At 38.9% G+C, this 288358-nt stretch overlaps 1 protein-coding gene and 1 long non-coding RNA gene across 10 annotated transcripts; one reads left to right on the top strand and one right to left on the bottom strand.

The window, feature by feature from the left end:
• Positions 1-51441: 51441 nt before the first annotated feature.
• On the bottom strand, positions 51442-218080 carry LOC138739142 (protocadherin-17-like). Of its 9 annotated transcripts, XR_011342037.1 has the most exons (6): positions 214624-218079; positions 184350-184408; positions 184059-184231; positions 79499-79628; positions 69248-69366; positions 68662-69012 (listed from the first exon to the last, which is right to left on the bottom strand). XR_011342037.1 is itself a non-coding variant. In XM_069890648.1 (4 exons), exons 1-4 carry the CDS (start codon positions 217201-217203, stop codon positions 53542-53544), a joined length of 3504 nt encoding a protein of 1167 aa, XP_069746749.1. In that variant the 5' UTR covers positions 217204-218080; the 3' UTR covers positions 51442-53541. The 9 variants fall into 9 exon arrangements, 6 of the variants coding, with proteins under 6 accessions (XP_069746749.1, XP_069746750.1, XP_069746751.1 ...); XR_011342038.1 differs by lacking the exons at positions 68662-69012; positions 69248-69366 and adding an exon at positions 87050-87120 and having other exon boundaries at positions 79546-79628; XR_011342039.1 differs by lacking the exons at positions 68662-69012; positions 69248-69366 and adding an exon at positions 87050-87120 and having other exon boundaries at positions 79562-79645.
• On the top strand, positions 215466-233487 carry LOC138739143 (uncharacterized). Its single transcript, XR_011342040.1, has 2 exons — positions 215466-215703; positions 233378-233487. It is a non-coding gene; the product is annotated as an uncharacterized lncRNA (long non-coding RNA).
• The last annotated feature ends 54871 nt before the right edge of the window (positions 233488-288358 follow it).

Raw genomic sequence — 288358 nt, 5'->3', positions numbered from 1 at the left:
GATGCGCCTGAAAGCTGCCTGCACCTCGAGTGGGAGGGGAAAAGTTGTAGTCTGGCCCAGTGGGCGGACCTTGTCTGAGAAGCGGGAAACCCACTGCGCATAGTAGGAGTGCCTTTAGTGAGGGAGGAGGGTTAGCTCCATTAATGGACGCATCCACTCTGGATCTGGGCCAATGACCCCATGAGCCACGATGTACCCCAGGATGATGAGGCGGGTGGTGCTGAACACGCAGTTCTCCTTGTTGTAAGTGAGGTTCAACTCCTCGGCCATCTGGAGGAATTTATCCAGGTTGGCATCGTGGTCCTGCTGGTTGTGGCCACAGATGGTGGCATTATCCAGGTACGGGAAAGTCGCCTTCAGCTTGCGCCGGTCTACCATACGGTTCATCTCCCATTGGAAGACGGAGACCCCGTTTGTGACCTCAAAGAGAACTCAGCGGAACTGGTACAGGCGCCCGCCCATCTCGAAGGCAGTGTAGAGCATATCACGTGGATGGATGGGGATTTGGTGATAGGCCGACTTCAGGTCACTCATGGAGAAAACTCAGTAGTGGGCTATCTCATTGACCATGTCAGCTATCCTCAGCAAGGGTAGGCATCTAGTTGATTGTACCGGTTTATGGTCTGGCTGCTATCCACGACCATCCTCGGTTTACTTCCCTCTTTGACCAGCAGGACTTGGGTATCCAAGGCTGTGCTGGGCTCTATGACACCTTCTGCCAGAAGCCACCACACCTTCGCCTTGATAAAATCTCTGTCTGTGGTGTAATAGCGCCTATTTCTGGTGATGATTGACTTGCAGTCTGGTGTGAGGTGTGAGAAGAGTGTAGGAGGGGTGATGCGCAGTGTGGAGAGGCCATAGGTTGGCCGGGGCTGGTAGGTCAGTGCACTGTGTAGCGTGAGTGGAGGTTGGAGCCCCCCCCCCCTCCGAAGGCAAGGGTGATGCTCTGCAGCTGGCACTGGAAATCTAGGCCCAGGAGGACTGGGGCGCAGAGTTTGGGTATGACCAGGAGCCTGAAACCCGTGTATGTCCACCCCCCCCCCCACCCACAGTTATATCAGCTGAGCAGCGCCAGAGGGTACCAACAGTCCAGTTCTTGGTGGCGAGAGCAATAGAGAAGGTGATGGGGTGGACTTTCAGCTTAAGGGAGTGGGCCACGCTTGGGTGAATGAAACTCTCAGAGCTGCCATTTTCGAACAGGCACTTTGTTACCTGCTCATTGATTTGCACGTCCATAATGGAGCACCTGAGGTCATGGGGAATGTTCCTGGTCAGGACCATCTCGGGGTCTGAGTCATCATTCTCCGGCTGTGGAGGGGAGTCATGGTCGTGGGTGTCCTCCGCAGGAAGCGTGTGAGGTGAGAATCGACCAGTGGTGCCCTCTGAGGTTGTGGGATGTGGTGGGCGGCAATTAATGGCATCCGGAGTCATGGGGAGCATTGTTAGGGTGGCCTGGTCATCACCCATGTTGACCACATTGTCATTGGAGGCCCCGGTGTCAGCCTCTGCCCGGCCCAAGATGGTGGCACCACATGGGAGGCTGAGGCATGGCTGGCCTCCTTCCCTGGCTGTGTTCGTTGCGATGGGGATGTGACATCATTCCATAGGCCGGAAGTGACGTCATGCCGTAAGCCAGAAGTGATGAGACTGTAGTCTTCAGCGGGTGGTGAAGACGGGGGCTGGTCTGGGTGTATGGGGCACACGCGGCTATCGTTACCAGCGGGGCCAGAAGTTGTGCCATTGGGGTCAGGGATGCCGGAAGTGGTAGCAGGGGTAATGGCATCACATGGCACACGCACATGGTGGGATCTGTGGGGGAGGAGGGGATGTCGTAAAGGGCTGCTGAGCTGCCAGCTGGCTTTGAGAGACACACTTAAGCACAGTTGCCTTTCTTGCTGCATTGGGAGCAGTATTGGTTCCTAGCTGGGCAATTTTGTTGCGATCTGACCCACACCAGGACCCATAGTACTTACAGGGGTGCCGGGGGCCCGCTGCAGCAATGTTTCCTTCCTCAGTTTGGTCTAGGATCACAGCAGCAGTGTGAGACGACAACGAGGAGGCCTGGGGGAGTCTGGAGTTGAAGACTTCTGTGCGCACGGCTGCAGCTTCTAGGGTTTGGACAACTTTCACTGTCTTGGACAGGGGGTCGATATTTTCTTCCAACAGCTTCTGCCGGATGACCCTCAAGCGTAGCCCTAGGATGAAGGTGTCCTGGATCAGTCTCTTGATCTACTCTTCATTTACCCCTGGTTCAACCAGACACGGTTGGGCAAACTCAAGCAGGTGTCCCAGCTAAGACTCAGCCATCTCCCTGGGTTGCTGGGTTTGGGTATTCAGGAGGTACCTTGCGAAGACTTCATTCGTGGGGGGTTTGTACAAGGTCTTGAGAGTGTCCATGGCCTCTTTGTACTTGGAGCAACCTTTGGTTGCCTGGAAGGCATGAGGACCCAGCTTGGATCAGAGTAAGATGAGCTTCTTTCGATCAAAGTCCTGAATGTCGTCTGCATGCAGCTTGATGATTGCTTCAACCATGTGTCTCCAGATCTCGAAGTGTGTTTGGGCTTCTGAGTGGTGTGAGTCGATTTTGAGGCTCCCGGCACTCAGGAGTTTTTCCATAGCAGCCTTTGAAAAATGTATTTGTCGATTAAATTGTGGTGCTCTGCTAGACAGAAGCAGACACACAAAACCAAAGAGACTGTACAACAGGCTTTAATCGGTAAAAACATCCAGAGAGCAGGGCTGGCTGCGTTGCTGTAAACTCTGAGTGAGTCTTTGGAGGGCCGGCTCAGACTTGTATCCTGGAGGGTGATTGACACTCGACTGGGTGGGGCCTTATCCATTCAGGTTGGCTGATTGACAGCTGGCCAGGTGTTATCCTGTCTCCCATACTCTCCTGCAGGTACAGAGGTTGCCCCCTTCACTAGGCCAGTGGTGTACCACCACGACAGCTTATATATGTAAAAAAATGAAGAACTCTAAACAGATAATGAATGTAAACAAACTGACTTCAATGCAGAGAGAATTTTAAAAGTCAATAAAGTGCACAAGTAAATGTCCTTAAATGAGTCTCTGATTGAGTTTTTTGCTGAGGAGTCTGATGGTGGAGAGATAGCAGATGTTCCTGAACCTGGTGATGGGAGTCTTATGGCACCTGTAGCTCTTTTCTGATGGCAACAGTGAGAATAGAGTGTGTGCTGGGTGGTGTGGATCATTGATGATTACTGCTGATCTCTGACAGCAGCGTTCCTTGTAGATATTCTGGGTAGTGGGGAGTAATTTGCCTGTGATGTCCTTTGGCAGACTTTACGCTCAGGGGTATTGGTGTCCTCATACCAGACCATGATACAGCTGGTCTGCATACTTTCCACCACATATCTGTAAAAATTTGCCAGTGTTTCTAGTGTCATACCAAATCTTTGCAAACTCCTGAGAAAATAGAGTCGCTGACATACTTTCTTCAAGATGCTATTAGTGTGTTGGGTGCAGGAAAGATCATCTGAAATAGTGACTCCCAAGAACTTTTGACCCATACACTTGGGTTTCCTTACTTGCATTAACCAAGTTAACCACCATTTTTTTTTCTCTTAATCTGATCATTTGAATTTTACAATTGCTCCTTGGCCTTTACTCAACATTTCCCTGTTCTTTTCTCCAGCCCTACTACAGCATTCCCAAATTTAATTTCCTTACCAGTGGCAGTCATCCCTCCAGGTGTTGATGTCCTAGTCCTAGACATCTGCTAATCTGTGCTGCCTATCTTGCTGTTTTGTTATTGAGGGTATTTCTTTAAAATTGTTTGATTAGACTCTGGGCTATCTAGTCTAATATCTCCTTTGTGTCTTGTTATTTATTTGGACTCCAGGGATACATTGAAATGTTCTGTTATTGTGGCTGTTGCATGCTGATTAAATATTAATATTAACAAGAAACCATTGGTTGTTGCCTGAAATTCTGAAACTGCTGCGTAACTTCGACAAGTTGATTTCATGCTGAATTTTTTGGCCAGTTCTTAAAATGTGTTTCTGATGCCAATAGTTGCCTATGGGCAAAATCCAATTGGATTTTATCCCTGAGGTTTGAGATCATTTGTTCAATTGTGATGTAGCTTTGGCTCCAGATTTTTGTTTTGTGCCAAAGATGGTTTGCAGAAAATTGTGACAACGTACAACTTTTAGATTGTGGCCTTGGTGGGAACAGGATGAGCCAGGAAAGGCTGTTAGTGATGTCACTTGGCCACACAGTATCTATTTCCAGACTCTGCGACATAGATAATAAGCACAGAGTTGGTTCTGAGATACAGAAAAGAGACCATTATGTTTTTCAATTTCAAACAAATTCCGGTGGTGGGAGTGGTGGATTAACTTTTATAGCTCCCAAATGATGAGTAACCTTAATTGATATGTCACAAGCTCTACTGAAGCTGCATCATATTGGAGTTGGTGTTGGACAATTATCTGGACAGAACTGTTATAAAGGAAGCCTCAGAGACAGGGAACATATTTTGTTCACTTTCAATGTTAGCCAACGTAGAATGTCTGTAGATTCAGCACTAGTACCCTTTCTATTCCCATTAATTTCCTTCCACAGCTGCCTCCATCCTTTTCTGCCCTCCCCTAAATAGCTCCATCTGTCTTTTTGTTAAATCTTTTCTTTGCTTCCACCAATCACTCACCTGCCTCTGTCTCCCTACTCCACCCCTTCTCCTCCTCCACCTGGCTCTATCTGTCTGTCATCCTTCACCCCTTTTCCTCACCTCTTTTTTTCTGGCTATCATCCCTCTCCAAATGCAGTGCTGCTGTGCTAATAAAGGGTTTCAACTCAAAATGCCTACATTTCCTTTTACCCCACCAATGCCAGTTAACCCAAGGAGTTCCTCCGACAATTTCATTTTCACTCCTGATTCCAACATTTGCGATCTTTTGTGTGTTCAGTTATTCTGCAGACGTTCAGGTTTGGTAATTCTCAACAGGTATATTACCACTCAGGCTGCTGGGCACAAGGCTGTGCCCTCAAATTCCAGAAGATTAATTTCCAATACAAGAGAGGTCTACTTCAGCAACAGGAAGCAGAGAAGCTGATGAATCAATTACTGATCACTCCAGCATTTACTTAACTCATTTCACATACAACTTCCTGAATAGCTCTACAGTTTAAATGTTAGTACACTTCTCCATAATTAGTGAGAGTTGAACTAAATTCCTCTTAAAATATACAGGGAGGATTGAGGTGTGTGGTGCACCCATATGGATTTTTTTTAGTTCTTCCATGTTTTCGGTTAGCATAGCATATTACAGAGCCAGTGATCAGGACCAGGGTTCAAATCCCATGCTGTCTGTAAGGAGTGTGTACTTTCTCCCTGTGTCTGAGTAGGTTTCTTCTGGGGGCTTTGATTTCTTCCCACCGTTTGAAATGTACCAGAAGTTGTAGGTTAATTGGGTGGCACAGGCTCGTGGCTGAAATGGCCTGTTACTGTGATGTACTTCTAAATTAAATTTAAATCTTTCCTTCATTCCTCCACATGAATGTTGGGCTTGAAGTCCATCACAAATGGGCTTTCCTATAATGCCCAAACCCAAAAGAATTAATTAAAAAAATTTAAGAAGCTTGCATTAACTTGAACTGGATTAAATTACTTAAAGTCAGCCTGCTGTTCATAAAAAGGAAGCTGCATTGACATTACAACAGGCAACAGAATAATTACAAAAGCTCTTGAAACTTGACAATGTGCAACAGGGATGCAACTTTCTTCATGGTTATTGAATGTTCCATTGAAATCATTGGGAAGGAGATGGAGAGAAGGTGTAATGTTCTGTCACTGTAGAGTTCTAAGAATATTTCTGAATGTTCACTCAATTGCAGGAAACAGTTGATGATGTCAATGGATGGAGTCCCTGGAGACTAGAAAATAGGATGCAATAGGGTTAGGGCAGTGGTTCTTAACATTTGTCTTTCCACTCACATACCACTTTAAGTAATCCCCTATGTCATAAGTGCTCTGTGATTGGTAAAGGATTGCTTAAGGTGGTATGTAAATGGGAAAGGAAGGTTGTGAATCACTGCTCTTAGACCCAATTGTTACTGAAATAATTTGCTTGAGAAAAATTGTCATTTGTCCATTTCCTTTGGAGTTATGAAATCATAAACATAACGAGTCAATGAGGTATGATTAAAACAGCAGTTTTCAAACTTTTTATTTCCACCCACATACCACCTTATCTTCTTCTTCTTCTTCTTCTGGCTTGGCTTCGCGGACGAAGATTTATGGAGGGGGTAAAAGTCCATGTCAGCTGCAGGCTCGATTGTGGCTGACAAGTCCGATGCGGGACAGGCAGACACGGTTGCAGTGGTTGCAGGGGAAAATTGGTTGGTTGGGGTTGGGTGTTGGGTTTTTCCTCCTTTGTCTTTTGTCAGTGAGGTGGGCTCTGCGGTCTTCTTCAAAGGAGGTTGCTGCCCGCTGAACTGTGAGGCGCCAAGATGCACGGTTTGAGGCGATATCAGCCCACTGGCGGTGGTCAATGTGGCAGGCACCAAGAGATTTCTTTAGGCAGTCCTTGTACCTCTTCTTTGGTGCACCTCTGTCACGGTGGCCAGTGGAGAGCTCGCCATATAACACGATCTTGGGAAGGCGATGGTCCTCCATTCTGGAGACGTGACCCACCCAGCGCAGCTGGATCTTCAGCAGCGTGGACTCGATGCTGTCGGCCTCTGCCATCTCGAGTACTTCGATGTTAGGGATGAAGTCGCTCCAATGAATGTTGAGGATGGAGCGGAGACAATGCTGGTGGAAGCGTTCTAGGAGCCGTAGGTGATGCCAGTAGAGGACCCATGATTCGGAGCCGAACAGGAGTGTGGGTATGACAACGGCTCTGTATATGCTTATCTTTATGAGGTTTTTCAGTTGGTTGTTTTTCCAGACTCTTTTGTGTAGTCTTCCAAAGGCGCTATTTGCCTTGGCGAGTCTGTTGTCTATCTCATTGTCGATCCTTGCATCTGATGAAATGGTGCAGCCGAGATAGGTAAACTGGTTGACCGTTTTGAGTTTTGTGTGCCCGATGGAGATGTGGAGGGGCTGATGGAGGACCTCCGTTTTCTTCAGGCTGACTTCCAGGCCAAACATTTTGGCAATTTCCGCAAAACAGGACGTCAAGCGCTGAAGAGCTGGCTCTGAATGGGCAACTAAAGCGGCATTGTCTGCAAAGAGTAGTTCACGGACAAGTTTCTCTTGTGTCTTGGTGTGAGCTTGCAGGCGCCTCAGATTGAAGGGACTGCCATCCGTGCAGTACCGGATGTAAACAGCGTCTTCATTGTTGAGGTCTTTCATGGCTTGTTTCAGCATCATGCTGAAGAAGATTGAAAAGAGGGATGGTGCGAGAACACAGCCTTGCTTCACGCCATTGTTAATGGAGAAGGGTTCAGAGAGCTCATTGCTGTATCTGACCCGACCTTGTTGGTTTTCGTGCAGTTGGATAACCATGTTGAGGAACTTTGGTGGGCATCCGATGTGCTCTAGTATTTGCCAAAGCCCTTTCCTGCTCATGGTGTCGAAGGCTTTGGTGAGGTTAACAAAGGTGATGTAGAGTCCTTTGTTTTGTTCTCTGCACTTTTCTTGGAGCTGTCTGAGGGCAAAGACCATGTCAGTAGTTCCTCTGTTTGCGCGAAAGCCGCACTGTGATTCTGGGAGAATATTCTCGGCGACACTAGGTATTATTCTATTTAGGAGAATCCTAGCGAAGATTTTGCCTGCAATGGAGAGCAGCGTGATTCCCCTGTAGTTTGAGCAGTCTGATTCCTCGCCTTTGTTTTTGTTAATCACAGAGCACCTATGACATAGGGAATACTTAAAGCAGTATGTGAATGGAAAGCAAAAGGTTGAGAACCACTGGGTTACGGTGCAATGAACTCCATGATCTCCATATGAGTTAATGCATCTTCTACTGCTGCAATCGTACATATTCTCTTACAATTCCCTTGCTACTCTGAGAAGACTGCTTGATATTTTATACCCAACCTTCAAGTGATCTTAGTGTATCCAATTGTCAAAGTTATGTGACAGATTCAGAATTTGAAGCTTGATGATCTTTCAACTAATTCAGCCTTGTGCTCTCTGGCTACTCCTATCCGCCTCTTCAATCCTCTGCAATGCCTGATTATTTGGATATGTGTGGCACATGTTCAAGTTTATGATCAATGCCCTGTTCTCCGACTCAGCAATGCAGGGCACAATTCACTGTGGCAGAATTGGCTTATTAAGAAATACAGCCTTTATATTAAATTGATGATGCTTAAGAGCAAGGTGAAGAGGAAGCAATTAGAGGAGAATGCCAAGATTTGAAGGTCATTCTTTAATTTTGATTTAGAATTTCAGATCTTGGTGTTGTGACAGATTATGTTGTGTTTGTATTGTTTATAGATATGTTTTTGGGAGATAAATTGGGGAAGGTTTTTTAGTTAGGTCACAAACAAACATTTCAAAATGGATCTCATTTAAAATACTGGAGCTCTACTCAAGCTAGACAGGCTGGCTCCGAATACCTTTGCAAAAACTTTGGGGAGTGCCCAAAGGACTTCACTAATGGATTGTTGTTTTGAAAAGCAACAGATGAAAGAGATCGAAGGAGTAGTTCGGAGCCACAGGCTTTCTGGGAGTGCAGCTTGCTGTTACAAGATAGTCATGTGGTTTTTGCAAGCAGAGGGAGTGAACAAGCTTTTTCTCTCTCTCTCTATGTGTGTGTATGTGTGAGGAAGAGAGACAGATCAGTTTTGCAGTGCTACAGTCAACAGCAGCAGCTGGGACTGCAACAGGACAAACTGGCAAGCTTGTGGAAACCCCATTTGGAAGACAGGTTGTGAGTGCTTAGTTCAGCCTGGTCAAAGCCCTTGTGGTTCATGCAAGAGGAGAGGACTGGCTGCCTAATGTTTCACTTGAAATAAATGAAACAAAAAGGAACTCTGTGGTGACTTGAAAGAAAGAGGTTATCATCTGGAAAACCCAGATGGGGTAAGTTTCTTCAGCAAGACACTGACTTGGCAGATTAAATGGATCAATTTGTGTCCAGGAACAACAAATTTCTCTCTGAAAACCAACAAAAACCTTCCTGAGCAGTAACCAAGAACTTTTCAAGCATCAAAGCCTAGTGAACTTCATAAATGTTAAATTTTGTGCACATTATAAGAATTGCCTGCAACCAGAAAACTTGGAGGAATAAGAAGTGAGATTGGACTGTGAATCAAAGAAATTTTCTAAACTTACACATACACTTTGAATTAGAAGGGGGTTAAATTAGGTTAATTGTTAATAGTGATAAGATAAAGTTTGATCCTGTTTTCATGATTAAAGATGATTAAAAGCAACTTTTGTTTAAGTAACTATTTGTCTTGGTGAATATCTATTGCTGCTAGGTTTTGGGGTCCTCTGGGCTCATAACAGTATCTTTGGCTTGGCTTCGCGGGCGAAGATTTATGGAGGGGGTAAAAAGTCCACGTCAGCTGCAGGCTCGTTTGTGGCTGACCAGTCCGATGCGGGACAGGCAGACACGATTGCAGCGGTTGCAAGGGAAAATTGGTTGGTTGGGGTTGGGTGTTGGGTTTTTCCTCCTTTGCCTTTTGTCAGTGAGGTGGGCTCTGCGGTCTTCTTCAAAGGAGGCTGCTGCCCGCCAAACTGTGAGGCGCCAAGATGCACGGTTTGAGGCGTTATCAGCCCACTGGCGGTGGTCAATGTGGCAGGCACCAAGAGATTTCTTTAGGCAGTCCTTGTACCTTTTCTTTGGTGCACCTCTGTCACGGTGGCCAGTGGAGAGCTCGCCATATAATACGATCTTGGGAAGGCGATGGTCCTCCATTCTGGAGACGTGACCCATCCAGCGCAGCTGGATCTTCAGCAGCGTGGACTCGATGCTGTCGACCTCTGCCATCTCGAGTACCTCGACGTTAGGGGTGTGAGCGCTCCAATGGATGTTGAGGATGGAGCGGAGACAACGCTGGTGGAAGCGTTCTAGGAGCCGTAGGTGGTGCCGGTAGAGGACCCATGATTCGGAGCCGAACAGGAGTGTGGGTATGACAACGGCTCTGTATACGCTTATCTTTGTGAGGTTTTTCAGTTGGTTGTTTTTCCAGACTCTTTTGTGTAGTCTTCCAAAGGCGCTATTTGCCTTGGCGAGTCTGTTGTCTATCTCATTGTCGATCCTTGCATCTGATGAAATGGTGCAGCCGAGATAGGTAAACTGGTTGACCGTTTTGAGTTTTGTGTGCCCGATGGAGATGTGGGGGTGCTGGTAGTCATGGTGGGGAGCTGGCTGATGGAGGACCTCAGTTTTCTTCAGGCTGACTTCCAGGCCAAACATTTTGGCAGTTTCCGCAAAGCAGGACGTCAAGCGCTGAAGAGCTGGCTCTGAATGGGCAACTAAAGCGGCATCATCTGCAAAGAGTAGTTCACGGACAAGTTTCTCTTGTGTCTTGGTGTGAGCTTGCAGGCGCCTCAGATTGAAGAGACTGCCATCCGTGCGGTACCGGATGTAAACAGCGTCTTCATTGTTGGGGTCTTTCATGGCTTGGTTCAGCATCATGCTGAAGAAGATTGAAAAGAGGGTTGGTGCGAGAACACAGCCTTGCTTCACGCCATTGTTAATGGAGAAGGGTTCAGAGAGCTCATTGCTGTATCTGACCCGACCTTGTTGGTTTTCGTGCAGTTGGATAATCATGTTGAGGAACTTTGGGGGACATCCGATGCGCTCTAGTATTTGCCAAAGCCCTTTCCTGCTCACGGTGTCGAAGGCTTTGGTGAGTAACAGTATATTCATTGCAAATAATCATTTTTGCATTAAGCATGTAATTTCTTCATGAATTGTGTCATGAGATTAACTACACTGCGGATTCAATAAACTTTGTATACAGGTACACTGCTTCCTGCTAACCTGCAGGCCAGTGTTTTGTAATACCATTCTTAGCTCAGGGAAATAAAAATAGTTCAGCTGCTTGCTGAATGCATCCTTCTTGTTCATGTTTGCTTGGTAAATGAGAATGCAAAATTAAATCAGAATCCAGTAGTGTGGATGGAAGACATAACAAAGATTGTGGAGACAATGGATTTATTTTCTGTGAATGACTGATTGGGAGTGCAACTTGTCAGTGAAGAGAATAGTTTCTCCTGCTAGAGAGGAATGCTTTGTGAGATGACAGGACAGATGTCAGATAACCCTGGATTTTCTCTTTAAAAAGAGTGTTACCATTTGGCCGATTTCCTCAGTAAGATGAGGCAGACCCTGGGTTATGTACCCTTCTGCAGCCTTTTTCATCTCATTATCTGTCTGACACATACTGTTGTTCTGCTATGTTTGTGAGTTTGTTTTGTCATTTATATTGTATTTTAATTTAAATCTCATTCGGCTTGAGGAAAACTAACACCATACTTAACACATCACCCTGAATGTGATGGTATCCAGAGCCATTCTGTGCATATTCTGCTGACACTCCTGTGCCCATTATTGCATCCTGAGTGCTGGATAAAGAGCTCCAGAGAGGGTTCTTTGAAGAGCCCCTTATTATTCTACATACACTCTGCTTGACCTCTTTGCGAATGTGTTTAAATCTTCTGCGAAGGATTTTATTAAAGTTGAAGAGCTGTAGTTGAAGATTACATGTGCAACTATTTTTGTGCTGGTTTTGCTATTTTTAGGGAAAATTTAAATGTTTCTCCCTCCTCAGAAGAAATAAAAGCCCAGTAAGACTTGGAGGAACAATGAAGGGAAATGAAAAGGAGGATGATCACAGAGCTCCAATGAGATTGAAATACCATAGCTCTGCTTTAGTGTCCAAGGCAACTTGAAAGGAATGACATGTGACAGAGGTTAGGGGGTTCAATACCCCATAAGTAGTAGGATGCAATCTGGAACAAAACATAGGGCATCTAGTGGTCAAGGAGTGGGAACACATTTGCACTGACTCAGCGACACAGCAGAAGACCATGACTGGGATGGGTTGAATTCATGACCACCCTGTCGCAGGTGAGAACAAGACAGTTCATGAACCACCCACTGAATGCAAGAGCAAGTGGCCATTCTTCTACATGCACTTTTACTGTTGGGAATTGGTGTTGATGTGTCACCTATGCCCAGATGTTCAGGTCACAATTGCTGTGCAAGCAGAAAATAGAAGCCACACAACCTTGTTACTTCTGTCTTGATTCAACTCTTCAGGTCTGCTCCTTGCCACATGGGAGAAGCTTGAAGCTTTGAAGGAGTAGAAACAAGTCAACAGAGAGAAAGTTGATATTTTTGTTGAACAGAAGGATGGCAGTCATGAGCAGATTGCTGTTCTCAGAGGAAATCTGATGCTACCCATGAGCAGATTACACAGTATTAGTGCCAACGGATGAGGAATACATGAATCCAACAGTACCCTTCATGCAAATCAAAGTTCAACAGTCAAAGTCAGAGTACATAGATGACATCACATATAACCCAGAGATTCTTTTCCTGTGGGTGCAGCAGAATTGCCACTTATTAAAAGTTCAAAAAACTGTACTCCAGAAGATATGCACACATGTAAACAAATAAAGAAATGCAAACAAACTGACTCCAATACAGATAGAAAAATAACGTGCAAATGTAAGAGTCCTTGAATGAGTCTCTGATTAAGTTTATTATTGAGGAATCTGATGGTGAAGGGGTAGCAGCTGTTTCTGATCCTGACAGTGTGGGTCTTGTGGCACCTAAACCTCTTTCCTGATGATAGCAGTGAGAATAGAGCATACGCTCATCAATATAAATTACAGTTATTGGAGGGGCAGTACAGTTAGCGTACAGTTAGCACAATGCTAATTTTAGCACCAGAGACTCGGGGTTCGAATCTGGCACTGTCTGTAAGGAGTTTGTATATTCTCCTTTTGTCTCTATGGATTTTCCCTAGTTTCTCCTGTTTCCTCTCATCCTTCAAAATGTAAGGGGTTGTAAATTGAGAGAAATTGTCAATCAACATTAAATGTCGATGGCCTTGTGTACTGCTAGACAGATACCATCTCATCTTCTGTTTAGGCACCTTCGAACTGGACGGCATTAACATTGACTTCTTCCATTTCCATTGACCACCTCCCCCCGACCTCCTCCATCTTCCCCCGGCCTCCTCCATCTTCCCCCTGTCATCTTTCCCCTAATTCACTCTCTCTCTCTTTCTTCCCTTTCCCTCTGTTTCCTTTCACAGAGCCAAAATCAATTCTCACCTTTCCTCTTATCATATCCAATGAACATGTTGGTCTGGACTCCATCCCCAGCCATTCTTCATTTTTTATTCAGATGCCTTCCACTTTTTTGCTTATACCTCGAAGAAGGGATCAGATCCGAAATGTCGGTAATATATCTTTACCTCCTATGGACGTTGCGAGACTGGTTGAGTTCCTCCAGCTTTTCTGTGTGTTTTTAACCCAAGATATTTATGGTTCATGGATACTGCCTGACCTGTTGAATCTCTCCAGCTTTTAAAAATAATTTGCAAATAGTATCAGTTTGAATCATGGTGGCACTAAACTAGTTAATAATTGCAAATCTGAAAAAAAAATCCCCTTCATCTGGATGGAATATTTTCTGTTAGTCAGCTAATCTTCAACCCATCTCAACCATGTACATTCCTATCTCGTCTGTCACCTTTTGTGTGATACTTGATCAAATTCCTTCTGGAAAACCAAATATTCTTTATTTACCCCCTTATTACATCCTCAAAGCACTGAAGCAAGCTCATTAAATTGGATTCCCCTTTCAAAAACCCACGTTGACTTAGCTTGATTGCCTAACGATTTTCTGAATGTCATTGCTTTTTTTTTTAATTTTAATGATACAGCATGATAGAAGGCCTTTCTGGTCCATGAAACTTGTGCCGCCCAATTACACTCAATTAACCTTCCAACCTTGTACATTTTTTAGAGTGGGAGAAAGCTTGAGCACTCAGAGAAAACCCACACTGGTCACAGGGAGAATGTAAAAACTCCTTGCAGATAATGCTGGATCCAAACCATGGTCGCTAGCTGTCAACTAGCATTGTTCTAATGACTACACTAACCACACCACCCTCAATGTCCTTGATGATGGATTCTGGGATTGTCCCAATGATGTAACTTGGATAAGTGAGATTATAATTTCCCGCATTCTGTTTCCCTCTTTTATTTAGTATTAGTGCTATACTTGTGGTTTTCCAATCCTCTCGGACCTCTCCAGAATCAAGAAATTTTGTTTGGTTACAATTTGATACATTTACTTTAGACATATACGATAACAGGCCATTTCAGCCCACGAGTTCGTACCACCCATTTTACACCCAATTAACCTATGCCCCCGGTATGTTGTTGAACAGTGGGAGGAAACCTACGGCCCTGGGAAAAACCCACACAGATACAGGGAGAACGTACAAACACCTTACAGACAGTGCAGGATTTGAACCCTGATTCAGTTCCAATCACTGATGCCGTAAAGGCCAACCATACCACCCTAAAGACCTTGGTTGTATTATCATGCCCAGGGGATGCCAAATTTTAGCATCTTCAGTTTGTATAGCAAATTGTCTAATGATTAGGAACTGGGTCAAGTTTCCCTCTCCTTTTGACACATTGATGATTCATCATTATTGAGATGGTTTTCTCTTACTGTGACGCTACATAAACTGTAAGCTGGTATCCTTAGCCACAGACATCACATAAGAACAGGAATAGACAAATAGAATGGGGGATTCACCTTCCTTCTGCAGTTGTAGCTACTGCAGATCTCTACAACCTCCCCACCCAGCAAACCTTGACTGCAGATAACTGACTCTGTTAGAACATTCTTTATACAGTTCCCTGAGAGGCTGTTTATCTGCAGGGTTGGACCATTGATGTTCCTTCTCATAAGGAGACAAATGTACTGCCCCTACAGCTTCTCATGCTTAACCCACAGACAGACATCTCGCAGGCTCACAGGGACATTTTGTACTGTTGCCCAAAGACATCTTGCACTGTTCCCCACAGACAGACAGCTTAAAATGTTGCCTGCAGACAGATAGCTTGCACTGCTGCCTTGGGACAGACAGCTTGCAATGCTGCTTGCAGACTTGTATCTTGCACCACAGAGAGCTTGCAATGTTGCCTGTAGACAGACAGCTTGCAATGTTGCCCACAGACAGATATGTTGCACTATTCCTTCAAATGAAGGGGCAACAGTCTAAAGCTGGCCCAACTCAGGCAAAATTACTCAGATGTTATGAAGAGTGAAAATACTGAGGGAAGAGGAGCAAAGGAATCCAGCAGTCAGGAATTAGGTATGAGGGAGACACAGTGGTATTAAAACCTATATACATCCTCAACATCCATTGGAGCGCTCACACCCCTAACGTCGAGGTACTCGAGATGGCAGAGGTCGACAGCATCGAGTCCACGCTGCTGAAGATCCAGCTGCGCTGGATGGGTCACGTCTCCAGAATGGAGGACCATCGCCTTCCCAAGATCGTATTATATGGCGAGCTCTCCACTGGCCACCGTGACAGAGGTGCACCAAAGAAAAGGTACAAGGACTGCCTAAAGAAATCTCTTGGTGCCTGCCACATTGACCACCGCCAGTGGGCTGATAACGCCTCAAACCGTGCATCTTGGCGCCTCACAGTTTGGCGGGCAGCAGCCTCCTTTGAAGAAGACCGCAGAGCCCACCTCACTGACAAAAGGCAAAGGAGGAAAAACCCAACACCCAACCCCAACCAACCAATTTTCCCTTGCAACCGCTGCAATCGTGTCTGCCTGTCCCGCATCGGACTGGTCAGCCACAAACGAGCCTGCAGCTGACGTGGACTTTTTTACCCCCTCCATAAATCTTCGTCCGCGAAGCCAAGCCAAAGAAAGAAGTTGTTAATGAGACAGGATGGACAGGGGATGATGGTAATAAATAATAGAGTTGACCATAAAGTTAGGGTCAAACAGAGGGGAAGATGTGGAAAATCTTTGAAATGCAGTTAATTTAATGCTATGAGTATTGTAAGGAAAGTGGACGAGCTGAAGGTGTAGATAGACACTTGGCAGTATGACATGGTGGCGATTAATGAGACATGGTTACAGGAAGGATGTGACTGGCAGGTAAATATTTTGGGATTTCATTGCTTTGGTTGTGATAGAATTGGAGGGGAAAGAGGGGGTGCTGTGGCATTGTTTGTCAGGGAAAATATCACAGCGGTGCTGATGCGAGATAGATTGGAGAGCTGGTCAAGGCAGGTGGTATGGGTGGAATTTAAAAAATGGAAAAGGAGAAGTTACAATTATAGGGGTGTATTATAGACCACCTAGTGGGTAGTGAGAAATAGAGGAGCAAGTGTGTAAGGAAATAGCAGAGATTTGTAATAAGCACAGGGTTGTTTTAGTAGGGGATTTTACTTTTCCTAATATAGATTGGGAAACACATTCCGTAAAAGGGCTGGATGGATTAGAATTTGTAAAATGTGTGCAGGATAGAATTTTGCAGCAATACGTTGAGGTACCCAATCGAGAAAGGGCAGTGTCGGATCTACTTTTGGGGAATGAGATGGGGCAGGTGACTGAGGTGTGCGTTGGGGAGCACTTTGGATACAATGATTATTGTACCATTAGTTTCAATATAATTATGGAAAGGGATAGGTATGGTCAGAAGATTAAGGTTTTTGTGTGGGGGTAAGCCAGATTTGATGAAATATGAAGGGATTTGCAAGGAGTGGTTTGAGGATGCAGTATTTTTATATTCCTGTTAAGATAAAAGGCAGACTCAAAAGTTCAAGTTTTCAAGGGAGATTAGAAAGTTGGTTCAAATTAAAAGGGAGGCCTACATTAAATATAAGAAATAAGATATAAACGAGATGCTGGGAAAATACATGGATTCTAAAAAGAAGCTTAATAAAGAAATTAGGAAAGCAAAAAGAAGGTACGAGGTGGCTATAGCAAACAGGGTGAAAGAAAATCTGAAGGGCTTTTACAAATATGTAAATAGCAAAAAGAGAGTGAAGGATAAAATTGGTCCCTTAGAGAATCACAGCAGAGAAATGTATGCGGAGCCGACTGAGATGGCGGAGATATTGAACAAGTTCTTCTCTTTGGTGTTCACGAAAGAAAAAGATATGGAACCATGTAGGATTAGAGAGCAAAAAGCGTGATTATGGAAAATGTAGGTATTAGGAAAGAGGGGGTGTTGGAACTTTTGAGGCATATAAAGGTGGATCAGTCTCTGGGTCCCAATGGAATTTTCCCCAGGACCTTGAGGGAAGTCAGGTAGAAAATAGCAGAGGCTCTGACAGTGATTTTCAACAGTCACTGAAGAGGGGCATGATGCTGCTGGATTGGCGTGTTGCATATGTGGTTCCTCTGTTTAAAAAGGGCTCCAGGTGTAGGCCCAGCAATTATACGACATTGGCGGTTGGTAAACGAATGGAAAGTATTCTTAGAAATAATATGTATAAGTATCAAGAGAGGCAGGGACTGATCAGAGACACCCATCATGGGTTTGTGCAGGGAAAATCATGTTTGACCAAACTAGTTGAATTTTTTGAGGAGGTTACTAGAATTGTTGATGAGGGTAGAGCAATAGACGTAGTTTATATAGATTTCAGTAAGGCCTTTGATAAGGTTCCACATGGAAAATTGGTAAGGAAGGTTCAGATGTTAGTTATTAATGTTGAGATGGTCAGATGGGTTCAACAGTGGCTAGAAGGTAGATGCCATAGAGTCATGATGGATAATTGTCTGTCAGGATGGAAGCCGGTGTGCCTCAGCTATCAGTGTTGGGTCGCTTGTTGTTTGTCATTTACATTAATGATTTGGATGATGGAGTGGTAAATTGGGTTAGTAAATATGTGGACGATACAAAAATAAGGGGAGTTGTGGATAGTGAAGATGGTTTTCCGAGACTGAAGAAGGATTTGGACTGCTTAGAAGAGTGGGCTGAAAGATGGCAGATGGAGTTTAATACCGATAAGTGTGAAATATTTCATTTTGGGAAGAATAATCAAAACAGGACTTATGCGGTGAAGGGGAGGGGATTGAGGAATGCAGAGGAACACAGAGATCTTTGAATAATGGTTAATTGTTCTTTGAAAGTGAAATCTCATGTGGATAGAGTAGTAAAGAAGGGTTTCGGTATACTGGCCTTTATAAATCGAAGTAGAGAATATAGGAGTTGGGAAGTGATGTTGAGACTATTCAAGGCATCGATGAGCCAAAATTGGAATACTGTGTGCAGTTCTGGTCCCCAAATTTTAGGAAGGATAATATGGTAGAGAGGGTGCAGAGAAGGTTTATTGAAATGTTGCCTGGATAGCAATATATAGAATACAAAGAAAGATTTATTAGACAGGGTCTTTATTCATTGGTGTATAGAAGGTTGAGGGGGGATTTGATAGAGGTATATAAAATTATGAAGGGGATTGATAGAGTAGATGTGAATAGGTTCTTCCTTTTGTGCGTAGGTGAGGTTGGTACGAGGGGTCATGAGTTAAGGGTTAGGAGGCAAAAATTTAGAATATCATGAGAGGGGGCTTCTTCACTCAGAGAGCGGTGGCTGGGTGGAATGACCTTCTGGAAGAGGTGGTTGCAGCAAGGCCAATTTTGTTATTTAAGAAAAAGTTGGATCGGTGCATGGATGTGAGGGGATTGGAGGGTTATGGGCAGGGTGCAGGCAAGTGGGACTAGAGGAGATCACTTAAATCAGTACGGACTAGAGGGGCCGAGATGGTCTGTTTCCGAACTGTAATTGTCACGTGGTTATAAAGGCAAAGGGTGTGTAATTTCTGGAAAAAAATGTTATGATTTTTGAAATCTTTTTATTTTTCAGTTACTTTGAACAAAGTAACACTTTAAATGTTTCTCAATTTATGGCAAATAACATGCTCCAAAGTGCAGAGAGAAATGCATTGGGTTGACAGCTGGTGTCATCATGATTAGACTCTGCTGTGTCTCCCCTGGAAAGGTTGCTGTTGGATTGTTGCCAATGGTATCACTAATCAAACACTCCTTTTTAGTTGTCACCAAATGAATGCTAAATACAAATCTGCTGTTAGTTTCATCACTGAACTTTGGAAGGTGTTTGAACAGCTTGAAATCAGTTCTGAAGCAGCCTTCTCAGAGTGTTCTTGTAAATTGGATGCACACAAAACAAATGTTTAGGGATAAAGTAGAATTGTGTACTACAACAGGTTTGTGAAAGAGGTCAGGAGCCTTGAACATGACAATGCATGGCATAAATTAAGGGGTATGTAGTTTGTCGGCTATTTGTGAAAGCCTCAGTTATTGTCCATTAGTAATGAAAGGTCTAATCTGTAACAAAGGACTTTATAAGGTACTAAATTAATGCCAGGTGCATTAAAGTGGAAGGTATCATTAAGTAAAGTCTCTTCAGTAATTTGAATCATGCATCTTTAAACTATTTAAGAAGCCTCCTAAGGAACACCGAGACGTAACAAATGCCATTCTAACTGAACCATTTGAACATATCTTCCTTGGGAAAGCTTAATGCACTGTAGTTCAACTTGAATAGTCAACTAATGTTTACTACCAAAAATTATGTTATCTAAATATTAGGAAGAACAAAGCACAAATTTAGTGTTAACAAGTAATGATATTGAATTCATTGTTATACAATGTACAACTTGCTGCAGTTGAACAGATACATTGTGGAAAGAAAAGTAGTGGGGACAATGATGTCTGAGCAGTTTCTGATCAGTGTTACAATTCAAGAGTCTGAAAGCTGTGTAAAGAGGCTTTTCTTGATCTGATAAATGTGATTTTTTTTTCAGGCTTATGTACCTTCTGAGCCTGGGTAGCAGCCAAAAAAGGTAGTTACCAGGGTTTTGGGTCCTCTATGATTTTTGGGTGCCTTCTTGAGGTAGTACATCACATAGATGAATTCAATGGAGAAGAGGCCAGAGTCTATGACAGTTCTGGCTATTATTGTTACCTTCTGAAGCAGGCTCTGCTCCTGGCCTGTGCTGACCATTCTTCCCTTCTCCCCAGCCTTTTAATCCAGGCCCCTGTCTGCTTTTTACTCATACCTTGAAGAAGACCTCAGGCCAGAAATGTTGGTTTATATCTTTACTTGCAATGGACACTGTTAGGCCTGCTGAATTCAGTGTTTTTAGTTCAAATCCCAAACCAGATTGTGATTCAACCCATATCAGTAGGTGTACACGTGGTGTATGTGATCTAACACAGAGTGGAGAGATAAGATGGCATCTGCCATTTACCTGTTTTCACGAGAGGCTCCATAACCAACTTTGTTTGCAAGTATAAAAAGAGCTAAAACTGATAAAAAAATTTGCTTAAGGGCTTTCATGATATCACAATATATCATTTATTCAGCATTTCTTTGACCTTCCATTTTTTGTTCCATATATCAGGTCATGTGTTGGACAGTAAACTGATAGTCTAGTTCTGGGGTCTCCAAAATGGTCGATACCAACCCCTGGGTGTTGATAAATGCCAGGGGGTCAAAATGGGGTTGATAAATGCCGGGCGGGTGGATGGGGGTGGCAATCAATTGAACTTTTGGGGTTGAAACTGGACATTCATATAAGAAATAAAAGTACATAAAATACAACTTGCTGATACACATTTCTGATTTATATATAATTAGTTTTTATTGTCTATTCATTTTATGTTCTGTTTACTGAAACATAATGAAAATAATATAGCTATAATAATGTATTATTAATTGGAATCACAAGACAATGGATTGTTGTAATACATTTTTCCACATGAATGAATTGGATTTTCTTTAGTCATATGTTCTATTTAAAAAAAAAACTCAATAAATGTATTAACTGTTTTATTTGTCATTAGCATTATAGTCTTGTAACATTGTAAAACATTTAGCTTAGCCTTAGCTTTATTTTCACCTGTATATAATGAAAATCTGGGTTGTGGCAATGCTAGGCTGAGTATCCTGGCTGTGTCATTTCCTGTCCAATGGCACCAACTAGTCCAGAGACTGCCAGTGCCTACTCAACACCTAAAGCTATTTGAGTGGTGACAGTGATCTGTGCATTTACTGTGTATAGTTACAGTTTCCATCTCTGATGTATATAGAAGGCACGGTTTGGTATGCAGTTTCCCTCAGTAATGCCATATAGAAACTGCACATCTACTTAATTATTATAATGATTTATTTACATGCCTGGGTCTTGATGAGGGGTTAATGATTCCATGAGGGGGTTGATAGTCTAAAAGGTTTGGGGGCCCCGAGCCTCGTTGTATCTATTCTTGAAACATATCAAACCTTCAGCATAATATTTTTCTTCGGTTTCTTGTACAAGTTGTTTTCATGCTGATTGTCTAAATTTAAAAAAAAATTAAGAAAATTTAATAAAATATTTTTATTTCAGTGATAGTCCCTATCCCTCCTATCTGTAATTTCAAATAGTAACTCACTCCAAAGGAATTTACTGGTGTTGACACTGGTACATTTGTTATGAAGCAGATAGATGACCATCGCTACTGAGAGTTATGAGAGAAGGCACAGTAAGCAAAATGTTGACACAATACTTATTTCATGATATTTTTAGCAGTCAATATGCAGCTTGCCATGATTAAGTGTTTAAGATTGTTCAAAGTGACTGAGGTTCACTTTGGCATTATAATAGAAGCTTACGCATTTCTGTATTTCTATCAAAGAATACCAATTTAATGAAGCAGTGTTGTGATATAGAGGTAGTTTTCAAGATTTCTTATTCACTGCATGCTGCAAAAATCACTGAGGTTGATCAGAAAAATGAAAAATCTACCTTCCAGTACCTGTCCAATTCATATTGCTTGGTGGTTATTATATTAGTGCAAGAATAAGTTGAAGATTTACAATCCATCTTCCACTGTGTAGACCATGCAGTTAATCTATTAATAGTTTTACATTTCCAGCCTGCCTCATAACTTTATCTCATTGTCAAATATCGACATGCGGCTTCCTTTCTCATCACTGTGGTGAATAATTGGAAACAAAACACAAATACTTGTGGGTCATCACTTGGTGTGATCCTCTCAATATCTCTTCTCTCAAAGTACTGGCATTTAGCTAATACTTTTCGAGCACTAAAAAGCTCTGAAGTTCCAAGACGTCTGAACTGAATGACTTGTTCAAATATTTTCTGCAAATCTTTTACACAGCTGCTGAGAAGCAGAAAATTTGCACAAATCTTTTGCTCTGCCAGCTAGCAGTGTAAAAATGTTGTGACAATTTATTTGCTAAATTCTATCCTGTAATTTTTCCTTCAAGACCCCTACACATTTTTACAGTGCGGCTGCAGTCTAAATTAACTGTAGCCACTCCATAAGAAACTAGGCTAATGAATATGATATCCATCCATGTTCACCTTTGTAATGGAAGATTTAAATCGTGTTTTTTTACTTTTGCAGCCTTTGTTTCTGGAAGGCTAAGAACCTGCTTGTTTTTTTAGAATCAGCAGACACAAGCTAAATTCCACCGAGGGGCCAGAGATGCTGTTATCTGAAGAAAGGACATCTGTGTACCAAGAACATTTAATCTTCCTGCTTGTTTTGGTCACAGACTGTCAGAGGCCTAGCCTTGATGCAAAATAAACCATTGTATTCAAAGTGATAAGCTGAAAATTATGTTATTCGATAGAAGCCTAGCATGCTAGCTTGCTTGCTTATCTTTCTTGCTGTGCTGGGAATAGGTGCTTGGGTAAGCAGTTTTTGGGTAATATAAGCCATGGTCCTGCTGCTGAAGTTTGAGACTCTCTGAGAGGTGGCAACATCTCTCAACAAGAAGAAGAACTTCTAGAGTCCAGCCAACGTCCCGGTCGGGGGAGGTGGAGAAGCTGCTACCGGCGCCCTGACAACCTACTACAAGTGTGCAGTCATTGCCTCGCTTCAGCAGTTGGGACCAGTCCAGGCGTTGATAAGTATAGTTGGGAAGGGCTTGCATATTGTAGTTTGAAATCAGCTTTTGAATTTATAATAAACATTTGTATAAACTGAACTGCTCTCGGTGTGTGTGTGTGTCTATTTTCTTTCGGTAGCTCAAACACTGTGACCAATCTAAAACGAACAAAATGAGAGGTATAAGTTTACCCAAGACAACCCTCTGACAAATTGCACAACACAGGAAGGCAGTGTAAAATTGCTTCCTGTGTAAACAACCACTCTGGAGATAAGTATGTAAATTTTTAATGGAATTTTTCCTTTATTTCTGTGTAAAAATCATGTGACCCTGTTCCTCTGCACTAAATGTTCATTCTGGTTCCCTTGGCATGATCAATGCACACTCTTCCCTGACAAATGAACATAGTCATGCTCTTCAGTCACTCTTACATTTCACACTGGTAATTTTTTAGCAATGGCCCTTGGCGTAATTAGTCTTTAAAACCTTGGTTTTTCTCTCTCTTCCCTAGCAGAGTAACCTATGCTGCTTTCATCTCCAAGATCAAGAGATGCTTAGAATTTTAAAGGTATGGAAATCATCTTTCTTATTTCCTTTCAGCTTCCTAATTTTTTGCTGCGATCACCTAAATGTCGTTAATTCCTTAAAGGCTGAGAATTCATTTTCACTCCATTGTAGCTGCATGATCTAGTAAAGATATCTATTTTTATTTGAGATTTTTAGTATGTGGCAATTTTAGTTTGTAGTAATTGAAACTGACAATTGAGAGAATTAATAATGCTAAAACAAAGTTTAGGGAAAATATCTCTGGAGGCCATTGACTGCAAAAAAAAATATTGTCAGTGGTAAAGGTAAAGTAGTGCTGCAACCCCATGATTTACTACGATAGCAAAGGAATAAGATCACAATTCAATAAAAATGGAGTGAATTTGGAATGCCAGCACCAAATTTATTTTATGGAATGAAGTAGTTTTGCAGTATAAATGGGATACAAGACTCTAAACATCCACCCTTGCCTGGAATGTCAAAAGTGAAATAGCAGACCATTGTTCATTCCAAATTGCAGCATTTTTTATTTGGGTTGAAGAAAAATATTGCCGCTCTTATACAAAAGAAATATAAATAGTTCTCATTTTGTATTATGCATGGCATGTTGATGGAAGCTGGCTTGCCACATTGTCTCTGAAATCTGCTATACTTGCTGCAGATGGGGACCAGAAATGACTTGAATCCTTAATTATGGTTCTCAGCAATATTTCTGTTGTGCCATTTAAATGCTTGGCTATATCTAGGTAAAGTGTTATACTGGAGGCAATCAACACTAGATCTATCCTAATTTAGTTTAATGCACTTTCATTCATCACTTGGTAGTTTCCTATCATTGAATGTTTTTAGTAGGTGATGTTTGTCTTAACCCTTACACTGCTGGTAAGGGTTCATTTATATGAAGTACAATAACATTAGAAACACAGTTTTAAACATAGTTTAAAAACCCTTGAAATATGAGAAATTCATGACTTCATTGGAATTCACTCCAAAGGAATTTACTTGTGTTGACACTGGTACATTTGTTATGAAGCAGATAGATGACCATCGCTACTGAGAGTTATGAGAGAAGGCACAGTAAGCAAAATGATGGCACAATACTTATTTCATGATATTTTTAGCAGTCAATATGCAGCTTGCCATGATTAAGTGCTTAAGATTGTTCAATCTAGTGTATGAGGTGGATTCTTGACTGAGTTCACTTTGGCATTATAATAGAAGCTCACACGTTTCCGTGTTTCTATCAAAGAATACCAATTTAATGAAGCAGTGTTGTGATATAGAGGTAGTTTTCAAGATTTCTTATTCACTGCATGCTGCAAAATCACTGAGGTTGATCAGAAAAATGAAAAATCAGTGGAAGGAGACAAATATCCTGGGAGATGTCACTGGCTAAAGGAATAAGCTTCCTTTTACAAAACAGAAATTTAGCCAAAGGAAGGATTTCTTTTTTGTTTTAACAAAATCTTTTTCCACAGATCCCATCTGCCTTGCTAAGTGTTTCCAGCATTTTTTGCTTTAATTTCAGCTTTCCATCTTTTTTCATTTTTTTTTGCTATTCAATTGATTTTTCACCTTTATGTTTTTTGTAATTCATTCCCATGATATAGGTGTCACAAAGCAAGGCTAATATTTATTGCCCCTTTCTAGTTACCCTGGAGACGGTGGTGAGAGGGCACCTTCTTAAATTGCTGCAATCTGTGTGGTGAAGATGATTCAGTAAAGCTTTATAGTGGGCATTCCAGGATTTTGATGTGCTGTAGTCATATATCTTCATGTCAGAGCAGTGAATGTTATGAAGGGGAATTTTGGATGCACCTACTACCCTTTTGGCCTTAACTTTTTAAGTGATGAAAGCTGTGAGTTTAAGAAGCGCAGTGTTGTACAAGGTGGTAGCCAAATGTTAGCAGGACTAAATTTTAAACCGGTAACATGTTGCTAATCATTTTGTAAAAACAAGTATCTTTACTTACTCCATCTTTAAGTTCAGATGTATTCTACACAACAAAGCAGTTGTGATTAATGTTGCTCAATCATGTGTGAACTAATCAAAATATCATGTATTAAAAACATAATTAAACTCTCCTAATCTGGCATCAATGGGACTTTGATAGTGGAGTGTCATATTTTTGGGACTATTAGTTGTTACTCCTTTCAGGTCAATACATTTTTAATTCACTATTTTCAGATGCTGTACAGTCATATAATAAATTTTCTGGTGTGCTTTTAGGAATAGCAGGAAACAGGAAATTGATGACATGATTGCACAGATGCTGTACCTTAAAATTAAATATCCCTGAAATATTCTTTCAAGTTCACAGATTTAAAATATGATTTTATAGTGCAGCATGTAACACATACTCCAGCTTTATCTTGTCTGACATAATGCATCTTGTACTTTTGTAGATTAATGAAGCCTTGTATGATTGCTGGTGATGCAGTTTAATAAATTAAATCCTTCAACTCTGAGGTGAAGGTTATGGAAAATGTTAGAGGGTTATATTGTGAGGCTTGTGACTTAAATGAAAAGCGAGGAGATGTGTGGCTTGCAAAGTCCATCATTTTCACTCCAGTTCCTCTGTTTGGTTAACACATTAATGCTCGGATGAGCATGACAAACATGTTGCTCCCTGCAAGCAGTGTTTATATTTTGAAACTGCGCTTTGCGAAATTGTAGCTTAGTACTTTTGAAGTCCAACAGAATGCTCAAGCTATGATGCATTTGATGTTGTGATGAAGGCCACATTTCTAGGTGGCTGAGGGTTGCCAAAAATGAAGCAAGAATCCAAGGGTTACAATAAACTTCAACTTTTGATTGGCCAATGAACTACAATATTCACCACAAGGTACAGAATTACATCTGCAGTGAATATAAGAAAAATGGTGGTGAATATTTTAAAATATTTCAATAGGATTAAGCTTCCTTCATTCAATTTAAGGTAGGTTTATTGAGGCAGAACATAAAGGCTCCTGTTGAGAAGCATTTAAATTAAATGAGAATCCAAGAAAGAAATGAATGCAAAAGCCACTTTAAAGAGTGCTTGAAAGATGTGAAAACTCAAAGCAGGGGAACAGAAAGAGAGAGAGAAAAAAAATGATAATAAATTGAACAAAGTTTAATTGAAAATGAAAAGATCAGGACCAAGAAGAAGGTTTTCGAATTAGTTGCACCTACAACCACTGAAGAGAGGATTTTTATATTTTAATGATCCATTGTCATACCCAGAGAAGGAGGAGGGAGAAAGCAATAAGACGAAGGAATTTTCAAATGGTGAAATGAAAATTGGAAGCGACAGCATCCATAGTTAGGATAGTGTAGAAGACATGTGACACGTTGACTTCCTAGGTCAGAGCTTAGTGTGTAAAGATTTGGACATTATGTTTTAACTTTATGAAATACTGGTCAGACTGTTCTTGGAGTTTTATGTGCAGTTCTGGCCACCATAATCTTGGAAAAATATGGTTGCTCTAGAGAAAGGGCAGAAGAGAGATTGACCATGATGTTGCCTGGATTGGAGGATGAGTTGTAGGGAGAAATTGGATATGTCGGGGTTATATTCTCTGCAGTGAATGAAGTTGTTGGATCACCAAATTACAGTGTAAAATATTTATGAGAGCCAATGATAAGGGTAGATGTTCAGAATGATTTTCTTCCCATTGTGGGGCACAACCCATCAAAATACCAATGCATCTTCCCTATCTCTCCACCAACCTTTCCCCAAAACTTTCTACCAACAACTAGCTTTCTACCAATGATACTGCAACCCCTTTACCTAACAGTCATGCTGATATTTTACCAACCAGTCACTCATTTCCTCAACTTGAATTGCCCTGACCTTTTTTTAATCCAGCAATCTTTGTACTATTATGCACATTTGCCCTAAATCAGACTTCCTAACTCTTCTACCAAGAGATGCCCCATATGCTTGACCAATCTTCTGCTTGATGATCCTACCAACCAGTTGTTGTAACCCATACAAAAACCATTCCTCCCAACTCATCTACAAATCTCCATAGTGTTCACCTATCAATCCCACTCACTTTCAACCAAGGACCTCAGCCCCTCCACAAACCTTCTATCAAACACCTTAATCAACCAATCATCCAAGACCGTATGACAAGGGAGCAGAAATGGGCTATTCAGCTCATTGAACCTGCCCCACCATTTAATCATGAGCTGATTCATTTTCATATTCAGCCCACTGCCCGGCCTTCTCCCCATAACCTTTGATGCCCTCGCTATTCAAGAACCTATCAATATCTGCCATAAATACACCCAAAGATCTGGACTCCATAACCGCCTGTGGCAATAAATTCCACAGATTTAACACCCTTTGGCAGAAGAAATTCCTACGCATCTCTGTTCTAAGCAGATGCCCTTCAATCCTGAACTTGTGCCCTCTTGTCCTCGACTCTACCACCATGGGAAACAACCTTTCGATATTTACTCTTTCTTTACCTTTCAATGATCGTTTCAATGAGATCTCCCTCATTCTCCTAAATTTCTTTTCTCTTTTTAATATATTTTTATTTAGTTTAACATAATAAGCATATATAATAAATGATGATTACATAATGAATCAATTTATACAAGCAAATACATACCAAAGGGAGAGGAAAAAAAGTGAGTAATAAAATATGCATATCTATATTAACTTAATAACTCCATCTAGTAGTAAACATAATGAATGCAACCATGTCAGACCCATTATTAGACTGTTATATTAAAATAATAAGGGTAAAAAAAGAAAAAAAAACCTAAAGGACTAAATCTAAACCAATCTAATCCCTTCCCACTAATCAAGGTTACTTTTTTTTTGAAAGAAAAGAAATCAATAATGATGTGGAATCACTGGTGACCCCCAGAGAACAGACAAAGAAATACTTAATTAACTCTTCCAAATACTTATTAACTCTTCCAATTATTAAAAAAATTCTAAGTATGGGCCTCATAACTTCATAAATTGAAACTTTCTATCTTTAAAATTATATCTGATTTTCTCTAAACTTAAATAGGATATTACATCATATAACTACTGCATATGAGTAGGGGATGCATCTCCTTTTCATTTCAATAAAATAGCTTTTACAACATTGAAAGTCAGACAAGCTAAGATTTTTTTCTTGCAATGCCGATAGAGGTTCATTGGAGCCCTGAGGAAAAAAAAAACAGAGCCTTTAATGGACAGGGTTGCAAGTTAATCTTAAAAATTGTTGATAAAGTTTGAAAAATATCTTTCCAGAGTATCTCTAAATTTGGGTATTCTGAGAACGTATGAACCAGAGAGGCTTCAAAAATTTTCCATTTCTTGCAAAAAGGATTAAGGTCTGCATAAAAACAGGATAATTTAAGTTTAGACATACGAGTTCTGTGCATCACCTTAAAAAGTGTAATAAACAATGTCTTGCACAAAATGAATCATCAATCAATCTGAGAGTAGATTACCAATCCTCATCTGTAAAAGTTAAATTCAAATCTCTTTCCCAATCTCTTTAGATCCCAGTATTGGGTCTGAATTTAAGTCCAGTAAATTATTATAAATACAAGCTATTAATCTACCATGAAAATAAAATTGTATGTTAAAAAGCAAATCAAGAATCTTACTATTAGAAAGTTGTCACTTCCAAAATTTAGTTTATATTATTGGGCAATTAATATACATAATATACTTTTGCTATTATATTTGAATAAGTCAATGAATTGCCCTTCCTGGCTATAAATGGAATTACAATTTACTAAGAAAACCTCTATGTTGGCAATTTTAGGATCCCTCTTACCATTTCCCTTTTCCAATTTAACAAATAATCTGTTGATGAAATATAAGTTGAGAAGTTGGATTCAATTCAGTAAATTCTTTGGAATTAAAGGTTTTTCATTGGCTAGACCAATTATAGATAACCATCTATTCAACCGTCTTTGTTAAGTGCAGTTTTCAAGGAATGGCATAGAATAGGTATTCCAAGTTTCAATCTTTATTCAAAATAATTTTGCTTCCTTCATAAATTAAACAGCCAAATTTAATCTTTCCAATAGGCATTTCTTTAAATTTTAACAAATTGTTCAGTCCAAGATTTCAGATTTTCCACGCATTCTCCTAAATTTCAATAAGTACAAACCAAGAGCTATCAAAGCTCCTCGTATGATCACCCTTTAATTCCCAGAATCATCTTTGTGAGCCTCCTCTGAAGTCTCTCCAAGGTCACTGCATCCTTTCTCAAATTGGGAGCCCAAAACTGCTCACAATGCTCCATGAGGTCTCACCAGTACCTTATAAAGCCTCAACATCACATCCCTGCTCTTATATTCCATTCCTCTTGAAATGAATGCCAGCGTTACATTTGCCTTCTTCACCGTCAACTCAACTTAAAAATTTACCTTCAGAATATCTTGCATGAGGACTTCCTGGCCCATTTACATCTGGGTATTGTCAGTTTTCTCTCTATTTGAAAAATAGTCTGCTTGTTTATTTTCTCTGACCAAAGTGCAAGACCGTACACTTTCTGACATTGTAGTTCATTTGCCACTTCTCTGTCCATTCTCTTAATCTGTCTCAATCCTTCTGCAGCCTCTTTGTTTCCTCAACACTATCTGCTCATCCACCTTCCTTTGTATCATCTGTATTTTGGCTGCCTGTTGTCATTTAGATAATAATGAATTTACTCTTAATGGTATGTTCAGCACTTTGGATCAATGTGGTATGTAAATAAATTACTACCACTACTATTATTAATTTCATAATCTAAATCATTAATTATACAACATAACAGAAGTGGTCCCAATACTGACCCCTGTGAAACACTACTAGCGACTGGCATCCAAACAGAATAGAATCCCTGTATTCTGACTCTCTGCTTCCTGCCATGTAGCCAATGCTCAATGTTTCATGTTATACTATGTGCTCTTGTTAAGTAGCCTCATGTGCGGCACCTTTTCAAAGGCCTTCTGAAAATCCAAATACATAACATCCACTGCATCCCCTTTATTTAGCCTGATTGTCACTTTCTTCAAAGAATTTATATAGGATTGTCAAGCAAGATTTTTCCTTAAAGAAGCCATACTGGCTTTGGCCTAACTTGTCATGTGCTACCAAGTAGCTTGTCTTTGACAATTAACTCTAACATCTTCCCAGCCTCTGACGCCAGGCTAACTAGTCTATAAATTTCCTTTCTGCTGCCTCCCTCCCTTCTTGAATAGGAAGGTAACATTTGTGATTTTTCCAGTCCTCTGGGACCATAACAGAATTTATTAATTCCTGAAAGATCATTACCAATGCCTCTCTAACCTCTACCACTACTTTCAGAACCCAAGAGTGCCATCCATCTAGAACAGGAGACTTATCCACCCTTGGACCATTCAGCTTACTGAGCATCTTCGACATCTGGCACACTGCTGATGTCTTCCATAGTGGAGAATGATGCAAAATACTCAGTTAGTTCCTCTGCCATTTCTTTGACTCCTGTCATTATTTCTCCAGTGTCATTTTCTGATGGTCCTGTATCTACTCTCACCCCTCTTTTACTTGTTATATACTTGAAGTAGCTTTTAGTATCCTCTTTGATATTATTTGCTATCCTACATTCATGCATCATCTTTTCCCTCCTTATGAGTTTTTTAGTTGCCTTCTGCAAGATTTTAAAAACTTCCCAATCCTCCAAGCTCCCACTATTTTTTTCTTTCTTATATGCCTTCTCTTTTGCTTTGACATTGCCTTTGACTTTGCTTGTCAGTTACAGTTGGGACATTTTTCCATTGGAATATTTTCTCTTTTTTTGGTATGTATTTATCCTGCACTTTCCTCATTTATCTCAGAAATTCCATTCATTGGTGCTCTGCTATGTTCCCAAATAGTGCTCCTTCCAATCTACTTTACTCTCATGCCACTATAATTCCCATTACTCCACTGAAAAATGAACATATCTGACTTTAGCTTCCCCATGTTAAATAGAACCATACAGCCCAGAAAGAGGCTTCTTTGGCCCTTCCAGTCTGTGTTGCACCATTTTTCTGTCTAATACCACTGACCTGCACTCAGTCCATATCTCTCTCCTTACCTCTCCTATCCATGTACCTGTCCAAATTCTTCTTAAATGTTAAAATCGAGCCTGCATTCACCACTTCAGCTGGCAGCTCATTGCACACTTCCACCAATCTCTGTGTGAAGAAGTTTCCCCTTATATTTCCCCTAAACTTTTTCCTTTTTAATCTTAACCTATATCTTCTGATTTGTATCTCACCTCCCCTCAGTGGAAAACGCCTACCTACATTTACTCTGTCTATTCCCCTCATAATTTTAAATACCTCTATCAAATCTCCATAATTCTTCAATGCTGCAGGGAATAAGGTCCTAACCTGTTTAAGCTTTCCCATTAACTCAGTTGCTGAAGTCTGGGCAACATCCTAGTACAGGGTTTCCCAAATTGAGTTTCGTGGAAAGACGTAGAGGTTCTGCAGAAGAAATGACAGCGAGAAATAACAATCTACCTATTTCTCTTTAAATCACTTATTATCTCTGTCTTTAATTCAATTTGTTTCTGGGACAGCATCAAACAGTGCACTCCACCCTAAGAAAACAAAATGACATCAGCAGAGCAGACATCAGGCTTGCACATCACATTCAACCAATGGGAATCTGATTTCTTTTGGTGCGATGTTGGCCATATTTGAAAGATATTCCACTTGTGCAATGTTAAAACCATGGATCGTTGAAATAAAAAAAGAAAATAGGAGGTAGGTTAATTCATGTGAAGAAAGTACTGAGATGCCACTGTTTTTTTTTTCAAGAAGGTTTTTCAATTACACCTATATCCCAAAAAATCAAGTGTCATAAAGAAACGAAGGTATGACGAAAATTATTTGTCATTCGGATTCACCTCAGCCAGAAATAAAGAGGCACCAGATGCACAAACATTAAGAAGATCTATGAGGACAAGAAGCAATTTCATTCATCCCATAAAAGTAAATTAGAGGCTACAAATTATTTCAATGCAGAGAATGGGGAATTTATTCACTTTCTTAACTATGATTGTGTAATAATACCAGGTCTTTTAAACTGTAATTGACGATTGGGGTTCTGCAATTTCCAAGTGCTCTGCAAAAGTATTCCACGAGCTTCTCCATTTTCTTTGGATCTTTACTCACTGTTTTCTTGTCTTTTGCTGTCTTCCATCCTCTACCAGGCATGCCAAGCACAATACAGGTAGGTTCCAGGGGCTTTTAATAAACTTCAATAAAAAAAAAAGATTTGGGCTTTAACTTAATTCTTTAAGTTTCTTTCGGGTGCCCACTTCCTTCCCTCATATCATTATGCTCCTTCCCCCCGCCCCCCATAAAAAAAAAGAATGTAGTTAATACACAAGTGCTGGAGAAACTCATCAGATCCAGCAGTGCCAATAGGAGGCAAGGATATATAACCAACGTTTTGAGCCTGAGCCCTTTGTCAATGTATGAGCAAAACTCAGGCAAAGGTTTGGGAAGCCCTGTCCTAGTAAATCTTCTCTGCACTTTTTCAATCATACTGATATAATTCCCATAGTTAGATGACCAAAACTACGCACAATACTCCAAATTTGGCCTCACCAATATATTCTACATTTTTACCATAACATCCCAACTCCTATTACTCAGTACTTTGATTTATGAAGGCTAATATGCCAAAAGCTCTCTGAACAAGCCTATCCACCTATGATGCCACTTTCATGTATTTGTATTCCCAGATCCCCCATGTTGTACCATACCCCATCAGTGCCCTACCTGTATGTCCTTTCTTGGTTTGTCCTTCCAAGATGCAACATCACACACTTGTCTGCATTACATTTCATCTGCCATTTTTTAGCCCATTTTCCCAGTTGGTTCAGATCCTTCTGCAAACTTTGAAAACATTTTTGCTGTCCACAGCACTTCCAATCTCAGTGTCCTCTGCAAACTTGCTGATCCATTTTACCACATTATCATCCAGATCATTGATTGAGATGACAAACAGTACTAATTCCTGAGACACACCACTAATCACAAAACTCCAGTCTGAGAAGCCATCATCCACCTGCACTCTCTGACTTCTCTTGTCCAGCCAATGTCAAATCCATTTCACTACCTCACCATGAATACTGCACATCTGAACCTTCCTGACTCACCTCCCCTGTGGGACCTTTTCAAATGTCTTACTAAAGTCCACGTAGACAACATCCACAGTCTTTCCTTCATCAACTTTCCTGGTAGCCTCCTTCAAATACTCTATCAGATTGGTTAAACACGATCTACTAGGCATGAAGGCGTGTTGATTATCCATAATCAGTCCCTGGCTACATCCAAATACTTGTACATCCCATCTCTTAGAACATTTTACCATAATTTAGCTACTATTGATATCAGGCTCACCACGTCAAATCTCAAATTGAACACAATCATATTGTGATCTCAGCCTCCTAATGGTTCCTTTAATCTAAGATCTCTTATCACCTCTGGTATATTACTAATCACCCAATCCAGTACATCGATCCCCTCATGAATTCATCAACAAGCTGCTCTGACCATTAATAAAGAATATTTTGACTATCTGCCACAAATGAAAAAACTCCAAAATCACTCTTGATTCAAAATAGAATAATTCCTTTAGCTATGGACAATTTAATTATGCATGCCTGGTCTTGCAAAGGGATCAGATTTGTAGAAGATTGCTATGTACAAGGACAATTAATGTCATTCGAACAGTTTAAAAAAAAAATACAATATCCATAATAATACAATCTTCTGCTACTTTCAAGTAAGAGCTTGTTTTTTTTCAGAGATGTATTAGGACTGACCATTATTTTATCAGAGTGCAGTGAAATGGAGATTCTAATTTGAAAGGGGTTCACAAATAAATTTACATCAGTAATGTATTTTCTACTTCAGTTGAGCACTCCCAAGTGGGAATTATATAAATCAAAACAAAAGTTGGAATCAGACTTGAATATTCGTATAAATGATAAGAACTGGTCTGATATATGTCATGACTGGATGACTAATACAATTAATGTAAAATACATACTGGTTCAATATAATTTTTTTGCATCAGCAATATCTTACCCTGCAAAAACTGCATAAATTAAATTCTAATATATCTGATATATGTTTTAGATGCAGGGAAGAAACAGTTAACTTTTTACATTCTACCTGGTCATGCTCTAACCTGAAACCTTTTTGGGAGAATTTAAGAATTTTATTAAACCAGATCATTGGGAAGTAATATTATGGATATAAGTCCTAAAATGAGGCTGTCCAGTACCAATTAGAATTTCTTAAGATTGCATTAGCAGTGGCCAGGTAATGTAATGTGGTTTCCTGGAAGTCTGATTCCCTTCTGGATATAGCCTGTTGGAATACTGAAATGCAAAGTTATGTTCCCCTGGAGAAAATTACTTACAACTTATGGAAAAAAATACAACATGTTTTTGCAGGGATGGCAGCCATATTTACAAATACAGAGTTGAATACAATACATTAGATAATAACACTTAAAAAAATCCTTTTTTTTCTCTCATATTTGTGATTTAGGTTAAAAAAAATCTGGATATTCTGAACTGGAATCTGGATCACAACAATTCCTTTCTCTTTCTTTCTTCCTCTGTTCCTTCTTTTAATCATTCTATTTATTTATTTCTTTTTCTGTTCTTGTCTTTTCCTTCTTTCTTTTTGAGGGGTTTTTGTTTGGGGGAGGAGGGACGGGTTTTTTCTTGGAAATTTTAACAACTTATATTGGTGAGTTCCTTTCATTTATGTATATATTTGTGAAAGATAATTATCAATACTTGTTTGATCATAAAATTAAAATAAAATATTTAAAAGAAAAACAAACTGCTCTAAATATCCATCTCATAGGCTTTCTACAAATTCTACAAAAGCGTCTTTTTAGCCTTGCAGTTTCTTAGCTCAACCACAATTGATTCAATATTTTTTGATCCTATTTCACCTTTTTTTAATGATTTAATACTACTGTATTTCTTACCAATAGATCCACCCTCTCTGCTTACTTTCCTATCCTTTGATACAAGGATATCCTTAGACATGAAATTCATAATGATATCCATCCTTTAGCCATGACTCATTGATGACCACAACATCATATCTGCCAATCTGTAGCTCGACTACAAGCTCATCAACAATTAATTTTGTGAGTATTTAAATATAAAACCTTTAGCTGTTTGTTACATTTGACTCTGGGCCCCTGTTGCATTGACATGCACCCCTGATGCTCCAATTTTGCTGTAACTATTTGTGTGCCAACCGCCCCTTCCTCTACTTCTTCACCTTGGTTCCCACCAACCCCCACCCCAAACTCCTTTAACAAACTTTCCTGCCAGGATATTGGTTCCCCTCAAGTTCAGGTGTAACCTGACCCCCTTGTGCAGATCACCACTTCCCTAGAAACCATTCCAATTATAGTAGAACGTGAAACCCTGCCCCCTGTACTATTCTTTCAGCCACTCATTTATCTGCAATATCTGCACTGTTCTAACCTTCTCTAGCTCATGGCACCAGGGTTAAACCAAAGATTACCCTCCTGGATGTCCTGCTCCTCAGCCTCTTTATAAACGTACTTTGCAAGACCTCAACCACATTTCTGCTGATCTCATTAGTAACAATAGGTTTACTCTAAATATTTCAATGAATGCAGGCCTCAAATAATTTTCCTTCTTCAGCTTTAATAATATTAGAACAGTGGTTTTCAAACATTTTCTTCCCGCTCACATACCACTTTAAGTAATCTCTATGATATAGGTGCTCTGTGTTTAGTAAGCAATTAAGTAAACTGGTATGTGAGTGGAAAGAAAAAGTTGAAAACCACTGTTTCAATCATACCTAATTGACTCGTTATGTGCACAGTTTCATAACTCCAAAGGAAATGGGCCAATGACAATTTTTCTCAAGCAAAATATTTTTAGTAACAATTGGGTCTAGAGCAGTGATTCTCAACCTTCCCTTCCCACTTGCATAACACCTTAAGCAATCCCTTACGAATCACAGAGCACCAGTGGTATTAGGGATTACTTAAAGTGGTGTGTGAGTGGAAAGAAAAAGTTTGAAAACTAATCTATTAGAAGGATTTCTGGAAACCCTGAGAAGCAAGGAGTGTGGTAGAGGTAAATGCAATTCTAACACTTTTGAAGAAGTCGACTAAAATCCAGCATCACTCACAGGAACAATTCATTGATGGCCTTTGATGTAATAAATTGTCCCAACTTGGCCCATGCCTTTTCCATTGCTTACCCATAACAAACCATTTGATACAATCATATAATCTACCTTACCTATTTTAATGGCCTTTCCTGAATTCTTATTTTTCTCTTTCTGTTATTGATATCTTTCACCCAAAAGAGGAATCTCCCAACTCGACCTCTCTGACACCTAATCAATGCTCTTCCCCATGTCTCAGTTCTTGGGGTCACATTGATATCCATTCTCCTATCTACACACAAATTTAAGTGCATAGAGACAGAGACTGAGATGAAGACATGCATTTCTATGCTTAGAAGCTGTGATAGCTGGTTAAAGCAATGGCCTTGTGAACGAGAGGTTGCGAGTTTGTTCCTCGCTGGGGCCTCATTTCTCTGAGGGACGCTGGACAAAGTGGCAACTCTCGGTCTTCCTTATGGTAGACAAAGTTAAAGAATTTCATGTATGTTACATTCTAAATGTAGGATCATGTGACAATAATAGAATCTTTACCTTTTGTTCCCCGCTGCAGCTAAAGGCCACAAACCATCCCTTCTGACAATTTCTCAATTTGGTGACTGGCACACAAAGTGTTAAACTGAGAAGGAACTGATGAATTTTTTTTTTCCTTTTTACAAAACCAGCCTCCACGTTCCCAACCTCCTATTTATGCAGGGGCCAGTGAGAGTGAACTAACATGTCCTTAACAGTTTGGATTAAACCCTTGCTTTTTTTTTCTCCAGACCTTATATAAAATGTATTTTTATGCAATTGTACTGAACTGCTAAAACCATTTGTTTTGTATAGAATAAAATGGTGGTGGTCAACCTTGTTTGAGTGGTTAAATTCTCTCCTTTATCTCTGAAGAATGAGACTCAAATCCCGATTTGTATATTTGAGCACATAGTTGAGGGTACGACTTTGGAGAGCTTCTATTCTGTAAGAGTGCCATTGATCAAATGGGATATTAAAGCAATGTTCAGTCTGACCTTTCATATCAAAATAATAGTTTCCATAACACTATTTGAAGGTGCAGGAAAATTCTCCAGTCAAGAGAAATCCATGCTGAAGTGAATGTGTTTATGTAGTGATTGTTATAATAAATGGAGATGCAAAAGAAAGATGTTCAATCATGATTATTATAGGAGTAAGTGTTGCTTGCTTTTTATAAGATTTATAGTATTTTCTCTGTCTGGAGTTGTAGAGTTGCATGATTCACTGATGTGAGTTGAATCTCACCAATTCTGCCTTCTGTATCATTCAGTCATGTAATCATGGTCTTATCTAGAGTGAACCCACACAAAGCAGCAGGACCAGATAACATACCTATTTGGGTGCTGAAGGACTGAACAGACCATCTGAATGAGATCTTAATAGACATCTTCAATATCTCATTTCAACAGTCCATTGTTCCTGCAGGATTCAATGCAGTCACCAAGAGAGTAACGATAGCTGGATTAAATTACTTCCGTCCAGTGGCACTGACCTCCATGACTATGAAGTGCTTTGAGCGACTGGTAATGGAGTGCATCAAAATGCACCTAGTAGTAACAATGGATTAATTACAGTTTGTCTAGTAGCCAAGCCAATCCATGAATGATGCAATAGCCCTGACCTTGCACTCCATCCTGACCCACCTAGAGAATGATGCCTCATACGCCAGGCTGCTGCTCGGCTTTCAACACAATCATTCCTCAGAGGCAGGTGGATAAATCGTCTTAGTTGGGACTCCGTATCCCTTTGAAGAACTGGATGCTGGAGTTTTTGAATGTAAAACTCAGGGTTAGCAGCAAAACCTCAAGCCCCATCACACTGAGAACTGGTGCACCTCAGAACAGTGTGCTCAGCCCTCTTCTGTTAACGCTACTAACTCATAACTGTACTAACAGGTTCAGGTCCAACAGGATCATCAAATTCATGGATGACACAACAGTAGTTGGACTCATTGGCAACAATGACAAGTTCCTTAAAGAGAAAAGGTTGAAAGACTTGTATAGGCAACAACTTGAGTTTCAATGTGGACAAGACAAAGGAAATGATTGTGGACTTCAGGAGGATGAGGATCCACTCCCTACTACATATCAATGACTCCACTGTGAAGAGATTGGGGAGGACAAAGTTCCTTGGCATCCACTTAAAGAACCCTCACCACCACAGCATTAGTCAGGAAGACACAGCAGCACCTACATTTACTAAGGATGTTGAGGAAGGCAAGGCTACCAACCACCATCCTAACAACATTCTACAGGAGCAAATAGAGAGAGTCCTGGTTGGGTGCATCAGTGTGTGGTATGGTAGCTGCAAAGCATCAGATTGGAGGTCAATATGGAGGGCGATTAAAACTGCTAAGATGATCACTGGGGTCTCCCTTCCCTCTATTGACAATATCCACAGGAAACAGTGATTAAAGAGGGCTCAGAGTATCATCAAGTGTCCTCACCATTCAGCATACAGTATCTTTGAGACACTATCTTTAAAGATGAGGTAGAAGAGCATAAAAACCAGGACTTCTAAGCTGGTAAACAGCTTCTTCTCGCAGTCGGTGAGACTGTTGAACATTCCTAGAAACCCATAATTATTTTTACGTACGTATATTTCATTTGCGTGCAGGAGATGTAGGGTCTGAAGATGCACTGTTTCATTGTGTTCTATATGTAGAATCAGATGAAAGTGAATTTGAGCATCACGTTCGCATAATGAGTGTAAAGTATGACACTATATGTATGGATTTTTAGGTCTACTCATGCGGAATAACAATTATACTTAATATACCTAAAGAGCAAAAGAAACAGGTTGTATGGCTATTTGTACATCATGAGTGCTGATTTGAAAGTTGCAAGTTATTTATTTCACATTGTCTTCTACGAACTATGTGTGACAGCAACTTCACTGTCATTGAATAGACAGGTTCTTAGGAAGGAATGAAGTCAAATATGGGTGTTTTGCTCCATGCCACCCATCAGAAAAAGTGGTCCCAACTGAAATGGGTGACAGGAAGTGAAATTGGGACAAATTGCCAGAACAGTCCACATATGATCTGCTCTGAGACAGAGGTGTGGACATGTCACAGTGCAGCTAGGTTTGGCGAAGCCAGAACTCAGCACCACCATTCCAGGCAAAGGAAAAACGGGAACAGAGTTGGTTACCATTGTTACGAAGGATGTGAGCCACAGATGGAAACTGATTACTAACATGCATAGTTGATTGTACAGGGCCAGTTTGATTTGTGGTTTGCCAGAATGAAAGTCCCATGGATAGGGGAGGTTTAGAGCAGAGGTTTTCAAACTGCTCCTTTAAATTCATTTTCCACCCTAAGGAATCCCTATGCCATAAGTCCTCTGTGATTAGTAAGGGATTATTTAAGGTGGTATGTGAGTGGGGAAAAAAAAGTTTGAAAACCACTGTTTTAATCAAACCTTATTGACTCGTATGTGCATGGTTTCACAACTCCAAAGGAAATGGGCTAATGACAATTTTTCTCAAGGAAAATATTTCAGTAACAATTGGGTCTAGAGCAGTGGTTCTCAACCTTCCCTTCCCACTCACATACCACCTTAAGCAATCCCTTGCTAATCAGAGAACACTTATGGCATAAGAATTGCTTAAGGTGGAATGTGAGTTTAGGGGTTTGAAACCACTGGTTTAGAGGGAGAAACAGACAAATGGGACAGATAGGCAACTTGGTCAGCATTGATGCATTGGGCTGAAGACATATTTTGGTGCTGTAGAGCTCTATGACTGTATAATTAAATTTCATCAGGACTGCATAGTTATTGTATGTGCAGTCAAATGAACTTGATGACAATGTTCTGGGGCCAGAAGTTTCCACACCTGCTACTGATGTAGGACACACCACAAAAAAGGAGTTATTGCCTACAGTGTGTGGTGCATTGTTCACAAACCTCCAGACAGACCAAATTTAGAAGTGTAAATCATATTTATGTACCATCTTAACTTTTAGTACATTTTGCATATGTTTTCAACTTCATTTAGGTGGAAATGATTATGGTAAACCTTGTGGGGGGAGGTTTCTTTAAAGCAATGGTGTGATACTATTATCAACTCCCTCTTGTGGGTAGTTACTGAAACAAAACAAAAATCAAACTGCTGGGTGATCTCATTGGGCCAGGCAGCGTCATCCACAGATGGTACCTGACCTTCTGAGTTCCTTCAGCAGTGGCTTGTACTGCAGGTTACAACATCTGTCTCTTCTGTCTCTGAGAAACAGAACAAAATAACTACACACAGATGGAAGCATGGTGGTATAAATGCTAAACTGTGAAAGTTATTTCTACTCAGAGAAGATATTTCCTCTTGTGGATGAATCTAAAAATAAGGAACATAAAACTCTAAGAAAATCACCAATAAATTCAAGAAGAATTTAGGGGATGCACATTTATCCAGAGTGGTGACGTGATAGAGTTTTTAAAGGATAGTTGAGGCAAAAAATATAGATGAGCTTACATAGAAGCTGGAAGATGAAGAGAGTTTATAATGAGATGGTGGGAGAAGTTGCTTGCGGAGTATATACAACAGCAAAGACCAGTAGATTAGAATGGTGAAAATGGTGTGATGAAAACTCCATGAATTTATTGCACTTGTGTCCTCTTCTGGTTCACAGCAGTCAGCATTCCACATGTGATAGGAACTGCACAATGCTCATCACTGTTATTGAAAACATTCCAACTTCTCTGCAAACAAGAACAGCAGGCATAGTGATCAGTGTAAAAAGTATAACATTTCCTTGCTTAATATGTGTGATAGTACAGATTCTATCACTAATGTGTATATTTACAGATTGTAGTGTAGGATGACTGTGATTGGCTGAGAGCGCAGCCACACCTACTGGCAGGTCTTAAAGGGTTGCTCCTAGCCAGACCTGGTCATTCTGGACTGGTCGACCTACATGTGATTTGCTCCAGTCTTCTAGTTAATAAAAGCCTTGATTTGGATCAACAATTCTTTGGTTCTTTCGATGTGCTATACAGTATGTTAACAAGTAAAAGCAGTAATTAGAGAGGTAGAGATATTTGTGACAATTTGGCCACAGGATCACTCAGCACAGTTCACCTGGGATTTTTTTTGCAGTTATGTGACATTAATTTTTTTTCAACACTATCATATCTTGAAAAACGACATTCATTTTTATTAGAGAACTATTACCGTATAACAGCATGCAAAACTAAATGATATAAAACATAAGTCAGCAGGAATGTGCTGAGAAAATGGTTAAACTCGAAGCTACTCATCGCCATTCTTGAGATTCCTATGTGTGATTTTTAACAGATAAAGTGACAGGGCTTATAAACCCTTTGTTCTTCATGACTATTTGGGTTCACTATTGTCATTGAGATCCCAATTTTATCCTAAGGTCATAAGCAATGTCATGGTAGACCAACAAAAGCTGGCTGGAACACTCCTCAGAATATTTGAAAACCATTATATTTGCTCAATGCATTGTGCAAACTCTTCTAAAGAAGTTTCCATATCATTCTGTCAGCTGCTCTCAGCTTTTCTGGGAGTGCAGTCAAAACTTACTTGATGATTCAGACTCCATGGCAGCAGAACTGATGGATTTTGGTTTGCAGTCCTCAGGCCTCCAGGCTGATTAGGATTGTACCATTTATGGTCTACCAGTCCTGCAAGTGAATTCCATGCGATTACATGAATTCAAATATTTCACCCTGTTTGACATGGTCAGCAGCCTCCAGATATGCACATCATAAACAGGGAAGGTCAAATGTCTGGAAACTGTTTCTGATGCATTGCATATTAATTGAATCTAGCAAACAGGATTTAGATTAAAAAAAAACTTCCTGTGTAGTACCTCTACTTATGAAGCTGCTGTTTTATAATTTTTTTTAATGGTTTTCTCCTTTCACCTTAAAATAATTGTGTATGTAAATGCCAACGTTTTCCTTAAATATTATACCAATTTTTAAAGTTGGCCTGAGAGAAAGAGTTTCATTCTTTCTTTCCTTTGTTTCACAAGATGACACTGGGACTCTTTGCCAGTCTTTGAATGGCATGCAGAATAAAACTTTCCCCAATATCTCTGTACACATGACAATAGTTTAAAAAAAAACTAATAAATCTAAATCTAATGAGGAAATATTTTGTGAGAGCAAATAAATGACAAAAAAAATCATGCTTTGAAATGTCGTGAGAAACAGGAAAGCTTAGAAATCTTAATCCAAATTGCAACTATGGTTACTTCCACCTGCTCTCCCTCCCCAAACTGTTTGCAATAATGCTGAGTATTCTGTTGGTTGAACTGATGCCAAATAAACCCCGTGTTGCTTCAACACTTCATTTTAATGGAGAGGACTGTTTGCAAGAGTGAGAGGTAAATTACAGTAATTTATCCTTTTAATAAATTGAGTTAACATAAAGCTCACAATGTTTTTGATATAAGATTTTCTTTTATCTTTTCTTTAGTTATATCTTTACAATTTAATCTCATGTTTTTGTGTTTAATAGTGTTTCAATGTTTGTAAAATGTCAGAAAATCAAACGGATTCATGTAACAATTCATATTGTTATAACAATATAACAATTACAGTACGGAAACAGGCCATCTCGGCCCCACTAGTCTGTACCGATTTAAGTGATCTCCTCTAGTCCCACTTACCTGCACTCTGCCCATAACTCTCCAGTCCCCTCACTTCCAAGCACCTATCCAACTTTTTTTTAAAGGACAAAATTGACCTTGCCACAACCACCTCTTCCGGTAGGTCATTCCACTCAGATATGACTCTCTCAGTGAAGAAGCTCCCTCTCATGTTACTTCTAAACATTTCCCCCCTAACCCTTAACTCATGACCCCTCATTACAATCTCGCCTACCATCAAGAGGAAGAGTCTATTCACATCTACTCTGTTTATCCCCCTCTTAATTTTATATACCTCTATAAAATCCCCCCTTCAACCTTCTACACTCCAATGAATAAAGACCTAGTCTAATCAATCTTTCTTTGTATTCTATATTTTGCAATCCAGGCAACATTTTAGTAAATCTTCTCTGCCCCCTATCTACATTATTGGTATCCTTCCTATAATTTGGGGACCAGAATTGCACAGAGTATTCCAAATTTGGCCTCACCAATGCTTTGAATAGTCTCAACATCACTTTCCAACTTCTATGTTTTCTACTTCGATTTATAAAGGCCAAAATACCAAAACCATTCTTTACCACTCAATCCATATGAGATTCCACTTTCAAAGAACAATGAACCATTATTCCAAGATCTCTCTGTTCCTCTGCATTCCTCAATGCTCTCCTCTTCACTGCATATGTTCTGTTTTGATTATTCTTCACAAAATGAAGTACTTCACACTTATCGGTATTAAACTCCATCTGCCATCTTTCAGCCCACTCTTCTAAGCAGTCAAAATCCTTCTTCAGTCTGAAAACTATCTTCACTATACACAACTCCCCTATTTTTGCATTATCTGCATATTTACTATCCCAATTTGCCACCCCATCATCCAAATCATTAATGCAGATGACAAGCAAGGGAACCAATACTGATCCTTGAGGCACACTGGCTTCCATCCTGACAGACAGTTATCTACCATGACTCTCTGGCATCTACCTTCTAGCCAATTTTGAACTCATCTGACCACCTCAACATTAATACCTAGTGCCTGAACCTTCCTTACCAACCATCCATGTGGAGACATATCGAAGGCCTTACTGAAATCCATATAGACTACATCTACTACTCTACCCTCATCAACCTTCTTAAACACCTCCTCAAAAAATTCAACTAGATTTGTCAAACATAACTTTCCCTGCACATTTGGTGCACCAGCTAATATTTTCTTCAATCAATATATTCATGTTTCACGATGAAGGCATCACTGGCAAGACCAGCATTTATTGCCTATCTCTGATTGGCCTTGAGAAGTTGGTGGTGAATTAATTTCTTGAACCCCATGCCTTCCATCTGGTGAAGCTACTCCCACACTGTTGTTGGGGAGAAGTGAGAAGATTTAGGGAGTGCAATGAAGGTCTTTGTATTTCCAGATTCAAATAGTGTGACTTGAGGAGTGGGAAATAGGGACGAATTTTCTGCATCCACTATCTTTGTCTTTCTTGATATAGTGGTTGTGAATTTGGGAAGTGCTGTCAGGGTAACCAAAACAAATAACTCTGGTGTTTTTTGAAGATGCTTCTGATTGCAGCCACAGTAGAGGGAATTTTTGGGGAATGGATAGGGTGTCAATCAAACAAGCTGATTTGTCTTGAAAGATGGTGAGCTTTTTGACTTTTGTGAGAGCTGCATTAATCCAAGCAGTTGGAGAGTCTTAATATTGTATAACATGCACTGAAGATTGTGGCAATGTCAGGAAGTGAGTCCCTTGCTTCAAATACTAGCCTCAGATCTAGTCCTGTCACAGTATTTATGAGGCTGGTCTCATTAAATTTCAGGTTGATGGTGACCACCAAGGATGTTGATGATGGGGAAATCAGTGAAAGTAATGTCATTGAATATCAAGGATGAGCAGCTGGACTCCTTGTTGGGCAAGGTAATTAATTACCTGTCATTTTTGTAGCATGAATTTTATTTGTCACTTATCAGCTTGTTCTTGATTGTTGTCTAGGAAATTTTGCATTCAGAAATGTATTGCATCATTTGCTGAAGAGTTGTAAATGGAATTGAACATTGCTCAACCTTCAGTGAACTTTTGACCATTGATAAAGTAATTCACAATAGTTGCACTTGGGATGTTGCCCTGAATAACACCAGCAATTAAATCTTAGATGACTGAATTCCAACAATAATAATTACCTTTGTTTAAAGTTTGATTCCAACATTGGCAATTTTCCCTAATGCCTCTGAGATTCCTTAGAGTAACATTTAGTCAAATAATCTCAGAATGACAAGTGCATTTACACTCACCTGACTGGAATTCAGATCTTTGATCTATGTCTGGAACTGTTTGTTCTTAGTGAAACCTAAACTGGACAACAGTAAGCAGGTCATTGGAGGGAAAATGTTTGATCGTATTGTAAACATTACCTTTCATAATGATGCTCTTTGTGAACAGATGAAACTTGGGCAATTTTCCACATTGCAGGTGGATGGCAGTCCACTGGAATAGGTTGGCTAGAAGTTAGTTCTAGTACATGCAGAATTTGATTGCTCCCACAACTTTTGCATCCAATGTTCTCAGCTGTTTCTCAGTGTCACAGGAATGAATGAGGACTGGGTTTTTGATGACAGAAGGAATACTGAATGCTGTTTTGAATGTTTCAGCCTTGTCTTCAATGCTCACATGAATGGCCTTGCCACTTTGAGGATGGGATGTTTTGCAATCACCTACTGTTAGCTGTTGAATTGTTCACCACCATTTATAATTAGATGGCAACTTTGCAGATCTTTGACCTGATCCAGTTGTGGGATTGCAAGCTCTGTTTATTGCACCTTTTTCTTTCCACTCACATACCACCTTAAGTATTCCCTATGCCATTGGTGCTCTATGATTAGTAAGGAATTACCACACTTAAGGTGGAATGTGAGTGGGTTGAGAATCACTGCTCTAGATGTAATTTTTACTGAAATATTTTGCTTGAGACAAATTGTCATTGGCCCATTTCCTTTGGAGTTGTGAAACTGTGCACATAACAATTCAATTAGGTACAATTAAAACAGTAGTTTTCAAACTTTTTTCTTTCCTCCCACATATCATCAACTGGTTTATTGCATTGTATTTGGTCTTCATTTTTATTTTGAAGCCTATGGGTACTTATTTTGCACAAATTGGCTTCTGTGTCTCCTACATGTCTACCCCCCTCAGTGTACAATATTGGCTATAAAACACTCAATGTCTTTCCTCTTTAAGATTTGATGCAGATATTATGTGAAATTACACAAATCATGGTGAAAACATAGATTTGCACATTCTCAGTATTTCCTGGGCTTCCAAGTGCTTGTACAGTTAAGTGAGGAGACAGGTTTGTTTATTCATTGCTGAATTCATAATAATTAGATGTCTGTGCTGCAGAGAATCTGGGAGAGGCAATTACTCCTTGTTAAGCTGCCTCCTGGTTTGTCTTTACCACCGGTACCTGCTGTGCTCTGTAATACTCCAGGATTTATCATGTAAAGGAAACTTTCTCCTACTCACTAGGCAATTAATTGCTCAGCCTTTGTGATTTTTACAGTCATTTTTGAAGGATTTTCAATCTTATGGCTTGAGGTGGGGATTGAGGCAGGTTGAGTGGGGGAGTAATAGTGGATGGACACCTGAAGCAAAGGTCATGATCTGAGAGAATGATGGCTGATGCATTGGGTGCAGGAAAAAAAATTAGCGTGAGCTCATAAGGGGTGAAAAAATAGAGAATTGAATTCTTGAAAATTCCTTGAAATATTGGTTGAAGGACAACAATTAGGAATGGCTGTCCATGGAGAGCTTTTCCATACTTGATCATTGAGAACTTCATGTATCTAAGCTCTGAGACAAAGGCTCCTGAAGTTGACTTCTATAAATGTAGCACAGTAAAAACCCCTGTTATCCAGAATTCAGGTAAAAGGAAAATTGAGGAAAATAAATAAATAAAAACAAATTAAAATAAATACAATTTTAAATAAAAGTATAAGATTGCAGAAGTTGATGTTCTCTGAAGTAGCACATAAACCTTTGTTGAAAATGGAAGCAAATATTCGGGCAGCAGAATGCCTTCCTCATGCTTTGCTCAGAGCAGCTGTTTGAATAAAGTTATGTTATAAAATGGTGTGACCCAGGGTGAAGAGCTGATTGATGCCACTCATTGTTGGAGTTACTCTCTTAAAGGTCTCCTTATCCCTGCTTAGTAAGAGTCTTTATCTTTATTAGTATATTATTAATTATGTTTCTAAGGCTTTATCTGTAAACTTGCAGTGTTGTGGTTAATTATCTATAATTTCATTGATTGACTTTTGGTGATTTTATGGAGGGGAAAGATCTTGCAGATGCAGCAATGTTTAAATGTTTTGAAAGAATGTAACTGAAAATCAAGTAAAATGCTTTGAAGTCTCTATATTCATGCAAGTAAAGTTTGTTCAGTGTAAGTCTAGTATTTTGAACTTTTAAACGGTTTATTCTTAATGCAGGTGTATCAGTTAGGCATTGTAAGAGTGAGTCGCAAGCAACCAGAAAACTCATTTATCTGGCATCTACCAGTCCCCCATTAGTGCCAAATACCAGGGATTTTACTGTATTAAGAAAACAAACCCCATCACCTTGCTTATAAGAACTTTGAAGAAAGCTTCTGAGGAGTAGAACCTTGCTGTGACTTCCCAGAAGATTCTTCAAAACCATGAAAGCTAATTGCAAGGAAATGTAGTTCATATCAAGAGATGTTTTCTTGTTTTGAATGGCTTCTGGTTGATCTGCAGGGGAAGGGGAAGCAGAGGTTATGATTTGTTTACGAATTCCAAATACCTGGAATTTGAATGATCTCACCAAAGACATTTGGTGGCTCCCCAAAATTAGGAAGTGATCAAAATACTATAGAAGATTAATACAATCTTCTGTAGGAACTCAAAGAGTCAGTGAACAGCAGTGGGAGAAAATTAATGGTGGACATTTTGAGCAAAAACTCTTTATCAAGACTCGTTACTTGACCTGCTGATTTCTTCCAGTGGGTTGCATTTAGCTTCCGATTTTTGCTGAATAGTAGAATTTTAATGCAGGGATTTTTGGGTCCGATAAGAATCAGGGATTTGTTGTTTGCAAATTTGATGAGAAATTTATAACATTGTTTCATCTTTGCAATTACTTTACTATACCAACTAACCAGTTCGATTTTCTCATGCATTCTATTTGGAGGTATTAGGGACTTTCATGATATCACCAATAAATTAAATTTAATAAAAAATAAATTTAGACATGCAGCTTGGCAACAGGCTATTTTAGCCCATGAGTCCGTGCCACCCAATTTACCTACATCCCAAGTATGTTTTGAATGGTGGGAGGAAACCAGAGCCATTAGAGAAAACCAACGCAGACATGGGGAGAACATAGAAACTCATTTCAGACAGTGCGGGATTTGAACCCCGGTCCTGATATCTGGTACGGTAAAGGCACTATCCTAACCATTATGCCAACAATGCCACCCAAATTATGGGCATCCTGCATTTCCATTTGTTCTGTTTACTTTATACTTTTCTAATTTAGAGTTTGTGAAAGAGAATAACAAAAGGCATGGTTCATCATTCTCCAAGGTTTGGGGACTTATCATGCTATAAGGGGACTGAATCTGAAGTTCCATCTTTTTTCTGTGGAATCAAATGATGCAGGTTTCCATGATACATAACCTGACACTGTCTGTAAGCAGCTCTCCCCATGACCTGAAAAGAGGCATTAGTGTGTCTTCATGGTTGTCTTGAACAAGAAATAACGTGTGGTTCTTCAATTATGCACAATGTTATACCATGTGTACATGGAAGCAAGGGATGAAATTCTTTGACACTTTATCAACATTTCAGCTTTCTCACCTTGTAGTTTATATGCATTGAATCTCTAGCTGGTTATTAGGACTTGACCTTTCTTTCTTTCATTGCATTCCAACACCAGGCTTTTTGGCTTTATATATATCCTCCTGTTCAAACCAGGGAATTCATATTTGTGAACCATCAGCCTTCTTCCATGAACACTTGACTATTCCTCCCATTGATTTGGACAAGTCACTTGACTATGTATCTGTTCCTTAATAAGGAAATTATCACTCTTCCTGCAAGATTCTATTGTGACTGAATATTTTGATACAAGGTCACAAGTTTTGATATCCACTTTATCCAGTTGGTGGCTATTATTTTGATCCCAAAGGTTGGGCACTCTAGTGTATATTTACACCACAATACTCTGAGGATATGTAATCTTTCTGTGAGGGAATGGACCTCTCATTACCTCCAGAGGTTCTTGACCAAGTCGTACTGGGATATCGAAAACATCATGTACACAATATTTTTTAGTTTCTTTCAGCATTCTGAAGGTACATACCTCTCAGAAACTCAAGGAGACATATTTAAATATGTATTTATAATTGCTGGAGGATAATTTTTAAGTCACATCTTAAAGGTTTAATGATTATCCTAGGCTGAACAGAGGCAAGTAGTTACTGCTTAGTTATCAATTTCAGGTAGTATCACCATTCACTGGAGATGGTATGCATTTAAATTCATGATGTACCTCATCATGTTGCTGCTACTCCACATTTTGTTTGGAATGAGCACTTCATAGCTAAAAACCACAAGGAAGGAGGTTTCAAATTTTAAAGCTGGTTTATTGATGGAACTGCCACTTTGAGAATTTTAATGTATTAATAAAACAGGGTCCCTTACCATAGTTTAACAAAGTAGTGGAATTGTGTTTCTTTTGGTGTTGGATGCCAGGAAATAGTTTAAATGGACTGGATTCTAAGTCCTGGCTCTTGCCAAATAACGTCTTAAGAAGTCTGCGTGAAACTCAACTCGGCCAAACAGAAATGCTGATTATTGCTTTTTTTGGGGAGATTCACGTGTAGTATCCAGCTGGTTATGAATGGCTTGATATGGGAACATATTCTTACTATCATTTGGAAACTTCTGATCGATATAGCAATTTGGAGTAAATACTGTGATTCATTATTTAATCTGATTTCAGTCATAATGACTCTTCAATCTCCTGTTTCAAAACTGATACTATGTTTGTGCTTTGGTTTTTGTACCTATGAAAAAATTGATGTATATTGTAGATTGGTTATCATGTTAGTTTTTCCCTAGATACTGCTGGATAGGAAAATGAATGACTCCTTGGCTTAATTGTGCAATTTTTCTAATTTTCCTTTGCACTAAACCTTTGATTCAGTTTAATTTATATACACTTCAAAATTTAATTACACTTAGATTACAGAAATATTTCTTTGGCCCTATTTTGTGATTTGCTGGAAAATTGACCACTCAAAACATGTAGGAAGTAATCATCTCTGGAAGTGCTTAATTTGATTTCTTGACTTTTCTTGGGCCATCCCGATTTACTGTGAAATAGATCTTCCTTTTTTCTGTTTTGTAGTATGCTATCAGATGGTTTTGTACATCCAACCTTCATGTAAGCTTTAGCAGCTAAACGTGTTTGAGAATGTGTGCACTTCCCAAAAGTAGCTTGACTTTCAGAATGACACCTTCATGAATAGCTTCTGGCTGTTGGGCCCTTTTAGGTAAAGTTAATTGGTATGGAACTCACAGTTGGTACCATTTAAGCTTAGAATAAGGGCAGTCAAAGATTCTGGACACCTGAATTAGTTAAACGATTGTTAGAGTGTCCGGCAGCTTTTTTAAATTATATTTTTGAGACTATTGATTTTTATTTCAAAGGAGGGGAGAGGAGAGCTTGACCACCATCATTCCAGTCATTGATGTCCAGTTAACATGCCATTACCGAATGCAAATTTTTGAACTAATATTCTGTAACGTAATCAAATGCATGATTGATCTTAAAAAGTTCTTGCTTTTTTGTGAGATGTGGGTTTATTCACTGATTTAGATCATACACAGGACTTTAAGATAACATCTAATTATTAGCAATATACAAAATTTGCTCTGCAAGTGTAGAATTTAATTTTTTTGGAACACATATTTTAAGCTTTTTGCTTTATCAATTACAAGGTCACTATTTTAATATTTAATCAAGCTGCCAGGTTTCTTCAGCTGAGACATTTAGAGTAAGAATAAATATTTCTGATCTGCTAAACAAGGGCTGCAATTTATTGGTAACCAGATAGCTGTTTTTGACCATAATAATAACTTGCAATACTCATTGGAGCCATTCATCTGTAATTACAAAGAGGTGTCCTGTGGTACAGACAGCTCACCGTACTTTGGTGGCTTTAATGAATGCAAAAGCTGTTAGCATTGATGTTAGTAATTGGTTTAATTCTTTGTCCTTGTTTTCCAGATAGATCACATTAAAACACAGCCATTTAACAATAGTAGTTGAGTTATTCCACACAACATATGCTTTTCTCACCAGTTGCCCAGTGTAGCTCAGAGCCCTATGGAATGACAGGGACTGATAAATACAGAGCATCAGCCCAATGTTGGGGGGGGGGGGGGGGGGGGGTTGTGGGTGTGGGAACTGGGGGAACTCAAGACCTCAATCAGGCTTCATTCAGTTACATTTCAAGTCAACAAACCTTGATAGCAAAAATCCTTCTCAACTACTTTGATTAATGTTGTTTAATGCCAAAACAATGTAATTAGGCAGTAATGAGTGGGTGTATGTAATGTTGGCTATCAGGGCTAGCTGTTGACCTTGGTGACTGCTACTCAAATTAAAAAAAAATACCAACAACTTGAAAGTATGTTTTAATGAGACTGTGAAAGTCTCTCATTGCTGCGTAGCTTTTTAAAAAAAAAATTTGTTATTTATAATGTTGAGGTTTTGTTTTATTAAGCTGATAAAGATTTAATGGAAAGCTCTTCAGAGAAAATGGACAGTGAAATAAGCAGCACTGACTAAATTGTGTCATTAATGAGCTTTTAATTCCAGTTGCTTTCCTTAATCTTCACTTCTTAGGTGAGTGTTATTAGCAGGGTTATTTTTCATTTTAGCTATCAAGTTGAGTTAACCTGATATGGTTCAATCTTTAAAAAAAACCGCAGCGCACACCAAAAAGCTCAACTATGGAGAAACATTTCAAAATATGGAGACAATTTCAAAATAATACTAACAAGTACACATTTCTAATTTAGTCACCATAATTTGAATGGTTGATATCCTTAGAGGGTTACTTCGATGCATACATTACTGACTTGTTAAACAGAATCTGCTTGTGTACACTGCTTCCCACATTCCAAAGGGAAAAAGGGGAAAATAGTGAAATTAAACTCATAGAGTTCAACAGCTACTAAGGCAACATTTGCCAAATACAGTATAAGCCCAAATATTTTGCAACACAACTATATATTAATTTAATAAAATACACAATATAGCTCTTAGTACAATTAACAAATTTGGCTCATATGCACTGATATTGCAATAAATCAATTAAAAAGCTAGATTTGATGTAAACACTCCATGATTTTTACATTTGCACATTTATATTTTGATTTGCTAGTACTTCATAGGTATTCCCTTTAATGAGTCATTTTAGTGTCCTCTTTGAATGTAACATAAATATCTACAAACATGGAATAGTGTTCCTTCTTATACAACATATTTTATCATCTGATAATCATATGGTGACAACATTATGATAGCTAAAATGCAGAGGAGGAATTCAAACAACTGGACACTAAAATGTCACTCTTTGGTAGTACGGCTGAGAGAATACCTTTTAGTACTTGTTTTGTATTAGATTTGAGAATGTGGGGTAAACCTTCTCCCTCTGCAGGACCCATTTTATAGAAATATTTAAAAGTGGGTTTGTACAAATGGATTAGATATGCATTGTTGCATAATGATCCAATATGATATGCCAAATGAGGTGACAATCAATGACGCACTGCAGTTAAATCTAGTTCATAAGGACACCTACATCAGGCAACTATAACTGTACACGCTGAATTAGACTCAATGTTTTCTGCAAAGCTGATACCTGCTTCTTATCAATGCTGCCCTTCATTGTTTTCTGTTAAATGATTATTTTTCTTTATGTAGAACTGTACTGACTGATTAACAGCAGCTCCATTTTTCACTTTATTGTACAGGGCACATTTTGAGATTGTCAAAATTCAATTTAGTGAATGAAACACATAACTAGCCTGGTGAAAATACATATAGTTTGTTTCCTAAGAGACACAAAAAGAACAATGATAGGTGCGCAAGGGGCACTTTGAATTCTAGTTCACAGAATCAACCAGCATTGCCTTTCTTTGTGTTCTGCCACAGTTACATCTTTATTTGAAAAACAATGCTGCCTTAAAACTTGTGAGTATTGGTCCTTTATAGGAAAGGAATTCAACTGTCACTAAGTACTCCAAATTCACTTTCTCACAGTTGAAGGGTCACTTCCTCGGCAATCTTGTAAAAGCTTGTCAATTTCTCGAACTACTTGCTCAGCATCCACTCCGTCCCGTCCTTGGTCCCGTGTTGAGGGTTCATACTGATCCAAGACAGTATCCACCTCATTGAATTCCCGGCCAACTCTGGAATGCACATCTACAAAGACTGTAGCCACTGCTTCAGGTGTCATAAAATGACTGTCACGCCGTTTCTCAGATGAGGGGTAGTGGTTATCAGATGTTAAGTATTGGCCACCTGACTCTGCTGACATGTCGGTCAGTTTTGGCTTCACCTCAAATCCAGCCAAGGATTGTTTACTTGATCTGTTACTGCCTGCAACTGAAGTCTTGTCTGGACTGCTTGCAGCTGATGAGACCTCTTGCAAGAGAGGACTAAGAGCACGCTTAGCTTTTAAATAAGGTTTTACATTTGCAACAAGTATGGTGTGCTCTCGCTTGTCTTTTCCAAAAGTACAGAAAGTTTTTTTCCCAGAGGGAATTGTATTTTCTTGAGACTCAGATTCAACTGCGGCTTCGACTGCTGGTACAAAAAGGTTCCGACGATAATCTGAACATTCAGCTTGGTTTGGAACAGGAAATTGAGGCATCCAACATTTATCTGAATGACCCAAGATACGACATTCATCTGTACAGTTGACACAGTCCTCCTTTTCTGTTTAAAAAAAACAATAAAACCTATTACATCATAGAGAACACGTTACTTTAGCTTGCAGAAAACTCACTCATTAACAGTCAAAGCCTATAATTAAAGTTTATTAGCTATTCTGGTAAAGGAAAAAAATCAGGAGCATGGAAGATAACAAAGTTCCTTTCCAAGCAGTCAGATAGCAAAGGCTGTTATAATTCAGTTGTAAAGGAGAATAAATTATAAGGGGTAAATGTTTTGTTCATAAATACCTCTTACTCAATATTTATTTTGGCTAAGTTCAATTTAAATTTCAAAATAAACATGTCTCCTATAATGATTTAAAATAATTCCCAAAATGTGTGAATTTACAAGAAAGTAACTTACAAATTAACATTTATTTGTGGTACTTTATCTATTTTGCGTTAAAAATCAGAGACTACATTTTCAACTTATTGGAAATTTTTAAAAAATTGCTTGTAAATTTGTTCTGTAAAATAGATCCTTCCTCATCTTTAAGTTGTATAGTTTGATAACTGTTAAATAATTATAAAAGCTATTTTTTCTGATGTGATCATGATTTTTAAACTACGTAATAAGTGGATGCAATGACCAGTTCTAAGAAATATTTCACAAGTGTACTTTTGGGAGTCAAATACACGCCTATTTCTTTACATTGTCCAGTATATTTGTTAACATTGAATCTTGATATCATTCTTTGTAACAGTCATGTTAGAGAGAATCAACTTGCATTATTGGGATTTTTCATGAGATCAGGATTTTCCAAGGGGTTTTATAGCCAGTTAGTTTATAACCAATTGTCCTATAACATAAGAGATGCAGCAACTAATCTGTACACAATAGGGTCCTGGAAAGACAAATGAGATAAATGACCAGGATGTAGCAGCTGTGTAGCGGGCCAAGCGGGTGCTCAGCACGGTAATGCGAACCACCACTGACAGTGCAGTGCACGGACTTACCTAAGGGCTGGCATGCTAGTGGTATTGAGTGCCGAGGGACGGCACGGTTGATCAGCTGGGTCCCCTGCTGAAAGGCACGGGACGTTAACATGTCTCAATTTAAACCTGCTGGTCCTGTGGACCAGTAGCTGTCCCTTATCAAGGTCCCACCTTGTCCCGTGGAGCCCAGGACAGGCAGGGAATAAAAGTCACTTGTAAAGCTTCAATAAACCAGTCTTTGGTTGACTAGCCTAGTGTGTGATTACTTTTTTCTCAGTAGCTCTACCGTAGTAGCTGCTACAATTGGTGACCCCGACTGCACGATTCAACTGAAATTTGAATCTCCAGTCAAAATGGACTCAGCTACAGCAGCAGCTTCTGCCACAGCAGCAGTTAATGCAGTGGGACTTCACTTGCCTCCTTTCTGGACCCATCAACCTTGGGTTTGGGTTCTTCAGGATGAAACCCAGTTTTGGCTATGTTGTGTAACAGAGGAGGACACAAAATCCTGGCATGTCGTGGGTGCCTTAGATGCTGCCACTGCAGCTCAGGTAAGCAAATTCATTGCCAATTCCCCCAGCAGAGAACCAGTACACCAGGTTCTGCCAGTTTCTCCTGGATACACTGGAGTTGACGAGACATGAACGTGGCATGAGACTTTTGAATATGGAAGGTCTGGGTGATAGGAATCCATCGGATCTAATGAATGAAATACTGGCATTGGCGGATGGTCATTCTCATTCCCTGTTTTTTGAAACCATATTCCTATCGAAGCTGTAGCCCATTGCTAACATGGATTTCAGCCATCCTCATGACATAGCGCGAGAGGCTGACCGGCTCTATCGTACTCCAACCCAGGAATCTACTCAAATATACCTCCCACACCCTACGAGCTCAAATATACCTCCCACATCCTACGAGCCTCCTGTCTCTGCAGTACAGTCAAAAAAGGAGGAACTCATTGATGTAAGTCCAGAATGGTGTTTTTATCATCGCTGTTGGGGAAAAAATGCCCATAAATGTGTCCAACCATGCGCCTATCACAAGAAAAAGGTGGGAAATGCCAAGATCCAGTTGCCAGTAGTGGCCTCGGCAGCTGGTGCAAACATAGGCCTTTTATTTCTTCAAGACGTCAAAGGTAAACACAAATTTCTTGTGAATACTGGTGGTGAGGTCAGTTTACTCCCACCAACCTATTTTGAAAGGACACATAAGCAGCAACACCTGGCCCTTCAAGTGGCAAATGGAACTACCATTCCCAGCTTTGGAACGTGACGAATTACCATTGGTGTAGGAGGAACCACATTCCATTGGAATTGCATCTTGGCTTCTGTCGCTCAGCCCATACTGGGTGCCAACTTTCTCCAGTCCCATGACTTGTTAGCGGATGTGAAATGGAGGAAATTGGTTCATGCCACCACCTTTCAAACATACCCATTGGCATGAGGCAAAGGGAAAGTTTCCCAACTCAGAGTGCATATGTTGGACAAGAATACCTATACTGTCCTTCTCAATGAGTTTCCTCACATTCTCACTCCCAATTTCAATGTCTCCAAAACAGCCCATGGTATGACTCATTAATAGACACTTCAGGACCACCAATTCACGCCAAGGCTCGTCGTCTTCCCCTGATAAACTGGTACAAACAAAAGCAGAATTTATGGCAATGGAGGAATTTCGTATCATTCAATGCTCCAACAGTCCTTGGGGATCACCATTACACATGGTACCCAAGAAAACAGGTCGATGTAGACCCTGCGGTGATTACTGTAGGCTTAATGACGTCACTACACCCGACAGGTACCCAATTCCTCATATACAAGATTTCACCGCCCATCTACGTCATTGCCGCATATTCTCCAAGGTTAATCTGGTAAAGGGATATCATCAGATACCAATTCATGAGGACGACATTCCCAAAATGGCAATTATTACCCCGTTCAGACTTTTTGAATTTCTTAGAATGCCATTTGGGTTAAAGAACGCTGCGCAAACCTTCCAGCGGCTTATGGATGCTCTAGGCAGGGATTTGGACTTTGCAATCATTTACTTGGCCGACATCCTTGTAGCAAGTCAAAATGAGCAAGATCACTGCCTGCATTCGTGCCACCTTTTCCAACAGCTCCTAGATTTTGGTCTAACAATCAACCCCAACAATGTCAATTTGGAAAATCAACCATGGAGTTCTTAGGGCACAAAATCACAGCAAACGGCATATTCCCATTATCAAACAAGGTAGATGCCATCCGTACCTTTTCCAAACCTACCACTGTCAAAGGTCAACAGAAATTTTTGGGAATGATAAACTTTTATCACAGGTTTATTGCTGGAGCTGCTGACATCCTGCAACCACTGTTTAACATCATCTCCACCAAACACAAGAACATTACCTGGACTTCAGAGGCAGAGGTCGCGTTTATGTCCACCAAAGAAGCATTGGCCAAGGCAGCAATGCTTGCACATCCCAACCCTGAAGCTACTTTGATGCTTAGCACCGATGCTTCAGGTAGAGCTGTGGGTGCAGTTCTTGAACAGTGCATCACTGGCCATTATCAACCCTTTGCCTTCTTCAGTCGCCATTTAAGACTAGCAGAAGTAAAATATAGCACCTTTGATTGGGAACTGTTGGCATTGTATCTAGCCAGACGGCACTTTTGTTATATTTTGGAAGGTTGTCATTTCACTGTATTTACAGACCATAAACCACTCATTTTTGCCTTTAGCAAAATGACAGATCCATGGTTGGCAAGACAGCAACGCCATTTGTCCTACATTTCAGAATTCACTATGGACATATGCCACATTTCAGGAAAAGTCAATCTAGTCGCGGATATGCTGTCGAGACCAAGTGTGTACCATAATCGAGGTGGAATCAACATTGTTGAACTGGCTGCGGCGCAGGCCACGGATCCTGATATACAGGCATATGGTACAGCCATTACTGGACTGGACATTCAGCAGGTGGCACTGCAGCACGGTGGACCAGAACTCCTTTGTGACATATTATTAGGCTATCCTAGTCCATTGGTCCCATTGTCATGGAGGCAATGTCTTTTTGACGACATTCACAGTTTGTCACATCCATCCATCAAGACATCAGTCAAGATCATGTCAAATAAGAACATATGGTATGAACCAAAGAAAGACATCGCTCAATGGGCATGAACGTGCATCTCCTGCCAGTTTGCAAAGATTCAGTGCCACACCAAGGCACCCCTTCAGCCTTTCCCGACAGTACGCAGGAGGTTCGAGCACGTGCACATGGACCTGGTTGGACAATTACCAGTGTCACAGGGCATGAAGTATATTCTAACAGTGGTAGACCACTTCTTGTGCTGGTGAGAGGCCATCCCATTACCAGCCAGTGATATTGAAACATGTGCTAGAGCATTCATCCTGAATTGGATCACTAGATTCGGTGTGCCTACACACATAACTTCGGACCACGGGCCATAGTTCACTTCGGCATTATGGTTTACCTTTGCACGTTTTTGAGGTACACAACTATCCAACAGCATGGCATACTATCCACAGTCCAATGGCTTGGTGGAGCGTTTCCACTGACAGTTTAAATCTGCGCTTAAGGCCCGACTCACCGGCTCCAACTGGGTTGATGAGCTACCATGGGTTCTGCTGAGGGTATGCCCGGCTTCAAAAGAAGACTTGTCTGCATCATCTGCAGAGTTGGTGTATGGTGCGGCCCTTACAGTTCTGGGAGATGTTCATTTCGCAGCCAACTCTGACCTGGATGTCCTTCAACAACTCTGCAGTGATATTGCTAACAGCAAGCCAACTTCTACCAAATGGCATGGCAACCCAAAACAACAAATGCCCCTATCCCTCCTGAATGGTGACTTCATATTTGTTCATAGACGGGTCCCAGGGGCACCGTTACAAAAACCATACGGAGGACCATTCCGCATCATTAAGAGAGACTGAGTCGTTATACCTTGGACATTGGGGGACATTCACAACTATTCAGGCGAGACAGACTTAAGCCTGCCCATACGGACCCTACTGCACCCATTCAGTGCCCTCAGCCCAGATGACGTGGCATCCACCTAAGATGTGAGTGTCTGGCGTTTTAATTTACGGTGATGATTTGCGGGGGGGTGGGGTAATGTAGTGGCTGTGAAGCAGGCTGAGCAGGTGCTCAGCGCAGTAATGCAAACCGCCACTGTCAGTGCAGTGGCTGGCATGCTAGCCATACTGAGTGCCAAGGAACGGAACGTTGATCAACTAGGTCACCTGCTGAAAGGCATGGGACATTAACAAGTCTCAATTTAAACCGGGACCAGCAGCTGTCCCTTATCAAGGTCCCACCTTGTCCCGTGGAGCCCAGGACAGGCAGGGAATAAAAGCCGCTTGTAGAGCTTCAATAAACCAGTCTTTGGTTGACTAGCCTAGTGTGTGATTGCTTTTTTCTCAGTAGCTCTACTGTAGTAGCTGCTACAAGACAATCTTTAATGCAAATAAATTTGGTGTGTTAGACCCAAGTTGTTACAGTGCAAACACCACTTGAATCTCCTAAATTTATGGCAAAAAGTCTTTGTGTTTATTCAACTTTTGTTGGGAGCTACTTGCTGAATTCATTGATGTTGCTTCATTGCTGCTATGACTTATTAAATGAGTAGCCATTAAAAAAAAAACTCATCTCTATAAAGGCCACAAATTTTGCAGAAAAGCCTGAGAGTCAATAAGGAGGAAGTTCTCCTGTGCCTTTGGGAAGTCATTGCACAACTCGCTGGTTCAAATAACTTTCATAATGTGAATGGCACAAAACCACAATGAGATGCAGATTGATCAAGTAGCTCCTGATAGTGCATAGACTACATAGACTTTAGTAAAGCCTTTGACAAGATCTTGTATGAGAAGATTCAGATGTTTGACATCTAGGACAAGTAGGTAAATAGGATTAGACATTAGCTTTGTGGGAGAAGCCCAGAGTGGTAGTAGAGGACTGCTTCTCTGACTGGAGGCTTGAGGCTAATTGTTGTCTGTCATCTATAATTAATGATCTGGATCATAATGTGGCAAGTTGGATCAGTAAATTTGCAGATGACATTAAAATGGGGGATGCAGTGGCCAGTGAGGAATCCTCTCAAAGCATGCAGTGGCATCAGGATCAGCTATAGAATGTCAGTTGGAATTTAATGCAGACAAGTTTGAGGGGTTGCACTTTGGGAGAACAAACCAGGGAAGACTTGCACGATAAATGGGAGGAGACTGAGGAGTATGGCAGAATGGAGGAATCTGAGAGAACAGATACATCATTCTTCAAAGATCACAGAAAAATCAAATTGTAAAGCAATCTTCTGGCATGTTGGCCTCATAAAATCACAACTTCTATACTCAGTATTTTAAATTATGTTGAAATTATACAAGACATTAGTAAGCCATATTTTAAGAATTGTGTACAATTTTGGTCACATAGCTGCAGGGAAGATATAAATAAGATTGAAATAGTGCAGAGAAATTCTAGGAGGATATTGCCAAGACTTGAAGAGTGAAGAGGTAAGTCATAGGGAAAGGTTGGGACTTTATTCCCTGGAGCATCAGGAAATGAGGGGAGATTTGACAGAGGTTTACAAAATCGATGTGTATAGAGAGGGTTAATGCAAATAGGCTTTACCCAGTGAAGTTGGGTGAGACAAAAGGTGATTCCCTCAGAGAGGGTGTGATCATAGAAGGTAGCTCCACAATTCAATGCTGACGAGGAAATTCAGGTTGTCATTTGGTATTTGTAAGGCATTGATGGAGACAATGTAGATCCTTTAATTATTATCTAATTTTCAAACCCTACACATTCTGTTGGGTCACAGTCTAACGCTCCAATTTCTGATCTCAGTGTAGAAAATGAGAACTGGTTGACTTGGAGCATCATTTAGCAGACCACTCATGCAGGGTAAATATCAGTTTACCAAGCTGGACTGCCTGAACAAATTTCCTGATGAGTATAATTGCATCTGGAAGGGATTCCAAGTGCGTTCTATCCCAGATGAAATTGACTTTACATGTAATTTGCACATAAGAAAGCTTATATAAATAAGCTCAATTTTTAGGCCTTGTATCCATTGGGAAATGGTTTTTCTATGATACTGTTTTAAGCATGACAGGATTTCTAGTTTTATCATTATTGCCTAGTGTTTACTTTGCTTTTCCTGCCAGGCTATGAAGTGAATAGGATATATCTACACTCTAAGAATACTGAGAACTATAGGGAAAAGCTGCAGTCTGCTGACATTGCCCAAACACACACACATTGTTGCAAAGTAAAATCTGCCAAATAGGCCACAATCAAACAAGTCCACCGAGAGATAAAGATGCAATTGCTCGAACCAAAAACTACGAAAATTAGACTCCATAGCACCTACTAAGTTAAGGCCAGATGATTTACCAAATATGTAATTGATAATAATAGATATTTATTTCTCACTTTTAATATGGTTACACATCAAAAAATGTGTTACAGAGAGTAAAATCAGGTCAGATAGCCATAGGAAAAGAGTTTTAAGAGCAACTTAAAGGAGGAAACAATGCAATCTCTTGTTCTGGAGTTAAATTGTTCTTGTTTCTTTGAATGCGAGAGAACTTGATATATTTTTAACTGACATTTCAGTTTAGTGCTCGGGAGTTCTGCACTTTTGGAGCTGCTTTCTTTCTATTAGTTTCACATTAGTATGTTTTTACATTAGAATATCAAAGCATCAATGGCAGCAGTGCTTGGACTTGTGGCTCTGGGGCAGGATGCCGTCTGTTCTGATAACCACAGATTTGTTTGCAAGCTGCAGTTAGCTTGTGAAGCAGTCATACTAACTAGAGACAAGTACAAGTAAAAACTTGCTAGTGGTTTATTCTAGGCATTGCGACACACATTTGGAAATATTTAGAAATTACAATGTTGTGTTCAGTCATTTGTAACTAAATGCCAGCAGGTGAAAATTGGAAAAAAGGGATAAGAAATGATATTTTCACCTAAGCACTAATAATTCTGATAGAAATTATGGCAGTGTGCACCAAATTAAGCTTGTTGGCCCTTTTGTTAGGATGACAGAATTTGTGTTCTGATATAAGTCTTCAGTAGGGGTTCACTTAACCTCCCCTTTAATAACAGAGGGAAATAACTTTGGAAACTAACAAGCATTATTTGGTCAAGCTTGATTTTTTTTTTAACTGATGCTTACCTCCTCATCTTAGTCAAATGTTCCCTCACTCATGGTTTAAGAACAAATCCTCTTTAATGACTATGCAGCTGCACCATCCAAAGAAAGAAAGTTGCTGGCCAAGGAGCAAAGACAGAAGCTGCCACTCTAGTTGCCATCAACTGCATCTCAAATTCAGCTCCTAATCATTCACACCAAGGAACAAGTCATGATTTATATAACCTAGCCACTAACTCTTATTAAATTCTACATTTAAATTCGACCATAATACTTGATGCTATCCTTGGTTACCTTTTAAAATATTTGTGTTCTCTCTCCTTTTCCTTGCAAATGAGATAACCACCAAAACGGATTATTTAGACCAGTGAAGTAACACAAGCTCTGGGGAAGCAGTATTACTGAGAACAAAAAGCATTACCGGTAGTTAATTTTCACCAAAGGCACTGAAGTATTGGTGCTTCAGAGATGAACTTGTTAGGTGTACTACATGCTATAAAGAATGAAGCAGGATAATAAATCTCTCGAAACTGGTCAGAAATGACAAGGCAGTAATTCAATGAAGCACTTTGCATAATGTCATAAACTGCAAGGGCAATTTAAGGAGAACCCCAATGGATTACTGCCACATATACATCAGAGGACTGAATGTATAGCCTGGATTTTCCTGTGCATGTTGAACGGTGTTGGTCATTTACAAATGGTGCCTGGAAACCTCACTAAAAGCAATAGAGGCGGTCCAACAGAGATGACGGTATAAAAAGTCACGGACATTTAGCTGAAGGTAATAGACACCTGTGTCATTAATACTGTCAATATTTCCCCAGAAGGATGCTAGAAGTTGGTATGTACCCACCACAGAAAAAGATTAATGGTTATTTAAAAACTGTTTTAATCTTGTGTCACTATGACTTCTTTATTGATAAGAAAAATCAAAAATTCTAGGCATTTTTTTTCCTTTTCTCGATATGTGAAATTTTAAAATTACAAAGCACTAGAGGTCATTTGTTCCATTGTGACTGTGCCAACTCTTTGAAAGAGTTAACTAATGATTTCTATGCTGCCACAGTATTCCTTGATCTGTTAATAACATCAAGCATAATTATGGAAATGGGTTTAATGAATCAAGGTTGATTCCTTTGCAACTGTATTTAGTCTCACTGTGACCTGCTAATTTTTTCATGATTTTTATCAGGATTTTTATTTCACTCTGTCTCTCTGAATTCAGAAAACCTTAAAGCAAAAAGGATCTCTGAAATGATGCTGGTCTCCTTTAATGCCGCATACTGACTGAAATCTAATGTCCAACTCATCGGAATAATTCCATCTCCAAAACTACTGGTATGTAGGAGATCAAATAGTTTGATTTGATGTATGTCTTATGAATTAACATATTACATCCATTGGTGCTGCAAGCTGTTTCAAGTGTATAGTAATCTTATGGGGAATTGATGGGAATATGAGAATAAAATAAAATTTTCTTGAGTAAAGAATACAGATAGTCCCCGACTTATGATTTTTAGAAGTTACCATGCCTCGAATTTGTACTGCACTTCAAATTTTGGCTAGGCTATGATGTTCAGTGATTCCTGACAATGTTGCATCGGTCACAATACCAATCCTGCTGCCCCACTCTCTCCCCACAGCCCCATGTCAGTCTTCACACTGATTTCACTACCCTGCTCTCTCCCCATAGTCCCAAGTCAGTCCCCACACTGATCCCACTGCCCTTTTCCGACTAACGTTTTTTTCATCTTAGGATGGGAGTGCTGGAACGCAACCCCTTCGTAAATTGAGGACGTAATGGGCTTCACAATCCAAGAAGCAGCTCAAGGATAAAACATTGCAGCTTCTTAGTATTGGATTAATGTAATAGACCTAAATTTTCATTATAACCACAATTCAAATAATTTCATTTTACCATTCTCATCTTTGACACTGATTTCCATCATATTTCTTGAAAACTTGTAACAATTATCTGGAAGAAGTTCTGAGAAAATTCCCAGCCTGTCTCGCTTCTTTTGATCTTTTGTTCTAACCATGACAAAAGGTTTATTTACTGTTTTCAGTGGCCACCGATGCATCAGGGTTATGCCAAATAAAGTACAAACATTCAATTCTTCAAGCCTACTCCTTCATTCAACAGAATTATGGATGGTTATCTATCTCTATACCAGATTCTCTTTCCTCGTGACACCTGATGATATTTGTGTCCAGATATAGCACAATTTTCTTTGTAAAAATATTTAGCTACTTGGCTCTAAATGTCTCTGCAGTCATGAATTCCACCACTTCATTATTCTGAGTGAAGAACTTTCTCCTCTCAGTTATGAATTGTTTGCCCTGTAACCTGACACAACCCAGCCAGGGCAATTATCCTCCCTGTACCAGTGTGAATAGCCTTGTTAGAATTTTGTAAATTTGAATTAGATGACTTTTTTTAAGCAACCTGGTGATCTTCAAGGCATTTACAGGATTGAATATTCCCTGTAGTAAACACCTTCTTTCTCTGCTGCAGGAAGCATTCCTGCATACATCTCTTGAGACTTGAAGCAGATAACATCTTTATGAATTAATATTTGTCAAATTTAAATGAGAAAATAAGATTTGCTGAAGAATTGTTTTACAACCATAATTTTCATCCATACAATATATTTAATACAATAAAACAATTCTGTCTCTCTTCACAGGTATATTATTAAATGCCACTATAGAATGTATTTGGGCAGGTGACTCAAAGCTTTTGACCAAGTGGTTTGTTTCAAAGTCTATCTTTAAAAAAAAATTAAAAAGTCTATCTTAAAAGATGAAAGAGGAGTGAAGAAGTTTCGAGATACCAGAGCATAGAGCCTTGTCAAACACATAGTCTAGGGCAACCAGCAGCCATAATTAGAGGATCAAAGCTATCTCAGACAATTATTAAAGGGGATGAGAGAATGTATTCTGCATCTTGTACGTGATAATATCAAGATATTCAGTGGACAATGACTGATTCATTGGATTAAATGCAATGTCAGTAAATCTGAAACTACAGCTATCAGCCCCACAAATCCATCTTTCATGTGACAATAACTAAAAACTTTAAGCCATTAATGGTCTTTGAAGCTACTATCACTAGATTTACAATGGGGAAATTAAAGATTATCAGCACCGATGAATTTTGCGTTATGCTTAATGTGAGAAATAAATTATTGTCTCCAAATCGATAATCAATTCTGAGATAGCTCGTCAAAATTCAAAAACTATGCTTAGAAAATGTAGAACAAGAAAGGTAAAAGTAGTATTTTAGAGAAAGAGGACAGAGTAATAATGTTCAGAATACTGCAGGTGGCTTCAGTACAACCATCCACCATTTTGTATCAGGAATATTATTTGGATTGAAATAATTTATGCAATTTTGCAATGTTTAGCAAAATTTAAAGGGCAGCCTCAAGATTTTCCTTGAGATAGTAACTGTCTAGGTCTTTGGTGTGTTAGGTCTGCTTTGTTCATGAATGAGTGAGACAAACACCAGACTGAGTCGAAATCAGGGTTCTTTGTTCTTTATTACCGGATTGTAACACTTGCAACTAACAATGTTAGTTGGAGAATGCATTCTGCCGTTATCAGCAAAATGGTGATTTTTATACCCTTGGATACGTGCTTAGAACATCATCATATCATTACTTGTCCAATGACTAAAACTGTTGCTATCCTTTCCCTGCTAGCTTCCTGCCTCTCAATCCATCAATGTCTCTCTTATCTTGTAAGTACAAGGATGCATTCACATCTTGTTACAGCCCTGCACAGGGTAACTCCTTACACATTCCCATCTCATGATGTTTTACCTTACAGGTGTCACAATTTTGAATTAATTTCTTGAAGTGATGACTGATGCAGTGAAATTTAAAAGAATCTTGGGTACTTCAATAGAAAAACAATTAAAATGTCACAGGCCAGTGAAGAAAATAATTAAAAATGTGAGTGGAATGCTGTAGATGTAAAAAGAGACAGCACTTTATTGTAGTGTTCCACATATAGGACACTCAAATGGAAGTCTACAACTCTGGTAACACCCAGTTGGTGGACAGTGAGCAGTTGTGACCATCACAATTTAGGGAAGTGAAGGCTTTGTAACTCAAAGAGTATTATGCCAGGTGTTCAAATATTAAATTACAAAATGAGAAAACTTGAAAAATTCTGTGAAATTTTGAAGTGCCTGGATCTGAACTTTTAAGGAATGCATTTTAAAAGTGATATACAGAAACATAGGAATTGTTCAGGAATCTTGGAACAGAACACATGATCTAAATGGCTATTCATTCCTAATTATATTGTTCTTTAACATGGGCAATGCTGAAACAAAGGCTTAATGGAATACAGGTATCCCCTGTTACCTGAAACCTTTCTATGCAACCTTTCCTATGAAACCTTTCGTAAGCCGAAATTGCATAAAGAAGCAATTACCAATAATTTATATGGAAACAATTTTTGAATGGTTCCCATACCCAAAAAATAGCCCACCAAATCATACCCAATAACACCCTTGAGAGCTCTCTCAGGCTTTTCTGATACCATAGGACACATCTTGCTAATGGATGCACAAAATAAATAGAGATAAAGCACAAAAACTCACAGACACAGTTCAAATCTATGGTGGCTTGATGCTGAGTGTAGTTCCCGGGGAAGGAAACAAACTATTTTCACCTTTTTTTTTGTAAAAGTCAAAATCCTCTTCCGATTTCTTTGGTTAGTGAAAACAGGTACTAATGCAGGTATTTCGTAAAAGTGGAGTGGCGTAAAGTGAACTTTCAAAAAGTGGGGAATACCTGTACTATCCCAAAGAAAGATTTGTAGTTATGCCCATAAATCACATACTAGAACATGGAGAAAATACTGCAAAGGTGTTGATTTTCAGCCAACACCAGTTATAGGTGATTCACTATAATAGATAATTACATCTTGCCAAGGTGCAAAATACACTTTGAACAGCTACTGTTGCCCAAAACAGCTGAAAATAATGGCTCTGTAATTGAAAATAATCATGATGGAAATGCTGCAATGAAGCAGTTTCCCAATATAAAGGTAGAATGTTTAAATAGTGGGATTATTTGACTCTTACTAAATAATGAAATGGAAGTATTTGTACTGAGTGAATCATTAAATTCCATTGAGCAAGAATTGCAGATTTCAGAAGGAATTACATCAGAAAGGTAACACTTGGCAGTTTGTGGGTCCAAGTTGAGACCCTATCTGCTTTCTTAAAAAAAAAGTAAATTAGTACAAAATTCCTTGGGGACTCACAAAACCATCTCGTAAGTCAGAAAGGTGCAACAGCGCCTACACTTCCTAAGAAGGACAAGGCTACTAGCCACCATCCTATAGGTGCATGAGAGAGTGTTCTGGCTAGCTGTGTAGGAGCTGTCAAATTGCAGCACTTGGGTAGCCCTCCTGGGACCCGGGTGCAATTACTGGGTTGTGGATGTGGAATGCACCTTTCAAATGGCAGCCAGATCTACCTGATAAATCACCAACCCGGTGATTTAAGGGGGATCCTGCCCCTGCAATGACGCATCATGCAGCCAGTTCCCTTTCTGTTTTAAAGTTCTCCTAAACACCCCCAGTCCCAGCTGTTAGTCACCCGCAAACATGGGGGTGGGGGGTAGGGGTGTGGTGGCTGCTGCGATGTATCGGTCCAGTTCAGGGTGACGGCTCAATGAGGGAGTGTGGGAAAAATGGACATCTTCTTTCCCTATAATTACCCAGCGGCATGGGTAAGGAAGATGGCCATTGTTCCTGTACTCCAGCAATGAGCCATCACCGTGAATCAGAGCAGCAGCAAATTGCGCCTACCCACCACCTCCCTCCCCCCTCCACCGGTTCTTTGTAGCCAGGTGTTTCCCTGTGACACATGCTCGCAAGTACTGACATCACCAGGGTAACTTAGTTGGCTATTTCCCCTTTCAATTCGCCAATTGCCTGGTTAACCCCATTTTACATGGCAATTTGAAAGGACCTACAGCGTGGTATGGTAGCTGCACAGCATTCGATTGGAAGGTGATTAAAATTGCTGAGAAGATCACTGGGGTCTCCCTTCCCTCTATCGATAATATCTACAGGGAGTGGGGCTTAAAGAGGGCTCAGAGAATCATTGAGGGTCCTTACCATCCAGCCCACAATATCTTTGAGACTCTAGCTTCAAGGAAGAGGAACAGGAGAAAAAAACCCAGAACTGCCAGGTTAGGAAACAGCTTCTTCCTGCAGGCAATGAAACTGTTAAACAATCTGAGAAATCAGTAAATTATATAAATTATTTTTATAAATATTTATTTTGGATAACTATGTATATATGTAGTTTGTGTATAGATGCACAATATGGTCCAGAGATGCATTGTTTCATCAGGTTAAATATGTATAATCAAATAACTGTAAACTTGAACTTATGGTACTATTTTAGAGTCTGACAGGTCTCAAAATATGCATGCACCAGATACCAAAATAATGTTTTCTGAAATAAAACCACTTAATATACGCACAAACAAATCATGTCAAAAGCTTCCACCATTTCCCTGTTTAGCCAGCCATTCACTAAAATGGTTTTCACACATTAGATTTGAAATGACCTCTTTTCCAGCACATGCCACGTACATCCTCTGGATAAAATGAAACAGCTTGATATTGTCTCTGTCAAACAGTACTCCAAGAACCCTACAAAAGTCATTAAAAAAAAAGTTATTGAAAGAATTAAAATTAAAGCGATAAATGTGCTGACAAATTAATCACAGATATTTTAATTTTTCTAATTTGTTGTATACCAACAGATTACTTTTTTGTATTGGTAAATGTTTATTGATCTTTGCTCCTACATATTTAAGATTTTTTGGGGTCGGGAGATGGATTACAAACAACTCTAATCTTTTCTGAATTTCTTGCTCTTTCTAACCTTCCATTGGCCATTTACTTTTTGTCAATCATCTGCTTGATTTTGGTATCATCTTGATTTTAGGCAGAATGGAAAGGAACCTCAGGGTGCAAAATCATTCAAACTGAAGATGTTGAAAGCTGAAATGAAAATAGAAAATGTGAGAAACACAAATCAATTTTAGCATTTAAGAGGAATTTGGGCAGGTACATGAATGAGAGAGGTATGGAGGGCTATGGACTGAGTGCAGGTTAGTGGGACTAGGCAAAAAAATGATTTGGCACAGACTAGAAGGGCTGGAGGCCTATTTCTGTGCTGTGATGTTCGATGGTTCTATCAGCCACTAGCAAAGTGTCTGAAATTATAAGTGGCAATCCTCTTTCTCTTTCTCTTTCAAACCTGCTGAACGTTTCTAGCATTTTCTGTTTTATTAATTTAAGTATGGGCAATTTGCACCAACTCGATGCTCATTTATTCCTTGCTCAGCCATATGTTCCCATTTGTTTGAGAAAAGATTTCAGATGGCACCAATGATCTAATTTGTTGAAACCAAATCCCTTTATATTTGGATTATAAACTGAGTACCTGCATATTTTTTTTCCTCAATATTTCTAGATTGTCAATTCAAGATATTTTTAGTGAAATGAAGAGATTGAAAAGTGGACACTGTTAATGCTCTCAACCCTTCCACAAATTGTAATGGATGTTCTGCAATTAACCAGTTTCTTACTGTTCTCATTAATATCTTGTTGGCTGTTGATTTTCTGTAAATAACCTTTTGACCTTATCCTGTCAGGATTTTTAGATCAGTTACATTTTTCTCAGACTTCATAAGAAACTGTCAGACCTTTACCATTTTCTCTTTGTCACATGGAAAACACTAACCTGGAAGTATTGAATGTTTGATCGTTATGGACTGTACTTGCTGGCTCCTGCAATCTGAACATTTGAAATTTTAGGAGATTTTTATTTATTAATTTTTCAGGACTTTGTATGTCTTTGGGAAAGCCACTATTTACTTCCTTAATTGACTTTGAGAAAGAGGTACTGAGTTGCTTCTTGCAGTTCAGTTGCTGACTGTTTCCCCACTTTTACTGTTCGACAGGAATTCTAGATTTTCATACAGCAAAATGTTATGCAACTTGTAGGGGAAAATGGAGCTTTTTTTTCCAGGAATCTAGGATCCATTTTTTTTTGGTGGTTGAGGTAATGTGGGTTTTGGAGGTACTGTTGGAGTATGGAGCTGTGTTAACTATAGGTAAGTCACTTTCCACAGGATACCCTTACCTCTGACCTGCTTCAGTAGCCATAGTAGTTATATTGCTGATATACTCAAGTTTCAGTTTGATGGTCCTCAAGATATCGCTGATAGGAGAGTCATCAATGGAAAGGCCATAAAATGTTTATCAAGGTAGTTAGGCATTCATGTAACTTATTACTGATCAGGCTTTGCCTGAATGTTGTTTAGGTCTTTCCAGCAGTCGAGCATGGGTTACTTCATTTGTGGAGAAGTTGCAAAGGAAATTAAATATTGTGCAATTATCAGTAAAAATCCTCACGTCTGATCTTATGATGAAAGAAAGCTCATTGATGAAGATGGTTAAGCATTTGTTTTTAACATGAAAAAATTCCTGTAGTGTGCCCTGGAAAAAGAATAGTTCATCTTCATTAACCACAACCATTTTCTTTTTTTTTGAGGCAGGACTCCAAAGATGAGAATGATGTCCAATTGACACCTTATTTATAGAAACATAGAAAATAGGTCTAGGAGTAGGCCATTTGGCCCTTCAAGCCTACACTGCCATTCATTTTGATCATGGCTGATCATCCACTCAGTACCCTGTTCCAGCTCTCTCTCCATACCCCCTGATCTCCCTAGTCACAAGTACTAAATCTAACTCTCTCTTAAATATAGCTATGGAACTGGCCTCAATCACTTCCTGTGGCAGAGAATTCCATAAATTCACCACCCTCTGAATGAAAAAATTCTTCCTCATCTCAGTCCTAAAGGATTTCCCTTTTATCCTTAAACTGTGACCCCTGGTTCTAGACTTGCCCAACTTTGGGAACAATCTTCCTGCATCTAGCCTGTCAAATCCCTTAAGAATTTTGAATGTTTCTGTTAAATCTCCTCTTAATCATCTAAACTCCAGTGAGTACAAGCCCAGTCATTCTAGCCTTTCTTTATATGCAAGTCCCGCCATCCCTGGTATCAATCTGGTAAACCTTTTCTGCACTCTCTCCATGGCAATGATGTCCTTCCTCAGATAAGGAGACCAAAACTGAACACAATACTCCAGGTGAGGTCTCACCAAGGCCCTATACAACTGCAATACCTCTCTGCTCATGAACTCGAATCCTCTTGATATGAACACCAACATACCATTCGCCTTTTTACTGCTTGCTCACCCAACCTGTCCAAGTCACCCTGCACACTCTTAACAGCCTCTACACAGCTTACAATCCCACCCAACTTTGTGTCATCTGCAAACTTTGAAATGCTGTTTTCTATGTCCTCATCTAAATCATTAATATATATCATAAATAACTGGGGTCCCAGCACTGAGCCTTGTGGTATCCCACTAGTAACTGTCTGCCATTCTGAAAAGTACCCGTTTATTCCTACTCTTTGCTTCCTATCTGTCAACCAATTCTCTATCCACCTTAATACTATATCCCCTATACTGTGTGCCTTAAGTTTGTATAGTAATCTCCTGTGTGGGTTTCTTATAAAAAGCCTTCTGAAAATCTAGGTTAACCACATCTACTGGTGCTCCCCTATCCACTCTACTAGTTACATCTTCAAAAAATTCAATAAGATTAGTCAGACACGATTTTCCCTTCATAAAACCACACTGGCTCTGAGCAATGAATTCACCACTTTCCAGATGTGCCGCAATCACATCTTTAATAACTGACTCTATCATTTTCCCCACTACCGATGTCAAGCTAACTGGTCTATAATTACCTGATTTCTCTTTACCCCCCCTTTTTAAAAAGTGGAGTTACATTCCCTCCAGTCCTCAGGAACTACTTCGGAATCTAGAGTTATGAAAAAATTATCAACAATGCATCCACTATTTCATGGGCTACTTCTTTTAGCACTTTGGGATATAGACCATCTGGCCCTGGGGACTTCTTTGCTTTTAATCCCTTCAATTTATCCAACACAACCTCATAACTTACAGTTATTTTCCCCAGTCCTTCTGTCACATTAGCCCCATGGTCCCCTATTATTTCCTGAAGATTATTCATATTTTCCCGAGTGAAGACCGAACTAAAGTAGTTATTTAATTGGTCTGCCATGTCCTTGTTCCCCATGACCAATTCACCTGTTTCTGACTGCAAGGAACCCACATTTGTCTTTACTAGTCTCTTTCTCTTTACATATCTATAAAAACTTTTGCAGTCATTTTTTATGTTCCCTACCAACTTTCTCTCATAATCTCTTTTGCTTTCCTGATTAATCCTTTTGTCTTCCTCTGTAGAACTCTGAATTTCTCCCAATCCTCTGGTATTCTGTCTTTCCTGGCTAGTCTATACGCTTCCTCTTTACACTTGATACTCTCTCTGATTTTCCTTGTTATCCAAGGATGTACTACCCTCCTTGAGTTATTCTTTTTCCAAACCGGGATGAACAAACGCTGTATTTCATCCAGGTGATTCTTAAATGCTTGCCATTACCTTTATACAGTTAATGCTTTAAGAAACATTTGCCAATCTAACTTAATCAATTTGCGTCTCATACCCTCAAAGTCACCCTTCTTTAAGTTCAGAACCTGAGTTACAGAATTAACCCTGTCACTTTCCATCCTAATGTAAAATTCCACCATATTGTGGTCACTCTTACCCAAAGGGCTTCGCACAACAAGATTGTTAACTAACCCTTCCTCATTACTCAGAACCCAGTCTAGAATGGCTTGTTCCCTCATTGGTTCTTCAACATACTGGCTTTGAAAATTATCCCGTATACCTTCTAAGAAATCATCCTCATCAGTATCCTTACTAATATGATTCATCCAGTCTATATGGAGATTAAAGTTACCCATTATAACTGCCTTGCCTTTGTTGCACGCATTTCAATTTCCTGTATAATGCCATCCCCAACCTCTACTACTGTTAGGTGGTCTATATTCAACTCCCACTAATGTCTTCTGCCCCCTTGCATTTTGCAGCTCTACCCATATTGATTCCACATCATTCAAGCTAACATCCTACCTTTCTGTTGCTTTTAACTCCTCTCTAACCAACAATGCTATCCCACCTCCTTTTCCTTTCTGTCTGTCCCTCCTGAATATTTAAAATCCATGCATGTTAACCTCCCAGCCTTGGTCCCCTTGAAGCCATGTCTCTGTGATCCCAACTATATCATTGTCATTTACAGCTATCTGCACATTCAAATCATCCACCTTATTACGAATACTCCTTGCATTAAGACACAGGCCTTCAAGCTTGTTTTTACCAGAGCCTTAACCCTATCACCATTATGCTGTAAAGTGACCCTTTTATATTTTTGCCCTGAGGTTACCTCCCTGCCTCTTTTGCTTTTCACCCTCCTATCTCCGACTTCTTCCCTCATACTAAACCCCTCTGTCTCTCTACTCCTGATCCCATCCCCCTGCCACATTAGTTTAAACCTTCAATAGCACTACCAAACACTCTCCCGAGGGCATTGATCCTGGCCCTGCCCAGATGGAGACCGTCCTGTTTGAACTGATCTCATTTGTCCCAGAACCGATTCCAATGCCCCAAGAATCTGAACCCTGCCCTCCTACACGACTGTTTAAACCACATATTCATTCTATCTATCCTGCAATTCCTACTCTGACTAGCTCATGGCACTGGCAATAATCCAGAGATTACCCTAGAGGTCCTACTCCTTAACTTCTTTCCAAGCTCCCTGAATTCTGCTTGTAGGACATCATCCCCCTTTTTTCCTATGTCGTTGGTACCAACGTGGACCACGACATTTGGCTGTTCACCCTCTCCATCCAGAATGCCCTGCAGGCGCTCCGTGATATCCCTGACCCTTGCACCCGGGAGGCAACACACCAACTGGGAGTCCCATTTATGGCCACAGAAGCTCCTGTCTATTCCCCTTACACCCCTTACAATTGAATCCCCTATGACTATTGTCCTACCACTCTTTTCCCAGCCCTCTTGCACACCAGAGCCACTCACAATGCCCTGACCCTGGCTACTGCTGCCTTCTTCCCCAACAACATCCAAAGCGGAATATCTGTTTTTCATGGAGATGACCACAGGAGACTCCTGCACTACCTTCCTGTTTTTACTCTTACCCTTGGTTACCCAGTCACAACTGCCTTAATGTCAAGTAGAATCTCACAGTTCACCTCTGAAGTTCAGCTCTTTGGATATTTTTGGGACAAAACAATGTTGCATTCTGGAATTGAATGGTCCTGGCAAAAACAAAATGGAGCATTTGTGTGTTGGTGAGTGTATGTGCCGTCATGTGTAGTTAGGGGATGCTCACAGAAACAGTGATTATTTTTTCCATAAAAATGGAGGGTGCAATAGTTTAATCTAAAACCAGTGTATTATGCTTAAACAAGGCAGACCAAAACATGATTAGGGAGGACTGTGTAGACTGGGAACACAGGCGACATGGAGGGGCAGCTGAGGAAAAGTGAACGACTTTCAAGAATATTTTTCAGATTGCTCAACAAAGTATATCCCAGTTAGAAACAAGGATAGTAAGGGTGGGAAGAGGATAACTGAGGAAATAAAGGAAACAACGCTCATGAATACAACGTCACCAGGAGTAATGAGAGACTGGAAGATTCGGAAAACTTTAAAAAGTGACAAAGAACCCTGAAGCAAGTAATAAAAATGGAAACATAGATGATGAAAGTAAACTTGCACAAAACAAAAGTAAAAGTTTTTATTGTATAAAACGGAAAAGGATGGCTAAAGTGAGCATGCATCCCTTGGAAGTTGAAAAGGGCAAGTTAATATTAGGTAATGTGGAAATCGCCAAGGCCTTGAATGGATATTTTTTTAACAGTCTACAGTTTAACAGTCTACATAGTGGAAGAGTAATGTTCAGGATGCAATGGGAGGTGAGGATCTCAATACTATCATTAAAAAATAGTGCTGAACAAACTGGTGGTCTGAAGGTAGATCGGTACCCTGGTCCTGATAGAAGGTACTGAAAGAAATAACAGAAGTTATAGCAGAGACTGTGCAGGCTGCACCTCAGGAAAACACAAGCACAATAGTGTTTGGGGCAACATAGCTTTATTCCACTCACATACATATCTAGTTGGCTGCTCGCTGTGCTTACAGTGATCCTGGAGAGAAAGAAAGAGAGAGCACACCGTCGGGTGGTCGGATGTCATTAGGCCGGGTGCTGTGCCTCTAGGCCACCTGTTGGCCGAGTGATGTACTACAGCGAATCATCAGAGAGACATTGTGATAATTTACCAAAATTCTCTGGATTCTGGCAGATTGGAAGATCAGAAATGTCACACCACTGTTTTTGTAAAAAAAAAGGATGCTGACAAATGGCAGGTAACTATAAGGTAGTTAGATAAATGTTAGTAATCTGGTAAATGCTTAAAGTTATCATTAAGGAAGAAATAAGTTCAAATCTGGATCAGCACAGCATGAATTCAGGAACGGCAGGCAAGGTTTGACAAATTAATTGGAATTCTTTGAGGATATAGTGCATGCTGTGGTTAGAAGGGAATGAATGTGTACTTGGATTTCCAGAAGGTACTTGATAGGTGCTGTGCAAAAGACTTAAATATATGCATGAAATTGGGGGTAAAATATTACCATAGATGGAAGATTGGGAAACCATTAAATAGAAGGCAGAGAGTTGGGATAAATATGTGTTTCTCAATTTGCATCTAGGTTTACAGCTGTTCACTATAATGATTTGGAAGACGGGACTGCATATGGTGTACCTAAGTTTGTTGAAGACACAAAAAGGAGAGGAAAAGCAAGTTGTACAGAGAAGGCGGGAAGTCTACTTATGTTAAATGAGCAGGCAAGAGCTCAGCAGATGGAGTATGATATTGGTAAATGAGAGGTCATCCACTTTGGAAGGAAAAATCACAGATCAAATTATTTATATAGTTAGAGACTGAAGTATGCAGAGGGATGTTGGAGCAGTTGTACATGAATCACAAAAGCTTGGTTTACAGGTACAAAAAAAAAATAAAGGAGGCAAAAGGAATATTAACCTTTATTGTTCGAGGATATACATTTAAGAGCAGAGAGGTTCTGCTGCAACTGTACAGGGTACCTGGAGTACTGTGGGCAGTTCTGGTCTCCTTACTTGGGGGGGGGGGGGAAGATATACTGCCTTTGGTGGCTGTTCAGAGGAGGTTCACCTGGTTGATTTCAGAGAGGAGGCAGTTATTAAGTTAGCCTATTAAGAGAGAATGAATCACTTGAGAAGTGCTGGAATTCAGAAGAAAAAGAGGAATCTTATGAAAGGGATAGAGGCAGGAAAGTAATTTTCATGATATGTTAGACTAGAACTAGGTGAGAAAACCACAAGATTTAGGACATAGATGAGAAGAAAATGCATTTCCCAGAGAAAAGTGAATCTGTGAAATTCTTTGGCCAAGAAAGCTGCTTCCTCAAATTATATTTAAATCACAGTTAGATTTCTACACAGTCGAGCAGTGGTTCTCAACCTTTCTCTTTCCACTCACTTAAGTAATCCCTATGCCATTGGTGCTCTGTGATAGTAAGGGGGTGCTTAAGGTTGTATGTGAGTGGGATGGGAATGTTGAGAACCTCTGCTCTGGACCCAATTGTTATTGAAATGTTTTGCTTGAGAAAAATTGTCATTGGCCAATTTCCTTTGGAGTTATGAAATTGTGCACATAATAAGTCAATTAGGTACAATTAAAAACGGTGCTTTTCAAACTTTTTCTTTCCACTCACATACCATCTTAATCAATCCCTTACTAATCACAGAGCACTGATGCTATAAAGGATTTATTAGGGGTTATGGGGAAAGGGCAGGTAGGTAGAGCTGAGTTCACTGTTAGATCAGCCATGATCTTGTTTAGCATATGAGCAACATGTCCTGTATAATTAGTCTTAAATGCTGGCTTGTTGGCCTGAGAGAGGACATTATCAAAGGTTTACCCTTGCTTCCAGTGAATTTAGGTGATTTGGCATAAACAGTGTGCTTTGTTTTAATGTGCCATCTCTAAATTGTTCTGGTCTCAGAAGCATATAGGACAGGGATTACTGCACAACATGACATTTTTTTGTCCTGCAGCAATTTGGAAGGTGACAGACTTTCAAATGAAATTATGCTTGTGCTTCCAGGAAGTTTCTAGTAAATGATAATGCTTCAAAACTGACAATGCTCAAGGGAATTTCCATATCAAAATATACATGCATCTCACATTTGATAATTCTATTATTATAATAATTATAAATATTCCTATTTTAGCAAGCAATTGCAATGTAAATCTGCAAGAATTTTAATTAAAAACTCATACCCTTGAAGGAATCTGGAACCAATTCTTAAATTTAATACAATGATAATTAATCTGTTCTTCAACAAATGTGTTCAATATGATAGTATTGTCTAATAATTATTCAAATTCAGAAGTAAAGGTAGTCCTATTTAAAACATATACATAAAAATGAAGAGACTTTTAAATATCGGACATAAAATTGTAATCAAATAATCATGGGAATTACTTGACTATGTTATGTGACAAAGCATGAAGGGATACATTTTCACACAAATCCACATTCATTTCAAAATGAACTAGTAACTAAGTCAACAAAAAATCCCTCGGATTAAAAAAATTAAGATTATGGTGTGACATCTAAACATTAGATTTACACAGTAATGGGATAGAAGAATTAGCACTACATGGATTAGAAGAGAATGTAAATATAGATAATCTTGGTAAACTGGCATCCTGACACTCATCTTTTCATTATTTTAGCTGGTGCTTGTGTGTATACAAGTCTGCTTTAACTTATCTGATAATTTAACTTAATATTTTTGTTTAACTTAATATTTTTGTTTAATTTATAGACAGGCTAGTTTTCATAATACTTTGTCTCAAGAACTATATGCTACTAAAAGTTTATGGATGTTAAATATAAATGGACTGAAGTATAAACAAAAATTAAACTTTATTTGATAATCTGTAACATTCCAGGATTGTAAATGAGTTTTTCTGTTTCAGGATTACATTATCTCCAAGATATAAATTACTTTTAATACAATTAATCAATCACTCTCGAGGTTTTAGGGGTTTAACTAATACACTTTATTTACAATCTGTACAAGTATGCTAATTTCCTCTGTTAGCATTAGAGTGTAGCTTTATCAAAGAAAACTTGTGTTACAGAATTATTGTTATCTGCTTCCTCTTACTGAAATTTCAGGGATCCAGAGTTGTCAGTAGATTTTTAGATAGCTAGTGCATTTTAGCAAGTAAATTAGTAAACCGCTTAACATCCTGACTAAAATCTTCGATAAAGTATATTGTATGAGTGCTGAAAGTTTGTGCATTATTTGTTTCTATTGTAAAAGGAAAAGACAATTTGTGGACAAATGAGGAATTTGCTAGAAACTGTCATTGAACATTATCTGCACCAAAATGTTGACCAGTTTGCTCCTTTTCTGTTATATCTCTAGAATGTTTCAGATTTACAGGATTTTCATACATAATTGCATTTATATTGATGTAATGAAACATTTTACTGTAAAGTGTAAAGATAGATCACAAAGAATTGTAATTAAAATTTTATTTCAAATGACAATGGTATGACATTCTCATCCTGTTCAGCAGCTTTAGAAAATGGGGAAGAAAATATTTGAACATCATTTAAGGTCAAATTAAACTAGTTATCTATATTTATTGTTTAACATCAAAGGATTTTTGTCAAAATTAGTCTCTATAGAAAAGATTTGTGTTTACACACAGGAAGGTAAACATCCTTAAATAGGCCATAAAACAATATAGAGAAATATAATTATCACTGAAGAAAATTATATTAAATGCATGAAATACATTTAAATGAATTTATTTTTAATTTGCTATACATTCCAGTTTTTACATTGCCAACTTTATTAGTTCCTTGAATGATACAGGTTGTTAAGATTTTTTAAAGTAACTAATAATGGAATCTTAAATTTGGAATAATAATCCTCAAAATTCAAAATTCAATGTAGCTGTAATGTACTATAGGATTGAACTGTGGAGAAAAAGCATTACTTTATGTGATTGGAATCTTATAATACAAATAGAGCTTACTGACATTTTGGATTGTGTACTTTAATGTGTTTGACATGCATATACTTTTGTATTCTTTCTTCATATGAACAAATTCCAGCTTCTCCTACTGCTTTGAGCACAAGATGTGACTCCAAACACTGAAAATCCATGATCTATTTGCAGAAAGGATCTAAATGTTAAGCAGAAATTTTATATACAGTATCATATATATATATGTGTATGTACATTGCACTGTTAATACATTTTGTAATAACTTGTGCACACACGATTTAACAATATATTAATATCAGACTGCAATGCACATTTGACGAAAGCTGCAAAATTGTAATAACTTGTGCACACATACATTTTGTAATAACTTGTGTGCATACACAATTTAACAATGTATTAATATCAGACTGCAATGTGCACATTTGACAACAGCTGCAAAATTGAAGCACGGTTATTGAAAAAAGAAAGAACAACGCAAGCCATAAACTGATAATAAGACAAATCTGATCTAACCTTGCGTAATTTAAAGGATAGCACTCCATCTCCAGCATATTTCAATGAGTTCTTTGGCTGGATCTATTGGTGTCTATTGTTTCAATTACAGACTACAGCTAATATCATTACATTTTTTTGAGTATTGGAAATGAGTCTTTCTTCACTATTGCCACACTTTAAATAATCACAGTGGCATTTTTTTCTCCCTTTTTTTCCCCCCATACCTTCCCTCCCCCCTCCAAAACCAATAAATATTCAACATATACAATACAATAAAACCATTAAACAATGTCATCATACAATGAAAAATAAACAAGAAAAATGTGTCATCTACTGTTTACACACTGGATCAAATAATTTTGTCTTTTTATCATTTTAGGGGGTGGAGGTCTGAGCCAAGCCCTCTCTGTTATGTTGCATGTACGGTTCCCAAATTTGTTCAAATAATGTGACTTTTTTAAAAAATTGTTATTTTTTCCAATGGAATATATTTATTCATTTCCATGTACCATTGCTGTATTCTCAGGCTCTCTTCCATTTTCCAAGTTGACATTATACATTTTTTTGCTACAGCTAAGGCTATCATAATAAATCTTTTTTGTGCTTTATCTAATTTGAGGCCTAATCCCTTACTTCGTATATTACTTAGAAGAAAGATCTCTGGATTTTTTGGCATGTTATTTTTTTGTTAAGGTGAGGGTTATGGTTATTCAAAGCTGTTTCCTTCTAGGAATCTCAGTCTGTTTCCCAATTTATCCTTTAAATAAGCTTTCAGTTGATGATATGCAAACATTGTACCATGAGTTATTCCATATTTGTACTTCAATTGCTCAAATGTTAATAAATTATATCCCAAAAAACAATTTTCTATTCTTTGAATTCCTTTTCTCTCCCATTCTCTACAGGAAAGGTTATCGATTGTAGAAAGGATTAGCAGATTTTGCGTCAATAGTAATTTTGGTATTTGGTAATTAATTTTTTTCCTTTCTAAGTGAATCTTCTCCCATATATTGAGTAAATGATGCAGTACTGGTGAACTTTTATATTGTACCAGCTTTTCATCCCACTTAAAAAGTATATGTTCCGGTACCTTCTCCCCTATTTTATCTAGCTCTCTCTTTGTCCTGTCTGGTTTTTCCCTTGTCTGGTAAAAATCTGATAAATATGTTAATTGTGCTGCTCTACAATAATCTTTAAAGTTTGGTAACTGCAAACCATCTTGGTTGTACCTCTATGTCAATTTGTCTAACACTATCCTCGATTTCCCCCCTTTCCACAAGAATTTCCTTATTATACTCTTTAGTCCATTAAAGAATTTCTCTGTTAAGCGAATTGGTAACAATTGAAATAAGTATTGTATCCTTGGGAAGACATTCATTTTAATGCAATTTACCCTCCCTATCAACGTTACCGGTAATTCTTTCCAATGTTCTAAGTCTTCCTGCAATTTCTTTATTAGTGGCTGACAATTTAATTTGTACAGGTGGCTTAAATTATTATCAAAGCTAATACCTAGGTATCGGATTGCTTGTATTTGCCATTTAAATTATTATTCTTTTTAAAATTCTGTACAATCCACATTACTCATTGGCATCACTTCACTTTTATTTGCGTTGATCTTGTACCCCAATATTTCTTCATACTCCTTCAATTTCTTATGCAATTCTTTTATTGATATTTCTGGTTCTGTTAAGTATATGATGATGTCATCTGCAAATAAACTAATGTTATACTCATTCTCCTTTATTTTTATCCCCTTTATTTTATTTTCTGTTCTTATCAGTCTGTCAATGGTTCTATTGCTAAAGCGAACAGTGAGGGAGATAATGGACATCCCTGCCTTGTTGACCTACTTAATTTAAATTGGTTCGATACATATCCATTTACTGTTAACTTCGCCAATGGTCCATTATATAATGCTTTAATCCAATTAAAATATTTTTCTGGTAGATTGAATCTCTGTAATACTTTGAATAAATAATTCCATTCTACCCTGTCAAAGGCTTTTTCTGCATCTAAAGCAACAGCCCCTGTTGGCTTCTTATTTCCTTGAACTGCATGAATTAAATTAATAAATTTACAGACATTATCTGCTGTTCGTCTTTTCTTAATAAATCCAGTTTGATGTTGTTTTACTATTTTTGGTACACAGTCGGCCAACCTGTTTGCTAATAATTTTGCTATTATCTTATAATCTGAATTAAGTAGAGATATTGGTCTATATGATGCTGGTGTTAGTGGATCCTTCCATGTCTTTGGTATTACTGTAATTATTGCAGTCTTACACGAATCTGGCAAGTTTTGTGTTTCTTCTATCTGGTTCATTACTTCCAGGAGAGGAGGAATTAATAACTTTTTAAATGTTTTATAGAATTCTATTGGGAATCCATCCTCTCCAGGTGTTTTATTGTTCAGCAGCTTTTTTAATATATCCTATACTTCCTCTATTTCAAATGGTTTTATCAGTTTGCTTTGTTCCTCTTGTCATTTTGGCAGTTCAATTTTAGCCAAAAACTCTTCTATTTTATCATCTTTCCCCTCAATCTGTTTGGTATAATTGTTCATAAAATTCCTTAAAGTTCTCATTAATCACTTTTGGATTATTTGTAATTTGTTTGTCGTTTTTCCTTGATGCCAATACATTTCTTTTAGTTTGTTCTGTCTTAAGTTATCAGGCTAATATTTTGTGTATTTTTTCTCCTAGTTCGTAATACTTTTGCTTTATTTTCATTATATTCTTCTCTACCTTATATGTTTGTAATGTTTCGTATTTTATTTTTTGTCCGCCAATTCTCTTTTTGTTATATCATACTTTTTTGCTAGTTCCATTTCTGTACTTACTATCTCCCTTTCCAACTGTTCTATTTCCCAATTGTAGTCCTTTTTCATCTTAGTTACATAACTTATTATCTGCCCTCTAATGAAAGCTTTCATTGCATCCCAAAATATAAATTTGTCTTTCACTGATTCCATATTTATTTCAAAATATATTTTAATTTGGCATTCAATAAACTCTCTAAGTTCCTGCCTTTTAAGTAGCATGGAGTTTAATTTCCAACTATATGTTCTTGGTGGGATGTCCTCCAGTTCTATTGCTAATAACAGGGGTGAATGATCAGATAACAATCTAGTTTTATATTCAGTTTTCCTAACTCTCCCTTAAATATGGGCCGACAACAAAAACATATCAATCCTTGAGTATGTTTTATGCCTACTTGAATAATATGAGTATTCCTTCTCTCTTGGGTGCTGCCTCCTCCATATATCTATAATTTTCATTTCCTCCATTGATTTAACCATAAATTTGGCCATTTTCCTAGTCTTTTGTCCAGTTTTATCCAACATTGGATCCAAATTAAGGTTAAAATCCCCTCCTATCAACATATTCCCTTGCGTATCTACAATATTCAAAAAAATATCTTGCATAAGCTATTGGTCCTCTTCATTAGGTGCATATATATTGAGCAAATTCCAAAATTCTGAATATATCAGATACTTTATCATTACATACCTCCCTGCTGGATCTATTATTTCCTTCTCTATTTTAATTGGTACATTTTTATTAATTAATATAGCTACACCTCTAGCTTTTGAATTATATGATGCTGCCTCTACGTGCCCTACCCAGTCTCTCTTTAATTTATTATGTTCCACTTCAGTTAGATGTGTTTCCTGCACAAATGCTATATCTATTTTTTTTATTTTTTCAGTAAATTTAATAGCCTCTTCCATTTAATTTGGTTATGCATTTCATTAATGTTTATAGTCTTGACATCCTTTTTTGCGGAAATTGCCAAAATGTTTGGCCTGGAAGTCAGCCTGAAGAAAACTGAGGTCCTCCATTAGCCAGCTCCCCACCATGACTACCAGTCCCCCCACATCTCCATTGGGCACACAAAACTCAAAACGGTCAACCAGTTTACCTATCTCGGCTGCACCATTTCATCGGATGCAAGGATCGACAACGAGATAGACAACAGACTCACCAAGGCAAATAGCGCCTTTGGAAGACTACACAAAAGAGTCTGGAAAAACAACCAACTGAAAAACCTCACATAGATTAGCGTATACAGAGCCGTTGTCATACCCACACTCCTGTTTGGCTCCGAATCTTGGGTCCTCTACCGGCATCACCTACGGCTCCTAGAACGCTTCCACCAGCGTTGTCTCCGCTCCATCCTCATCATTCATTGGAGCGACGTCATCCCTAACATCGAAGTACTCGAGATGGCAGAGGCTGACAGCATCGAATCCATGCTGCTGAAGATCCAACTGTGCTGGGTAGGTCACGTCTCCAGAATGGAAGACCATCGCCTTCCCAAGGTCGTGTTATATGGCGAGCTCTCCACTGGCCACCATGACGGAGGTGCACCAAAGAAGAGGTACAAGGACTGCCTAAAGAAATCTCTTGGTGCCTGCCACACTGACCACCGCCAGTGGGCTGATATCACCTCAAACCGTGCATCTTGGCGCCTCACAGTTCAGCGGGCAGCAACCTCCTTTGAAGAAGACCGCAGAGCCCACCTCACTGACAAAAGACAAAGGAGGAAAAACCCAACACCCAACCCCAACCAACCAATTTTCCCCTGCAACTGCTGCAACCGTGTCTGCCTGTCCCGCATCGGACTTGTCAGCCACAAACGAGCCTGCAGCTGACTTGGACATTACCCCTCCATAAATCTTCGTCCGCGAAGCCAAGCCAAAGAAGATAGTAATATGGTTTAACATTGCCATCTCATAACCTGTTTACACCTCATTTCTGCTTCCTCACCACCACCATCCCCCTTTTCCCCATTTTCATCTCTCGGTTTTCCTTTTTTAAAACACAATGTATGACAACACATATAAAACATAAAATATGAGTATTTACTCCCTCATCCCCCCCCCCCTCTGAGTTGTCCCATATCCCTTGTTGGGCAACCACAACTCCCCTTTCCATTTGGATTGCGAACCCGCTCCCAACCGTCAACTGATTTTGCAGTGATGGTTATTCTCTCCCCCTCAACCCCTCCCAGAAAACACTTAAAAAAACACATATATCAAAGTTCACCCTCTTTTTTCCCCCCTTACTTCCTTTCTTCCCTTCTCTTTCCCTTTTTTAGTTCTTTACATATGCATTATTTTTGCATCTTTATATATATTTTATCACTTTTCTTCATTCTTATTACAACTCTTCATTTCTCCTTCTGTCCTGCAAGTGTTCTGCAAATTCTCGGATCCGAGAACAGTTTGTTTTGCTTCCCAGGGATAAATATTTTTCGATAGGATCAATTTTGCTGTATTAAAGTCCTTCCTCTTCTTTAAGAGTTCAAAACTTATGTCTGGGTAAAAAAATATTTTTTGACCCTTGTATTCCAATGGTTTATTGTCTTCTCTAATTTTATTCTTTGCCCACTCTAGTATATTTTCTCTTGTTGCATATCTCAAAAATTTTACTAAAATGGATTTTGGTTTTTGATGTGTCTGTGGTTTCAGAGCTAGTGTTCTGTGTGCCCTTTCTATTTCCATTCCTTCCTGCATTTCCATCATTCCCAGAACCTTTGGGATCTATTCTTTTATAAATTCCTTCATATCTGTGCCTTCTTCATCTTCCTTTAGGCCCACTATTTTTATGTTGTTTAACCTACTATAATTTTCCAACATATCAATTTTCTGAGCTAACAACTCTTGTTACTCTAACTTTTTTATCACTTTCTTCCAATTTTCCTCTTAAGTCATTTACTTCCATTTCTATAGCCGTTTCTCATTCTTTCACATTTTCTACTCTTTTCCCCATTTCTGTCATGACCAACTCTAATCTTTGCACTTTCTCTTCTATTCTTTTTATTTTTCTTTTAATTTCACTAAATTCTAATGACAACCATTCTTTTAATGCTCTCATTTGTTCTTGGAAAAAAAAAGTTTATCTATATTCTATCCATCTGTTTTACCTTCTATTTTTCTGTGCAGATCTTGGTCTTCTTCTTCCTCTTCTGTGTCTGTACCTGTGTTTGTGTCTTCTTCTTCTCTTCTTTGTATCTGTGTCTCTTCTGACTTTCCTGATGAGTTGGTTGTCTCACTTTGCTGGGCTTCTTCTTGCTTGGCCTCTTGCTGTTGGTCCTCTTCTTCTGGACTGCTAATCTGTTGGGCCTCCTGCTGCTGCTCTTCTTTCTTTTCACTCCCTTTCCTGTCACTTTCCTCTTCTTCCAGCTGAGAGCTCTGGTGTTGGGCATCCCTCAGCTGGTCGCGCTGTGGTTATCCACTCCTCGGCTGAGCCCCCCTCCCGTCAGTGTTCTCCTTCTCCTTAGTTTGCGCACTTTTGTTTGGCTCAGAGAGTCATTTTTGCAGTCCAGCAGTCGGGGGTTCGCAACTCTGCATGGCCGTCACCAACCTCGGAGATCGGGCGCTCTTCTCCATGACAGATCCCTGTTTCTTCATGCAGGTAAGGCCTTCTCCTTTCTTTTCTGGCATCTTTTCTTCCTGTTGCTTTTACTTTTTCCTTCTTGGGTGCCATTTCCTTTCTTTTCTCTATAACTTTATCTTTTATTTGTTATATTTTATGTTTCTTGAACTTTGTATTTTCTTCACTTTATTTCTTCTTTTCTGGAGAGGGCTGGTATTCCCCTACCGGCCACTACTCCATCATGTGACTCTCCCCACTATTGCCACACTTTATCCCTTCTTATAATTCTTATAATTGTCTTGGCACTCTTCACCCTTTGATATCATGCACTGTACATCTTCTCAAATGTAATGTTTTGAGGTTAATATAAATAACTACAAAAGACATTGCAAATCATACTACTTTAAAGAGAAAAGATTTATACAGAGCATACTAATGAAAATATTTCTACAATACCCCAGGAAGGAACTAGAATAGGTCTCCAATGCAGCTCCATTTAGTGCAAGTTCACATGTGAATATTAATTTCTATACCATACTGCTTCAGCACAGAGATGACCAATATCTTTATCAAACAGGGTGCTGAATCATTCTCATTCTCCTGTGCTTTCCACATAGTCTGGAAGATATCGCTATTTAAAAGCAATTATCCAATTCATTTTGAGCTAGAGAATGTACTTAAACCACATTTTCAAGGAGTACATACCAGCTCATTACAATGTGCTTCTCAGAAGTTTTAGCCATGTCTTGATTCTTTTGTTTATATTGGATGTGCACCTACTTATAAAAAGAAATATTCTCAATAAAAAAAATCACGTTATTTAAATCTTTCTCTTACCTTCTCCAAATAATCAATTTCTAGTTGCCTTAGGACCACAAGGTAAGACTGTGAACAGCCATCAAACATAAATTAATGAATTATTACATCAAAGGCCAAAACTGTTGAAGCAACTGCTACTATTTCTTGTACTGTACTTTGATGAAATGCATATAAAATATTGTACAATGCAATTATTATTGCACTATTTGCAAGGTAATCTGTTTATCACTTGCTTCTAATTCCCTATGTTGTTTTTTTTGCTCTTAATTATTAAACATCCTTCAATCTCACAAGACCAGACAGGTTTCAAACTATTCACACGGAGACTTGACATAAATTAGGTTGGGAATGAAATCCTTCAAGAGAAAAAAAAAATTGAAAATGCAAGGAGATTTACTGGTAGTTAGAATTGTTTCAATAAATATATTATGACACACAGCTGTTCAACAATGTGTAAAATGATTTCTCTTTTTAAACTATCAGTATGTTTTATCTTGATATTTTTAGATACAATGACAGAATGTCTTGTATTTTTTACATTGCACCTTTCATGTTCTCAAGGCTTCTTAAAATGACTAATAGCCGATAAAGTATTTGAATTGTAGTCTTTACACCAGGAATATGAGATAGCCAAATTTGCCACCTTCCCCCTTCCCTTTTCTCCCTCCCATCCTTTTGTTCAGATGCCCGTCAACATTCTTTCACACCTTGATGGAGGGCTCAACCCGAAACATTGGTTATGTATTTTTATCTTTGCTACATAAAGGACACAGCTTGACCAGCTGAGTTTCTCCAGCATTTTGTTTTCACAAATTACATGTGGCCTAGTTTGGGAACTTGAGAACCCAGAAATGCAAATAGGCTGCAGTAAATGACAAATCTGGCACAGGCACAGGCACTAACCTCCTGTTCATTGAAGACATCTATGAGAAGCACAATCTCAAGAAGGAAGCTAACATCATAAAAGATCTCCATCTCACCAATGCCTTGGACAGTTGAAATATGAGGTCCCAACATTTGTTCTCAATACACTGTCCAATGAAGGCAAACATTCGTTCTTCAATGCATGGTCCACTTTAGTTGTCATTTTTGGGGAACTATGCAATTATATCTGGGTCTCTATGAAATAAAATGCTCTCCTGGGCCCTGCTATCAACTCTATAATTTCTTTAATGGTTTTATTTACTAAAGTGCAATATCCCACACACTGTCAGAGTTAAATTCCATTTGCCACTTGCAGACCCACTCTCCCAACTCATTTAAATCCTATTGTAAATTTAGATCACCTTCTTCACTGTCCACAACATCATCAATTTTGGTATCATCAAATTTACTAATTGTGTTACTCAGAATGCCATCCTAACAGCTAATAAAGATAACAACAGTGGACCCAACACAGACTTCTGCAGCGCACCACTGGTCACAACGCTCCAATCAGAAGAACATCCTCCCATTTCTATCCTCTGAATCCTTTCACTGTCAATTTTGAACCGCTTTGGCCCCATGTAATCTACCATTTTAGACAAACTTGCCACGTGGGACCCTGTCAATGGCCTTGCTAAAGTCCCTGTAGTCCATTGCTCTGTCCTCATCAATTTTCTTTAGCATTTTGTCAAAAAAACTCCATTAGATTTTCATTCCCATCGGGGACTGTGAGAGTGGACTGTAATAGGAGCAGAGAAGCCTTAAGAAGCAGCAGGAGAGGTAGGTACTTGTTTAAATTTCTCCATTGGTTAATTAGCTGTTGTAAATAAAAAGGGAAGCTCAAGTGAAGCAGCCATTATGTTAGTGGCCAAGTGTAGGAGTGGAACTTTGAGGCTTTGGTTCACGAAGCTGAGGTAAAGTTGGAGGAGTTGGGGCAAGGTCAGAGTTTTCTAACTCTTTCCTCTTTAATAGAGGATGGGAATGTCAGGGACATGCTTCTCTTGCAGAATGAGGATAGTTAGAGAAGCCAGCACTGCTCCTGACGACTTCATCTGTGCGAAGTTAACCCAAATGCTGCTCCATGCAGACTGTGTTATGGAACTGAAGCTGGAGCTGGATGAACTCCAGACCATTCAGGAGGTTGAGGGAGTGATAGACAGGAGTTACAGGGATGCAATCACAACTAGGAGGCAGGAGGAAAGTAGCTGGACAACAGTAAGGAGAGGGAAAGGGGACAGGCAGACCATGCAGGATATCCCTGTGGCCATTCCCCTCAGCAAAGCATACAGTATACCCTTTTGGATACAGCTGGGGGGGGGGGAGGGGAAGGGGAGAATGACCTATCTGGGCCAGGTAGCAGTGGCCAGACTAATAGCACTGTGGTTGGCTCGGAGCATCAGTATGGAAAGGTGAAGTCAGGTAGAGCAATAGTCATAGGGGACTCGGTAGACAGGGGAACAGATAGGAGATTCTGTGGCTGCAAAAGAGACTCCAGGATAGTGGGCTAGCTCCCGGGTGCTCGGGTCCAGGATGTCTCTGAGGAGGTGCAGAAATATCTTAATAGGGAGGGTGATCAGCCAGAGGTTGTGATACATACTGGTACCATTGATATAGTCAGGAGTAGGGTGGAAGTCCTGCAAAGTAAGTTCAGGAAGTTAATAAAGAGGCTGAAGAACAGAATCTCCAAGGTTGTAATCTCTAGATTACTCCAAGTGTCAAGGCCAGAAAAGGAAGATAATGCAGACAAACGAGTGGGTGAAGAGATGGTGCAAGGGTAGAGTTTCAAGTTCTTGCCACATTGGAACCTGTTCTAGGGAAGGGGAGACCTGTAAAAGTGGGATGGATTGCACATGAACTTGAGGGAAACCAAACACCTGGCAGGGAGGTTTGCCAATGCTGCTGGGGTGCAGGGGGCGCCAATTGCTGCTGGGGTGCAGGGGGCGCCAATTGCTGCTGGGGTGCAGGGGGAAACCAAAGTGAAGTAGCAGAGGAAGAGATAGTTGGTGCACAAGTAGGAACAGCTGGTAGTTTGTGTGGAAGGATAGGCAGACAGGGCAGAATTATAGTCATATGGATGCACTGCAATGCAACAGTGGCACAGAATCAAATGCAACAAATAAAGGTTCTCAACCTTTTTATTTCGACTCAAATACCAGTTTAAGTAATCCCTATGCCATTGGTGCTCTGTGATTAGTAAGGGGTTGCTTAAGGTGGTATGTGAGTGGGAAGGGAAGGTTGAGAACCACTGCTCTAGACCCAATTGTTACTGAAATGTTTAGCTTGAGAAAAATGGTCATTGGCCCATTTCCTTTGGAGTTCTGAGACTGTGCACATAACAAGTCAATTAGGTACAATTAAAACAGTGTGATTCTCAATTTTTTTTTATTTCCACCCACATACCACCTAAAGCAATCCCTTACTAATCACAGAGCACCTATGGCATAGGGAATAATTAAAGTGGTAAATGAGTGGAAAGAAAATCATTGAGAACCACTGGCACATGCTTTGCATTTAAATGCTCACAGCATTAAGATATAAAGTTGATGACCTCGTAAGGGAGCTACATATTGGCAGCTATGATGTTGTGGCTAAAGGGTGGATATCATTGGGAACTGAATGTCCAAGGATATACAGCTTATCAAAAGAATAGGTGTTGCTCTGTTGATAAGGAACAACATGAATTCATTAGTAAGAGGTGACATAGGATCAAAATATATAGAATCATTGTGGGTTGAATTAAGAAATGGCAAGGGTACAAAAAAATGTACAGTTGACTGTTATATACAGATCTCCAAATAATAGTATGGATGTGGATAACAAAATGCAACACCAGATAGAAGATGTGTCAGAAGGGCAAAATTATAGTAGTTATGGGGGATTTTAACATGGAAGTAGATTGGGAAAAGCACATTGGGCCTGTGCTCCTCTCCCCACCATTTTATTCATTTTGCTGAAACCTTGATGAAGGGCTAAAGCCCAAAACATTGGTTATGTTTCTTTATCTTTGCTATATAAAATGTGCTGTTTGACATCCTGAGTTTCTCCAGCATTGAGTTTTAACTTCAATCATGGTATCCACAGGCTTTTGTGTTTTTAAACTAGGTTGGGACTGGATCTCAAGAGAAAGATTTTGTAGAAAGCCTATCAGATGGCTTTATAGAGCAGCTTACTGATGAGCCCACGAGGGGAAATTGGCTGCATTGGATTGGGCATTGTGCAATGTACCAGAGGTAATTAGAGAGCTTAGAGTAAAGGAACGATTAGGGGCAATGATCACAATATGACTGAGTTCAATTTGAGATTTAACAAGGAGTAACAGAAATTAGATGTGTCAGTATTTCAGTGGAGTAAAGGAAATTACAGTGGCATGAAAGAGGAACTGGCCAAATAAATTCAAAGGGGGCAGTAGTAGGGAAGATGGCAGAGCAACAAAGGATGGAGTTTCTGCAAGATAAATTTATACCAAAAAAAAGGGATTCTTTGAATAATGTCACAACTGTGGCTGTCAAGGGAAGTCAAAGCAACATAAAAACAAAAGAAAGTGCATACAAAGAAGTAAAAAATAGTGGGGAGATAGAGGATTGGGGTTTTAAAAAATTTGCAAATGATTTAAAAAAATCCATAAAGAGGGGAAAAAATAGTGTGAAATAGGCTACCAGATAATATCAAATGGGTACCAAAAACTTCTTCAAGTATATAAAAAGTAAAAGATCTAGGACCATTTGAAAATGATGCTGGAGAAATAATAATGGGAGACAAGGAGATAGTAGAGGAATTAAAAAAGTATTTTCCATCAATTGTCATTGTGGAAGACACGAACTGTGTACCAGATATCAAAAGGTATCAGGGAAGGGAAGAGAGAACATTTACTACTTCAAGGGAGAAGGTACTCAAAAAAGGTGAATGGCCTAAGGATGGATACAGCTCCTGGACCAGATGGATTGTACCCTCGGGTCCTGAATGAAATAGCAGTAGAGATTGTAGAGGCATTGGTAATTATCTTTTTAGGAATCAATAAGATCCTGGTGTGGTTCCAGAGGACTAGAAAATAGAAAATGTTTCCCACTATTCAAGAAGGGAGTGAGGGAGCAGAAAGGAATTGATAGACCATATAGCCTAAGTCAATATTAGGAAGTTGAGATTTCCTAATAATACCACCTGATTGTTGTCTACAATTTCCCTGCAGATTTACTCTTCCAATTTCTGATGACTATTGGTGCAGGGAGTGCTTACAATGCCAAAGTGATCATTCACTTCTTTCCACATAGATCTTCACTGGGCACTTCTCTAAGAATATCCTTTCTACAGTACTGTTGTTATGTCTTCCTTCATCAGAAAGGCAACTCTGTCCTTCTCATGTGATAGATTATATAGAAATATTTCTGGGAGATCAATTGGGAAAAGTAGAGTAGGTTACAAAAACACACTTTAAAACAGATCTTATTTGACATACTGAAGAATTCATATCAATAGTGACTTTGCAGAAATTGTGAAGAATGCCTGTGAAGATTTCACAAATAGGTGTTAATTGAATTGACTTGTGGAATGAATGAACTATTGTCTTTAAAGCAACAAGCAGGAGACATGATGTCAATTGATAGCTCTTTGTAGAGTTTTGGAGTGATCACAGAAAGGTCACTAATGGGTTCTTGTTGACCTAAAAACAACAAATGAACCAGAAGACTGACCTATTGTATTCTGGAGAAGGTCAGCTAGTTTTTGCAAGAGAGAGAGACTCTCACGGGCTTTCTGGAAGTTTGAGACAGTGTCTCAGCGAGAGAGGGAGTCTGAACAGTGTCAGCCAGGAGAAACTTGTTGGAACTGAAACAGAAGCTCCAGAGTGGAGGATGATCTACTCTTGTGTGTCATGCAAGAGGAGAAAATGAGCTGTCTAATGTTTCTCTTGGAATAAGTGGAATAGAAAGTAAATCTGTGGTAACCTGAAAGAAAGAGATTATTATCTTGAGAACCCTGAGGGGGCAAGTTTCATCAGCAAGACATTGAGGTGACTAACGGTGGTACGTCAGTTGTGGAAATCCTGGAACTACACATCTCCCTCACAAAACCTACAAGGACCTTCCTGAGCAGTAATAATTTACCTTTCGAGCACCAAAGTTTGGTGAACTTTATGCATGTTAAATTCTGTGCACAGTATAAGAATTGCCTGCAACCAGAGAACTTGGAAGAATGAGAAGTGAGATTGGACTGTGAACCAAATAACTTTCTTAAATTTACACACACATTAGATACATGTGTGCTTAGAATTAGAAGTTAGGTTAAGTAAGTTAAAAAGAGACAAGTTAAAGTTTGACTCTGTTTTCATGTTTAAATATAATTAAAACAACTTTTGTTTAAGTAACCATTTGTCGTGGTGAATATCATTTGCTGCTGTGTTTTGGGGTCCTTTGAGCTCGTAACATCCATACGTGCTCTATTGCACTTGTAGCATCGATGCCCTGGAACACTGAGCTGCCAGTCTTGCCCTTCACTGAGCTACGTTTCTATTATGGCTATAACATCACAGTCTCCTCAGCCATTCCATGTCCTTGATTTGTATGCTTTACCTTTCAAGCCTCTTGCATTAAAATAAATTCAGTTTAAACTGTTGGTCTTCCCTCTCTCTCTACTGTGTTCCAGCCTGTCCAATTAACTAAACTTCCTCTCTTGATTTTGCTATTAGCTCCCAATTTCTCATTTGCCATATCTTTGCTCTAAGCCCCACCTCCTGGCCAATTTATTTTAAACTCTCCAGAATGGCACCAGTGAATCTCCCTGCCAGGAATATTGGCCTCCCTCCAAACCAGGTGCCACTTGTTCCTCTTGTACAGGTTATCTCGGCTCCACAAGAGATCCAATGATCCAAGAACTGGAATCCCTGCTCCTCAGCCACTCATTGACCGGATTATCCTTTATTCCTAATCTCACTGGCATGTGTCACCAGGAGTAATCCACAAATTACTATTTTTGAGGTCCTGCTTTTTCGCCTCCTTTTAAACCCTTTAAATTCAAACCAGTGATCTCATCCCCCTTTGCATCTATATCAATAGCAATGCCCACAATGACCTTTGGCCTGCTGACTCTCCTTCCTGAGAATATTCTACAACTGCTTGGAGACCTCCTTGAACCTGACACCCAGTCTTTTCCTTTGACACACACTCTGTTTCTACAGATAAACTGTTTTTTCTTATTTTCCCTATTCCATCCCCTCTTTTCCCATTTCGCTATCTTGTGCGGGTGACAACATTCACAAATCACAAGCAGCATAGCAACAAACTGAACGGCTGTGTTAGGATATGAGAAATTAAGCGTTTTTTTTCACCGTGAGAGCAAAGCAGCTGAGTCTAACCTTCCTTCTACTCAACAAAGGGTGCATGGTTGGTGTAGTGGTTAGCGCAATGCCTTTTACAGCGCCAGTGATCAGGACTGGACTGGGATTGCACTGTCTGTAAGGAGTTTATACATTGTGTCTGTGTTGGTTTTCTCCAGGAGCTCTGGTTTCCTCCCACCCTTCAAAAATGTAATAGGGTGTAAATTGGGCCGAAGTGGCCTATAACCATGCTCTGTCCAAATTAAAAAAAAAATTAAACACACATTGTCATTGATCCTTTTAAAAATGACATTAGTAAGTAAATCTGTTTGAAATAAAAAGGCAAAATAAAATTGTTGTTACAATTAGCAGTAGCCAAGGAACTGAATTTAGTTAATAATCCTTTCAAATCTACTTACTCAAATCCCAAAATAAGGATCAACCCAATCATCAAGCTTGCAAACTTAAAATACAATAAACATGTTGCTAGGGGATGTAACCAGCATCACCTGGCTTAGTCAAAGTAAAAATGAAGATTGCTTTGTTTTGAACAAATCAAACCCACAAGGGTTCTGCAGTAAGATGTGCAAGTAAATCATCCTCACAATTTATTGATTTGTCAACCCTGACTTGATCGTGAACATAGCTAGCAATAAATGAGGGATGTAAGCTATTTATAACTTTCATCTTTTATGAACAATCCAAGATGGAATCATTTTTAACAGCTGAGAGAAAAGTTGGATTGTTGAAACAAAACTGACTTTAAGAAATTAACATTTGAAACTGCTGAAAGTTTCTTTTGAATGATCAAACACCTGCATATCCATGATCAAAACAGGAGATAATGCAATAATATCACTCCTATAATAATATCAACTACAGGTTGAACCTCCTTAATTCAGCTATGTCAAGACCTGGTCATTGATGTACCACAGAAAATGCTAGAAAACAAAAATTGACCCCAAAGAGAACCCTCTAGGTAAACATATCAAAGCTCAAAACAGGAAATAATACTGTGGGATGACACAATTAGCATAGTGGTCAACGCAGAGCCTTTATGGAGCCAGAAATCGAGACTCAAACCGCCATCCCGATTACTGGCACTGTAGCGGTTGAATCTGTTGCCATTAGTACAAACTCCTACAGACAGCGCAGAACACAAACCCCCGTCTCGATCACGGCAGATTTACCCTTCACAGCACCAGTGAACTAACAGCGGCAGATTCAAAACATGCCAGACCATGAAATGCCAATAATAGAGGTTCAATCTGTATTTTCATTTTCTTTTCCATATGTTTTAGCAGAGACAAGAAAGATTCTATCTATTTTCTACTGAATGGGACATTTCCTGCTTCCTCGAAACCCTTTCTCGGTTAGAGTTTGGGCATAGGATAGAATATTTTTAAGTGGCCCAAATAGATGGAGCAATAAAAAAAAACCTACTAGGATTGGGTAGAGAGTCCACTACTTTCAATAGGTGCTTTCAACCTGCTATGTAAAATGTGGTTAACCGGGCAATTTGCCCGGTTAGCGTCTCACTCACAAGGCAGCTTGAAAGGATCTGACCAGGTCAGCAGGCTCCAAAATCAGCTGGGTCTGTGCCCTACCTCGGAGGTAGTCAGGGAGACCAGTTAAACTTGCCTAGTTCTCATCCACTGGCAGCTTGAAAACAAAAATGGCCAACCCAGTTACTCCTTTAAATTTCATCCCTCCCCCCACTTTCAATTTAAATGCACATCCTCTAGTATTTGACATTTTTACCCTGGTCAATATATTATGACTGTCTTACCTATCAAAGCGTCTCATAAATTTATAAACTTCTATCAGCTCTCCCATCAGCCTTTGATGTTCAAGAGAAAAGAACCATGTTTGTCCAATCTTTCCCATAGCTCTTACCCTCTTATTCAAGCAATATTGTGGTAAATCTCTCCGTACCCTTTCCAAAACGTACACATCATTCTGGTAATGAGGGTGACCAAAATTACAAATGTTTTATAAAGCTGCAATGTGATTTTCTTACTTTTGGATTCAATGCCCTACCTAATGAAGGCAAAGAAACTACTGTATCTGCTTTATTTACCACTCTCTCCACTGGCACAGTCACTTTCAAGGATCTATGGACCTGAACCTCCAAATTCCTCTGCACACAAATGCTTGAGTCCTGCCATAAACTGCATACTTTCTCATTACATTCGACCACACAAAGCACAACAGCTCACACCTATCCAGATAAAATTCCATATGCCATTTCTCTGCCATATAATTGATCTGCATTCTGTTGATTATTTGATAGCCCTCTGCACTATTCACAAGTCCACCAAACTTTGTGTTATCTGCAAACTTATCTCCAGCCAGAAATTCCGTTGTCATCTCCTCAAAAAATCTTAATCAAATTTCTAAGACAGTGACCTGCCCTGCACAAAGCCATGCTGACTGTCTCTTAGCTCATCTTTCTAAATGTGCATAAATCCCATTCGCAAATATCCTCTACAATGGTTTCCCTACCATTGATGTGAGGTTTATCAGCCTATAATTTGCAAGATCATTCCTATTTTCATTAATTAACAAAGGAACAACCTTGATTACTCTGATCTTGATTACTCTGGTCTTGTAACTCTCCAAAAATCACCACAGTGGAAGTTATCAAACAGGAGTTCAAGGGAAAATAAAAGAAACAAGTTTTGTAAGGCTTCATGAATACTAAATAAATGCTGACTTGAACAATGATAATATGAAATATGGATTCTTGTTTCTGTTTCGTGATTTTATATTTTCATTGCAGATTCATGGAATCTGCAGTTTTTAATTTTCATTTACTGTCTTTACCAATGATGTCCACAGATGATGGATGGTCCGAAAAAATCCTTTTCCTGATCAACTTAGTTAAATTCTCATTGTACTTATACAAAAAGCAACAAATTCATCAGACTTTGTTTCTGGTGACTGGCTTCAAGTGGTAGGTGACACTGGAGGTAGTGAATGCTATAGGCTTCATCTGAAAAAAAAGCTGTAGAGTGTTCATTCTGAGCAGTTCATGAAAAATAATCAAATTATATTTATACACGCAAAGTGTAATGAAATATTCTAAGACACACCACAGGGGAGAGATAACTTTGTGTTTTAAATCAATGTTTGGAATATTATTCCCAGAAGGTTTTCTTTATTCAATATACAGTATTAAGTAGAGGATGAGAAATAACATGTCAGAATAGTGGTAGGTCATCAGGGCTGCAGAAAGTTATCAGTAAATGAGTCAAATGGATAAAAATTTTATAAATATAATTCAAACCTGTGTAAATTAATATCTGGTAAAGATAATGAAGAGAATGCTTAATAAATTGTAAAATATCAAACAGTTAAGAACAGCAGAGTGCATGTTCACAGATTCCTGAAGGTGGCAGGAGAGGTAGGTAGATTTGAGATACCATACAGAATATTTCATGGAAAAGAGAGAGAGGGAGAGAGAGAGAGAGAATATGAACAGGTCAAGCTAAGTCTAAATAAAATACTGAAGCACAGTAATTCCACTTTCCTCTCAAGCAGACATCCTTAATGGGGGACCACACACTTTTAAAATGTTTTTGTAGTTGGGAGGAGCAAAGTACGGAAGACTTGACTACTTCAAAGGGGAGGGGGTCCATAAAATTTGACCACAATCCTAAGGGAGCCAGAGCCAAAAAAAAGGTCCAGAATAGCTGGTTTAGAAGGTGCTCCTGCATGTGAAGATTCATTTGTGACCTGAACATTGGTTACAATTGATCAGGTATTGTACACTTTCATGCCAGGAAGTATGCTTTTCTCGAGAATCACGTGAGGAAAACAGCATGTGATGCCGGGAAGTGTGGGGGGTGGGGGGGTGAGTTGGGTTGGAGTTTAATAAGATTAGAAGGCATATCAGTGGATTATAACAACAAGATGGGAACTGATGATGGGGAAATGGGGTCTGATAAGTTTGTCATTTCCTATTGGTTTTCTAGTCCAGTGCTGCGTGAGAATTGTATTGAGGTTGAAGGGTTGGGTTGCAACCCAAAATGCTTTGTTGAATTTAACTGGCAAAATTTGACTAGGAAATAGTCTTGGTGAGAGTGACCACAATTCCTTAGCTTCAACATAACTATGGAAAAGGATATAAAAAGTCAAACTAGGAAAGTAATTAACTTGGGAAGGGGCAATTATGAAGAGATGAGACAGGAATTAGTGAGAAAAAATTGGAAACAGATATTTAAGGGTGAAAGCACAGAAGATTTGGGATCACTTGTGCAGGGTTCACTATAGGTTTGTACCACTGGGATAAGGGAAAGAGGGTAGGAAAAGTGAACCATGGCTAATGAAACAGGTCAGGCAACTAGTCAAGAGGAAGGAAGTATACATTAGATACAGGAAGGGCTCATGAGAAGTATATGGTAGCAAGGAAGGAGCTTAAGAAAGGACTTAGGAGAGCTCAAAGGGGAATGATGAGGCCTTGGCATGTAGAATTAAAGAGAAACCCAAGGCTTCTATGTGAAAAGCAGAATGATGGTGGGACTGCTGAAGGATAAAGGAGGCAACATGTGCCTGGAGGCAGAGGAGGTTGGGAACATCCTAAATGAAAGCATTTTGTCAGTATTCACAAGAGAAAAGGACCTTGATCACGGTGAGCTAGAAATTGAACAGGCTTGTGTTCTGGACAATCTGGAGATTAAGGAACTGTGTTGGAATGTTTTTAAAAAAAATCAAGATTGGTAAGTCCCCCGGGCTGGATGCGATATACCTCAGGCTGCTGTGGGAAGTGAAGGAAAAGATAGTTGGGGCAGTAGCTATGATATTTGGCTGCAGGGTAGGTGCTGGAGGATTAGAGAATGGTAAATATGGTCCCCTTGTTTAAAAAAGGTAATAGGGAGAATCCTGGGAATGATAGACCAGTGAGTCTTACATCAGGGTTTGCAACCTAATGGAGAGAATTCTTAAGAATAGGATCTATGAGCATTTGGAGATGTACAGTCTACTCAAGAATAGTCAGCATGGCTTTGTGAAGGGAAGGCTGCACCTCACAAGTCTAAATGAGTTTTTTTAGAGGAGGTTTAAAAAAAAGTAAATTGATAAGGGTAGGACAGTAGATGTGGTCTACATGGATTTTAGCAAAGCATTTGACAAGGTCCCCCATGAGAGATTCATCCAGAAAGTCATGAGGCACAGGATCAGTGAAACCTTAATAGTGTGGATAAAAAATTGGCTTGTAGGAAGAAAGCAGAGAGTAGCAGTGGAAGGAAAAATATTCTGCCCGGAGGTTGGTGACTAGTCGAGTTCTGTAGGGATCTGTTCTTGGACCCCTGCTCTTTCTGAATTTTATTAATGACCTGGATGATGTGGCGGATGGATGGGTCGGTAAGTTTGCAGGTAACACAAAGGTTGGAGGAGTTGTGGAAGGTGCTGAAGGTTGTTGAATGTTACAAGAGGATAGCAACAGGATGCAGAGTTGGGCATAAAAGTAGCAAATGGAGTTCAATTTGGATAGGTGTGAGATGATGCAATTTGGAAGGACTAACCAGAAGGCTGAGTACAGGGTTAATGGTTGGTTACAAGAGTGTGGATGAACAGAGGGACCTTGGGGTCCAAATCCATGTAATCCTCAAGGTCGCTGCACAGGTTGATAGGATAGTTAAGAAAGCCTACGGGTTGCTGGGCTTCTTTAATAGGGGAATTGAATTCAGGAGCAGAGAGGTCAGTTACAACTCTATAAATCTTTGGTAAGACCACACTTAAGAGTATTGTGTTCAGTTCTGGTCACCTCATAAGAGGAAGGATGTGGAAGCTCTGGAGAGAGTGTGGAGGAGATTTACCAGGATCCTGCCATGAATGGGAAACAAGTCTTATGAGACAAGGTTAGCAGAGCTGGGAGTTCACTTTGGAGCATAAATGGATGAGAAGCAATAATAGTGTTGATAGCCAGCACCTGTTTCTCAGGGCAGGATCAGCAAACACTAGAGGACATATATACAAAGTAAAGGGAGGAAAGTTTAGAGGAGACATCAGAGGTGTTTTAAAAAAAAGTTATGGGTGCCTGGTATGCCTTGCCGGGGATGGTGGTGGAAGCTGAAACATTACGGGCATTTAAGAGACTTGGATGAAAGGAAAATAGTGTTATCGAGTAGGGATGGTCTAGTATTTTTTTTGGGAGGAATATATGGTTCAGCACACCATCGAAGGCTGAAATATTGTGCTGTGCTGTATTGTTCTAGGTTCTAAACACAATTGATTGGATTTTCCATGCAAATTAATTTTCAGACATAGTTAAGCCACATTTGGAGCATTCTCTACATCTTTGGTGATTGCAGTACAGGAAAGGAAAGATGCAAGACTAGAAAAGCAGGGATTCATGAGCATGTTGCAGATATTATAGCATTTAAGTTATGAAGAGAGATTGGCTAAGTCAGACTTTGAATGGAGGAGCTGATGAAAGATTTAATCATGATATATAATTATGAAAGGGTGGACAGAGTAAACAGAAATAACTAATTTCTTTCTGCAAATAAGTCAAATATTAAGAGACATAGATTTAACGACTATTAAAGGAGACTATTTTTCCATAAAATAGTGGTCTGGAGCCTATGACAGACCTGGCAAAGCTTCCTGACCTACATATTCCTTGGCAGTTAAATTCCTAAATAGGGTGTGATACAATTGTCAGTATACTTTCCACAGTGCATATATGGAAATTTGATAGTATTTGATGACATGCCAAATGTTCCCCCAACTCCTTGGAAAGAAGAATTGCTGAGCTGTAGACCCTTCAGTTTGGTCATGTTTTCAAGTTTTCCGTGATGCCACAGCCAGCTGATGACATGATGGGTGTGATCTTAGCCGATGACTCTTTACTTGCTCTGCTTTTCTTGCAGATTGATGACCAGCAAGGCTATGTCATGAACCTCAACATCTATGCAGTAAATCTGCACCTCACATTCAACAAACATCCCATTGAATGGAGCTAATCTATGGAACAAATAAGGAAGAGCTCCATTTATGTCCCATAGATGCTGCAGAGACAGCATTACTGGTATGCCTCAAGTGGCTTGAGGTATTTGTTCAGACCTTGGAAGCATATGGATGGGCAAGAAATATACTGCTTGTATATAACATTACAAAATAAAGCAAGATAATGTAATATGATATAGTACATTGCACTACCTAGTAGACAACGAGCTTTGTGCCAGGTGAAGGCACTCGTGAATTTCATCATTGAGCTTTCCTTTTAAGTGGTGGTTCCCAAGATATGGGATGTGGTGAAGTATTCCTGGACCTTGTGAATTTGTATTGTCAGAGGAATGTAGTAAGTAGGGATAAGTTGGTAGAGCATTTTTGTTTATTGTAAGGTCCGTCCACTTGTATGCTTCCATGAGTCAATGATGGCTTGTCAATCGGCCTCCAAGGGGTTTGATAACTCTGGTTGGGCGACACTGATCCTGGAGTGAAGTTGCTGTAGATTTCATAGTTTTGCAGAAGTTCTATGGATTAGCTTCATTCCTGAACTTTCTGTACTTACTATCTCAAATACTTCCTATGCCACCCATGGTCAAATCAGCTGTAGCTTTATCACTGCCCTCATCAGCCACCTCAGAACACACAGAACTAAAATGGAAGAATAAGGTGCTAGCATCTTTCAAAACTCATTGGGGTTTGAATGCCCTTGTGGACTTAGTATTAATGTCCACAAGCAATATTCTGCAAATGCCTCTGTTTTGGTGTAGATCAGCTTTTAGAGCTCCTTCTAGTTGTGACTTCCTAAAATTCTGAGGTGCTTAACTATTTTTATGCTCACTTTGACCGAGAGAATAAGGAGGTCACTTTCAAGGTGGACCTTTTAGTGAATGAAATACTTCTCTTAATTTCCATCATTGATGTAGGGGTCACCCTCAATAGGGTGAATGTACAGAAGGCAGCTAGTCCAGATGGCATACCTAGCCATGTGCTTACAGCCTGTGCAGAACAGTTGGCCGGGGTTTTACAGACATTTTCAATCTGTCCCTCGCCAAGGCAGTCGTTCCATTGAGCTTTAAGACTGCTACCATCATGCCTGTGCTTTAGCGCTCTACTGCCATGAGTCTAAATGACTATCATCCAGTTACACTCACCCCCATCATCGCAAAGTGTTTTGAGAGGTTGGTCTTATCTCATCTGAAATTCTGTTTGTCTGCTATGATGGATTCTCAGCAATTTGACTACTGTACTATCAACTGAGGGTGCCATTTCCACAGTGCTTCATTCTGCTTTGACTCATTTGGACAGCTCTAACTCCCATGTTAGAATGCAATTCATTGACTATAGCTTGGCTTTCAACACTGTTGTCCCCTCTCAGCTGACAACCAAACTTTGTCTGCATGGTATCATCCTATTGATTTGTAATTGGATTTCGGACTTCAATCTGCTAAGTTGGGGATTATTTTCTCTTCAATTCTTACCTTACGTTGAGCCCCCTTTTGTATTCCCTCTTTACCTCCGACTGCATTCCTATATTTAGTACAAATGTGATAGGCCTGATTATAGGGGACGATGAAATGACCTCTAGGAATAGAAACATAGAAACATAGAAGATAGGAGCAGGGGTAGGTCATTCGACCCTTCGAGCCTGCTCCGCCATTCAACGAGATCATGGCTGATCTTAAAGTTCAGTACCCCGTCCCCGCCTTCTCTCCGTAACCTTTAATACCCTTATACTGAAGAAATATATCTAATTCCCTCTTAAATATATTTAATGAACCTGCCTCTACTGCCCTCTGTGGCAATGAATTCCACAGATTCACCACCCTCTGGGTAAAGAAATTCCTCCTCATCTCAGTCCTAAATGGTTTGCCTATTATCCTCAAACCATGGCCCCGGGTTCTGTATTTTCCCATCATTGGAAACATCCCATCTGCATCCACTCTGTCCAGTCCTGCCAGAATTTTATATGTCTCTATGAGATCCCCTCTCAATCTTCTAAACTCCAGCGAGTACAATCCCAATTTGCGCAATCTTTCCTCATAAGTCATTCCTGCCATTCCAGGTATCAGCCTGGTGAATTGCCTCTGCACTCCCTCCATTGCAAGAACATCCTTCCTTAAATAAGGTGACCAAAACTGCACACAATACTCCAGGTGTGGTCTCACCAAGGCCCCGTACAGCTGCAGTAAGGTATCCTTGTTCCTATACTCAAACCCTCTTGATATGAAGACCAACATACCATTTGCCTTTTTAACCACCTGCTGTACCTGCATGCTCGCCTTCAGAGACTGGTGTACAAGTACCCCTAGGTCTCTCTGCACTTCCCCGTCTCTTAATCTATTGCCATTCAAATAGTAATCTGCCCTCCGGTTTGTATTACCAAAGTGGATAACCTCACATTTATCCACATTGTAGTGCATTTGCCATGTATCTGCCCAGTCTCTCAATTTATCCAAATCACACTGGAGCTTCCTGACCCCCTCTTCTGTGCACACAACCCCTCCTAGCTTAGTGTCATCTGCAAATTTGGAGATATTACATCCAATCCCCTCATCCAGATCATTAATGTAAATTGTGAACAGCTGGGGTCCCAATACAGATCGCTGTGGCACCCCACTGGTCACCGCCTGCCACTCAGAAAACGAGCCATTTATCCCAACTCTCTGTCTTCTCCCTGCCAGCCAGTTCTCAATCCACATCAATACTTTGCCCCCAATCCCATAAGCCTTGATTTTGGAAGCCAGTCGTTTATGCGGGACCTTATCGAAGGCCTTTTGGAAGTCCAGGTACACCACATCCACTGGCTCTCCCCCATCTATTTTACCTGTCACCATCTCAAAGAATTCCAATTGATTCGTCAAGCACGATTTACCTTTTGTAAATCCATGTTGACTCTGTCCGATCCCTTCTCTGCTAGTCATATGCTCCGCTATTACATCCTTAATAATGGATTCCATCATTTTGCCCACTACTGATGTAAGGCTTACCGGCCTATAATTCCCCGCTTTTTCTCTACCCCCTTTTTTAAATAGTGGGGTAACATTAGCTACCCTCCAATCCATGGGTACTGAGGTACAACAGCTGACCATGTGGTGTGCCAATAACAATTTGACACAAACTCAGATGAAGGAGATCATCATGGACTTCAGGCCTGCCAAAAGTAACACCCATGACCCGATTTACATCAATGGAACGGTGGTGGAGCATCTACCGAGCTTTAAATTCCTTGGCCTCCATATCTCTGAAGATCTCACTTCGACCTTGAATTCTTCAATTCTGATTCAAAAGGCAACGATGTCTTTATTTTTTTAGGAGAATGAGGAAGATCCACCTCTGTCCCAGGATACTGTTGGATTTCTAGAGATGCACAATTGAGGGCGTGCTAACATATAGTATTACGGTGTGGTACGGGAAGGGTATTGCACAAGATCGCAAAGCACTCCAGCGGGTAGTGAAAACTGCCCAATGGATTTTTGGAATCCAATTGCCAACCATTGAAAGCATCCATAGGGAATGGCATCTAGGCAGGGTGAGAAACATTATCAAAGATGCAACACACCCAAATCACACTCTGATCGGGCAAATGCTACGGGAGCCTTCGATCACGTCCCACTCGGCTCAAGAACAGCTTCTTTTATGAAGCTGTGACTATGTTGAACACTGAATCGCGGTGCTGAGTGGTCCTGCACTCAGATTGTAAAATCAGTACTTTTTTTAAGAATAGTGTTGTTGTTGGTTTTAATTGCACATGTTATATTGTAATGGATATAGCACCATTTAAAAAAACTGGTTAGAAGCTGGCTGACTGGTACAATGACCATAAAGTGATTCATCATCATCAGATTTGTAATCAAGGAAATCAGTTAAATTATTTCAAAATAAATAAATATTTTGAATATAATCATAATCAGCAAGAAAATAACAATTTATACATCTCTATTTTAACTTATTATGGGTTTACCAAGAGGACAAACAGCTTGAACATTATAGGGCACTTCCCTGAAAATTAAACCATTAATAATTTTTAGACTGCAGGCATGCAACTGCATAATCAAGAAATTTTGCCACTACATGGGGAGTCTAAAAAGGAACATGCAGTATTTTTGAGTCAATTCCTGCACCAAAATTTATCCTGCAGGACCCCTACAAACTTTTGGAGGAGGCCTGCAGTGTAAATCATACCAGAAAAAAAAATCATTGTTCGTTATTCACTCCACTGCACACCCAACCACTGGGACTGCTGCACTCAGGTACTTGGAGTCTAAAAAGGCACCCACACGGGTAGTAATTATGTTAATCTTTCTCCCACAAATTTCCCAACATTGCAGTCTAAAAACCACAATTGACTGATCAATTAATAGGTTTTGTTTCAAAGAGAATTCCTGGTTTGGGCATTTCTTTGAATAAATGGAAGTGTTGTTAATGGTTAAACTATAAACCATTAAGTATTGGTTTACCACTGAGTGCATGTTTCTACACATTGATTGTCTGTAGACTTATCTGACACAACTTTCACCTACGATATTCATGATTTTCACAATTTTTTCCTATCACTTTCTGCTCTTTTCTCACTTCCAGATTCCTTGCTATGATTTTCTCTTCTCAATTTCACCAAAAACACCTTTTTTTCTCTATTATCACATTCAATACAATGGGAAAATCATCCATAGATATAGTAAACTAGCATTTCATTCCCAATTTCTTCCTCCTTCATGCACTTCCTATAATCACACCCATCTTCTTCATTTCTGTTAAATTGATGTTCCTGTTTTAACTTGCTAAAGGATTATTAGCCACATAAAAAATGATATTAGATAATAAGGACATTTACAGAAACTCAAAACAATCTCAACACTGCAGAGACTAAATGCAGTTTAAACTCCTTTTCCATTTGAAAATGGCCATGAGGCATCAGGCAGAGTCCAATAATTTGATGTTGCTGTATTGAAATTTTGATGGGATTGTCCATCTTATTAATTATTTTTTTTACCGCATGGTATATTCATGATCAAACTAAATCTTTTATATACAGGAGTAGGAAATTTGGATAGACTGGGTGATGGATCAGCCACAAAAGTAAAACCGTATTCTTATAGTTATAACCTCAACTTCTCAACACTCTCTTTTGGCATAGTTACTATTACATTACACTATTTTTGTTCTTCTTGAATATTGGATGGAGATAACTATTGGTCAGAGCACAAGAGAAAATTCTTTCATGCTTCTTGCAGTGTTGCAATATCTTTTACATCTGCGTAAGAGGGCCTCATCCAAAAATACAGGACTCTCTTGATGTTGTGCCAAAATATCAGGTTGAATTATATGTTCAGTTTTTGAAGTGAGACTTGAATTCAAATCTTCTGACACAGATAAAAGTAGTAAACAAATGAAGAGGTTTCTTTATATAAACAATAATCATAGATTGTAACATGTTTAATTACTTTTCTGCGATCAATTCATTGATCTGAGCTCAAGCAATATATTTGCCATGAATCATTGTAAAAATGTGGGCAGAAATCACAAAGAGTTCTCGTTCTTAATCTCAATGGAGCAGCTTCTGTGAAAAGCATGTAATTATAACTGTTGGGCAAGATATACCAGCATGCCCACAGCACTGCTGTGAGATTCAGAGGTGGTATTGTCCACTCTAAACTTGAAAGTTAAGTAAATTATTTCAAACTGAGGAATCCATAATTTGATGCTTAAATGTAAAAGTAACACTTTTTGGTTGAGGAGCAAAACAGAGTTCTATTCTGCCATCTTAGAGGAATGTAAAACATCTTGTGGCTCAATTTTGAAGAGGAGGTGTGGAGTTCTCCAGTCAATTCATATCATCCAACATTAAAAAGACATATTATATGGCTTTTATTCAGTCTTGCTGTCTGCACAACTAGCCTATCATCTTTTCCAAGAGACCAAAAATAACAGTTGTTTGGAATGTCTTGAGGCTTGAAAAGATATTTTATAAAGGGCAGTTCCTTTACATCTTGACTATGAACATAACCTTGCCGGAAATTATCTTTGAGAGTATCTTGTTTAAAGGTTCTTTTAATTCTTTCTGATTTGAAGGATTAGACTCTATGATGTAGCCAGCTGCCCCCAATTCAAAGTTTCTAACAGTCTGAGATTGAATTATTGACACACATGTGAATCTGCTTTATGCTAAATTAAATCTGAAACATTAGCAATTCACTATAACTAAACAGGTGTGAAACACCTGGTAGTCTGAACAGATTGCAGGTACAATCAATGTCAATTAACATCAGGAAGAATTGATTTTAACTGTTTATTTATAATCAATTGCAAAGCTCACAGCTTTTGAATAAAAAATATATTGTGAAGCAGTTGTAAAAGTATATAACCGTGCATACATCTGTCATATTCAACAATCTGTTTATATCCTGATTTTTAGACTGATGCCTACCTTTGGTACCCTGTACCCGAATTGTTGACTGTCATGCATACTGAACGACAGTGAAAAACTCTTTTATGTACTCTTCAGACAAGCTAACTTCTGTATAGCACAGCAGGCAGTGCAAAGATAAAAAAGTTTTAAAATAAAAGTGCAGGTCATAGTGCCATATGAAACAAAATGCAGGGTATAAAATTAAATAGAAAAGGACGGTAAATTGTGTAAGGTACCATCTTGTATTAAGGGGATATTCAAAAGTATAATAACAAAAGAAAACGGTCAATGAATCTGGACTGCGTGTTTTCAAACTCGTGTAAAAGAAGATGGAGTAATTTTCTGTGGGCTGCAAAAATCCTACTTCCTATCCTTTTAAACACTCACCTCTGACCTGCTTTCACTGCGATTGGCAGCAAGCAGTTTTCCTCCCAACGATGAGCTGCTGAACCACATTAACAATCTTCAGATCTCCCAGATGATGGCTAAGCCAGAATCAGGCTGGCTGGAATGCAGAGCTCTAAAAGGGCTAGGCCACCACCAAGATCAAGGCCAGAAACATGGCGTTAAGGCTGGGTTCAAAACCGGAATGAAGCACAGGGGACTGAGATGTCCCCTACCATCCATACTATTGGCATTAAAAAATGTCAGTCATTAGAAAATAAAGTTGACCACCTCAGGGCAAGGCTGATGTATCAGAGACAGGTGAAACAAATCTCAGTTGTTTGCTGCACCAAAACCTGGCTGACAGAGATCTCATCAGTGATTTTCACTGGAGTTTATATCCCACCTGATACTGATGAAGAATAGGCACTTGTGGAGCTGCATGATGTGTTCAGTAAACAAGAGACTGTCTACTTTGTCATGGTACAAAACATAGCCCCTTTCACACTGCTAACCCTCCTAGGAACCAGGAAAGTTTACTGGGCATGCTGCACTCAGGACCCTTTTTCACAAGCACCATGATTTACCTGGTTAATCGGCAACCCATCATTTTAAGGGGGGGTTCCGCCTCCAGTAATGACAATTCAAGTGCAGGTTGAGCTTTCATACCACCAGAGGGCAATTAGGGAGTTAACTTGGTTGGACTTTGACACTTGCCCCCACCAAGTGTCAGAGCCAGGTTGAATTTAACAGGAATTTAACTTGCTCTACCAGGTTGGGACATTTCACACCGCATGATTACTGAGAATGGACCCGCTAAATTAGTTGGTTAACCCACACGAAATCGGGAAATCGGTGGTGTGAAGGGGCTGATGACTAACCAGTCTTAAGACCCTGCCCAATTATCACCAGCACATAACATGGTGTATTAGAGGTTCCAGCATACTTAACTGCTACACAAAGACAGAAAGATGAACATCCAGTGACACAAAAACAATGAACCATGGACACTACTTCACTTTCTCTAATTTTTTTTTATTTTAAAATGTAATTTATAGCAATATTTGCGCTTGTGATTCTGCAGCAAAAGAATGAATTTTGTGACATGTTCATGACAATAAATTCTGATTCTGAGATAAGGAAGGCCTATTGTCAGATCACTTGGCAGTGCTCAATCTACCTGCATCAGGACAGAGCCAAAAAAGAGAAGCTCCAGAGATCAGGTCTGCCAAAAGGTGGTTGCGGGAGGCTGAAGAATGGTTACAGGATTGCCTCGAAGTTTCCAAGAACTAAGCTGAGGATCTGAATGATTAACGCCAGGGCTGTTACGGACTTTATTAAAAAAAAGCTTTGGACGTGTTTGTCCCCACCAAATCATTCAGTTTTCCCAACCAGAAGCCCTTGATGAACAAGAAACCTGTTGAGAGCTAGGTCACCAGCATTTAACTCTAGATATCTAGAACACTACCCAGGAAACAGACATGACCAATGGAAAGCCATTTCCCAGACTAAATGGGGATTCCGGAAGAGAATGGAAACAATGGAGGATACTCGACAACTGTGGCAGGGCCTAAATAGCATAACTTGCTACAAAACCAAATATGGTTCAGTAAGAGAGGGAAAAGCTTCACTTCTAGCTGATCACAATGCCTTCTATGCCTGATTTGACCACCAAAAAAAAGAACTGCTGCACATATCCCTGTCCCCAATAATCCTTCACTAACAGTATCTGAAAATGATGTGCGGGCAGTCTTCAGGAGAGTGAATCCAAGGAAAGCATCCTGCCCATCGAAGTACCCAACTGTGTACTGAAAACCTATTGTGACCAAGTAGCCAATGCATTCATTAATATCTTTAACATTTTGTTCCAACAGGGCCTGATACCCACCTGTTACAAATAAGCTTCAATTGTACTGGTGTCCAAGAAGAGTGCGGTAATCCGCCCAAATTACTACCAACCAGTGGCACTCACATCATCCACAGTGATGAAGTGTTTTGAGAAGCTGGTAAATCAGCTCCTTTGAGAGCAGCGATTATGAATTCACTTCAAAATGCCTACCACAGTAAAAGGCGTATGGCAGATGCCATGTCACTGGCTGTAAAATGAACCTCGGAATATTAGTTGCACCGAAAAGTCTAAAACACACTAGAGGATCTTCTACTGCATTAAAAGTGGTAACATAATGCAACTCGGGTAATAAAACAGCTTACTTCATAGTTTGGACCAAATGGTGCCAGTTTCGGGTAATTGATGGTGCTCTTGCCTTTGATTGAGAAGGATGAATGACATAAGCATGCACGTTTGGCTAGCACTTTGACGAAACCCTGATGAAAATTTCGGTTACTTCTTTCATTGGTGTTCATAGGGCCCTTCTCTATATTAGAACCATACCTAAGGCTAAACAATCTTTTCAAATCTCTGACTGGATCTGTCCATTCCTTCCGCACAAATTATTATATTGCTCAATCTTTTGAGGTCCTAGATTTTCTCCAATTCTAGCCTCTAATCTTCCCAAATATGATCATTCAGTCTTTGGAAGCCGGACCATTAGATCCAAATTCTGGATGTTTTTTTTTCTCCCCCAAATCTCTCCATCTCTCTTCCTTCTTTAAAATTTAATCTTTGAGTAGATTTTTGTTCATTTTTCTAAATCACCCCTTAGGTGATGTGATGTCACAATTTGCTTTGATACACTTCTATGAAGCATATTTGGAATGTTAAAGGCAACATACAAGTATGTTGTTGCTATTTAAATATCTCAGAAATCTATTACTTTGATTAAGCTTTGTTCACCTGTCCTCATATTTGTGAAGACAGATTCTCTAATACTGCTTCTATAAAATATTTTGGTACCTTTTCTTACATTCCTTTATGAATGTGTTGTTTTGACTTTGGAGCATCAGTTCAACTGAAAGCAAAGCAAGAATTCATAAAGGGTACACATTTTTTGAAATGGCAATTGCCTTATGCTTTATTCCCTGGTTCATGCTTCCATTCAGTAAGACTACCAAAGAAAAAGCCTTTTCTGTATTTCATTCATAGTGATGAAAATATATGGAATAATCTACCAAGGTGTTGGAGATAAAGGAATGAGCCAACCCATAATGAATGCTATTAATGAATAAATGTTTAAATATGACACTTGGACTTGTTATTTTTAATAAGCTCTATAGAAATGGTTCCTTCCAGAGATCTGATAATATAGTACATGAGATTTTCTTTGGATTTATTTTGAAATAAAAAAATATATTCTTCCACCATGTGTAAGAAATCCCCGATATCTGTCTGTCGTTTAGGTTATAAAATGATGGGGCTTTGAAGGATTTCTCCACCCCAGCAGCTGCAAATGATAACCAGACCCACCATCACCTCCTCTGGCTGGCTGAACTTGTCTTCATCCTCAATAACTTCTCCTTGGTCACATCCCAATTTCTACAAGTCAAAGGGGTAGTCATGGGTGCCTGCATGGGCTCCAGCTATGCCTATCTTTTTGTTGGTTATGTGGCACAATCTATTCTCCAAGGCTACACATGCAAGGCTCTTCAACTCTTCCTTCCCTTCATTGATGACTAATTTGACTATCAAATGCCAATGTGCTTTATGCACCTATGATGAGCTTGACAATTTTTATCCACTTTGCTGCCAACTTCCAACCCAACTTCAAATTCACTTGGTCCATCTCTAGCAACACTCTCCTCTTCTCAACCTCTGTCTCCATCTTGGGATTAAACTTTTGACAGACATTTTCTACAAACCCATCAACTCCCATCGCCACTTCAACTAATGCATCCGGTGCTCCTGTTGTGGTCTCCTGAACTTCATTCAGCACTTTAGCTTTGTCGACTGCCACAGCAGGGATCTTCAAGAGGCAACCCATTTCAATTCCCCACCCATGCCAACATGTCTCTCCATGGTCTCATGCCCTGCCAGTCTGAGACCACCTGCAAAATGGAGGACCAACACCTCATATTCTCTCTGGGCACCCTCCAATTAACCAGTGGCCCATATCCACAGTGACAGTGTTTTGAGAGAGTGGTGTTGAAGCATATCAGCTCTTGTCTGAGCCATGACATGAATCCATTCCAATTTGCCTTCCACAGCAACAGGTCTTCAGCAGATGCAATATCATTGGCTCTACACAAAACCTTGGAACACCCGGACAGCGAAGATGCATACATCAGGATGCTCTTTATTGACTATAGTTCGGCATTCAACACCTCAAAATTGATCAGCAAACTCCAACACCTGGGCCTCAATATCTCAATACTAATGTGCAATTGTATCCTTGATTTCCACACCTCCAGACCACAATCAGTGAGCATTGGTAAGAACATCTCTACAATCTTCACCAGCACAAGAGCACCACAGGGCTGCATTCTTAGTCCCCAATCCACTCGTTTTACTTCTATAACAGTGTGGGACAGCTGATGATAGTCGGCTGAATAAAAAGTGTGATGAGCCAGTATACAGGAGTGAGATTGAAAACTTGGCTGAATGGTGCACTAACAACAATCTTGCACTCAATGTCACCAAAACTAAGGAGCTGATTGTGAATTTTAGCAGTGGAAAACCCGAGGTGTATGATTCAGAGATTATTGGGGGGGGGGGGGTCAAAGGTGAAGAGAGTGAGCAAATTTAAATTCCTGAGAGTCATTATCTTTGAGGATATTTTCTGGACCCAACACACAAATGTCATCGTGAAGAAAGCACATCAGTGCCTCTATTTCTTCAGGGGTTTGTGGAGGTTTGGTATGACATCGAAAACCTTTGAAAATTTCTACATGTGTGTTGTGGAAAGTGTGCCAACTAGCAGCATCGCAGCCTGCTATGGGAGCACCAATACCTTATAGCGGAAAACACTGCAAAAGGTAATGGACACAGCCAATATCCAAAACTCTCCCCACCATCAAGAAAATTTACATGGAATGCTCCCATCGGAGGGCAGCAGCAATCATCAAGGATCTGCACAACCCAGGACATGCTCTGTTCTTGCTCTTGCCATCAGGAAAGAGGTAGAGGTGCCACAAGATTCATAGCACCAAGTTCAGAAAATGTTGCTAACCCTTCACTATCAGACTCCTAAACAATAAACTTTGAGATTCATTTAAGGACTCTTAATTTGCTTATCATTTATTATTGAATATTTATTTTCTGCCTTGTGCAGTTTGTTTATATTTATCTCTTTTTGACATGTCCTTTACCTTGAATACAGCTTTTTCTACGACCATTAGGTAGGCATTCTGCCTGGACCGCAGGAAAAAAGAAACTCATTTATATGTGACATTCTGCATGTACTCTGGCAATAAATCAGAACTTTGAACTAGATGGCATTAACATCAACTCCGGTTTCTATTAGCATACCCCTTGTCTCTCCCCTTCTCCTATTTTTCCTTTTGGCCAGTTCTTTCTCTTTCCCTCGATTCCTTTTCTTCAGCTCTACATACACAGTGTAATCTCTTCCCCTGATCATTTCTTACCTTTCCTCTCTTGTCCTCCTATCCATGTGCAATTATCACTTTTTGTCTATCAGATGTACTCCTTCCCCTTCCCTTCTCGTCAGCCTTTTTAATCAAGGCCCGGCCTGCTTTTTGCTCACACCTTGAAGGCTCAGTGAGACCTGCTGAGTTGCTGCAGCTTTTTTTGTGTTTCACTACAATCATAGTGTTGGCAGACTTTCATATTTCACTACAAGCAATGGTGAAATAGCCAAACAAAGATCATTAGAAAAACTCAAGAACTGCTGATGCTCAAATTTGAACAAACAATGATAATTTGGAATGACCCAGTGAGTCAGGCAGCATCTATGGAGAGAAATAGATAGTCAATGTTTCGGCTTGAGTCATTTGTCAAGGGTAGTCCTCTATCAGGTCTCTGTTCAAGGAAGATGGAAAGAACTCTCAGATTATCCTTGTGTGGGACAGAGGTGTACAGGGATTAGATGATATGGCGATGAGACATTTGAGATTTGAGAACTAGAAACAAGACAGTGAGAGTCTAGACCAGCTATTCTTAACAGGAGGCCACATGGTCCCTCGAGGGCTTCAGCACATTTAAATAAAAGCTTCGTTTTCTTTTCTCCTCATGTAACATAAATATTTTAAAATGTTTTTTATGGTGTTGGTATGAGAGATGTATGGAAAAATCAAAACTTGAAAAGGGAAAAGGGCCCTTAAACTGTGAGCAGAGTACTGCGGGGAGGGGATCTTAGCCAAAAAAAGTTTGAGAATTGCTGAACTAAAGAAATATATGAGGCTGGAGATTGGAGGGAAAATATCCAGGGGAAATTAGATCAGTGATTGGGAAACAATGGCCTGAGATTTTAGTGGTGGTGAAATGGTCATTTGAGTCATATGAGGTAGTGACTGAGTGCTGACATTTGACCTGCAGAGGAGAGTTTAGCTTGTAAATCTTCAACACACTGGCCTTGTCAGTAGATTTTATGATGATATTCAGCTTGATATTTTGTGAGCGCAATGCTTTATGTTCAAAAGAAAGGTTGAGATTTAGCAAAGACGATGGTAAAATTGTAATGATCCGTATTATATTAGCTTTAAAAAAATAGAACTAGAGAGGATAAGAAGCCTTGATAATTTTGGTACACTTCTGTTATGGATAATCCCTTTCTTCTCTCTTTACCAGCAATTTAACATGTTCATCTTCTGATATTTCTAATCTGGATCAAGGGACTTGAATGCTTCTTTTGCATTATACACTTCAAAATAGAAATCAAAACATATATGAGTAAATATTACTGCTACTTCAGTAAATCACAAATTTGCAAATATGCTAATGTTTTGAAACTACATCATTTTGCTCTTAGAGAGAACAGAAATAAAATAGGTTTGTGAGAAAACCAAAATGTAAAAAGGATTAAACACAGGGTCAAGAAGCTTCCAGAAGGATCAGAAAGGATAGCTTAATGTGCTCTGAGATTTGGTCCTAGTCTACAAATAGTTTGCAGGTGAACATGAAAAGTTCTGAGAGAATGACAGAAATGAAGGAAGGAGTCTCTTGGGTCAGGTGAGACTTTAAAACAGTTCTTCTTAGAAGGGACAATACAATAATTAATTGAAATGAAACTTGAAGCTAATAAAGTTAAGGAAATTATTCTGGTCGATGACATGCTCAAAATGAATACATTGATGTGGGAACATGACATGGTCATTCTTGGTTTGGGGAGAAGTACATGAACCATGTGGTCTCCTGCAAGCCAACACATTTCCTGCAAAGCATTGGTACCAAAAAGTAATATTGTTGCTACGGTGGTGAAGTAGCAATTGTGTTACCATTAGTAATCCAAAGATCCAAAGCCCTCAATGAAATCATAGCACTTAATTTAGAATAATGTAATATTTTTGATTTGGGGAAAAATAGAACATAAAAAACCATTTTAAGTAAAGATGACTATGAAAAAGAACTGGTTTGTCAGATTTGCAAATGCCTTTCAAATGAAAACATTTACCCGCATGATCTGATATGTAGCCGATTCAATAAAAGCTCTCTGAAATAGCCCTCCAAACCAATAATATCACATCCTTGTACCAGTTTCACCACTTCTAAATAGAGAAGCTATAACAATTGAAAGGCAGGATACTGTGGTTGCCTTTCACATCTCAAAATGCCACAATAAGTTGTCCTTAGTGTGCAGGTGAGTGGTAGAATCAGTGAGGACTTACTGAGAATGTGAGGAGAATAACACACAGGTACAATTTATGGAGGAACGTGATTTTTCTGGTGAGCTGGCATGGATTACATGGGCCAAAATTGTGGCTATGTTTTTGGGAAATAAGAAAGTGTGTTCAGATATGGCAAAGTCCTTCTCACAAACATCTGGGGAAAACTAACCAAATAATAGGTATGCTTATTTGAGTACAATTGTACAATCCATTACAATCACAATTCCCAAGTACATCTTTTTCAACTGACAGACCTACCGATCTGGTGGGAGGGAGTATTTAACATTGGCTTCAGGTTCCAAGATGCTTCATGGCATTACATCAAATATGCACCAAAAAACCTCCTCCTTCAGCTGATGAATTAGTGTTCCTTTGTTGAACATTACTTGGAAGAAGCACTGAGAGTAACAAGGGCACAGAATACACTCTACGTAAAGGATATCAATGCTTATCACCAAGAGATGCTTGGTGGCACCACCACAGACCAAGCTAACCAAGGCTTGAATGATTATGCAGCCAGATTGGGTATGAAGCACATTAACTGACATGAAGTGTAAATCTATTTGATGACATCCTTATCAATGCACCAAAGCAGACCTATCCATTCAGGCATATGGATCATCAGGTGCATCAAAAACATACACCATCTTGAAGTGCAACATCCCAACATATTCCTCACTCTTTCATTGCTATCAAGGCTGGTGATTAGCTCACATTCAAAAGTGAGTGCAGGAAGGCATGCACTCGGACAAATTTAAATGAGTCTGCCAGCTGTGAAGCTTCAATATAGGACTGCATGTATGTAATAAACAAAGCTAAGAAATTTCAGAACCAACAAATCAGAACAAAACTTAGCATTTAGTCATAAATAGTGGTGGACAATTAAACAGTAACAAGAGGACGCTTAAAGTCTCATCTTTAACAACGGTCGATCTAAACAAGTGAATGCTAAAAAGATGAAATAATTTAGCGTTTAGCCATAAGTGCAAATGAGTGATCCATCTGTGTATCCTCCAGAGATCCCTGACAATCAGAGTCCAGTATCCAGCCAAATCAATTTACTCAGAGTACATACATGACATCACATGCAACCCTGAGATTCTTTTTTCCTGTGGGCCAGGCAGAATTTCTATTTATCTGTAGTGCAAAAAAGAATTCATTGACAAAAGAGAGAAATCTAAATTATGAATGTAAATAAATGTGCAATACAGAAAAAATATTCAATGATAAATAATGTGCAGAGTAAATAAATCTCTGATTGAGTTTGTTGTTGAGGAGTCTGATGGTGGAGGGGTAGCAACTGTTCCTGAAACTGGTGGAATGAGTCTTGTGGCATTGATTCCTCTTCTTGATAGCAAGAGCTAGAGCAGAGCATGTCCAAGGTGGTGAGAATCCTTGATGATTGCTGCTGCTTTCAGATGGCAGTGTTCCACATAGATCTTCTCAATGGTGGGGAGGGTTTTGTCTGTGATGGGCTGAACTACATCCACTACCTTTTGCAGGGGTTTCCACTCAGGAGTATTGGTGCCCCCATACCAGGCTGTGATGCATCTGTTCAGCACAATTTCCACTAAACATCAGTACAAGTTTATCAAGGTTTACACTCCATGCAATACATAGGGACAGGTGGAGCACTGGATACAGCAAAGACTATGGGACTAGACAAAATTCTAGCTGTTACATTCAAGAAATGCGCCCAACTGGCAAAAAGCAGAACTGAGCTAATTCAGTCAAACAGTCTTAACTTCCCTGTCAATAAACTTATGGAAACTGGCATTAACAGTGCTTTCCAGCTATCGTCTGATGTTTTCTTGGGCCACTTAGGTCCAAACATGGACCAGTGGAAAAAATTCTGAGGTGACATTGTGTTGTCTCAAAGTTCCTCAGTAAATATAAAAACAATGGGCCTCGAGGAGAAAATATTTCAGTGTTTAGAATCATACCTAAAACAAAGAAAGGTAGTTCTGGATGTCAGAGATCAATCAGCCCAGCCGCAGGACATCACTGCAGGAATTTCTCAGGATTATATCTTGCATCTGAATATCTTCAACATGTTCCTCAATAACCTTCCTTTTACCACAAGGTCAATCACTTTCTTTCTGCTGATGATTACATATGTTAAATTCTATTTGTTAACGAAGTGGTCCATGTCTTTGATTAGAATTTCATCTGGACCAGCTCCATAAACACAAAGGCTACAAGAGCAGATTGGAGGCTGAGTATCCTGAAGTGATCCCAAGGCCTTTGCACCATTCACAAAGCACACATTGGGAGTGTGATATAATACAGTTCACTGGTCTGCCTGAATGTAGTGCCAACTCTTTATGCTCAACATCATCAAGGACAAAGCACTCATTTGATTGGAACCCTACCAATTGCCCTAATAATTAATTTTGTCCACCACTCACCCACTGTAGCTCCAGTGGGTGCCATCTACAATTTGCACTTGGAAATAAATTTCTGCACATTCTTCATTGGTGGGTCCAACTCCTGGATCTTCTTACCAAAAGCATTCCTGGAGACCATCACAAATAATGAGGAGGTTCATGAAGGAACTTCACTGCAATTTTCTCAAGAATAATTATGAATGGAAAATAAACTGAAATTACTTGCAGTATCCAGCTCTATAAACCAAGACAAAAATAAATTGCTTGCATATTTAATAAACTTAAATTTCTGCTTGATTTATTACTGAGAAGTAAAAGGAGGAAAACCAAGATGTTACCAGGAGGCAGGGAAGAGAAGGAGGAATATTGGTTTGATACATCAAGATCTCGAGGGTTTGATCAAGGCAACACACGAGTGGGGATATCATGATCAGGTGCTAGGGGTTGGGATCAGTTCTGCATTTGATGGGAGGTCCAAGAGACAGTTATAGCAAGTTTTTTTTTATTTAAGCAGCATCGAGGTGCAGCTGGTTGTCAGTGTTGGATTCAATTATTTGGGACAACTCAGATAAGTCTATTAAGTTTTGTCAAAGAAGGTATCACATGTTTGCAAAGGCCTTCTTCTGGATGATTGTCCTGAATTATCTTTGGACTAATTATACAGGAGTTGATACTGAAGAAATTCCACCTAGATATAGGCTGGATGCTTCTGGAATCTATTACATATATCCATACATATTCTGCAAACTTGAAGAAATCGTTCATACATAATCAAACTTCTAAATCCCAGTTTCCACATAAACATTTTTTGACAATATAAATAGGGGAGACGACAAACAAAAACCAAAGCTGTGATTAATTATTTCCATTGTGCGGGGACATGTTTCATGAAGAAAATTTCACAGAATAATGCAACTGTTCTGTGACAACATTATTTTATGTAACAGGGCAGATATAACAGTGCATTTATCAGCAAACAAAAAAAAACCTTCTAGCATTGTATATTGTGGAACATTTGATTAAACAGATAATATTATTATAACAACACAGGTTAATGTTTAGAACAAAATGAAAATGGCTGACCTCAGAGCAGTAAATTACAGGCCTGCATAGCTGAAATTAGAAAAGAGAGAATGAACTGTAAGGGAATTTTTTAAAAGAGGAAATCTGAAATAAAACCAGGCAGATATGAATGCAGCTATTGTGGTGCAACATTTACAGAGAGGCATGCTTTGATACATGCAAGCAGTGAAGAATATCAGCAATACTGAAAGTTCCTGACAGTGAGCATTTGAGAAGTTCAGTATAATTAACAATAAAATGGAAGAATGGCCTAGATAAGGTTCTATTCACCTTTTAAATCTATGACATGCAAAGCATCCCTGATGTTGATAGAGTTGTAGTTGCAGGAAACATGCACAGCAATTTGTGCCTTGCATGCTCCCACACAAAACAATAAGATAAAAGCAAATAAGAGTCCAGAAATTCATCTGTATTTTTGTACTGTTAACGCTCTTTCAGAGGTAGAAAGCAATTATGATCATTTTCATTCAAAATTTGTCACAGTGGAATAAAAACAGAAAATGATAGAAACTAAGCAGGCCAGGTTGCATCTGTAAAAGTGAAATTAAGTTAACTTTTCATATTTGATGTCTTTTGTCACAATTCTGCTTTTCCATGATGATGAAAAACTTATTGAGTGTTCCAGCATTTTCAGTTTTTTTCAAACCCCCCAGAATCTCGTTTTTTTTTCATATAATTTTCAGTCAAACAGTACATTTGACAGGATATTTCTGGTTGCAAATTGCATTTGTGCCAGTGACAGATTTTCAACATCAGATGTGCACCCAATGTCATAATTCCTCATACAATGATACTTTGCAGCATTGTTAGGAATATAAGAATATATTATTCTGAGAAATGCCTGTCATTAATCATGCTCAGAAAAATAATTTAGTAGCCCCACTTTATCGGCATGAGCGCTGGCAACCTGACTCAGAAAAAAAACCCCTTTCTACTTTCTAAAATGCATTGCCTAAGAATATTTCCATACACTCCAGATCACAATCCTTGAGCAACCCATTTCCTGCCCCAAAAAAAACCTCCCAGTGTCAGGCTCCAGTCCTCTCATCGCAGACAATGAACACCTCAAAATTATTCTGAACACTTTATTTCCAGCTGTCAGGCTTCTTTCTATTAAATAAAATTTGGCTCCAACCCTCAGGCCTCAGGTGCTAAGAATTGTAGAGAGTCATGCACGCAAAATGTGTCTTGCCATTCTAGTTAATATTGGATTAATGCCCTCTTATAGAAGTCATAGAATGCCTAGGCTGAAATGTTTCTGGAGGTGATAGTTTAGTGATAGTTTTTATTGTGAACACCAAAGAGTACATGGGGACAGCAGAGGCTGTTCAGCCTTTGAGCTCATTGCATAATTCAAAAAGATCATACTTGATTAAGGACTTAATTCTATATTATCACCCCATTATATAGCTGTACAATAATATTTATAGAACAAAAATCTGCATTTTAGTATATTTATTCATTTACAGGAGATGGGTGTTATTTGTAAAGCAGCTAGGCAAAGACAAACCATGCAGCTTTTAAATAATTTTTAGTTCCTGCCCTGTGATATTTCAATGATACATCATGCAGACCATCAAGTTGCCTTGCATCTCTGCTTTTTTTTGCTTTTCGCCATTGGCCAATAAAGTAATTCTTCATATTGAATTTATTAGCTCAATAGTTTTATTTTTAGGATTAACAATGCATAGTTTTATGTGTCTGGAATGTAGATCCATCGCCTAAGACATTATCCAATACATTAAGTAACTAAGATGTCAATACTGATTGCCTGTCAGCCAACTCAAATCATAATCCGCCAATTGGAATATACAATGTGTCTATGATCACCTGGTAAGGCAAACAGGACCTTGGTTCAACAGTATCTCATAAAGGCAATATATGTAACTATTGAACGTTAGTATGGAAGTGGACTGAATGGAATTTAAATCCATAACACAATGATTTGAGCAATAAGGGTAACTTTGAACCAAGCGCAAGGAAAACACAAGGGTTATTTTGCACATGTGGCAAGTTGTCAGTGATGAGTGTCACCCAGCAGGAAATAAGTTAAAGTTCGATTTCTGTATTTACTCCAAGGGAATTCATAACATTGGCCAATAGGAATCAGAAAAAGAAGGTGGAATATAAAAGGCAGCAGTAAGACAGGATAAGAACAGAGGCGTTGGAAACAGATGGCAGTGACATAACAAAGGAGAGCCTCCTTCTCTGAGAAATCAGCTAAAATCCAATCCAATCTGATGCAATCACTGCCTTATCCTCTCAAAGCTGTCAATGTTATCTATATTGCTAATAGGTAAGAGTTAAGAACCATGAAGGGCTGTTAACGTGTAAATAATTATTTACTTTGGCACCAAGTTGTCTACAATTAGTGGCCAACCATAATAAATGAACCTGTTAAAAAGTGACATAATGGGGAAAGCACTTCTGATTGCAATTTGAGTTTACTGTTGGATCTTTTACATGAATGGGCATATTATATCATTGCAAATTTATTGATGCTTGTATCAAGCCTCGAGGCCTAACATTTATTATTAAGACCGTACTTAAAAGTTAGCCTATATGTTATTCTCAAGACTTTTATTTGGAATATGAAACCATCAGAGTACCTCCAATGAGTATAAATGAGTATACAGAAACACCTGAAAAAAATGAAAGATGAAAGAAAATGTAAGACCTTTCTTTCGAAAGATATCAAGTGATTCACATGCTGGCACCAAATTTAGATATAAGCACAATTGAAATAAAATCTTATGGATATTAAAATATTGTCACAAATCCAATATTCAAAGTTATATCTTGTCAAATATGTTTTGTAGTTCATTTTTATTAAATTTTTTTACTTACATATAATGAATACACACATATAAAACAAACAAGAATTTAAAATTAAGAGTTTCAATCATTACATGATGGTTCTAACCTCTCCCTTCCCTTCCATACCCTCCCTCCCTAAACCCACCACCCCAAAGAAAATTTCACATATATGAAAAAGAAAATAGCTTAATGAATTGCTTGGAGAGTCGCTTTTCATAGGACCTCACCAAGATTTATATGATCAACTTAGGGAAGAAAATTGACACAGGTCTCAAGAGGCGAGAAGGACACTACTACATATTTATACCTAAAATTTGCATTCATGGGTTCCAAATTCAGAAAAAAAATACCATATTTATTTCTCAAATTTTATGTGTTTTTCTCAAAAGGGATAGAACTTTAAATTTCTGCATTCCATCTTCTGATACACAAATGCGAATTTGACTTCTAGGTAACTGCAATACGCTTCTAATGCTATTTTAACAAATTTCATTTGGTCTATTGATAGTTTCAACTTGGGTCTTGTTCCTTCTCCATTTCCCAATAGAAACAAATCTGGGTTTTGTAGAACTACAAGACCTGTAAGTTGTTCTTAAAAAAAAAATCTTGTCTACCCAAAAAGACTTTATCTTGGGACATGACCAAGTTGAACACAAGAAAGTTTCTGTCTCTTCACCACACCTAAAACATTGATCTGATAAATCTGATTTCATACTATTCAATTTTTGTGGTGTCAAATACAGCTGATATAAATAATTATATTGAATGAGTCTATACCTTACATTAATAGCATTCGTTATACAATCTCAACTTAGATCTGACCATCTTTGCTCATCAATTGTAATATTCAAGTCCAGCTCACCTCTCGGTCTAGATTTATGGATTTCCTGTTTGTTATAAAAGATACATTGCAGACGTAACTTTCTTAGCATTTACTTTCCTAATAAGAATTTTCATCTTACTATGAGTAGGTAACAGCATCGCTGCACCTAGCTTATCCTTCAAATATTCTCTCATTTGAAAATAACAAAAAAGAATTTTATTAGGTATTCCATATTTATTCCTTAGTTGTTCAAGTGACATCAATTGGCCCTGTTCATAACAATATTAAATATTTTAATGCCTTTCTGAAACCAAATAATTAAAAATTGATTATCCTTTGAAAAAGGTGCAAGATGATTTTGAATCAGAGTCTTTGTGACCGATAAACTTCCTTTCATTCCAATTACTTCATTTATCTTGTTCCAAACAGTAATAAAATGTTTTAACAATACTCTTTCTTTAACACCTATCATTAATTTTGAATCCCATTTGTATACAAATTCCTCTGTGAATCTCTCTCCTATTTTATCCAATTCTATTTTAACCCATGTTGGTTATTCTGCTCCTTCATAAGCATATGGGAGAATTCTCATTTGAGCTACTTGATGATAATTATTAAAGTTAGGAAGCTGTAGGCCTCCCAATTCATATTTCCACATTAATCTTTATATAGAAACTCTTGACATTTTACCTTTCCAAAGAAATTTCCTTATATGTTTATTTATTTTTTTGGAAAATCATTTGAGGTAATAATATCGCTAGGGTTTGAAAAAAAGTATTGTACTTTTGGGTATATATTCATCTTAATACAGTTAACACTTCATACTAACATTATAGGTAAAATCATCCATGTTTAAAGTCAACCTTTTTAAGTAATTGAAAATAGTTCAATTTATATATATTTTTCAACTTATTATTTATACGAATCCCTAGATATTTAATCCCATCTTTTAAATTCAGTATTCTTTGACAATAAGGGGCATAATTTTACTTTTGTCCCATTTTGTTTTGTTACCAGAAATCTTACCATATTCTTACAATTTAAAATATAATTTTCACAAGGAAGTCTCAGGTTCTGTCAAATATATGAGAACATCATCTACAAATAAAGTCATTTTATATTCTTCTTGACCAACCTTAAATCCCTTAATTTTCAAATCACTCCTAAATTCCTCAGCTAGTGGCTCTATAGCTAATATAAACAAAGCTGGAGTTAAGGCATATCCTTGTCTACTGGATCTCATCAATTGAAGTAGGGTGGATATTTGTCCATTATTCACTACTTTAGCTTTAGGATCATTATATAATGCCTTAATCTAATTTATAAAAGTTTGATCCAATCCAAATTTATCCAAAACCTTGAACAAAATGTCCCATTCTAATCTATCACATGCTTTTTCTGCATCCAAATATGTTTACAGAAAAATACTAGATAGCCTAAAAATGAAAGAAACCACACCAATGCACTGTATTATGCATATGAACAACAAACTTTAAAATCACTAGTGAGAAATTCCTTTTGATAATTTTACTTGGCACATAACTAATAAAACACTTTAGGCAATGTGTTATCTACCTGTAATACTGAGGAGCTTTGAATCAAGCTCAAAAGATAAATATACTAAAGGTATATTGAAGGAATTATTATCATCTCACCAGAAACCTTGCTTACTTGTTCTAGCTAGATTCCTGCCATACAACTAGTGAAGGTGCAATAGACAGAAATAAATCACAAAAAACATCATGATATCTTTAAAAGCTTGCTACAAAACATTAGGTGCAAAGCCTTTTGATCCAATTACATTTACAGAAAGGAGATTGGGAGACTCATAAATTTCAAAGTGGACAAGACAAAGGAGATGATTGTGAACTTCAAGAGGACTACTTTCCATTACATATCAATGGTTTCATTAAAGAGTGGAACACACAAAGTTCCTTGGTGTGCATATCCTCATTAGTCAGGAAGGCAGTGCCTACACTTCCGAAGGAGGTTGAGGAGGGCAAGACAACTGACCCCCATTTGAACAACATTTTACAGGAGCACAATTGAATGTCCTGCCTGGTTGCACCATTGTGTGGGATGGTAGCTGCAAAGCATCAGACCAGAAGGAAATTAATAGGATTGTCAAAATTGGCAAGAAGATTATTTGATTCTCCTTGTCTTCTATTGACAACATTTGTCAGGGATGTTGCTTAAATAGGGTTCAAAGAATGATAGAGACCCTTTCCATCTAGTACACAGTATCTTTTACCCACTACCATCATGTGTGTGTGTGTGTGTGTGTGTGTGTGTGTGTGTGGGTGTGTATAAGTAACATGGTCTGGAGAAATTCTGTTTTGTTCAGTTGTATAGATACTGTCAGATGATAATAAACTTGTACTGGTACATGATTTGGTACAGAGACTAGGCATTTTGCTCCAGTGGTAACTCACTGGGCCTGAGAGTACATTATGTCACTTTAGTCACTTTACAATATTTTGTTTTCTGATCGGTCAATATAGCTATCCTTCCTGTAAAATAAGCCTTTCTATTTGCTAACTCGAAATGAAAAGCCTTGCAGTATTATCACTTCCACATTGACCACTGCCTCTTTCCTCCCTGTTTGGTGAACAACAAAGAAATATGGCACACCTAATGAACAGAAATAGGTCCAAGAAGAGGAACTAATTTTCCCCTATACAAGGAACAGGTATTCAAGGGACATAATCAGCTCCTTTAAGTCCACTTATCAAGCACCTAAATCCAGTTTGTATTCACAGAACTCCACCTACTAAACAGAAAGTCAGCCGAAGATATTCAATGAACTTGTATGCCAAATATAAAGTTATAGCTTGAGGTGACGATAGATAACTTCATATGCCATTCTATCATTCCTCATCTTGTCCTATTCTTCCCATCCTGTACCCCTTCTCCTGCTACTGTTCATTTGCTAGTATTTCCCTTTATTCAGTTTCACCACTCTCACTTTCTATCTTAATCCACTTCTATGTTTGTTTTATCTTCCTTTCTTATCTTAAACTGAAATCCATTATCCTCATATAATTAGTCTTCATTCCAAATATTTGTGAGAATCATGCAAGACCAATTGATGTAAAATATGGGCATACACTTGCACTGAAGCAGAAAATAGCATATGGAGAAATGACATAGAAACCTGCTGGGCATTCATTGAGTATTGCCAGTTCTCATGTCCATCTTAATTTTATGATGAGCTTTATTAAATTCAAAATATATAATTACTTCCTTGTGGAAGTTGAGATTTTACAGGAGTTAATTTAGCCACAAGGATGGAGCGATTGTAGTATCAGTAAACTACAATCAGAAGGACTTTACTTGGCTTCACCCTTTAATTTCAATAAATGTATACATTTTCTTCTGCAGCTGTTTAAAGAATATTTGATACTGTGACCAAGTCACCAAAATATGTCAGTGTTCCATCATATTAGAGAGCATTCCTTGTCTGAGTGGACTCAAAAGAAGGGAAAAAGATATCAAAGATAAAATGGACTTCTATATGTCAAAACTGACAGATTAGTCAGAGATAATCAGGAAGTGAAGTTTAAACAGATTTATCTATTTTTTTAACGAAAAGATGTAGTGAGGTTGAGGGTTCATTTGACTGGGTGCCAGGAAAACCAAGGCAATTGCAGCAGATAAGAATAGAAAGATTTAATACTGTCATTTCATGGATATGTGGTCAGCAGAGATGTGAAGCGGATGGCGACTGTGGTACAACTTTTAAGGAAGGAGAGAAATATGACACTGAGAATTACAAGCTGGTCCTTTCCACAGCAGCAGCTCAGAAATCCAAAAGCACTGCTCTGTCAAAAATATGGCTGACCTGGTATCAATTTTGACTACAGATGAATTATGATTCATTCTAGAACTAAATTAATATTGAATGACCTGGATATTTTAATTAAATCTTTTCAGACAACAAGAGGAACAGGACATGAAAATCAAGAAACTTCAAATGCTGGAAATCCCAAATGAAAACAGATTATGCTGGAAACAGTAGGTTAGGTAGCACTGGTGGCAAGGTTAACATTTCAAGTTGAAGGCCTTTCATTAGATGGCTGCAGATTAGTCACTGATATAGTAAGTCACAACCAAGAATAGGAATTATACAGAAAATAATGAAATGCATCAAATACTAGGCAATGAAAAGAACACAATAGAAGAAGGCCTGTAGAAGGATTCATTGAATTAAACAACCCAGCATCGAATGCCAACCTTATATCTCTGAAGGTGACGGATAAAAAGCCACTGATTTGTTGTTAAGTAGAACAGATTTGTTCTGAAGAATGAACTCATTAACAAAGGAGAATTTATTCAATTTAGTTGTTAATTGTAACCAGCCTGCCCCTTTGGAAATTTGAAGGATTGAACAATCTATTTAACATCCAATCTGATTTTTACAATCAATTGAAATTCCAAGTAATTAAAATTGTATTGGATACTGAATGGACCAGAGAGAACAGACAGGAATAAGCAACAAGGAATACAATTCCAAAAGTCTCCCACAGGGAAGAATATTAAAATTACATTCCTCATTTAAAAAATTATACTAATGTATAATAGTATGTAATCACAAGTGAGAAGAAATGGCATTTAGGGTTCATTTTGAACTTTGCAGTGTCACAATCTTTCCTATACTAAAATCCAGTGGTTAACTGGTTTCAAAATATGGACATGCACAAGCTGATCTTTTCCATTTCTGATGCTAGGTAACTTCCAATGGAGTTTTCAAAATAAAAAATGAATGCACTTTATTGTAAACAAAGCTTGAACCTGCATGTAGTTGTTTTTAAGATATCATTAAACACAAGATTCAAATCTGGCACTGTCGATAAGAAGTTTTTATGTTCTTCCTGTGTCTGCGTGGGTTTCCTCCGAGTTCTCCGTTTCCTCCCACTCTAAAAAAGTATGGGGGAGGGGGGGTTGCAGATCAATTGAGTGAAATTGGGCAGCATGGACATGTGGAGCAGATGGGCCTGAAACTGAAAAAAAAATTGGAGATTCTCTGTCTGACATCTGGAAGTTGTCGTCAGATCCACAATGTCCCTTTTTTTTAAATATAAGGTAACCTTAAGGTGATGGATTAGATTTAGTTTTTAGATTTTTTAATGTATTTTTAAAATTATTTTTATTTGGCTTAACTTGAAAAATATGGGTTTAACATGGTTATTATAGATCAATTTAATTACTTGTTTCTTATGTGGATCAAGGATCTGTCTAATGTACTTCCATAAATTTGTTTGTATTTAATATATGTATACACATGAGATGACTGGTTATGTGTTTTCTCTAAAAATATGTAAATTTATATGTTTAAATACAATAAAACTATTTTTTAAAATTTAATACATTTAATTGTTCATCAAGCATAAAGAGTGATACACCAATCAATATTTCAGAGAACACCACTATATAAGACAGTATGAAAAAATGCTGAAGAACTCAGGAGTAATCAAAGTTTCAGGCCTAAGCCCTTAGTTGGGAACAGCACAAGTTTAAAAAAAAGTCAAAAGATGGATTGTACCAGTTGGTCTGTATAAATTAAAAATTTTGTTAACCAGTAATCTACAGTAAGTATTTGGTAAAGGTTCTGGTAATGGCAATGCTACTTAATATTAAGGGGAGGCTATTAGAATTTGACTTGAAGATAGTTATTGAGTGAAATTCAGGTAGCTTAAAAGTCATTTGCCTTTAGTCATCCCAACCCTGAACATTTCCTAGATCTAGCTATATTTGAGAATAGACTGCTTTTGTGTCTTGAATTTCAGTGATTTTGGTCAGGTTCTTCATTGGAATTAAAGTGTAAATAATTGATCCCTTCTGGAACAATCACAAAAAGTTTCTCAAAGTCACCTCTCTTCTACTTCCTCCTCCTCTTTCTCCTTCTTTTCCCTGCAGTCATTCACATGAGTTCAGCTCACAATATTGGTGAGTTGTAAAAGATGCAGCAAGCAACAGTGAAATGAAGGGCTTTTTCTAGCATGTATTTTAGAGTTCTTCCAGTTCAGTTTTCTACCATAATTTGTGGGGGAGCAAGAATATCATTCTTATAGCATTCTGCTCTTGTTCTTGAAGCTCTAATTAGAGTGGGGTGCCAGATGACTAAAGGATGGCACTGAACTCCAAAACCAAGCAAGAATTGCAAAGATAAGTTGACTGTCACATCAGAATAATTGTACATGAGAAGCTCTGTGGTTATCAAGTGTTGGTCATGTATATTTTATGGGTGCAGTAGCACACAATATGAATAAAATGGGAATTAAATAATTTGTTGTGTTGTTTAGTGGAGACTATAATGTCATGTGGATGTCCTCTCCATTTAGAAATATTGTCAAAACATGTCTATTTCTATTTCATGTTATCACTTCCCATGAAATTGGGAAAGAAATTTGCTCCTACTTGAGTAGAGTTTCTGTCAACTTCCTTAAGTAGCAGTATGATAATTACTAATGTCTTCAGCATCTGATTATAAGAAACTAAGACAAAATAATAAAAATCTCTGTGATGCTAACCACCACAAATGTAATTCAGCAAAACTGCTTCTTCAGTTCTACTTTGACAGATACCTGTGACCACATCTGTGGAGAATCTTTGTCTCTGTACTGTTACTCCTTGGATGTCAACATTCAGTCCCTGTTGTAACTTTACAGGGATGAGTTTCTATGGCAAGAAACCTTTACCATTCCATCCCTTCCTCATATGTCAGGCTCTACTTCTCCCTTTCAGATTCAGAGCATTGTCATTAAACAAAGAAGACATATTGATTTGCATCTAGTGATTGAACAATGAATCAAATATAGCACCTTTAGGGACAAAAATAAATCACTCTCTTTTGATCAATTTCACAAGCATTATCTTCAGGGTCTCCAGGCATCAGCCCTATTTAGTTCATAATCAAAAGTCCCATCACCATTCAATGATTGAGTCTATGGATAGAATTACTAACAGAACCACTTACCATTCAATCCTCAAGAGTCTTAGCAGTTGAGCTGAAAGCTAGCAAATGGTGTTTAAATAGACTGACACAAATCAATTCATGAAGATTTCAATAACATTAAATTTGGTTACCAAATGAATAGACATTGAGGAAAGTATAACAAGAGGAAAGATCTGAGTACATGTGAATAAAATGTTCCTGCAATCTAAAAAAAGGGATGAATAAAGTGAAGAGATTTCAGAGAGCCGATGGCAAGCACAGCTCCCAAAAGGCCTCAAGCACTGACAACTTCCTAATCTCATTGTGAGTTTGGAACAAAGGACTGAGGAGGGTGACTTGGATGCCTTGACCTCAGGTTGACAACTGGACCAGACAGGAGACCATGTGGCTGTGGAGGATATGGTATAGTGCTGGAGGTCGCAGCATGGAAGAAAGTGGTGGGATCCACTCACACTTAATGTCTCTGAATGGGCTCTTTTGCTTCTCTTTCTGGTCTTGGCTGTGGCACTCGACTAGTGATTTTTCCTTGAGTGTCTTTGCAAGACAAACAAAGGAGAATAAATTTTGTGTACAGGACAATACAGAAATCTTGAATTTTGTGAACAACGGACTTAATATCGAAAAATGAGATGATACTTTAGTTTTAATCCTGTTTGAGAGACTGTTGTGGCTTCTTTTACCACAGGACATAGTAAAATTGATGGAAAATGATGCACAGAAAAGAAACAAAGATGAATGTTGTTTTATGCTAACAAGCTAACAACTATCCTTATAGTTCATGGACGACATTGTTTTTTTAAGTGATTGAAGACAGCGCAAACAGTCGAGGATGTTTTGAAGAAAATCAGGAGTTATCGTAACTCGTGTTCAATAATTCAGGAATGACAAATTGATTCAAACAGAATCTAGCACAAGGTTTATAATCCCTCTATACATTCTTTTTTATTCTTATATTTTATTTAATTTTTAAGAAAAGAATATAGAATATATACACACATATATACAAAAAGGACTCAATGAATGTATATAAATAAACAAAAAAACTAAATCGCTAAAATGCACATTAAGCCTAGAAATAACCCCATTCGACCTTGAGAGAGAAAAAATACAGTGGACAGAGGGGAAGAAGAAAAAGGAAAAGGGGAAAGAGCGGGTATCAACATTTAATACAATTTAAAAAGAATTAAAAGTAAAAATATTAAATTACTAATAAAGGATGAAAATTAAATAAAAAAGATTTAATAAATAGACAAAATAATTCAAGTACACCTGCCAAATATCTATGAACATGTTATATGTAATTTTCTCCAGGAGTATACAACTTTCCATTTCCATATTCCAATGATAAATATGTAAGAGGAAATTCAATTTCCATCTTATCGCTATACATTTCCTGGCTATTGCCAAAGCAATTTTAATAAATTTGGATTTATTTTTGGGGAAGTTAACATTCATGACAGCTAAATTCCCCAAAAGGGGAATCAAGAGGGAAGTCTATCTCCATAATATTCATTAATATTTCCCCCACATTTATCTAAAAAGGACTTAATTTCATGCATAAAAGTACCAATATCTATGTCACACCTACAACACATGTTTGAAATTTCCGATTTGCTATTATGTAACTTTGAAGTGTGAGATATAGTTGATGTAAAAAAAATGAAATGTATCATTCTATATCTTGAATTAATAAGAGCTGTCATACTATCTCAGCATAAATCCTTTTATATATTCTTGTCCTACAAACTTTCAACTTCACATGATATGTACAAAAGATTACAGGGAAGATTTGTACAATGGATTGCATTTGTAAATGTGGGAGAAAAAGGATAATGCGAGGGCTAGTGATGAAGTTGCAGTTCACACATAAATGGGCAGCTTTCACTGGGAAATTTGTATATAATGTGATGTTTCTGCATTTGTTGGCTTGCAAAAAAGAACATATAAAAACCCAGGAGACAAAATATTTATATAAAACTGTTTAAGCGTTACTTTTCAACACTAGATTTGTGCTGCTGCCATTTTCAAATATTACCAGTAAAATGTTAAAACACTCGGTAATTGCCAATAACACTCGGTAAAATGAGCATATATTTATATAATAAACAAGGACATCTACATAGTATTCAAATGCAATGTAAAGTAGCTCATTCATATTTAGATCTAATGACTCCTGTGATTAACTGAAAAATTTGATCTTATGTTTTCTTTCTGAAGGAGTTTTGAACTCGTGCATCTGGCTAATGCAACAATAACATTTCAGATATACCAATGTGTTTACAAGTTTTTAACCAGAAAAAATATCCAGCAATTAACCATTAATTAGTTGATTTAGATACCAAGGACCATTTTGTTCTGGGGTGGCCAAACTGCAGCCTGTTGCCCATTTCTAAATGGCCCAAGATGAATTTCAAAAATAAAATGGAATATGGCCTGTTAGAACATCGGCTCTAACAATAAACTGCACTGTGTGTACATTGCACTTTTTAGTTTCAATACTGGATGTCATTGTCATTTTGAACCACACTAGACCGATCATTTCAATATTACTCATCAATGAAAGCATTTACCTCAGTTGATTAAACATGGTGGAACAGAAAAGAATGAAAATAGACATGGTAGGAAAATGAATACTTTTTCACAGAAGTCAAGGGGAAGTATGTTTGTTTGATTGACAAGGAATCGGTTTAATAGTCTATCTTTAATAGTACGCCTACAGATTTACACATTGTATCATACTCATTAAGGTGGGCACTTAGGCTATGAACTCTATTCATTGAGAGTTATGGAGGACTGTTGAAGACAGCCTTATCCTTTCTTGATATATTTTTCTGTTCCTATATTGCACCCAGCTTTTTATTTTGCACTGTTTTTTGAATGAGAGTTTGAAAGAGTTTTATTGTATTCATTTAAATTAAACTTAAGAGCAGCAGATACAGAAATGCCCACTGTAATATGTGAGCACATCAATAAATTACTGTAATGTCAACAGTTAAACTGATCACTGGTGTCACATACATATTTTGTTAGAAAATAAATTTTCGATGACACTGGGGTTTTCTTGACTAAAAGCACCAGTTTTCTTGCAGTGTAGCTGGTTGAAAACTACCAGCTTTAAAATTGTGTAGCCTGTGACCCCTTATATTTTTTTGTATGTTTGCCCAGCCTTGGTCTAAAGCATAAAACCACCCAAGCTATAGCTCAGGAAATCAACTGAAAGCCTGACTAGGTGTCTTGCACTGGGTTAAAGGAAAGGGTACCAGTAAGTTTTATGGGGTAGGGTTGGGGTGAGGAAGTGGGGGCACTCCTGCAGCCTTTGCAGCCACACAGACTTCTTTTCAAGCCAGCAGGAACCCGAGCTCCAGATGCAAACCTCCCATTTGATCAAGATACCTACAGTACCTTAGGCCCTTCAGGAGCCATTCTTGCCATCAGCATCACTTTGAATCCCAGTTCTGAAATTTGGTTCCTGTGAGCCAGTCTCCAGCAGCCTGTATGGATCGTTTGACCACAAGCCCACAACCAATGTGAGTCCTTTGACTGCAAATTGATGGCAGCAAGAAGCCTGTGTGGGCCCTACAACCACTGAGCCCTTTGCTGGTCTGCTGCCATGGTCACAATCCTGTAAGGACATCTCCTATGCTTCTCTTTTTCAATGGGGGGGGGGGGGTGAGGGGGTTATTCTCCTCATTTCTGGTTCAGCTCTACCATTCAATAAGAACATAGCTGATCTGATCATTGACTCAATTCCACCTACCTGCCTTTTCCCCATATCCTTTAATTCTTTTTTTATGTAAAAAAAATCTATCTACATGAACATTAAAATTGTTTAATGAAGTAGCCTCAACCGCTTCCCTTGGCAGAGAATTCCACAGATACAATACTCTCTGTGAAAAATAGTTTTTCCTCATCTCCATCTTGAATCTACTCCCCTGAATCTTGAGGCTGTGTCCCCTGTATTGGTCTCATGTACCAGTGAAAACAATTTTCCTGCCTCTATCTTAATTGTATATGTTTCTATAAGATCATCTCTCATTCTTCTGAATTTGAGTGAGTATAATCCCAGATGATTTAGTCTCTTCTCATAGATCAACCCCCTCACCTCTGAGATCAACCTGGTAAAACTCCTCTGGACTGCCTCCAAGACCAATATATCCTTCCTCAAGTATGGAGATCAGAACTGCACCCAGTACTCCAGGTGCAGCCTTTTTAGTACCTTGACCAATTGCAGCATGACATCCCTGTTCTTGAATTCAATTCATCTAGCCATGAAGGCCAACATTCAATTTGCCTTCTTAATAACCTGTTGTACCTGCAACCCTACTTTTTGCAATTCAGGCACAAGCACTCCCAAGTCCTTCTGCACGACAGCATGCTGCAGTTTTTCACCATTTAAATAATAATATCCTCTTATATTTTTCCTGATGAAGTGGATGACCTCACATTTACTAACATTGCACCCCATCTGCCAGACCTTTGCCTGCTCACCTAACTTAACTATATCCTTCTGCAGCCTCTCCACATCCTCTGTACAATTTGCTTTTCCACTCAATTTAGTATCATCTGCAAACTTGTCTACACTACACTCTGTCCCCTCCTCCAGATCATCAATGTAAATGGTGAACAGCTGCGGGCCCAGCACCAATCCCCTGCGGCCCCCGACTTACCATTGTCTGCCAATCAGTAAAACACCCATTTATCCCGACTCTGCCTTCTGTCAGTTAACCAATCTTCAATCCATGCCAATATACTTCCCCCGACTCTATTCATCTGCATCTTAATTAAAAGTCTCTTATGTGGCACCTTATTAAACACCTTCTGGAAATCCAAATGTACATCAACTTTAATTCAGAATGAATTTCTTCTGCATTCTCCTCAGTGCAACCATATCTTTCTTATAAAGCGGTATCTATAATTGCACACAATACTCCAAGTGTGATCTAACCACTGTATTGTAAAGTTGCAACATAATATTCCCGACTTTTATATTCAATGCCATAACCCCTGACGGCAAGCATGCCATATGTCTTCTTCCTCACCCTACCTGCCTGTGACTTGTGTTGCCTCTTTCAGGGAATTCTTGAATTCAACCCTTCGTTCCTCCATTCATCAATATTAAAGAAGAAAATGGTCAAGCCCTTTCTTGGATCAACAAGCATTTCTACAACAAGTAAGGATGTTGCAGAGATTACTCTAAATGTGTACTTGGCAAGGAATTTTAAAGCAAGAAACATGGCAAAGTGAATCCAGAGGTGGGAAAGGATTTTCAAACTCAAGAGGCAACATAAACTAATGATATACTTATCTGATAATTAAATCTACAAAATCTTACATTATAATTGACTGATTTTTCAAGATGATAAAGAATTGCCATTAACAGCCTTGCACATCAGAAATACCCAAATTCTTTATCATCTGTATCAAGAAAATGATTTTCACAAATTCTTCACTATTTCCTCATTTCAAGAATTCAGTTATCAAAATATAATTCCGTCAGCAGATACCAGGACCTTTATCAGCAAATTAAATCTTAATGCAACCACCAACAGAAAGCACAAATGGATTGAAATCCGCTCTTGGAGATAGTCTGATTCTTGGCACTTAAAAACCATTTGACACTTGATATACTTGTATGGATGGTTCAAAATCAATTTTCATAACTACAATGTCTAAAACAAATAACCTAAACTCATTTGACTGTGCTTGAAGGATTACTGAACTGAAAGTATTCCCAGAATTTTCTGTTTTATTTAAGCTAAAACTTGAATACAGCACTAGACTCCAGGCACAGCATTCTTAAAATTGTATGGTGCTCTTAATTCAGTACTACAACGCTGAAAATGCACATTGGACAAAATAAAATTACACAATAAATGCTGGAGGAACTCAGTCAGTCTCGCAGCAACCATTTGATGTTCTTCTTTGGCTTGGCTTCGCGGACGAAGATTTATGGAGGGGGTAAAAAGTCCACGTCAGCTGCAGGCTCGTTTGTGGCTGACAAGTCCGATGCGGGACAGGCAGACACGATTGCAGCGGTTGCAAGCGAAAATTGGTTGGTTGGGGTTGGGTGTTGGGTTTTTCCTCCTTTGCCTTTTGTCAGTGAGGTGGGCTCTACGGTCTTCTTCAAAACATCATTTGATGTTAAGATACTGCATATTATCGATGATTCAGGCCTGAGCCCTTCTTCAAGGTATGAGCAAAAAGACAGGCAGGCATCTAAATAAAAACTGAGAGATAAAGGTGGAAAAATGGGAGGGGGGAGGAGTCCAGAACAACAAAAGTGTTAACTGGATAAGAGGAAAGGTGATCATTGATTTTGGCTCTGTGAAAGGAGACAGAGGAAAAAGGGAAGAAAGAGAGAGACAGACCTAGAGGACAAGACAGGGGGATAAAGATGTGTGTGTGGGGGGTGGCTTTAATGGAAACCGGAGAAGTCAATGTTAATGCCATCTGATTGGAGGATGCCCAGATTGAAGATGAGGCTTTATTCCTCCAACCTGTGGGTGATCTTAGTCTGGCAGTCCATGAGATCATGGACAGACATGTCAGCAAGAGAATGGGATGGGGAATTGAAATGCATGGCCACTGCAAGATCCACACCTATTATGGCAAACAGAGTCTCGCTGCTCAATGACGTAATCTCCCAGTCTGCACCCATTCTCTCCAATATCTGATGTAGAGATGATGAATAGCTTGTCCTCATTTCCCATTCTTCATGTATGTGTCAAAGTTCAAGATTATGTTCAATGTACTAGCTCAAAATGCAGTCTGAGGAAAGGATAGAAGAAATAGTTTAAGAAACATTCCAAAAGCATGCTGCCTCATTTAAACAGCCAAAGATTAAGGAACTGTGTACTTAACATGCAAAACTGCTTGCCATTAGAATTATTCTGCTCATGTATTAGTAATGTGATCTCCTAACATCAGTTCTTTTCACTACAAGCTGTAAAATAGATATAGAAAAGAGCAACCAGATAATTATTGGAAGAGAAGGACTGAATTATGAGTAGCATTTATCCAAACTGGTCACAATCACAGAATAATCTTGCTATTTTTAGAATTCTAAAAGGAATAGATTTCACAAACTATGATGTTACATCCAAAAGAGTAGAGTGGTGAATCTAGCCTGTGCTTGAAAATGTATAAATTCATATCTAGCCTGCACAAACAGTATTTTGGTGAGTGAATAGTTAATTCATGGAATGGCTGTCTCAGAATTATTCACATTCCTAAAATTGAATACTAATCAGATTGATTTAGTTCACAAAGCAATATTTTGAAATATTATATTTGAGTCATTTGAAGCATAAATTTGGTTAATGTGAAAAGTTAATAAACACATGCACACATACACACACACCTGCATATAGGAAGTATCTGTTGTTGACCCACTAACAAGTGCTAATTGCTATGATTAGGAGACTATTCAATTGTCATCATGTCTTTTGACTATCAGACTGGTTAAAGATGATTTTGACAGCTTTTTTCACAAACAAAATTCTATGAAAATCAGCAAAAACAGCATGCTCCTGTGTAACAGGAGTACTTTTAGGGTGCATTGTACATTTTTTAAAATTTTCATTTCTAAATATATTTAACAATTCTTCTTCTTTCTTTGGCTTGGCTTCGTGGACGAAGATTTATGGAGGGGTAATGTCCATGTCAGCTGCAGGCTCGTTTGTGGCTGACAAGTCCGATGCGGGACAGGCAGACGCGGTTGCAGTGGTTGCAAGGGAAAATTGGTTGGTTGGTGTTGGGGTTTTCCTCCTTTGTCTTTTGTCAGTGAGGTGGGCTCTGCGGTCTTCTTCAAAGGAGGTTGCTGCCCGCCGAACTATGAGGCGCCAAGATGCACGGTTTGAGGCGATATCAGCCCACTGGCGGTGGTCAATGTGGCAGGCACCAAGAGATTTCTTTAGGCAGTCCTTGTACCTCTTCTTTGGTGCACCTCTGTCTCGGTGGCCAGTGGAGAGCTCGCCATATAACACGATCTTGGGAAGGCGATGGTCCTCCATTTGGGAGACGTGACCTACCCAGCGCAGTTGGATCTTCAGCAGCATGGATTCGATGCTGTCGGCCTCTGCCATCTCGAGAACTTCGATGTTGGTGATGAAGTCGCTCCAATGGATGTTGAGGATGGAGCGGAGACAATGCTGGTGGAAGCGTTCTAGGAGCCGTAGGTGATTCCGGTAGAGGACCCATGATTCGGAGCCGAACAGGAGTGTGGGTATGACAACGGCTCTGTATACGCTAATCTTTGTGAGGTTTTTCAGTTGGTTGTTTTTCCATCGGGCACACAAAACTCAAAACGGTCAACCAGTTTACCTATCTCGGCTGCACCATTTCATCAGATGCAAGGATCGACAACGAGATAGACAACAGACTCGCCAAGGCAAATAGTGCCTTTGGAAGACTACACAGAAGAGTCTGGATTTAACAATTACACAGAGCACAAACCACCAAAGAAATCCCATTTCCATACCCTTTCTATATAAACCCAATTAAACAAAGAAAAAGAAGAAGAAAAAAACCCAGTGCATACAATGAAAGACATAGAGACATTGTACTACATAGTGTTATATCCTTAAAAGAGGCCTTCTGGCTAATCAGAAATGATCATATCCCTATGATGGCATCAGTGGAGTGCCTACATATTCTAGGTAAGGCTGTCAAATTTTCAGAAAGGTTTTGTAACCTTTTCTCAGATTATATGTGATTTTTCAAGAGGAATACATTTCCAAAGACCATCTATCAATGAAGAGAAAGGAATCAGATTTGCATATCATTTTATGAATTTCCTGACCACACACAAGGTGATTTCCATAAATTTCATTTGGAAATAAGTTAAAGATCTTCTGACTCTCGTGAAATTCTCCAATAAGCAAAGCTCAGGATCCAATGGGAAGGTGGCTCCTGTGATCTTAGTCAAGGTGTCACAGAGGTCGTACCAAAAGGGACTCACCTTTGTACAAAGCCAGGGTGAGAGCAAGAAGGAGCCAACCTCTATACCACACCTGAAGCACATCTCGCAAAATTCAGGTTTATATTTATGTAGTTTCTGTGGGGTGAGGTACAGTTGATGAAGGAAATCATAGTGAACTGTTGTACATTTTTGAAAAGTTGTTCAGTAATGCAAAGTAGAACTGCAACCAAGGGGTTCAGACATTGGAACAAACACAGTTAAAATTTTTTAAATTGTCAAGGAGGTATAAACAACAGGATATTTTGAGGAGTTTTATCATTCTACAATTAACTGCCTGGGTCGAGCAAGGATTGCAAATTCAGGATTATTGTGAGATGGTTCCCGTGAAGAGACACTGAATCTCTTATGAGGAGTGTAGTTTGACCATGTTATGTTCTTACATGGCTTTAATATTGGTCTGATATTGTGAATACAAACAGAAGATCTGTAAAAAGTCCCAAACTTCAGACCATTCAGCCTGTTTTTTTTTAAATTGTATGGAGGTTAAATTGGCAGGTTTTATTGCCTTTGGCAATTATTTTTTTTTAAAGCTAATGCTGTTTGCCTTATACACTAGGCAAAAGTTCAGAAGTAAGCCAACAGGTCATACAATATCCATGGAGAATCAACAGGCAGTCAACATTGCAGGCCTTTGCCCTTCTTCAGGTAAGGCTTTGTTTCCCTGGATGTTGCATGACCCGCTGAACCTTTTTTAAAATAAATTTAGTCACACAGCACTGTAACAGGCCAATTTGACCCTACAAGTATGTGCCACCCAATTTACCCTCCTTTAACCTACACCCCAGTACATTTTTGAGGAGTGGGAAGAAACCAAAGCCCCTAGAGAAAACCCACGCAGATATGGGGAGAACGTACAAACTCCTTACTGTCAGTGCAGGATTCAAATCCAAGTCCGGTCCTGATCGCTGATGCTATAAAGGGTTTATGCCACCCTTTTCCTTCAACATTTTGTGTATTTTATGAGTTCCCCAGTATCTGCAGACTTCTGTTTATCTGTTGCACCCTGAGTGTTGAACTCTAATAATGGTTTGATTTCACTGTGTTAAGTAAATAGTGATTTTATGATGTGGTAACAAATGAAAATATAGTTTGACATTCTCTTTTATTTTCTAATTGAGGTTTCAAGACATTATTCAGTCAGAGGACACATTCACTGCTTTGGAAGTGAAGGGATTCAAGCTTTATTCCAGACAAAATCTCAGATTCTAGTCTGATCCCAGGATATGACTTCATGGGGAGTTGTAGCAACTGGTTTTGACTTTTACTCCAGAAACGTTAAGTAAAACATTGAATAAAATTTCTATAAAATCATGTTAATTATTCAATTTTTCATCAATATAACTGCCCTCAACCATCTTTTGATGGAATGGGAGGCTAAACAGATAGACTGTTCTGAAGGCTAGACTGGTTATCCTTGTGGGAGTGTTAAACAGATCTTGCTAAGAATGTTAGTGCTTCCCAGGGAACTCTCAACTTGGTGCCTTATGTAATAACTAATAACAGTGAAACCTCAAATACAAATTTCAGTCTACCATCACCTATCTCCAGAAACTGATTAATTTTTCAAATAAAAATATTATTGAATTTCAGTTCGGTTCTCAATGAAAACAGAGCACTGTGTTTAAAGAAAATCAAACAACTATTGAACTATAAAATATGAATGAGAAAACACACCACTATTCAACAAATATCAAGCTACATCAGCAAATTTAAATTGGAAGATAAAAGTTATATTGTAAAACTTTTTAAAGTATACTTCATCGCAAGCGATACAACTTATTATAAATAACAATATCTTTGAAATGCTTTTAATGTACATTATACATTACAATGCTTTTATTATCAAATGATAGAGGCTGACTGTGGTTTTCAGGCTGCTGAGTCAATAGAAAATGTAGGACATACTCAGGAGGTCAGGCAGCATCTGGGGAGATGAAATGTTTTGGGCAGACAACCATTTGTGACAGTGGTGAGATACCAAACTGGAATGGCTGACCATTTAAAATGTGTGAATTTAATGTTGAGTCATGAAAGCAATAATGTATCAGAACATGAGATGTCGTTTCTCAAACTTAAATTAAACTACAATTGGAAATGAGATGGAGAATTAAGACAAGCAGACAACTCAAAGCTCAAGATCACACAATCTATGCTTAGTTTCCCCAAATAAGAAGAGGCCACATCACAAGCAACAAACTAACAGACAAAGCAGTACTTAATTCAAAGTAGAAATAAACTGGTGTTTCATCTCAAAGATGATGATTGGGCTCCAAAAATGACAGGACGTGAGTGAGGTGAAAGGGAAAGTGTTGCACAGGAAGATACTATGAGAAGAACAGCAGGTTTTGGTGGAGACATAGTAGACCAATGAGGGAATGATTCCGTAGATGGCAGAAAGGAGAAGGTGAGAAAAGATGTATCTGCAAGTGGTGTCAAGCTGCAGACCCCAAAAATGACAGAAGATGGTCCTTCATTATGGAGGGAATGATGGGGAAGGTGATGAATTAGGAAACTTTATTCTTGTTCTAGGTGAGAGAACAGAGAGTGAAAGAGGAAGTGCAAAAAAATGGAACAGATATGGTACCATAGATTACAGCACAGAAACAGGGCTCTTTTGCCCTTCTAGTCTGTGCCAGGCCATTTTCTTTTGCCTAATCCCACTGATTTGCACCCAGTCCATAGTCCTCCATACATTTCCCATCCATTTACCTGTGAAATTCTTCTTAAATGTTAAAAATGAGTCCACATTCACTACTTTAGCTGGAAGCTCATTCCACACCCCACTCTCTCCCACATGTTGCCCCAAAACATTTCCCCTTTCACCTTTAACCCAAGTCACTCCTCTGGTTTGTATCTCACTTGCACTCAGTGGGAAAAAAAACCAATCTATATTTATTCTCTCTATCCCCCTCATAATTTTAATTAACACCATCAAATCTCCGCTCCAGGGAATAAAGTCCTAATCTGTTTAACCTTTCCCTGTAACTCAATTCCTGAAGTCCAGGCAACAGTCTAGTAAATCTTCTCTGCACCCTTTCAATCATATATCTTTCCTGTAGTTAGGTGACCAAAATTGCATGCAATACTCCAAATTTGGCCTCACCAATGTCTTACACAACTTTACCATAACACCTCAAATCCTATATTCACTACCTTGATTTAAGAACGCCAATATACCAAAAACTCTCTTTACAACTCTCACTACCTACAATGCCACTTTCAAGGAATTATGTTCATGTATTCCCAGAACCCACTGTTCTTCTGCACTCCTCACCACCTTACCATTTACCATGTATGTCCTTTCTTGTCCTTCCAAAATGCAACTCTTCACACTTGTTTGCATTGCATTCTATTTGCTATTTTTCAGCCCATTTTTCAGCTGGTCCAGATTCCTCTGCAAGCTTTCAAAAGCTTCTTTGTTGTTTACAACATGACCAATCTTAATGTGATCTGCAAACTTGCTGATCTAATTTACCACATTATCATCCAGATAATTGATAAAGACAACAAACAACAATGATCCCAGCACTGATCCCTGAGTCACCCCACTAATCATAGACCTCCAGTTTGAGAAGCAATAATCTACCATTACTCTCTGATTTCTCCTGTCCAGCCATTGTTGAATCCAGTTCACTATTTCATCAAGAATAGCTAGCATCTGAACCTTCCTGACTAACCTCCCATGCAGGACCTTGTCAAAGGCCTTACTAAGATCCATGTAGACAACAACCACAGCATCAACTTTCCTAATAACCTCCTCAAAAAACTCTATAACATTGACTATCCCTAATCAGTCCATGGCTATCCAAATAATTGTATATCAGATCTCTTAGAACACCTTCCAACAATTTACCTAATACTGATGTCAGGCTCACCGGCCAATAATTTCCAGGGTTACTTTTAGATCCTTATTTAAACAATGGAACAACGTGAGCTACCCTCTAAACCTCTGGCCACACATGGCAGAGCCAAAAGCAAAATTCAGGGAAAAAAAGGACTTAATCAGATGCATGTGCAGAAGGTGGTATCATCAGTGCAAATCTGACAGAAAGGGAGAAACTTGCAGAATTTAATAGAATCTTTACAAGATGCAGGGTCGGAGGAAGTGCAGACCAGGTAGTTGTGGGCATGCGTGAGATTTTGCTGGATACTGGGTGTAAGGACATTCTGGTGCAGGATGATGAAGTAAAGGGATTGTGAATCATGATGAAAACAAGTTGTTGAATATAGGATACTTGAAACTATTAATGAGACAGGTAGCATCAGAGATGTCATAGGTACACATAGGAAAAGAAAGGGGGAGGAGAAAGAATGGAGCAAGAATAAATTATTTCCCTGGGACAAGATTAAATGACAGATTTCCCAAGACTGATCTGCAATTGAATCTTAGCAAGGAATAGTGTGTTATTTAGGCATGCTGAGGTTGCATCCTGTGGAATGAAGGCATAACTGCAGAAGTCAGAACTTCTATCATTTAACTGCATATTTGCATAATTAAGGGGAGGAAATAATCCTTCCAGGTGTTGTACAATCTCCAGATTAGTCTACTGCATGTTGTCCTTCTGATGATGTTTTCTCTCCATTGGGAAGACAAAATGCAGAGTAACAGAATATCCTCAAAGTCTATGAGGATGAACCCCAGTTTCCAGCTGCCTGTCATCTTACTCCTTCTACATTTTAATCAGTCATTGGCCTCTTGAACTTCTAGGCTTAACATTTAATTCAATAATTTCAGATAATCAGCAATTTCACACAGTATCTTCTATTTTTAAGTCAATCATTTTATTTCACTTGCATTTCATATTTCATAACTACGGCTTTTTTCATTAGTTTTCTTCTTCATTCACTATTTGCATGGTTCACTCATATTGATTTCTTTTTGTTAACTCCAATCCTCCCCCTTCCTTTCTGTCGTTCTGACAAGATCATCAATTTAAGTGTTATCGAGGGAGCTCTCACTTCAGACTCTGCTGAGTATTTCAAGAATTTTTATTTCAGTTTTTTTCCCACCCACTATCTTGATAAATGCAAAGTCATGTGACCAACAGCTTCCTGACTACTCTATGGGTCACAAGTATTTGCCTCAGTCTGAATAGACCTTTGGAATAAATATTGTTGTGTTGAGCTCCTCACTCTGAATATGTTTAGTGAAGTTCTCAGATACTTACACAAAATGCTTTTTAAACAGCATAATGCTTCATGTGGATACCCAAAAGGTATTAAAGATTTTTTTTTAAAGTGTATTTTAAATAACACATAAATCATGAACATTTGTCTACTAAAACAACAAAAGGCTCATTTGTAAGGGACTTTTCACAATTTTAGTGCCTCAAGAGGCTTTTAACAACCAAAGAAGTAAAACTGGATTACAAACTGGGAAAGTGCTGCAATTGTGTGTACTGCAAGGTTACACAAACAACTAAATGTTAGTGGCAAATAAAAGAGCATATTGTGAATGTAGTGTATGTAAGGTATGTAATGTTGGTTGAAATGGATAAGAGGCCTTGAAACCAGACTGAACATTCCAGGTATTTAAACGGTTTTGCACATATCAGCCTGTCACTATATTAGTCAATACAATTCTCAGACACAATGATACAAGAAGTACACGGAACTGTGTAAAGTTCAATACATTACAGTCTGGATGATTAAAGGGTTGTGTTTCAATATATTAGACTATATAGTTGGACTGATAAAATACTATTCATTCCACATTGTTTACAATTACACATTTCACAAAAATTCCATTGGATAATTTCAAGAGCTAAATGACATGTAAACCTCTTTTAAAATTTAATTTTGAATAATTTAAAAATATTTAAAAGGCTTTGATTATATTTCCTGCAATACTAAATTTCTGAAGGGACAGCATTTGCTTCTCTCAGAGATATGTTTAAGGAGAATCTATGGTGATCAGCAGAAAATTACAAAAGGTGAATGTTGCAATATGACATTTAATTCCCTAATTTTTAACTGTTCTGTAGTTCATAACTGGAACAACAAATAAATATGCATCTTCCTATCAAGATTGACCTCAATTCTACAGGTAACAAAATATTAATCTATTAAGCATAAATATAAATGGTTTTATTTTAAAAAGCTATGAATTCTGGTTTATTTGATGCAAGACATTTTATTGATGTGGACACATGCACAGCATGCAAGTTAAACCACTGGTACCCAAAACAAGCAGCTGTGGGTCTATTTGTTCCTTTTATTTTGATTGTAAGGCTCAAAAATATTTTTCATAGTTTTGGCATAGGCTATGAGAATGCGGACCAGAAAGTAGTAGTTTGGAAATGGAGGCAATATGTCCTTCGGCACCTGATAGATATTAGAAATAGAAAATTGGTGGCAATGGTCTAAAGCAAAACAGGGCAGGGGCTGGGATTTTGTTTTGCCATTTGTTAGAACGCCTTCTTGATAGTGAGTGCTGTTGTAAAGTAAATATTGGGCAAGATGTACTCAAGGTGTCTAATACTTTTCTTAATCTCACTCAAATATAATTTCAATTTCCCCATGTGACAATAATCTTACCTGAAGATGTCAGATTAAGCAATGAAAATAAATCCAATAAGTATACTTATAGAATGATAATATAAAATGGCATATAAAAACAATTTAAATCTGTTTAATTGAAAATAAGATTTACAACATAAAGGTTCTATGGATGTGAAATAGAAAGGATGACATGTGAAAAAGGCTGTTTCTGTACTGAGCTAAAATTAATCTAAAAAATATTTAATGTAAAAACCTTGGTCAAGTCAAATCCCAAAAGATTTTCTGTGCTGTTCCAATCTGTGTATTTTTCACAAAAAATGTCAACATATAATTGAAAATGTTTTGAAGATTTGAATTTTGGTAATAGACACAATAATATATTACACAGAGAGCAAGTCATTTCCAAGAAGCTTGAATGTCTACTCAGTAGAAATATCAAATGTTTCCTTGCTTTTTATTCCTCTTTCTCTTCAACATTTTTTCTATTTTTTTTAATCCCATTTTAATTTGTTTTAATTTTTTTTCATGAAAATCTGAAAGGTTGCTTTTCTGTTTTATGCCTCATTTGCAATTAAAGTTGATTTTCTACTTAGAAGAGGATTTTTCTTCTACTAATGTTAGCAATAATTTACTGTTTTTTTTCCATAAATATACATTAAAAATTTCCATTTTCAAAATATATAAATATAAATAACCTTTTTCCTTACAAAACAAAACAACCCCTTCTCTCCCTCCCCTTCACAGTATAAATCTGTACACCATCAGGGCTTACAAATGGATTTATAAAAGAAAGTCTTTATTGGGAAGGTCACATTTTTATAATAGGAGCACCTTTTTTATATTTAAACTCCTATATAATCCAGATATTATTGCCATATTTGTTCTTTAGACTATATGAGATTTTTTTTCATATAAATACAACTGTTCACTTCCATCGTGCTATCTGTAGGGGGGAGTCAGATTTCCAAGTAATCACAATTAATTTTTAAAGCTATTTTAACAAATTAAATTTGGAATTAAGTTAGTTTATTACTTATTTCAATAAAGATAAAGCCCTGGGTTGCCCTGTTATCCTTGTTAGTATTTCAATAATATCCTGCCAGAAAGGTCTCACTACGTAACATGTACAAGCTTTCCTATTTCTATTCCACACCTAAAACATATCTCTGATATTTCTGATTTTGATTTGTGTAATTTCTGTGGTGTGAGGTGCAGAAAATTATATTGTATTAATCCATAGCTTGCATTTATAATTGATGACACCAATCACCAATCAAACCAGCATCTTTCCATTATTGTGACTCCCAAATCTGAATCCTATCTCCTTCTTGATTTATGTAAACCTGCTTTCATTTTGGAGAGCAAAGTACTAATGTTACCAATTACGATATTTCACATCCATAGAACCTTTATGTGGTAAATCTTATTTTCAATTAAACTCCATTAAACAGATTTAAATTGTTTTTATATGCCATTTTATGTTATCATTCTATAAGTATACTTATTGGATTTATTTTCATTGCTTAATCTGACATCTTCAGATAAGATTGTTGTCACATGGGGAAATTGAAATTATATTTGAGTGAGATTAAGAAAAGTATTAGACACCTTGAGTACATCTTGCCCAATATTTACTTTACAACAGCACTCACTATCAAGAAGGCGTTCTAACAAATGGCAAAACAAAATCGCAGCCCCTGCCATGTTTTGCTTTGGACCATTGCCACCAATTTTCTATTTCTAATATCTATCAGGTGCCGAAGGACATTTGGATCCTTAACATTGGTGCTTCCTCCTTGGATCTTCCATTGAAAATTCTGAGGTTTGCACTAAAGCATGAAGGTGGCTAGTTGCAATAAAGCTACTAAATGCAACTGCATAATTTTTTTTTTTTAAACGGTGCCCTCACTATAACTATTTCATAAAGCAGATGCTGTTAGGACATTTATTGAACCAAAGCTAATAGCAGCTTCCAAGGCAGTCTGTGTCTTTTTATTTAATTAAACATGAAAAGAAAGCCAAATGACTGATAATGAACAATATATTTTAATTAATACATTTGAAAATTCATAAAGCACATTTCCATTATTGCATGAATGAGTAAACAATGCTGCAACATATAAAGATCATTAGTTCACTAATAATTAAGGCTGCAGGGATTTCTAGAATGGGAAATTCCAACCAAGGAAAAATAATTCTTGGAACAGAAACATTATTTTGAGCTCCTCAGAGAATAAGAGAATTTAAAGGCATTTAAAAAAGAATAATGGTATCTAAAATAATCAGGGAGCAAATAACTTCCTGCCACCCAGTTTGCCATAATGAAATATTCAACATATGCAACATGCCTTACCATGCAAGTAAACTGTGCATCCTTGTTTTTTTTTGTAAAGATTAATTCTGACAGCTATGTTTTCGAATCCTCATACACTTTGATCCTGAACACTGAGAATCATTGCCAGAACTATGAATAATGAAATTTGCAGAGACTTTCACTATGTTCGCTATGTCTTTGCCTCCACAGATGCCTCCTGACCTACCAAGCTCCTCCAGCAGTTTTTTTTTGCACTAGATAATCGCATGTCATCTCTTTTGTCTCCTGCACATCTAGAAGTAACAGATCATCTGCTGACCTTTGTACTTCACAAATTTCCAGACTCAACATTCAATTCAATAATTTCAGATAACCAGCAATTCCACAATGTATCTCATTTTATTCCACTTGGATTTCATATTTCATTCAATGATACCACACACCTGCTTTTTTTCCATTAATTTTCTTCCTCATTCACTATTTGCATAGTTCAATCATTTCTGGTCTCACATTGGTTTATTTTTGTCATCTCCAATCCTCCCCTCACTTTCTGTCCTTCTGACAAGATCATCAATCTGAAGTGTTATCGCTGGATCCCTCACTTCAGACCCTGCTGAGTATTTCAAGAATTGTTACTTCAATTTTTTTCCCACCCACAGTTCTTTATTTTTTGGAATCCTGCTATCTTGATAAATGCAATGACATGTGACCAACAGCTTCCTGATTACTCTATGGGTCACAAGTATTTGCCTCAGTCTGAATAGACCTTTGGAATAAATATTGTTGTGTTGAGCTCCTCACTCTGAATATGTTTAGTGAAGTTCTCAGATACTTACACAAAATGCTTTTTAAACAGCGTAATGCTTCATGTGGATACCCAAAAGGTATTAAAGATTTTTTTTAAAAAGTGTATTTTAAATAACACATAAATCATGAACATTTGTCTACTAAAACAACAAAAGTTCATTTGTAAGGGACCCTTCACCATTTTAGTGCAAGAGGCTTTTCACAGCCAAAGTAAAACTGGATTACATACTGGGAAAGTGCTGCAATTGTGTGTACTGCAAGGTTACACAAACAACTAAATGTTAGTGCCCAAATAAAAGAGCATACTGTGAATGTAGTGTATGTAAGGTATGTAATGTTGGTTGAGATGGATAAGAGGCCTTGAAACCTGACTGAACATTTCAGGTATTTAAACGGTTTTGCGCGTATCAGCCTGTCACTATATTAGATGATACAATTCTCAGACACAATGATACAAGAAGTACACGGAACTGTGTAAAGTTCAATACATTACAGTCTGGATGATTAGAGGGTTGTGTTTCAATATATTAGATTATATGTTGTTTATCTATATTCTGGACAATAAAATTTGATCCAGTCTTGCTTGTTATCTTGTTTCAGTCTCTATCCTTTTTTTAAATTTTAGTAGATTTCATTTTTTCATTATTGAGGCATAAAAGACTATGTTTATGGGGTTAGATGAAAGAGTGAGAAGTGTTTTGTGAAGCATAAGGACCACTAATTTTTAATTAAAAAAAATAAACTCTTTTCCTGTTGCAAACATTATACCATGGAATGTATGCTCTAATTACTCAATAACCCAGATGCATAACTCACGAATGATAAGGAGATCTAACAGAAACTTATTATCATTATTTGAGGCAGGGAATAAAAAAAGGTGGGGGAGATGCATTTTCAGTAAATAGGTACGTAGTAAGACCACATCCGGAGTATGGTGCCGGTCACCTTATTTAAGGAAAGTTGTTAATATATTAGAAGTAGTTCCAATGATCAGACTAAACACTGGAAAAGAAGTTTTTTTTAATGAGTACTGATTGGACACGTGGGCTTGTATTCGCTGAAGTATAGAAAAATGAAATTGGAGTTGTGTACACAATTTTTCATCTTGTAGGAGTAGAGACCACATTTAACCAGAGAAGAGGCAATTTTTTTTCCCCCTTCTCGAGTCAAAAGAGTTTGAAATTCCTCAAAGAATAGTGGAAGCAGTGAATTTGAATATTTTTAAGATAGCTTATTGATAGCAAGGGGCTGTAAAGTCACTGTGGGTTGAGGGAAATGTGGAATTCAGATTAAATCAAATCAGCCATGATCTTTTGGAGTAGCAGAGTTGTTTATTCGTGCTCATTATTAATTTGCTTGAATGTTATCCTTTCTAAATTCTCTGTGTATCTAATGCTTGGCACTTATATCAGCAGACTCCCCTGACCCACCAATATAAAATAAGAAAAGAAAATGTTTGAAAATCATAGCAGTTCAGGCAAAATCTATGGAAAAAGAAACATTTAATGTTTCAGATTGAAGACCATTCATCAGAATAATATTGAAAACAAGTGAGCTGAAGAATCAGAGATGTGTTGGGAGCGGGAACTTGACTAGAATAGAACAAATGTCTATGACAGGGTTAAACCAAACAGCCATTAAATGAGCAGTTATGCTTCTTGTTTAAATAATGTATTGTGAAATCTAGTTAATGCATAGTCTGGCTTGCTGGGATGTGCTGAGCAGACCAGAATATATAAATGAGAGAAAAACAAGTATATTTGGAACAAATGTCCAGTTCTGATATAAACTGAAAGAGAGACGTTATTGGAAGAAACTACTTTCCAAAATTCAGCATCTGTTTTTATTTTAGATTCATTCTCTTGACCTACTAACAGCACCTTTACTTTCCGGCAGACAATCTACCTCCCCAAGTCTCTCTCCCTTTTTAGCTTATAACACAGAAACAAGGCATTTAAAGTACAGAACTTGTTGAGCTCTGGTACTGATGGAGATTGTGGAGGAGAGCTGTTTACCAATCTTCACTGATAGTGAAAAAATCCATGATTTCATGATCCATGAGTACAGGAGTTTGCGGAGGTTTGGTATAACACCAGAACCCCTGTCAAATTTCTACAGAGGTGTGGTGGAAAGTGTGCTGACTGACTGCATCACAGTCTGGAATGGGAACACCAACACCCCTGAGCACAAAGCCCTCCAAAAGGTAGTAGACACATCCCAGGATATTAGAAGCAAAACCCTCCCCTCTATTGAGTGCACCTACAGGGAACATTGCCATCAGAGGACAGCAGCAATCATCAAAGATCCACACCACCCAGCACATTCTCTGTTCTTGCCGCTGCCATCAGGAAACAGTTGTAGGTGCCACAAGACTCCACCATCAGAATCCTCATTGACAAAGTTAATCAAAAGTCCCTTTTCCATTGGCATTCTAGTTAATTGGCTATGCAGGATCCCAGGATGGGAAGACCTTTGTGCCATTTTCACTGGCCCATCTTTAACTGGGACACTAATTGTTTTTCCACTGAACACACTCATCCCTGGGATGGGAGCGTTCTACCTTCAAATGGAAACAGGCGACTGTCTGCTCTCCCTTTTCCACTGGTTTTTATCAGCACATCAGCATCAGCAAATACTACGACTATGAGGCAGTTAATCCCCGACATGAAATAACGTCATTTGATGCCGATGATCGGACAGTGTTCCTTTCCCACTAGACCACGTCCCATAAATTCCCTGTTAATTCCTGGGACTGGGTGCCAGTGGAAAAGGGGCTAGAGACTCATGTAAGGACCCTTACTTGTGCTGTTTATTGATTTTCTTTTTTTTTAAATTTTCTCTGTATTGCACAGTCAGTTGTTTGAATTTGTTACCTGTTAACAATTCTTTTGATTGTTTACATGTTTACGCTGTGTAGTTTTCTTTTTTGCACTAACAATTAGTGATAATTCACAAGATCACAAGACAAAGGAACAGAAGGCGGCCACTAGGCCCATTGAGTCTGTTCTGTAAATCTACACTAAGCTACTCTACACTAGTTCCAATTTCCAGCCTTTTCCCCATATCCCTTGATGCCCTCACTAATATCTGCTGCATGCACAGGAAAAAAGAATCTCAGTGATGTCATGCATGTACTTTGACAATAAATCTGAAATCTGAGCTAATTCTTCATTAATATTCCTTCCTCCTTCTTCCCTTAATCATTTTCCATCATGTAATCTCTCCTGTGTTCCAATCTATCACCTTTTTCCTTCCTCATTCCCCTTTTCCCTATCTCTTGAAGCTTGTTTTATGACTTTCTGATGAATGATCATTCACCTGAATCATTAATTTTGTTTCTTCAAGCAAAGATGTTGCATTTTCTACCTTATTTCATATTATTAGCATCTGCAATCTTTTTCCTTACTTACACTGGTAATCCCTCCTTTTGAATTTTTCATAATTAGAAAACATAGACACTTGTCTTCACTTTTAAAACCTAATGCTAATACAGCTTTTTTTTAAATCACCTGTCCTAACAATCTTTCCTTTGACTAACTTTTGTTCAACTTGAAACATTTTACTGTATTGAAAGGATAGCATGCTTTATTGCCAAACATTAAAACTGTTCATAATGAACAATTATCCTTCTGAGTGTGTGATGAAATGGAGAAATAAAACTTTGAGCTGAATGGTGCACCAACAACAACCTTGCACTCAATGTCACCAAAACTAAAGAGTTGATTATTGACTTCAGGAAAGAAAAGCCAGAGGTGTGCAATCCAGTGATCATTGGGGGAAATCAGAGGTTGAGAGAGGAGCAAATTTAAGTTCTTGGAAGTCACTATCTCGACAGCATCTTTCCTGGTCCCAACACACAAATCGCATCATGAAGAAAGCATGTCAGCACCTCTACTCAATCAGAAACTCCTCAATTAAGGACTCTTACTTGTTCATTTTATTGATTTTCCTTTTGTTCTCTGTATTGCTCAGTCAATTTGATTAAATTATCTGTTAACCATTGTTTGTTAGTTTACATGTTTACGCAGTGTACAGTTTTTTTGTACTACCAATTAGTGGTAATTCGTCTGCAGGAAAAAAAGTATGTGGTGTCATGTATATACACTGACAATAAATCTGAAATCTGAAGATAAAATACAGTTAATTAGAACCTCAAATTGTATGCTACATTTTGAAAGGCTGTAAAGAAACCAGGCTTATGACAATGATGTCACCAGCTGCAGATGAATCGTCTTGAAATCAAAATACCTAACGACAAGTGCTCAGTCAGACAGCTGATGGTACATTGATAGTAGTGTACAACAAAGATAAAGAGTGGGAGGCATGAACAATCAGCACTGCAACTACAGAGAGAGGCAGGCAAACCGGACCCTAAAGCAGGAGAGATACAGCCCAAAGGGTGCAATCAATCTAATCCACTAGCTCGACAAAATAGTGCAAAATTAATGTATTACTTGAAGAACACTTTCACACAGCAACTATCAGCTAATTTGGGGATCAGAGATGTTAGTGATTTTAAAATAATTTATGTCATTTTAACAGTTGTAAAAACACTAATACAATCTGTACAAGATCTAGCACATAATCTCAACAATGGATATTACAAATTGCAACCATTGACACCAAGTCCAGCTCAGAAAAGAAGGGGTGAGGAAATAAGGAAAACAATATGATTAAGGACTTAATAGTCAGGGACTGCCAGGAAACCACGTGGCTAAAAACGAGGATGGTAGGTTGCCTCCTGGGTGCCTGCCTCAATGACATCACAGATCAAGACCATGGCATTTTTAAAAGGGAGGGCGAGCAGTCAGAAGTTGTGATACTCATGGAACCAATAACATAGATAGGAAGTGAGATAAGATTGCACAAAATTAATACAGAGAGTTAGGACGAACGTTAAAAAGTCAAATAATCTTTAGATTATATCAATGGTGGAGAGCTTCAAGTTCTTCGAGTAATATCGCCAACAATCTATCCTGCTCCAACCACACCTCCACTATGAACAATACACAATTTTCACAAATAACTTTTTCTCAGAAACTGAAGGAAATACAACAGTTTCTTAGGTCCCTTACCAATTTTTTCAGATGTATCTAAGAATGTATAATGTATGAATGCATCACAGTTTGGCACAGGAATTGCTCTGCCCCAAGAACACAAGAAACTTCATAGAGTTGTGAACACAAGATTGGCATCATGAAAACCAATTTCCACTCCATTGAGTCCTTCTTTATTTTCCACCACCTTGGGAAAGCTACCAACTTATTAAAGGACCTCTCTCACCCTGGTCACACTCTCTTCTCCCACTTTCCATTGGGCAGGAGATACCAGAGCTTTAAAACATGAACCAGAGTCAAGGTCTATTTCTTTCCTGACGTTAAGTGGTCCTCTCTTTGACTCACTGCAACACTACATCCTGAATATTTTTTTAAATTATTATTGCATCCTCTGCTGTACATGTCAGAGTTGATTTGCCTGGTTAGGACACAAACCAAAACTTTTATTTCAGTACACAATTCAATTCAAATTCTGAAAATTCAATTGCATAAAACTTTTTCAGCATGGTGCGGTAGTTAGGTTGCCCCAATGTGAGAATAGGCTTTTCTGTGTCATTCCAAAAATTGCTCCAGGTAGTTCTGGGCATGAATCAATTTGAGAGAAGGATACAATTTTCCACAGTAAAAGTGTATTATTTCCTATGCATGGAATAACTTGATCTAATACACTTAGCATTAGGCAATTCTGAAAGGCAATTCTTATCCCATGTGCTTCCCTCAATTGCCCCCCCCCCACCCCATTGAAAATGCTGGTCTCCTAATTCACCTAAGAAGTACTCATCCTTCCCCAATTACAAGCAACTGATCCATCTCCCCTAGCTCAATTGGCAGTCATGTTCCTAACTTTCCATTTAATGTTCAATATCATTTGAAAATCCTCACAACTCCACACCGACATATTCAGAAGCAAAGCAATGCAGGTACTCCCTGACTTACGACCTATGCGATTTATGACCATCTGCACACATGATCAAATTTTTAAGAAGTATATATGTTTAAAAATTTTTACATGGCTTATGTTGTATTTCACAAATTATAACAGGGATACAGGGCATATGATTGTCAAAATTTGCGTACTTACCTTGTTAGTCGGCGTTCTGGGGGTTCTGGCGTTGGGCACGGCCATCTTCATTCCTGTGCAAATGCGTGAGTTTTCGGTAGGTGTATGCACAGTGGGTTCACCTATTGAAGTTGGGTTGGCACATACGAAAGTATGGATGCAATTTCAATATCGTCAGGGCACTTAACTCTTATGCATGTGCCGACCCAACTCTAACAGGTGAACCCACTGAAGAATCGCGCATGCACCAACTGAACTCCAATACTCCAAACCCACCAAAGGTTTGAGCATACTCCAACCAAAAACTTGTGCATGCGCACAGGAATCAAGATGGCCACGTCCAGCCCCAGGACCTCAGAACACTGACTAACAAAGCAAGCATGGACCAGAATGTGGAAAGATTTGCCAAGGTTGATTGAAAAATTCAGGAAGTGTTAAATGTACGATGAAAAAAGACTTAATTAAAAAGTTTACTTTAAGACTTCGGTGTTCCACGTTTGTGGGCACAATTCCAACTTATGTCCATTCTGAGATACGATTGATCCTTTGGTCCCCATTACAGTCGTAAGTCGGGAACTTCCAGTACGTATTCACCGTACTCAATGGGACTAGGCACAAAAAGGTATTGTGATTGTAAGAGCAGATGAGTGGCTGAGTTTCCAGTTGTGAGAGGAATCTCCTGAAATTAAGCAGGTCCACCACCTTAAAATGCCCCAACGAGTGCTATTCCATTCACTCAAAGTAGTCTGCTTGATTAGTAGCCTAAACTCAACTCTAAAGGATCATTCCCCCAGTCAGTCTTCACCATCGTCTCCTAAATAAATGAAATGGGAATGGGTATGGGAAGAATGGTAAGAATGGAAAGAAAAAAAGAGTTGAGACAAAGTCTTCTTGACATTGAAGACCCGGAACAATCACTGGGTTTGGAATCATTGGGCTGAATGTATATTATATTTGATTGTGCTTACTTTAATAATGAGTATGTGTCTGGCTGGGGGGGTGGGGGGTGGATGACACTGACAGTGTTGATAGTCATCTGCCACAAGTGGGTTTACCACACCCAGATTTTTATGGTGTTACTACCTTTAGGTGATGAAAATTTTTTTTTTGGGTTACTTTTACCTGAGGGGGAAAAAGGGGGAAAAATATTTTTTTCTCCTTTTTTCTGTTTATTAAGGGTTTTCTATTGATTTTGATGATTTATAAGGGGGAGTGTTATTTTATAGTCTATAAATATAAATATGCGCTCTAGTATTTGCCAAAGCCCTTTCCTGCTCACGGTGTCGAAGGCTTTGGTGAGGTCAACAAAGGTGATGTAGAGTCCTTTGTTTTGTTCTCTGCACTTTTCTTGGAGCTGTCTGAGGGCAAAGACCATGTCAGTAGTTCCTCTGTTTGTGCGAAAGCCGCACTGTGATTCTGGGAGAATATTCTCGGCTACACGAGGTATTATTCTATTTAGGAGAATCCTAGCGAAGATTTTGCCTGCAATGGAGAGCAGCGTGATTCCCCTGTAGTTTGAGCAATCTGATTTCTCACCTTTGTTTTTGTACAGGGTGATGATGGTGGCATCACGAAGGTCCTGAGGTAGTTTTCCTTGGTCCCAACAAAGCTTGAAAAACTCATGCAGTTTGGCATGCAGAGTTTTGCCGCCAGCCTTCCAGACCTCTGGGGGGATTCCATCCATACCTGCTGCTTTGCCACTTTTCAGTTGTTCGATTGCCTTATATGTCTCATCCTGGGTGAGGGCCTCATCCAGCTCTAGCCTTAGGGGCCGTTGAGGGAGCTGGAGCAGGGCGGAATCTTGGACTGAGCGGTTGGCACTGAAAAGAGATTGGAAGTGTTCCGACCATCGGTTGAGGATGGAGATCTTGTCGCTGAGGAGGACTTTGCCGTCTGAGCTGCGCAGCGGGCTTTGGACTTGGGCTGAGGGGCCGTACACAGCCTTTAGAGCCTCGTAGAAACCCCTGAAGTCGCCAATGTCCGCGCTGAGCTGGGTTCGTTTGGCGAGGCTAGTCCACCACTCATTTTGGATCTCCCGGAGTTTGTGCTGAAGATGGCTGCATGCGAACGGAAGGCTTGTTTCTTCTCTGGGCAGGACGGCTTTGTAAGGTGAGCCTGGTGGGCAGCTCGCTTCTTTGCCAGCATCTCCTGGATTTCCTGGCTGTTTTCATCAAACCAGTCCTTGTTTTTCCTGGAGGAGAAGCCCAGTACCTCTTCAGCTCCAAGAAAAGTGCAGAGAACAAAACAAAGGACTCTACATCACCTTTGTTGACCTCACCAAAGCCTTCGACACCGTGAGCAGGAAAGGGCTTTGGCAAATACTAGAGCGCATCGGATGTCCCCCAAAGTTCCTCAACATGATTATCCAACTGCACGAAAACCAACAAGGTCGGGTCAGATACAGCAATGAGCTCTCTGAACCCTTCTCCATTAACAATGGCGTGAAGCAAGGCTGTGTTCTCGCACCAACCCTCTTTTCAATCTTCTTCAGCATGATGCTGAACCAAGCCATGAAAGACCCCAACAATGAAGACGCTGTTTACATCCGGTACCGGACAGATGGCAGTCTCTTCAATCTGAGGCGCCTGCAAGCTCACACCAAGACACAAGAGAAACTTGTCCGTGAACTACTCTTTGCAGACGATGCTGCTTTAGTTGCCCATTCAGAGCCAGCTCTTCAGCGCTTGACGTCCTGCTTTGCGGAAACTGCCAAAGTGTTTGGCCTGGAAGTCAGCCTGAAGAAAACTGAGGAGCCAGCTCCCCACCATGACTACCAGCCCCCCCACATCTCCATCGGGCACACAAAACTCAAAACGGTCAACCAGTTTACCTATCTCGGCTGCACCATATCATCCGATGCAAGGATCGACAATGAGATAAAGTTGAATTTGCCAAGGCAAATAGCGCTTTTGGAAGACTACACAAAAGAGTCTGGAAAAACAACCAACTGAAAAACCTCACAAAGATAAGCGTATACAGAGCCGTTGTCATACCCACACTCCTGTTCGGCTCCGAATCATGGGTCCTCTACCGGCATCACCTACGGCTCCTAGAACGCTTCCACCAGCATTGTCTCCACTCCATCCTCAACATCCATTGGAGCGCTTTCATCCCTAACGTCGAAGTACTCGAGATGGCAGAGGTCGACAGCATCGAGTCCACGCTGCTGAAGATCCAGCTGCGCTGGGTGGGTCACGTCTCCAGAATGGAGGACCATCGCCTTCCCAAGATCGTGTTATATGGCGAGCTCTCCACTGGCCACCGTGACAGAGGTGCACCAAAGAAAAGGTACAAGGACTGCCTAAAGAAATCTCTTGGTGCCTGCCACATTGACCACCGCCAGTGGGCTGATATCGCCTCAAACCGTGCATCTTGGCGCCTCACAGTTTGGCGGGCAGCAACCTCCTTTGAAGAAGACCGCAGAGCCCACCTCACTGACAAAAGGCAAAGGAGGAAAAACCCAACACCCAACCCCAACCAACCATTTTTCCCCTGCAGCCGCTGCAACCGTGTCTGCCTGTCCCGCATCAGACTTGTCAGCCACAAACGAGCCTGCAGCTGACGTGGACTTTTACCCCCTCCATAAATCTTCGTCCGCGAAGCCAAACCAAAGAAAGAAAGAAAGAAAAAGAAATATAAATATATTAGTAGTTAGTAAAAATGTCTATTTTGAATTTTGCAACTTTTAATGTTCAGGGATTAAATAATCCAATTAAGTGAAAACAGGTATTGGCTTATATAAAAAAAAATGAAAATTGATATTGTCTTTTTACAAGAGACACATTTGACTGAAAAAAAAAAACATTTGAAATTGAAAAGAGACTGGGTTGGACATGTGTTTTCTTCTTCTTTTAATTCTAAGGCAAGAGGGGTAGCGATTTTGATTCATAAAAATTTACCATTTGAACTGGAATTGTCAGAGGGAAATGTTGGGAGAGTTTTACGAATGAATTTTAAAATTTTTGCTGAATCTTGGACTTTGTTTAATCTTTATGCACCTAATATAGATGATGAGTGGTTTATTTCAGAAGCTTTTATATTGTTAATGAGAGCTAAAGAAAATATTTTAGTTGGGGGAGATTTTAATTGTGTTCTGGACTCTTTATTGGCTAGAAATCCAAAACGTATAAGGAAATCAAAGATGGCAACACAAATTAGTGCGTTGATTAAAGATTTAAATCTGGCAGATATTTGGAGAAAGGTTAATCCTACAAAGAAAGATTTTTCTTTTTATTCTTCACGACATGATTCGTTTTCTAGAATAGATTTTTTTTGGTATCAGCACACCTACAGGGTAGAGTATTGCAAGCTGAATATAAAAGTAGAGTTATATCAGACCATTCATTATTATTCCTTTCTTGTGAAGGTTCGGAAGTAGTATGTTCGTCGAACAGATGGAGGTTTAATGCAATGTTACTGAAAATAAAACAGAGTTTGTTACTTTTATTAAAAAACATATTTCTTTATTTCTGACCAAGAATGTTAATTCTGTGGATAGTCATTTTGTATTATGAGATGCTTTGAAAACTTATTTGAGAGGGCAGATCATTAGTTATTCTACAAAAGTTAAGAAACAATATATGGCAGAAAGTTTAAGGTTGGAAAAACAGATTACTGAGTTAGAGAAAGATTTTCAGAAGAATGTGACAGAAGACGAAAAAGCTGCCTTAGCGAAGTTGAAATTATGTTATAATACATTACAAACTTATCACTTTGAGTCCTTAATTAATCGATCTAAACAACATTATTATGAGTTGGAAGAGAGAGCTCATAAGGTACTTGCTTGTGTTAGGTCTGCTTTGTTCATGAATGAGTGAGACAAACACCAGACTGAGTCGAAATCAGGGTTCTTTGTTCTTTATTACCGGATTGTAACACTTGCAACTAACCATGTTAGTCGGAGAATGCATTCTGCCGTTATCAGCAAAATGGTGATTTTTTATACCCTTGGATACGTGCTTAGAACATCATCATATCATTACTTGTCCAATGACTAAAACTGTTGCTATCCTTTCCCTGCTAGCTTCCTGCCTCTCAATCCATCAATGTCTCTCTTATCTTGTAAGTACAAGGATGCATTCACATCTTGTTACAGCCCTGTACAGGGTAACTCCTTACACATTCCCATCTCATGATGTTTTACCTTACACTTGGCAACAGAAAACTGAACAGACATCTCAGACTATTAATACTGTTAAACAGAATTCAACAATTACCTATAAGCCTCAAGAAATTACTAACCAGTTTTATTCATTTTATGAAAAAATATATACTTCTGAGGGGAAGCAGGACAATTGAATCTTATTTATCTAAATTAACATTACCGGTATTAGAAGAGAAAGATGTTCAGGAATTGAAATCTCCATTTACAGATTTTGAAATTAAGGAAGTTCTGCAGGAAATGCCAAACAGAAAGTCTCCTGGGGATGATGGATTTTTTTTTATGATGATTTATCTAATGTATTTGGAGATGTGTTAAAACAAGTTATTGAGCAGCAGATGTTACCAGAAACTTGTTCAAGTGCTTTAATAACTGTTATCCCCAAAAGAGATAGAGATCCACTAAAAGTGTCTTCATATAGGCCTATTTCCCTATTAAATGTAGATTATAAAATTATAGCAAAAGTATTAGCTAACAGACTTGCTAAGTATCTACCTAAGTTGACACATACTGATCAAATAGGTTTTATTAAAAATAGAAATGTATCAGATTATATTCTTCGTTTAATCACTTTTGTCAATGCATACCAAAATCAACCTAACCATTCTATCATGGTTGCACTAGATGCAGAGAAGGCTTTTGATAAAGTTGAATGGGATTTTTTATTTAAGGTGTTAGAAAAGTTTAAATTCAGCCCTTTTTTTATTGGTTGGGTTAAAACTTTATATTCAAACCCGATTGCCAGCGTGGTGACAAATGGTCAGGTTTCTTTACTATTTAAGTTGACTTATTCAACTCAGCAGGGCTGCCCATTATCACCAGCCTTATTTGCATTGGCTATTGAACTGTTGGCTCAGACTATTAAGCAAAATGTTGAAATTAGAGGGATGAAGGTTATGAATGAAGAATATAAGATCAATTTATTTGTAGATGATGTTTTCATATATTTGACGGAACCAAAATGATCGTTGAAGCAGTTACAAGAGTGTTTGTCAAAATTTGGAGAATTATCCAGATATAAAGTTAATTGGGATAAGAGTGAAGCTTTACCAGTCAGAATAGGAGATTATTCTGAATTTAAAATTATTACAAAATTAAAGTGGACAAATAAAATTAAATATTTGGGTGTGTTTGTAGATGCTAACTATCAGTCATTGTATCAGTTAAACTATGTGCCTATATTAAAATGGATTAAAGTGGATTTGATTAAGTGGAAAGATCTTCCATTAACTTTGATTGGCTGGGTCAATTGTATTAAAATAAATATTTTTGCCCGAATTCAATATTTATTTCAATCAATACCTTGTTTACTTTCAAAGGGCTTTTTTCAGGATCTAAATAAGGTAGTGCGGGAGTTTTTATGGAAGGATAAATTAGCTCAAGTGTCATTGCATAATCTTACATGGAAATATACGCTGGGTGGACTCCAGTTACCACATTTTCAAAATTATTATGAAGCGGTCCAGTTGAAATTTATTAGTAGATTGATGGATTTAGATCAACCCCCCTAGCTGGGCCAGGATGGAAATGGCATGTATTTCTGAGGCTGAGGTCCATCAACTTATATTTCGTTAGAATTCAAATTTGTTACAGGAACATAATATCCCAGTATTGAAACATTTGTTAAAGACCTGGATTAAAAGAAATATGGTTTTGGGATCAAAAGGTAAATTATCAATTTTAACTCCATTGTATAATAAGCAGCTTATTCCTTTTTCAATGTTTAATAATTATTTAAAGAGTTGGGATTCTCAGGGTATAAAGACAATACAGGATTGTTTTGAAGAGGGACAATTTCTTTCTTTTAATCAATTGAGGGAAAGATTTGGTATATCTGTAAATTCCTTGTTTGTGCATTATCAACTCAGAGCCTTGGTAAAAGATAATTATGGTAGAGAGATGAATTTACCTATTTTGACAAGGTTTGAATCTTTGATTTCCTCTGTGCCAAAGAAGGGTTATATTTTGGTTATGTACCATTTGCTTCAGGATAATATGGATAAACCTGATTGGGTAAAATCTAAACTTAAATGGGAAAGTGACTTAGCGTTTATTTTCCCTGAAGATGATTGGGTAATGTAATTAAATTGACTAATGTAAGATATGGAATGGTTAATTATAATTTTCTACATCAATTATATTTGACCTTGGAGAAATTGAAAAAAAAATATGGGTTTAGTAATTGGATTCTTGTTTTAGATGTGGTTTATGTACCGGAACTTTTTTTTACATGCTGTTTGGTCTTGTGTTAAAGTTCAATTATTTTGGCAAGGAATTAAGATAGTTTTGGAAAAATTATATAACTTTAAATTACCATTAGATCCAATGATTTTTTTTTTTGTTGGGTGATATGGCTTCTCTGAGAGGAATGGGGCTGGATAAAATTCAAATTGCTTTTGTACGTTGAGTGCTATCAGTAGTGTGTAAATGTGTAGCTAGTACCGGGAAAGATACTACAGAGATTAATATAGCATGCTGGCATAATGAATTGAAAGCTTGTATTGTTATGGAAAAAAATTACTTATAATTTACATGATCATTATTCTTTTTTTGTTGATAAATGGTTTCCATATTTGAAGTATATGCATTTAGATATACTCTGAATTGTTATTAATACATAATATAATTCATATTTTTGGCTCCCCTTAAGGGAGCTGGCTGATAGGGTGGGTGGGTGGGATGGGGATTTTGTTTTGTTTTGTTGGGTTGTTTTTTTATATATATTTCTGTAAAATTAATTTTTGATTGTTATTAGATTGTATGTTATGTTTTTATTATTTTTAAAATAAAGTTTGAAAAAAAACATTCTAAAACCAGTTATTTTTAAAAAAATCTTATAATTTTGCCAGTAACCTGAATAAGTCTAGTTAGATCACCAGGAGTGCTCAGCACCTGTTTCAAAACTGAGCTGAACAATACTTCATATGATGACTACATCAATGAGATGGGCAAAGTATTTTCAGTTTTGTGTATATGCTTGATTCCCTTCATATTGACCTGCTTGGCATCCTTACTTCTTCAAAGCAACCAGCATAATTTATTTCCAATTTTCCCATGCTCTTCCCCAAAATAGGAGTTCTGTCTCTCCTTCATTGCACTCGTGTCCTGAAAGCATTTATTGGGGCTTTCGTGCATTCAGATTGGGAATGACAACAGATGGTAACAATGGGAGATTCAGCGAGTTATTACATGCCAAATCTATGTATCCAATTTATTTGTTTTAATTCTTTTCCCAGCAGATTGTTGCATTTTTTTAACAATGTATCTTTGACTAATTATAATTACAGTACTTACGAAGATTCCATGTAGTTCTTTAACTGTGAAAGTTAAAGAATGTGCATGAAAAGGGTAATTGAACACTTTTTCTTGGCCTAGTTTTAAACAACATTTTGGATGCCTATACTCAGAATTTATTTTATATACTAATATCAAATGAGTTAATTTTCAAATTGACTAGTGCATAGATAAACAGGTACCTGACTGACAATACTGATTTTATTCTTCAACAATTCCTTAAACATGTCCTCCCAAGTATTTACATTTCAGTCATCCCATTTTTTCCCCCACAAGAAAGTTATTCTTAATTGTTAATGAGATGGCATTTCATATTTAATTGATCCTGATCACCATTGCACATCTTTAGATATTTACAATGCACTTTCTTTTAAATTCTAACTGTACAATTAAGTTGAGTAACGTTTGGGAAGCAGCCACCAAGTTTTTCATTCTCACAACAGTAATGATTGTTCTTATGCCACTAGTTCTTTCAATAATTTGGTAAGTCTTAAGATAATTTGCACTTTCATTTTCAAACTTTTTAAGAATTTCATAAAGTTGAACTTTGAATTGACTGGATTTTGTCACCAAATAAATGGGAAAAATCAAAAGACGGAAAAGAGTTAAGGCTACACAGTGGCTAGCATTGCAGAACAAAAAAAAACTCAATAAAACATCTTGAAAGATTCTATGTGACATATCATGTTATATTATAAGCTTCAATTTGAATGTAAATACAATCATTAAATCAGATGTAATGTGTCTTGAAACAAATTAAATAATCGTCACTCGTACAAAGAGATTCCATCAATGTTGTGGGAAAATTTGATGGGTGCTGCACAATATTAGGTCTATTCAAATATCTTATATTTTTGTTTCCACATTATAATCCTGTTGTACCTTTGATACTGTCAAACCAGTAACATGACATAATTTACCAATGGGAAAAAAAAATCCTAGAATAATCAATGTACAAGTATGGTTTTTGCATGAAAAATAGTGTCTCACAAATTCGACTTGATTTTTATGAGGAGGTGACCAAGGCAGATAAAGCGCTATTGGGATACTGGCCTTCATAAATCAAATGAGTTAGTATTTTATGGTAAAATTGTACAAGACATTGGTGAGGCCAAATTTGGAGCATTGTATGTGGTTTTGGTTACCTTTCAACAGGAAAAATATCAATAAGACTGAAAGAGTGCAGAGAAGATTTACTAGGATGTTGCTGGGACTTGAGGAACTTAGTTTCAGGGAACAATTAAACAGTCTAGGACTTTATTCCTGGGAGTGTAGTAGAATGAAGGGAGATTTGATAGAGGTATATAAAGTTATGAAGGGGATAGACAGAGTAAATGAGCTGGAGAAAACGCCATGCCTGTGGTTGCGGAAGCAGGTGGAATGCAAGGACAGAAACAGTGATGCCCATCAGCAAGTACTTTGAGGAGATCTCCAGCAGATGATAGACAAGGAAAACGAGACCAGTGAAACAATAAGTGATGCAACGCAGCTGTACATGTTGAGTTACGATTTTCTGACCTTGCTAGGATTTTGGAACAAAGTACTCATTTGCATTGACCATATTCAAAAGAGGCTGCAGGATCCTAGCATGAACTTTCATGGTGCTGCCCTGGATTTGAAAACCCTCCAAGATCATTTTGATGATGAAAGAGAAGTGTTGGTCAGTTGAAGGAGGACTCAGTCTCTGTCAAGAATGGAATATTGAATTTGAAAGACATCAGAAATGAAAGAAATGCTTGGCTGATGAGAACTCAAGAGACGCTGGGTTAACAGCTAAGGAGGAAATGGAAAGAGTCATGAACACTCAACCATCTTCACAGAGAAATGAATAAAGATGTTCCCTCATTTGCACGACACTGACGCCAAGTTTGGGTTACTACTCAATGTCAAGGGACTGTTACGGTGCCCAGAGTAAAAAGCTAAAGGAGTACGAAAATTTGAGCGAATTGTACAGCTCTGATTTGTTGAACAGCAGAAATTATGGATTGCAGAATATTAGTGTAGAGGCAAGCCAACATGAAAATATCAAGACCTGAAGAGCTTCTGGAATTTATTGTTCAGTATTATGATGAGAACATCTTTCCCAATCATCACATTGCTCTCCAGATTATGCTGACCATCGTAAGTTCCATCCCCTGCTGTGAGAGATTATTTACCAAATGAAAACTGACAGTTTTGTATTTGAGAGCCTCCGTGGGTCAAGACAGACTCTGTGATCTTGCTCTACTGAGTGTAGAAAGAGAAACTGAAAAAAAAACATTGATCACATCATAAACCACTTTATATCAGTGAAAACAAGGAGTAGTTATAATTTTCATGTAGTGTCAAAAATAGGAAAAATAATCTAAATGTAATGTTGTTTCCATCTATTAAACTTGAATGTATTTCTAGAGAGGTTGGGGATGGCATTATACAGGAAATTGGAAATGCGTGCCACAAAGGCAAGTCAGTTATAATGGGTGACTTTAATCTCCATATAGACTAGATGACTCAAATTGGTAAGTCTTAAGATAATTTGCACTTTCATTTTCAAACTTTTTAAGAATTTCATAAAGTTGAACTTTGAATTGACTGGATTTTGTCACCAAATAAATGGGAAAAATCAAAAGACGGATGATTTCTTAGAAGGTATACGGAATAATTTTCTAACCCAGTATGTTGAAGAACCAACGAGGGAACAGGCCATTCTAGACTGGGTTCTGAGTAATGAGGAAGGGTTAGTTAACAACCTTGTTGTGCGAAGCCCTTTGGGCAAGAGTGAATGCAATATGGTGGAATTTTACATTAGGATGGAAAGTGACAGGGTTAATTCTGTAAATCAGGTTCTGAACTTAAAGAAGGGTGACTTTGAGGGTATGAGACATGAATTGATTAAGTTAGATTGGCAAATGTTTCTTAAAGGATTAACTGTAGAAAGACAATGGCCAGCATTTAAGGTCAACTGGATGAAATACAGCGTTTGTTCATCCCGGTTTGGAAAAAGACTAACTCAAGGAACGTAGTACATCCTTGGATAACAAGGGAAATCAGGGAGAGTATCAAGTGTAAAGAGGAAGCGTATAGACTAGTCAGGAAAGACAGAATACCAGAGGATTGGGAGAAATTCAGAGTTCTACAGAGGAAGACAAAGGGATTAATCACGAAAGGCAAAAGAGATTATGAAAGAAAGTTGGGAGGGAACATAAAAAATGACTGCAAAAGTTTTTATAGATCTGTAAAGAGAAAGAGACTAGTAAAGACAAATGTGGGTCCCTTGCAGTCAGAAACAGGTGAATTGGTCATGGGGAACAAGGACATGGCAGACCAATTAAATAACTACTTTAGTTCGGTCTTCACTCGGGAAAATATGAATAATCTTCAGGAAATAATAGGGGACCATGGGGCTAATGTGACAGAAGGACTGGGGAAAATAAGTGTAAATAATGAGGTTGTGTTGGATAAATTGAAGGGATTAAAGGCAGACAAGTCCCCAGGGCCAGATGGTCTGCATCCCAGAGTGCTAAAAGAAGTAGCCCATGAAATAGTGCATGCATTATTGATAATTTTTGAAAACTCTTTAGATTCTGGAGTAGTTCCTGATGACTGGAGGGTGGCTAATGTAACTCCACTTTTTAAAAAGGGAGGGAAAGAGAAATCAGGGAATTATAGACCAATTAGCTTGACATCGGTAGTGGGGAAAATGATAGAGTCAGTTATTAAAGATGTGATTGCGGCATATCTGGAAAGTGGTGAATTCATTGGTCAGAGCCAGTGTGGTTTATGAAGGGAAAATCGTGTCTGACTAATCTTATTGAATTTTTTGAGGATGTAACTAGTAGAGTGGATAGGGGAGAACCAGTAGTTGTGGTTAACCTAGATTTTCAGAAGGCTTTTGATAAGGTCCCACACAGGAGATTACTATACAAATTTAAGGCACACAGTATAGGGGATATAGTATTAAGGTGGATAGAGAATTGGTTGACAGATAGGAAGCAAAGAGTAGGAATAAACGGGTACTTTTCGGAATGGCAGACAGTTACTAGTGGGGTACCACAAGGCTCAGAGCTAAGTCCCCAGTTATTTACGATATATATTAATGATTTAGATGAGGACATAGAAAACAGCATTTCCAAGTTTGCAGATGACACGAAGCTGGATGGGATTGTAAGCTGTGTAGAGGCTGTTAAGAGTGTGCAGGGTGACTTGGAGAGGTTGGGTGAGTGGGCAAATGCATGGCAGATGCAATATAATGTGGATAAGTGTGTGGTTATCTACTTTGGAGGAAAGAATGGGAGGGCTGAGTACTATCTTAATGATATCCAATTAGGAAAAGAGGAGATGCAGAGAGACCTGGGTGTTGCTGTGCATCAGTCATTAAAAGTGGGCAGGCAGGTGCAGGAAGCAGTAAAAAAAGATGAATGGTATCTTGGCGTTCATACAAAGAGGATTCGAGTTCAGGAGCAGAGAGGTATTGATGCAGTTGTATAGGGCCTTGGTGAGACCTCACCTGGAGTATTGTGTTCAGTTTTGGTCTCTTTATCTGAGGAAGGACATCATTGCCATGGAGAGAGTGCAGAAAAGGTTGACCAGATTGATACCAGGGATGGCGGGACTTGCAAATGAAGAAAGGCTAGAATGACTGGGCTTGTACTCGCAGGAGTTTAGACGATTAAGAAGAGATTTAATAGAAACGTTCAAAATTCTTAAGGGATTTGACAGGCAAGATCCAGGAAGATTGTTCCCAATGTTGGGCAAGTCTAGAACCAGGGGTCACAGTTTAAGGATAAAGGGGAAGTCCTTTATGACTGAGATGAGGAAGAATTTTTTCACTCAGAGGGTGGTGAATTTATGGAATTCTCTGCCATAGAAGTGATTGAGGCCAGTTCCATAGCTATTTTTAAGAGAGAGTTAGATTTAGTACTTGTGACTAGGGGGATCAAGGGGTATGGAGAGAGGGCTGGAATAGGGAACTGAGTGGATGATCAGCCATGATCAAAATGAATGGCAGTGTAGGCTTGAAGGGCCAAATGGCCTACTCCTACACCTATTTTCCATGTTTCTATGTATTTGAATCATAATACTTTTCGGAATTTTGTGGCTTCTGGTTGTGAATACTGAGGTGGTTTGAAATATCTGTTGCTATTTTAATTAAGCTAAGTTCATTGTTCTAAGGCAGTGGTTCTCAACATTTTTCTTTCTACTTACATACCATTTTAAGTATTCCCTATGCCATAGGTGCTCTGTGATTAGTAAGGATTGCTTAAGGTGGTATGTGGGTGGAAAGAAAAAGATTGAAAACCACTGTTTTAATTGTCCCAAATTGACTCGTTACATGCACGGTTTCATAACTCCAAAGGAAATGGGCCAATTGTAGCTGCGTGCTACTTGAAAGAAGACACACACATAGTGTAGTTAGGTTAAGCTCTGAAGTTTATTAGGGCTCAGGCCCGACTTTTATACTTGCCCTGTTCCCGTCGTGGCCCCCTTGGCAGACATCACAACATGCATAACAAAAGTGGGTTTCCCGCACCCGGGTACTTTCCTGCATATCAATACCCTTCTTCCCCGCACACTGTCTCTGTCTGTTGGCTGCGCAGCATGGCTAGCACCATTTTGTGGTCATTAGCCTTTAAGCTGTTCTTTCCGTTCACCTGCTGGTTCAGTTGTCACTGCGCAGGCTGCTGGCCTTTGGTTGTGCTCACCCTCCAGAGCACTGGCTCGATTGCCACTGCAGCTGGCCGCCACATGACCCCTACCTACAAAATTGCCTGTATTGCCCTTGTTATTGTCCTTGGTGCCCAGAGGCAGAGTATCTGCAGCCTTTAGTGGCCTGCCTCTTCAGTGTGGTGCTGGTGTCTCGACCGGGCGCGCTGGATCCAGGTATGCTTGCTTCAGCCTCCATCTTGCCTCTGAGCTCCAGCTCGAACGTGGCCCCATTGTTGTGGATGACCCAGAACGGACCCTCGTATGGGCTCTGAAGTGGTGGATGTTGTGGACCCTGCAAATGAAAACAATCACAGTCCTGCAGGTTTTTGGGTATGTTAGTCCTCATGTGTCCATGACTGGAAGATGGAATTGGGGCCAGGTTGTTGACTCTTTCCCTTAGCCTGCTGAGCAATGAGTCATCCTATTGTCTGCCTGGGGATTCTACGAATTCTCCTGGGACCACCAGTGGAGCTCTGTAGGTGAATTCGGCTGAAGAGGTGTTGAGGTTCTCCTTGGGTGCCGTGCAGATGCCCAACAACGCCATTGTAGCTCGTCTACCCATTTGGGTCCTTGGAGTCTGGTCATGAGCATGGTTTTGAGGTGCCTGTGCAAGCACTCCACCAATCCATTGGACTGTGGATGGTAAGCTGTTGTGTGATGTAGCTGGGCACCCCACAGATTGGTGAGGTCAGACCACAGAATGGAGGTAAACTGGGCCCCTCTGTCAGATGTGATGTGGGACTGTCACCCGATCTGTGCCACCCAGGATGAGATGAAGGCCATGGTGCACTCGGGACTGCTTCTGGTCACCTGGTGAAAGAGTTGACCATCGTGATCAGATAGTGGAAACCCTGGGATACCAGTAAGTGTCCTACTATGTCCACTTGTATGTGGTAGAACCTTCGTTTCACATGCTCGAAGTGCTGAGGTGGGGTCTTGGTGTATTGCTGTACCCTGGTTGTTTGGCACTGGATGCACACCTTCGCTCACCCACTGACCTTTTCCCCAATCCATGCCACATGTATTTACTGGCCACCAGCCAGACCCCTTTTCCCCAATCCATGTCACATGTATTTACTGGCCACCAGCCAGACCATGGTCCTGATGGATGGGTGAGCCAGTCTGTGAATGGTGTTGAAAATATGTCATCTCCAAGCCGCTGGGGTGATGGGTCTGACCTGACCAGTAGCCACGTTGCACAGGAGGGTGGCGTTACCTGTGCTGACTGGAATGTCCTGGAGCTGCATTCCCAATATGGAAGTCCTGTATTGGGGCATCTCCTCATCTTCCTGCTGCACCTCGGCCAGTGCGACAAAGTCCATTCCCCTTCATAGCGCATGGATACTTTGCCTGGACAGTGCGTCGGCCATCACATTGCGATTGCTGAAGACATGCCTTACATCTGTGGTTTATTCTGAGATGTAAGACAGGTGTCTTGCTGGCAGGCCGACCAGGGATCCAAGATCTTAGCCAAGGCAAAAATCAGGGGATTGTGATCTGAGAAAGCCATGAAGGATCTGCCCTCTAGGAAGTACGTGAAGTGGAGGATGGCTAGGTACAGTGCCAGTAGCTCTCTGTGGAAAGTGCTGTACTTCAGTTCTAAAGGTCACAGATGTTTGCTGAAGAAAGGTAATGGCCACCAACTTCCTTCGATCTGCTGCTCCAGAACTCCACCAATTGCCATCCGTGAGGCATCCACCATCAGGGCCGTTGGAGCGTCTGACATGGGATATGCCAGGAGAGTGGCATCCGCCAGGGCTTCCTTGGCCTTCACAAAGACTTCCGCTAACTCCTCATCCCAGGTGATGTCCTTCGCCTTGCCTGATCTGGGCTACAAGGGCCGCATCATCCGGGAAGCTGAGGGAATGAACCTGTGATAGAAATTGATCATCCCCACAAAATCCTGTAGTCCCTTGGTAGTGTTAGGTCTGGAGAACATCCAGATGGTCTCCACTTTGGTAGTATTGTGGCTCCTTCCCTGGTTATCCTGTGGCTCAGGAAGTCGATGGCCTCCAATCCAAAGTGGCATTTGGCTGGGTTGTCAGGTCGAACTCGCTCAGTCAGGTGTAGAGGATGCAAAGGTGCACCATATGCACCTGTTGGTTTCTGCTCGCCACCAGGATGTCGCCCAGGTACATTCAGGTCTTGGCCGACTGCATCCAAGAGTCACTGGAAGGTCTGCGCAGTGTTCTTTAGCCCGAATGGCATTTGGGGGATTTCAAAGAGGACAAATGTGGTGATGATGGTGGTCTTGGGGATATTATCAGGGTGCACCAGGATATGATGATATCCCCACATGAGGACCACCTTGGAGAAGATTCTTGCCCCATGCAGGTTTTGCTGCGAAGTTCTGGATATGTGGGATGGGGTACCGATCCAGTGTTGTGTCCTCGTTGACCCAATAGCAGTTACCGCATGGTCTCAAGCCCCCAATTTCATTGGGTACCACATGCAGGGGAGAAGCCCATGGGCTATCCGACCTCCATACAATGCCGAGCTCCTCAATCTCCTTAATTCCTCCTTCGCCAGCTGGAGCTTCTCCGCAGTAAGGCATCTTGCCCTTGCGTAGAGCGGCAGGCCCTGGGTCTGGATATGGTGCTATACCCCATGTCGGGGCATCACCATGATGACTTGGGGGGGGGTGAGAACTGCAGGGAACTCAGCCAGGACTATGGCGTACTCGTCCAATCTCTGTATGGAGTCCAGGTGAAGTGCAGGTAGCCTGGTGTCTTTGAGAGGTAAGGTTTGAAAAGTCTTGGCATGAACCAATCTCCTTCCCTCGAGGTCCACTAGCAGGTTGTGATCATGCAAAGTCTGCCCTGAGGAGCAGCTGTTCCACTACAGCCAGCATGAACATCCATGAGAAGTGGCTGCCCCCCAACTGCAGTTGAACCTTGCGGGTACCATAGGTCCGAATTGTGCTGTTGTTGGCAGCCTACAGTGTGAGCCCTGACTGCCTGTTCCTGGCGTCCTGTACATGAGGAATTATCATCTGGTCTGGTGGTCCCAAACATGAGGCTGTCTTGGTGATTAGCTGTTGTGGTCATTAGCAACGGCTGGCCCCAGTGTTTCCCTGCAACATGTATTGCAGCCTGCATCGACGGGCTCCCGCACCCCATCTCTGGTGGTAGAAATACCACTGGCTATCTGGGTCACCTCTTCTGGGATGCTGCCTTTCTCTCGGTGGTTCTGCATGGGTCTGGCTGTGGGTTTTAGTGATGAACCCTATAGACGCCCACCACTCTCTTTTCTGTTTTCACAGAACGCCCACTCATGCTGCAACTTTTCAGGGGTCACTAAAGTCAGTGTCAGCCTGGAGCAGTTGGATGTTCTTGGGCAGTTGCTCCAGGAATTCCTGCTCAAACGTGATGCAGGGCTCATGTTTGCCCAGGAGGGCCAGCATCTCATTCATGCGGGCTAACGGGGCCCTGTCCCCTAGCCTTTCCAGGTGGAGCAGACAAGTCCCTCTCTCACACATCGCAATTGCCCAAAATTCTCAATCAGCAAGTCCATGAAGGTGGCTCCTGAATGAAGTTGGCCACCCGGCCTGCTGTGCCCTGGTACTGGGTGGACTCTGCTGTGATCTGCCGAATCTGGAACTCTGCTCTCAGTCTGGTCAAACCATACACATGGTTGATTCGTCCAGAAGGTTGGCAGCTTGAGAGCGACTGTGTTGACTACTACCTATTTGCTTATCGCTGGGTTTAGATGCCGTCTAAACTGTTAGGGTCACCAATTGCAGCTACGCACTACTCGAAAGAAGATATGCAGTGTAGTAAGGTTATAAGCTCTGAGTTTTATTAGGGCCCAGGCCCAACTTTTAAACTTGCCCTATTCCCGCCGTGCCCCCCCTTGGCACTGATGTCACAACATGCCTAACCTGCATAATAATGTCCTTCGTCCCCGCGTGCTGCCTCCGAGAGCGCCATTTTGGGGGTCACTGGCCTTTAAGCTGCCCTTGCCATTCACCCGCCACTTCACTTGTTGGGGCGAGTGCTGCTGCACGGGGTGCTGGCCTTTGGTTGTGCTCGCCGCCCAGAGCGCTGGCTCAATCGCTCTGGAGGTAGGCCACCACATAATGGCAATTTTTCTTAACCAAAATATTTCAGTAACAATTGGGTCTAGAGCAGTGATTCTCCACCTTCCCTTCCCACTCATGAAGCACCTTAGGCAATCCATTACTAATCACAGAGCACTTTTGGCATAGGGATTGCTTAAAGAGTTATGTGAATGGAAACAAAAAGGTTGAAAACCACTGGTCTATGGGGTTAATATTGCAACTGAAATTGAGAGAGGAATTGCAGAAGAGCTCCTTGTCTGCAATCAATGGTCTCTGACATAATTTAAATACATAATTTCAGAATATACTGCATACATCGATTTCCTCCAGCAATCTGTTTTAGCTCCTTGATTTATAGACTTTACTCCAATGAAAAAAAATCAAACTTGAAATGCAAATCTTCATCCTGGTACAGATCTGATATAGATCAGGACTTGGGGTTGATGGAATATCATCAATGGCATTAAATACACGTGAATTGTTGAATGTCAAAGATGATGCAAACTGGATTGTAAACACATGAAGCTTTTTGTATTTCAGCAGATCAGTGAAAGATCAAACCAACTGATAATATTTAAAAATGAGATTTCTAATAAATTACCACGTAATGTGTGAAATTTACAAGGATATGTCGGGTGGCATGGTTAATTTAGCAGTTTGCCATCTAACTCCCGACTCAGCAGCAGTGGATCACAGCGTTGGTTTGAATCGTTTACCAGGTTTCAATGCAGACTGGAAATGCCAGCTGTTTCCATTGTCAGTGAAAACCTGCCCTCGACTCCTAATAGGGGACCGGCAGTTCAGGGCACAATAAAACCCACCCCAAGAAATGTAGAACTTTGTTGGCAGTGGATGGGATTAAAGTTGCTGGCTCTCTTTTTCTTAACCACTGCCTTCATAACAATGTACTGGTGCAAGGGGACACAGATAATGTCAAACCAAACTGTACCAAAGGCCTGAAATTAAACTGTATCAACTTTAATGGCAATGGAACGGCCATTACAGCTGGGATATGGAGGAACATCAGGTTTTCTTTTGCTATTTCCACACAGGAATTTGGTATTCTCATGAAGAAAACGTAAATGGTGTCAGTGAGTGTTTTTTATCATGTTTCTTAGGTGAGCGAGAGTTGGCCTACATGGGAGCTCCTGACACCAACTCCAATCCCTCCCCTCAGCCTACTGCACACACACATCAGAGTCTGGTGTGTACATTTGGTAGTAGGCTAAGGGGAGGGTTCAGATTTGGAGTCAGCATCAGGAGCTCAGGAATATAGCTGTAGGCTGACTGCCAAGGGAGGGTTCAGAGTCGAGCGCCGGGTGCTCCGGTGTGCTTCAGGCTGAGGGAGGGTTAGGAGTTGGGTGTCGGGAGCTACCAACGTTAAATTCCAAACCCTCCTATCTCCTGATGTAATCAGGGGTGAGGAGGGTGTGCGCTGAAGGATGAGTTTGAGTGTGGGCTTCGGCATCATCCTACTTCTATCCCACTGGGTGCTCAGCATTGAGATTCATCTTTCCACCGAAAGTAAGAAAGAACACCTGTGGGGACAGTGACAGCCATCTTTGGCTGCTCCACTCTGGCCTGGGGAATGCTGCTCATTTTCATTCAGTGAATGCTGGCCTTTGAAGTAGGAAGAGGGTTTTTTAAATTGTAACAACTGTTGTGTTTTTTAAGTGTAGATTATTTTCCAACATCTCAATATATACAACACAACATTGGATATGACTATTTTAGGGTTCTACAGCGGCAAAAACAGGTAGGGAAAGAGAAGTGGATGGCATGGCGGTGGGAATGGATAGTTGTGGGGTGAAGGGTTGAAATGTGCATATTTTAACAGGGGGAGCCCAATTTTAGTGCTTGCTACAGGCACTATTTTCCCTAGATTCGCCACTGGACAAAGTACAGACTTCCATTGACACAGTTGTGTAGTCAACTTGCTTGTCGAGAAACCCTCATTGAACCAGCCGATAATAAAATAAATACGGCGGTGTATGCTATATTTCAAGTATTAATGACTAATTGAGTGTGATGAGTGAAGTAGAGCTAATGACCATGGAGGAAGGGGAGGGAGTGATGAATGAGGACAGAGGAGAAGGCACTCCACCAGCCCCCACATGACAGCGGTGAGTCTGATAAGGAAAATTCATTAATTCTCTCCAAGATTTGCAAGCTGAGAAAAGAACACAAAGTGGCCTCAGAAGATATTAAACAGAGGCTAGCAAGAGTGGAGGATAATATGAAAGATTTAACTGCTCAAATTGGAAAGCTAGAGGGGAAACTGAAGGAAATGGAGGACAGAGTAATCTCAGCAGAAGACAGAGGACTGCGACAATGAGAGGGTTATCATGTTTCTATGACATGGAGAGGGCCAAGCTGGTGGAGAAATGTTCAAACCTGAAAGATAGGTTAAGAAACAAGAACGTTCGGATTTATGGAGGTTGCCGGGGGAAAAGAATAAACAATGACATGAGATGGTAAGTGACTAAACTCTTAAAGTAATTGCTGGAACGTCCAAAAGACCCAAATATCTGTATAGAGATGGCACATAGGTCCTTTGCAGACAAACAGAGAACAGAAAGCCCCACCATGATCTATCATAGTCATATTTTTAGATTATTAAATGAAAAAAGTCATGTTGCAGCAGGCTTTGAAACAGCAGCAGATAACATGTGGGGAGGGGGGGAGGGGGTGGTGTTAGAGTGTATTCTGACCAAGACTATTCTCCAGAACCCAGAGAAAGTGCGAGGAGGTACAACAGGTGATTAAACAACAGTGGGAGAAAAACATCTCAAAGCCAAGTCTTCATTCCCAGTGCCAATCAAGATTTTTCTAGAGTCAGGAGTCAGGACTTTCAAGACACTAACTGAGTGAGTGCCCATTCTGGAAAAGATAGGGACCCTCATGAGAATGGATCCCAGAGAGAGGGAGAATAGAGAACTGATACAGGATCACTGGTCAGTTGTCAGCAGAGGAACTAGGGGACAGAGAGGACCATCAACTCCGTTAGAGGAAGATCTTCGCGTTTTCCTTGGCACCATAGGAGACAGGTTTGAAACAAATACAGGAATGAGGGTTGAATCAAAAATGAAAACAAAAGGCTACTGTCAATATTGAGCAGACAAGAAAAAAAATGTGTGTAAATATATATTGGTTTGTTGTTTTAAAGAAAGTTGACTCCACCATGTTTAATAATACATAATAAAGCTGGTTTTGCATTTTACTTAAAAGTAATATCTAAGAGGGACTGGAGAGAGTTTTCTCAGAGCAGGGATTATACTTGATATTTACTTTTTAACTGTTAGGATTCCCAAAGAGGAATTTTGAGCAACCACAAAAAGTGAGCGCACCCGGAGAGATCTAGTCACATCTCTTCTCCTCTGTACAGTATTACAATAACTGACCATGCCTTGGTTACAATGTAATTGAATCTTCCTAATTTTCCTCAAGATAGAAGACACTGGCATTTTGATTCAGTATCATTATCAGATTAGGACTGTTAAATGTATGGAAGAACAGATAGTTTTCTCTTTTCATACTAATCTCTCTTCTGAAACCTCGAGTTTTGTTATATGGGATACCTTGAAGGCTTTTCTTAGGGGGCAAATTATTTTGTATACTGTTAATAAAAAAAAAGAAGACAAATAAAGAAAGATCTGAGTTAATTAAACAAATTAAAGTTAGACCAACAATAGGCTCAAACTAAAACTCAAGATGTTGTAGCTAGTGGTGCAGTGAATAAACCACAACAGAAGTTGTTTGTGAACTGAATCAACAGAACTGTTTCAGAACTGTTTAAAGGAATCTTTGCAGGAGTTTAAATAATTACAATTGGTGTGCTATCACAATCACCCAACCTCTGAAGTCACGTGTTCCCCCTCCCTCAGCCCCCCCCACCCCCCCCACAGCCACCGGGAATCTCTAATCTTGAGGGGGCCCACAACTATGATAATGGACACAATGTACAAAAAAATGGATTGAACTTAAAACTAAATTTGATCTTCTCTCAACATATTTGGCTGAGTGACAACTTTTGAAAGTCAATTTTACATTCATGATGACTAAACTGGTAAGTTTTGGCCAACCAATTGAGAGAATTTGGTGCTAAACATCACATTATAAAGGCTTGTAAAGATAATGATATTATGATTTCAGAACATTTAGAGATAAACAATAAATTTGAAAGATTCTATTCCAAACTTTACTCTTCCAAATGTACGAATGACGATGATTTGAAAATTTCTTAGACAGATTGAATTTCCCCAAGACTTCTTCAGATAGTTAAATCACACTGGATGAATCTATTTTGCACTTATTACAATCTGGTAACCCGATGGGTTCCCTCTGGAATTTATCAAATTATTTTCTAAATTGCTCACACATTATCTAATGGTGGTGCATACAGATTAGTTTAAACAGGATACATTTCCAAATTCATTTCATGAGGCTTGCATATTTTTAATTGCGAAGAAAGGTAATGACAAAACCAAATGTTCCTCCTATAAACTGAATATCAATGCTAAAATTTTATCCAATAGGATGAAAACCATTTTACCATCAGTTATTCTGAAGATCAAACAGGGTTTATTAAAAACTGTTATTCCTATTTTAATATACATCGTTTAATGAATATTATGTATTTGCCTTCTGGGAAAACTGAGTGTATTATTTCATTGGTTGGAAGAAATAAGCTTTTGATAATATCTGTTATGCACATATCTGTTTACAACCCATGAAAATTTAAATTTTGGTTCTGATTTTATTACATGGGTTAAATTATTGTACTCATGGCAATCCACCACAATTCTTACTAATTTACAACAATCTCAGTTTTCAATCTACCACTTGGCACTCATCAAGGATTCCCGTTAAGCCCTTTATTATTTGATCTGGTAAATTGAACCATTGGCAATTGCATTTTGTGAGTGCAGGGACATTTTATGGATATGGAGGAAAGGGATTGAATACAAGGTCACTCTTATGCAGACAATCTCCTACTTTACATTTTGGATCCAGTCACCTCCCTATTCCATTCTTTAACCAATTAGTCAGTTCTCAGGATATACATTGAATGTGCATAAAAGTGAACTTTTTCCATTGAATTTTTCTTCAGCATGTGTGGTAGTTCTCCTTTTAAGTTTGTTAAAATCAATATACCCATCTTGGTATTACTATTACAAAGAATTATAAACTTCTTTTTAAGGAGAATTATCTTGCAATACTTAAACAAGTGAAATATGGTCAGCTTTGTTTATAATTCTAGTTAGCCATATAAATTCTATTAAAATGAATGTTTTGCCTAAAGTTTTCTATCTTTTTCAATCTGTGCCAATTTTTGTTCCTAAATCATTTTTTGACTTACTGACTCAGCCATATTGTCTTACATATGGAAGGGTAAGCATCCTCGACTCAATAAAGTTATTCTACAGGGATCTAAGAGAGATGGTGGAATGGCTCTGCCTAACTTTAGATTCTACTATTGGGCAGTCAATATACAAAGTTTTACCTTTTGGTCCTTCTTTCATAATCACTCTGACTGCCCATTATGGATATCAATCAAGCTGATTTCCCCCAAATTTTTTTTCTAATTTAGTGCCTCTGTGCTAATCACTTCAATTTTCAACTAAGTTAATAGATAATCCAATTGTTAAATATTCTATGAGAATTTGAGCACAGTTTAGAAAATATTTTGCATTTCATAATTTCTCTCTCTTAAACCCTATCTTATTTAATCACTTTTTTCAACCTTCTTTACATGATGCTATTTTTCAGAGATGATACAGAGACGGTAATCAAAGTTTTAAGGTTCTGTTCATTGATGGATATTTTGGATCATTTGAGAAGATTTCTGCTAAATTGCCCAAATCTAATTTTTTAATATATTTGCAAGTCTGGCACTTTCTTGAATCACAATTATCTGATTTTCCAAGAAAGTCTGAATCAAATTTTGTAGATGTGTTTTTAAGCTTAATACCTTCTCATAAAAGTTTAAAATTATTTACAATAAATTCTTGTTTTAATCAGATTTCATTAGTTAAAATCAAAAATGTTTGGGAACAGGACTATATCGGATGTGGATTGGGACACAATTTTTGAGTTGGCTAATAGCTCTTTGTTATATGCTTGCTATTGTTTATTACAATTTAAAGTGGTACACAGAGCATATTTGTCTAAAGTTAAATTGTCTAATTTTTATCCCAATGTGAGCCCCTGGAGAATGGAGAAACATCATTAATTCATATGTTTTGGACTTGTCCTTGTCTAGAAAAATACTGGAGAGAGGTTTTCCATACTTGGTCAACAATTTTTAATATAGATTTAACACAGAATCTTCAGGACAATGGGAGGAAATTATTCTTCTTTGTCTCTGGTTTAGAGTTGTGCCATTTCTTTTTCCTCTCTCTTGGTGAGGCATCTGATTTTACTTAAATGGAAGGATGTTTCCCCACCTACTCATGATCAGTAGTTGTGTGATATCATGTCTTGTTTGAATATGGAAAGGATTTGTCATTCAATTAATAATTCTGATATGATTTCAGAATTTATGGGGGTAATTTATGATTCACTCTTATTTTATAGTTTCACTTCAATGTAATTAAATTGTCTGATTTGTATCTTTTTCCATGTTCTTTCTGTTTACTTTTTTCTACCTTAATTTTTCTTTTAACATTAATCATTCATAGCATCTGGCAATAAAGTAAGACAAGGGTTTTGAGTTTTTCTCTATTATTTTATTCTCTCTCTTTTTTGTGTGTTATTAGAGATTTTTCCAAAAAATATACATAATATAGAATATAAATTATTGATAAGATTTACAATTCATGCATGTTTTTGTCATACCGAATGCCTTATTAAGTTTATGTAGTTATTCATATCATCGTATTGAATTGCACTTTCTTTATAGAAGTTCTTTATTAAAATCAATAAAAATACTTTAAAAAGGAAGAAATCATATGAACATCTTTAGAAAACATTTGGTTTGTCAGGAATAGATTTTTTTCTAGATTTCTTCAAGTGCAGCACTCGTTACAGACACATGCAGATTGGGAGCAGATATGTAAAATACCATCTACACTAGAAAAGATTTTCCTCCTGATTATGGAGGAACTGATAAAGAAGAAGCTGACAGCTCACTTATACATTTGGCTTCATGATAACGTAGCAGGAAACACTATGGAAATAAAGCAGAAATGGGAATTAGAAATAAATACGTATTACAGATGAAATGTGTGGAAAAAGACATGCCTTGATGGTCACAAGTTAAGAAGTAGCCCTACCTGGAGGGAGTTTGAATAGAAAATTAAAATGAGAGTATTTAAGACTCTTCAGGTGTTGGCGAGATACAGTAACACCTCAGAATTATGCTGGAGAGAATGAGGGAAGATTGGCGATCATACCTATATGTTTTGGGACTATCCCAAACTATATCAATATTGGAGAGATATTCAGGTTGAAATTAAGCAAATCATGGTGGGTAGGCCTACCTTTGGAGCCAGCATATTTTATATTGGGAGTGACTCCAGAGGATATAGATACCAAAAACCAAGCATCCCTACTTGGGGTGTTGCTGTTGATGGCAAAGAAGATGATTACAGTATTATGGAGAAATGTAAAACCACCAGCTGTACAACAATGGAGGGAAAGATTATTTGATGGAAAGTAGAACACCTAAATTCCAACTAAGGACTGATGATTTGAACATCAAGTGGTCACCTGTAATACTACAGTACCGAGATTGATTAAAGATATAACATCTCTGAAATCTCAGTGGTGGGAAGAGTGTACTCTATATGTAATTAGAGTAATATATACAGATGAGATTATGATTGTATATATGTGCATATATTTTGATTACACAATGATATATTCATTAAGATTTACTCTGACCCTCTCCTATTTAAGCTCAAAAGTATAACAATGGGATATGATGATTAAATATATAGGTGATTGCAAATTGGTTAGATTAAGTTTAATTGGATGCCAAAATCTGTGATGCTTCTAGGAACTAAAGTCAAATAGATTGACATGTTGTGTACATCGGTTATGTAATTTATGTATTTTGATTGTATGCTCACATGATATGACTGCATATGGAAACAAATGTTAAGTTAAAAAAAGGGACACAGATAATGGCAAACACAACTATGATCTGACAGAATAAAAAGGTGCAAAATATTTGTAAATTCTATTCAGAGTTGTTTGCCTTACAAACATGTGTGATGTGATTGGTTTCATTCCATCAGTTATGAGCATCAGTTTTAGACATAAATATATTTGTGGTCGAAATAAAGTCAAACTTGAAGTAAACTGCATTCAATTAAAAAAAAAACAGAAGGTCATTCTTAACTCTATGAAGTAAAAGCACTGCATGTCTTTTTTGTTCTCATACTCAAATGTTATGAAACCATATGATCTTGCACTGAATGTAAATTATGCTGGAACAGACTAAAACCCCAGTGATGCTTGACAATGCCAGAGTAGAGCTAGCACGATGATTTTAAAAGGTTTTCCACTGAAATTTTTTTGCAATCAACAGAAATAGTTTTGGGTGACTGTATGGCAAGTTGCAAACTGTCCATCACCTCTAATGTATTGTACTATTTTACAAATCAGATAAAGAAATCAAGCAAAATTTCAAGATTATAGCTATCAAAAACAAATTCAAATTACATTCCTTTTGAAATTCTAGTCATCTCAGTTGAAGAAAAAAAAACTTTTTTATTATTTTATAATGGTGTTTCCCTTTAGAATGCATTTTCATTGACTTTGAAATGTGCTTTCTCTCTCTCTACAAGAAGTTCAATTAGATTCTACTTGATTGAAAGCAAGCTTACTTCTAACCTGTACTGATCAAGTAGAATCTAATTGAACTTCTTGTAGAGAAAGAGAGAGAGAGAGAGAGAGAGAGAGAGAGAGAGCACATCAATCTGTTTTTCTTTGACTGTTTATTCAGTTTCTTTGTTTTCCACTTTGCTAAGCAGTTTTCACTGAACACTGTTGCTATCTCGGTGAACAAGAGTGAGCTTTCAAAAAATTTTACAACTTTGAAGAGTTTGAAAAATGGTTCAGATGGCATGCAGCTCTGCATAAATGAAACATCTCAAAATTCCAGAAAATATGGAAAAGTCGTTCTGAAAAGAATGATAGCTCTTGTGCATCCTGATGGTTCTTTCAATGCGTGCATTCTCACACTCTATCTTGAGGACTCATGCAAGCACAATTCAGGATTTGTTTCTGGCAGAATATTGAAAAGTTTTACCAAATCTCTAAAGATAACAACCAGAATAGCTTACAAATCAACTATGCTGCACTATTTTGATACTGAGTATCATCATGTGCCATTTCAACTTCTATATTGCATATCACATTCATTGATGTTAATTAGATATGTAAATTTGCAAATATCCTACATTTGTGATTTATTTTTATAGCAGTGCCAATGAGCACAACAGTTTTCATCTAATTATGCAGCATATTTGTTATGCTCCAATACAACAATTTATTCTATTGGATATTCTCTTCACTTTTTCATATAGCTATCACCTCTATGTTTTTTTTTAACCGTATTGGATGGGTGAGCTGGATGTAGAGAAATCCTCAGAGTGTTCTTTACAGACCATTTAATGGAAGGCACAGGCTTTGTTTCCAAATGCATGTTGAATTTTCCTAGTCCCATAGCCCTCTGTATATATTTTTTTTTAAATATAGCTGCAAAAAACATTATTTCTTGACTACTTCCAAACTGAAAGGGATACCAAGTCAATATCTAAGCATGGTTCAGATGAATAAAATGTCATCCATGCTGAATCACAACATCCAAGCAATTTAATTCCAGCAATACAACTTGGGTTAACAAAATAAAATGTTTAAACAGTGTGCATTTAACATGCAAGTGTTGGTTTATAATCTGGGTCCAAATTGAATGAGAAAACAACTAAAGCCAGAAGCTCAAACCTTCTGACAAACTGAACTTCAAGATTTATCTAAATGTTTCTGGCCATCTGGTGATGTTGTTTGGTTATTCAGATTTGTGTGAGTATCAAAATGTTGGCCTGAACTCTGACAGATCAAGCCAACTCTGATGTTCTGCAGGAGTTGTAGTTAGGTGATTGAGTAACTATTGGATATTCTCTTCACTTTTTCATATAGCTATCACCTCTATGTTTTTTTTTAACCGTATTGGATGGGTGAGCTGGATGTAGAGAAATCCTCAGAGTGTTCTTTACAGACCATTTAATGGAAGGCACAGGCTTTGTTTCCAAATGCATGTTGAATTTTCCTAGTCCCATAGCCCTCTGTATATATTTTTTTTTAAAATATAGCTGCAAAAAACATTATTTCTTGACTACTTCCAAACTGAAAGGGATACCAAGTCAATATCTAAGCATGGTTCAGATGAATAAAATGTCATCCATGCTGTGGTGGGCAACCATGCTGCTGTGGAACAGAGTAACAAGTAACTAAAGAGAACTTAGGTTCAAGCCTTTAATGACTTGGATAAAACTGCATTATGGAGATAGATCTGAGAAAGTTCCTGAATTAGGTGCATGTTTGTAGCACGTTCAAGGACACTGCAAGATCTTTGTGCAATTACCAGGCATATTTGAAAATCACCTGAACAATCTGATATTGGAACTACTTCAAACACTCTTGACACATAAAAATTTATCTCACAAAATTGGACAACCCACCTCCCTTCAGGACCAAAAAAAAGGGATGCCCAATGAAGTAATTTCTAGTTTACCTTTCAGTTATGATGTTAAATGTGAAATAAACTGCTTTTATTTAAAGCTGATTTAACATATGAGAGTTAAAGAGAGATATTACAAATCTAATTGCCACTGGTCTGCAATATGGAACACACTCAAGTTATTCAGCACAGTGCATTCATCAGGATTTCTGAGTGAATGCTACATTAACTAACCTTTGTGTCTGAATATCCGAAAATGCTCCGTCATACAAACTTCACAATGAAGGTGTGCATTTTCAAAATTGACTTTCCAGCTCCCAATGGAACAAAAATGACTGATTGCTGAGACAGTAAATAATTTAAAACATCCATTCAGCATTATGGTTTTCAGTGAACCCTCTCTACATTACCTACTGTAAAATAATCTATCTCTACCATGTTTTATTGGGAAACAAAACATCATATTTCCACTTCAAAGATATTCAGTATATCTTATAGCTTTTCACTTTTGAATTATTACAGCATTAACTAACCTTGTTTTTTTTTAAACTTTATTTAAATTAACTAACCTTGTTCAGGGACTGGGGGTTTGGCTGTCGTAGATTTTATCTTTAGAGCATCTTTGGCAGACATGTCACAGCAGGAGCCTTTATTAGTGTCTTGGTCGCTGTCAGCTTGGTCACTGTCTCCATGTCCACTGTCCCTCAAACTCACTCTCTCTGGATCTTTAAATGTGGAATTACTGGAAGAAAAGACAACACTATTCTTCAACATTTCAATTTTGAATAATTTACTCTGATTGAGCAATATAGACAGGAATGCGAATAGAGTGTGTAAGACAGATATTTCATAGAACTTACCTTTGAACAAACTGCTGCCTGCTGCCCATGTAATTGGGCTCTGCGGGAAAATTGTCTGTCTGTGAAGAACAGATGAAAAAATTTAAGTGTATTAGTACATATTAAAATATCCTAGAGTGAAGCAAAATCTCCTACAGGCAAATGATTAATAATTTTAAAAAATCAATTTTATCTCTTGATTTATAAACAGGTACAATACCCCTTATCTGAATACCCGAAATATAAAACCTTTTTCTACCATGGTCCCGTAAGGTAATATGTAATAGTGTTCAGAAATCCTGATTGGAGAACAGGATGTAGTGGATGTCAGTAGTGCATTCATTATTGAGTGTAAATTTTTCAATATATGTATATTCAGTTAATTTGTGCATATGTAACTATTTGTATTGTATGTAACTATTGTATTCATATGTAACTATTTATATTGTAATGGGAATGCATGTATCATTGTATTGTATTGTATGTAACTATTGTATTCATATGTAACTATTTGTATTGTAATGGGAATGCATGTATCTTTATTGTATTGTATGGAACTATGGTATTCACATGTAACTATTTGTATTGTAATGGGAAGGCATGTATCTTTATTGTAATGTATGGAACTATTGTATTCATATGTAACTATTTGTATTGTAATGGGAATGCATGTATCTTTATTGTAATGTATGGAACTATTGTATTCATATGTAACTATTTGTATTGTAATGGGAATGCATGTATCTTTAAGTGAATGAATGAATGCATTTTGTTAAAGGTGTTCCAAAATCTGAAAAAAATCCAAAATCCAAAGCACTCTAGTCCTATGCATTTTAGAAGGGGCACTTGATATAAACTATAAGTTCACTAAATTGGACATCCTCAATGAACAGATTACTATGGGGCAAGAATTTTTCTGGATTAAACCAACTTTATCCTTCTGAATTTGAATTAGAGCCAGCATAAAGTTAGCTTAATCATTACCAAGCATTCCGTGATGGAATTCTCAGTTAATCACTTTTAACTTTAAGATAATTGACAATAATGTCTTGTAAAACAGAAAATTATTACTTTTCACTTTAGATGATCTTTCTTGTTCCATTAATTCAGATCTAATTATACATTTTACGAATATGGAATGACAGTTTTCATCTTCAGAACAGAGAGGGGTTGATGCATGCAAAATTCTTGTCTTCAGAATGGTGTAGGGAAAAAAACAATTAATTAATTTCTTTAATGTAATATACAAATATCTTGGATCATATAATGTACCATTTTAATAGTTTTAAACATTAACAGTTTCACATCATTCTTCCTCAGGATACTTTTATGTTGAAGAAGTGCTTTATAAAGAGCCTATCATTTATATATTTGAAATTATTGATTTATCTATCAGATATTCCCCATGACATTATGATGTTAACCATATAATACTTTGACAATTGTTGCTGTGTTTTGTTTCATAATTAGATAATCTTTTATCTAAGGAGGAAAAACCCAACACCCAACCCCAACCAACCAATTTTCCCCTGCAACTGCTGCAACCGTGTCTGCCTGTCCCGCATCGGACTTGTCAGCCACAAACGAGCCTGCAGCTGACGTGGACTTTTTACCCCCTCCATAAATCTTCGTCCGCGAAGCCAAGCCAAAGAAGAGATAATCTTTTAAATAGATACGTTGCTGCATATTTGTAGACATGTGGTGTGGTATAGATTGAACTTGCAGGTAATTAACAATCATCAAACATAAATTGAAGAAAGAAGATAAAAATTAAATATTTAAGCAGCATATTAAATCAGCATTTCAATTCTGGTCATTGTATGTAGTTAGTTCAACTGATTATTAGCTATAAGTTATGTACAGTTCAGTTCCTCTTATTTCTACCAAAATGGTGTTAATTTCAGTATAGTATTCGATACAAGGTGATTATCCTTGCAAATGCAGACAATGCTGCCTGGATTAACATTCCAGTACAGAGGGAACACTTAAATTAAGATGCCAATGCAAGATGCTTCTGTTCAGTGCTGACACAGAGAGCTTTATGGGCATCGGAACGATCACTTGTCATTTGAAGTTCACACAAGCATTAACTGACCTTGCCTCAAGTTCATTACAGATTAAGGCAATTTTATGGCACTAATTAGCTACTCATGTCACACAAAGTATTTTCAACTGTAAGCAAGATAGAAGTGGCAGTTTTCTAACTGGCTTGAGTTATTCAGATGTCCTCTTTCAAAAATGAAAGTTTACTAACATGCTGAGAAAATGCATGTGCACTGAAACACCATGCATAAAATTATATTTCCAACTGTCTGAACTTTTTGTAAGAAAGTGAAAACTTTTCTATTTAGTCTGTACCAAGTTGGACATCACAGTACAATTAAAATTTCATGACTTAGGTACTTTTTGCTTCTGCCGATTAGAAAAATTCCTTCACCTAATTATTCATTTGTTCTATGGACACAGTCACACACCTGTTTGGATAACTCCAATCTACAGGGCTCAAACAAATAAATTTGTCTGATGAAAATATCATGAAATATGGTACCAAGACATGCAAATTTGAGGTATAGAGGAACATTGGAGTATACCACAGGAATCTATTTCTTGTGTTCCTTTACTTTTATCAACAACCAAGTATGTCCCCCTAAAATGCATTAAAACACTCATTTGGATTTCTTCCATAAATTATGTTACAAAATATTTCAGAATTCCTGCTTGTGCCTTATAAGCACAGGTGTGGAAAATGCTATGAAAGAGCTCACCACTTCAGTGAAAGATATGGGTGAAGCAATAAATGATTTATCCGACAAAATGGATGGCAGTGAGAGAGATCTTGGTAAACATGATGAACAGATTGAAGAACTGAAAAAACAAGCTGAGCAATGGGAAATAGATAAGCAACTTCTTCTAGATAAAATTGATCACATGGAAAACTTCAGTCGGAGAAAAAAATGTGAGAATAGTTGGTGTGAGAGAAGGTGTAGAAGGCAGAGATGCTGTGAAATTTTGAGAGACTTGGATTCCTCAAGTCCTTCATACCAATGAACTCGGCAATCGTGTCCACACTGAATATGCTCACCAAATGCTTGGACAGAGGAGAATGGGTGAAACTTGCCCTTGACCCATTCTGGAAGGCTACTAAGCTTCAAAGACAGAGAGACAATCTTGAGAGAGGCATTTGAACATTCATAAAATACCTGCTCTCCAATAAAGTGGGACAATATAGAGATTAGGTTTCTTTCAGGACTTCAGTAATGGGGTAATCCAAAAGAGCAGAGAAGAGAACCTTTAGATATGGGATGTTGTACCCAGCAACTTTGAGAGTGGAAATCTCAGAAGGAAATAGAAGATTCTTTAAAATGAAAGATGAGGTGGAAGACATCATTCGACAATTATGAAGAAAATGAGGAGAAAGGAGAGCATACACAAGAAAAGTTGACTGTGGAAAAACTAATGTAAATAAGATATTTTATGGACCTAATAAAGTTTTATTTTTTTGTGAAGGTCGTATTAATTATATTAAGAAATGTCAAAGTTTCATCCTATCGATGGCACTCGGGGAGTTCGGAGAGTGGAAAGAATGTATTGAAGGTAACAGTATGGTTTAAACTCTGGCTTAAGGGGGATAATGGGACCAGCAGGAGAGAAATTTAAAGATGGTGTTTTAGGGTGGGATTCTTTTTTTTTCTCATCCCTGGAAGTTTCAGCGGGCTTTTTCTTGTGGGTTTCAGGGACTCACTGTCTACGTTACCGTTGGAGCGGAGGTTGCACAATTTTTTAATGAGAGTGAATAGATCATCAAACTGTTTACATATTTATTCACAATCATGGATAGTGATGAATATTTACACTCCAAATTATGACGACAAGGCCTTTATGATGGATATGTTTTTAAAAACAGCAGAGGGATGGCAAACTATACTGATCGGAGGGGACTTTCATTTCTGTTTAGACCCAATATTTGAAAGATTTAAATTTGATGGATGTCTGGAGGCAATTCAATCCCATGGAAAGGAACTACTCGTTTTATTCTAAAATGCATGATTCACATACAAGAATAGACTTGTTTTTGCTATCGCCAAGTTGGAAGGATAGAGTAGAAAAAATGGAATACCTACCCAGATTACACTTGGATCATTTACCACTAATCTTAAAAATACAAATTCCAGAGAAACAAGAAAGTACGTATAGATGGTGATTGAATATGCTGTTATTAAAAAGGGAGGATTTTAAACAATTTATAAAACAGTTTATCCTAAATTTGTTTCACAAAAAAATATTCAAACTGACAATAGCTTTTTGATATAGGATTCTTTAAAGGCATACCTATTAGGACAAATCATTTCATTCACAAAAAGGATTAAGAGAGTTTAATGCCAAAGTGAATAAAATGGAGAAAGAAATAGGAGAATTAGAAAAATAATACCAAAGAACGGGGGAAACAAGACAAATTTAGAACAATGGAAAATTAGAAAATTCAATATAACATTTTTACAACATAGAGAGCAGAAAAGACAATATTAAACACAAAACAGAAATATTACAAATTATGAGAAAGGTCACATAAAATATTGGCATGGCAGTTGAAGGCTGAAGAATCAGCAAGAGCTATAAATACCATACAGAAGGAAAACAATACAGTCACATATAACCAGAAATAAATAAATGAAACATTCAAGCAATATTATAAAAAATATATAAATTTGATTCGCAGGGAGATGAGACTGAAATAGAGGAATTTATAGATTGTGTGAAACTTCCGAAACTGAATGATAATGATAGACAATAATTGGATTTAAATTTCACTAGGGAGGAAATTGAGAAAACTTTAGGACCTCTTCAATTTAATAAAGTGGCGGGTGAAGATGGATTTCCACTCGAGTTTTACAAAGAATTTAAGGGTTTATTAATACCATTATTCATTGACATAATAGAGTGAGCAGTAGAAACACAGACGTTATCGGGCTCTTGTTACCAAAAAAGAATAGAGATCCACTTAAAACTTCTTCCTATTGACCAATATCTCTATTAAACACAGATTATAAAATAATATCAAAAGCACTGGTGAACAGATTAGAACAGTATTTACCCAAGTTAATACATACAGATCAAGTGGGATTTGTTAAAGGCAGATAAGCATCAAATAATCTGGTGAGATTGTTTAACATAATACATTTAGCCCAATCAAGACAGGATCCTAATATAGTAGTATCATTAGACACAGAAAAAAAACATTTGTTAGACTTAAATGGCCATTTTTGTTTAAAACACTGGAAAAGTTGGGTATTGGATGAGGATTTATTAACTGGATTATATCATAAGCCACAAGCAAAATAATAACCAGCAGCCATGTTCCTGTTAAGACAATCAAATCAAGTAGACAAGGTTGCCCTCTCTACCTGGCTCTATTTTTATGGCGATAGGACCACTAGCAGAAATAATTAGAAGTGATCCTAAAATTAAAGGCTTCAAGGTCAGTCAAGGTCAACACAAAATAAGTTTGTTTGCCAATTTTTATGGAGTCCAGAGGACCCCAAAATCCAGCACCAATAGATATGCACCACGACAAAGGGTTACTTAAGCAAAAGTTGCTTTTAATTATCTTTGCACATGAAAACAGAATCAAATTACTATCACCTTACTTAACCACCCCCCCCACTCTAATTTTAAGCGCACATGTAGATAATGTAAATACAAGTGTAGAAAAGTTATCTGGTTCACAGTCCAATCTCACTGGTTGCAAGCAATTTTTGTACTGTGCACAGAAGTTAGCATTAATAAAGTTCACCAGGCTTTGGTGCTTAACAGGCAAATGGACCTAGGAGGGTTCTTGTTGGTTTTCAGAGAGAGATTGATTTTGTTCCAGGGCATCTGCACCTGATTCCTTTTTAATCACCCTTTCTGATGAAACTTGCCCCTTCTGGTTCTCCAGATGATCCTCTTTCTTTCAGGTCACCACAGAGTTCCTTTCAGACAGCCAGCCTTCTCTTTTGACCAGCCAGTCTTCTAAAGTTTGCCAGCTTGTCCCTCTGGAATCGAAGCCTCTGACTCTCTCCTCTCTCTCTCACTCCCTCCCTCTCTGAGACCAAAGCTTTTCTGCTTCTGCCTACAGAGATCACATGCTCTTCCAGACAAGGTGTTGCTGTATGTTGCTACTTTGTTGCTTTTTGCAAAATAGCATTCTGCAGAAGTCCTGCAAAAATTCTGTTTTCTAAAATGTTTGTGTGCAACCTGCTCTAACAATCAACCCAAACCATCTCTAAATACCCTGTCACAAAATGATTTATTAATGCACATATCTGAACCTGGGAGATTGCTGGAAAAATTGCAGGAAACTTTAATCATGATTATGAATGATATAAAGCAAGCAGTAAACTTAAATGGAAAAGTGAAGGGATCAAATATCTGTGAATTATGCTCAATAACAATTTGAATAATTTGTACAAGTTTAACTACTCTGCACTGCTGGCAAAAATAGAACAAGTCCGACAAAACTGGAAGAACCTGCCCCTAACATTAATAGGCAAAGTTAATTGTATCAAAATGAATGCCAAAAATTCAATATTTGTTCCAGTTGATACCAATATATTTACCAAATTTTTTAAAGACTATAAATAATTTAGTAAGACAATTCCTACGGAATAATAAAGTACCAAGTATAGCATTAGAAAAATTGACAGGGGATCATAAACTACCTTGCACAGTTAAGATTTTTGGCATCTTTCTTCGATACAAACCCACCAAAATGGGTGCATATGGGATTATAAGAAATGGTTGAAATAGTGATTAAAGATTTTATTTATAAATGGAATTTAAAATTAATTAGGGAAAAGACCAAACGCTATATTGATTCATATGGTAAAAATTTGGCAGGATATTAATGAAAATATAGGAAGGAAAACTAGAATTTCGCTAAGATCGCCATTATGTCATACCTTAATGCTACTTATGATAATGGAAAAAAGGATTCTAAATATATGGCTACTAAAGGGGATCAGCCATCTCGTGGACTGCTACAGAGATAGTGTCTTAATGTCATTTGAACAAATGAAGCAAACATATGGAATTCCAAATGGTACTTTTCTTTGCTATCTGCAATTAAGGGCTTTTCTAAGAGCAATTTAGGAAAATTACATTACTCCTCCAGGAGTAAGTGAATTGGAATATACATTATGGATGGGTAATAACCCCAAATTTATTACCTGAATATATTATACCCTACAAATGGAAGGGAAAAAAGCCTGGATTACATAGATCGAGAAAGATGGGAAGCAGATTTGGCAAGAAATATAGCAGAACAATCTTGGTCTGAATGGTGTAAAGATGGGATAACCTCAATTATTAATGCACGGTATGGCTGGGTGCAATATAACGTTTTGCATCAATTATTTTTGATCCCACAAAGACTACACAAATCAAAACCAGAAATGTCAGATAGATGTTTTCAATGTGAAATAGAGGAAGGAACATTTCTCCATTCTGTATGGTCATGTATGAAAGTTTTTTCTTTCTGGCAAAAAATATCAGAAGTCTTAACAAGAATTACCAGAGTTAACTTCCCTGGAAACCCAGAACTATATTTACTGGGAAATTTTATGGATGTTAGCAATAACCTCACAGAGTTTCAAATATCTTTTATTAAGTTTGCATTGGCAGTAGCAAAGAAATGTGTAGCAGTTACATGGAAGTCAGATACACAGAATGCTTTGTCACAATAGATATAAAAAATGAACAGTTGTATATGTATGAAAAAGATCACATATGAGAAACAAATATGATATATTCCTCAAGATCTGCAACCATACCTGAGTTATGATGCTGCTGTTAATTCATGGTCTTCCCTTGATTTTATATATTTTTAAAATAGAATATAGATTGTAAGCTCCAACGGTGGACAGAAAGAGTTAATATTTGTTTATATTTGTGTTAAAGGGAAGGGAGTAGTTGGGGGGGGGGGTGCTAGAATGTTTATTGTTTGAAAATTTGGCTTGATTTGATTTAAGTTTGGTTAAGCTAATATGTTTAAATGACATTTGTTATTATATTAACATACAGATATTTATGAAACATTCATATTTTTAAAGAAAAACTTGTACTTTATGTGTAAGCTGTAAGCAGACTATTTTATTTTATTTATGTAAAAGATATATATTTGATATATGTTTGAAAACCAAAAATAAAATATTTTTAAAAAAGATTAAATGAGTTTCACACAATGAAGTCTAAAGCACAACATATTGCTGAGCAGAAACCGTTTTCAAAAATGATACAGTTGGTGGAGGAAAATCATTTTCTTTGCCTTTATCCTTTTGGAACATGGAGTATGTAAAATTATGATATTGTGGACAATTTTGTTGTTGCAATTTTTTGATCATGATAGACAAGGCTTTTTACTCATGTCAGTTTATTCAGACATCTCGGGACCATTATGAGGAGCATGAGATTCTGGAGGTCTGGAGGTGAGTGCCTTTAAAAAAAGAATGGAGGGGGACTTGAAACACAGATTTCTCAGGACCATTATGAGGTTGTATTTGCAGAAGGATGCAACTCATGTAGGTCGTAAGTTGAGGAATACCTGTACACAGTTTTGCTGAGGGGCCATTTTTGAGGAGGCAGTGCTGTGGGGCAGTACACTTGGAAATAATACAGTACTGAATGTGGCCTCATACGTGGTTATAGACAATTTGTCTGATTTCCCCATGTTATAGGGGAATGAGTGTGGCCATTTTGAAGAGTCAGTTCTTGGAGAAGCATCCTTTGAGGGATACTGTGTTGACTATAGCCTTGTGGGGTGATAGACAGTGTCTGATTTCTCCAGGTTATAGGGGAATGAGAATACCACTCTGTGACCAAAAAGTGGAGGTCACTGATCGGCTACTGAATTTGGTAGAAATTTGGAGGAGATTGAGCCCGACTGAGAAGAACTTTTCATTTTATTCAGCAAGACATGAGTCTTTTTCTAGAATTGATTTATCTTTAGCATCAGCACAATTACAAGGGAGAATTACTCATGCTGAATATAAAAACAGGATTTAGTCTGATCACACTTTGTTTCTGATTTCCTGTGTTAGTTTAGAACCTGTTCAATCTACTTACCGTTGCAGATTTAATACAATGTTGCTAAAACAACCTGAATTTATTACCTTTATTAGGGATCAAATTACATCTTTTATACAGATAAATGAAAATTTAGTACAAAGTAAATTTACATTATGGGATGCTTTAAAAGTGTACTTAAGGGGACAAATAATGAATTATTCAACTAAAGTTAAGAAACAATATTTGGCAGAAAGTCATAAGTTGGAGGGGGAAATTAATGTTTTAGAAAAAGAGTTGCAAATTAATTTGACAGAAGATAAAAGGCTCAATTATCCAATCTGAAATTATGTTATAATAATTTACAAACATATAAATATGAGAAGTTAATACAAAGGTCTAAACAGTGTTATTACGATTTAGGAGAATGAGCTCATAAAGTATTGGCTTGGCAGTTTAAAACTGAGCAAGTTTCTAGGACAATAAATGCGGTAAGGAAAGATTTGGTGGTTATTTTTAAACCCCAAGAGATTAATGATGAATTTTGTTCCTTTTATCAAGAATTATATACCTCTGGGGTGAATCAGGATACTAATCGAGTAGAATCTTTCTTGGCTAATTTCAATTTACCATCTTTGAATGAGAATAATGATCAGGATTTAGATGGTCCTTTTACTGATTTGGAAATTAAGGAAGTATTATAAACTATGTCAAATGGAAAATCGCCTAGAGAAGATGGTTTTACTTGAGAGTTTTATAAAGATTTTTATGATTTCTTGTTTCCAGTATTTACAAAAGTTTTGAGACAAGCTTCTGAAACATCTGCACTCCCAGAGTCTTTTTGCAGAACTTTAATTACTGTTATTCCAAAAAAAGATAGAGATCCTTTGATAGTATACCAATATTAAATGTGGATTATAAAATTGTAGCTAAAGTGTGAGCTCATAGGCTTGCAAAATATTTACCACAATTGACACATGTAGATGTACATGCAGTTCTGGTCTCCAAATGAGAGGAAGGATATAAATAAGATAGAGAGGGTGCAAAGAAGGTTTACAAAAATGTTGCCTGGATTGCAGTATCTTGAATACAGAGAAAGATTGAGTAGACTGGGACTTTATTCATTGAGCTTTAAAGGTTGAGAGGAGCTTTGATAGAGGTATTTAAAATTATGAAGGGAATAGATAGAGTAGATCTGAATAGGCTCTTTCCCCTGAGGGTAGGAGAGATTGGTACAAGGGGTCATAAGGTAAGGGTTAGGGGGCAAAACGTTAGAAGTAATATAAGAGGATGCTTCTTCTGTGAAAACAGAGTAGCTAAGTTAATCAATGTGAGATATAGTTTAGTAAATTATAATTTTCTACATCAGCTGTATTTAACTCCAGAGAATATGGTTTTAGTTCATCAGATTTGTGTTTTCATTGTGGAGAACAGACAGATATGTGTTTACATTCAGTTTGGACTTGTGATAAGTTAAACTTTTTTGGAAGAAAATTATGGAGTTTTTGGAACATTTATTTAAAATTGAATTAACACATGATCCATTACTTTTTTTTTTATTCGGATACATGACAAATTTAATAGTGGGTCTGAAATTGGATAAATTTCAAATAGCATTTATTCATCTGGTTCTGGCAGTAGCTAGAAAATGTATTGCAGTTACATGGAAAAATGATATAGAGTTGAACATTCAGTGATGGCACAATGAGCTGAAATCTTGTATTTATTTAGAAAAGATAACATTATTTACATAATAATTATTCGTTTTTTACTAAAATGTGGATTCCATATTTGAAATGTATGGATTTGAATATTGCTTAAGTAGTTTATGGATATGGCACACTCCATGGCATATAATTTATGTACTAGGCTCCTAAGTAGGGGGAGGAATTTAGTTGAGGGGGAAGTGGAAGGTGTAGTAGGGGACCAATGTGTATTTTAATGATGGCCTATTGTAAGAATCGACCAAGGCCGGGGCCGCCGTCTCCCCCTTGCTCCTGCCCGTATCGGGGCCGCCGCCGTCTACCCTTCGCCCGGACCGGGGCCGGGGCCGCAACAATGAAGACGCTGTTTACATCCGGTACCGCACGGATGGCAGTCTCTTCAATCTGAGGCGCCTGCAAGCTCACACCAAGACACAAGAGAAACTTGTCCGTGAACTACTCTTTGCAGATGATGCCGCTTTAGTTGCCCATTCAGAGCCAGCTCTTCAGCGCTTGACATCCTGCTTTGCGGAAACTGCCAAAATGTTTGGCCTGGAAGTCAGCCTGAAGAAAACTGAGGTCCTCCATCAGCCAGCTCCCCACCATGACTACCAGCCCCCCCACATCTCCATCGGGCACACAAAACTCAAAACGGTCAACCAGTTTACCTATCTCGGCTGCACCATTTCATCAGATGCAAGGATCGACAATGAGATAGACAACAGACTCGCCAAGGCAAATAGCGCCTTTGGAAGACTACACAAAAGAGTCTGGAAAAACAACCAACTGAAATACCTCACAAAGATAAGCGTATACAGAGCCGTTGTCATACCCACACTCCTGTTCGGCTCCGAATCATGGGTCCTCTACCGGCACCACCTACGGCTCCTAGAACGCTTCCACCAGCGTTGTCTCCGCTCCATCCTCAACATCCATTGGAGCGCTCACACCCCTAACGTCGAGGTACTCGAGATGGCAGAGGTCGACAGCATCGAGTCCACGCTGCTGAAGATCCAGCTGCGCTGGATGGGTCACGTCTCCAGAATGGAGGACCATCGCCTTCCCAAGATCGTATTATATGGCGAGCTCTCCACTGGCCACCGTGACAGAGGTGCACCAAAGAAAAGGTACAAGGACTGCCTAAAGAAATCTCTTGGTGCCTGCCACATTGACCACCGCCAGTGGGCTGATAACGCCTCAAACCGTGCATCTTGGTGCCTCACAGTTTGGCGGGCAGCAGCCTCCTTTGAAGAAGACCGCAGAGCCCACCTCACTGACAAAAGGCAAAGGAGGAAAAACCCAACACCCAACCCCAACCAACCAATTTTCCCTTGCAACCGCTGCAATCGTGTCTGCCTGTCCCGCATCGGACTGGTCAGCCACAAACGAGCCTGCAGCTGACGTGGACTTTTTTACCCCCTCCATAAATCTTCGTCCGCGAAGCCAAGCCAAAGATTGTAAGAATATTGTTTTATTTTATATCTGTATTTTATAATATTTAAATAATGTTTTAAAAAAAGGTCACTGATCAGCTGACCCACAAAAAGGGATCTGGAAGCAGAAGAAATGGATTGTGAACATCGTGAAGGTTACTTGAGTTCAGCTGACCCACGGAAAGGGTTTTGGAAGCTTTGGAAGCATCACTTGCTTTGTGTCCCCTATGCCAAAGAAGAGGGCAGTTTTGGTTGCCACTTATGTAAAAAGGATATTTCGCTGGATGCACCTCCACAAGGGTGTCGTGAATTAATAACATTCTGTCATGCATGGTCTCTCCCACCCACTTCATGAGCTGTTTCTCCCATCTAAATCCTGCATTTCCCAACAATTTCAAGCCTAAATGTCAACACTGAATTTCTGAAACTGGATTTTGAACTGCCTTTCAAGAATTGTTCCTTGAGATGTGGTGGTTTGGGGTATTCCACATATTCAAGTATATTCGTGCTTTGTTGGGGGATGTTAGATAAATTAGATAAAATGTTATGTTATTGTTTATTAATAATTTAAAATATTATCTTAAATATAACACTGTCTGGGCTCGTTTCTATTGCTGCAGTCTGGTACATAAAACAGGAAGGCAGAGGCATTGATAGAGAGGAGCTTCAGTAAGAGTCACCCCTAAAATTCAGGAGACAGGTAACTGGATGGGGAAGGGGGGGTGGAAGACAGTGTAGAGCACTGCTGTAGCCATTCCTCTCAACAAGTATACTGTTTGGATACTGTTGGGAGGGGAACAATCTACCAGGGGCCAATCATAGTAGTCATATCTCTGGCTCAGAGGCTGGAAAAGGGAAAAAACTGTCAAAATTGGAAAGTGGTTAACTGGGGACGGGCTAATTATAAAGGGATGAGGCATGAACTAGTTAGAGTAAATTGGAAACAGATGTTCAAGGGTGAAAGCACAGATGTGGAGGAAGTTGAGGGACCACTTGTGTTGGGTTTAAGACAGGTTTATCCCACTGGGACAAGGAAAAAATGGTAGGAAAAGGGAACCATGGCTGGAAACAGTAGGCAACTAGTCAAGAGGAAGAAAGAAACATATGTTAGATAGAGGAAGCAGGAAACAGGAAGAAATATAAGGTGAGAAATATATGGTGGTCAGGAAGGAGCTTAAGAAACGACTTAGGAGAGTTCCAAGGGGGGCATAAGGTGGTCTTGGCATGTAGAATTAAGGAAAATGCCCAAGTCATATTATGCGTATGTGAAGAACAGAAGGTTGATGAGAATGAAGGTGGGGCTGCTAAAGAATAAAGAAGGCAAGATCATAAATGAATACTTTGCTTCAGTATACACAAAAGAAAAGTATTTTGTTCAGGGTGAGGTCAAAATAGAACAGGTCTGTGTGCTGGACAATGTGAAGATTAAGTGAGAGGAAGCATTGGATCTTCTTAATAATATCAAGATTTATAAGTCCCCGGGGCCAGATGTGATATATTCCAGGTTGATGTGGGAAGTAAGAAAATAGATAGCTGGGGTGGTAGCTATGATCTTTGAATTTTCTTTGGTTATAGAGGAGGTCCCAGAGTATCAGAGAATGGCCAATGTAGTCTGCTTATTTAAAAAAAGGTAATAGAGAAAATCCTGGGAATTATAGACCAGTGAGTCTTATGTCAGTGGTGTTCAAATTAATAGAGAGGATTCTTAAGGATAGCATGTATGATCATTTGGAGAAGTCCAGTCTACTCAAGGATAGTCAGCATGGCGTTGTGAAGGGAAGGTCGTGCTTCATGAGCCTAATTGAATTTTTTAAGGAGGTAACAAAAGATATTGATGAGGGTAGGCCAGTAGATATTGTCTACATGGATTTTAGCATGGATTTGACAAGGTCCCCCATGAGAGACACAACCAGAAAGTCATGGGATCAGTGAAACCTTAGCTGTGTGGATAAAAAATTGACTTGCAGGAAGAAAGCAGAGAGTCGTAGTGAAAGGGAAGTATTCTTCCTGGAGGTTGGTGACTAGTGGAGTGCCGCAAGGATCTGTTCTGGGACCACTGCTCTTTGTAATTTTTATAAATCATTGGATGAAGAGTCAGAAGGATGGGTTAGTAAGTTTGTATATGATACAAAGGTTGGAGGAATTGTGGATGGAGCTGAAGGTTGTCAAAGGTTACAAGAGGATAGAGACAGGATTCAGAGTTGGACAGAAAAGTGCCAGATGGAGTTCAATCGGGATAAGTGTGAGGTGATGCATTTTGGAATGACAAACCAGAAGGCTGAGTACAGGGTTAATAGTCGGTTACTTAAGAGTGTGGATGAACAGAGGGACCATGGAATTCAAATCTATACATCCCTCAAGTTTGCTGCACTGGTTGATAAGATAGTAAAGAAAGTCTATTGTGTTCAGTTCTGGTCAACTCATTATACGAAGGATATTGAAGCTATGGAGAGGTGCAGAGGAGATTTACCAGGATGTTACCTGGATTGGGAAACAAGTCATGAAACAAGCTGAGACTTTTCTCTTTGGAGCGTAGAAGGATAGAGGAGACTTGATAGAGGTCTACAAGATTATGAGAGACATAGATAGGATGGACAGCCAGCACCTGTTTCCCAGGACAGGAATTGCAAACACCAGAGGACATATGTACAAAGTGATGGGAGGGAAGTTTAGGGGAGACATCAGGGATGTTTCTTCATGCAGAGCTGTGAGTTTCTGGAATCCTTGCCAGGGATGGTGTGGGAGGCTGAAACATTAGGGGCATTTAAGAGACTCTTAGACAGACACATAGATGAAAGGAATGTAGCGGGTTATGGGGTAGGGTGGGTTTAGTACTTAAAAAAAAAATGAATATATGGGTCAGTACAACTTTGAGGGCTGAATGGCCTCTACTGTGCCGTAATGTTCTATGTTCTATTACAAAACATAACTGCACCATAAAGACAGAGCCAGCTTGACAATATTTTGGTATTTAGTGTATTCACAGCATTCAAGAGATATCTATTTAGTAATAGGTGTGGTATCAATAAAAGACACATTAAGACCCCATTAAAAGGGGTTCCCTGATAATTATAACACACAAATTATATACTGTAATTGTCAGATTTTTCCCCATCCACTTAATACAGTAGGTCACATCAGCAGCACTCTCTTATCAATAAAAAAGTACTGGATCCTATTAATGGTGCAAACCTGTCAATATCATCTGACTTCTTATGTTTCTACTTCTCCCATAAAACCCACAGAATAGGATTATAGGGTTACTCTTTGTCAGATGTACTGCATATACATTTATCAGAAATATGATAGTTTATCGAGCTCAATCTGCAAAATTGAAAGAATCCCTCAAATGTGTGCATATAAGTAAGCTTATAATGAAACATGATTCTTAAATATCAAGAAATCACAGAAAGATAGCACATTACATTTAAATTGCCATTTTCATAATTTTTGGATATTCCAGGCACTCTGCAACTAATTAAATATATTTTTTGCTTTAAATATAATCACAGTTGTAATTAATAATGATAGCTAATTGCATCCACGGCGATATGCAGTTCTACTGATACCATTTTAAGAATGACTATGGGTAACACCATGTGATCATTTACAACCACCTGAGGAGCCTTAATCCTATTTGAAAAGCATCATATTCAACACTGCTGCCCTCTGGTAATGCACTGGATCTCAGCCTAGATTGTGTACTCATACTACAGGAACAGAAGTTGAATGTAAAATATTTTGTCACAGAAGTAATGTTACTATCCCCTTTTATGCTTGTTTCCCACTAAATAGACCATTCAGTGTCCCAGGATAGGAATGGGGGTTTGGCTTTTCACACTTGACCACTCCTAACTGGGACACTGAACGTTTTCACATTTGCAAGGACTGTTCAACCTTCTACTGGTGACATCATGACGCATCAAGCGATAGTGGACCTGCCCTAAATCTTGATCAATGTGTTATGATCTTATATTTGAACAAATGTACAGCACAGTATGAGTCCTTCAGCCCCTATTGTTGATGTGCCGACCTATATAAACCTTTATAAGGGATCATGGGAAAGTACTAAATAGCAATAGTGAACAAATTTTAAACAGGGTGGGAATGTTTGTAGCACAACTAATATAGTGTAGCAAATTTGGTAGCACTATCACATACAATTTATACAGCGTGGGAAAGTGAGTAGCACTATCGTGTACAATTTATTCTGCCCTCCCAGAATTCTATGAGAAAAGGCTGTATGCACAGCTGCATGCACAGAGCATTCATGGAGGGGGTTTCTCCGCCGCACAGCATTCTGGGAAGTCAGGTCTGCCACTGCTTTTGCCCACGGTCTTTATAAATTGTGCTACCAACTTTTCCACACTGTTTAAAAATTGTCTGCTATCGCTATTTATTGCTATATATTTCCTCGCTCTCTCTCCTGTTGTGACTTTTCCCATGGCAAAGTTTATACCTTCATTTTAATATTTTCTTCCTCCACATTCCTGCACTCACGCAAAATCTTGGGTCATTTCAATCCCACATCGCAATGACCCGTTTCACACTTGCCTGTCTGCAGACACCGGGAATTGTACTAGAGGTCGAGGCCGTCAATTCCCAGTGTGACATGATGTCATCTGATGCCAGTGTTGAGCTGATTTTGCTTTCACACTAGACTCTTTAAAGGCTGATTGGCGGTTAATTCCTGGGATCAACTGCAATTGAGAAAGGGGCTACTGACTACACCGTGACTGACAGAAAATGCAGGTATTAAACAGGGTAACGTTGCTGCATTCTGTTTTTAGTAAGTGTGATTTCCAAATATGTAACTTCTCGACAAGGACATGAATTTGATATCAGGCAAATTAGATCTTGTATTTAACAATACAGAACAAAAGGTGGCAAACAAGACATTATACATTTGAATGTGGAAAGAGTGCTAAAAGCTGTGTTTGCAATCACATTTTACAATTACAGAACTTTGAAAAAGCTATGAAAATGTCAGAAAACATGCTTTAGCAATTTAAGATGAGGGCTTAATATTGGACAGGCAAATAGATAGAAGAAGCCTTCACTTTGTTGAAGTAGAAGTGTGAAATAATTTATTCTTGATCTGTGCTGCTGACCAATGACACTATCTGCTATGATTCAAAATATTCTGTATCATTCTGTAATGGTGAATTTCAATTGTGGAGTATAATGCATATCAAGCTCATTTGTTCAGCAGTTGTGTTTATACCTGGAATCTCTAGCTGCTTTTACACAGCCACTTCAAGGCAGGAAAATTGTGCCTTTATTGCTACACCATCTGTGTAAAAGGTACGAACTTGGAATTGGGGGGTCATTGTACTCCTGCCTTTAAGCCAGCGGTGGAGGTAGTTACAGTGGCAAATCGGCATCTGTAAAAAGAGTAAGCCGGCATGCCAGGAAAGGATGTGTATGTGAAATGTCACACTAGATACCAACACTGTTGTGTTACAAATCACACCTCTTTTGCTTCCAGAATGCTCGCATGCTTTGTAAAATGACACACAAGGACACCATTTTGCTGGCATTGTTTGGTTCTGTGTAAACAAGCAAAGCCAGCTTAATGACGGGTCTTATTTATGGCAGTATTGCAGGATCTCTGTGTTAAAAAAAGACTTTTTATCATCATGCGAATCCTTAGTTTTAACGTCTGAGGTGTAAATCCCATCTGCCACAAAGTAACATTCCCTCAAAATTAGACTGAAGTGTCAGCCAAGGTAACACATTCAAGTTTTTGTCGTGAAATTTAAACTCATAATCAGAGGTGAGGCCACTACTATTGAGCTAAGGCCGATAGCTTTGAAGGACCAGACACCGGAATCACTACAGACTGGCATTACTTGACTTGTTCATTAAAAAAGGTACACAATGTTAAGAACTAAGATTGCCAAAACAAGGTAGAATACCATTTCATAAGGACAGTAATGTTTGCAAATCGTTCTGATGGTCCTATATTGTAAAGTATCTATGGATACTACATTTGCATTGAGCACAAACCTTAAATACATCTAAATAAGAGAAAAATAAGAGTGACTTGTTTCTAAATTTACAGAGGTTTACACATTATATGCAAATAATTTACATATATTGCAGTATGTATTTGAATCAGTTCAATAAAGAACACTATTATTTACATCCAATGCAGACAAAATAATTTTTACATGCCAAGTCCTGTCAATTCTGAATGATATTCACTGGGCACCATTTTGCTTAAAACAAAGTTCCACTTGAAATTTATTTCACTAAGATATTTCATGAAGACTAATTATTTTGCAGTTTTCTTCAGCAGTGGTAAAATAATTTGGTGTTTTACATTTGTACAATAAACACTTCATAACTGACTAAATGCCATTACAGATAATTGAAAAGAAACCAGTATTTATATGTTCCTTAAATGAGTGTTGAAAGAGGAATTTTACAATAGATTGTACAATGTATGAATTTAAATCAAGAAAGCAGAATTACTGCAAAGGACATTATTTGCTCAGATTTTTTTTTTCCAATTCAATGCAAAGATCGGTAAAACAATAGCGATACCACCATTCGCCCCTCCTTCCGCTTTTTAGTATTCTAAAAAGATCGCCCTTTCATTTTTGCTAACACCCTCTCCTTTTGCTGCAACAATTTTCCAAGCAAACACAGGAGGTGGATACAAATTACAGCCTATGAAGTAGTGATTTATGCAAGTCTAACCGATGTCCATTTACTCCGCAACAAACTAATTTTTCCCTACCTTACACACATAACTCTCCATTTTTCTTATATCTTTGTGCCTATTAAGATTTTTTTTAAATGTCTCCACCACCATCCCTGGCAATGCATCCCAGAATAGCAATTTATAATCATAATGTTAAATAGGTATTTAATAACACTCCTTCCAATTTTGTGTACTGCATCATGTGAATTACTTAGTACCAGGGAGATCAAAAGCAAATTTAGCTAATGCTATGTGGAGTACCGCCAGAAGTCAAGAGGTGTGATAGCTTTGACTAGGCTGCTAATTTAAAAATCTATGTCAATCAGATTCAGAAATCTCTGACCTTGATATTCTACATTGTTGTAAAGAAAGTGGATACTAATTTGAGGAACAGCTAGAACTAAGTATTCTACAATTTCCTGGACTCAAAATTATTTCAGCAATTTCCTTCCCTGTACCCAACATCTGCAGAAACCTACTAGTCATTGGTCAACCATAAATTTCCACCATCCTGCCCAACCTTTGCTTTCTACCATTCAGACAATCTGTTATCCTTGCTAGTACAGGTATCCCCCGCTTTTTGAAAGTTTGCTTTGTGCCACTTCGCTTTTACAAAGTACCTACATTAGTGCCTTCAGTTGCTAACTGAAAGTAATCCAGATGATTTTCACTTTTATGAAAAAAGGCGAAAAGCGAAAATAGTGATCAGCAGGCTAGCAGGACAGTGTGGGCAGTGGGATCAGTGTGGGGACATAACGAGCTGTCGGGAGAGTGCAGGGCAGTGGGATCAGTGTGGGGACATAGCGAGCTGTCGGGAGAGTGCAGGGCAGTGGGATCAGTGTGGGGACATAGCGAGCTGTCGGGAGAGTGCAGGGCAGTGGGATCAGTGTGGGGACATAGCGAGCTGTCGGGAGAGTGCAGGGCAGTGGGATCAGTGTGGGGACTGATAGCGGCTGTGGGGAGACTGCGGGGCAGTGGGATCAGTGTGGGGACATAGCGAGCTGTCGGGAGAGTGCAGGGCAGTGGGATCAGTGTGGGGACATAGTGAGCTGTCGGGAGAGTGCAGGGCAGTGGGATCAGTGTGGGGACATAGCGAGCTGTCGGGAGAGTGCAGGGCAGTGGGATCAGTGTGGGGACATAGCGAGCTGTCAGGAGAGTGCAGGGCAGTGGGATCAGTGTGGGGACTGATAGCGGCTGTGGGGAGACTGCAGGGCAGTGGGATCAGTGTGGGGACTGATAGCGGCTGTGGGGAGACTGCGGGGCAGTGGGTCTGGGAATGCTCAAAATTTTTTTCCTTAAAAATTAACAGTATTTGCTTTTTCACTTTATATCATTTTGGCTTACAAAAGGTTTCATGGGAACACTCTACTTTTGGAGAGAGGGGGATACCTGTACCTTTCCTGTAATACCATGGGTTCCCATTTTGTTCACCTGCCTAATATGCTGCATGTTATCAAAGGCCTTCTGAAAATCAAGTAAAAAACATCCACTAATTCTCTGACTGATTTGCTTGTTGATTTTTCAAAGAACTCTAATAGATTTTTCAGGAAACCATTTCAAAGTACTTCAAAAACATATTGGAGCCAAAGAAGATAATAAGACACACAAGTTGTTAATAAGAACCATGTTAAAGCAGCTAAATAAATTTTGGTATAAGTTCCACAGTTTAGCAGGTCAAGAATGAACAAGATAACATGGAAGGCTGGAAAATGCTAGATTTGAGGATGATTCTTCAATCTGTTGCATATTTTGTATAATTATACAATGAACTTCATCTAGCTGCAAAATGCTTTTACCTGTTAACAAAGAATGTAATATGGAGTGAACAGAAATAGGCCATTTAGCCTTTTGACCAAACACAATCACTTGATCATTAAGTAATCTTCAACTGGTCATTAGTAACCTCTGAATTGTTTACCATTTACCCATTTTTTATTCAATTTTCATTGATAGGTTTTTTTTGTTATTAACTAATGTATCAGTTTAGTTCAAACGTACTGGGGGTGTAAATTGGATGGCACGGACTCATGTACCAAAATGACCTGCTACCATGGTGTATGTCTAAAAAAAATATAGTCCTGAAACTTCCAAGTGTTTTCACAGCCACAATCTCTTGGGGAAATCATTCTAGATATTTAATCGCTTTTGAGAATGGTTCTTTCTGACTTCGTTTCAGGAAGAACCAAGCTCCATTTTTACAGTTATGCTCATTTGATCTAACCATAGAATTAATTTGCTGCTCTGAAATTACGCTGTCAAATGTTTCAAACATTTTAAATATCCTGATGAAATTAAAATTCTAAACATATCTGTTGACATAAGGATATAAATAAAAATCGGATTCACTCTCTTACAGTTCAAATATGTGGAAAAAGATTGGATCACATTTTAAAGGTCCTTTCTAAATTAAAAGCACAGTTTGGGAGCTTAATCCCATGTATCATTCAGCATAAAGTACATGGGAAGTCCGAGAAATACATTATGATTTGGATGACCATGTTGATTGTCAAGGATGAAGTTATGGAGTACTTGGAGGCACATGACAAGATAGGCCAAATACTTGCTTGACTAACCTAATATTCTTTGAAGAGGCTGGATAAAGAAAATGCAGTATATGTCGTGTATTTGGATTTTCAGAAGGCATTTGACAAGTTGCCACACATGAGGCTGCTGAACAAGATAAGAGCCCATGGTATAACAGGAAACATACCAGGAAGAAAGTCAGAATAAAGGGATCCTATTCTGGTTGGCTGTCAGTTGACGGGGGTGTTCCACAGGAGTTGGTGTTGGGGTTACATCTTCTTATGCTGTATTTTAATTATTTGGATTATTGAATCAATGGCTTTGGGGTTAGTCTGCAGATGATTCAAAGCTAGTGTTGAGGAAATAGGGAGAATGTGGAGGGACTTTGATAGATTAGGATAATGGACAGAGACGTGGTAAATGAAATATAATGTTTTAAAGTGTATATAAATGTGCAGACTATTTTTTTAAATGACAAGAAAATTGAAAATACTCAGAGGCAAAGGGACCTGGGACCCTCATGCAGGATAGCTGGTTGAGACAGTGGTGAAGATGGCAAATTCAATGCTGGCATTCATTTAAAGAGGAATAGAATACAAGAGCAAGGATGTGATGTTGAGGATTTATAAAGGTACTGATGAGAACTCAGAAAGTATAGTGAGTAGTTTTGGCCTCTTCATTTAAAAATAGTGCGGATATCGGAGAGGGATCAGAGGAGAGTTCCAGGAATGAAAAGCGTGTGACAGCTCTTGGCCTTACTCGTTGCAATTTAGAAGATGGGGGTGGGGGGGGGGGGGGGGGGAAGGGAAGGAATCTCAGTGAAGCATGTCACATGTTGAAAGGCATAGAGAGAGTCGATGCAGAAAGGTTGTTTTCCATGGTGGGAGAGTCTTGGACAAGTGGGCACAACTTTAGGATTGAATAGCATCTGCTTAGAAGAGATGCAGAGGAATTTCTTCAGCCAAAGGGTGATAAATCTGTGGCATTTGTTGCCATATGCACTTGTGGAGAGCAGATCATTGGCTGCATTTAAGGCAGAGACTGATAGGTTGTTGATTAGCCAGACCATCAAGGGTTATGTGGAGAATGCTGGGCTAAGTGGGAAAATGGATCAGCTTGAGTAAATGGTGGGGTAGACTCAAAGGGCTGAACAGCCTATTTCTGCTTCTATATCTTATAGTTTTATGATCTGCAAGAGATGCTTCAAGTGTAATCAGCTTTACGAATTGGGAGTTGCAGAAAAATTGCAGTGCATCTGCAATGCTAAGAGTTACAAGGATATCATGTTTCTGAGATAATCTCCCAACAGCTTAGAGTGCTCAGAAAAGAAATGGAGCCACAGGCAGGAAAAGGGAGACAGGCGAGTAGTGAAAAAATCTCAGAAAGCATCCCACTCAAAGCTTTTCCTTTTTGTCAAAACATGGTAGAGGTGAATGCATCTCTGGGAAGTCATGCCAGAGCTAAGATTGTAGCATTCAGAAAGGAAGAGGAGCAGGCCAAGATCAGTGGCAGAGACTTGATAGTGAGGGAGAAGGATAGGCTGTGGGGGTAAATAGTCTCGGATGGAATGATACCTCAATGGTGCCAGAATCAATGTCACCACAGAGTGGTCACAGAACATTCTACAATCCAATGTTTATGGTTCACTTCCGTACAAATATTGGTAATATAAGGAATGCAAGACTAAATTTGATCTCTTACTGGAGATGACTAGAAAGGCAGGTAGATGGAGAGTGTTGATTAGCACAGGGAAATATTAGCACAGAGACAGGATTGAAAATAGAGCAGGTCTGATAACTCAACATTCCAAGGGAATAGAATCTTCATGTGTAGTGGGGATGTAAAACAGGAGAAGGCAATATAATATTAGTTAAGGAGTGCAATGTAAGAGGATATCCTATTAGGCTCTTCAAATAGGTCATTTTTGTAGAGCTGAGAAACAAAAAATAGAGATCATTTTGCTTGTAATAGCTTCCAAACTGTCAGCAGAGATAAAGGAGCAGATGTATAGGCAAGTCAGAGAGATGATTTTAATTTCCCGAACATTAACTGGATTATATCTTATCTATATTCATTATGGAGACAAAACGATGAAATTCTAGATCCAGTTACCATTAAAAGTACATATTTGATGTTTTGGTGAGTTTAAAGCTAGATAAATCCCCAGATCCTGCTGAGATGTGCTGTAAATTGCGGAGGAATAGCAAGTGAGCAGACTGCTGAAACACTGACAGAGATTTTCCGATTTTTGATCGCCACTGGTGAGGTGTCAAATAACTGGAGTATAGCAAATGTTGTTCTTTAATCAAAAAGGAAAATGATGATAAGATGGTTAATTACATGGATAATCAGCACGGCTTTGTTAGGAGGAAATCCTCTCTGACCAATTTGATTGAAATTTTCATAAAAATAGAGAAGTGTGTTAAAAATAACACCACCATCAACTAGCATTCAGTCTACCTGGACTTCCCATTAATCTATTATCCCCAAATTCACATCTACTTCCCAGGATTCTATAACTCACAGGCAATTTGCAGTTGATGTTCCAGGCCATTGTGGGAGGAAACTGGGACTCCAGAGAAAATCCAGGTGATCACAGAGAAACTCCATACAGTCAGCACTGAAAGTCAGGATTGAATCCAGATCCAAACTATGAGAAAGCAGCTTTATTTGTTTGCACAACTATGCCATCAGCTTTTTACAATGGCACACATAGCATACTGGCACAAAAGGTTAAAGCTCAAGACAATGATGGTAGAAGATTGTTTTTGTCATTGGATGCCTGTTACAGTTGTGGACCACAGTGATTAGCACTGGGACATTTAATGTTTTATGTATATTAATTATTAGGGTGTGGAAGGTATCATCCGTAAGCTTGCAGCTGGTAACATTGTTGATGGAGTGTAGAGGAATTGTTGTCTATAGGATGATATTCATAAGTTGTTAAATTGGCAGAGCAATAACAGATGAAAGTTAATCTTGACTAAAATTAGGTAATGTATCATGAGAGGATTCTCAGCATAGGATGTACACAGATAGAGCTTTAGACAATACAGAGGAACAGAAAGATCTTAGCAAACAAGTCCAAAGATCTCTGACTGTAGCAGCATAGGCAGATAATTTGGTTAAGGAGGCATAAGGGATTCTTGCTTTCATTATTCAGGAGATATAAATTAAGGGTGGAAGGTTATGTACAAGCAAATAAAATTACTGGTTAGGCCACAGTTGGTGTATTGTGTGCAATTCTGGTCACCACACAAAAGGTAGGGCATGTTTGCACTGGAGAAGATGAAAGGAATTTTACCTGGGGATGGGAAGAGGGGGTTGTTCGGAATAGGACACTACAATATTGAGGTGAAATTTCCTTGGCGTGATGGTATACTATGGGCTGAGAGCCATTTGTAGGAGTGACAGTAAGCATGACATACAAAAATATACAGTGAATGTGGGAGAAATTCAAAACCGGAGGACTTATGTTTAAGGTAAAGGATAAGTGGTTTAAAAGTGATCGAAGGAAGATTTTTTTCATCTCAAGGATGATTAGAATTTGGAATGCACTGCGTGAAGAGAGGTGCATACATAGACTGACACATCATTTATAATGAATCCTAAAAAGCACCTTAATAATCAAAGCTTGGGTGAAATGCTGGAAAATAGAATTACTATAGTTATGTACTGTTAGATGGCCTGGGCCAAAGGACATCTTTCTGTGCTATGTATCTCTGTGTCTTTCTGCGCAGCTAACAATGTCACATAATACATGCTGCAGTCATCTAGTTTCAAAATGGTAAGAAGATTAACACTCATGTTCCATGTTCAGTTATATGATTTACATATCTGCAAATTGAAAAGGGCACAAATAAATAAATATATTCACCTAAGAAGACACTGGAGATACAAGTACTTGGATAGACAGGGACTGATTAGGGATAGTCAACATGGCTTTGTGCATGGGAGGTCACGTCTAACCAATCACAGTTTTTCAAGAAGGTCACTAAGAAAGTTGCTGAGTAATGTTCTCTACCTGGACTTCAGTAAACCCTTTGTCAAGGCCTTGCATGGGAAATTGGTCAAGTAGGTCATCCAGTATTCAGGACAAGGTAATAAAATGGATTAGGTATTAGATTTTTCAGAAGCCAGAATGGCAGCTGATGTGTAGACAAGGAATGGTCTATTGTTATTTGTCATCTACATCAATGATCTGGATAATAATGTGGTATATTGGATCAGAAAATTTGTAAATGACACTAAGATTGCAGGTGTAAGCGACAGCAAGGAAGGCTATCAGACCATGCAGCAGGATGTAGAGCCACTGGGAAATTGGGCTGCAAAATGGCAGATGGAATTTAATCGGGAAAAATGTGAGGTGTTATACTTTGGGAGGGCAAACTAGGGCAGCAGTTGCACTACAGCTGGTAAGGCACTGTGAAGTGTGGTAGAAGAGAGAAATCTGGGAATACAGATATATAATTTGCTGAAAGAGCATCACAGGTGGAGAAGGTTGTAAAGAGTGCTTTTGGCACAATGGCTGTCATAAATCAAAGTATTGAGTATAGGAGTTGGGATGTTATGTAGTAATTATACAAAACATTGGTGAGGCCAAATGTAGTGGCGCTGCTAGAACTGCTGTAATGGCAGTGCTGGTGTGAACCCTTGTGAGTGGAGAATGGAGACACAATGCTGCCCCTTAGGGTTCAACTGCCAAGTCCTCATACCAACGATGCATTAAATGGCCTAATAAAGGAGCTGACTGTGTTTCTAAGCTAAAATCTGGCAACAATGGGTCTGTGCCCAAAATGGGGACGCCTACACTCGGCAACAGCCATGCGGTGTTGTAGTCTTCGGAGAACAGTGGACTGGTGCAGGGCCCCGGAGAAAGTGAGAACTTACCCTGTTGAGAAGGAGAAGCAGGGGAGACGGCCCTACAGGACGGTGACCATGGTGGCGGACCAGCAAGGGGCTCAGCAACTGAGGGACCCAGACCTGCTGCGGGCAATCTGCAGTCAGGGTACCCTCACAGGCTGTAGGAGACTGGATCATGGGAACCGGATTCGAGAGGGTGCAGAGGACAAAAAGACCTTCTATAGGGCCTTGGACGCTGAACATGTCCTGATCATGTCAATGGTTTAGATGTGTAGCTCAGGTTGCTTATGATGCTGTGAGACTGTAGAAGCTATGGGAGCATTGGACACCAATCCACAGACACTCAATGACTCTAAAAGGTCTCTCTTTTGTTTCTCTTTCTTGCCTATTGTAAGTGGTGCTGGGTGACTCCCATGGCAACTTCCTTACAGCTAGGAGAAGGCAATTCTGTGTAATATTACATGTTTTGCACTATTACATGACAGCAAAGGAATCTTGATTTTTTTTGCAGTTTAGTGACCTCTCTACCGAAAAGATGTCAATAAAATTGAGAGTGCAGTGAAAAGCTGCAAGTGTGCTCGGACTTGAGGAGTACACTTCTGTGCTACGGTTCTATGGTTTCACATTACAAATTTCCAACAAAAACTTTGTGGTTGAATGTTATTCTGCAAAATGAGTTTTATTATTAAATGCTAAGTTATATTAAGCACTATTTGTGTAGCGGTTAGAGCAATACTATTACAGCTCCAGCGACCCAGGTTCAAATCAGGTGCCGTCTAAAAGGAGTTTGTACGTTCTTCCTGTGTCAGCGTGGGTTTCCTCGGGGTGCTCCAGTTTCCTCCCACCCATCAAAACGTACGAGGGTTGAAGGTTACTTGGGGTATTTGGGCGGCACGGCCTCATGGGCTGTAATTTCAAATTAAAAAATAATATCAACTAAAATATTATTCTCTGATGTGAAAGATTGCAATTCTAAACTATTTATTTGAATAATTTCATTTAGAATCTATTTGAACATTTACTTATCAAATAGCAAGTTGCATATTTTAAAACATTTTTTTATATCTGTCTTCATTTTGGAAAATTGAATTGTTTCCTTAAGAGGAAAATAAGTTTACAACTTGGGCTTCTTTTCTGATTGTCTATTGACAGGGTGTCTATTTTCTTCTTGCCTGGTGTTTTTTTTTCTGGATCTGAAAGTGTGTGTACATTCAAAATATTTGTAATATCACAGTAAGATACCTTTGTCTCACTACTGAAAACGTTACTATTTAATAATGACAAAATTTACTGTTCTGGTTATCCCTGGGCATATTAAATACATTGCAGAAACATGATGTTAATCTGGCAGAATTTTGCTTTTTTGTTACCTTGCGCTGAGAGAGAAGTATTGAAAAAAGTAAGAATTTTATACAGGTGGATCTTTTTTGATCATTTTACATATCAACAATCAATGGCCTTCCTACAATCTGCCATACTTACTGTTGGTCCATAACTGATAGCGATACTCATACATCTATCCAGTTGAGTTTTTTTTTTGAAAAGGTGATACTTTGTAGGTTACCAGTTATTATCTTACTGATGTATGTGGGATCTCCTATTGCCCAAATTAGCCACAGCCTTCTCCATAAAAGAACAGTGACCATCGTTGAAAAGTACTTCCCTGGAGGCAATGTTATAAATATTATAAATGCAAGCCATTTCTCTTTCTTACAACTGATTTATTAATGATGGAGATAAACCACTTTAAAGAAAACACCCCTGCAATGAATCAAACACATGATCTGCTCCACAATGAAAGGAAGCTGGATCATAGCTAGTTAACAGATAAAGTAGTGTGGCTAATAAAAGTTGAAGAGTTGATCATTCCTGATGTCTTTTTACTTTGCCGGCGAAATCTCTAAACCCAACATCAGCTGTGGCTCAGTGACAGCTCACCTCTGGATCAGAGGTTTGCAGATTGAAGTCAAACTTCAAAGGAAGCATAACATTCAAGTGAAATACTGAACTGCACTGGCAGAGATACTATTTTTTGGTGAGATGCTAAACTCAAGCCCACACCCCCCACATCCGCATCTCAATGAATGAAAAAGATCTCCTGACACTATTTCAAAGAAGTTCATGATAGTTCTCCCTGGTATACAGACCAATTTTTTTTTAAAGAATAGCGCTGATATATATTCTGTTTATTTATCTGTCATGAAAGATGGGCTTGACTGGTTGTCATATTTCCCACTTCAAGAGCAAATGCCTTTTTGAATTTTTTTTTTAAACTGGGTGTAAGCTGCTTTGCGATGCCTTAATATTGTGAAAGGCCAAAGTTAGTTAATTATGTTGCTCTACATTGCATGTTCTTTCAAGATACATTAAACAAAAATTGCCACAATGATAACCTTGGCAAGAGGGGTTTCAACACATCTGCGTGAGTAATAGAGTAAATAAATGCTTGTTCCACAGTTCGTAGTGCCTTGCTGTGACTACATTTTTTAGTTGAGTGATGCCTTTATTATCACTTTTAAAAATCTCATGGAGTAACCCAAAGGTATCAAATCGAATGATCATTGAGTGATTTTAATCTTTTAAGAAATTCTAATTTAACTGTGACCTTTCCAAAGTTTTAATCAGTTAATCATTGTTCATGTAATTCTGAGTTTTGATTTTAATGTTTCAATATTCTAAGACTGCGTGGAATGCTGTTGTAAATAGTTATGAGTTAAAGATTATAAACATGAATATATCACACAATATATTATTTATACTCACATTTTTACAATAAGTGATTAAAACGCATAGGTTCGTAATCAATAGTGAACAAGTCTGCAGTGGACCACGAGAAATTTTGCAGAGAAGGCATTTTACAACAAATGGAAAACATACCAAATAATTTGTTTTAAGAATTGATCACTTATTTTTACTGATCATAAATCACATTGCTCCAAATGACATTTCTCCAAATTAACCAAATCGCCATGTGATCTGCAGTTCACCTTACAATGAAGTCAATATATCTGTTTTTCAAGCTAAATTTCTATTAGTTGACCAAGCACAAATCACTGAAAATTAGTTATATAATTTGGAGAAAGCTGCTGTACTTACAGAGTCTTGCCTGAATGTGATTCCAGTCTCATACCAATTAGACTGATGTTCAACTACTCTTTAAGATGATGAGCTTGCCAATTACAAATTTTACCACCAAGCCACAGAAACTTGAAACAGTGAATAAGATAGGGAAAGAAAATCAAACAAAATCTCTAATGCCCTAAAGGTAAATTAACTATGATGCCCAAAAAAGTCAAAAAAATTGAAATGCTTTCTCTATTGTCAAATGTTTCTTTGACCAAATAAACAATTTTGTGACAAGCAAACAAATTTCTTCACTAAGTGCCAACGGTGAAGATGATTCCGCATGATATTTTTAAAATAAAGCTGTTATTTTAATGGTGGCAAATAACTCTAATGTTAATAAAGTTAATTAACTGTTGGAATATGAGTAAACACTTTTAAAACTGCGTGGGGTTTTATTCCTCCACTTTTTGTCAGAATCTTCTGGATGTATACATGGATGCAACTTCTTTCAATAATCAACATGATTTAAAGACAGCTAATAATTACAATTTTTTTTTGGCATTTCACAGGCCTTTAGAAATGTTAAGATTAAAAGCAGAACCAACCCAGTGAGAAACCTATGACTTCTTGTAAAGTAAGAAAAACATTTTTATATGCCTCTTAAGCCGAACTGATGGCTTTGTGGATGCCTTATTATATCTTCCCCAACAATTATGAACCCAGTACCTATTTTATGCTGCCCGACTTCGGTCATCAATCTCGAGGCAGCTCAATAAAGGAGGCAGTGCTCTTCACGCCAGGGAACACATTGTATGACAGAAATATTGACTTATCGCAGGCTTTCTATGCACGGAGCACACTGGCCAACTCTTGGAGAAGCATGGCACCAATTGGTCAACAACTTTCTAGAAGTAACAGGTCCCACCAGTGTTTTGTGTGGGTGAAGGGGTCTGCTTTACCTGAATCAGTGACATTCTTGTTGAGGTGACGTCGGCCGGATTGGAGCCCTGTCCGGAGAAAGTGTGACAGACCCCATGGCCCTGGGGGACGGTGAGCTTGTTGGAGGTGGGCTTCAAGTACATGACTTCCGAGCGGGGGGAGCTGAGCGGCAGGCGCGTCTGGTAATCGAAATAAACGGGAGAAGAGGCCAGGGAGGGGCTGCTCACCACGTTCATGACATCCCTCTCCTCCACCTCGCTCTGGACCAACATAATGTCGTTCTTGTTGATCTTCTTCTTCTTGCCGCCTTTCCCCAGGTGCGGGTGCGAGTACTCGGCGATCCTGCAGTTATAGGTCCGGATCTCCTTGTTCTCCCTCCTGCACTTGACGGCGATGGTGACCATGGAGGTCAGCAAGATGACCGAAATGGAGCTGAGGGTCACGATGAGGGGGAGCGACATGTCCCAGTGGCCCTGCTCCCGCGGCACCCGCTGCTGCTCGTCCTTGGGCGCCGCGCCCGCGTACGCGACGATCACCAGGCGAGCCACGGCCGAGAGCGGCGGCTTGCCGTGGTCCGACACCTTGACCACCAGCTCGGTGGCGGCCGCGCCTTGAGACCCCAGCGACCTGGCCGTGCGCACCTCGCCGCTCGTCGCGTCCATGTCGAACAGGTGCTGCTCGTTGCCCTCGGCGATCTCGTAGGTGAGGCGGCCGCTGTCGCCGTGGTCACTGTCCACGGCTCGCACCGTGGCCACCAGGTAGCCGAGGCCGGCGTGGCGCGGCACCTGAACCTCGGCCGTGTCGTTGTGCAGCGCGGGCAACACGATGACCGGCGCGTTGTCGTTGACGTCGAGCACGGTGACCCGCACCGTGCAGTTGGTGGCGAGCGGCGGGGAGCCCGAGTCCTTCGCCAGCACCTTGAACTCGAAGGCCTTCGTCTGCTCATAGTTGAAGGAGCGCAGCGCGTAGATGGCGCCTTTGGACGGGTTGACCGAGACGAAGGTGTAGACGGACACGTCGGCCACTCGAGCGGGCAGAATGGAATAGGCTACCGTGCCGTTGGGGCCGAGGTCGGGGTCGTGCGCAAGCACGGAGCCCAGGTACTCGCCGGGGATGTTGTTCTCGGGCACCTGCAGCACGTACACGGGCTTGGTGAAGCGCGGCGCGTTGTCGTTCTCGTCGGCCACGCGCACCGTGAACGAGCGGCTGGCGTTGAGCGGCGGCGAGCCGTTGTCCCGGGCCACGATGGTCAGGTTATATTCGTCGGCGGTTTCGCGGTCGAACGGCCGCTCGCTCAGCACCGTGTAGAAGTTGTCGTAGTTCTCCTCCAGGCGGAAGGGTCCGTTCCCCAACACCCGGCACTGCAGCTGCCCGTTGCGACCCGAGTCGCGGTCCGTGGCTTTGACCAGAGCGAGCACGGTGCCGGGGGGCGCGGCCTCGCTGACCGGCCCTTGGTGAACGGACACCAGGCTGAGGGAGGGCGCGTTGTCGTTGACATCGAGCACTCGCACCGACACCTTGCAGTGAGCGGGGATGGAGTTGGGGCCGAGGTCCTTCGCCTGCACGTCGATATCGTAGATGCTGCTCTCCTCGTAGTCGAGGGCGGCGCGCAGGCGGATGACCCCGGAGCGGGGCTCGATGGAGAAGAGCTGCCCAATGCGTTCGCTGGCGTACGGGCTGAAGGAGTAGACCACCTCACCGTTGGTGCCTTGGTCTGGGTCTGTGGCGTTCACGTCGACGAGGAAGGTGCCGGCCGGCGTGTTCTCCGCCACTTCCACGCTCAGACTGGGCTCGGCGAAGGTTGGGCTGTTGTCGTTGGTGTCCACCACCTCGACCCGCAGGCGCACAGCACTGGTCTTGGGCGGCTCACCGCCGTCCAGCGCCGTGACCAGCAACTCGTGGCGCGGCTGTTGCTCCCGGTCCAGTGGTCGCTGGATGATCAGTTCGGGGAACTTAGTGCCGTCGCCCCGCGACTTCACCTCCAGCCCGAAAAGCCGGCTCGGGCTGCTCAGCTGGTAGGTCTGCAGACCAAACTGGCCGGCATCGGGGTCGTAAGCGCTTGTCAGAGGGATGCGCGTCCCCGGCGCTGCGTTCTCTGGGATCTCGACATTGATCTGTTCGGTGGAGAAACTTGGCGCATTGTCATTGATGTCCAAGATCTCTACTTTGATCATGCATAGTTCCTTGTCGTTAGCGAAGACTTCCAGCGACACCAAGCACTTGGCCACCCGTTTGCAGACCGTCTCTCGGTCAATGCGCTGTTTGGTGTAAAGTAATCCGCTTTCCCGGTCCACGTCCAGCAAATGAGGGGCGGAATTTTCCAAAACCCGAAAGTTAGGCTTCCTTGGCTCGGGACTCGTTGCCAGGCGAGCATCTTTCGCAATGTTCCCGATCACCGTCCCGGGTCCTTGTTCTTCCAAGATCGTGTACTTCAGATTCTTCAAGGTCAGAATGCCAGTCCAGAGGGAAAAGAAAATCAGAACCTGCAGGTACATTCCCAGCGCTTGTTTCTTTTTTTTCCCCGTATCCCTTTGTGTTGGTGTTAAACCTGTTGATTTAAAGCTTGGAAAACAGACGAGCCCGGAGTGGTGTGTGAGCATCGATGCATCTTACAATAATCATTTGCAAACCTTGAGTTTGACGACAAAAGTCTCTCGTCACCATTTTGCGTTGTACATCCTTATTCGGGGGTGGGGTGGATTCGGAAAATAGTGATCGTGCCAAATACTTACTCCCGTGCCTCCTAAACCAGCCGAGCCGTTTTGCACGATTCGTGAAAACTATGTTGGTGAAGATGCGAAATCTGGTGCCCTTCTCCCAAGTGAAATCCAAGCGTTTACGAAATGCGGCGTCCCAGTTTCAAAGCTTGCCGTGTGTTTCTTCCAATTTCATGCGATGCAGCTGCCGAGAATTTTGCATGCTGCACACACACACGCACACTCACACCGACTCGACTGGATGAATATCTGTCTCTGTGTGCGTGCCTATCTCCGCTCAAAAAAGCGGCCGCAGCTGCTGTTACTGATTCGGACAAGACAGCAAATAAAATTGATTTTCCTGGACACACTCGAGCAGTCACAATTTTAAATTTAAAAGCTTTCCCTGGCACGTCTCGCATTTCCATGAAAGTCTCCCATCACACGGTCGGTAGCAACACAAACCTTCAATGACACTTAGTGAAGACAAAATGAATCAAATCTGTCTCATGCTATCTGCGGCAGCCAAAGCTCTCGGTAACGCACACGCGCTAGTTTCTCTTGATTCTTCCCACTTGTGATGAGCAACAGTCTTGGGTCCAGGTTGTGTTTCAAGAGCTGAACGTAGGTGACACTCAGGAGCTTGAATGAGCTCTTTTCCTCTGCTTATGGTGTGCTTTGGGTTTTTTTTTGGGGGGGGGGGGAAAGAGCTGGGGGATTTGTGTTGCTTGCAGTCGATAGAGTTTTGTTTTGGACATGAACCTCTCGCCGACACGGTCGGAGTCTCTGCCTCCTCCTTCTGCGCGCTTCGTTAAAACATGGAGCGCTCACAACCCCAAAGCCGGCCCGGCCAATGGAGTGTCCGCGTCCTTTGGCACCGCCCAATCCGATCACTTCGGGTTCGGCCAATGGAGTGGGGAAGTCTGGCGTTGGAGCCGAGAGGTTGGCGGTGGGGTGGAAGGAAAGCAATTGAAAGTGGGAGGGGGCGGTGGTGTCCGGCTGGGAGCGAGCAATGCAATGAGTGATATCGGCGCTAGCTGGCGGGGCGCGGGCACGTCCTCTTGCAATTTTACCCGCATTTCTTTATGAATGAATCGGTCTCTGGTTGCGAACGATCGAAGATAAGAAAGCGTTATCAGAACTTTAATTTTAATCGGAAATATTTAGTGGCAAAAAGTAGTTTGAAGGCTGACAGCACAGCTTTTAGGTAGCGACTACAGAATTGGATGTAACGTGTGAATGTTAACTCCCAACGGCGTTTAGTGTGCGTCAGTGCTGACGGCGGAGGAGGGAGGGGGGTGTGCAGTTTACGAGCAAATATTTTCCCTACAATAATGGTAACGGGAAAAAAAATCTGGCCATGGTGTATTTTAATTTAAATTCTACGCTGATTTGAAGTGATAATATAAGCAGGTAGGAGGAATACTATCCGCGTGCGGACTGCAGAGTGGTGACAATGGGAAAAGTAAATGTCTCGTTGATCACCGTTCTTGTACGTGCTTTAACAGTCAATTTACAAATTATACTGCCCTATTAAAGCAATTTTTGGCTTTCTTTGTAATCGAATGTAAAAGTTCCATCTTGTGTTACTTCGAGTGTGAATAACTGAATCCTACCATTTGCATTAATCTCAGGCGCGAAGTCGTTGCAATAAAAAAAGGTCTCACGAATGTACTCGAGAAGCTCAGTAGCCTGTGCCAGCTCTTTATGGCAAGCTCGCAAATTCAAAAAGAATATGCAATCACACCGTTAACCTAAAAATAGACGGCGGTGGATATCATCTGTAATCCTTGCAAACGAAATGAAGCAAACCAAAAAAAAAACAAATGACTCTTCCAACTGTCAGTGGCTAATGGCATTTCACTTGATTTTTAATGTTAAAACTGATTTAAAATGTGAGAGTTTTGTAATTAATCCCGAACAAGATGTTTTTAAAACAAAATTACGAAAAGAACGGTATTCTGCATGGCTCGAATATAAAACATATCAACTTATAACTAACAGCAAAATACATAGCTTTAAAAATCATCTGATTTAACTTTGTGAAAGAGGCGAGATATGAAATTATTTACAGATATGATTTTTAAAGAAGGCAGCCAGCGACGGAACAGTTTCCCTTACTTCAAGACATCGATTTATCCCATTCCTGACAACAGATTTTGGTTTCGCTGTTGAGAGGTATAGTGTAGTGCGACAAATCTACCATAATTAAATTATTTTTGAACTGAATGGCTATTGCCCTTTGTCATTCGAACTGCTGGGGTCTTGAATTTTATTTCACGGATATTACAAGAAAGCAATATAGCTTGTGTATATTATGCCAAAATAACAGGCAGCAGGGAGAGATTGATGGGGATTGTTGGCCATTTTTTTGATTCTTCTCTATGAGCTGCGATAGTGAGACTTAATTGGTTTCTAAACTAACTAATCCAGCCGGAGTGATACCGCAAGTTTAGTTTAACTCCTAAAACTCATTACACCGTGACTGATCTGGGAACTTTGGAGCGACCCTGTGAATTGAAATCATTTGATAAAACACAAAAGTAAAAATTACATTCAAACAAATTGATCACAAATTCAAATAAAATGTATTATTTCAAGGTCAATATTTGCTGGGATTGGTGCCCAAGCGATTTGCTTCCTTAAACTTTATCTTGCTGTAGAAATAAATACGCAATTCACTATACAAATGCACTGTGTACTACGTAGCAAATTTAATCACTTTGGTGCATTGTAGAAGTTCCACACATTTAACAACTTAATTAATGCTATATTAATGATTCTAGATTTATAAGGATGATATAACAACCAAGTAGGTATAACAATTAAGACAAAGAGGGTTACTGCTCTTTTGCTAAGAATCAAACACAGAGATAGTATCTATCAGAAATCTGAAAAAAAAATGAACACCATAGTAAGTGTACTGAGGATACTTCCACATGTGGGAGATTCCTTACCTGGGAGTAGAAAAATCAGAATAATGGCCAATTAATCTATTATTTGGCAGCAAAAGTTTTACTTTTTGCAGTGAGAATGATAAAGGAGCTTGAGACAACTGCATTTAAGGGGAAATTATACAAGATTGAAGTATAAGAAGGATTTTGTAGAACATAACCAGTTTTTGTCATGCAATTTTAAATAACTAACATTTAGTTTCAAGAATTATTCACTATCAAATTCTTTGTTCTATTACTTAAAGAAATGAGTGTCAATGGATGGCAATTAATTTCAATTTGTTAAATATTATCTGTGGTACCTATCAGTGGCAGCTGGACATGCAGGCTTTTGGTCCCCTTCAGGCTCTGCTCAAAGTGAGTGGTCCCCCTTCCCTGTGAAGCAGTCAGATTTTGGTTTCTATTGTACCCTCTCTCCTTGTTACACCAGGTGAAAACAAAACAAAGCTTTTATTTAATTAAGTATATCATGGCCTCCAGGTGAGCTGTAGGGTCCCCTTTGAGAATGGCTGCATTGGAGGACCTGACTCTGGAATCAGAGTCAGTTGTCCTGTGTCAGTTGTGGCTCATTGCTGATGAGCGATAGAACATTGCAGCCCATATAACAGGCACCACCCTGTGTCAAATTATTATTCTGCCTAGTCCCACCGACCTGTACCAATTCCATATCCCTCCAAACCCCTCCCAACCATGTGCTGTCCTAATTTTCCTTAAGTGTTAGAATTGAGCCTTCATTCACCACTTCAACTAGCAGCACATTCCATACTCCCACCACTCCCTGGGTGAAGAATTTCCCACAATAAACTGCTCACCTTTCACCCTTAATCCATATCTTCTGGTCTGATGCTGCCATCAGGAAAGAGGTATCGGTGCCACAAGACTTGCACCACCAGGTTCAGGAACAGCTGCTAACCCTCCACAATCTGACTCCTCAATGACAAACTCAATCAGAAGCCCCTTTTCCACTGGCACCCTGTCCCAGGAATTAACAGAAAATTTACTGGGAGAGGGTTCAGTGGAAATCGAACACTGTCCCAATACCGGCGTCGAATGATGTTATTTTGCACTGGGGATTAACTGCCTCTACCCCTACTCATTTGCTGATGCCAGCGGGCTGATAAAACCATTGGAAAGGGGACAACAGAAAGTCACCCATTTCCAGTTGAAGGTAGAACACTCCAATCCCCGGGGATGAGTGTGTTCAGTGGAAAAGCAATTATTGTCCCAGTTAAGGGTGGCCCAGTGGAACCCGCACCAAGTGCTTCCTATCCCGGATGTTGCACAGTCAATTAACTGGGATGCCAATGGAATTTAAGGACTCTTACTTATGCAGTTTAGTGATTTTCTTTTTTTAAAATTCTGTATTGCACAAATGGTTACATTTGTTATTTGTTTACAGTTCTTTGATTACAATGTTGTACAACTGTAGAGCTGTGTACAGTTTCTGACTTGCCCAAATAAAAAAGGAATCTTAGGGTTGTATGTGATGTCATATAGTACTCCGACAATAAATGTGAAAAATTTGAAATCTTTTATCTCACCCAACTTCAGTGGGTGGGTGGGAGGGGGGTGGGGAAGCCTACTTGCATTTATTCTGTCTATACCTCTCATAATTTTGTATACCTCTATGAAATTTCCCATCACTCTTCTGTGCTCCAGGGAAGATAGCATTAACCTGTTTAACCTTTTCCTGTATCTCAAGCCCTTTTTATTCTTGTGTCCCAGTAAATCGGCTGTTCAGTGTCCCAGTTAGGAATGGTAATTTTGCTGTCCACTCTTTGCCACTCTCAACCAGGACACTGCACACTTTCATACTCACCACAAGCCATCCCCAAGGATAGGAGTGTTCTACCTTCTACCATTGATGTCATGCCTTAAATCCAGGTCAATGTATTATGATCTTACGTAGATGGATTCAGATAAGTACAGAGAGTATGAAAAGTGCAATAAATGTGAGATATTGGTTAGCTCAATATAATTTTATTCATCAGTTATATTTAACACTATAAAAGTTGCATATTATGAATTATATTTATTCAGATTTTTGTTTTAGATGTGAACAAGGTTGTTATTGTTTTGCATTTGACTTGGCAGTGTTCCACAATAAAGCCTTTTGGCCTGATTTGGGTAATTTATTAGAATAAATAATTGGAGTTAGATTCCCACAGATCCAATGTTATTTTTACTGGGAGATGTTAGAGGAATTAAGCCTAAATTAAAATTAAATATTTATCATGGAAAATGTGTCAAATTGCTTTGGCAATAGCTAACAACTGTATTGTTATAACTTGGAAGTTGGATATTGATTTGGGAATGGATAGATGGCCTGCAGAAGTTCATAGTTGTATTCCACTTGAGAAAATTACTTATAATTTAAGAGATAAATATGATATATTTTGTGAAATATGGAGCCCATATTTATAAACTGTTTGTATTAAAATTTAAATGAATCTCAGACATTCCCTTTCTCCTATTAGTGTGGACGTGTGTAAAATATGTTTAAAGGTATTGGAAAGTGAAGTGCTCCTGTTGTGATTTTCTGGTTCTTTTTCTCCTTTTCTTAGTTTGTAGAGGGTTGGGGGAAGAATTGGGAGGGGGGATTTAGAGGAAGTTTTTCTTTTTTTTTGCACTGTATTTGGATTAAGTTTGAAATATTGTAATATGTTTGTTAAGTGGTTTTATATTAAATAAAATTATATAAAACGTATTATGATCTTATATTTAAACAAAATCAATCATGCCTAATTATAACATAATTAAGCTTTATGTACAGCACAGTCTGAGCCATTTCACATCAGCATTCAAACTAATTTGGTTTCACACTTGAGCCTTATTCTGCTATTTGGCTATTAATACCTGGAATAAGATGCAATTGTGAAAGGAACTTCAGTTTCTCAAGTCCCAGCAACATTCTAGTAAATCTTCTTTGCACTCTCAATTTTATTGACCTATTACCTCTAGTTAGGTGACTAAAATTGCACACAATACACCATATCATACCAACTTGTGCTCAACACTTTGATTTATGAAGGCCGATGTAACAAAAGTTCTCATAATGCTCCTATCTACTGTACCTTTGACGCCACTTTCAGTATTTATATTTCCAGATCATTCTGTTCCACTCCTCAGTGCTGTACCATTTACCATGCATGTCCTATCTTGGTTTGTCCTAAAATCCAACACTTCACACTTGTCTGCATTAAATTTAATCTACCATTTTGCAGCCCATTTTTTTCAACTGGTCCAGATCACTCTACAAGCCTTGATGGCCTTCCTCACTGCCCACAACACCTTCAATCTTTGTGTAATCAGTAAACTTGCTGATTGAATTTACCACATTATCATCCAGATCATTAATATAGATAACAAAGAACAATGGACCTAGCAACAATATCTGAGGAACACCATTAGTCACAGTCCTCCAGTCAGAGGAGCAACTATCCAATAACACTCTCTGGATTCTCCCATATAGACAATGTCAATTCCAGTTTACTATCTCACCACAAATACTCAGCAACTGAACCTTCCAGTCTAACTTTGCATGTGGGACTTTGTTAAAGGCCTCACTAAAGTCATGTAGACAACATCCACACCGCTTCCTTCTATTTTCCTTGTTACCTCCTCAAAAGACTATACTAGATTTGCTAAATACTACCTACCATGCTCAAAGTCATGTTAACCATCCCTAAGCAGTCCTCGACTATCAAAATACTTGTCTACCTGATCTCTTAGAACACTTTCCAATAAGTTGCTTACTTCTCATGTCAGTCTCATTGGTCAATAATTTCCTGGGTTATTTTTTGGAGCCTTTTTTAAACAACAAAACAATAGAAGCTACCCTTCACTCCTCCGACATGTCACCTGTGGCTAAGGATGATTTAAATCCATCTGCTGAGACTACTGCAATTTCTGACCTAGTCCCTCAAGGCCTGAGGGAATACCTTGACAGGCTCTGAGGATTTATCCATCTTTATTTGTTTTAAGACAACAAATACATCTTCTAATCTATTTAGGGTCCATGACCTCTCTTCTGTTCCAGTTTCCTAAGTAAATACAGATGCAAAAAAAAAAGCCATTTAAGATCTCTCACATCTCTTCTGGCTACAGACGTAGTTGACCTCTCTGATCTTCAAGAGGACCAATTTTGTCCCCACTATCATTTGCTCTTAATATACCTGCGGAAGATATTGGGATTTTCCTTCACCTTTTCTGCCAAAGCAACTTCATGTCTTCTTTCAGCTCCTGATTTTCTTGCATTTTTTATACTTCTCAAGTACCCCATTTGCTCCTTGTTGCATATATATCTGCCATATGCCTCCCTCATCATCTTAATGTGATCCCAAACATTTTTTTTAAAAGCCCCTTATGCCTATTAACCTTTCCTTTAATCCTTACAGAAACATAAATTTGAAGGCCTTCCACTTAATGAAAACAACCTAGCTCAATCCATGCTTTCTAGATCTTTCCTCAGTTCCTAAAAAATGGTTTTTATACAATGAAGAATCTCAATCTGAGGATCAGATCTATCCTTATCCATAATTATCTTGAAACTAATGACATTATGATAATTGGATTCATAGTGTTCTCCTACATGTACTTCTGTTACTGGCCCTGTCTCATTCCCTAATAGGAGATCCAATATTGCACTTTCTCTAGGCCAGTGCTTCTCAACCTTTTTCTTTCCACTCACATACCACTTTAAGTAATCATTATACCATCGGTGCTCTGTGATTAGTAAGGGATTGCTTACGGTGGTATGTGAGTGGGAAGGAAAGGTTGAGAATCACTGCTTTAGACTCAATTGTTACTGAAATAATCTGCTTGAGAAATATTGTCAATGGCCTATTTCCTTTGGAGTCATGAAACTGTGCATATAACAAGTCAATTAGGTACAATTAAAACAATGGTTTTCAAACTTTTTCTTTTCACCCATATACCACCTTAAGCAATCCCTTAATAATCACAGAGCACCTATGGCATAGGGAATACTTAAAGTGGAATGTGAGTGGAAAGAACAAGTTTAAGAACCACTGACCTAGTTGGTACCTCGAAATTAATTTAGAACATTTTTTTGAACACATTTGACAATCTCTGAGCTGTCTTTACCTTTTACAGTTTGAGAGTCCCAGTCAATACGTGGAAAGTTAAAAATCACTATTGACTTCCAACTTTCGGTTTCCTGCAGCTGTCTGCTATCTGCCTGCAGATTTCTTCCTCCAATTCTCACTGACTATTGGGTGATCTATAATACAATCCTGTTAATATTGTCATACCTGTCCCATTCCTCAGCTCAACCCATATCACCTCAGTAGACAAGCCTTTCCTCATTACCTCTTTGAAAAACTCTACAAGGTTGGTTAAACACAACCTACTATCCTTTTGCTCTTAATATATCTGTGGAGGCCATTGGGATTTTCCTTCACCTCCTCTGCCAACACAACCTCATATCTTTTATCCCTCCTGATTTCCTTCTTAAGATTTTTTCTTGCATTTTTTATACTCCTCAAGTGCCTCATGCTGCCTATATCTGCTATACACCTCTCTCTTCTCCTTAGGAGATCACCATTATCCTGTCTGAGCACAGCTGTGATATATTACCCAATGAACAATTCCACTTCTCCCACTTCCATCCTTCCCACTTCATCACATCTGAAACAGAACCTTGAGTTGCCCGTTCTGCCCCTCCTGCAACCAAGTTTCACTAATGGCCAAATTTTCATAAATCCATGAGCCAATCCATGCTCCAAGCTTGCCTGACTTTCCTACAATATTCCTTGCATTGAAATAGATGCACCATTTCCACCATGCACTACCATTTGATTTCTTTAAATGCAGTCTTTTTCCTCCTCCACTCCACTATCTTCTGTGGAACTCTCATTCCATCCCTCTGCTTATCTAGTTTAACCCCTTGGAGCAGCACTACCACACCTTCCCGCAAGAATATTAATTCCTCTCCATTTCAGGTGCAAACTGTCCCACTGGTGCAGATCCCACCTTCCCTGAAAGAGAGCACAGTAATCCAGAAATCGGAAGCCTTCCCTCCTAACCAATCTATTTAGCCACATATTAGGCTGCATATACTGCTATTTCTAACCTCATTAGCAGATGGCACAGGTAACAATCCTGAGATCACAATGCTGGAGGTCCTGTCCTTCCATTTTGCATTCATTTCCTGGAACTTTCATCACAGGGCCTCATCACCCATTCTCCCTACGTGGACCATAACATTTGGTTGCTCACCTTCCCTTTTAAGTCGTGAACTTTATCGGAGATATTCTGGACACTGGCACCTGGGAGGCAACATACCATCCAGGATTTTAGATCTGTTCCATGAAACCTCTTATCTGTCCCTCTCTCTCTCTCTCTCTCTCTCTCTCTCTCTCTCTCTCTCTCTCTCTCTCTCTCCCCTCCCCATTATTGAATCCTTCCTCCCTTTCTTAGGCACAGGGCCAGACTCTATGCCAGAGACATGACCACCATGGCTTGTGTCCTTGGTAGGCCATGGCCCTCAACAGTATCTAAAACAGTGCATATTATTGAGGGGCACAGCCATAGGAGTATCCTGCACTGCCTGCCTGTTCCCTTTCCCTCTCCTGACTGTTACTCAGCTAACCTTCCTCTGCCCCCTTGGTGTGACTGCATCCTGAATCTGTTAGCTTTTACCCCTTCAGCCTTCCAAATGATTCAGAGTTCCCAGTTCCAATTCCCAAACACATTTTGTAAGGAGCTGCAGTTAGATGCTCTTTTCCCAGATGAAGTCATCAGGAATACTGTTGGCTTCACCGCTGCCCTGACTATTCACTTTCCACAAGATAAACATGATTCTGCCCTGGCTGGAATTCCCACCATCTATGAAAATGTGTTCTTACCTTGCCGAATCAATTTTTTCTGCAACTCCAGCTCCAGCTGTCTTTACCTTTTACACTACCTCTGCTTGCCGAAACCTCCCAAGCCGAATCCTCAAAACCCCAATGGCCACTCCTTCGGTGGTCACTCAACTTAACTTTTCTTTCCCTTTATTGGATACAGTTAATTAGCCAATAGAGAAATTTAAGCAAGCACCTACCTCTCCCAGTGCTTTTTAAATGGTCCTCTTCTTGTTCCAAGTCCCACTTTTGTAGTTCCAAATGGGAAACATACAAGCACCTCTTTCCTGGTGCTTTTGAAACACTCCACATTCCAAACCCCACTTTTGCAGTTCCTAATGTAGTCATTGAGATAACACTCAGACACACAAATGACTCCAAATGCTAGAGTGTGGAGCAAATCAACCGACTGGAGGAACTGATTGTCAAGCAGCATGAGTGGGAAAAGAAGAATGGTCAATGTTTCGAGTCAGTAGAGGACAGGGTGGTAGATGTTGTCTATAGGGACTTTATCAAATGTTTTCACAAGATCCCACTTGCTCGGCTGTTTTGGAAGATTAGATTTCTTGGAGACAGAAATTGACAGGGATAGGTGATGGAGGGTAGTGGTGGAGGGTTGCTTTCAGATGAGAAGCCTGTGACAAATAGCATACTGCTGATTTCAGTGCTGGGACCCTGTTCATCATTTATAGAAATAATCTGGATGAGAAGAATGGCAGATGAAGTTTAACGCTGAGATGTAAGGCATTAGATTTTGGTAAATCAAATCATGGAGTGGCTTGTGCAGTAAATCATAGGGCCCTGGGGAATGTTATAGAACAGAGTGACCCAGGAATACAAGGTCATAGTTCACTGGAAGTGCTTACAGAGGTAGACAGACTGTTTAAGACAGTGGTTCTCAACCTTTTTTGCCCAAGGCCCCACTTTCATTTTTCAAAAAAGCATGCACCCCACCATTAGCGTAAAAAAGTTATATATTCAAAGGAAGTTTTAATGAAATCATTTACTGCAAGTATATTTCAATGTAATAAAAATTGGGAAAACACTGGAACACATATTTCATATTCAACTACTACTACAATATGTCAGCCATCTCAAATGTGCATTCAACAGTTGTTGTCACTTCAATGGGAACATTGCCCCTGACACTGACTGCAGATTTTTTTGATCGGAGGGACTCATTTTCATTAGTTACACCCTTAAATCTCCATGTTTTGTAATTTCCAGTCGGTTTCTCTTAGCTTGTAGCAAGTCACTAACAGCACTGAAGCCACATTCTGCTAAATAAGACAATGAAAAATGTACCAATACTTCACATGCTGAAGTAGTCGAGTTTAGGTTTTTCTTTTTGATCTTGTTAGACTGCCACTTTGAATTGAGTTTTCACAGATTCATCATGTTGCAACTCACCAGTCCACCAGCAATGGTTGAGAAAACCAAGATGGAAAATCCATTGCCTTTAAACAACAAAATCTATCATTGAAGTCAGTAACCAACATTTTGAAATGGTCAACAACGTCGTTTGTAGCCGCATTTGTTACCGCACACATATTCAACCAATTATTCAACCAATAGAATTCACTGAAATTTCTTGCAGAAATATTCCTTAGGCATAATTCTAGAAGTGTCATGAATCCAAATATCTTTGTTTTTGCATCGACGAGTGTCATGAATCCAAATATCTTTGTTTTTGCATCGACGAGTGTCATATTTGCTACTTAGTTTTTCAAAAATATCCATCAAGTTCAAATTTGGCATTAGCTTTGGTGGCATTGATACACTTGATCAAAGAATGCAGTATCTCGTTTAGAACAGGGGAAACTTTCTTGGAAACTAAGTTTTCTTGGTGGGTAACACAAGGCACAACCATCATGTTTGGATTTTCATCCTTCATTAATTTTAAACATTTTGTTTTTTTACCCATCAGAGCAGATGCACCATCTGCAGCACAAGATACAATGTTTCCTTTTGGTATTTCATTTTCAAATTTTGAGCTTGCTGTAGATATCAACTGCAGTCGTGGTTGTTTCTAATAATTCACAAAACAACATCTCTTCTTGAAACACTTTCCGATCAATATATCTCACGTATGCCAATAAGAGAGCCTCACTGACCCATACAGTAGATTCATCTAGTTGCATTGAGAACTTTTGTGATTTCAACTTCTCAATAAACTGTTTTTCAACATCTTGATCCATGTCATCTATTCTGTTTCAGACAGTACTATTACTCAATCGCATTGCTTGGACATCTTTGTCACCCTTTTGCAGAAATGTTTTGAGAAATAATGATATTGTGGGCTTAATCAATTCCTCCCCAATCACATGATTCTTCCCATGTTTTGCCATCAGCAGAGAAATTTCATAGCATCAAGGGTACGATTCAGGGCTGTATTTTGCACAGCAAATAATGAAGTGATCTTTGGTCTATTTTCAAACTTCTCTTTCAGTGATTTAAAATATTCCAATTTTGAGTTGACATGGTTAGAATGTTTTGCCTTCAAATGAGCTTCAGGACAGCCTACTTTCATTGATTCGTTTGTCAATGTCTGTTGGCATACTAGGCAAAAAGGTGCATGTTCATCATGTATAGCAGGTATCAGCCCAAACATCAAGAACTCCACTGAATATTGACAAACCTTTGCTTGCTTGGCCTGCTCATTTTGAATATACAACAGTGCGATCTCCCTGAAACAGATTAATCAATATTATATTATGTTTTAGAATTGAAAAATCTAATAAAAGTAATGATTGAATCAAAGGAAGAATACTGACCCTAAAAAAAACACGAAAAAAACACTAACGCAGTTTCTGACATTTTTTTCTTGCAGAGAGTGCATCAAAACTGCACTAGCCTTGTGCTTTATTTTCTGGGGTCTCTATTTTTCTGATTTTGACATCCCCCTCAGGCTGGTGCCTGGGGTGGACCACCCCCCCCCCCCACCCCCATCAATACACTAGTGCACAATGATACATACAGATACAGGTCTCACTCTCTATTGAACTGAAAAAATAAAGGGGTTTGGACAGAGACATGATTGTTGAGATAACTTGGAATCCTCATTGCCAATGAGATCAATTGGAATGAATGATAATAAGACCAGTCAGAAAAAATATATAATTTATAATTATAATGTTAACCAGGTTAATAGTAGTTAAAATAAATGAAACAATGGAGAAACAACAGTGAAATATCGGAAGAGCAAAAGCACGGTATGAAAATAAAAAGAACAAAGTGATTTTTACTTGCAAGTTACCACAATTGTGTTGCCAAGTCATATCTTTCACACCAACAATTTTATTTTTTTCAAAACTACTTTTAAATAATTTCCCAAAATGTTCCTATGCCCCACCTTGAAAATCTATGGTTTAAGAATTTGGTACATTTGCCTTCATTGGTCAGGACATTGGTCAGGAGTTGGATCATCATGATGTAACTAGACAAGACAGTGGTAATCTGTGTGTAGTTCTGGTCACCTTGCTCTCAAAATAGCATAAATTGAGAAGGGGGTTGAAGAGATTCAAAGTATGTTATTGGGACAGAAGAGCTTGACTTGTAAGAAGAGGCTATATTGGCTAAGCAATCTTTTCCATGCATCATTGGAAACTGACGGTGACTTTATAAAAACATGAGGGGTATAGGTACGATGGATCATCACATTTTCTGCAGAGAAGAAGAGTCTAAATTAGAGAGGAAAGGTTTAAGGTGAGGGGCTTGAAGGGGACCTAAGTGGCAACATTTTTCACACAGAGGATGGTGAATATAAGGAATGGTTAGAGGAAGAGGTAGAAATAGATACAATTATGTAATATGATGTGCATGAGTGTGAAAAGCTTTGAGGGATATTGACCATCACAACAATTGAGATTAGATGAAGATGAGCAACTTGGTCGGAATGGATGATTTGGGGGAATGGTTCTCTTTCTGTACTCTACAGCTCTATCATTCAACAAGCTTCCACAAATAGCAATGTTATAAAGAAAAGTACAAACTTAATGCCATCATTTTGTGGGTATGCTCCCTAATGTTTTAGTCAATATATACTATTCAACCAGTACAATAAATACTTTTCCTTACTCTTGCACCAGTGTGGAACTTGTCAATTTTATCATAATTGCCACTTAATGTGCTCTCAATTTCACTTGGACCATTTCCTACAACTCCCTTCTATTTCTGGATGACTTTTTATCCATCACAGATATTTATTATTTATTATTATAAACCCACTGACCCCTTACATCTATCTGGACTATATCACCTCCCATCCTATCTCATATTAGAATGGCATCACTTTCTCACAATTTCTTCTCTCTCCTCTGCATCATTACTTGAAATGAGACTTTCCATTCCAGAACATCCAAAATCACCTTCAGGAAATGTTGATAAAGACTTCCTCCGTATCTCATCCAGTTCTCATAGTTATAGTCTCATCTTGCTTCCATTAGACAGAACAGGAATAGAGTTCCCTTTTATCTCACCAGACTTTGTGTCGAGTACATAATTAATTGATATTTCCTCTGGTTACAATATGATCTCACCACCAGCCATGTCTTTCTATTTCCACTCCTTTCTGCGTTCACAGGGACCACTCTTCCCACTCATTCCTCCCACCCTCCCCAGGCAGTTTTTGTGGCAACTGTAAGAGCATAACAGCCATCTTTTCACTTCCCCATTCAGCTCTGACCAGGGACTAAAACAACCCTTCCAGATGAGGCACAGATTCACATAGATCTTCTCCAACATCATCCACAGCATTTGATGCTCTTGATATGGTCTCTTTGTCAGAGAGACCAAGCACAGGCTCAGCAACTGCTTTGCTGGACATCTGCACTCTGTAATCACAGCAAATGGAGCTGCCTGTTGCTAGCCATTTTAATTCCCATTTCCATTCCCACAACAACCTGTCTATTAGCCACATCTATTACCATTGTGAGGCCAAATGCATGTTTGAAAAACAGCACCTTGTATTCCACAATCCAATTCATGAATGTTGCATTTTCCAATTTCAAGTACCTGGTCTCCTTTAGTCCCTTTTTCTCGCCATCTCACCAACTCAGTCCTCTCACCCTGCTGACTCTTTTTTCTATCTCTCCAGCCCCTTGTAACCTAGCTCCTTTCCCTTTCTCTGGCTACCTCCTAGCCACACACCTCTCCCATCGTGTCTCCTTCCCCACAGTTCCCAGCTCCCATCATCCCTATCTTATTTGATTCAGCCACTCATTTTCTTCAGCAGATGTCTCTCCTTCAAGCTCAATCTGTCTTTTTGTCCCTTTATCTGCTTTGATTTATCATTCTCCTCTCTGCCCCCATGCCTTCTACTCCCCCACCTAACCCCATCTGCTCATCATCCTCTTCTGTCCACCCATCATCTTCTGACCCCTCCCTTTCTCCTCTTTAATACTGCATATCTTTCCTCTCCTTTCTCAATTTTGAAGCAAGGTTTCAATCCAAAATGCTGATTGACCATTTCTCTCCACAGATACTGCCTGACCTACTGAGTTCCTTAAGTAGTATTTTGCTGGAGCATCTGCAGTCTTTAGTGTCTTCATTTTTACCTAGTTATGTATGGTGCATCCTCTACTATATTTAATGAATTCAGTTCAAACTATCTGACTACTTCTAATTTTTGTTGCATAGTACCCTGATCGTATTATCATCGACATATTTACTCACTAGCATTGCTTTATTTCATTATGATTTCCTGAAGTGGAGGATGACTTATGCTAATGAGAAATTTGAATCTACCAAAAGGTTATCACAAGTACTGTAATTTTTTTTGCATTACATTTTGGAGTACCCAAATATCAAGGAATCAGAATAACTTGCAGAGCAATTTATTATACTCATTGGAATCCTTAATGATAGAATCCCCCCATTTTTTTACCCCCACCAATGTATCCAGAGATGGCACACACAATTTGCTATGTGCTGTAATTGTGAATATCTACTCTCTCACCACCACCAAAATAACTTCTGTTTCCTCTGGCAGCTTAGTCTTTATCCAGACAATATTCAGATTTTTCTACTTATTAATTTGGCAAAAATAATACTGAAGGTGAAGACATTGGGAAATAGATGTGCATTCATGAGTATCAGTCCTGGTTAAGATTCTCCAACTATAACAGTTATATGGGTTAATCTAAACACCTGTAAAACATTTATCTTTATTAGATGCAATATGTGGTAAACCACTTTATGTATACATTTATCTGTCTGGACACACCCATTGGCCGACTGTACCTGTGATTCTTCCCACAGGCTCCCGAAGGAAAGTGACTGTTCCACAGCCCCCTCTCCAGTGTAGGAGAGTCGAGTAGCATGGACGTGCCTTTGGTCTATAGTAAATAAAAGCCTATCAGTTTGCTCATCTTCAGTCTTTTGGAGTCATTGATGGGGGATCAATTTTATCTTTTAAAATGGAGCAGATTCTGAAGCCAGAGAAGCTGGAAATCGACCCTCAAACACCTGAGGCATCCACCAACTTTGAACTCTGGCTATGCTGCTTCAGGGCCTTCCTGCAGGCATCTTCAGCCATCGTGCGGTCAGGGACTGACAAATTACAGGAACTGCACTCCTGAGTTGGCTCCCTAGTGTACTCGAAGATCAGGGATGCCGCGTCATATCAGGAAGCCATGGACATTCTAAAGGGTGATTACCTGCACAAGATTAATGAAGTCTGCGCCAAAGTCTGACCCAAAAGCAGTGACGCGATGAGTCAAACACTGAGTACCTCCGAGCATTGCAAACCCTTGGAAGGGCCTGTGAATGTAAGGCGGTGACAGCTGCGGAGTACATGGAGGACAATCAGGAATGCCTATAGCCGCTTTCTCGTGCATTCTCGGCCATTAATGTGGATGTAGAAATGGATACTGACCTGCAGAATCGTCGTTCAGGTGGCAGCCCTGAAAGCACTGTGCTGTGCACCTGAAAAGGACTGTTCCATAAGAGGCATCTCAGAACGCACTCCAGATCAGGTCGGCGGGGGATGTTGGAGAAGGGGGGCCAGTGCTGGATGTCAGGGCAGGGGCAGCAGGAGGGGAGCTGTCGGGCAGCGGGGAGGGGGGTTGTCAGGCAGTGGGGAAGGTGTTATCAGGTTGCGTGGTGGGGGGCTGTCGGGCAGTGGGGAGGGTGTTGTCAGGTTGTGTGGTGGGGGGTTGTCAGGTCGTGTGGCGGGGGGCTGTCAGACAGCAGGGAGTTGGGTCGCTGGCTGATAGTGTCATCAGCCCGCCCCTTAGCAACCGCTTTCAGCCTGGCTGCATTCAGGTGCGTCGGGGAACTTCGCCAATTCGCAAATTATCCCTCCCGTAGGAGGGTTGGTGAGTGCGCTTTGGAGGCCCATCAGGCTCTTTCAGGTGGGTACCCCGACAGCTGCATGGGGTATAATATGCGGCTTTACATCGGGGTATTCTGGCCTCCAGAAAGAGCCTCAAGTTAAAGTAATCAGCTCAAATTACATCTGCCAAACACTATTGGAGCAAGGGAAACTCAACCTGGGATGTGCCGCCACCCCCTTGCCCACTGTACTTTGGAAGCACCCGAAGTGCTACTTCTGCTGTCTGGGCAAGCACCCAAGGAAACATTACCCAGCAAAAGATATGCCCTGCTCCAGATGCAGGGAGAAGGGACACTAATGCTAAGCAATCTAGATCCAAACCCTCCCCACTATTAAGTACAGCTACATGGAATGCTGCCCTCGGAGGGCCACAGCAATCATCAAAAACCCACACCACTCAGCACACACTCTGTTCTCGCTGCTGCCATCAGGAAAGAGGTATAGGTGCCACAAGACTTGCTCCACCATCAGACTTCTCAATGACAAACTCAATCAGGGACTCATTTAAGGACTCTTACTTGTGTACTTTCTTGGTTCTCTTTTGTTTTTTTCCTTATTGCACAGTGGGTTTGTTTATATTCATTATCTGTTTACAGATATTTTATTTGTTTACATGTTTACACTGTCTACAGTTTATTTTTGCACCAACAATCAGTGGTAATTCTGGTGTGCCTGCAGGAATAAAAGAATCTCAGGGATGAATGTGATGTCATGTACATGTACTCTGACAATAAATCTGAAATCACTCCAGACTGATGTATCTATAGATGTAACTATTAAACTGAGAGCCAGTAGTTAAGAATGATCAAGTTTTTAAGAAACTTTAATCCAGACATTGGCAAAAAAGACTAAATTATTTTGAAAGTTTAAATTTATTCATTTCTAACCATCTGAATTTATTCATTTCTGAGCATCAGCGTCAGAACCAATTCTCCAGGAATCGCAGTTTACCTCTAGTAAATAATGCTCTATTGCCTTCTTGAACTGTCAAAGATCCTACGACAGTGCAATTAAGTAGACAGTAACAACATTTTCATTAAGCAATGGAGAAGGAACGGTGATGTATATCCATGATCAAGTCATATATTGTTTAAAAAGGAACTTGGAGTTGGAAGTATTCCTATATACATCTGCTACCATGGAGCAGTAGAGATTGTTAGTTTGAAACATACCTTTAAAAAAAAAGCTTTGGTCTGTTGCTCCATCCTACCTTGCAGATAAAATATGAAATGGCAAACAAGTTTAAGGATGACTTTGCATTACCATTTTCATTAGTAGGAAAAGATGCCAAAGGAACCAAAGTTAAATTCACGAAGATCCCATAAGAATCAACATGAGCAGCATTTTTTGTCAATGAATTGTCACCAACATATGTCAAATCCCTAAAACCAAAATGCTTCCATATTCGTATTTAAAGGAAGTAGGTGAGAACATCCTAGATGCTTTTCACAGCCAATTGGATCTCTTGATTCAGAAATTGCCTCATTAGTTTTGAAGCTGCTGCATGACTTTGTTAATTAACTTAAAGAGAGAAACCATGATTTTTAAATCAATTGTAAAAATGCCCGATATCTATGTTTAGAAAATGTATTGGATTTGTAAAGGATAGATTGTGTTACAGAAACCCTGTTTATTTTTTTGAGAAACTGATTAAAGAAGTGAACATTGGAATGTTTATAGTTGCTATTTATATGGACATCTGCAAGACATTTTGCAAAGACTGTTCTAAAATACTGTATTGTATTATGAGACAAGATTATATTATGTAAGATATATCACACTGAAACATACTACTCATCCCACTCAGTGCATGCTGGCATTTATCCTCCACTTGAACATCAAAATTTTCTCATTTAAATCCATTTCTTATTCCCTTTTCTATTATTCTTCCACAGTTTCCCATTAAATAATATCTTTGTTTGTTACTTTAGTAACTCCTAGTTGTAATGAGGACTTTCTTATGATGGCGACCTCTATTTGTGCCTCAAGATGGTGACCTCTGGTTGTTCCTTACATGGAAACATTTTGATTCACTTTATAAAATACTTCAGTCTGGTGATGGTGAAAGATTGTTTTCCGAATGATGCCTGTGACTAGGGTTTGGTGCTAGTGCCATTGCTGTTTGTCATCCATATTAATGATCAGTTGGTGGGTTTCCAGAAGAATGGTTAATGGAATTTTATAATGAGAAATTTGTGGTGTTGCACTTTGGGAATGCTAACATGAGTAGGACCTCCCTGTACATAGTGAATGGTGATCTGTGGAGTGTTGTAAACAGGGAGATCTAGGAGCACAGATACTCCATCTCAGTACATAAAAAGGCTTTCAACATGTTGGCTTTATCAGTTAGAGTATTGAGTATAGAATTTGGGAGGTCACATTGCAGTGACATAACACATTGGTGAGGCCCCTTTTGGAATATTATGTTTAATTTTGGTGCAGAGAAGATTAACAAAGATGTTGTGAGGACTCATGGCCCTGAGATAGAGACAAGAGCTTTTATTCCATAGAATGTAGGAGGAGAGTAGTACAAATCATGAGGCAAATAGATAGGGTGAATATACGAAGGCTTTTTGCCCAAAGTAGAGGAATTGGTAGCAAGAGGGTTTAAGGTGAGGGGGAGAGTTTTAATAGGAACTTGAGGGAGAATCTTTTTCTTTTAAACACAGAGAATGGTGGATGTATAGACATATTGCTGGAGGAGGTAGTTGAGGCAGATATATTGATAAGATGGGTTGAGAGGAATATAAGTCAAATGCAGGCAGGTGGGACATTTTGGATGGCAGGGACAAGTTGGACCAAAAGGCCTGTTTGCAGACTGCTTGACTTGATGTAATGAGTGTTTTGATGACATTTGCAATGTATGGATCAGCCCTCCATCAAAATGAGACATAACTGGGGAAGGGGAAGGTGGGGGTTTGAAATTAGCATTATTTAATGTTTGACTTTGCTTGGGCCACAAACAAAAAAAGTAAAAGTGTCTGTCAACATGTTGCTCCATAGGTTTGCCTAATTCCTCATTGGTTACAGTCCCATCCACTTCTCCGTCAATTTCATCAGGCATTGTCTCAGCCCATGTCTCACCTTTCAGCTCAACAGTGCACCCAATCATCTCTCTGACTGATAAGTTCCACATGACCAACTCAAAATCACTAATCTAATGCCTCTCCACTGGCCTGTCATTATTTCCTCCATAATAATTCCCCCTGAGCGACATGGTAGCACAACACTATTACAGTGACAGTCCCCGGGTTTGAATCTAGCACTGTCTGTAAGGAGTTTAAACATTCTTCCCATGTTTCCTCTGGGTGCTTCAGTTCCCCCCCCCCCACCCTTCAAAAAAGTATGCAGTTTGTAGGTGAATTGATGTATTCAGGCAGCACAGTCTCAAAGGCCATAAGGGCCTCTTACCATGCCGGATGTCTAAAATCTAAATTTGAAAAATTTCAACCAAATTATTCTATTCTATGATCTTTACTCCCATAATTCTTCAAAGTTACCAATCGTCTTTACCCAACCAACTGCAATTGGCACCCAATCTGGCAAACTGTTTGGAATTCTATGTTTGTTTCCTTCCTTCTAATGCATAAAATTCAAAATGCATAATGTGCCTAAGAGCATTGGGGCCTGGGAGTATCACACAAACTAGAGCAGTGCAACTGTAAAGTAACTTTTCAAACTACAGGTTCTAAGCTCCATCTTCTTCTAATGCAATTTATAAAAGCTCTATTCAGAAATACTCACCAAGTGAATAGAGCTGTAAATGAACAATAATGTTTATTCTTGTGTGCAAGGCTCCTAACACTGATTGGACTCAGATTAGGTGGGGAAATTGTAGCAGACTAACTGTTTTAACTTAGCTGTGACTTAATGTGAACAGGCAGTCAAATGGAACTGCAATAGTCACAGCAATAGTATGGAATCAGAAGCATCATTACATACTATCATAAGTGTTTATAACTTCTCAATGAAGTAGCTTAATAATCATTAGTCTTAATCAGTACAGAGCAGAAAGAAATTAAAGCAAAGGTGATTGAAGGTTGTTTCTTTTTAGATATTTCTAAGAAAATATGGGATATAAGGATCACGATTTTCCCTCATGAAGAATGTGTTAATGTGTTTTAACAGGGAATGCAATAATTGATGTAATTGCATATAATTATTAAGAAATGAGAGATTTTGCCAGACGAGAAAAAACTATCAAGAACGTAGAACATATTTTGATTTTGAAAAAATAAAAGAATCTTATGATCATTGCTAAAGGAATTTGCAGATACTTTTTTGTGAGGTTATAGAACTGAAAAATATCTTATAATTATATATTAATGAATGAACTATCCAAACAGTTACTAAAATGGAGATTGAAGGATAAAGTAGTTACCCAGAAACCCAGTGAGCATGAGGTAAAATAAATAGCATTTACTGAAAATACAGTAACAACTTTCTGAATGTAGTCATTAGAATTCAATCTTGGAATGTAATTATCGGAAACTGAGTTTATCTTCACAGCTTACATCCAAGCAGCAGCAGTGACCGTTGGAGCTGAAGACATGCTGGAACGCTTCAGCAGATTGCTGAGAGTCAACTAGGTTGGTGTGGGACTGGAGAGGCACAAAGGCCAAACTAGTTAGAACCATAGAACAGTATGCATAGAAACAGGCCCCTTCGGTCCTTCTAATCTGTGCTGAGCCATTTTTTTTCCTAGGTCCCACTGACCTGCACCCAATCCATAGCCCTCCATACCTCTCCCATCCATGTACCAGTCCAAATTATTTTTAATTGTTAAAATTGAGCCTGCATTCACTATTTCAGCCAGCTGTTCATTTCACACTTCCACCACTCTTTGTGTGAAGAAGTTCCCCCACATGTTCCCACTAAACTTTTCCCCTTTCACTCTTCACCTATGTCCTCTAGTTTGTATCTCACCTACCTTCAATGGAAAAAAAACCTATCTACATTTACTCTGTCTATCCCCTTCATAATTTTAAATAAAATAAGTTAAAAGTACTCTTTATCCTTCCCTATTATAATCTCTAATTAAAGAAATATGGGCTAAATATGATCGCATAGAGAAATGGTAGAATACAATGAAACCTTGCAGAACATTTTGACTATTTTGGTTCCATGAGGTAGGTATAACTACAGATCGCTACAGATTGTCATTGAGCTACAGATGCTACCACAGGGCAAAATGTTCACACTGCATTTATACGTTGCAGGGACACCAACACTCAATGACATGAGACCCATTCCTTGACATTCTCATCATAATTTTGTAAGTGATTTTTATTTGATATATGCCTTTTTTTCTCTGATTATATTATTGAGCCTGCTCACAATGTTATCCAAGGAGAGTGGATTCTAAATCTTTAAAAATCCTTAAAATGAATTGTTAAAATTGAGAATTATTTTTCTCCCACTGATGCTGCTTGAACAGTTGAGTTCTTCCAGCCAATTGTTCATTGACATCAGCACTTGCATTCTCCTGCGTGGCTCCTGGTAGATCTGATATCCTTTAAACCAATTCATCATATAAATCATATTAAGGATGAGATTGCACATGACAATATGTTGAGAACATGTAAAAAGAGTACCAGTAATAACACAGCAAGTTGGACTGTATTTCTGAAGAGAGAAATAGAATTAAGATGATAGGATGTTGGAGGTTTGTCAGAACCAGATGATGCCAAGGCTTCACACTCCAAGAATGAAATTTGCCAAAGGGCAGAACTCCTCAGGTCTTTACTAAAATATCAGTCAAGATTTTGTGCTCATGTTTCTGAAATTGAACTTGAACCTATGATTCATCTCAGAAGCGTGTGTTGAAACCAATAACAGTTGTAAAGCACTGAGAATGGAAACAATTACCAAATATAGTTCTGCAGGGGTGTGCCACATGATGATGTGGGGTTAGACTGCAAATCCCTACTCTCCTTGAAAAAGTTGAAAGAAATAATTAAAAAAAGGTTGAAAAAGTTAATAAAAATAGAAGGAAGAAGTGTTGGAAGACTTGGATAATAATTTTAAATGGCACCAAAGAAAGAAAAACCAGCTGTAACAACATAAGACATTGAGCAAGTAAAAGAACAAGATAAAGAATAAGGGCTACCTTGAAGAGGGATCCAGGAGCTGTTCAGAAGGTATTGCCCAAGTAAGCCAGGCTAGGAGCTGGGGAGACCTTGGACACTGCTGTGCAGAATCTCCCCCAACAATGACCACCTCCTACCCTTAAAGAAGTGACTCTGCATGCATGACTCATTGTGCATGCACAGAGCACAAAAAATGGAGGCAATTTTAAAAGACTTTAGAGACTTTCAGCTCTAGTGGACAAGATGAAGAACAAGAAATACATTTTGAACAACGAACTATGGCTGAAAAAAATGGGAAAAATAGAAGAGTTCTATATATTTACAGTTAAAATGAAAAATTATATGGAGAATTATCCAGCAACTCTTGATGTTATTAACAGAAGAAGTAAAAAAAATGTGGAGATAGTATAGTTGAAAATAAAAAAAACTTTACAAAATGGTGGAAAAAATGATGCAGCAAATGGATAGAAAATTTGAAGTTGTGGAAGAAAAAATTAAAGGGAATTAATTTGAGATTCACGGCATTAAGGAACAGATGAAGAAAATACAAGCTGAAGTGGCTACAATAAAAGATCAATTTATGCAAAAAATGATATTTTAGTAGAAGGAATAACATAAAGATTAATGGACTTAAAGAAGGTGATGAAGGTTAAGAAATTAAGAAGTTTTTACAACTTTGGATTCTACAATCTTTGGGGGTAACTGAATTTCAAGGAGACTTCAAGATTGGGAGACCTCATAGAGCACTACAGCCAAAGTCACATCCAGATCAGAGTCTTCGTCTGATACTGGGGTTAAATTTCTTTGTCACGAAGAAAGAGAGAAGATCTTGGAACTGGTGGCTGAACTAGCAAAAGAAAGACAATCATCATTGATTTATAATGGAAATATGATTTTCTTTTACCCTGATATGTTTTGATTTGTTGAAAAAGAGAAAAGAATTCAATGCAGTTAAAAATGTATTATGAAAGAAAGGTTATGTCTTTGTCTTAAATTTTGAATGTTTTTGTCCCAGATGGGAAGAACAGGTTTTTTATGGAGCCTGATGACGCAAAGGTGTTTGCAGATTCATTGGCTGAAAGAGAGAGACAAGCAGTGGGTGACACTTGAATGAAATATATCACTGAATGGTTTCAGTTGTTACTTCAGTAAAAAAATTCAAGAGAGTTTAATGGGGAGGAAGGTTTTAACCTATGTGATCTATATATATTTAAACGATCCATAAATGAATAAGAATGTATAGACATAATGCAACAGGAGAATGTATTATATTTTGAGTGAGTTAGGTGGGAGTATGGAGCCAACTGTGGAGTGCTAGTGTGGTTTCAACCACAACCCGAATAGATCAGGGCTTGAAAGATGTTATACCAACATTGTGCATCTTTGTGTGTGTGGGGGGGGCGTCCTATCTTTATTCTGTTTTCCTTCTGTTCCTTTTTTTTATACACATAGAAAGACAATTATGAAGTTTGTTGTTAATATTGTGAGAATGGGAGGAGTGGGAGAAGAAGGATGCATGGTTACAAGATTTAATAAAGGTAATTGATGGTGGGAAAATTGAATTTTATTAGTATTAATAATGGAATACAGAGCCCAATAAAATGGAAAAATTATTAATGTATATGAAAAAAGCAAAAGTGGATATTGCTTTTTTACAAGAAACACATTTGATAGAAAACAAGCATGAAAAATTAAAAAAAGGATTGGGTTGGAATGGTATTGGCATCTTCATTTAATTCAAAAGCTTGGGGTGCAGCAATATTAATTTATAAACATTTACCAGTAAAAATATTAGACACAACTATAGATACAGCACGAAGGTATGTAATGATCAATTGTCAAATTTATTCAGAATGTTGGACTTTAATGAATATGTATGCACCTAATTTTAAGCAAGATCTATTTATGCAATTATCAAATGCTAAAGGGAAAAATTTATTAGTAGAGGATTTTAATTTCACCTTTAATTCAAAATTAGATAGATCAGGTGATAAAATTCTAAAAACGAAAGTAGTCAAAACTGCAATAGGTTTAATGAAAGATATGGGACTTCTAGATATCTGGAGAAGAATTCATCCAAGTGAAAGGGACTATTCATTTTATTCTTTTTGACATAAAACATATTCATGAATAGATATGAAGGATTTGAGTATATTATTAGGACAAATTATGTAGATAAAAATACAAAAAGATCCGAGAATATTTGCGGTTGGTAATATATGTGAAGCAGATATGAAAATGAAGTTGGTTAAACATCAAACAAAATTTTTGAGTAGAGCAATAGTGACAGTGAAGAAATGTCTAGCAATAGCATGGAAAACAGAGAATTTTGTGTCAATGGATAGATGGAACATTGAAATGCAAAATTGTATACCATTAGAAAACATTACTTATAGTCTAAGGAATCAGATCTGGGAGCCATAGATGGATGTTGTGAATAAAGGTCCATCCACATCCTCATGTCACCTGTTCCTCTCAATTAACAGTTAATAATTAATAGTTAGAAAATAAAATAACTATGTTAATAATAGCAAATGTATAGATTCAGGTGTTTTTCCTTCTTGCCTTTTCTTTGTGGGGTAGGAGGGAGCGGGTTTGGGAGAAAATAGATAATTTTTTGAATCATTTTGTATTACGTTATAAGATTTTATCTTTATTGAGTTAATGTTTGTATTGATGTAAATGATGAATAAAATTTTCAAAAAAATATAGTGCTGCAAAGAATCATATATTTTGGCAACCTTTGTTACTTTTGTTGTCAGCAGCTGTGTGTACATCTGTATTGTGACAGATTATGTTATATTTTATATTGTATAGAGATATGTTTTAAAGGAGTTAAATTGTGGCAGGTTTTTATTGTAGGGCACAAACACTTCAAAACAGATCTCATTTAAATACCAGAGCTCTGCTCAAGCCAGACAATCCAGCCTTTGCAAAAACTTTGAAGAATACCTATAAGGACTTCACAAGTAGGTGTTAATTGGACATGCTGTGGAGTAATGGATTATTGTTTTGAAAAGCAACAGATGAACAAACTCGGAAAATTGGATCCAGTGATGCACAGTGCAGCAGTTTGCTGTTCTGGGAAGGTCATGTGGTTTTGAAAGCAGAGAAAGTCAGACAGGCTTTTCTCTGAGAGAGAAAGAGGGAGAGAGAGAGAGAGAGAGAGAGAGAATTCAGTTCCACAGTTCAGCAGCAGCAGCTGGGACTGGAACAGGACAAGCTGGCAAACTTGTTTGAAATCCCATTCTGAAGATAGGTTGTAAGTTCTTAATTCAGTCTAATGAAAGCCCTTGTGGTCCATACAAGAGGAGATGGCTGGCTGTATAATGTTTCACTTGAAATAAGGGAAACAGAAAAGGAACTCTGTGGTGACCTGAAAGAAAGATGTTATCATCTGGAAAACCCTGATGGGGCAAGTTTCTTCGGCAAGACACTGAAGTGGTTGATCAGAAGGAATCAGTTTGTGTCCAACGAGCAACAAATATCTCTCTGAAAACCAACAAGAACCTTCCTGAAGTCACCTTTCAGAAGATTTGCCAGCCATACATGTACTACATAGGTGCATGGAGGTTATTGTTCTACTGTCCCCTGCTGCCACTGCCTCTCTCCCACACTGATCCCAATCAAAGAAAGTCAAGAATTAGCGCTGACCTGGAAGCCGTCTTCTGAGCCATGATAGTCCCTGTTTTTTTCTCGTTTCTTTTTATCATTTGTATTCTTATTAATTTCCTTAATGTTAGTATTTTTAATTGTTATTGACATTGTAGTATGAATGAGTTGTTTAGTTTTATAGGTGGGGAGGGGTAGGCAATGACATGAGCTTGTATATATAGTCATAGAGAAAAAGAATACATGTACACATATATGAGATTGTGAACTCCCATCGATGGCAGGTTGCAGTATATTACTACAAGTACTACAAGCCTGTGTGAAAAATTATAAATGAAATATTAAAAAAAGAACCTTTCTGAATGGTAACAATTTACCTTATAAGCATCAAAGCCTGGTAAAATTCATAAACGTTAAATTCTGTGTACAGTACAAGAACTGCCTGATACCGATGAACTTGGAGGAGTGAGAAGTGAGATTGGACCCTGAATCAAAGAACTTTTCTGAACTTATAGACACATTACATATACATACGCTTAGAATTAGAAGGGGGTTAAGTTAATAGTAATAAGTTAAAAATTGATTCTGTTTTCATGTTTAAAGATAATTAAAAGTAACTTTTGTTTAAGTAACCATTTGTCTTGGTGAATTTCTTTTGCTGCTTGGTTTATGGGTCATCTGGGCTCATAACGGTATTATCTTGAGAAATACCAAAGACAAATGCATGAAACTCTCAAAGTACAGCCTCTCCCCCACTTATGACCTATATGACTTGTTACTATTTTTACGAACAAACTAAAAAAATGGCTGCCTGTGTACGATGGTAAGTGCTGTTAGCTCACCAAAGAAGATGGTGTGCAAAAGGAAAAAACCCATCCCCTGTTGATATATCTGGCAAGAAGCTGAGGAAGACACTTGATTTGGAATTGAAAATTACTTGATTTATAACTTCTACATGCCATGCTAACAAATTTCCAACTTCTTGAGATATGACCAGTTGGTCAGAATGGAACTCGGACGTATGTCAGGGAGTAGCTGCAATAAGTTGAAGTAATTATAGATAATGATTTTAGTTTGTAGAGATAAAAAACAAACTTTCAACAGTTTATAAAAGACTTTTCTCATTAACCTATTTCACCTAACAGAGTATCGCTTTTTATGATGGGTTGAAACTAAATTTAAGGGAAGTTGGAAGGTGTCATGTAGATACCTAAATGAAACCTTATATTTATAAAGTGCCTTAAATATATTGAAATATAATTCAAAGTTAGTGTGCATTTGTTGACTCCAACAACTACGGATATGTATAGAAGATTAAAGTGTTAAAATGACATCAGTGGAACTGAGCAAAAGATAATGGTAGATGTTGGAAACTTAAGCACAGGACATTCAGTTCTCAGGTATAAACTGTGAGAGATCAATGTGTAATCTAAAAGTATCAGGTCAGTTCACTTTTGAGAAATTTGCAATTAGAGTATTTAGCATGATAGGAATGACAGAAAGGACAACGGAAAAAAAAAATATCAAGGGCAATACAAATTTGCCATGAGTCTATTGACAAAGAGTATGATCAATGGTCACATGGATTCTTAAGGATTAAAGTGATAACATAATAGAAAGTGTAGAATAACAAAACTTGCTAAACAATCACTTCCAAAATGAGACAATGAGTCATGATATTTTGTTGAGAAATTGAACTCTTGGCAAAGATGGTACTGAGAAAACAATTGGTGATTAATTTGGGTAATTTAAGATGATAAAGGATGGGATAGAGTGCACAGAATATTTCCACGTCTGGGAACCCAGAACAAAGTGGAATTATCTTAAATTCAAGCAAAGATGATTTCAAGAAGCATTTTTTACCCAATATAAAAATCTAAGTTGTGATTTATCAGTTCAAATTTTTGGAAAAAAAAAATTTTTATTTAAGCATGTGTCATTAAAGGGTTGTTTAAATAGGCTTGATATTGTTACGAGCCCAGAGGACCCCAAAACCCAGCAGCAATAGATATTCGCCAAGACAAATGGTTACTTAAACAAAAGTTGCTTTTAGTTATCTTTAAACATGAAAACAGAATCACTATTGATTTAACTAACCTAACTTAATCCCCTTCTAATTCTAAGCATGTGTATGTAATGTATGTGCAAGTTCAGAAAAAGTTCTTTGATTCACAGTCCAATCTCACTTCTCATTCCTCCAAATTCACTGGTTGCAGCAATTCTTATACTGTGCACAGAATTTAACATTTATAAAGTTCACTAGGCTTTGGGGCTTAAAAGGTAAATGGTTACTGCTCAGAAAGGTTCTTATCAGTTTTCAGAGAGAGATTTGTTGTACACTGGACACCCACAACTGATTCCCTTTATAATTAGCCACTTCAGTGACTTGCCAAAGAAACTTTTCCCCTCAGGGTTCTCCAGATGATAACCTCTTTCTTTCAGGTCACCACAGAGTTCCTTTTTGTTTCTCTTATTTCAAGTGAAACATTAGACAACCAGTCCTCACCTCTTGCATGAACCTCAAGGCCTTTGACCAGGCTGAAATAAGCACTCACAACCCGTCTTCCAAATGGGGATTTCCACAAGCTTGCCAGCTTGTCCTGTTCCAGTCCCAGCTTCTGTTGCTGACTGTAAAACTGTAGAATTTAATTCTTTGTGTGTGTGTGTGTGTGTGTGTGTGTGTGTGTGTGTGTGTGTGTGTGCACATGCCCTTCTCTCTTTCTCTTGCTCTCTCTCAGAGAAAAACTCTCTCTACTTGCAAAACCATTTGACTTTCTCTACTTGCAAAACCATTTGACCCTCCTAGAACAGCAAGCTTCACTGCAGACAGTTTGTGGCTCCGACACGTTATTTCATCTGTTGCTTTTTTTGTAAACAACAATCCATTAGTGAATTCTCTGGGGCCAACATGTCTAGCATGAGAAGAGCTCCAGTATTTTAAATAAAATCTGTTTTAAAGTATGTGGCCTACACTAAAAAAACCTGCCCCAATTTATCTCCCAAAAACATAACTACATGCAAAACTAACAGAACATATTCTGTCACAATATCCAAATCAACAATGATCTGCTAGAAGGATTGCACAGGTTTGGTCACATGTATAATCAATGATAATCCATATATTAAAACTACAGACGGTGATTATAAAGTATTCTGGTCTGATGGCATTGAAGAATCCAGGAATGTGATATTCATTAGAAATGCTAATCAATCTCTGTTTCCTCACCCTTTGGAAATAACCAGGAAGCAAGTCATGTGAGGTTCATTCCATATAACACAAAATGGCTAAGAGCATTGGTTATAGCAAAGGATTTCAGCTGTACAATTTAGTCATACCTCTTGATCAGCTCTTTCAGTACAGTTACAGCATGTGCATCTACCTAGCAATGTGGGATTTCCCTGTTACCTCCAATCTGGTTAAAAGAAAACAGGATAAATCCAGTTTAGCTAACTTCCCACGATTCAGTCTGCTCAATCCCTGAAAAATGATGGCTGGTGTTGCTGACACTCACCAATAACTGGCAAGGGTGGTATATAATAACGCAGCTTCAATTACTTTAGATGCTGCCTGCGATGATTGCACCTTCTCACCATGCTGGCGTCGGTTCCTGCTACTTGCTACTTCCACATCCAAAAAACATTCTGTAAATGTTGAAAGAAAGTCAATTTGTAGATGGGCATGTGAAATGGAATAAAGTAGTTGCACTACAAGGAAAGGAGGGAGAAATGGGATTGTAGAATTGGTCTACAAGGAACTGGGATGTGTCAAATAGCCTCCTTCTATTACCAATAACAGGGAAACAACATCATCACTGTGTCCAAATGAGGTTTTGTCAAGGTCATTTGGTTCCAAAGTTTATAAATAACCTTGGTTATATCTCGGCCAGTTCCAGTGACTTATCAATCCTAATGTGTTTAAGATGATCTAGCACTTCTTTCTTCACCTCAACATGGCTCAACTCATAAGCTTGTTCTATACTGTCATCACATTGACCAAGGTCCCTCTCACTGGTAAACACTACAGCAAGGTTTTCATTTAGGAAATCCCCACACCTCCTCTGCCCCCAACCACATGTGGCCTCCTTTATACTTAAGCAGCCCTACCTTCTCACTCATGATCCTTCTGTTCTTTACCGATGTATAGAACACCTTAGGGGTTTCCTTAATCCTACTTACCAAGGCTTTCTCTTGCACCCTTCTGGCTTTCCTAAGTCTTGTTTCTTCCTGGCTATCATATAATTCTCACGTCTTTTCTGCCTTTTGCTTCCTAAACCTTATGTACTGTATGCTTCCTTTTTCCTCTTAACTATCTGTGTCACCTCTTTTGTCAACCATGGTTCCCTTATCCTGACATTTTTTTCCCTGTCTCAGAGGGGTAAACCTATGCTGAACCACACACAAGTGGTCCATAAACATCTTTCACATTTCTTCTGTGCTTTTCCCCAAGAACATCTGTTCCCAATTTACTCTCCTCAGTTCCTGCCTAATTCCAGTATAATTAGCCCTTCCCCAATTAAACATTTTACCATTTTTCCTACTATCCTTGTCCATAGCTATGCTAAAGGTCAGGGAGAACACTACTGAAATTCTGCCCTGTCGAAAGTTCTATCACCTGACTGGGTTTATAACCCAATGCTAGATCCAATATAGCATTTCCTCTAGTTGGCTTGTTCACATAGTGTCAGGAATCCTTCTTGAATACAGCTGGAAAATTCAGCCCCATCTATCCCCCTTGCAGTAAGGAGGTATCAGCCAATATATGGGAAGTTGAGACTCCGATAAAAACAACCCTGTTATTTCTGCAACATTCCAAAATCTGCCTTCTTATCTGTTTCTAAGTGTCCCAGGGCTATTTGGGGGCCTATAGACTACACTCAATAAAATGATTGCTCCCTTCCTGGTTATGACTTCTACCCGCACTGACTCAGTTGATACTTCTTTTCATGACATCCTCTCTTTCTGCAGCTGTGATAGTATCTCTGATTAGTAATACTACTTCTCCACCTCTTTTTATTTCCTATGCTATCACTTTTAAAACATTTTAACCACAGTACATGCATCGTACTTCTACATATTGATCCATGCTTTAAGTTCATCTCCTTTATTCCTAATACTCCTGGCATTGAAATAAACACATTTCAAGCTCTCCAACTGACTACATTTATGCCTCACAAACTCACTGCATATTGCATCAAATTTTCCACCATCTGCTCTATTCTCTGCCCTTTTATTCTAGTTTGCATTCCCCTGTCAAACTAGCTTAAGCCCTTCACAACAGGTCTAGCAAACCTGCCTAATAGGATATTGGTCCCCATCTGGTTCAGGTACAACTTGAGGTCATAACTTTCTAAGAATCTGAACCTCTGCTCCTGCACCAACTCTTCAGCCATGCATTCATCTGTACTAGTCTCCTAATCTTCCCTCACTGGTGTAGGGCCCAGGCAACAATCCTGAGGTGACCACCTTTTAGGTCCTGCTTTTCAACTTCCTTCCTAACTCCCTATATTAACTCCAGGACCTCGAAACTTTTTATATCTATGACACATATGGACCATGACATCTGGCTGCTTACTCTCCTGCTTGAGAATGCTTTGGACTGGATCTGAGATATACCTAACCCTGGCATGTAGGAGGCAACATACTATCTGGGAGTCTCGATCTTGTGTCCAGAACCTTCTATCTTTACTCTAAACTATTGAATCCTCAAACACTACAGTTCTCTTCTTATCCCTGCTTCCCTTCTAGAGCCAAAGCCTCTAACTTTTCCCTCTTACGCTGGGCCACTCACACATTGGCTGCTCCAATTAAGCTTCCTTTTTTGTTTGCCGCTGGTGAACCACTGACTCCAACCAATTGCTGAGATTCTAGCTCTGTTTCTGATTAAACGGTCCTGAAACAAAAGATAGATCATGATATTCGCTAGTTGCCGAAGCTCCGCTTCCATTTAGAAGCTCCTGATTGCCAATTGAGTGTGGTTTAGAAATCTGATGGTGGTGCATTTGTTCCTGAACCAGGTGGTACAAGTCTTGTGGGCCCTATGCTTCTTTCCTGATGACAGTAGAAAAAACAGAGCATGTCCCGGGTTGTGAGGATGCTTGTTGATGGTTGCTGCTCTCCAATGGCAGTGTTCCACGTAGATCTTCTCAATGGTGGGGGGAGTATTAGATAATGGCCAATGTCGATTACTTTTTTCAGGGCTTTCTGCTCCAAGGTTTTGAAACCCTCATACCAGGCCATGATACAGCTAATCAGTACATTTTCTGTGACATATCTGTAGAAGTTTGCCAAAGTGGAGGCACTTCTTCATGATGACATTAGTGTGTAAGATCCAGGGAAGGTCCTCCGAGATAAAGACTCCCAGGAATTTAAATTTGCTCACCCTCTCCTCCTCCGATCTCTCAGTGATCACTGGATCATATCCACTGGTAATCGTTTCCTAAAGTCTATAATCAGCTCCTTGGATTTAGTGACATTGAGTGGGAGGTTGTTGTTAGTACACCATTCAGTCAAGTTCTCAATATTCCTTCTGTATGATGACTCATCAACCCTCTTTTCTACAATCCACTACTGTGGGATCATCAGTAAATTTTTAATTCATGCTGTTGAATAACGAGCGACATAGTCGTAGATGTAGAGTAAGGGGCCAAGTACTCAAACCTGTGGTACTCCAGCGCTGATGAAGATTGTGGAGGAAATGTTCTTGCTAATTCATACTGATAGAGGTTTGGAGGTGAGAAAATCCAGGATCTAATTGCACATTGGAGTATTGAGGGCCAGGTGTTGGAATTTGCCAGTCAATTTTGAGGGGATGATGGTGTTAAATACTGAACTATGGTCCATAATGAGTATCCTGATGTACACATCTTTGCTGTCAAGGTGTTCCAGGGTTTTGTCTAGAGCCAGTGAGATGGCATTTGCCTGTACCTGTTGCTGTGATAGACAAATTGGAATGGATCCATGTCGCTGCTCAGACAGGAGCTGATATGCTTCATCATCACCATCTAAAAACACCATCTCAATGGATCTGAGTTCCATTGGTCGGTAGGAGTCATTTAGGCAGATTACTTCTCTCTTCTATGGCATAACAGGACAGAGGCATATTTTAAACAGGTGGGTATCATGCCCTGACAGAGTGAGATTTAGAAGATATCCATAAAAATATTGACAAGTTGGTTAGCACAGGTTTTCAGTACTTGGCTGGCAACACTGTCTGGACTGGATGCTTTCCTTGGATTCACTCTCCTTGAGGCAGCTCATACTTCATCTTTGAATACTGACAGTAGAGGATCATTATGGGACATGGGGGAGCATAGTGGTGTTTAGATGTTCAGGTGGTTAGTGGAGAAGATTATTGGGGCCTCTCTTCCTGCCGTGATGGATATCTACAACATGGGATGCTTGCGGAGGGCAAATAACATTGTGAAGGACTTTTCACTTGTCTCTTGTAGACATTTCTCCCTTCTGCCATCTGGAAGGATGTACCGTAGCATTCAGGCCTACACATCCAGATTGTACAACAGTTTTTTTCCCCCAAGCCATCAGGCTCCTCAATTCCTAAAACATATGTGCACTAGTTTATCATGGATTTTTATTGTATTATGTTTTAATATTTAACTTATTTATGTAAATTTGCTCCATGGTCCTGGAGAAACGCTGTCTTGCCTTTATTGTGCATTGCATTACCAGTTATGGTATGAATAACAAATAAAGGTGACTTAACTATTAAATTAGACATAGAAAGCATTGAGCTCATTTGGGAGTGAAAATTTGGTGCCTCCTATTGCACTGAATTTGGTTTTGTAGCAGGCTATGTCATTTAGGCCCTGCCACCACATTAATGGTCATCAGAGGGAAAACACTCCAATCACTGAAGTCACGCAGTACAGAAAGGAGGGTGGTTGTTGGACGTCAATCATCCCAACCACAGGACAACACTACAGGGTTCATAAGATCTATTTCCTTGGTTCAGTTATATTCAACAGACTTATCAACGGTATTTTTCCATTGACAGGTCAGAATTTGAGGCATGCACTATTGATTACATTATGTGCAATTTCATTGCCAACTCTCAGAAAATTAAATAGTCCATGCAGCAAAACTGAGTCAAAACTGGCATGGACTGATAAGTGGCAACTAACTTTCATACCACAAAATAAAATGACTGGTTCAACTGAGAAGAGCCTAACCAATTACCTTTGACAATAAGTGAGCCCCTGACTAAATTCCCCAACTATCCTGAAGTTCATCATGGACCATAAGCTCAACCAGACCATCAACATCTATGCTGTGACTCTGAGTAGGTCATGGACTGGGTACCCTGTGTTGACTGGCTCAACTTTTGACATCCAAAGCTCTTCTACTGTCTGGAAGGAAAGTCAGGGGTATAATGAAATGCTCTCTACTTGTCTGGATGATTTCAGTTTACACAGCTTTCTCTAAAAACGTTGTGTCCTGCAGGATAAAGCAGCTCTATTGATTGGTACCCCTTTCATCATTCCAAAAAAATAATTTTATTCTCCACTATTTTCATATGGCTACAGTGTTGGCCATTTACAAAATGTTGTGCAATTGTTCACATAGGCTCTCCTTTTGTAGCCTCCTTGCCTGCAATCTCTACTAGCAAAAAGTTCTGTATTAGCAGTCATATGGGAACATGGTTTCCTTTCCAAATTTCCATCCATATTTGGAGGCATTTCACCATTGCTTCCAGTGGCATGGTTGGCTCAACAATGTTACTGTGCCACCGATTAGGACCAAGGTTCCAATCCCGCACTGTCTGTAAGGAGTTTGTACATTCTCCCTTATGCATTCATGGGTTTTTCCCAGGGGCTTCAGTTTCCTCCCATTGTCCTAAACATATCAGGGGTTGGTGTAATTGGGCAGCACGGGTTTGTGGGCCAAAATGGCTTATTACTACACTCACAGCTTAGTGGAAATACCTTTTTCAGGAGGACTGTCACTGATGAAGAAGTGCCTCACAATAAATATTTCATGAACAGTTGGAGATGGACAATATATGTTTGTCTAGGCTTGTCAACAACACCCACATATGAAAACAAAAACAGATTTGTTCATTTATTATCTTACTGTTTTGGATCTTGTTGTACAGAAATAGTCGGCTGTTTCTTCTATATTTCAATCATATGGGTGAGAAAATACTTCAGTTGTGATTTATGCTACATGAATACCATTCTGTTCTTGATTATAATTTCTTGATTATAATAGGATTAATTCATAAAAATGACTATTGTTACTTGGGTAATGAAGATTCAGGAAATCAAAGGATGCTTGATAAACAGTACCATAAATTTTAAAAAGCTAAAAAAAATGGACTGTGATCGAGTTTGTAAATTCTACAGAAAATCGAGTTTATAATTCAAATTGTGCTGGAGTCTCCGTGGACTAATGATCAATCTTCTGGATGCTGCTTTCAGCAACTCTGTAAAAGGTTACTGGTGCATTATAAATGTATATTTTTCATTTGATTTGACTATGTTGGAAATAGGTGAATGTTTAACAGTCAGGGTTACAGATTTTTTAAAAATGGCAGAATTGATGCAAAAGTGGCATGAACCATAAGGATCAACATGATGCATGAGGAAACATGAAACTGTCAAGGTTTGAGGTGGTGAGTGGAGCAGAATGATTAGAGGCAAAAGACCTTGTGATGATGTCTCTTGGAAGTTTTCAACCCAGCTTACAAATCATAAATGACAGAAAGAGTCAGGAAAATTCAATCAGGATCAAAAACTCAGAGGAAGAGATCACACGGTATGGTAAAGAGTAAAATAAATTTAACCTCCACTGAAGGGCTGTGCTTTATAAATGAATAATTACTAAAAGGCTCTAAATGAGCTATTTAAAACATGGGAAACCAACTAAATACTTCAATGCTTTGTTTTCTAAAGAACAGAGATGTAATGATATTGATACAATTAGCAGACAGACAGGCACCTGAAACCATTATGATCTCAAGTAGCTGGAATGTAACTAGGTCACCCAAGTGCTTTATTTGGTTCTCAGATCAACTTGGTCTCTTTCTATCAGTCTGACATACTGCTGTTTTTTTTAAAAATAAGTCTTCTTGCTAAAGAGACCAGCAATAAATAACCTACCAAATAAGAAACAAATCAGAGGTGCAAATTGGTTGCGTTTATTGGCCCGGTCTTAGGATCCTCTATTTTGGCAAATTTGTTTGGGTGCAAGGTTGGCTTCTGCATGCCCCATGTCATTGAATCCTATTTCATCAGAGTTGAGGTGGCTATTCCTAGTTTCACAGGGGACATTTATTGTTCAATTATAGTGATTTCATTTTCTGTCGATGCTGATTTTAGCGTGAATGTCTTTTGGATCTGATTAGCCTGATCATGGAATCAAATAAAGCAAAAACCCCAGAGGAAAATTCTCATTTATTTCCCTTTTATAGTTGGTTTACAGCTTTATACCCAATTTACACAACTATGTTCAGCATTGGGAGAAAGCACTTTCCATAATATGCTGAACTTTTTTTTGGCATGCCAATGCATAAAATAAATGAGGAAATTTATTTTCCATGTTCAAAGAAATTTTATAAATTTTGATTTTAATGCTGAACATTAATCTCTCCTTCCTGCCCCTAGGATAAAACACTATAATTAGAAAGTCCAGTATTATACTTGGACACACACACAATCCCAGTGAATATTTCATCTGTGCTGCATGGACTTCATTTTTTTTCCCTCTTGGTATTTTTTTCTTTTTCATCTATTTATCTTCTTTGACTAGCAAACGTTGTTTTCCTTATTGACGTCATTAATATTGTTCGGTATGCCATATGGCTTGATATCAAATGTCTGGAAGAAGTAGTTTTACAAGATTATAATGGCAGACCATGGATGTAATTGCATTTACTGATTGGAAGAGAGTGCTTTACTGGGTAACTAAATATTGTTTAATTTGTTTAAGATTGTTTAAATATGTTATGTTACTGTATCAATTACATCAATAAAATGTGTTGCTTTGCTTTTGTTGTGGAAGTCTGAAACAATGAATGATTATGTTAGAGGAAGGCATATTATGAACCTAAACTGGTCAATCTAAGAAAGTGTGATTCAATTATCAAACTGGAATTTATAATATATACATCTGGTCATTTTCCCTTCTTCCTTCCATAGCATGAAACTGTTGAAGTAAGGAGCTCTTCATTTTATTTCTGCTCAGCCAAGTCCACAATTGTTGCACAAGGTGACAGTTTATTCCACAAACCAAGAGTGAAATATTTATTGTTCAATAACTAAAGTTTGGCTCCCTGTCAAGTTTATAATTCTTTTCTTAATAACCTGAGGGTCCAAGAAAAAAAATCAAATTGTAATCGTTACTTGCTTTTCCTTTAAAGGGCAATTTAAAACTTGGATTGTGAACCCCTCCATATTTTTACTGAAATAGAGCAGATTTAGTTGATCAGCCTCTCATCAAAGTTCATCGATTGAAGCAGATATTCCAAACTTTGAAAACTTCTTCAAGTGTGAATTGATTGTTGTGGAATATAAAATGTGCATTTTCAGGTGTGCCTGTGAGAACATAATGTTACATTCATTCACATTTGAGACATAATTTTATAGGTCTGTATGTGACTATTGCTGTGAAAATGGTAATTTCAACAAATATCATCCATGATTTCCAAGTTATGAAAATTATTGAATTGTTTCCTGCCTGAGCTATATTTTCTAGAGGTTTTAGTTATTGAGATGTTCAGTTACTGGTAATTTGCCATTTTTTATCACAATTCAAGCTCTGTACTCTGCCCTTTCCTGCACTTATTTAATTTTATTGTTGGCATTTCCTTGGTTAGATCTATATATAAAAAATGATGAAATAAGAAAAGAATAGCCTTATTTGAAAATTTGATACAAAATGGATGCAAAGTGATTAAGAGGAATCAGTGTTATATTCAATAAATTGATGTTCTCTCATGAAAGTAAAGCTTGTGAGATAATAGTATTTTTGATTGTACCAGTCTAAAAAGATACAATAGCATAGACCATGAAAAGTTGTATAACCTTATTAAAGAGGAAAGCCAAAGCAATCTCCTTGCACTTGGGAGGAGGAGAATTCAAAAACTATCTGTAGAAATAGTCAACCAACGTGTTGGCTGAGAATCTCATGTTATTATTTGAATCCCTGTTTTAAGCTCCATCAACAATGAATGTCTCCTGATTTAATTGATGAGTAAAGTTAGTCAAGGAATAATATTAGTATGGCATCTGTATCCATCAGTTTCGTTACTGACAGAATGGATTAAACACCCCAGTTTTCATGTTGCAATTAGTTGATGAGTGAAACGGGTTCACAAGAAAAATGGTGTTTATATTTACAGTATAAATATTTACATTAATTCATTCAAATGCAAATTATATCTATTTCATTTTAAAAATAATGTTTTAAATCATCTCATATGAGCAATTTGAGGCATGTATGCCAATTGCGGCTGCTTGTGGACAACAGGTGAATGAAGAGCAAGAAATTGTATTTCATTTGGAAATGTATGCTAAATAGTGCTGCACAGGGGACTTGTTCTAGTTTCTGGAGGGGCCACAAGAGATCAATTTTCATTTGAGCATGACTTGCAAGGAGTCATGAATATAAGTGTCATATTTCAGTGTGGGCAATTCAAAAGTTATTTGACAAGCATATACTAGGCTGCTCAAGCCTCAAGCTTTGTACATGTTAGTCGCTCTTAAAGTCATGCAATTCAGTGGAAACCACAATACCAAGTATTTTGAACCACAAGTGGCAGGTCAGAGACAGGAGGAGGTATGCTGCATCTCTGTTAACTGTTTCGGAATCAGAGTGACATGAATAAGAGTCCAAGGCAGCATTACTGTCGGTCAGGCTTCCTAGTTCCTCCACTGGCTCAGAAAGAAAGCATTGCTTAATCACGGAGCCATTTTGTCCCCAAGTATGATGATGTTCTATGCCTTTTTTTCCACGAGTAGACTTATAGAAAAGGCTCAAACTTATTTTCAAGCAGGCATTCAAAGGCTGCTCTTTTCAGCCAAGGATGGTATTCATGCACTACTTTTGCCTCAGTGATGTCACTCATATGATGTACTCTGACAACACTTCTGGCACCTAGTAATGTTTGTAAGCAAGGACAGTAAGTTCTTGGAGACTCACATTTCAATTTTACATTACACAATACTTATGAAAAGATGGGTGTTCTAAAATGATTTTATACCATAAATCAATCATGTAATACAAAAAACACACTGCCCGTCTGAACTCCTAGATTATGGTTCCCAAGTTTGCCAATACTGGCATTTTCCCTCCCTTAATAATTTTCAACCAAGTTTGAGAGTGAATCATCCTGATAGATACATATTCAGGGTAATAACATACAATATTCTTGACCTCTCCCTCAAAATCCCAGTGTACATCCTGCCTCATCAGCAGGGAAGCTCCACAAAGAGCGCAATTCATTGATTTAAGTGTGGGAAGAATAGTGTTGGGATTCTTCAATAATGATGCCAAATACATTAATTCAGTTTTAACTTAATCAGCCATCCTCCAATTTTGAGCGTGAAATGGCAATAGTATGGCTATTGAAACTATGAAATTTAATATCTCTATCTGAAAGTTAAGATAAAAAGTTAATGTACATAACAAGTCAATAAGCTGTGTGATTCAATTGGGATACTATATCAGGGCATCAATTTAAATTGTTGTGAGATTTCCTGACAAGCTCCCTGAACAATGAATAAAATGGAAAGAAATCTTTACATTGCACAATGAGCTGACTATGCAAGAAAAAAGCATTAAAAAATATAGGGCGAATAAATATTACCAGCCACAAGGTCAGATAATTATATTGCACTGGCAAGTTCTAACACTGACCTTAGAGAATGGATTAGATGTTTTACAAACATATTCCAACCCACATATCAATGAAACAATTTTTAAATTTTAAACCCTAGTTCTGAAAACATACTTAATCCATGTACACAATCTGGTCTGGTGTCTGCTAGTACATCTGACTTACCTTCCTAGTTGCTTTAATGTCAGTATGAATAGGAATGCAATTGTTGGGTAAGACAACTGTCTTGACTTCACTGCTCCCCTCATTTATTCTAATCTCAAACCTCAGAATGCTCTGCCCTCCACTCTCTGCATCATCCCAACCTCACTATCAAAGCTATAGACATGGGTGGTGCTGTTGCAGTCTGGCACTCTGAGCTCTACCTTGCTGAGGCCAGACGTCAACTCTCAGATACCTCCTGTATTTACCCCATTCAACAGGACCCTAGTACACATAAGTCTTGCACATAATCACTGATATCACTTCTGGTCATCTCCCTACCACAGCCTCTAAACTCATTGTTTCCCAACCCTGCATTGCTCAGTTCTACCTCCTACCTAAATCCACAAGCCCAATTGTCCAGTAGACAATTGTTTCTATGTGCTCCTGCTCATCTTAGCTCAACTCCATTTTATCCCTGCTAGTCCAGTCCCTTCTTACTTACATCCACGATACCTCACATGACCTCCATCATTTCAACAATTTCCAGATTCCTGAACTTGACTGCTTCATTTTCACCATGGTCGTCTAAACTCTATTCCCCTCCACCCCTCATAACAAAAATCTTAAAATCCTGTTTCTTTCTCAACAACAAACCCAACCAGTCCTCCTCTGCCACCATCCTCCTCTGCCTGGCAGAACTTGTTTTCACCCTCAATAACTTCTCCTTTGACTCATTCCATATTCTCCAAGTGAAAGGAGAAGTTATTGAGGGAGAGAATATGTTCCATCAGAAGGATGAGGGTAGCCATGGATACCTGCTTGGGTCTTAGCTATGGCAGCCTCTGTGTTTGCTATTTGGAGCAACACATGCTATAAGCCTCCACAGGCAAGGCTTATCAACTCTTTCTCCACTACTCTGATGACTACATTAGTGCTACCTCCATGGTGAGCTCATCAACTTTATCCACTTTGCTGCTGACTTTCACCCTGGACTCAAATTCACTTGGTTTATACCTGGCAACACTCTCCCCTTTCTTGATCTCTTTTGTCCATCTGGGGAGAAATACTCTTGACAGACATTTTCTACAAACCCACCAACTCCCAAATTTACCTCAACTACACCTCTTTAGACCCTGTCTGCTAAACAAATTCTATTCATTCCTCTCAATTCCTCTGCCTCTGTCACATCTGCTTCCAGAATGGTCTTCTACTTCAGAACATCCACAATGTCCTCCTTCTTGAAAAAAACATGACGTCCCTTCAAACTGCCATCAACTCAACCCTTAAATGCATCTCCACTATTTCCCACACATCTGCCTGGCACCCTCCACTTCTATAAGCAAAAAGGACAGGATTTCCCTCGTCCTCACCTAACACCCTACCAGACTGCATCCAACATATTACTGATCCCACCAGTAGACACATCTTCTCCTCTCCACTTTCTGCAGGAGCTGCTCCCTCCAGGGAGCATGTGCAGAAGAAGGAGTTCACCAAAGTGCTTCAACTCTTAACAAAATGCATGGAACAAACCTAGTTATAATAGCATCCTGTTTTACCAGAGGGACAAATAGAGTAGCTCTAATCCTACCCCTGGCACCTTTTAGTTTATTTGAGTGAGGGGCTGGAAAGATGTTCACACATTGGTGAAAATGACTTTTGTTAGATCACTGCCTAATCTGCCCTATTTTCTCCATTAACTTAGCCCAAAAAATCAAAAAAGTATGACTATAATAAGATCAATGCTGAAGCTTTTAAGAATCCCACTCGCATCTCTCTGCTCAGACAGAGCCTCACTGACAGACCATCAATTCCCAACCTGCAGAAGCCACAACGTGTCCATAGTTTATGACCTGCCTTTAATCTACCCTAATTGGTACCTGTGAAGAGACTTCATCTGTCAAGAATTCATGGCTTGATGAGAATGACATTGAGTTCGAAGTGCAAATTAACCAAAAATATATAGCTGAAAGCAAAGTCTTACAAAATCCCTTGATCAAAGAACTGCTAGTAGTGGACAGAGCACACAAGGCTGAGCAATTTTCTGGAAGTCATTATATATGTGGGCTCACCAGTTATATAAAAATAAACACTTATGACATAAACATTCGAAGGTGGACTTCACTAACAGCCAATAATAGGAGCGCCCACACAGCCTTTGGTCAATTTAAAACAAAATGAAAATTAAGACATCAGAAATGGGATATGATTCAATAATTCTGCAGCAGTGATCCTTGCCCGATGAGACCTGTATTACACTCAGCAAGCACTTCAGGAAAATGGAAACATGTCACTAATGCCTCTCAGGAATTTTTTTTACATTGGCAGAATTATGTCAGTGTCCTTCCCCAGTCCAACATCTCCAGTCAGTTCTGCTGGCAAACCTGGTCAGTCAACAGCAACTTTTGAAGTCAGACTCTCCATTCCAAGCTTGTTTGTGGAAGGAAGTCACCAGGTGGACAGAGCAAAAGATCTGAAGATGTGCTGAAAGCTTCCCTGAAGAACTATGATATCCCCACTTACATCTCAAACCCATTCTAAATGAAGAAGGCATTTTTTGATGGGGTTGAGAACTTCAAGGCCATTCAACAAGCCATTAAGCCTTGCACAAGCAGTAGGAGGACTGCACCACTTCTGTCACCTCAGCTACCTCCTGGTTCATCTGTGATTCTCACATTTCCCTCATTCGCCACAAAAACACAGTGAAAACAAGTCATCCTCAACTCTGAGAGACTGCTTCAGAGAGCCATTTGCCCATCTGGAAGTGGACACATGGAATAAAAATGCTCTGTCCCTCACTGTAAATTCTTTAGTTCTATAAAACATTTTGATGCTTTAACTAAAGGACTATCTTCCAGTATTTTGGAGGGAGCTGTTAATGAAGTGGCAACAAATACCTAGAACATTAGACAAAGAAGAATGTACATGCATATGATTGCCTTAGACTCCCTGATTTTCAACTGTGATCACATTTTAATAGAATACCATGGGCCATAATGCACCTTGGCATATCTTCAGTATATTCATGCATTCTGACAGCTTTTTTCTTTGAACCACATTCTGCCTTAGCTTTCATCTTTTCTAACGTTTCCTCTGAAATGTGAATTAATTTTTCTCTTTGCTGTTTTTCTGCCATTTAATTTTGCTGTACTCCAAACAGTATCTCAGTGCTTTTCTGTGCTGTTTAGCTCAGCCAGAAAATAATGCCAGCCATCAGTTCTCAGAAAATTACACAGAGAAGTGGAACTGGTTACTGTATGTTCTAATCTGAAAACAGCGCCCAATGTACATAGAAAATACATGGCAGAATACAAGCTGTTTGCTTGGCCTAATGGTCTTGCATCATTAAATAGATAAATCTTGAATCTTACAAAGTTTTGGTGCCACATCCATTTTGATTGCATTAATTGCAAATATGGATGTGATTCCTGAAAGTTCCACCCGACCAAATAGGAATGAGAAAATTAGGAAGAAAAAAAAAAGCATTGAACACGGCATTATTGATACTGGCAAAAGTACTTTTTTAATACATGAAACTAATTGATATTTGTATAATACTATCATAAATGTAGATCCAATGGCCAGAGAGTTGTAGTATATAAAGCAGGGTCACCTGTAAAATGGATTGTATAATTGCTGTAGAAAAATAGACAATTTCAGATTATTTGAAGTTGTTTTGAATGAGTTTGGTACTCAAATTAAACAATGCAAATGATGCAATAAAATTGAAAGTTATTGCTTAATATTCAATTTGATTTCTTCAATTGAAATAGTGTTTATGATAAGTACATTGTTAAGCAATATGTGAGGCACTACTTCAACAAATTGAAAAGATAAGGTGCAAAGGGTGGTGCACTTCATTTAATCATTCTTTATTTGCTGACAATTTTACTTTCTTTCTTAGTTACATCTAGGATTCTTCAAGATTGTTTGTTAACCCATCAGGAAGGAGCATTATTCAAATAAGAGCACAATATTAAATAAAAACAAGAGGTTGGAAATGATGAGCAAGCCAGGCAGCATCCCTGTAGAAGAGAAAACTAAATAAACTGCAGATGCTGGAAATCTAATACAAAAGTATTAGAAGCTGGAATTACCCAGCAAGTCATGCAGCACCTGTGAAAGGACCAGGACCCATCAATAGAATTGGGAAAGATAAAAACAAGTTCATTTTCAGTAGGAGAGATTGAGAGAGAGGAATTCGTAGAGTAGTGTTTCTCAACCTTTTTTGCCCTAGGCTCCACTTTAATTTTTCAAAAAAAAGTACACCCCACCATTAGCGGAAAAAAGTTATATATTCAAAAGAAGTTTTAATTAAATCATTTACCCTAAGCATATTTTAATACAATTGTTATGGGTTATATATTATATTATACATAAATATGTCTTTAAAAGAGATAGATTGGGGGTTTAGTGTAGGTCACTTCACAAACAGATACATACAAAACATATCTCATTTAAAATGCAAGAGCTTTGCTGAAGCCAGACATTCAGGCACTGTGACTTTGTAGAGGCAATGGATCTGGTTTGGAAAAAATTTCAAAAGCAAATGCAAATGGAGAAGTCCAGGCTGAGGTGCTGATAAAGATTTTTCACTGATTGGGTTTGGAACCTTGGAAGAAGCTGATTTTTACGAGCTGAGAGGAAAGAAAACAGGACTTAGAGAGAAAGAGAACAGAGTTCTGCAGTAGATTTTGAGGCTGCAACATGGCAAGCTGGGAGGCTTGTTGAAAAATCCATTTTGAAGATGGGTTGTGAGTTCTCAATTGAGCCTGTTGAAAACCCTTGTAGTCCTTACAAAAAGAAATGGCTGGCTAGAGTGTTTCTCCTGACATAAAGGAAACAAGAGGAACTCTGTGGTGACCTAGAAGAAGATGTTATCATTCGGAAAACCCATGATGGGGCAGTTTCCTCGGGCAAGACACTGAAGTTACTGATCGGAGGAAATCAGTTTGTGTGCATCCAATGAGCAACAAATCTCTCTCTGAAACCAACAAGAACCTTCCTGAGTGGTAACCATTTAATTTTAAGCACCAGAGCCTGGTAAAAATTCATAAATGTTAAATTCTGTGCATAGTATAAGAATTGCCTGAACTGTGAGAAGTGAGTAATTGAACTGTGAAGCAAAGAACTTTCTTGATTATATACACATTACATACATGTGCGCTTAGAATTAGAAGGGTGTTAGGTTAGTTAAGTTAATAGTAATAAGTTAAAATTTGATCCTGTTTTTATGTTTAAAGATAATTAAAAGCAACTTTGGTTTAAGTAACCATTTGTCTTGGTGAATTTCTATTGCTGCTGGGTTTTGGGGTCCTCTGGGTTCGTAAACAACTGCTACTTCAATATGTCAACTATCTCAGGGGACATGCCACATGATGATACGGGGTTAGTAATGAAATCCATACTCTCCCTGAAAAAGTTAGAAAAGTCAAAAAAATATAGAAAAGTTCAAAAGGACAGTGAAATAAGCCATCGGAAGAGTTGAAGAAAAGAACAGGATGCCACCAAAGAAAGAAAAAATTGTTACTACAGCATTGGAACTTGAAAAAGAAAAGGACAATAAGAAGGAAATAAGGCCTACTTCGAAGAAGAAGCCTGGAGCTGTCCGGAACCTGGTCCTTCTGCAGTGAACACCAGGGAGCTTTTGAGACCTTGATCACCTTTACCCAAGGTCTCCCCCGACAATGGCCACTGCTAACTGAAGAAGATGCAGGTGCGAGGAGACTCACTTGGTCAGAGAAGAAGAAAAAAAGAAACACTTTTTAAAAAAAAACAGAAGCTGACAGCTCTGGGGTGAACCCAGTGAAGAATTAATAGAGGTAAAAGCTGAATCGGACTCAGAACAAGGAGTCAGAGAAGTTGATGAGGAAACTTTACTACTGGCTTTGGAGGTTAAAATGTATATTGGCAATTTGCAACAGACTTTGGAAGAATCACTGCAACAGACTCTTAAAATTATATCTGATAAAGTGACAGAAACTAGGGATGTGACCGGCCAGATGCAGAGTACCTTAAAGCAAGTGAATAAGTTATGGAAATAAAAGAATAATAGAAAATGAATTTGAAAAACAGCAATTTAAAAAATCAAGTTAAAAAATTGCAAACAGAGTCAGAAGTAAAGAAGGAACAATTTAGTCAGAAGATGGATACATTTGAAAACTAGAGTAGAAGAAATAACATTAAAATTATGGGGCTGAAATAAGGGTATGAAGGTCTGGATATGAAGACATTTTTACAAAGTTGGATATCACAAGTATTGGAAATGGAAGAATTTAAAGGAGACATTGAAATCAAGAGAGCACACAGAGCTTTAAGACCAAAACTGCAAGAAGGTGAAAATCCTCGTCCAATATTTGTTAATTTCCTTTGCTACGAGGTAAGAGAAAATTCTGGAATTAGCAGCAAAAATAAGCGAAGGCAAGACAAGGCCCAATGATCTCCAATGAAAGCAAGTTTCTTTCTATCCAGATATGTTTTGAACTGTTGAAAAAGAGAAATAAATTTAAAGTAGTTAAAAACATATTGTGGATATAAGAAGAGTTATGCATTTGTTTTGCAATATCCTGCTGTATTAAAAAGTTTTCTTGATAATAAGCATAATTTTTTTTCAGATCTCCATGAAGCCAAAGTTTTTGCTGAATCTTTGCCTGCTGTGGTGGGAAGTAAGGGGAAAGAGGTTTATTGATCAGTCTGATGGTAAAGCTGGAAGATTATATGTTTATTTGTCTTTTTTTTAAGACTATAAGGGTAGGGAGTTAATCAAGATTAATTGGTAGTTAAGTAAATGACAAGATACATGTTGAGGCTAGTTAGCACAGGATTCGGGGGAGTAAAGGGAATGTTTGCTGGCTGCCACCGAATCATGTTTGCGGTTGTAGGTTTGGCTTCTACTTCAATAAACAAGGGAGATAAATGATAAATGTTAATGATAATGTGCACCTTTTTTTGGACTTTATGTTTTTCTTGTTTCTTAGCTTTCTATTTTCTACACATTTATTTGTATAACAGACCCAATAAACTATAATGCCTTTGTTATGTTAGAGGGGGATTTGGAAGATGAAGGCTGGATGAAGGGAATTAATTTGATTTAAAATGATTGACTTTATGAGTTTTAATGTCAATGGGATACAAAATCAAATAAAACATAAAAAATTGGTATTTATGAAAAAGAAGAATATAGATATGGCTTTTTTACAAGAAACCCATTTAGTGCAGAAGGAATGAGATAAGTTACAAAGAAATTGGATTTGTAAAGTAATGGCTGCTTCATTCAATTCAAAGGCTCAAGGAGTTGCAATATTGATAAATAAAAAGATGTACCAATAAAAATTTTAAATATAGAAAAAGATCCAGCAGGAAGGTATGTTTTGGTAGAATGTCAAATATATTTTAAAAATTGGAACTTGTTCAATTTATATGCTCCAAATGTATAAGATAATAAATTTATGCAAGATGTTTTTATGAAACTGTCAAATACCAATGGTAAAATTTTGATGGGAGGAGATTTTAATTTGACATTAAATTCAAAAATGTACAGATCGGGAAGATACACAGGAGATAGTAAAGTGTCTAAAAAAGTAAAATAATTAATGGTAGATATGGAATTAATAGATATTTAGAGGAAAATACATATGAATAATAGAGATTATTCACTTTATTCCTTTCGCCATAAGACATATTCACGAATTGACATGTTTTTACTGATGGCTGAAGTTCAATCCAGAGTTCAACAGGTGGAATATTTGGCACATACTATCTCAGACCATTTCCTTTACTCCTGTCAACAGTATGTGAAAAAGAAAAAAATAGTGGATATAGGTGGAGATTAAATAAGGTATTGTTGAAAAGGAAAGATTTTTACTATTTTGTAAGTAAACAAATTAAGTTTTTAATGAAAAATAATAAAGATTTGGTAAAGAATCTTTATTACTATATAGGATATTTTAAAGGCATATTTTAGAGGACAAATAATTAGTTATACGTTAAAATTAACAAAGGACTATTTAAAAGGAGTAGATCAATTAGAAAGAAGAAATAATTGATTTAGATAAAACAATACAAATTAGTGCAAATGAGGAAAAGAGGAAATTAATGGAAACAAAAAAGGTCAAGCTGAATATGATACAAACATATAGAGTTGAAAGATATTTTGCAAACCAAAAAAAAGGTGTTATGAATTGAGAGAAAGAGCATAGAGAGTTTTATGAGAAATTATGTGTCTAAATTAAAACAGGATGAAATTAAAATTGAACAATATTTTCAACAAATTCAATTACCAAATTTGTGGGAAGCGGAGAAGGAAGAATTATCCAACTCCTTTGCAGAGGATAAGATATATGATGTTTTGAAAACATTTCAAAATAATAAAGCATCAGGGAAAGATGGTTTCCCAGTGGAACTTTATAAAGAATTTAACGAATTGTTGGTGCCAATTTTTAAAGGGACATTAGATCAAATGAGAGAAGTAAATGATATACCAGAATCTTTTAAGATGGCATTGATAATGGTAATATCATAAAAAGGGAAAGACCCTCTACAAGGAGCTTCATTGTTAAATGAAGATTATAAAATTGTATCCAAATTGTGGGCCAATCATTTAATTAAGATAGTTCCAAAATTAATCAATATGGATCAGATGGGGTTTATTACAAAAAGAAAGATGGCTGAAAATTATAGTGAGATTTTTAAGTTTGATAAATGTAGCTCAAAAAGGAAGGTTCCAGTAGTAGCACTTACTATAGATGAAGAAAAAGTGTTTGATAGATTAGAATGAAACTTTTTATTTAAAGTGTTAACACCTTAAGGTGTTAAGGTTTAAGTTTGGCTTTCTTGAGATATTTATAAAAGGAATTAAAGCCTTGTATAATGAACCAAAGGCAAAAATAGTGGTAAATGGTCAAAGGTTAGAAAGATCTTTTCAGCAGGGTTGCCCTCTTTCACCATTTCTATTTGCATTGGCAATATAACAGTAATATAACTCAACACATTCAATGCCACCAAAGCCAAGGAGCTGACATCGAATTCAGGAGGGGAAAGCCGGAGTTATACAATCCAGTGATCATTGGGGATCAGAGATAGAGAGGATGAGCAAATTTAAGTTCTTGGGAGTCATTATCTCAGACAATATTTTCTAGGACTAATGGCATCATGAAGAAAGCATGTCAGTGCCTCTACTTCCTCAGGAGTTTGCAGAGGATTGGTGTAACATTGGAAACACTGGCAAATTTCTATAGTTTTATAAAAGAAAGTGCGCTGATTGGCTGCATCACAAACTACTGTGGGGACACCAATGATCCTAAGCATAAAGCCCTGTAAAAGGTAGTGGGCACAGCCCAGGACATCATGGGAAAAACCCTCTGGAATATCTATTGGGAATGCAGACATTGGAGAGTAGCAACAATTATGAAGGATACACACCACCAAGTAAACACTCTGTTGTTGATCCTTCTTCTTCTTTGGCTTGGCTTCGCGGACGAAGATTTATGGAGGGGGTAAAAAGTCCACGTCAGCTGCAGGCTCGTTTGTGGCTGACCAGTCCGATGCGGGACAGGCAGACACGATTGCAGCGGTTGCAAGGGAAAATTGGTTGGTTGGGGTTGGGTGTTGGGTTTTTCCTCCTTTGCCTTTTGTCAGTGAGGTGGGCTCTGCGGTCTTCTTCAAAGGAGGCTGCTGCCCGCCAAACTGTGAGGCGCCAAGATGCACGGTTTGAGGCGTTATCAGCCCACTGGCGGTGGTCAATGTGGCAGGCACCAAGAGATTTCTTTAGGCAGTCCTTGTACCTTTTCTTTGGTGCACCTCTGTCACGGTGGCCAGTGGAGAGCTCGCCATATAATACGATCTTGGGAAGGCGATGGTCCTCCATTCTGGAGACGTGACCCATCCTACCATCAGGAAAAATGCCATAAGACTTGTCCCACCAGGTTCAGGAACAGCTGCTACACCTCCATCATCAGATTCCTCAGCAACACAATCAGGGACTCATTTAAGGACTCTTGCATTTTATCAATTTTTTTATCTCTGTATTGCATTTCTTTATTTGTTTACATGGGACCTTGAGTGCATTTTTTTGCACGACCAATAAGTGGTAATTCTGCCTCGCCCACAAAATAAAGAATCTCAGAGTTGTATGTGATGTCATGGATGTATTCTAACAATAAATCTGAAATAAAAAATCAAATGGAATATTAGCATTGATTACAAGGAAATTTAATACAAAAATATGGAGATCATGGTTCTGATATATAAGGCATTTCTGAGAACGCATCTGTGGTTGCATACAGTGAATACAAATGGAAAAAAAACTGCTGATGCTCAAAATCTCAAAAACAGAAATTTCTGGAAACACATTGTGTAAGATTCTTTGACCTGAAAAATTAATTCTGGACTCTAAAACTTAAGAAAGGATGAAGATGCATGGGACATGTCGCATAGAAAGTTTATGAAATGGATACCTGAATAGGGCAGATTTTCTTGTAAGGCTTATTTCTACTTGAGTTTACATCAACGAGAGGGGACTATTGATTGAAACAAATAGGACCCTGAAAATTTCTCACAGGGTGATATTGAGAGTATTTTCCATTTACCTGAGAATTTAGAGCTATTGGTCACAGCATAAAAATAGCAGTTATCCAAATAAAGCTGATATGATGCAATCTTTTTTCTGTCAGAGGCTTGAGAATACTTGGTTACCATCCTCAAAGGGAAGCAGCAACAGAATCTCTGTATACTTTTAAAGCAGAGACAGTAAAATTCTTGATAAAAAAGGTGTTGTGAAGGGTTACCTAGAATTGCTGGGTATGGATAAATGACAGTCATAAAGCTTATTAAATGGCAAAGTAGACACAAAGGGCTACTCCTGCTCCTATCTGGTCTGCTTGTATGTTTATATACATGTAGCTGTATTGGAAATGTTGCATTGAACGTTTACGAGCTATAGCTATATCTCAAAACGACGATTGTAGGAACGAATGTCAAACTGATGTAAAGCTGCCAATGCTAAATAATAAGATGCAAAGCAAGGGATTTCACAACAAAGTTCAATGTCAGTGTTATCTGGGAAAAACAGGAAGTATAGACGGAGATATAATAGGGCAAATGTAAGATGTTGAAGTCATGGGCATATTAGAATGTAATTTGAATATGCCACTATGTTGTACTCACAAGTCCTGATCTAATGAGACTATTAAACCACTTCCAATGATGAACTGAGGAACAAGAACTGCCCCGCTGCTTAATTTTAATCACATCAAGTATCACCAAGCCTTGATGGTAATGTCCGGGGTTGCAAATGTCAGTTAACCATTCAAATATTGGTGAGTAGGAAAATTTACACTCATCTTAAGTCTCAGACTTAGCCATACTTATCACAGAGGTCAATCAGTTGCATACTGTGATGGGTTTTATTTGTGATCTTATTGATTTCAGTGTTGCACAGCAGGCATGTTCTTGTTTTTCATTTCTTTTGTAGTTTGTTTAATATTTTTCATGATTCAAATGTTTTAACTGCTTCTGTTGATAATTTCTACAATGGTGATGGTTAGATTTTTAACTGTTTTACCACATTTAATGGAGTAGAGGCTGCAGGTTAAGATTATTGGTGGTGGATTCATGTCAGCAAAATATGGACCAATATTCCAGGGTAGTCTCTGCATTGCCATGCAGCACAGGGTTACTGAATAACCTGTAGGCTAGTGTGTCTCACATCTTTTTTTTTAGGTAGCTAGTTCTAGCTTTTAATGTGATTTTAAACACTGCAGCAGAAATTGAATCTTGTATGTTGTTTCACACCCACACACTATGCTTTTTCAGAAAATTTGGAATGGTAAGTTAATGCACAAGCCATGTTAAAGCATTGCAGGTAAATCCATTACAACATTTTGTATTGACTGCACTGGTGGGTCCTTCCAGACTACTTGCAGCAGTCCGGCAGTTAAAATTTAGCTGTTTGTACATGGTCTCAACCCTGCAAGTCTGGTTATGTCAGGCTTTGTATAAATGACATGGACCTTGTCTTCTGCTCTTTCATAATCCAGCTCTTCAGCTGAAACCAGTGAGCGTCAGTGATAGACAGCTATGGGACTGACATTCACAACATTCATCATTTCAAACTACTGAACCAGGGCATTTAATTTGAAAGTCTTAAATGAATTAAGGATACAGACACTACGAGAATTGCTAAACTGTTATGTCCACTTGAATATTAATTGTTTTTGTATTATAAACCAGATAATATGGAATATTGTCATTAATATTTTATTCCATATGCCTTAAATATCAAGTTCTATATTTCTGCTAAATATTCATTGGGAAGTTTGACACATTTATAGCTTTGAGAAGTTAAAATGCACAAATCTGGATTTTCTCTGCTGGGATCTGACACCTTGGAGTTGGAGCTATTTACAGAACACAACAGATGTCTACAATATCAATAGACACAGTTGTGAAATTAAATTTTTCTTAATGTGGAATAAATGGAGATTTCACAATGTGACTGTTGTCCCTGTAATTATTAGTTTAGGGTTTTCTGTTCTTTGCACATATTCATCCAAGTGGGAAAGGTACTAACTCCTTAGAAAATTAATTTCTGAAACCCCTTGTGATTGCCTTTTTAAGGATATCACTGCAGTTGTTTGCTCACAAATAATTTGAAAAATTGACTGCAAATACATTTTGCCAAAATATTGCATTGAAAGCAGCCAATTGTTCTCGAGTGTGAGACATTTCTGAACAATTCCAACCTAAAGTACCAAGATGAGAATTCATGTGGATACAGTTTTAGATAATCATTTGTAAGAAACAAAGGACAAGATAAAATTAGTTGCACAGTTTAGTTGACATCACTATGATCCATATTTATTTTACACATGTCATGGTCTAATTCAACAATCCTTTCATTTTAAATAATTTTTTTAGATTCTGGCTGTTTTTATCTTCCATGGGATCAGACATGTTAAATAAGTCAAATTCATTTTTAGGAATTTTACCTGTACTTTCTTACCTATTGATCCAGCTGGCAGTAAGTTATTTTCATGAAGTAACTATCTACCATCTGCATGAGTGTTTAGTGATGTGTTTAGCAACATCTCCAAATGGTCATAGCTGAGCTTCTTGATTTTCAATGGAATATTTCACAGAAATGTAGATCTGTAGTCCAGCATAAGATATTTTAAAAAGTGAAATAACATACATCTTGAGCTTACTTTTATGAGAAAAATGGAATAGGATATACATCTAAAAATAATACACATCCCATTCCAGGGCCATGGAAGTAGAAATGGGACTAATTCATTCCATCAGTCTGAACAGGAATGATGGGAAAATAATTCTTTCTATATTTTATCTGGTTGTAAATATCGAAGTTAACAAACATAGAAAAAAACACTTCATTTCACCTGGCCAGATCTATTGTGTCTGTACATTGTCTAGTTTAAGTAATTGGTTTCTCCCATTTTTCTATTAAATTACTTGTACTCTATATGAAGAATATCTACTGAACTAATAATAATCACAATTTTTGTAATGGTACAGGATGACAAGTAAACAATTGATGAAATATAATTTGACAGGTAGAACACAATTTAGATCAATACTGATATTGTGTAACAGGCATGCTTTCTCTTTGTGGAATTGTGTTCCAATTTTAGTTGGTTTGTGCTGCTGTCAGTGTGGACTATGTCCATGATATGTAATAACAGAAAGGTTTTAATACTCTATGACAGCAACATCAGGCTTCATTTCACTGCTTTTTGCCAGAGTTCAATAAGCTTGGGATACATTAGAATTAACGTACTGACTTCTGTTTAATAATTACTTTTTTTGGTTGAATTTTCTATTTATCAAAGTGATGGATGTTTTAGTTGGAATATGAAGTATTTTCATATTCTAGGGCTCTATACCAAGCATTCACAAGTCAGGTGCAGGCATGATACAGTTTATAAATCTCCCATTACCGTGTCAGTGATTTATTTTAGTCTAACTTCTCATGAATGTCCACTAGAATGTTCACTGGCAGGCGTCTTGCCTCAGATTCAGAAGTTTGTAGATTTAAAACCCACTCCATTGCCTTGAATACATATTTCAGGCTGGCACATCAGTTTGGCATGTGCTAGCTTTAGGAGAGGTGTTAAATGAAGGTTCTGGCCTCTTGGAAGACAACTTTCTTAAATGTTAGGGAAGGTAACCAAAATTCTTTGCAGAAATAGGTAGGCTGTGATGTAGGTTATAATGTGAGGGGATGATTGCTTAAGAATGCAGTTTCGGAGGTCAAGCACATACACAAAATGCCATAACTGGAAGAATGAAGAGATCTTACAAGATTAAGGTTGAGATTCTGGAAATAGAGAGGACCAAGTCTTGAAAGGGTTTAGAAACATTAATATTGGAGTTTTTCTGCACTTATATTTAGCATGTGAATACATACAGGGATGATTGGTGAACAAGACATAGTACTGATGAGGATATGATATCAAAGTTTGGGATATGCTCAAGTTTATAAAGGCCAGCTGTCATTGCTGAGCTTTTTTCACATTTTATTTTATTGGCACATGTAACAAAATTGCATACAGAATCAAAAATTCTATATATCAAAATTAATACATGATTTTTAAATCATTTTCTCCTTCCTCCCACCTGCTCCCTCCCACAGAGATAGACCCCCATAGAGAGCAAGAAAATAAAAGAAAAAAAACAAAGAAAGAGAAAAAGGATAGACTATTTTTTAAAACGATTCTGGATAAATTATGACTAATTATTCTAAAACTTACAACTATCCTTATATCTTTTAAATATGAAGTATATAGTGAAATAAAACATGACTACATAGTACATAACATGGATCAAAATCTAAGTATATATAAGAGAAAAAACACATACATCATCTAATAAAAAAATAAAATGATATTGATTAAAGGTGAAGCTGGAGAGTGACAAGGTTCACACCAAATTCCACCAATTTACATAATGTAATTACTTATAAAATTATCAACACCAATCTTTTGTATATATGGAAACCAAATTTAAAAAAATCATATTTGTTCTTTAAATTATATGTTATCTTTTCCAAAGGTATACAACTTCGCATTTCACCATGCCATCTATCTAATACCAAATTCATATCCAATTTCCATGAAACAGCTATACATTTCCTGGCAGCTGCCAATGTGATCTTTAAAAATTCTTTTCGAAACCAATCCATTTTAAATCTAGACTGATCCTTGATATATTGCCAAAAGGGTTTCTCAAGAGTTTAACACCTATTACCTGTTGAAGAAAATCTATTAAATTAGTCCAAAAAGAATTCAATTTGGGGCATGTCCATGAAGAGTGTAAAAAGGTGCCTGTGTCCTGTTTACATCCAAAACACTTATCTGAAATATCTTACTTTAATTGATGTATGCAATGTATTGTATCATTCTATATCTAACATTTATTGTATTTTTCATACTATTATAAAATATTTGTGCCCAATTTTTATCATTTATGTCTAGACCCAGGTCCCTTTCCCACCTTTGTTTAGATTTATGAAAATCTTTCTTCTTTACTCCCCTCAAAAGTAATAAATACAATATGAACTTTTTGTATTGGTATTTGATATTATTGTTTCTATTTCATCATGTTCTAACAATAAATAAGATGTATTTAATCTTTCTCATAGATGAGCCTTTAATTGATAATATCTGAACAATGAATTATTTCATATTCCATATTTAGCTTACAATTGGTCAAATGTCATTAAATATTTGCCTTGAAAATAACATTGCTGAGCTTGACTTGAAGGTGCTTTTCTTTAAACAGACTGGTTCTGTCAAAGGTATAGCCATAAACTTTATGGCATGAAAAAGAATTTGAAATAATGGCAGCATACACATATTTACTAACATCATGTATAGGCATCCTGTTATTCCAATCTGCTTTTTAATTTGGTAAAATGTGCCATTTTAAAAAAATATCTCTTGTGATGAATCTTATCAAATTCACTTGGAGAATCCAGATATCTTGTCAATTACATCTGAGAAAAATAATTTAATGAGTTTGAAAAGCATGAGTCATAGGACACGACCTCCTCTTTCCAAATTCACACTGCCTGTCATTGATTATGTTCAATTTGGAAAAATGAGCCTGAATTGTTTCCCTCATAATAGCCTATGACATTTTGCACAGAATTGAAATCAAGCTAACTAGCCTGCAGTTCAAAAAACTCTTGCTTCTGGCCTTTCTTGAAAAGTGGCATTGCATTAACTATCTTGCAGTCTATTGGTATGACTCTACTTTTAATGAACAGCAGAAGGTCTGTGCCAAAGTTCCCCACTATATCTTCCTTCAATTGCTTTCATATTTTCAGATTCATGCTACCTTGGTATGATGGCACATCTACTTTTAGCTTTTTCTAATTACATTTCCTTTTAAACTTGAACTGAATGCTCTCATGGGCTTAAAAAAAACACATACCTTTAGGTTTTCATACATTTTTATAATTATCTGCTTACAAATACACATGGGAAAGCATTCTGAGCATGTCAGCAATGGGTTTGTCATTTAATTTTGCACTTTTTTATATTGGTTCATATCAGTTCATCATAACAGACAATAAAAATAAGTTTGTTCTTCAGTTTTCTTTGTGTTTCACATTTTAAGGAACCATCATGTCTGAATATTCCTATAATTCATAACCTTATAAGAATCGTGACACTATTTAATTCCAATGGTGTAGTCAGGTTAAGCTCTGAGTTTTATTAAGGCTCAGGCCTGACATTTATACTTGCACTGTTCCCGCCGTGGCCCCCTTTGGCTGATATCACAATGTGCATAACATAAGTGGGTTTCCTGTGCACGGGTACTTTCCTGCATAACAATACCCTTCTTCCCCAAGTGCTGTCCCTGTCTGTTGACAGTGCAGCAAGGCCAGCGCCATTTTGGGGTTGCTGGCTTTTAAGCTGACCTTGCCATTCACTCGCCAGTTCGCTTGTTGGGACCTAGTGCTGCTGCGTGGGCTGCTGGCCTTTGGTTGTGCTCGCCACCCAGAGCACTGGCTTGATCGCCGCAGCGGCAGGCAGCCACATTACCCCCTCCAGAACCGGCAGTATTGTCCTTGTTATTGTACTTGGTGCCTGGAGGCAAAGTCTCTGCAGCCTTCGGTGGCCTGCCTCTTCAGCATGGTGCTGGTGTTTCGACCGGGTGCGCTGGGTCCAGGTGTGCTGGCTTTAGCTTGTCTGTGGTGAAGACCTCCATCTTGCCTCCAACCTCCAGCTTAAAAATGGCCCCATTGTTGTGGATGATCCAGGACAGACCCTCATATGGTGAATGACGTGGCCCCCTGCGAATGAAAACATACTCACTGACCTGCAGGTTTTTGGGTATGTTGGTCCTCACGTGTCCGTGCCTGGAAGGTGGAATTGGCGCCAAGTTTTTGACTCTTTCCCTTAGCCTGCTGAGGAATGCTGCCGATTCATCCTGCTGTCCACCTGGGGATGGTACAAATTTTCCAGGGACCACCAGTGGAGCTTCATAGAGGAGTTTGGTCGAAGAAGTGTTTAGATCCACCTTGGATGCCATGCAGATACCCATCAGCACCAATGGTAGCTCGTCTACCCATTTAGTTCCTTGGAGTCTGGTCATGAGCATGGTTTTGAGGTGCCTGTGGAAGGGTTCCACCAACCCATTGGACTGAGGGTTGTGTGAAGTAGCTGGGCACCCCACAGGCTGGTAAGGTCGGACCACAGACTGGAGGTGAGCTGGGCCCCTCTGTCAGATGTGATGTGGGATGGTCCATGTCGGAGCATCACCATGGTGAATTGGGGGCTGAGCACTTCAGGGAACTTGGCCAGGACCCTGGCGTACACGTTGTTTGATCTTTGTATGGAGTCCAGGTGGATTGCTGGGAGGCTGGCATCTTTGAGGAGGAATGTTTTAAAAGTCTTGGCATGGACCAATCTCCTTCCCTTGAGGTCCACTAGCAGGCTGTGGACGTGCAGGAAGTCTGCCCTGACGAGCAGCTGTACCACTGCGGCCAATGTGAACACCCACAAGAAGAAGCTGTCTCCCAACTGCAGTTGGGCCATAAGTCTGAATTGTGCTGTTGTTGGCAGCCCTCAATGTGGGGCCCGACTGCCTGTTCCTGGTGTCCAGTTTTGACGTGGACAGGACGCTGACTTTTGATCCTGTGTCCATGAGGAAGTGTTGTCTGGACTGGTGATCCCAAACATACAGGAGGCTGTCTTGTTGGCCATTGTGGCCATAAGCGATGGTTGGCTCCAACCTGTACTGGAGGGCTCTGGTGCCTCATGTCTGGTGCTAGAAACACCATTGGTCATCTGGATCACCTCTAGTGCTCTGCTGTTCTCTTGGTGGCTCTGCACGGGTCTGGCTGCAGGGTTTAGTGACCAGTCCCATGAACACTGAGCACTCTCTCTTCTGTTTCCACAGAATGTCTGCTCGTGCTGCAGCTTTCCGGGGATTGCTGAAATCTGCATCAGCCAGGAGCAATTGGATTTCCTCTGGCAGTTGCTCCAGGAATGCCTGCTCTAACATGATGCAGGGCTCGTATTTGCCCAAGGGACCAGCATCTCATTCATGAGGGCTGATGGAGGCCTGACCCATAGCCTGTCCAGGTGGAGCAGACATGCCCCACTCTCATGGGGGTCTCGAAGGTCTGAAGGTCTCGATTAGCAAATCCTTGAAGGTGGTGTACACACGCCTTCTGATTGGGGCTCCTGAATGAAGTTGGCCACCCGGCCTGCTGTGTCCTGGTTCAGGGCACTCACCACGTGGTAGTACCAGGTGGATTCTGCTGTGATCTGCCGGATCTGGAACTGTGCCTCAGCCTGGTCAAACCAACGCTTGGTTGATTTATCCAGAAGGTTGGCAACTTGAGAGCGACTGTGTTGATTGCTGCCTGTTCGCTTATCGTTGGGTTTAGATGCCATCTAAACCATTAGGGTCATCAATCGTATTCACACGCTACTTGAAAGAAGACACACACACGTGTTAAGCTCTGAGTTTTATTAGGGCTCAGGCCTGATTTTTATTCTTGCACTGTTTCCGCCATGGATCCCCTTGGCTGACATCACAACATGCTTAACAAAAGCAGGTTTTCCATGAGTGGGTACTTTCCTGCATAAAAATGCCCGTGTTTCCCACGCACTGTCCCTGTCTATTGGATGCACAGCAAGGCCAGTGACTTTTTGGGGTCACTGGCCTTTTAAGCTGTCCTTGCCATTCACCTGCTGGTTCACTTATGGGGCTAGTGCCACTGCATGGGCTGCTGGCCGTTGATTGCGCTCTCCACCCAGAATGCTGGCTCGATTCCCATGATGGTGGGTCACCAGAATGAATCAATTTTATTGAAGGACCACTGTAATTTACCTAAACTATGAAAAACATAATGGCTGAGCAAAATAATTTTATTCATAAGTGATCATTTGGCTCAGCAATGATTGACACACAGAGCAATCCACTACATTTGAGTTAGCTAATGAGAGAATATCAGACCTTCCTTTGGTCATTTTAGAGTAAGTAGAAGCTTGTATGCTTTGTCCAGGTAAGTTCTTCAGTGCAGCACAACCATTCCTCGACTTACGATGATTGAGTAATGACCAATCGCAAATTCGTCCGAGATCACCATAGGGCTTAGTAAAAATTTTAAAAATTTCCCCAGGACCAATGTTGGTGGGGATTAGCAGAAGTTAAGTCACACATCACACAGTTGACTCATGGGCTTAAATGCTAAAACAATACGATTGCGCTACCAGCCATATAATGGTACACAGTATACCCCTAACTTATAGTACAGTACATAGATGTAATTGAAATGTTTAATATGTTTCTATATGTACATGTGCATGTACAATATAGGTATTTGGGTATGTATGTAAGTCATGGTATCTTATGTTGTACAGTATATTTCACCTATAATGATTGACTTACGCCCAAATTGATTTATGTCCCCAATTCCAGAACATAACCCAGATGCAAGTTGATGCACAGCTGTACTTTATTGTTCCTGGCTCCGAATTTTTTTTTTTGGATGAGGTGTCAAATGAACCCTCCATTTAAAAATACCACAGAATTATTTTATAACCATATAACTGTTTACAGGCCATGTCGGATCTTCGAGTCTGCGCTGGTTCACTTGAACAACTATACTAGCTCCTCCCTCCCACTCTCTGCCCATAACCCTCCAGCACACTCACATCCATGTACACATCTAACCTTCTTTTAAATGACAGAAGGGACCCTGCCGCAACTATCTCTTCTGGAAGATCATTCCATTCTGCCACCACTCTCTGAGTGAAAAAGCATCCTCTAACATTTTTCCTAAAGTTTTGTCCCCTTACCCTTGACTTACACCTTCTTGTTCCAACCTCCCCTCTCCTCAGGGGAAAGAGTCTATTTACGTCTAGTCTAACTATTCCCTTCATAATTTTAAATTCCTCCATCAAATCCCCTCTCAGCCAACTACATTCCATTGATTAAAGTCCCAGTCTCCTTAATCTTTCTCTATACTCTAGATGCTGTAATCCAGGCAATATCCTTGTAAATTTTCTCTGCACCCTCTCCACCTTATATCCTTTCTATAATTTGGAGATCAGAATTGAACACAATACTCCAAACCTGGCCTCACCAATTCCTTAAACAGCCGCAGCATCACTTCCCAGCTCCTATACTCTATATTATGATTTATGAAGGCCAGCATACCATATGCCTTCTTAACCACCCTGTCTACATGGGAATCCACCTTCAATGAACTCTGTACCATAACCCCCAGGTCCTTCTATTTCTCTGCGTACCTCAATGCCCTCCCCTTAACTGCATATGTCCTATTTTCCTTTCACGTTCTAGCCAACATGTGATACCAGCATTGGAAACCAATAATTTATTTCATTACTGTTTTTGGAGTCATATGCAACAAAGTTGGAAGTTAAATTTTTAATATTAAAAGATTAATTACATTTCAGAACTACTTCCCTGAGTATGAGGTAGTTCCGGACACTCCAAAGTTGTTAAAGTTATTTTAGAAGTTCAGACATAATATGGAATTAGTAAATTCAATGTAGAGAAACTTCAGAATTTCTTCCAAAGATTATTGAGTGATGTTCTACCCAAAACAATTGATGCAGATGTCATGATAATTATATCAGAATGAAGGAAGAAAGAGTAATTAGAAAGTGCAATGGACTATAAGAAGTAACCAATTGATTTTAACATGATAGGAGTACCATGGAAATTGTAATTGAAGGTCACCATGTTTGAGAAAACTCTCCAAGGACAGTCATCTTGAAATAGAGAAATGTATGTGGTAGTGAAATTTACTATTGTCCTCAACCGAAAATACATTCCAAAGGCCTGAAGAGAGCAACAACAAATCACATATCTTGGTTTGTTTCTCTTGCAGTTTAGATCCAAATTTTTATGTATCAACAGAGAATTGCTGTTGTAATCACTTAGAATTTGAACTTTCAGATTTGATAGCTCCATAACCTGTGCATGGTCAATATTCTTTGTCAATATAGTTTCAGGAAGGTTGTTGACAAGGTCCCACATGGGAGACTAGTCCAAAAATTATGAGTTTATGAGATCCAAGATTAGCTTACAAATTGGATTAAAAGTTAACTTGGTGATAAAAGGCATAAGGTTATGGTTGAGACCTTACATTTGAAAGCCCATGACTGTAGGGGCGTCACAGAGATTGGTGCCATACCCTTTATGTTATATACCTATGAATCTCAAATCAGGTAATGATTAGTAATTTGGAATGTCACTCAAAGTTTGGTGCTATTGTGGTATTCAGCTACTGAACAATATTAATCAATAGGTAAGAAGGGCAGAAAATGATGGTTGGAATTGAGTCTCGAATAATGTGAGGTGATCTATTTTTGGAAGATTAATGAGGCTAGTACAAATAGAATGAATAATAGAATACCAGAAGGCATTTAAGACAAAGGTGTAGCGGCTGTATAGCAGGCCGAGTGGGCGCACAGTGCAATATCACAAACCATCGCCAGTGCAGCTCACCAGCGAATGTGTGGAGCCAAGGGCTGGACAGCTATGCACTTACCTGGGTAATGGACTGCTTATGTGCGGTACTGCATGCCAAGTAACAGAACACCAGATTGATATTCCTGTCGAAACTTCCGGCTCGTGTCTCAATACCAATAGCTAACATGGATTTCTGCCATCTCCATGAGGTGGCCCGGATGGCTGACAGACTACACCGTATGCCAACACAAGAGTCAGATCACATACAGCCCACATTTACAGCGATACGTTTCCCATGCCCTATGAGCCACCTGTGTCTGTGGTTCAAGGAAAGAAGGGGGAACGTACTGACGGGTGATGAGAATGGTGTTTTTACCATCGTTGTTGGGGAAATAATGCCTGTAGTTGTGTCCCCTCCAATGTAGGTACCAAAACAAAAAGGCGGCAAGCCACAGAGCCAGCTGACAGTAGTGGCCTCGGCAGCTGGCACAAGTACTGGCCTCCTATATCTTCAAGATGCTGTTGGTAAATGCAAATTTCTCATAGACACAGACACTGAGATCAGCTTGCCCCTGCCGACCTATTTTGAGAAGACACATATGCGACAACACCTTGCTGCTCAAGCTGCAAATGGAACTTCTATTCCCAGCTTTGGCACACGACACATCACGTTTAGGATAGGAGGAGCAACATTCCACTGGGATTGTGTTTTGGCTTCAGTTGTGCAGCCCATTTTGGGTGCAGAGTTCTTATGATCCCATGACCTGCTGGTCGATGTGAAACAGAGGAAATTAATTAATGTCACCACTTTCCAAACATACCCGTTGGTATGCACCAAAGGGTGAGTTTCTCAGCTTGGGGTGCACACTCTACACAAAGACACATATGCTGTCCTGTTCAGTGAATTTCCTGGTGTGCTCTCTCTTAATTTCAATACCTCCAAAACAGTCCATGGAGGGTTACATTACATCAGAACCTCAGGCCCACTGATTTATGCCAGGGCTTGTCATCTTCTGCTGGATAAGCTTCAGCAGGCGAAGGCAGAATTTACTGCCATGGAAGAATTAGGTATCATTCGGCATTCCAGCAGTCCTTGGGCATCACCATTACACATGTTACCCAAGAACACCGGTGGATTACTGCAGGCTCAGTAATTTAACTACACCAAACAGATACCCAATTCCTCATGTACAAGATTTTGCAACCCATCTGCACAATTGGCATGTTTTCTGCAAAGTCAATTTTGTCAAGGGATGCCATCAAATCCCAGTCCATGAGGGTGACTTTCACAAAATGGCAATTATTATTCCTTTCGGGATGTTTAAATTCCTTAGGATGCCTTTTGGGTTGAAGAACGCCGCTCAAACCTTCCAGTGGCTTGTAGATGCTTTGGGCAGGGATTTAGAGTTTGCTTATATCTACTTAGAAGACATCCTCATCACCAGTCATAATGAACAAGATCACCACCTGCACTTACCCCACCTGTTCCAATGGCTGGAAAAATTTGGACTTACCATCAACCTTAGCAAATATCAATTTTGCAATTCAACCATCAATTTCTTGGGGCACAAGATCACGGCCAACTGTATCTTTCTCTTATCCAGCAAAGTGGACGCAGTACATACTTTTCCAAAGCCTACCACGGTTAAGGGGCTGCATAAATTCTTGGGCATGATAAATTTCTATCGCCTGCTCATTTCAGCAGCTGCTGACATTCTTCGACCACTGTTTCAGCTTCTCGCCACGAAGCGCAAGGAAGTTACTTGGCCCACAGAGGCGGAGCTTGCATTCACAACTGCCAAAGATGCTCTGGCCAACCCAGCTCATGCATCCTAATCCCAGAACTGCCCTGGCACTCACCACTGAAGCCTCAGATACGGCGGTGGGCACTGTTCTTGAACAGTCCGTCAATGGTATTGCCAACCCCTAGCTTTCTTTAGCCAACAATTGCCGCCATCAGAGATAAAATACAGCACATTTGATCGAGAGCTGTTGATGTTGTACCTGGCCAGATGACACTTACGATATGTTTTGGAGGGTCAGCATTTCACGGCTTTTACGGACCTTAAGCTGCTCATTTTTGCCTTCAGCAAAATATCGGACCCACTGTCATCCAGGCTGCAGCGTCACTTGTCATTCATTTCTGAATTATGACGGATGTGCGTCATATCTCAGGGAAAAACAATCTCATCACTGACATGCTGTCCAGACTGACAGTGCGTCATATTCAAGGTGGCGTTGATATTCCTGAATTGGCCAGTGCACAGCGCATGCACCCTGATGTTCAGGCATACAGTACAGTCATTACAAATGTGGACATACACAAAATGTGGCACCACAACTAGGAGGTCCAACTCTACTTTGCTACATGTCTTTGGGCTACCCTAGATCAGTAATTTTGGAATCTTGGAGGTAAGGTCTTTTTGATCAAGTTCACAATTTGTCTCATCCATCCATCAGAACAACTGTCAAGGTCATGACGAGCAAGTACATATGGCATGGACTAAAAAAAGAAAAAATAATTTGCGCAGTTGACCCGGACATGTACCTCCTGCATAACAAGCATGCCTCTACAAACTTTCCTGGAGGTACACCAGTGTTTTTAACATCTGCACATAGACCTGGTTGAACCATTGCCAGTATCTTAAAACATGAGGTACATCCTGATGGTCATAGACGAATTCACGCGCAGGCCAGAGGCCATCCCGTTGCCATCCAGTGATACTGAGACATGCACCAGATCTCAAGATTTGGTGTCCTAACACACATCACTTCAGATTGCGGAGCACAATTCACCTCTGCGTTATGTACTGCCCTTGAGTGCTTTTGTGGCACACAACTGCATCACACTACAGCATACTACCCGTAGTCCAACGGTCTTGTGGAATGTTTCCACCGACAACTCAAGATTGCACTCAAAGCCCAATTTACCAGGCCCATTTGGATCATTGAGTTACAGTGGGTTTTACTGGGAGTGCGCACCACTCTTAAGAAAGATCTTATCCAAAGAGATGGTTTATGGTTCTGTCCTCTCAGTTCCAAGGGACATTCACTTCTCGTCCAACTCTGAACGTCCTTCAGCAACTTCGATGCGGCATCACTGTTAGCAAACCTATCAAACAATTGGCATGGAACCCCTAATCAGCAGGTGCTTCCACCTTTCATCGATGCTGACTTTGTGTTTGTGCGCAGAGTGGCCCCATGAGCACCGTTGCAATGGCCGTATGTGGGCCCTTTCTGTGTGGTTAAGAGGGATGGGATTGTGTATACTTTAGACATTGGGGGAATTCACAACTGTTTAGTATGGATAGACTCAAATCTGCACATTTGGATCCTACTTTTTCCCATTCTTTTCCCCCAGCCCAGGTGAAGAGGTCGTCTGCCTAAGATGTATGTGGCCAGTTCATTGGTTTCAGGCAATGATTCTGGGGGTAGTGTGGCGCCTGTGTAGCCGGCTGAGCGGACACCCAGCACAGTGTGGCTCACCAGTGAACGTGTGGAACCTAGGGCCGGACGGCTTTGCATTTACCTGGGTAATGGACCATGTTAAGTGCGGTACTGCATGTCAAGTAACAGCATGCCAGATTGATATGCCTCCTTCTAGAGGGCGCGGGGCTCCCACCATGTGTACTTTAAACCTGCTAACCCCGTGGATTGGCAGAAAACACATAGTGATGTCACCACCCCCATCCCAGGGAGCCTGTGACAGAAGGCATATAAAAGAAGGATGGAAAACTCAAATAAACAGTCTTTGGCTGACTAACCCTGTGTATGCGTGTTGATTTAGTAGCTCTACTGAAGAGGCTACAAAGGGGCTTTAGTGTATGTGATCAAGGACCCGAGAAGGCAGTGTCATAGTTAGATAAGGTGGTGAAGAAGACATGGTAGGAAGCTTGACCTCATTGATTATGGAATATGGGAATATTAGTTAGGCTGTTTATGGTCCAAAATATTGTGTTTAATTCTGATCTTGACATTATAGAAAGAATATGATTGAAGAGAATATTCACAGGGATGCTGCCTAGTTGGAACATGAGAAGAGATTGGATAAACACAATTTGTTTTCTTTGATAGAAAGAAAGCTGAGTAGAGAGTGAGGAGGATGGGAGAGGGACCTAATAGAACTATATAAAATTATGAGGACCTAGGAAAGGATAAAAGACATGAAACTTTACTCCTAATCAGAGGTATTTGTAATCAGATTTAATACAGGGGGTTGGAGATTTAGATGGGATTGGAGGGAATTTTTCACCTAGAAGATGGTTATGAGATGATTGGAAACAGGTGCTCACACATCATTTAAGGAGAATTAGACATGAAACACGTTGGTATAGCAGGCTGAGTACTGATAAAAATCAAAATGGATAATTGATGGCTGGGATAGACATGATGCACTGAGGGACCTGATTTTGTGTTGATTTGTGTGATTCTTAAGTGTTTGCTAGGTGTTCTAGTTCAACTCTCCATGCCAAACTGGTGTTAACTTTTCAAAATGCCAACTAATTTACAACACAATAGAAAAATTAAGGCTTGGACTTAAAGCAGTTCATGGATCTTTTCACAAATGTATTTTAAAAAGATTTACAACTATAAACATTTCATGGTCATAAAACATCATTAATCAATAATAATAACCATTTAATCAACTTACTATTAGCCGATACATTTGAAGTATTTTCACTGCTGTTAATAAAAAAGATGGGAGCCAATTGAATACTGCAGTAAAGTGAATTTTTTAACATCTTTTTATTCAGACAATTGAATCTTGGCCATGATACAGAGACCAACCCTACTTTTGAACTTTAAGATCTACTTGAAAAGATATTAATTCATAAAAGAAAATCTTTCCAACTGTGCTCCATTCAATCATATACTACCTTGTTGCAGAGCTAAAATGTACATATGAAACTCTGAATACAATACGTTGAATCAGAACCTGGATGCGAGAGGGTGCCGAGGATGCTGAATGGTTCCTATTCATGTCAGAGGTTCGGATCTGGAGCTTGGGTTGCTGATGCTTTGGACTGGAGTCTGTATGGCTGCAGAGGCTATGAGAGTACTGAAGGCAAAACTACGGACACTCGGTGACTCTAGGTGACTCTCTTTGCTTCTATTTCTCTGACTCCAAAAGATGCCCAGCAATTCCTGCTGATGGTGAATCTCTCTGCCCTATGGCAGGCAAAAGGCAATTTTGTATGATATTACACTTTTTATTCATGACAAGTCAAGTTTATTGTGTCATCTGATTGTACAAGTAAAACGTGATGAAACAGTGTTCTCCGGTCCTTGGTGCAGATACACAACCAGAGATAACACACAGACAAATAATTCATATGTAGGACAAGTATTATAGCTATAAAAATAAATAAACTTTGTTTTGTACAAATGAGAGTCTTGGATGGTTAGTGTGAGCAGTTCCTTTGATCATTCAGCATTCTCACTATCCATGGGAAGAAGCTATTCCTCACCCTGCTGGCACTTGCTCTGATACTCCTGTATCTCTTCCCCAAAGGGAGTAGCTGAAAGATGCTGTTTTCAGGCTAGAAGGGGTCCTCAATGATTTTGCACACCCTTTTCAGATAATGATCCTGGTAGATCATATTAACATGTTGGAGGAGGTATAAAAGAGACTCTATTGATCCTCTCTGCCACTCTTATGGCCCTGTGGATTGACCTCTGATCCATTTCTCTGCAGCAACCGTACCACACTGTGATGCAGCTGGCGAAGATACTCTCGATAGAGCTTCTATAGAAGGTTGACATAATGGTGGCTGGTAGCCTTGCCTGCTTCAGTCTTCTCAGGAAGTGCAGTCACTATTGTGCCTTCCTAACAAGTGAGTAGATGTTGAGTGTCCACGATAGATCACTAATTAAATGAACTCCAAGGAATTTGGTGATCTTCAACTCTCTTTCCTACAAAGTTGTTGATGTGTAGTTGAGGGTGGTCATTCCTGGTCCTCCTGAAGTCCACAATCATCTCCTTCTTGTTACTTTTGCACTATTTCATGAGATTTTCCACTTATTAACTGTAGTGTGACATCGGTGTTGCAGATGAGATTACTATAGTTGTCTCATCTGCAAACTTGATGATACTGTTGAAGCTGGATCTGGTGATGCAGTCATGGGTCAATAATGTGAACAGGAGTGGGCTGAGACCACAACCCTGTGGTGCACCAGTGCTCTGCATGACGGTGCTCATTATTCTGCTACCCACCCAGACAGACTGTGGTCTTTCTGGCAAGAAGTCCAGGATCTAGTTACAGAGAGGGGTGTTGAGTCCCAGTGAGTTTTCAATCTTGAAAACAGCAGAATTAGGCTATTTGGTTCACAGTCAGCTATGCCAATAAAATCATGCCATTCTCTCTGTAACTTTTCAAACACTTATTAATGATGAACCTATCAAACTCCACTTTAAATCTGTCCAGTGACCACAGCTGTCCCTGGCAATGAATTCAACAAATTTATCACCCTCTGGCGAAAGAAATCCTCCTCATCTCTGTATTGAAGGGACATTCTTTTATTCTGAAGCTGTGCCCTCTTGTCCTAGACCCTCCCACTACTGGAAAACACTTCTCCATGTCCACTTAATCCAGCACTTTCAATATTTAGTAGGTTTCAAATAGATCCCCCTTCATCATTCTAAACTTTAGCAAGTACAGGCCCAGAAATATTAAATGTTGATATATGTTAATCCTCTCATTTTCTGGATCATTCATGTAAACTTCTCTGGGCTCTCTCCAATATCAGCAAATTTTCCTTAGACATTGAGCCCAAATTGCTCTCAAAATAATGGATCCTTGACTTCTTCATCAGAAGACGAGAGACAGTATGAATTGGAAACAATGTCTCCTCCTCACTGATGATCAATACAGGTGCACCTCAAGGATCCGTGCTTCTCACTCTGCACCCATGACTGTGTGGCTAGGCTCAATTCAATTTCTATCTACAAATTTGCAGATGACAGCACTGTTGGTGTCTGGGCAGATATTATGACATATTACATCATAGTGACTATGGTAACACTACAAACAATAGGTCTCTTAAAGAGATAGGCACAAAATTAACTAAGAGTTTAAAAAAAACACAAGGTTTAACCTTTACATTCTGGCCCTTAATTATTATAATAGACATTAAAGTAAACAAATTTTTAATTTGCGTTCTCTCTTTAAGAAAACTGCTGGCTGAATTGTCTTGAATCTGTGGATATGCACACAAGCTTTGTTATCTTATGATTATAAAAATATTTGCTGGCCTTCCTGCCAATTTTGGCTGGTAGCAGTGGCTTATCTTTATCAAGATCACAGGTGTGTGGCCAGACCTTGGGTCAATTTCAAACTGCACAATTCACAGAAATGTTCCCAAAGACTTCTGGAATGTTCTATTGTTGTGTAAATGCATTTTGCTTTAAATCTGGCTGTTAATTCTTTAGACAATTTTTTCAAGCCTCTCTTCGAAACAAAGTTCACAATTACATTTTTATTTGAATCAAAATATAGATGACACTTTTCTTATTCTAATATATCCTAATTTCAAAGAATCATCTTCCAAAAGCATGAGCTATGAAATTCTGTATTTTAATCACTTTAATCCAACAAATGAAACTCTTTGGCTGTTACTTTATGTAGCTTTAATTCGTTGATAAAATGGATAAACATTTTGCATAGCTTTGCATTAAGACTTTCATAACAAGGAATAACAAAATATTTACTATATAATGAAGATATAAAACATATTTAAAGAAGCTCAAACTTTAAAAAGATTCATAATTTTATACATAAACAACTTTAAAGAGAAACAGAAAAATTCAAAGAAAAATTTCTGCTCACACCTTAAAATCTTGAAGAATAATGAGCAAGCCATTAGTCTGAGCTGATATTACGACATATTACATTATAGTGACTATGGTAACACTACAAACAATAGCTCTCTTAAAGAGATAGGCGCAAAATTAACTGAGTTTAAAAAAACACAAGGTTTTAACCTTTACAGGGAAATAGATCAGCTAGTTGAGTGGTGTTACAATCTTGCACTCAACCTTTGCAAAACCAAGGTGGTGATTGTGGTCTACAGCAGGGAAGCAGTAGTACATGAACTAGTCCTCATCAAGGGGACAACAGTAGAGAGGGTCAAAAACTTTAAATTCCTCTCAACAGCTCCAAGATTCTGCCCAGCGGCCTTCATGTCGGTGCAATTATGAAGAAGGCTTGCCAGTTACTACACTTTGTGAGGAGTTTGAA

This window comes from Narcine bancroftii, chromosome 7 (assembly GCF_036971445.1).
Source record: "Narcine bancroftii isolate sNarBan1 chromosome 7, sNarBan1.hap1, whole genome shotgun sequence".
Classification (NCBI taxonomy): domain Eukaryota; kingdom Metazoa; phylum Chordata; class Chondrichthyes; order Torpediniformes; family Narcinidae; genus Narcine; species Narcine bancroftii.
The sequence above is the reverse complement of the archived record's forward strand: the minus strand, read 5'-3'. Positions and strand labels throughout refer to the sequence as shown.

Bases quoted from the DNA above. Each gene is read 5' to 3' on its own strand.
- LOC138739142 (XM_069890648.1), bottom strand. From the start codon at position 217,203: ATGCTCACACACCACTCCGGGCTCGTCTGTTTTCCAAGCTTTAAATCA. The intron at 184,409-214,623 runs GTAAAGCAGACC...TGTTCTTCACAG, and splicing joins CAAGAATGTCACTGATTCAG to ACAGACAATTTTCCCGCAGA. The intron at 54,234-184,058 runs GTTAGTTAATTT...TTTTTTAAACAG, and splicing joins ACCCCCAGTCCCTGAACAAG to AAAAGGAGGACTGTGTCAAC.